General features: G+C 39.7%; 5 protein-coding genes across 10 annotated transcripts; 1 reads left to right on the plus strand and 4 right to left on the minus strand.

Moving 5' to 3' along the window:
• Window positions 1-79,529: 79,529 nt before the first annotated feature.
• EOGT (EGF domain specific O-linked N-acetylglucosamine transferase) lies at window positions 79,530-109,598 on the minus strand. Of its 2 annotated transcripts, none has more exons than XM_059937703.1 (17): window positions 109,433-109,598; window positions 107,728-107,783; window positions 105,622-105,845; window positions 104,119-104,219; window positions 103,404-103,512; window positions 101,496-101,590; window positions 101,033-101,137; window positions 97,237-97,343; window positions 94,496-94,599; window positions 88,865-88,957; window positions 88,443-88,514; window positions 88,210-88,296; window positions 87,643-87,711; window positions 85,359-85,420; window positions 82,929-83,048; window positions 80,642-80,744; window positions 79,530-80,062 (listed from the first exon to the last, which is right to left on the minus strand). In XM_059937703.1, the coding sequence occupies exons 3-17, from the start codon at window positions 105,829-105,831 to the stop codon at window positions 79,916-79,918; spliced, it is 1,584 nt and encodes a 527-aa protein (XP_059793686.1). In that variant the 5' UTR covers window positions 105,832-105,845; window positions 107,728-107,783; window positions 109,433-109,598; the 3' UTR covers window positions 79,530-79,915. The 2 variants fall into 2 exon arrangements, with proteins under 2 accessions (XP_059793686.1, XP_059793687.1); XM_059937704.1 differs by lacking the exon at window positions 109,433-109,598 and adding an exon at window positions 108,803-108,839.
• Window positions 109,599-114,468: 4,870 nt separating this feature from the next.
• Window positions 114,469-144,835, minus strand: TMF1 (TATA element modulatory factor 1). Of its 2 annotated transcripts, none has more exons than XM_059940154.1 (17): window positions 144,447-144,834; window positions 140,780-141,984; window positions 138,921-139,024; window positions 138,143-138,269; window positions 135,376-135,481; window positions 131,001-131,143; window positions 130,456-130,622; window positions 130,004-130,160; window positions 126,540-126,632; window positions 125,670-125,826; window positions 121,823-122,015; window positions 120,909-120,978; window positions 120,582-120,674; window positions 119,616-119,717; window positions 119,179-119,331; window positions 117,917-118,042; window positions 114,469-117,218 (listed from the first exon to the last, which is right to left on the minus strand). In XM_059940154.1, the coding sequence occupies exons 1-17, from the start codon at window positions 144,586-144,588 to the stop codon at window positions 117,075-117,077; spliced, it is 3,282 nt and encodes a 1,093-aa protein (XP_059796137.1). In that variant the 5' UTR covers window positions 144,589-144,834; the 3' UTR covers window positions 114,469-117,074. The 2 variants fall into 2 exon arrangements, 1 of the variants encoding a protein (XP_059796137.1); XR_009505930.1 differs by lacking the exon at window positions 114,469-117,218 and adding an exon at window positions 118,694-118,795 and having other exon boundaries at window positions 117,970-118,042; window positions 144,447-144,835.
• A 1,796-nt stretch (window positions 144,836-146,631) lies between these two features.
• UBA3 (ubiquitin like modifier activating enzyme 3) lies at window positions 146,632-170,414 on the minus strand. 2 transcript variants are annotated; one of them, XM_059940156.1, is made up of 18 exons: window positions 170,349-170,414; window positions 170,121-170,162; window positions 168,132-168,252; window positions 166,693-166,773; window positions 162,639-162,721; window positions 159,866-159,946; window positions 155,799-155,842; window positions 155,381-155,445; window positions 154,916-155,071; window positions 153,601-153,703; window positions 153,351-153,464; window positions 149,955-150,008; window positions 149,073-149,109; window positions 148,906-148,987; window positions 148,078-148,178; window positions 147,899-147,962; window positions 147,756-147,810; window positions 146,632-147,425 (listed from the first exon to the last, which is right to left on the minus strand). In XM_059940156.1, exons 1-18 carry the CDS (start codon window positions 170,366-170,368, stop codon window positions 147,337-147,339), a joined length of 1,392 nt encoding a protein of 463 aa, XP_059796139.1. In that variant the 5' UTR covers window positions 170,369-170,414; the 3' UTR covers window positions 146,632-147,336. The 2 variants fall into 2 exon arrangements, with proteins under 2 accessions (XP_059796139.1, XP_059796140.1); XM_059940157.1 differs by lacking the exon at window positions 170,121-170,162 and having other exon boundaries at window positions 170,349-170,406.
• Window positions 170,415-174,851: 4,437 nt separating this feature from the next.
• On the plus strand, window positions 174,852-196,443 carry ARL6IP5 (ADP ribosylation factor like GTPase 6 interacting protein 5). Its single transcript, XM_059940161.1, has 3 exons — window positions 174,852-175,437; window positions 192,654-192,871; window positions 194,839-196,443. The coding sequence occupies exons 1-3, from the start codon at window positions 175,262-175,264 to the stop codon at window positions 195,009-195,011; spliced, it is 567 nt and encodes a 188-aa protein (XP_059796144.1). The 5' UTR covers window positions 174,852-175,261; the 3' UTR covers window positions 195,012-196,443.
• A 2,392-nt stretch (window positions 196,444-198,835) lies between these two features.
• Window positions 198,836-211,397, minus strand: LMOD3 (leiomodin 3). Of its 3 annotated transcripts, none has more exons than XM_059940159.1 (4): window positions 211,245-211,397; window positions 210,459-210,776; window positions 206,634-208,046; window positions 198,836-199,209 (listed from the first exon to the last, which is right to left on the minus strand). In XM_059940159.1, exons 2-4 carry the CDS (start codon window positions 210,750-210,752, stop codon window positions 199,183-199,185), a joined length of 1,734 nt encoding a protein of 577 aa, XP_059796142.1. In that variant the 5' UTR covers window positions 210,753-210,776; window positions 211,245-211,397; the 3' UTR covers window positions 198,836-199,182. The 3 variants fall into 3 exon arrangements, with proteins under 3 accessions (XP_059796142.1, XP_059796143.1, XP_059796141.1); XM_059940160.1 differs by lacking the exon at window positions 211,245-211,397 and adding an exon at window positions 210,874-210,944; XM_059940158.1 differs by lacking the exon at window positions 211,245-211,397 and having other exon boundaries at window positions 210,459-210,965.
• Window positions 211,398-213,878: the final 2,481 nt, after the last annotated feature.

Consider the following 213,878-nt stretch of genomic DNA (forward strand, 5'->3'; position numbering starts at 1 on the left):
ATATATGTATAACTGAATCCCTTTGCTGTACAGCAGAAATTAACACAACATTGTAAATCAACTATACTTCGATAAAAAATAAAATATTCAACCTAAAAAATAAAGTAACTCATTTTTAAAGAGTCTGGGTGTTTATAATGATGAAAGGCATTGCCCATATCTAGACTACAAATAAATTTTAACGTGTCTGGTCATTGTCAGAATGAAAAAAAACTCAGCATTTAGATGCTAGGTTACATTTTTCATCTTTCACCTTACATGTTGGTCTTATGTGGAGACAGTCACTCTTTTACAACAGAAGAGCAGGATGCCTGTTTATGTTTCCTGGTACCAAGATATTTTGAGTTCCCCAGACAGAGGAGACCATTCTTCAGATGTTTATTTCTGTTGTACACAAGAAAGAATTCTGCCTGCGCTTGATTTCTTTTCAAGGAAAAAGCAAGGCTCTAACTCTTGATCTACCTGCCTTCACTATTAGTAGAGTGAATTCCCTGAAAGGATTATTTTGGGAGAATACAGTTATTTACTTGTTGCAAATAAGCATCCTCAGAATACCTCTTATGCGAGTTTCGCTACACCCACCTCACTCCACGCATGTCAATCTATGCAGCATGAGGTGCTCCTCATCTTTTCATTCCAAAAATCTACAATGGTGAAATATCACCGTTCCTTTTAAAACCGTAAGACACAATGACCTTAAACCTGGACCTAATCGTGAGGAAAAACCAGACTAACTCAGATTTGAGGGACATTCTGGAACGTAATTGCTCTGTAATCTTAAAAAGTTTCCAGGTTATGAAAGACAAAAAAAATTTGAGGAATGGTTAAAATTAAAGAAGTGATACAGGGCAACTAAATGAAATTGTGACCCTATGTTGGATCTTAGATCAGGAAAAATATACACACATAGTCATTCTCAGAATGAACTGCGTGTACACACACATATACACACACATACACACACATATACACATACACACATATGTTTACACACATATAGCTATAAAGGACATTACTGGGACAATTAAAAATTTCTAAATATAGCCTGTATATTAAATTACAGTGTTGTATCAACATTAAATTCCTTGATTTTGGTCATTGTATTACAGTTAAGAGACAGAATGTCCTTTACAGAACAGACTTATGATTGCTAAGGAGGAGGAAGTTTGGGAAAGGATGGATTGGGAGTTTGGGGTTAGCAGATGCAAACTATTATATACAGAATAGATAAACAACAAGGTCCTACTGTATAGCACAGAGAACTATATTCAATATCCCGTGATAAACCGTAATGGAAAAGAATATTAAAAAAAAGAATGTGTATATATGTATAACTGAACCACTTAGCTGTACAGAAATTAACACAACATTGTAAATCAACTATATTTCAATAAAATAATAAAATAATAAAATAAAATAAAAACAGAAAAAAAGGAGAGGGAATGTCCTTGTTATTAAAAATACACCCTGAAATATTTAAGAATAATGGGGCAAATGTCTCCAACTTATTTTCAAATGATTCTGAGGGAAAAAAATAGACATGAAAAAGGGAAGAGGAAAGGAAGGAAGGAAGGGAAGAGTGAATGAATGAATGAACACAAAAACAAAGAAAATGCAAGCAATTGGTGAACCAGGGTAAAGGGTTATATGGGAGTTCTTCGTACTCTTCTTTTGACTTTTCATTAAGTCAGAAATTATATCAAAATAAGACAATAAATATTCACTAAAAGACTTCAGTTTATCACATATACTAAAATGATTTAGAAATTATTACCAATCTTAAACAATAAGGAGAGTTGACAGTTGAAATCTTCTGGTTAATTCAACTCTCTGAACACTCACCCAAGGCCCTGGAGGAAGTTTCTTTGTTTTTATTTAAAAAGCACTTCTGCGGTGGGGCTCATGGCGGACTCTGGGAGGGCTCACGCCAAGGAGTACTTCCCAGAACTTCTGCTGCCAGGGTCCTTGTCCTCGCGGTGAGACACAGCCGCTCCCCGCCTCTGCAGGAGACCCTCCAACACTAGCAGTGGCTGCAGTCATAAACAGCACACCGCGATGGACTGCCTTCAACATCTGAGCTGCTAGACTTGACCTCCCCACCAGCTTTAGGATGACAACACTGAAACCCCACCAGGTGGGAGAAGTTAACTGCATGCTGCCCACAAGCACGGAGACCCCAGACCAGCTGGAACCAGAAGGTTGATGATGCTGATGCCCACTTACCTCCCCACCAGCCAATCAGAAGAAGCTGATCACGCCCTCTTTGAACCATTACTATAAAAGTCCTCACTACCCCCTTCAGGTCGGGGGACACAGTTTGGAGGGCATTGGCCCACTGTGGCCCCCTTTGCCTGGCAAAGCAATAAAGTGATTCTTTTCTACTTCACCCAAAATAAATAAATAAATAAAAATAAATAGAAAGCACTTATGTAGTGACTACTATGGGCCAGGCACTTAACATAATAACTCACTTAAAAGGAGGATTTATTTCTATCCTGCTGTACAGATGAGGAGAGTGAGGCACAGTGACAACAAGGGACTTGCCCGAGGTCACTCAGCTAGCAAGTGGCTAAGCCAGGATGCAAATTCAAGCCGTCTGGCACCAAGGTACCTACTGTTTCAATTCTTGTAAAAATATTTTCAAAAAGCATTTGTCCTTTTTCATGCTTTAGTAAACAGACTGAAAATAAATCTATCTTTCTTCAGGAATTCAAGACATTGATCATCAACCTAAAAATAAAAATTCTGTCTGTGGACCCACATGTGTAGACAATTGGACTGAATTAGCTACCAGACCCTGGCTTGGAGCCTAAGCTATTTTATATTAACCCCTAAATAATTTCGGCCTCATCTCTGAGAAGCTGGTGAACAACAGTAATTCTGATTTGCTGCAGGGTTCTGCTTTACTGCAGATTAAAGAAAGGCTTATGTCATTTTCCAAATTAAGACCAAACATACAAGAATCCTAAAGACCTTGAGCACTTAAGCTGCCATTTTTCAAACAGATGGAAAACGACCGCACTTCAGATCAGAACTCCTAGAAGACACTTCAGCGAAAATATAGCAGAGCCACAACGTAAGGCTAAATGACTTCTGTCGATTTCTATGAAGGAATTCAGCATGGAAACAAAACAAAATGGATTTTTCTCAGTGCATCCTCTCAGACTCATTTCCTGATAAACTCCAATTCAGAAGCATTTTTGCAACAATGTAGCAAGGCAGATTCTGGCTTAATAACAAGACAGACAGTCCTCCAGCTACCAATCAGCACTGCCCTTTCCTGCCTGCCCACTCACCTAGGAGGTTTCCAAGCACTGTCTTGCGTCACCTGCGGAGTGGGGAATGTTTGAATAACTATCTATTTCCAGACTCACCATCAGTTCAGCTGACCTCCTGGAGTGGGATCTACTGGGATGATCTGGTAACTGTGGTTCTCAGCCCCTCAGGTATCAGGGCACAAGTAAGGAATAATTCTTCCAGCTAATGATGTAAGAGGTGAGACCCTTAAGAGTTTAGACATCGCTGTAAATCATTTTTCCACACTAATTTCAAATCGGTCAAGACAGAAGATGATAGAAGCTAGAAGTGTTTCATAAATTAGCAACCTGGGCTTGGGGAGTAAAAACAGAGTTTTATGAGTGGAAAAGGGTTAAAAGGTTGGTCCCCCAAGTGAGGTCTTGTCTGATAACCAATGGAAATGTTGAAACAGAAGTTGCCTCCATGAAATAATTCATCGTTTCTTCAGACAGAGAGGAGGAAAGATGCTTCCATTTCTAGTTGCTTAAATAACACAACCACATTGCATTGTCTTCTGGAAATTTCCAAACAGCTTTTCCACAAAAGTATGCAAAGCAAATGTAACCTCTCTCTTGACAAATTTATGCTGGAACAAGACAAGTATTAATGAGCGTCTGATATTTAAGAGGGTGCTGATGAAAAGCAAACGTACTTGCTAGGTTATCGATGCTTTTGTGAATGTATTTCAAGCGCTGATATATGGCTGATGCCTCAGCTGGGCTATCACTTATAACTATCACATGATGTGTGGGATTACTTTGTAATTTAGAGCATGTTCAGGGTCATATGTTCAAGGGGACATGTTTTGCTGCCAAAATGTGGTATAGACATGTCATAAGTTGCTTTTTTAATGCTAACTTAAAAAACATCAATGAAGAATTTACTCCTTCACTTTACAGTATGCCAAAGCATGTTCTAAGTGAGCCATTAAAGACAATAACTGTGTCTGTTAAATGTTAAAGAATTTTATAAAATTTTATACATGGCACTTTAATTTCAAGTGTTGCCAATACCATCTCGTTTAAATTAGGTGGTAGAGGTCTTCAAAAGGGCCCTTCTGGTCAGAGATGATTCAAATACATTAAATAGACATGCTGTGATCTCCTAAGGTTCACATTCTGTCACTTTAAGAACTGAAAAATTCCTTACAAACCCGCAGTATCTTTATTTCCATGCAGTGACATGTTCCTTTCCAATGGAAGTGTGGGCAAAAAAATGCATTTTGTTAATGAATAAAAACTCTAGCCTACAAGTGACCATGAAATGTACGAAAGCAATCATCGCTAAGTGATGATGGTTCAGTGAGAGCCATTATCAGTCACAAAACAGAGAAAACAAACCTGAGAGTGACATAAAATAAAATGCACTCACCAAATTCAGGGACAGTCAGCATGATTCCACAGCTCTTTGTCCAAGTGAAACTGCCCAGGTCTGGGGCTGAACAAATGTGAGCGGTAATGGCAATTTAGCCATAAATCTCTCAAGGCCCAATTATCCTTACGGCTAAGGGTTTCTTTCTTTTAATTAGACCAGTTTTCAATTGGAAATTTTCCTCTCCTTTCTCAGTTTTCAAAGAATCGAAACAGTGTCCAAGGATTTTATTTAGCATAACAAATAACCAACGTAATATTTTGGAGGCTACCCACAAGTCACCAAGCACTCGAACTTTTATTTAAAAAAATTTTATGTGATATGATCTAACTTCTACATAGTATTATAAAAATACAGTAAGTTGTACGTAAGTATCAGTAACAGAATTTCTATGACATGAATAGTTACTTTGCTGTGGTGGAGGCTGTCTGTTCATTTACAAACAGAATGTAAAGCTCTTGAGGGGAGAAATGATGTCTTACTTCTCTTCCACCCTAATCCCTAACATAACGCCCTGCACATCATGGGTGTTAAATACATTTCGTTGAATAAATGAATAAATGTAAGTCTCTAGTTTTACTCCCAAATGAATGGTCATTTCACTTCTATGCTTCCCTAATTCCTCACCTGTAAACTAATATAGTTCAACTACATGATCACCAAAGTGCCTTCCAGCTGTAACAAGCCTCACAGAGCATTTTAGGAAAAATACAGTAAGATGCAGCTATTGATAACTTACAGCTCATGAACATATATACACAGTAAATTCAACTGCAACAGGATTATACAGCAAGACAATGCCCATCGCAGGAAATATTGGCCATTTTAATCCATTAGTGGGATAAATGCTTCTTAAAAGCTTAATCTAAACCATTACTAAATTTCCAAACTTAGTCATCTTTTGTTTGACAACAGTGCCCTCCAGTGGCCAAAAAAGGAAGTCTTTTGACGGTGCTAACATGATAATCTGATTTACACGTTTTTATTATAAGTACGTTTTAATTTTTTTTTATAAAGTCATATTTATAAACAGAATGAAAACTATCCTTAAATAAGCATAAGATACTTATAGTTAAATAACAATTTCACACTAAATGGCATCACAAAAACAGTTAAGTCAAAATATAGTAAAAAGCTTCTAAATGAGATGGTAATTATTTATATGGAAAACTACACAAAATAAGCACAAGCATAATGGGATTCAGTATTTATTGGTTCTCCCAGTTACTTCTACAACACAAATCCATGATACAATCTATGAAAGCTCCCCAAGCTACATAAAGATGCTCTAAACACAGCCTATACATACAAAAGCATACTGAGTTCTGGCTTTATACCAAGACACGCTGAGGGAAATCAAGAATAAGACTAATTCCTGTCTATCCAAAAATGACAAACTAATTGGAAAAAGACATACATGGGGCAACCAAGAGAGTAGGTCATTAATATTTGCCATTGTCTTTTGGAATAATGAAAATTAAGACTTCAACAATGTTGAGAAGAGTAAGATTGGTGAGGACTGCTGCAATCCAGGAAAACTTCCTGGAGGAGGCAACAACACAGAGGTGTAAAGGAGTGTTTGGGGGGGAAAGAGTAAAGAGGTGTTCAGAAGTTTTAAAATTTTTGTTTGGTTGGTTGGTTGGTTCTTGTTGAGGGGAAAAGATCTGCCTATGTGTGTGAGTTTGTTTTGTTTTGTTCTGATTTAACCTGGTGGATAAGGTGAAAGGGCCACTAAAGGAAACCACACAGAGAAAGGGGGAAGGGAGGGGAGGTAGGTAAGGCACTCTGACCATATGTGGAAGTCATACAGAGCAGGTGAGCAGTCTTCCATAGTCTACCCCACGCTCAACAGGTCACCTCTGCATGATTCCTTCAACACGTATTTTTGGATCAGCTCTTTTGCACCAGGCCCTATGTGGGTGCTGGGCACAGAAGGTGGTGGTAAGGTCCCGGGTACCCTGGAGCTTGCACTGCAGCATGGGAAGACAGACAAACAAGTAAATGGGCGTGAATAAGATAACTGTGGGTTGAGATAAGTGTGACAGAGAAAACAAAAGTGAATAGTGTGACAGAGACTGCCTGGGTTTGGAGGAAGAGAGGCTGCACGGATGGGGTGTTCCGGGAAGGAACCTCTTTGAGAAGGTGACTCTTGACATGATGACGGATAATACGATGTGACTTCCGGGGGAAGAGGGTCCCAGATAGAGAAAAAGCGTGGCCCTGTAGGAGCCTAATGCCAAAATAAGCTGGATGTGGTCAGGAGCAGAGAGGCAGTCAGAGGGGCTCGAGGAAAGTGAGTGAGGCAAAGAGAGGTAGGGGGGTGATGTTGGGGAGGTCCTGAGAGCAGATCACGCGGGAGTTTGCAGCCCACAGTGTGGAGTTGGGATTTGGTTCCAAATGTGACGTGAGACTTGTAAGCAGGAGAGAAATAGGAGATGGTTTAGGTTTGCACAAGAGCCCTCCAGCTGCTGGGTGGAGAAGGCCCTCTGCGGAGCAAGAGTAGAAAATGAGAGACTACTGCAGTCGTCCAAGCAACGGATGGCGATGGCTTGAAGCAGGATGGCGACAAAAGAAACAAAGACAAATTGATGTGGGGAGTTCCCTGGTGGTCCGGTGGTTAGGACTCAGCATTTTCACTGCCAGGGCCCGGGTTTGATCCCTGGTTGGGGAACTAAGATTCCGCAAGCTGCGTGGGGCAGCCAAAAAAAAAAAAAAAAAATTGATGTTCCTATGCCTAAAACAGAGACTAGCATACAACACATTTTAATAAATATTTGTGAATGAATGAGTGCTTAAATGAGCAAGTGAGCAAACTCCCATTTTGCAATCTCCCATTTGTCCCTCATTAATTTTCTCTAAGGCTGGAGTCTGCCTGACATGTAACTGCAACAAAATTACTGCCTTATCTAGGCCCTCAAGAAAAGAAAAACTGGCAAAACATTTTATCATCTGCTTGCTTGGGTCAGACTAAGGTCTCAGCCTAGAAGTACAAGAGAATGAATCTGGCCAGATGTCTGAAGAGCACAGCGCTAAGGAAGTCAGGCCTCTTTAGCAAGAGTTCTTTTAACATACACCGCTGGGTATCTTAGACCCTCCACCTGGAGTCAAACTACTGAACTAACTTGCAAGGTTCAAGTGTCAGGTACTGGTACCAAGAATACTAGTTTTGATCTTATGGAACTGTACATCTTATACTCAATTGTTTTTCACTCTTCACTTTGGCAGCTAGGAAGCTCAGAGCCAAACTAAGAGTCCACCTTCAATAAGTGAACAGGACCTTTCACCAAGCATATCATATGATAACCTTCTGCTTAGTTGTCCTTATTTTCTCTTTATCTCCAATTTCATAAAATATTTTTAAAAGTTTTCTCAAGTCTGCTTTGATGGGGACAGGTACACATACATGAATATATAAACAAGACACCGTATGCCTTAAAAGGTCCAACTTGTCCTGTCTCTTCATCTACTTCCCTTTTTTCTACCCATTCTACTTGTCAGACCAAAACTCAAAACTCCCACCTTGACATGGTTGCCTCAGGGAAAAGCATTATTTCCAAATAATAAAATGAAAAACATTATCTAGACTACACAGCCTAGAAACTAACAAGCGATGAATCACTTTGGGATTCATTGATGGATTTCTCGGTAGACTGCAGGATGTGAATGAATGGGACAAAGGACGGACTTGGTAACGTTTGGTTTAAGGTGAGTAAGAATGTGAGGAACAAGCTCTAATGCCTGCAGTACAGGGAACTGAGCACAGTCAGGGGACCCAGAGGAAGACAAGAGGAAAACAGGATGGGATGGAAAGGGACCCAAGGACACAACGTTTAAAAAAGACCAGTCCCGGCCAGCGGCGATTCATAACCAATCACTACCTCTGATATTAAGATCACATTATATATAATCTAAGAATCCAGAAAAGTGTTCACGGGACATAGAAAACACTAGAAAGCCATATCTGACTGTTCTGTACCTTAGTTAAGTCAAGAGAAGAGAATCAAGGAATCTAACATCATGATAATAATTTAGCAGCTGGATACTCTGAGCCAAGCATTATATCTCAGACACCATCACTTCTCATCTCATGGAACCCTCAGAACAACCCATAGGACAGTTTTACTTTATTTTGTTTTAAATCTCTAACATGGGAGAATACAAGTAATTCCACTTACCCAGGCGCACAAAACAAGTAAGTAGTTAGTGAACCCAGGATTCCAGACTAGGCTGGGATATTCCCCACGCTGGGAGGAAAAGGGAGGGTAAAATAGGAAAAAGTCTGGGAAAACCAGAGAGCGGGCTGGAGGTGTAAAGTAGTCAGCCAAGGCTGTTTCAAGACTGGAATTTGCACAGTACAGAAAATCCAACTCAGAACGTCTCCCAGTTCAACAATGGAGTTGTTAAAAAAGACGGAGTCCCCCAAACAACTGGCCATATTTGAGGAAGGAATACATCACATAATTTCAGTCACATATCCACTTTTTCTGATGTAAACATTACAAAATAAATGAAATGCCTATCAAACATTTCCAATGAAAATTTACCATCTGAGTTAAGATGCGCTCTAAGTATTAAAAAAAACACATAGGATCATAAAGACTTAGAGCCAAAAAAGAACTCCCTCATTAAAGTTTTAATATTAATTACTTGTTGAAATGACAGTATTATAGATATAGTGGATTAAAAAAAATACATTATGAAAGTTAAAAACAAAATTCAGGCTTATGGGTATCACCACAAGCTGTCATCTATAGACAGCAATACACTCTGGATTATTTGTTTCTTGATTTGGGAAAATCTCTTGGCTTCCACAGCAGTTGTCTTCAATTCCTCCCATGGCTTGACATCCTGACTCATATAAAGGCCTATGAGGCCACTCCTCTTATTCAGGCTCTACATAAGACACAGCTCACATTTTTTTTTTAATTTTATTTATTTATTTATGGCTGTGTTGGGTCTTCGTTTCTGTGCGAGGGTTTTCTCTAGTTGCGGCAAGCGGGGGCCACTCTTCATCGCGGTGCGCGGGCCTCTCACTATCGCGGCCTCTCTTGTTGCGGAGCACAGGCTCCAGACGCGCAGGCTCAGTAGTTGTGGCTCACGGGCTCAGCAATTGTGGCTCACGGGCCTAGTCGCTCCGCAGCATGTGGGATCTTCCCAGACCAGGGCTCGAACCCGTGTCCCCTGCATTGGCAGGCAGATTCTCAACCACTGCGCCACCAGGGAAGCCCACAGCTCACACTTATAATGCACTACAGTCAGAACCTGAGTTCTAAGAAATTTCTACATCTCGTTCACATTTCCATACAAGAATTCACTAATCACACTTCATTCAGGCATCAGGGAAACATTCTGGCAGCAAGTACGCCCATATAATGAAATATTAGGTCATGATCCTATAATTCCAGTGCACAAGAGATGCACCACACTTTAGGAGGCTTTCATTTATTTTTTTTCAGTATTTTTTTAAATTTTTATTTATTTTATTTATTTATTTTTGGCTGCATTGGGCCTTCGCTGCTGCGTGCGGGTTTTCTCTAGTTGCGGGAAGCAGGGGCTACTCTTCGTCGCGGTGCGTGGGCTTCTCACTGCGGTGGCTTCTCTTGTGGCGGAGCACCGGCTCTAGGTGTGCGGGCTTCAGTCGTTGTGGCATGTGGGCTCAGTAGTCGTGGCTCGTGGGCTCTAGAGCGCAGGCTCAGTAGTTGTTAGCTGCTCCGCGGCATGTGGGATCTTCCCGGACCAGGGCTCGAACCCGTGTCCCCTGCATTGATAGGCGGATTCTTAACCACTACTCTACCAGGGAAGCCCTAGGAGACTTTTAAAGCAGAAAAACACAGGATACCAGCAAGAATGACCTCTCTTTCCAGGGACCAGTTTATACCTTCCAGGTAACAAATGCACTCTTCATCCCCAGAAGGGAGAAATGCGTGTGAAAACAAAGATTATCATAATCTGCTGTGTAACATAAAAATGCACAAAATGCAGATTTATCTTCGTGACCTATAGGACCTTCACCTTTTAATTAAAATGACAGAGTCCCCTGAAAACCCATCAATTATAGTCAATGCCAAAGTATTTTTGGTAACTGGGGCCAGGGGAGCAGAAACAATAAAATTCTCACATGAACCAAGTGAAGTTTCCTCTTCTAGAACTTAGAACGGAGCCTGAGAGACAGCAAATCATTCTGGAATAAGCTGCTGAAGGAGGGAGATACACATTTGGGGGTTGTGGGGTGGCCATCCTTCTCTCATCACATGCAGGGGGAACAAAGAAAGCGTGTCTTCACAGAGACGAGATCAGCACAGATGTGCCAGGAGCAGCAATGACCCAGAAGAGCGTGATCATGACCCTGAAGATTGTTCTATCTTTAGCCTTTCCTTGGCCTGCTTTTATTCCTTCCCTTGGATTCCACAGAATGGCTATAACTTTTCAAAAAATAATAACACTTTTGTTTGGCCTCGCTAGAGTGAATTTTTATTTGTCGTTTTTGTTTGGCCTCGCTAGAGTGAATTTTTATTGTCCCATTTCATAGATAGGGAAACTGAGCCCTCAGGAATTATCTTCCCCAGGTGGCAAAGCTAATCGGTAGTAGAGCTGGGCTTTCCACCCAAGCCTTCTAACACAAAAGCCACTCTGTCCAACTGGTAGCTACTAGTTACATGTGGTCATTGAAATTTAAATGAACTTAAATAAAGTCAAATTTACAACTGAGTTCATCAGTGGCCCTAGTCACAGTTCAAGGGCTCAGCAGCTCCATGGGGTCACTACTGTTGCCGTGAACAGCACAGCTACGGAACCTCTCCACCACTGCAGAAAGTTGGATGAGGTGGCGCTGGATCCCTGAAGGAACAAACCTCTTCATTTGTAAAATCTGAAACGAACTGCAAAGGCTCACTTCAGCCACTCTGCCAAATGCAGTGGGACCCACTGGAACCTGGATATATGTCTCACCATCCCAAAGCTTGGGCTCTTGTCTGCACTGCTTCATATAGCCTTTCAGTGGACAAATCATTGAACCTCTCTGTACCTCAAGTTCTTCATCTCGAATATGGATTTTAAAATAGCTACTAGGGTTACTGTGGGATTCAAATGAGGTATGGTGCAGGGAAGGGCTCCGTGGACTGCACCTGTACTAATATGAGTTGTTCTAATGAATAAAGCAGCAGCTTACAACCACTTCCAGAGTCCGTATTAATGCCTGGCTCTGCTCTAAGAGTTTTCTAGGCATTAACTCTCTTCATCTTCTCTACGTGCTTGGAGGTATTTGCTATCATTATCCCCACTCACAGAGGAGGAAATTTGGATGCAGGGAAGTGATGGGATTTACCCAAGGTCAGCTACCAAGTACCAAGTGGCAGAGCTCGGATCTGAGCCCAGGTTCCAGCGGCTGCCCTCTCAACTACTGGGTACGCTGCCTTTCCAATATCTAAAAATGGGCATTCACCCCTCCCTCCCTTTTACCCCACCATTTTTTCCAGCTGATACCTATATAGTTCACTTTGTGTATGTGCACTCCAGTTATAATCTTGTCTTTTGGGCTTTCTCTTCTAATATTTTTCCCTCATGCATAGATATAGATATAGATTTTGTATATGGGTATGAGAAGCTTACTAAGGACACAAAAACACTTGATGTCAAAACCAAAAGAAGGCTTGTTCACTCTACGACATTCTGCAGAGTAGTAATCAGCAAACAGATCCTGCCTGAGAAAACCTGACAAACCAAGGTAGTAAAATCACTTTCCAAAGTATTTTCAATCTAATAAGTAATTTCAGACACCATTGGTTCTCCCAATCAATGGCCATTTCTATTATAGATGAAAGGAACCAAACAAAAAAAAAGCAGAGACAGGAATCCTGAGAGATAACAACCCAGCATCATCACTCTCGTTATTAACATTCACCTGACCTGTAACAACAACAGTACGTACAGTGCTCGGCGATGCTTTCCTTCAACCAACATTTGCCAAAAGCATCTCTCGTGAGGCAGATGCTGGAGCAAAAGGCCACCACCCACCGAGCCAACAAGAGCTTCGGCACAGGCCTGAAAGCATCTGCCAATCCTGAGAAGAGGGCTTCTGAATCTGGAGTCCTTGGATAGAATTCAGGGGGTTCATGAACTGGGATGAGGGGGAAAAAATGACATCTTCATTTTCACTAACTCCTAGTTGAAACATCATTGCCTTCAACTATAAGTGTCAGCAACAAACCAGAGGGGCAGTTAGCAGTTCCTAGGACTTGACCACAAACAGAAACCACAGGTATTTTCAAGTCACGTGACAGTCTGTTGCAGATACCTCAAAACATGTGCCCATCGCAACCTCATAATTAGAGAGTTAATGGATCTGCCTGTAGGCTGTGTTGTTTAATGCATCCATGCGGAAGCATGCATGTTCTGTATCACGAACAATGTCAATGTTTTGATGACCACACTTCCGTGGAGTTGGCTCCTTCTGTAATCCTACAAACTTTGCTTTATGTGTTTTACAACATTATTTTGAGACAGGATCCACTGGCTTCACCGAGCCTCCCAGGGAACCCATGGCAAAGAAGAGGTTAAAGGATCTACATCCTAGGAGATGGCAAAACCCTATCTTCGATGTGCAATATCACAGCTGCCTTCTCCCTTTTCCCCCGACACCCACCCTACATAAGCTGAAACTTTCACCCATCAGTTCTGCCGGTACTGACACAGAAGTTTGAAAGAAAACTGACGGATGATGTAATGACTTCTGTGCAGGGCATAAACCAGTCACAAAAGTACCAGATAACAGTTGCAGAATGATCTGGAGAAGGTTTTTAAAAAAACCGATTTGCCCTGTATAGAAAGCACCATCATTTCAAGTACTTCTTGCAACCACTATCTGTAATGTATTCCAACTTGCAAGTGTAGAAGTGGCCTCATTATCTCCACAGAGGTCCTTCAGCAAGTCTATTTCAAAGCAAGCACCTCTGAAAGTTGGCCCACCATCTAAAAGCCAGTGCTATAAATACGCATGGGAAAGCAACAGCAAGCTGGATCCCATGACTGTGTCTTCAAGAAACTAGGAGAGCTGGGGGCCGGTGGATTGCTCAGTAAACAGCTGTAAGAAAAGGGAGACGAAGTTTTTAGATCTTTAGGATAACAGGTCTCAGAAGTCCAAGAGACCCTTGTCATCCTGAAAGAGATAAAACACATAAGCAGGCAAACGTTCATAAAGGCATTCGTAAAAGGTTTCCCAATTTATACTGTAAATGTCTATGCAGGCTGTGACAAAGGACAGGCAACGACATAGTGAAACTATCCGTGTGAATGGGGTCTTAGGGTGGGTTCTCCCCAGAGCAGAGCCTGAGACAAGGACGTAAGATAAGAGCGTGTGAATGAGGTTGCTGATGGGAGTAATGGCAACTGGATTCCCCTAGGCCCTCCCAAGAAGCGTAGAGAATGGCTCCCAGAATCATCCACCTAAAGACAGGAGGTGGAGGCATTTGCACATCAGGTTTCCATCAGAGGCATGAACTCCCCGATTCTTCTGCACTGCCTCTGCTTATACGCCACTGCAACAGAGAAGGCCCCGTGACAAAGGTGGAAAGACGATTGGCGAATACTAGGGACAGAACATGAGCTGTTCATCCTATCTGGTACCCCGTGTCCTCAGCTCCCCACAGAGCCACCTCTGAACCTGCTCAGGACGGTCCTTTGCAGCTGTGGGGAGCTGAGGGCTTGGACACGAGGTACCAGAGCTACGTGCTGCCCACAGCAAAGGTGGAATGTAAGCTTTTTTCTCCTAGAGTAGCCTCCCCTGCGTTAACTTTTTTTTCTTTGCATTTTCTTGAGATATAATTGACAGACAACACCATATACGTTTAGAGTTTACAGCATAATGATTTGACTTACATGCATCATGAAATGATGGCTACAATAAGTTTAGTGAACATGTATCATCTCATAGAGATACAACATTAAAGAAAGGAAAAATGGATACATTTTCTTGTGATGAGAACTGTTAAAACTTACTCTCTTAACTTTCATACAAAATGTACAGCAGTGTTAATTATATTTATCATATATATGTATATGTACATTACACCCCTAGTACTCATTTATCTATAACTGGAAGTTTGTACCTTTTGACCGCCTTCCTCCAATTCCCCCTCCTCCCTAATACCTGCCTCTGGTAGCTACAAATCTGACCTCTTTTTCTATGACTTTGTTTATTTCTGACCTATAACTGCCCTATAACACTATGTTAGTTCCTGGTAAACCACACAGTAATTCAATACTTCTATACATTTCAAAATGATCACCACGATAAGTCTAGTTATAATATGTCACCACACAGAGATACTACAGTTATTGACTGTATTCCCCATGCTGTACATTTCCTACCTGTGACTCATTTATTTTGTAACGCAAAGTTTGTACCTCTTCATCTCCCTCACCAATGTCTGCATGGAATTTTAAAATTCATTCACTCACCAAATATCTGTGAGCCCCAACTATGTGCTAGGCACTGCCTCTAAGTGCTAGGACATGGCAGGGACAGGACAGATGAGGTCTGTGCCCTCATACACCTTGTAGTCCGACAGCGCTATCTGAAAAATGAGTATTACAGATACTGACAGAAAGAGATGACAAGGGAAAGAAGGACGAGGAAAGGAGAGAGGGCAGAGAGGATAACTTAGCAAGGGTAGCTAGGAAACGCCACTTTGATTTGGAGCCTGAAAGGTGAGGAATCAGTCCTGGGACACGCAAAGGAAGAGCACAGCACAAGCAAAGACCCTGAGGTGCAAAGAAGCCAGTTAGAGCACCAGTGAGTGCAATTCCCCACAGGGTGGGTGAGGGGAGCATTTATTACCCTCAGGAGTTCTCCTCTGTCAGAGAGCAAGCACTGGGGAAATCTCTTTTCAGATGGTAACAAGCTCTAGACAATACCCAGGGTCCTCTCTTTAGGCAGACCTCCAACCACACCAAAGTATGTCTTTTCTTTTTTCCTTTTTATTTTTTTCTCACCACATTTTCACCCACGGATCACTGAACTTGGAGTTTCACAGTGTTACCCATGCTTGAACCAAAGGGAAAATCCCCAACTGCCCGTAGACCCAGGGCATTTGGGAAAGAAGAGAACAAAAGTAAATCATAAAGTGCTTTCACATCTGAGGAAGGGAAGATAAGGAGCAAATGGGGATCGGTACACCCGTGGACCAAAATAACGTTCTGTGCACACAGCTGGCCAGATAAGGAAGCAGGATGTGGGCTTGAGGCATCTCAAAGGATCGAGTGTCCTTCCTCAAAGTGGCCAAGCCAACTCTGCATCTCCATTCCTTTCTCACATCCTGAGTGATGATACATTGACTGGCGTGAACAGAAAATCAGGTATTGATTTCACATGTCCCTCTCTGGGCATTAGAATTGAAGATCTCGCCACAGGACTGCCCTTTAATTTCAATTATTCGGGGCCTTTTAGCCTTGAGAAACTCGGTAGGCAAATCCTAACTGCTGCCATTAGAGAGCTTTTATTTAGCATTAACTATGTGCCAAATACGATGCTGAAAACTTGTTCCATACATTAACTCATGTGAGTCTTAACAACAGCTTTCTGAGGTTGGGACCTCCTTAGAAGAAATTCAAACTCAGCAAAGTTCATCACTGGACCAAGGTCATAAAGTTGATAAGTAGGGAAGCTGGGATTTGAACCAGCCAGGGTATGACTCCAGAGTCCCTCTCCCAACCACAAGCTCTAGGGCTTTGTTAAGTCCGTGGGAACGGCACAGCTGACCTTCTGTGGTGATGGCATTTTGAAGGTGCTGGAAGCCTGCCTATAGAGAAAACCCTGTGTCTCATCTGAAAACCACTTCCCACAGTATATTGCACCCATCATGAAAGGGTCTCAGTAAAGTGATTTCAACCAAGAGAGAGATTTTTTTTTTAACAAAAAGGCAAGGGAGAGAAGGTTTAGAGAAATTGATCCTCCGCTAATACCCAAAGTAGTCCAAGAAATTAATGCTCATTGTCTGAAACGAAGGTGGAGGCATAGATATGCACCAGCTGTCATTCTCAGTATAATAGCTTTCTATCTTGCTGGCTCCTTCAAAGTCATCTGCTTTGGAGAATGTCTTGATCCTTAAATGAAAAATCTTCCAGCTTCTGATAGGAGTGCCAGGAAGGCAAAAGGCTGGAATGAGCTGGGCCCAGCAGAAAACGCACAGGACTACAAAAGGGCTATTTTTGTTACGCTCAGGGCAAGGAGAACAACAAAAAGACATTGGTCTCCTGCTCGGAGAGGGTGGTGTGACGCTCACAGGTGACAGCAGGCGGAATTACCCACCCTCTGGTCTGCATCCGTGTTCTGTCAAGAGGGGTGAGATGCTTCCCATAAAGGGAACAGGGGACACTGATGAGAGGGAATTGAGGTCCAAAATGGGTGCTGTGATTGTCAGAGTGCCTGTCCTCTCTGAATGAGTCTGAGGTTCCTGGCCCTGCTGAATTAAACTCCATGCTACTGATGGCATGAGGTGGGAGGTAGCAAAAACATTGTTGGCAAACTCCAAAGAATACTGGAGAATAGGAGATACACCAGCAAATGAAAAGGAAGGAAAAGAGAGGTTCTGCCAATTATAAGTCAGTAAGCAACTGCTAATCTCACCAAAAAAATTCTTCAAACGCCATTATTAACATGGGGGATGGGGACAGGGAGCAATGATTATGTGCAATATGCATGGATTCACTAAGAATACTTCATACCAGGCGATGCTCATTCCCTTTCTCCATACTCACTGACATTGACGATCAAGAGACTGTTACAAAACTTATGGTGACCAAAGGGGAAAGTAGGGAAGGGAGGGATAAATTAGGAGTTTGGGATTAACACTACTATTTATGAAACAGACAAACATTGGAATTTCCTGGCAGTCCAGAGGTTAGGGCTCCACGCTTCCACTACAGGGGGCACCGGTTTGATCCCTGGTCAGGGAACTAAGATCCTGCATGCCGCGCGGCCAAAAAAAGAAAGATAATAAGGACCTACTATATAGCACAGGGAACTATATTTATTATCTTGTAATAACCTATAATGGAAAAGAATCTGATAAAGAATATATACATATATGTATAACTGAATCACTTTGCTATATTCCTGAAACTAACACAGCATCGTAAATCAAACTATACTTCAATTTTTTAAAAAATTTATAACAAAAAAAGGAGCCTGTTATGGTCATAAAATCCAGAATCCAGCAAGATACTCTGACTAGGTTTTTCATAAAATTCCAGTGCAAAAATATAAAGAAATATAGGCTAGACATAAGGAAAATAAGTAGGCTGAATAACTCACTAACAGTTTTCTTCTGCTTAATTATATGTGTCTATTTAGAATGCAGTCTCTAACGGTATGCCACTGGGCTCCATCCAGAGTCCTGTCCTGTTCATCTCCTTATCAATAACTTGGATGCCAGTGTTGCCAGGATTCCAAACTGTTGCCAAATCTGAGGATGAACTGAAGCTTGGAAGGATAACAATGATTCTGAAATGTTGGAAGCAAAGTTGAAACAATTCCAGTACAGTACCCACTCCGTTAAACGCTAACAAAATTAAATTCTCTAGAGGTAAATGCAAAATATTAATATGAAGCTTGGGTCTAAAAATAGAAGTAGACAACTACAGGAAATAAGAAACACTGCTCTCTTGTATCACCCGGGTAAAGATCGCTCATAAATGTCTTATGGACTTTCGATTTAAAATGAGGAATACAAAATGGCTGCTAAAATTGTTACTTTGATCTTATGTTTCATTAACAAAAGTATATGACTTAACAACCAGAGAAGGGATACAGTTCACTTATATTCTGAGTTAGTTAGACCAGAATGAAACCCTCTTTTGGGGAATGTGAAATTAAACTGAGCAAATATTTCAGGCAAAAACTGTCATCAGATCTTTTTTACATGCTTAGTAATTTAAGGGGAGGTAAGAGTTGATGTTCACCAAACGATTAGGTACCGAGCATTAAGTTACCCTTTTAATGATGTTTTATTAGGACAAACCTATGAGGTTGGGACAATGGAATCTGATTGTACGTGGGATTTGGTGTTTAAATGTGTAAAAGAAAACTCACATATAGTCAGATTTACTCTCTGAAAAATCCCATAAAATATTTTTGTGTACAACCCTGTAGAAGAGTCCTTGGCCCTAAAGTTTGATAATCACTGAGCTAGTCCATAGGAAGGAATAAAACGAAGGTCTCCATGGGGAAGTCTGGGCATTCAAATGTACTGAATAAATGAATGGTGAATGAATTCTGCTTGTAACTATCAAAGTTCTATAGATGGGTGATGGGTTGAGAATTCGTAAGTATTTCTCTGGCTTAAAGAGTTGGCTTGGAGATTTCTTGCTGCTTTCGCCCACGCCTCCATCATCTCATAAGACAAAGACAAAACGTCAACAATTAGGAGGTGCTGTCCAATTAGAACCAAATGCTTTTTTTTTTTTTTTTTTTTTAAGATTAACATTCCCTGTGGATTTGGGACTGAGAGAGTAGAAAGAAAGGGGACAATAACAGAGGCATTATGTGTCCGACACTGTGCTGGACGAGGTCCCCATGCTAGGTCATTTGTACCTCACATCCACCCTAGGTGAAGGGTATGAGCAACTCCGTTTCACAGCTAAAGAAACAGAAGCTGTGAGAGAGGTCACATGGTTTGTCCAAAGCCACACACACACACCAAACTGCAGCTGGAAGCTAGACCCTCAGAAGAGGATCCCCTAATACAGAGGATGTCTCCAGCACAGGAGAATCCGCAAAACGAATCATCTGTTCCACAAATATTTGAAAGTCTTCTATGTGCTGGACAACCCCACCTGCTGCATGGCTTGTAAATAAACCAGAGAACCAATCAACAGAGGAGACCCAGAAATACAAGTTCACCTGTAATCTTGGGGTAGCAGATGGGGGATAGGGAAGGAAGATGGCTTAATTTATACCACTATGTCAGACAAGGTTAAACAGAAAAATAGAATGCCACAAACCTTCCTGGGGAGGGTGTCTGTATGTTGGGATGTATGTGTCAGCAGATGGGGCTGCCTTGGCTCAAAACCCTTATCAGTAGTGATATGTTTGTTACTCACGCCGAGGGCTCTAGCACCCAGCTCATCAGCCCAGGAGCTGTGAAATCATTTCAATTCTCCGCACCTCACCTCCAAGGCCTCACTCTCCTCCCGTAAGCTCCCTTGGATCAATGTTTCATCGCTACGTTCGAGCGAATCCCTGATCCTTCTCCTTCATTCTTTTGGTCCAGGCTCGCAGAATATTTCCTGCACCTTTATTCCATCATTGCCATTCTATTATTTTCCCCACCGTCTGTTTCCCACTTCCCAAGACATTAAAGAGAAGCCCTCTCCTAAAGGGTATACAAGCCAATTTCCTTTCCTTCACCTGACAAGGCCCCTTTAATCATGAAACATCAGAAAAGACCTGCAAACTCAAATCCCCCTTCCACTTTTGCCAATCCCATCGAATCAAATCTGGGTCTTTTTATTTGCCTGCAGAATAGTAGATCAAAAGAAAGGGGGGGATGATTAAAAGACTGCAGCAGCTCAAGGACACAACCAAAACAGAACATGCCTGACTTAACTACTGACCACTAATTCAATGCAAAACAGTAGCGACAATGCGAAATGGGACGAGCAGCACGATATTTATTCGGTTTTCCTGTTTCCTGCACAATGAACACCCCTGGTTTCCCCCACCGCCATCCCGCTGTATTTTCAAAGTGTTTGGGACCAGATGAGCAAGTAAGCAGGACGCCGTTAATCAACCCTTACTCATCTGTGTGTGCCCCTGCGTTCTGAGAGAATTAATAATGGGTTGAGGGCTTCCCTGGTGGCGCAGAGGTTGAGAATCTGCCTGCCAATGCAGGGCACACGGGTTCGAGCCCTGGTCTGGGAAGATCCCACATGCCGCGGAGCAGCTGGGCCCGTGAGCCACAACTACTGAGCCTGCGCGTCTGGAGCCTGTGCTCCGCAACAAGAGAGGCCGCAATAGTGAGAGGCCCGCGCACCGCGATGAAGAGTGGCCCCCACTTGCCACAACTAGAGAAAGCCCTCGCACAGAAATGAAGACCCAACACAGCCATAAATAAATAAATAAACAAATACTAAAAATAATAATAATAATAATAATGGGTTGAGCTAAAAACCAGGGGCCCAAGGTGCTGCTGGCTCCCATTCAAGTGCTCTCGGATTCATGGCTGTTCTTTTAAGCCCCAAGAGTTCAAACTCACTTGTTCTTCTGTTAGAGCCTGAAAATTGGAAAGCCCTACGAATACCCTCTCTCGGCTTCAGGAAACCACTGGAGATTAACAAAGTCGCAGGAAAAGACTCTGGGTTCTCAGATATTTTCCTCTGGGTGGATGTTAAACCACTTGTGGATCTCACTTTGGGGGTTCAAGGCATTTACCCAAGTTGTTAATGCAGGCTAGCTGCTGGGAAAGGCATCAAGTAGGGGAGGAAACCCAGCCCCCAAATATTTCCCCAGGCAGGTTATACTATTAAAAGATCAACTCTTGGGGTTACTAAGGAATTGTCTGTCCTGGAGGAATTACTATGGGAAGACTTTCAGCTGCCCAGTCATTCATTGAAACGGCCCTGATGACACTCATTTTGAATAACGATTAAAATAAATATCGGGTTGGCCAAAAACTTCCTTTGGGTTTTTCGCAACATCTTCTGGAAAAAACCCGAGCGAACTTTTTGGCCAACCCAATAATAAACACAGCGGCCGATTCTATCGAATGAAAACTTCCTGTGTGTCAAACACCATGCTGTGAGCTGTGTACACATTTCCCATCTCATGCTCCCATGATATTTTCTCCGTTTTATGGATGAGGACACCTGAAAGGGTTGCACAGATAGTTAGGACTGAAGCCAAGGTTCAGGCAAGGTCCAGGCAAGTGACGCCAGAGGCCAGTTTTCTAAAGGCCACCCAGTTCTGCCTCTTTACACATGGTGGCTGGGTGGCATTGCCAAACAAAGCTTGCCAACCAGGGAGAGAACAGAGGGCATCGTGGGGGTGAGGGACAGCACTACCACCTGGGGTGACAAAGAGCCCAGGAAGAGGGGGAGAGATGTGTTGGAAGGGACAGGGAAAAGCTGACCAAGAAGAAGCTTGTTCTATTTATACAGAATAATTACGAGTAGAGCCTTTGAAGCCATACCTCCTGGGTTCATATTCCAGCTCAAATCAGGAGCTGCTGAAGATCAACCTACAATGCTGTTCCTCCCTCACCCTCTCTCTGGCACGGGGTCCTACACAATGATAACCATTTGGAGAAATCAATGTAATTAATCTGATCGATGCTTGAAAGTCATTCTCAGTGAGAGACAGAGATAGATGGAAAGACAGAGAGGGACAGAAAGAAATTCAAGCTCTTTAAGTTACTAGCCGGTGACCCTGGCCAAATGCTCCATCACTCTGTTCCTCGGTTTCCTCATCTGTAAAATGTAGACAATAATCCTACTCACCCCATTAAGAAGAGCTGATAGATCCAAAGGATTCAAAATAGTGTTTTGCACAGGATAAGTGCTACTGAAGGGTTAACTGTGTTTTATTTTTATTTTTGTAACAATTCTGGCAAAAAATAGCTCTGGCTCAAACACCCAGTCTGAAAAACATGAGGATATGGTACAGAAACGAAGGTGTATGTCAACCAAGAACATCATGAGAATGTTCACAGCAGCCTAATGCATAGGCTAGAGAAAACCCAAATGTGCAACACTAGAATGGATGAGTAGAATGGCTTTTTTTTTTTTTTTTTTTTTTGGCTGCTTTGGGTCTTCGTTGCTGCACGCGGGCTTTCTCTAGTTGTGGTGAGCAGGGGCTACTCTTCATTGTGGTGCACATGCTTCTCATTGTGGTGGCTTCTCTTGTTGCAGGCTCTAGGCCGTGAGCACTTCAGTAGTTGCGGCACATGGGCTCAGTAGGTGTGGCTCGCAGGTTCTAGAGTGCAGGCTCAGTAGTTGTGGCGCACGGGTTTAGTTGGTCTGCGGCATGTGGGATCTTCCCAGACCAGCGTTCGAACCCGTATCCCCTGCATTGGCAGGCGGATTCTTAACCACTGCACCACCAGGGAAGTCCCTTGGAGTGGCTTGTTAATACAAGCCACTACTACACAGTGAAGAAGAACTACCACTATGTGCAACAGCAGACATAAGGCAGACCAAAAAACTCAGACAGGAAGGAATACATGCTGTATGTTTCCATTTATATGAAGCTATAGAAGAGGGAAAATTAAACTCTGCTGGCAGAGGTGAACTAGAGGTCACCTGAGGGGGGTGGGTACGACTAGAGGAGGTACAAGGGACCCACCTGGGAGCTGGAATTTTGCAGTCTGTCGGGGTAGTGGTTTCATGAGGGTGTATGTGTATGGTCATGCCATTCAGGTTGGCTGCTCTCTGTACCTCCCCTGCTCAACCAGGCCCTGCTTCATTCACATGACTATCCAATCCTCTGAATTATACAGCTTAATCAGTAACCGCCTACATGTGGGCCCCCTGCCCCAGATGCTGGTTTCCCTGGTAACGGATGAGCCAATCTGACACCAATTCCCTCTATAAATGGTAGCCTCTTTCTCTCTTGAGTAGAGAAGATTGCTGCCCTGTCCTGCCTACTGTCTGCTATCAATGGTGGCGTATTGCTCCAGAACATTTTGCTTAAGATCCCTTGTCCAATAATGGGATGTCCATTGATGTCTCTGTCGCTGTCTCGGGGCTCTTCCTTCAGTCTCAAGGCTGGGCAACTACAAGCCTTGCAGGCCTGCGGGGTGCCACCCAACAGTACATATGTGCAAATTCACTAAGCTCTAATGGTTAAGATTTGGGTACTTTATTAGAAGTTACACCTCAATTTTTAAACATTAACAAAAGGGACTGAGTCGGTATGGTATGTGATGTGATTTTATGTTCCATTTTAGTAATTAATATTTAATTAATATTTAAGCAGTGGTTCATTTAGCCTTATTTCATTAATATATAATTGTTCAAGATAAGACTGAATGTAAGGCCATTTCAATAAAAATATGGAAAAATATGGTAAAAAAAAACCCAAAATCTCTCAGAGGCAGTGTGCAAAGACTGAAATTTGGAAGTCACTAGACTGTGAGCAGTACACACCTTAGCTATGGAGGGAAGTCAAAGGGGCCTTTATTCTATCCCAGACTGAAAAAACTACGCCCAAGGACCAAAGCCAGCCCACTGCCTGTTTTTTAAAACCTGGAAACTGAGAATGGTTTTTACATCTTTAAATGGTTGAGGGAAATCAAAAGGATAATATTTCTTGACACATGAAAATTAAATGAAATTCAAATTTCAGTGTTCATAAATAGAATGTTATTGGAACATAGCCTTGCTCACTCATTTACATATCGTCTCTGGCTCCGGTCCTGCTACGACGGCAGAGCTGAATAGTTGTAACAGAGACCATGTGGCCCACAAAGGCTAAAATATTTACTACATGGCCATGTACAAAAAAAGTTTGCTGATCCTGGCTCTAGTAGCTAATTTCCATCTTTGCCACTGATGCTGCCTGTAAAGTTGCCTCTCTCCTAATCTTTCCTCACTTAGACGCTGTCCTCAAATACCCACCATAATGAGCTCCTTGGCTCCAAATTCTGACTTTATAAAGCCACAGCATGTGTCTAAACTCTGATTTCTGACCCAGTGACAACTAGAGCATTATGAGAAGATCTTATCCACATAAGACAATGGAGTCTCAAACTATCATGGGCAAATATTAAGAGTTCGTTTCTTTAGTTTCATTGTAAAACTGCCCATTTTTTTCCTGGAATATTTACTCTGCCCTCAGGTTAGTTCTTGCTTAAAACCCAACCAACTATAGAGTCTTTTTTTTTTGTTTTCAAGTCATTAGTGTATCTTCATAGTGTAAACATTTAAGGCTGTTGTTGGAAACGTACCAATAGAAAATAATTGAGGTGCTAATTGGCTGATAAGAAAGTTTAACTGTCTGAAGGATGAGGGAAGATGAATTTGCCCATCTCTAAAACTTCAGTAGGTTTATTTCCTCCACATGGAATATCCTTCCTTCTAGCTTCACTGTAGCTAAATCTTCCCTACTACCCTGAACGCTCGCTGAGTATGAAATCCATATTAGAATCAAGAATCATACCCAGCCCACCACCTTATGCAAAATAAGCATTTGAGAAATACATGGAGAAAGGAAGAAACTTATAAGAGAAAGTCCGATCCTCATTCAATTAATACTGAATTGATCAAGATATGCTGAATTTATCTGCTCATCTCCTTAGATTTTAAGTGACTACTTCTCCATTTGCAAAAGCAAGAGCTATTTTTGACAGACAAGTTCAAAATCTACCAGCGTGAATGTGTACTTTTGGAAACAGGGTAAATACCTTGTGATTGTCAATTTCTTGAGAAATTCTTTCTTGTGGAATGCTGTTTAAGAAAATGTGTGAGGTTCCTACCAGCTCTGTCTAATGTTAATCATTTATGAAATACTGTGGTGTGGAATTCAGCAATTGGAATCATTTGAGGCAGTAAATATATATTTCCTGTCAAAACACATCAAACGGACAAGGCTTCAGTTTATTTGAGAATGAGTTGTAACTAACTTCAATATTGGCAATTTGGATAAGTCTCTGATGGCTTTTAATAGCCTTGGCTGTTTTCCTCACTTCTTGCCCTTAAACCACAGAGTATCTCTGAGTGACTCTCCCCAGAAATGGCTCTCACGATCTGTGTAGTATTCATTCCTCCTTTTCCAAATCTGTTGTATAGGGTTGCTTTCCCATCAATCAGATTTTCCAGAACCAAAGCTATGTCTATACATAACTTGAAAGGGTGTTCTGGATTGACAGACTATAAATCCCTCTACTGCATTATGAACTCATTAAGGATAGTTCTAACCTTACTTCTCACTGCATTGCACCTGTATCATTTCATCTCACTGCATGTAACAGTGACATAAAAAAATAAAGGCTTGTTCTTTTACAAAAATTAAGTCAAATGGTAAGCAGGCCAAGGCATGTACCTCAGCTCCGCACATCAGGGCCTCAGGCTACTTCCATTTTTCTTTTCAGCCATCTGCCTTTCATTCTCAAGGTCACCTCATAGTCCAAGATGGCTGCTGCAATACCAACTATTACATCACATTGCAGGATTTAAGAGATCCAGGAAGGGCTCCCCTAGCAATTTTACGAAGACGCCCCAGAAATACCACCTAATACTTCCATGTTTATCTCACATGGTGAAAGAGGGTGTAAAACACAGTCCTGATTCCATGAAGCATGTGCCTGGCTAGAAATCAGGGTTCCATGATGAAGGAAGGGGCAAAGATGTAGGCAAGTAGCATCTCTTCCACAAGCCTGTATTGTATATGTCCATTTTGTATGTATGACCATCAACAATTAAATAAATGAAAGACATGTAGATTCTCCAACATGGTGCCTTTCATCACCTCGGGAAACCTCCCAGAAGACTGCATTCCAACACCCTGGAAGGCAGCATTCACCACTATATGTATTTCTTCTCAGTTTGGACATTTCTTCTCAGATTGCTCAGTATTGCATATTTCCTTATCATGTTAACATAATAAAAGATTTCAGATGTAAATAGTACCACGACTGCACTTACCATGAGACTAACGTGTTCTATGGTTTAAATTTTTAGGTTTTGTCTTCCATGATATTTATTGATAAAACCATAGGTGTTTCTATCTCACTGAACCCAAGAATAGAATTAAAGTCTTCTGCCCCTGACACACCCCTGTGTGTCAATGTGGAAAAGACTAAGAGTTCAGAGAAACAATGGCATTTACGTAAGATGGGATGAGAAGGCAGAAACCCAAACTCTGAATTTAGCACCTCTGAGTTTTCACTCCAATGCCCAGCCTTATGGCAGATCACTACAACTTGGCAGAAGGAACATGGCTTCTGGCAGAACTTCCGGAACAATGACAATGCATCTTGAAACACTGAGCTGCAGTTTTCCAAGGATTTCCACATAATAGCAACTGGAAACACCCACCAGTGCTTTATAGAGGGCAGATTGCTGTTGCTCCAAGTAGGTAAAAGACCTAAGTACTCGAAGTAACATTTGAGACTTAAAAGATGAGAAGGAGCTGACCAGAAAAGGAAAAAAAAAATAGGGGATGCACATGCCAAGGTAAGTACAGAGCCACTGAAGAAGGAATAAGTTTAGTGCATTCTAGGGGAAAAGATGGATGGCCAGTGTCATTACAGGAAAGTAAACAAGGGGGAGAGGTCTCAGATGACATCAGACTGAAAATCAAGACACTGGCAACCATCATGTTTTGACACTACCTCTAATACAGCTTCGGCTTTTCCTACAACCAAATGCGTTTTCAACATGGGAATCTTATTTATAATCTGTCTGTCTCCATCATCCCCACTCAATCTACTGCAAAAACTGTCTTTCAAGAGAAGAAAGAAAAGATATTGTTTTAATGGCAAAGCATGCCTAATTTTAAAATACATACAAAATTCCAGAAGTAGAAGACACCATTTGCTTTAATAGCAGGTTTTCCATAAACTTCCTTTAACCTCAATTTGTGTATTTTTAAAAATAAGATGTACATACAAATACACAGTCCTACTTCTTATATATCAATAGTAAACCTTCAAAATATCCCTCTGCAAGAACAGAATTCCCAACCCCTGTCATAGTATTTACACCTAGTAGGCCCTCAATTTCACTGGTTCCTTCGGCTGTGACTTGCAAGGTCCACTGCTTCAACCAGTTAGAGGAAAAGAAAAACCATTTTTTAAAAATATCTTGGCATCCATCAACTGACATTTTCAAGGGCAAGAGAACTGCAGCGCCCAAGGAGCTGTCCGAGGTGCTTAAGGTTAATGGCTGTATTTACATAGCCATCAATTCACTTTACGAACTACCCCAGTAGAACTGTGCAGCTCCCACCAGGCCGCCTAACCAGGCAGAGTAGACAACAGTCTCTAAACGAGGGAAGAAAATGCCTGATAAATCTTAACGGCAGCACCTTGTTTTCATTAGATTATTCATCTCTTTATTTTCAGTTAAAAGGTCTTAAGCCTCTTATTGAACAAAACAGACTACACTTCCATCTCTGCATGAGTCACCTTCTAAAACATTTTGGGACAGAAGTAAAACAGTAGCTGTACTTCTAGAATGGTGACTACCTCCCGCTTGTACTGTCCAAAATGAGAGCCACTAAACACACGTGGCTATTTCAATTTAAAGTTAAATTAATTAAAATTAAATAAAATTTAAAAATCAGATTCTTGGTCACAATAGCCACATTTCAAGTGCTCAGCAGTCACTTAGTGGCTATGATAGCTGACAGCATGGATTTTAGAACACTTCCCTCATCACAGAAAGTTCTACTGGAAATTATAAAATTGTTCATCTATAAAGTCCAGGACCTGACCTGTTCTGGAGTTTGTACATCTTTTTTTTTTCTCTTTTATTTCTTTTTTCACATCTTTATTGGAGTATAATTGCTTTACAATGGTGTGTTAGTTTCTGCTGTATAACAAAGTGAATCAGCTATACGTATACATATATCCCCATACCTCCTCCCTCTTGTGTCTCCCTCCCACCCTCCCTATCCCATCCCTCTAGGTGGTCACAAAGCACCGAGCTGATCTCCCTGTGCTACGCGGCAGCTTACCACTAGCTATTTTACATTTGGTAGTGTATATATGTCAGTGCTACTCTCTCACTACGTCCCTGTCTCCCCTTCCCCCCGTGTCCTTAAGTCCGTTCTCTACATCTGTGTCTTTATTCCTGCCCTGTCACTAGGTTCGTCAGTACCATTTTTCTAGATTCCATGTATATGTGTTAGCATACGGTATTTGTTTTTCTCTTTCTGACTTCCTTCATTCTGTATGACAGACTCTAGGTCCATCCACCTCACTACAAATAGGAGCTTGTACATCTTAATTCCAAGAGAACATAATGATGAAACAGGCTTTCTGCACCCCCACATTTTCCAGATTCATCCTTAAGCAACGTGATGCTCTAAAACATAACCCTCTGACCTGGCAGTTCCACTTCTACTCCAGAAAAACATGTGCACATGGCTACAAAGAGATGTGTAACTGTGAGAGGGCTTTAAACAGTAAACACTGGGTCTCAGTTAATGTCAAGTACGAATTTGTTCAAGAATGTTCTCATGATACTCTCTGTAATAGAAAAAATTGGAAAAAAATATGAATGCCCATCTGCAGGAGAAGAGCTAATTAAAATGTAGTACATTCATAAGGGAACATTAATGGCAGTTAGAGAAGTGGACAAGCGCTATGTATGTATCAACATGGAGAGACCTCAAAGACAATGATAAGTGAACATTGCAAATTATTGAACCAGATGAACCATATGTTACTATTTAAGCAAAAAAATTCACACACAGCATTATATCTTTCATAAACATGCATAATTTAAATAACATAAGTAGAGCAGGTTAATATATTTTGATGTTCCCACATTATAAATTTTAAATAAAGTTAAATGCCAGCTATGCTTCCTACTTCTGTTGATCAGCGAGCATTGACAAATCAACTTCAAATGGTTAGAGAGAGTCTACTAGGACATCATCAGTACATTTTCTCTTCACATTTGGATAATGCAGATTAACTATTTTAAATACGTGCAGAAAAATATAAGCCAAACTCTTAAGAGAATTCGGGGAGTGAAGAATAGAAAGGTGTTAGAGAGATTCTTAAAGGTGATCTGTACTTTTCATCTTACTCTAATTTTACTTTTACTGTTTTAGAACTCGTGTGTTCCCAGCGGGGCTTCCACAAAGTCGCTATGATCCTGTATGACGACTAGTGGCATCCTTGTCCGTGTGATTCAATGCTAGCAGCTGTAATAACACTGACCCGCCATGCCCAACCAGCAGAGGACACAGTCTACACGCATCAGGCTCTACAGTAAATCAAATGCCATGTGTTTTTCCTAAGTGGATATTTGTTCTTAAAAAAAAAAAAAATCGGGCAATTTTGTTGTTTGGATGCTTCTGCTGTTTAGTCTTCCATGTAAGCTATCTCCCACTGTGCCCTCATCTGCCACTCAGCTTGGAAGCCTCATCTTCTAACTGTCTGGAGTTGAGCGCTGGAGCGGACAAAGGGCAAAGTGGCAGGCAGCCAAGGAGGAGAGCCATAGCATCTTGACAGTTGGGCAGAGATGACCAAAGTAAAAACCTGTCGAAGGGACAACACTGACTGATGGGTCCCAAGAAAATGTTAGTACAAATCTAGTCATATGCAACATGCCACAGCCTTAGAGAAAGCACCACACTTCCACAAACCAGCTATGTAATCAAAACACAGCTCTGGAGACAGAGGAGGTTAAATGCCTTTGACCCAGCCCATCCACTCTTCTTGGTGGTTGCCAGTTCTCCCCTTCCTGCCAACACCCACACATTTCTGCAAGCCAGGCTATCTCTAAAAAAATCTCACAAAACCCCAATTTTTAAAAATGACTAAAGATTTTTTTTTAAATCAAGCCCCTTTCATTTGTCTTTTATTCAGAAGAGACTTCAGTTTGCAAACTTCACATTTTTTTAAATAGTACAAGACAAAGTCAAATCCACCAAAAGCTTTTCATTTAAGCAAACACAGAAGATAATTCATTCCTCTGAGTGGCAGGAGAACACAAGAAGCAAGGCATCTCGGCAAAAACTTTCCATACCCCCTGAAGTCCTATAACTCTGTCTACAACTCCATCTTCTGGTTCTGACTAAATCTTCAATTATTCCCAGAACGGATGAAACCTTAAATCCACATCAGCTTTTAACATCTGCTGAATCTTAACTATGCGGGAACAAAAACGAAATTCCTGTATGTCACCTGCCGACAGGATTACAGTTTAAGTCAGACTCAAAAGTATATGGAATTAGAAGCCAGATTTTTCCCCTAGTCAATATAGACATCAGCCAGATGACAGAAGAAGGCAATATGCTAGTTACGTGCTCCGTTCAGCAAACCTTCCTCAACATCCATTTAAAGAACTATCCAATTCTTAGTTTAAAAGTCCTCAACTACAGAAAATGCATCTTATGCTCTAAAAGAAATTTAGTGACATAATCATCCTCAGTTTCTCATCCATAACACCGATCCAACCAACATCCAATGTGGATGTTGGGCTCAGGAACTCAAATCAATCTTCAGAATCATTCTACTTAGACAAGCTTACCAATGTATTACAAAACGTGAAACCCACCACCTAATCAACATAGCCTTGTTTTCTGAAAATCTTTGTATTAAAAATGCTAACTCTGGGCACTCCTCCTCATTAGGGAGGGTGTCCACACCCTTTCTCTCCAGTTGTGCATCTCTGCCTTGCTTCTGTCTTAACTAAACAAACTGTTTCTCTGTGTGCTCTCCCACTTGTTGCTGTGCTATGTCTCTAATGATAAACTTTGTACCTCTTTTTACAGTTAAAAAAAAAAAAATGCTAACTCTGAAAAATGAACTGTAAAAAGAGGTGTTAAGTCAAGTGTGGTCTGAGGCATGGTAGCATCAGAGCTCTGTGGGAACTTGTCAGAAATGCAGATTCTCAGGCTCCATCCCAAACTTGCTGAACCAGCAGCTCTGGTGGTGAGCCTGGGAATCTGTATTTTAATAAACCCCTCCACGTCATTCTTATGCACTGTTCTAAGTGATAATATTAAGAACCGCAATAATACCGGAACTGGGGGGCAAGCATACCAAGCAAGATGGATAATATGAAATAGACTTTTAAAAATCCAAAATTTGCAGAGGACAAAAACAAACCTGCAATCAACATGAACCTGATATCCATCTTCCCTCCTCATTTACCTCTAAGTAAATGAAGGCACTGAAACTCATGTACGGATGTAGTCAACTGCTTTTAAGTTCATGTCTATTTATGCTATGGTTCAGAAATATTTGCACATCAAACCAGAAGCTGAGTTTACACCTGGGATCCCAAGTCTTTTGTAAATGTGAAGAGAGTCAATTCGGAATCAAAATGTCTTGAAGAAATGAGTCTTCCAGGAATCTTGCCAGCCCTTTTCCTCAGGGTGACCTTAACTTTCAGACTTGAAGAGTATTTTCCTTTCCTGATTAATACTTCTGTAGGAGGATTAGTGAACTTTGGTCGTGTATATGTCAGGACTAGCTGCCCCCCCGCTCTGCTATCAAGAACACTAGAGCCTGCTGCCCCATCATAAAAGGGTAACCCAGTATGGTAGACCAGTTTCAATGGCAAAGCTTACTGTACTCTCTGCTCTCCTGACTCCCCCATGAAAAACGTGGAGCTGATGTGTTCCAACATTGCCAGTTTCCTTTCAAACAACACAGAAACCCTGCAAATGAACTGCACACATCTGACTGAGCATTCCAGGAGCACCACCCCCCGACCTAAACAGAGCCTTATTTCTAGGCTTTTAGAATCAAATTAGAACATCCCGTCAGATACCTACTGGTGCAGATGTTAATTTCAAGTACACTTAAATGTCTTCACATCTTGCTTTGGCTCATCACATCAAGCCGATCTGCTTCCGCTGCGTAATCACAATAATGAATAAACATGGGGTGCTTATAAAAGACCCGGGCACCACAAAACTGATCAATTGTTAATTCTCTAAAGTGACTATATGTGCCCTCTTTTGCAGTAACTCCATTAAGCTGTGTTTTTGGTGGGGAAAAAAATGCCCATGTCCTCTGCCCACTGTCTCTGTAAAGTAAAAACTCAAGCATCACTCAGATCTGACCTATCCTGATCTTGATTATTTCCTTGTACTGTCTCAACCCACCACTACCCACCACCTCCAACGAGTAACAAAATCGGCATGGCATTTTATAAAAACATAGGCTGCATGGTTACTAATTGCCAGAGGACTTGAGACAGCACTCACTAATATTAACAGCCAAAACAACCACACTGTGTATTTACTGGCTTCTTATTATTTTGATCAAAGATCAACTTCTCAATGAGTATTTGACCCATGTCTCACTCAAACTCTTCAGTATGGCAGGATGAGGACTTTTAGAGCTTCTCTTTGGAATCAACATGTTTGTTACTTAGCTCTTATCCCCCATTCTTCCTGGGCCATACACAGGAGGAGTCCAGTCAATCTTTCCTGAACTGGAAGAATGGATATTCTACTGAGAGCTTTGGCTCTACCGCACTGCCTGGGTTCAACTCATGGCTCTTTCACAAGCTACCTGTGTGCCTTCACGCCAACGTGCCTCACTTTTCTCATGCACAGGATAGAGATGATGACCGTAGCTACCTCGTAGGGCTTGAAGGAGGATTAAATCAGACAGTGCAGTAAAATAATACAGCCTCTATGGAAAACAGGATGGTGGGTCCTCAAAAAATTCAAAATAGAATTACCACACGACCTAGCCATTCCACTTCTGCGTATTTACCCAAAAGAAATGAAAGCAGAGACTCCAACAGATATTTGTTCACCCAGGTGCATAGCACCATTATTTGCAATAGCCAAAAGGTGGAAGCTACCCAAGTGTCCATGGACGGATAAATGGATAAACAAAACGTGGTGTATACGCACAGTGGAATAGATCCAATCTTAAAAAGGAAAGACATTCTGACACACACTACAACGTGGATGAACCTTGAAGACATCATGCTAAGTGAAATGAGCCAGTCACAAAAGGATAAATAACGTACGATGCCAGAGCAGCTCAATTCATGGAGATTCAAAACAGAATTGTAACTGCCAGGGGCTGCAGGTAGGGGAAATGGGGAGTTGTAGTTTAATGGGTACAGAGTTTCAGTTTTCCAAGATGAAAAGATTTCGGTGGATAGAGGTTGCCCAACAATGTGAATGGACTTAATACCACTGAACTGTATACTTTAAAATGTTTAAGTAGGTAAATTTTATGTTATTTGTATTTTATCACAATTTTTGTAAATGTTTAGTGCAGTAGCCAGCAACATCCTTATTCAACAAATGATAGCCATCGTTACTACCATACTTTTTTGAAAGGTCAACAAAGCAAATATTTAACAAACATTCCCTAATGTAAAGATGGCAAATACCAGCAGAAAACTCTAGTAAAAGAGACATTTGCTATCAAATGTCCAACTCCATTTAAATGTCTCCTTGCCCACCCCTACTCACCCCTACCCCTCCATGCCCTTATTGGGGATGTTTAAATGTTAACCAGTTTCCCAAATCTCCTCAGCTGATCATCAGGCCCTAGGCTTTGACGTGGTGGAAATTCAGCACACGTAGAGAATGAGACTGGTACCAAGGGACAGACTCACAGCCATCCCCCAGCTTGCTTAACGGAGCTCCGTGCTCCTGAGCTGACCCGACGGTCTGCAAAGAGCAGGACGGAGCACAAAAAAGACGGGGGTTTTATCCTGGGAGGACTGGGCTCATGGTAACCAATTTTATGGCTCTTTTGATTTGTGTCTGCGGATGTGCGTGTGTGGATGTGTGTGAGAGAGAGAGAGAAGGAATTAATCCAAAAATATAGATGAAGAAAGCTGTGTGTCTCCGATGTGAAGCCCGCTTGCATAATCAGTTCTGAAAGCAGAGAAAAGGTAACAGATGTTTACATTATAATCTGGCAGCTTCTGAAAGAGCTGCCAAATGATTTAAATAATAAGATGGCAAGATCGAGGGGTCCCTGTGATTTGTTGCCCCACTGATACATGCAGAGAATTCACCCCAATAATATTTTCTTCGGATGGCCTCAAACACCTCTTTGTATAAATTTTTTTTTGTCCTTCAAGGTACTTTAAATCTTAAACTGGACACCAAAAAAAAAAAAAAAAAAAAAAAAGGTAGAACTCAAGGACTCGTTCCAACACTAACATCAGGAAACTTGCTGTCTTTGGCAAAGGGGAATGCATTAAGATGAATTTTTAAATAGCATAACGTACAGTCATGAAGACTCCGGGCTCCCAGTGCAGGGGGCCTGGGTTCGATCCCTGGCCAAGGAACTAGATCCCACGTGCATGCTGCAACTAAGGAGCCCACGTGCCACAACTAAGACCCTGCACAACCAAATAAATAAATATTTTTAAAAAAGAAAAAGAATGGCATATAGCTCTTTTCACTGATTCATCATCCTTCCTAGAATGGTCCCAGAGTATATCTGAGTCTCATACGAATGCATGTAAAATGGTCACCACTGCACAGCAGGTCTCCACAGTCAAGGGGATTTTGCCTGACAGCGTGGATGTCACCTGACCACGTCAGCCTCCTTTCCCAGCTGTGGGTTCACCAAGGGCCCTCCAGTAGCCCTTTGCCAAGTAAACAAAACAGGACACAGATTATATGATGTATGACCCCATTTATCTAAATGATTTGGTCTAAATGTCTGTATGTGGATAAAAGCAGAAGGAGGGAATTGGAAATAAATTTACTGAACTATGAAGAGGAATTGTCTCAATGTCAGGGTTGGGTTCATTTTTCTTTCCGTTTTATACCCTTCTATAGTGTTTAAATTTTCTACCCCAAACATGTATTATCTTTACAAATTTATTAAAAAGAGAGAAAGAAACAGAGAACTCTACAAAACAGAAGCCTAGAGTGATTAAAAGAATCCTGGCTTATGTATTTAGAGACCTGGGTTCCCTGCCAGAAATAAGGCGCTGGGGACATTGGCTAAGCCATTTCATGACTCTGGGCCCAAAAAGTTGCACTTCAGCAGCATTTCTCAACCTCAACACTAATGACATTTTGGGCTAGAGTATTCTTTGCTGCAGGGGCCGTCCTGTGCATTATAGGATGTTTAGCAGCACCCCTGGCCTCTACTTACTAGAGACCCACCTAACCCCACCCCAACTTGTAACACCAAAAATGACTCCAGACACGGCCAAATGTCTCCAGAGGAGCAAAACTGCCCCCAGTTGAGAACCACTGCCCTAGATGATCTTTAGGTTTCTTCCTTGCTGGAAACCTTCCTTGATTATTTTAGGAGCTGTGTCTAAAGTCTGAAGTTTTAGGCTCAATGAGGCACAAGGAAGTACCTTTGTTATAACAAGGACACATCAATATTTTAATGATTCATTAAGCACAGGATGATATGAAAATGAATAAAGAAATAAAAAACATGAATTTTCAGAGAAAACTTTAGGACACATGGCACAGATGTAAAACTAAGAGAATTCAAGCAGACACAGTGCTTGTTACAAAACTAATAATAATAGTAACTCTAGTTTTTGACAGTTCCACCTTTAGTTAAGACAAGTGAAATGCTGCAGAAACGTTCAACTGCTTTCTAGTTTGGAATGAACTTAACAGCGCTAACAAAGCCAACATAGATTATTTTTCCTGCAATGCTGTATTTTTATTTTTTTAAAAAATCCTGCTGTTCTCTCTTTACTTTATAAAAATACAAAGACATCTTCCTATCTTTCTAAAAGGGATATTTTACTCTTCTGCACTAACAATACTAAGAACAATCTCATAAAAGGAGACAAATTATCCACCTTTACTATCTTTCTAAATACAGCATCTTCCTTTTATTTGGCATTTTATTAACAAGAGCCTCCTAATATCTGACACTACCATATCTCTGGATTAAAATTATTTATGCTCATGCTAATGACTTGCTACTGTAAGATCCTGACATCTTTTGGATTAAAAAGAATGCCAAAAAAAGATTCAACCTGGTTTTAAATGCATGAATCTTTGAAAATCAGTAGCTTATCTATATAAGCCATTTATTAATCCTATACCTGGCACACACTAAGTGTTCAGCAAAGGTAGGATACCATTATCAATATTCACAACCATGCTAGAAAAGAGAGGTTTATTCCAAATCACTGGTTCGGTTTTACAACAACTAGAAAGTACAAAGTATGAAAGAAGAATCTATCACACAATAAATGAATGTTCTGAGTTCTCAGACCTTAAATGATGTCTCATTTTATCATCTGTGCCTTTTCCTGTACTCAGATAGGTCCAAATTGAGTCACCCTACCCCATCCTCATCCACCATCACCTCCCAGCGAAATGTCTCTTTTATAACTGCAGATACTATGACAGCTACCAGGAAGTGACCGAAACTAACCTGTGCATACAGTTACCAAATCCTGAGCTGGGTTCAACCAGCATAATGTTCTAACTAACTGAGCCTTGATAATGTAAGAAGTGGCTGTGGTCCTCCTCCATGGAGACAGCTGAAATGCGGGGTCCTAGCACATCACAATAGCCATTCCCTGTAGGTCTTCGTTGGAAAAGGCAGTGGGCTAGGAGTAAGGACCCTGGGATTCTAAGCCCACAGTGGATGCAAGTCACAACACCTCTTACCCTTGGTCTTCTGGAAAACTGAACTCTGAGGTACTTTCCAGATTTAAAATTCTATGAGCCTTTGAATCTTTCCTTAAACCACATTGCACAGTTAAATTTAATGTTAAACACACACACACACACACACACAAGCGCCCTCTTAACTGACTTTATGGAGGAAAATGGGTTTAACTTGAATGGCCACTGTAAAACAGGAAGAGTTGCTTTTATTTTTTCAATAGATATTAAATACACGGAAAGCCAAAGTTAATTTTACCTTGTGAGAGGTGGGTTGCTGGAGTTCACAAAGTGAGTGGGCTGTTATTACAAAGCCCAACTCCACACACCCATTCAAGCCTACGTCGAGAACTAAGGGTTGCCTAGGAAGGACATGAGCTTTCTCTAATAATGTTTTCAAAACAAATAATTATGAAGTCATTACAGTAGCCAAGATCACTGCACCAACCCCTTTGTGGACATCTTTTTCCTATTGCCTGTCCCCCTGCCCTCGATCCTGTATCTTCTCAACAAATTAGGATAAAGTACACTGTACAATCTCCCAGTCATTTATGATTGGCTTTAGGACTTGAAGTTATGTTGTTAATCCTTAGCAGATTTATATCCAGCACCTGATGAAATGCACACATGTACACAAACAAATAAGTCCATCACCTAGATGTTCCATCTATCTCGAGGACAAAAAAAAAAAAATCAAAAGGTTAGTCCATTTATTATGATGTCTCTCCATATCTATAAAGAAACAGAGCCAAAATGCAGGATGAAAAACTCCCAAAGAGGAAGAAAGCGTAAGGGGAAATGTACTTATGCAAATACTACAGAGATCTATAAAACTGCAATCTGAGAATTTTATTATTAAGTTAAGCTTCTTAGTATAGAAATCCCCAAAACTCTCCAACTGGGCAATTAATTGAGAGTTAGGAAGAGCCCAAGGACTTCCCTCTTTTTCTGATTCATCACAGGCAATATAGAAACCCTTGCTGAATATGATAATGTGATTTTGTCAATGCATGTTCAAATCAGATAGACGATTGGCTGGTGATGATGTCATACCCATGGGTTAATCTCCAGTGAATGCAGTTTTAATATCATATGCACCAACACATCATTTACATAACAAAGTATTTTATTAAGTGTACCAACAAATGAGCTGTGCAGATAAAAGCAGCTATTAGAGAAAGGCTACGTGCCACTGAAAAGTAGGTAGGGAAACAAAGCAAAGAATCTTTGTGTGTGTGTGTGTGTGTGTGTGTGTGTGTGTGTGACTAAATGGAACTAGGTCATCAAACAATACACCTCTCTAAAAAGAGCCAAAAAAGAATATTGAAATTCAAGTGACCTAGAACATTCTAGTACTAGAAATATGGAAAGGTTGCCGCCAATGAAAAATACTCAATAATCAGGTTGAGATAATTTGTAGGGTTTTTGTGTGTGTGTGTGTTTGGGGGAGAAGTAAAAAAATTAGTCATTCAAAAATAAATGAATTGGCAGCCACTGCTTTTCTGGGAAGAGCAATTTTCTTATATTTTAACAGGGAAAACTGGCCACATCAAATCGTGACTTAAAACCTTACAATAAATTTCAAAGTGTCAAAGGGTAGTTAAGATGGTATAGAGGAAAGAGAGCAAAGTCATCCAAAGCTGAAAAATGAGACAGAAGAACTGAGGAAGAAAACCTTGAAATCCAGCTTTTGGCTATGAGAATATTGATCAAGAAATGTCTACACAGATAAAGAAAGCTTTTTGCACAAATGAGCAATGCCAACTCACACGGTCAGTTTGGGAGGACGTAAGTCATCATTAGCCATAATGATTCTGAAAACTGCTCTCACACCGCCTTATTAAGATCTGTATTTCCAGTCAAAAGGAAGTGTTGGGCTTACACCCTGATTTACGACTACAAGCTTAGCAGAAATGCTCCTCACTGTAAAACCCACAACGAACTGTTGAAGAATTCTTCAAGTCACACATCTGTCCTCAAATGACTGAGGGGAAAATGCAGATTATATTGGGAAATGGGCATTCTTAAATTATTTTAGACTTTTGTTTGTTTTTAAATCCAGGCCCTGCCTGAACTGGGCTCAGACACACAGACAAATTGCCCTCACCTCACTGCCCCTCAGCAAGTGGCCTGGAGGGGGCCACTATGATCAGAAAACTAAGCCATCAACGTGCACAAGTTTGGGCATCTGGGTCTACAGGTAGGGGCTTCGGGTTGTTGTGGACAATCCCCAGACCACGGATATTACAGAAAGAATCAGACCGAGGCTTCGAACATGTCATTCCCACACACCGGGATCGCCTGTCACATCATATCAACCTTGTCCGTCTCGGAGGGACAGCCGTTGAAAAGGTAAAAGGGAACCGAGTACAGGGATACAGACGCTGCGCCAAGGGGGTCCTTAAATCCTGTGGGGGGATGGGCACATGGGTAGGTTTCAGCGAGTAACCATGAACTTATGCATATACATCTTGCTGAGAAGTTGATTCATAGCTTGGCTAAGGCTCTCACAGGGGTCCGTGGAGCCCCCAAACGTTAAGTGATACTGATTCAGGAGAAAAACGCACCAGTGGCACCGTGTCTGGCTGGGGCTGCCTCCCTAGGTGCGGGATATCAGACTTTCCACTTCATCCTCCCCGAGGATGAGCTCATAGCTTAGGGTTAAAGATGCCCTCCCTTCCAGGAACGGACTGACAGGGCAAATAAAGCAACAGCGGACGAAACTGAAAAAGAGGGAAAGAAATCTAAACACGCCGGCTTGGTGGACAAATCCGAGGTACATAACGTGGGAAGAGACGGAACTTCCAGACCCGCTCCAGTTCACCACTTGCACGGAAGCTTTGCGCTCGCAGCTGGAAGACGTGCCCGGCGCTCATGGAGCGTCCTTCCAGCAAGAGCCCGACAACCAGGGGTTCAGGTATAGGCTAACCTGCTCCCTCCTGCAGGCCCTTAATAAGGATGCCGGCTCAGACGGAAGGGATGAAACCCCAAGGCTGGCTTCTCCAAAACAAGAGCTTGCCCTCCCCTCCTCATATCTATCCATCAAGTGATCTCTCCCCCCATCCATGGAGCACCCCCAGGATCTCTGAATAGCAGACACGAACCCCGAAGTTGGAAGCGTGCCACAAATCCCCACTTCGCAGCGCCGCTTCCAACTTCGGCGTGCACCGCAACTACCGCACAGGAGGTCACTCCCGCACTCCAGAGCGCCAGGGTGAGCGGGCGAGCAGAGTCAAGCAGGTATCAGCCCGAGAGGCAGCTGCTGCCCAGGAGACGTACGCTGAGCATGGGGTCCACAGCCACCCCAACCCTATCTTCCCACCCCCGCCTTTCCCTTTCAACCTTCCTTATTCGACTAAAGCCGGCAGCCAAGTGGGAACTGCGCGCCCAGGGCGAGGCACCAATCTCCGCCCCGGATCCGCAGGACGCTCACCATGCCGCCTCCTAGCAGATGTCCCGGGAGTGGCCCATCGTCTCCGCAGGCTCGCTGTGAAAGGAAGCTCCCAAGTCTCTCTGAAGACAAGTCCGAAACTGCATCTGGAGAACCAACGTCTGCTGAAGCAGCGGCTTCGACTCCACTCCTCCGGTCTGGCTACAGCACCGCACAAACCCGTGCGCCCCGTCCAGGATGGCGAGCAGCCAGCAGTGCCGAGCGGAGCCTGGCGAGCGCACCCGCGGGGAGGGGCCGGGCCGCCGCGGGCCGCGCTGATTGGCCAGACTGGTTGGCTACGCACGCCCCCGCCCAGCCTGGTGGTCCACGTGGGCTGGCCCTCTCCCCGCCCCGTACCCCTGATCTGGCAGGTTGCTGCTACCGCTGGACTCCCGGTGCCTCTCCCGAGCGCCTCGCTGTGGCCACCACTCACCAGGTGCTGGGGAAAGCTCTTCTTTCTGAGTAACTGAGAGCCTCGCTGAGCCCTGCTTCAGTAAGAGGAATTTAGGGTTCGGCTCCCAATCGAAAACAATCCCCATACATGGTGCCCCCATCGGAGGACCCAAAGCAGTTTGCAAACAGGCTTCCTTAGCAGCCCTGTGCGTAGCACATGCATAACTAATCCAGCTTCTTATGTAATTTACTTGCAAGGAAAAGGAGGGAAATCCGCACAGTTATTACCTAAATACTTTCTTATTTTAAAAATTATGAAAGTACAGCTAAGGGCTTCCTTGGTGGTGCAGTGGTTAAGAATCCGCCTGCCAATGCAGGGGACACGGGTTCGAGCCCTGGTCCGGGAAGATCCCACGTGCCGCGGAGCAACTAAGCCCGTGTGCCACAACTACTGAAGCCCGGGCGCCTAGAGCCCGGGAGCCACAACAAGAGAAGCCACCGCAATGAGAAGCCCACGCACCGCAACAAAGAGTAGCCCCCGCTCCCGGCAACTAGAGAAAGCCTGCGTGCAGCAATGAAGACCCAACGCAGGCAAAAATAAAATAAATTTAAAAATAAATAAATAAAATTTTTAAAAAAAAGGAAAATACAGCTAAGACTTCTTTGCCTCACACCCCATACCAAATCCTCTTCCCTCTCCCTTCCCCAAGTAACAGCAATAATCTGCGACACTTAAATAGTATTCATTTTACAGAGAATACCTCATCTGATCTCCATTTTATAAACAAGAAAACTGAGGCACAGACACATTAAATTACTTACTGAAGATCACACAGTTAATCAGTGGTAACTGTAATTTGAACCCCGGAAGTCTGGTTGCAGAATCCATGTTCTTTGATATTCAAAGTGTAATCCAGAAGAGGCATCCCCTGCGAACTTGTTAAGAATGAAGACTTTCAGACTCCACCCAGAATCAGAATCTTCATTTTAACAAGACCCCTAGGTGATTATCTGCATTAAGTTTGAGAAGCATTGCTCTCTATCACTGTGGTGTTCACTGTCATTGGTTTGCCTTATCTTCTGGTCCTCTTACTCTGCATTGACATATCATTATGCATCATCTTGCCCCAGTTGTACTCCAAAATATATTTGCCCTTCTCTGAGCTTGAACTACTGCAGGCTTCCTGCCTCTGTTCCCCATGCCTTTGTTCTACAACACACACGTCATGCCATATGATTTTATGTATCGTTTAACCTTTTCAGTCGTTTGCTATTTTAGTCTCAAAGTTGGGGCTCTGCAGCCAAAGAGAGTCATATTACCAAGATGTCACCAGTCTAAGAGGGAATTCAAGCATCAGAGGCAGGGCTTGATCTTTGAGGAGTCCCCTCAACACTGAGATTCTACGAAGGACAGGGCAGATCCAAGGAAAGCCTGAAATTACATGCCAGAAGATGCCAGAGGTCTCTCCTGACAGCATTCATTCATTCACCTAATGAAACTGAAGGCATACTCTGTGTCAGGCACTGTAACAGGTGCTGATATATACGGAAGTAACAGAAGTAAATGAAACAGTAAAAATTCCTCCTCCCATGGAGCTTACCTTCTAGTGAGGGAAGACAGACAATAAAAACCATACATAAGTGAAGTACAGAGTATGGCAGAAGGTGTGTCACAGAGAGAAATAAAGTGTAGAAAGGGAAATGAGCTCAAGGAGGTCGTGATTTTAAACACAGAGGTCAGGCTAGTTCTCACTGAGAAGATAACATGGGAACAAAGACTTGGAAGAGCTGAGAGCACAGCTCATTTGGAAGAAATCTACAGCCATTCAGTCACCAAATATTGATTGATTGAGTACTGTGTGTCAAGCATGGTTCTGGCATGGATCCGCGTGTTTACTTAAGTCCTGCTGTATTTCATGGGTCTAAGTTTCCCTGGACTGAAGTTTTCTTGTCCTGGTGGGGAAAAATATGCAAGCGATTTTGTGTGGCTCAACCTACTATCGTATTTTCCCATCCTGGATGCTTAGGATTGTTAGGGGTTTGTGTCCCCAAAATTCATATGTTAACATCCTAACCCCCAGTACCTTGCAATGTGACCTTACTTGGAGACAGGGTCTTTACAGAGGTAATCAAGTTAAAATGAGGTGATATGGGTGGGCCCTAATCCAATGTGACTAGTGTCCTTATCAAAAGGGGAGATTTGGAGACAGACAAATTCAGCCCTCAGAGGGAACCAAACTTACCAACTTCTTGATCTAAAATGACTACTTCCAGAACTGTGAGAAAATAAAATTCTGTTGCTTGGGCCACCCCGTTTGTGGCACTTTGTTACAGCAACCTAACAAACTAATAAAAATATGTTTCTAAGGTAAGATGATACTGTTAAGTGACTCATCTACAAATTTCCAATGACCTTATGCCTTTTGTGTAATAGCAAGAAGCCAAAATGATCTGAGTTGAGATTTACCAACCAAACCACCACAAGAAAAGGCAAATTATATTTTTTAAAAAGCCAAAGGAGCCCCAATTATTCCATTATTTCTTCATCGACTATCCAATGCCTGCTATCTGCCAGGCTCTGAGATATGGTGACAAACAAGGTGGACGTGGTCCCTGCCCTCATATGACTTGTGTATATAATTATGGTGAGAGTTGGACGGTAAACAAATCAACAAACATAAAGAAGCTAATGCCAGAGCAGAATAAGTGCTTAAAAGAAAATAAAATAAGGCTAGAGAATTAAAAGAACAGGGGGATGGGTTTAATTTTGATTGGCTGCCCAGGGAAGGTTCCTATGAAGGGAGTGACTTTTGAGCAAAGACCTCCATGACAAAGGCCATCCAAGCAAAGATCTGACAAAAATTGTTCCAGGTGGAAATAACAATTCCTCTTCTAAGAAAACGTCCATGCCATTTATTCTGTAACACTCTTCCTTTCTCTCTTTGCTACCCATTTTGCATCCTTTGAGATTGTACAAAATCAGTCAATGTCTTTTTCATAAAAATGGGGTCAAAGTATTTATCTTCTTATGTAAGAACCCGTGAAGGTCGTACCAACAGGGTTTTGCACACACACTCTCACAAAACACCCCGTGATGTGCCTCTGTGTTTACAGGTAGTGACATCACGTGACTTGAACATCGTGTTTATCTTCCTCAATTGTATAACATCCAGCATACGACCAGGCATGTCCTGGTGATTAATCAATATGCTGATGAGTGACTGTGCCTCCAAAAGAACATTCCGAATCTCCCAGGCCTATTTTTAAAATGCTCTTATTATCAAGTGTAGCTTCAGTTCTAAATTTTTGCAATGCTCATGTACTCTGAAGGTAATTTTTACTTAAGAGACTAATAAGAATAACAACATTAATCAGGGGCTTGAATGTGGCTCACTCTGCTGAGTCCTTCCCATAGATTATTCTCTCCATCACCCTACAAGGGAAATTCTTTTTATAACATCCGTTTCACAGATGGGAAAACTGGGGATCAAAAAAGGTAAAGTAATAGGCCCAGGGTTAAAACCACTATGGAATTGCAGACTTCGGCCTCGAGCTGGTCTCTTTCATTGTGAGGCTTGCGCTAGGGTGGATGAGCTGAAAGCAAAAAGCATTTGTCTATCCTTTTGCATTTGTCTTTGAAATGTTCAAAGCACTGTTTTCTTTTTTTTTTTTTTTTTTTTTTAACATGTCAGCCCTCTAGCTTTCAAGTTCACTTTTCTAGCCAGATATTTGCTTTGCTTTCTCTTGCTTCAAACCGGGAACGGCAAGAACTTTGATAAATGAAACGACAGATATATTTTTTTGTTTTCAGCCTGTCTGCATTTCAGCATCCTCTGAGGAAACGTGAGTCAAGCTTCTTAGAGGTCAGCCTACTTTGACAGACATCCGTATCTCATAAACTGACAGCTCCCCATCACCAAGAGGTTCCCTCCTCTCGCTCAACTCATAGAGAAAATCGTGCCCCCTGCCAGGCCAAATGCTGTGCACAATGCATGATGCCAGCTCTGGCCCTCTTTACACAGATACTAATAGATCCTCCTGGCTGAGAGTGAACATCTAAAAATGGCTTCAGCTGGCCTTTGTGAATCGCTTTCTATTCTCGCGGCTTCCCCACAGTCCTGGTCAGCGAGAAAGCCTGGGGAACTTGCAGTGGTGAAAAGATGTGAGGTATCTCTTGTTGGATCCTGGATTCCCCTGCCTCGCTCAGAGAGTGGGAAGCCATTTTCTCACTTCAATGACTTCCTGCCTGGGATGGCTTGGTCAGGCTTGCTCTAAACTTCCGGAACTCGGACAAGGTATCTGGCCGTTCACTTTGGAAGGCTCAGGTGGGTTTCACTATCCTTCCCTTTGCTAGCCACAACTCCTTCAATAATTTATGCCTTGGAAAAGCACAGCACTTCAGGGTAAATTAGCCTAAGAAGGATTTATGAAACCACAGTGGGAAGGCATTTTTAGAGATCGAACAAGAGCTGGTGCATGGACCATTATGAGCCAGTTCCAGGCAGGACCAGCCTCAGGTAGAATCATCAAAGAAATAATGCTCCTTTTGGTACCCTTTCTTCTTCCCATCCCTTCGACCCAGCATCTCCCAATGTGGTCATACTCCCCCAAGCTACGCAGAAGACTGCTGCTGTCATTCATTAATTCATTCTTTCATTGATTCTTTCATTAATTCACATAAAATTTTTGTTTGTCAAAGACATATGTGTACATCCATGTTCATAGTAGCATTACACACAATAGCCAAAAGGTAGAAGCAATCCAAGTGTCCATAAATGCATAAACAAAATGCGATACAGACATACAATGTAATATCATCCCACCTTTAAATGGAAGGAAATTCTTACACGTGCTACAAGGATGAACCTTGAGGGCATTATGCTAAGTGAAATAAACCAGTCACAAAAAGACAAATACTGTATAATGCCTTTTGTATGAGGTACCCAGAGCAGCCAAATTTATAGAAACATAAAGTAGAATGGAGTGGAGAGGTGGTGGGGATAATGGAGAGTTACTGTTTCATGGGTACAGAGTTTCAGTTTTGCAAGATGAAAAGTGTTCAGGAGATGGATGGTGATGATGGTGGCAACCGATGTGGATGTACTTTGTCACTGAACTATACCCTTAAAAAATGGTTGTGGGTAAATTTTATTTTAGGTGTATTTTACCACAATTTAAAAAAATTTTCAAACCTAGTGGAAATTCTTCTAAATCAACCTAAAATGGAAAACTTTTCAAGCTTAAAATGTGAGATGTGATTCAATTTGTATCACAACTTACCAGACTTAGACTAAACACACTTTCATGTAAACAAAAAAAAATTTTTTTAATCTTTGTGTGTGTGTGCTAGACATTGTACCAGGCAATCTAGATGCAGTTGTAAAAGACATTCATAACCCCTGACCTCAAAAAACTTACCAGAAGAATACCATGATGACCTGATGGAATCCCTTACTCAGTTCATACTTTTTCCCTCCAATGAATATTTATTGAGTTTCTACTATGTGATAGGCTCTCTGTTACCTGCTCAGATACATTGGTGAACAAGATAGAAACAGACCCAGTCCTCACAGGGCTGCCAATCTAGCAGCAGAGAAAGATAATAAACAAGAAATTAATGTTTCTCTAACTCCTCTGCTCCATCTAAATTTATTGATTCTCACTTAGACTCTTTCACGAACGACCTTATGAAGTCTACTAGTGATACCCAAGTATAAAGCTTCTAACTGTCATCCCTTCAATATTTGTAACATATACCTGCGGTAACATTAGAAACAATATATTAATCCAGTTTTTTCCAAAATGTGGCTTGCATCCCAAAGATGGTTTGCAAAATGATTTTAGCTAAAACACAGAAGAATTATTTTAACAGTTGTAACTTACTTTAATGCATATTAGGAAAAAAAGTTAAATGATAATATCAAATCTGTGATTTCCTGAAAACTGTTATTTAGAATGAGGCTAAATTAAAAGGTGATTCCAACTGAAGAAAAGTGTTATGATAACAATAATAATTTAGGCATATGGCAAAATCAGGAAGGTGAGACCCAACAAAATCAGGAAGAGAGCTGACATTTGTAAAAATAGGAGTGACTCTATTGGCAGAAACGCTTGACCAATGATAGGCTGATGAGAATGATATTCTGGGTAAATACAGGTTTTATAGTCACCTTTAGATCCCACCACAGGCCTAGCCTGGCTCCAACGTTCATGTTCTCCTCCCTTTCTAACTCTGCAGCTCTTAGAGGCAGTCGCCCCCCATCACACTGAGTGATGACATGTACTATGACTCTCTTCCTTCCCCATGCACCAGCTCAGCTTCTTCTGAAAAGACACAATCCAAAGGAGGATGGTGGTGAAGAATGGAAGATGGTCAAATATCTTTGGTGCTTGGGTTCTCAGCGTGCTGAGTTTGTATCATGCAACTTGATATTGTAGCAAACAGTAGAAACAAGAATCACATTTCCATCCTTACCTGTCTTATTTACTCTCCTAGACGTCTAGTGCAAAGTTTTGGGCAAAGCAGAAAAATAAGTATTGGGTTATATTCCAACTTTCTTTTCACCTGCCCTATTTTAATACATGCAAAAAAAAAAAAAAAAAACCCACACACCAGTTGACTTTTATTTTTGGACTTGAATTTTTTTGCCTCTACCTCAAAAGAACATTATTTAGTAAAAGGTCATGAATGTTAAAGTAGGATTTAAAAGGCTTCACTTGGACATCTGACATTTGGAACACCCTTGATCAGGGACTTACCCACCAGGGAAGCCAAATCTATCAGTAGACCTCAAATCCCAAGGATTTAAAGACAGTGAAGGACTAGACATTTGCCTGCCTGCCAAACATCCCCTTCTGAGAAAGCATACTAGCCAGAACTTGATTGCAAGTGACAGAAACTCAACACAAACCGACATAGGCTGAAAGGGGTAACTGTCTGTTTACATAACTGAGATGCTCCAGAAGTGTTATTGGATACCGGTACTCAAGGGAGGGCACATCTTCTCCATCTCTTGGCTTTGTTTTTTTGTTTTTTGTTTTTGTTTTTGCATGGATGGGCCTCATTCTTCCCAACCAAGAGGAGGCTTCTTCCCAAAGGCAGGGAAGAAGTCCTTCAACAGCTCTGTGCCATATTTTTCCAGCCAAATGACCCTAAATGCAACAAGAATTCTTCTTTGGCTTCAGGTTAAAGAAATCTGGCCCAACTTGTTTCATAAGCCCATCTACATGCCCAGTTTGGGCAGAGGAGATGGCAGTCCCACCATAATCATATTATAAATTCCTCCAAAAGAGAGAGTGCTGAACAATAAAAACTAATGTCCAGGCAGGAATCTGCCCTACCTGCTGCCCTGATGGACCAACCCATACAACAACAGCTGATTAGATTAGTTTGGGCTCCTAAACCAAGAACTGTCCATTCATCCAATACTTCTGACTTGTGTGGCCTGGCTAGAAAAGTGGCATGGGCTAATCAGGCTTTTCCCCTGGAATTTGAAAATGGGAGCCCAAGAGACTGCACATTTAGGTGGGGCAGTTGAACTAAATGACATGACAGACAATTACAGGCAATGTGCAGCTGAAGCTATGAAGAAGCCAGCCTACAGAAACTGGAGATCAGAGCAGAGAGAAACATTGACTCTGAGACCACACCACTTCTGAATGACAGGTTCAGGGAGTTGCTGACTCAGCTTACTGCTTGAGGTTCTGCATGTTCTGCACTCTACCAGAAAAAGAGAGATTGGGACAGAATTGGGGGAGATAAAAGTGATCATGCTTCTAGGTGCCCTAAGATGAAAGGGACTTCTAATAGCTTGATTTTGAGGGCTTGGTCATTTTTCTGCCATGCTTAGGTGGCTTCATCCTCACAATGTGCCCAGTCTGAAAAATTCAAGAGAATCTCCCTTTTACACATGAATTTCTAAGCAAGCCTTGCAAATTAGCACAGGCCTAAAGGGCCAGACGGCAGAGAATGAGGTGGAACTTCAAGAAGTGGGTGTCAGATTGAATATGGAGACCCCCCAAGGCAACACTTCCACCCAATCTTAATAAACAAGGTTCCACATTGAGTTGATTTTGCCCCTGGTGAATTGAGGATATTCTAGCATTTTAATAAGATTTTTTTAAAGCGACACAAAATGAAGTATGATTCATCATGTCAGCACTTTATTTTGTAAGGTTATTAGCACACAGTAACATAAATTTCAAGGAATAAATAAATGTTCTGAGATGATTTTTAAAATATTCCCCTTGCTTCCTTTTATTCTATGAACCTCCATCCTCGCCCAAAACAAATTTGAGCAGCTAGACAATATGCTTACCACCCTAGGGGAAAATATACCAAAGCCAAACTCGGAGAACAAAGAGACAAAGCCATGGCTTGTGAGTTTCAAAATAGGCCGCTGAAACCCATGCCAGAGATAATAGTTGTGAAAGGGTTTCTGAGCCCCAGAAGCCAGGTTTTTGAATATCAGAAAGCCACAACATACCATGAACAATAGATTGGAGAAAAAATAGCCTCCCCTCTAGCTTCTGGATAGAAGAGAAGATAGTTCGAAAAGAAGAAAGTCAGATGAGGGTGAGCGTTACCGAGAGAGACCGCTGTGGACAGCTGCCCCTGAGTTGTGTGAGGTCAACCAGAAGTCTGACATAGAATGGAAATGCACAGGGCTCCTCAACCATGTTGCTAGTGGCATTTTGGCTAGAAGATTCTTTGCTGGGGGGGGCTACCCTGGGCACTGTAGGACGTTTATCAGGATCCTTGGCCTCTACCTGCAAGATGCTGGTAGTACCTCCAAGTTTTGACTGCCAAAAATAACTCCAGACATTGCCAAAACTCTCCTGGGGGACTGCAGAAAAATTGCTCCTGGGTGAAAACCAATGAGACAGAGAAAGAGAGAGAGAAAGAGAGAGAGGTTCCACATACATAGACACACGTATCTTTCTAATTAAAAAAAAAAAAAAGTTGTATATTCTTTATACGGAAAACTGTAAGAACACACAAAAAAATCACCCCCCCAAAATTATCTATACTCTACCCACTGAGAAATCATTATTGTTCATGTTTTGTCTACACACAATTTTTCATATATATTTCCACATAACCCAAAGTGGGTCCATATAAACATATGTTTTGTAATCGGCACTTTTTTTTACTTAACAAGATATCATGAATTTTCTTAGAGGTATAGCATTCCTTAACATACTCATAACATAATCTAATTAGCCAATCCCCTATTTCCAGACATTTAGGTTACTCCTAGTATTTCACCATCATTGGTAATGCTCTGATGAACATCTTCATATTTTCCTTTGTTTTCTTAACATAAATTCCTAAGGAATGTTCTTAACAGAGAAAACTGATATTTGGGGGTTGTATCGATAATATTTACTATTTCACTGGTTTAAGTTATAATTTACTGATTTAAAATATACCTTTTATTCGTCTAGTGCTTTTACCTTTCCACAGTGCTTTCCACTTTACCAAGTATGCAAGGCAGCTACCAATTGTCCCTTTTTACTGATATGAAAACTGGTGTTCATGGAAGTTAAATGAATTGCCCACAGCAACACAATTATTTAGCAACACCTGAGCAACACCATCTCACCTGAGCCCTGGGTTTTCGTTACTGCTCACATTGGTAAAACATATACCGCCAAAATTGAAATAATCCAGAGAAGATCAGAATGTCCCCCGTTCACAGATGATGTGCAATTGTGTGAGCACTAGAATGTTAGAATAATTGTTGGTAATGAGTTCTGTCTCTAAGTACAATTTTGTGTAGATTCCAGAGGTCCCAAAACATAGTCAAGGCTATGAAGTCTTGGATGAGTGAATCTACCACTTCCCATGCAAAATTCCACAACCCATCTCATCTCCCAATGCTGACTTAGAGGGATAATATTTAAAGATGCTAATTCCAACATCTGCTTCCTTTTTATCCCTGAAGCCAAATTATGTTGGTACAGTCTGTTTTTACTTCCAGTTATACTCTAACACAGATTTATTACCAATTAATTTCTTATTGAGGAGAAACAACCCCATCATAAGTATTTGAGATAATGATATCTAAGTATTTTATATTGCTTTTACTATGAACAGTTAGAATACAGAGTGCATCCAGTGTTCATTTCCTCTTAATGTTTGCATTCTTTTCCATGTTTTGATTCACAAAAAAGAAAAAAGAAAATGCTACCCGCTGCCTAGCCGTTTTTTAGGTTTAATGAGATTCTGAGGGGGAAAAGAGTACAGCTTAATAATGTTTTAAGTGGTTTGTAGAAACATTCCTTCTACCATGGGCACAATTTTAAACCAAAGTCAACTTCTGCAGTGCCATTGAAGGCTAATGAATGCCTTAATAATATGCAGAGGAAAAAAACCAATGATTCTAGATACAGAAATCTGAGACCTCTGAAATATGATAAGAAAACAACTCAACTGTACTCAGAGACAGAACTCCTAACAAAGAATTATCCTACCATCCCAGCGATCAATTTCACTACCATTAATAATAAGTGATTTTGGCAGCATATGGGGAGGTAATTGACACTCACTGATTTGAGGGCTAGACTTTAAAGCTCCAGATAAACCTTGAACCAATTTCCCTCGGTTCTAATAATACCTAGAAAATGAGCACAATTTGGAATGTCATATAACTTTTCTATTTTCTAAAACCTGGTTGACGCCAATCCTCCCCCCAGCTAATTAAAACTCTTTTGCAACTTTGTACTTTTATTTTTTTTTTAACAAAGTATTCAACAGATTCATCTATAAATTTTATTTTACTTTTCCTGGTCACCTATCTAGTCCTAGGAACTGTTCCGTATGTGCCTGTCTCTGTGTGTGTGTCTGTAAGATTGTTACCTTCAAACATACTTGATTTCTAATAGTTAGATATCTAATTGTGTCTAACATAATGTAATGTATTTACATTACACGAACCTGAAATAAACAGAGTTTCTTACAGTCTGGCAAACTCTAAGATGGTTATTACTTGATCCTTCGAGTCTGGAACAAAGCAATACATTAGATGTGACACTGCCTGGGTAAAGAAGGCAAATATCAAATAGCATATACCGTTAGGGAGGGAGCTGTCAAAAAAAGTGAAGAATCAACAGACAGGAAAATGCAGGGAGAGCAAAAATAAAAAGGAATGAAGTACTGATACATGCTACAATACAGATGAACCTTGAGAACATTGTTTGATTCTATTATTAAATGAAACCAGCCAGTTACAAAAGTCTACATACTGTATGATTCTATTTATCTGAAGTGTTCAGAATAGGCAAATCCATAAAAAGAGAAAGTAGATCAGTAGCCAGGGGCTGGGGGAAGGGGAAACAGGAAGTGACTGCTAAATGGATAGAGGGTTTCCTTTTAGGTGATGAAAATATTCCACAAATAAGTGGTGGTGATGGTTGCATAACTCTGTCAATATACTAAAACCACTGAACTGTATAGTTTAAACAGGTGAATTTTATGGTATATGAATTCTATCTCAATAAAGCTTTTAAAAAAACAACAAAAACCCCCAAAAACAAAACAAAACAAAAAACAGGCAGACAGAAAGGAGTCAGAAGAAAAGACTTAGAGGGCTGAGGGGTGCAGGAACCTCGGTCACTAAGAGAAGCTTCTTTCCTCATTGGTGTAAGTTGACTGATGCGGTTTCCAAGCAACTTTGACATAACTAATTGGAAATTTTTTTAAAAAACAAGATAAAATCAATACTGGATCTGTGTTCACCTCAACCAGCTAGATTCAGCAAACACTGCCTAGCACCTGCTATGTGCTAACCACCGAAAAAATAAAGAGAGCTCTGCCCTCGTGGAGTCACAAGCTTTTGACTAGAAAATAACATATTTTTTTAAATAAAGGAAGAGAGTGCAAATGTTAAAAATGATTCTTTTCAGATGATGGAATTATGAGTATTTTCTTTTTTTAGTGGTCTAGCATATAATGACTTTTTATATTATATAGAGAGGGAAAGAATTTTTAATGAAAAAATAATAGAGAAAAATATAAGTGCTCTCTTAAAGCTATGAAAGTACAGAGGAAGGAGGAAAGAGTTGGGGCTAAGGAAAATCAGAGAAAGTTTGACGGGCAATCCTTGGTGTTAGTCCCAAGAGATGGGAATCTTGGGCTTGGAGAATTCTGAGGATGTTTCTCCATTCTTCATTCCTGATTTGCAGGACATGAGAAAGACTGACTCCTTCAGAGTCTGGAGCCTGCTAGAGTGGGCCACAAGACTCATCAGCCCCCTGACCCCTACCCCAGGCCCACTCTGGGGGAACCAAGGGGCTATAGGCTCTGGGTCTGGGGAAATACCATTCACTCCCACCAGATACCCACTCAGCTCCACCCACCATTAGGACTGGCTTTTTGTTTCAATAAGGGCAGGAAGATTGTTAACAAACAGAAATCATTAGGAAGGAATTAGCTTCTGGATTTGGGCCAGTGGGTACCACTTCAGACTCTTCTATTGTTGCCAAAGCACGTAACACAGTAAGATGGTTGTCGCAGAAGTAAACAGAGAGCTTTGCTAGTAGTGCACACACAGCGTGGGCAACAGGTAAAAGAAAACCTCCATCGGTTCAGTTATTCTGTAGGAGAGATAGCTGCCTTTTCAAAGCTGATGCATGGTGTTCATTTATCATTACAAACTGTGTTCATCACCACAATTCTCACCCCATCATCCTTTGCCTTGCGCTTGAGGTATCCCAGCCTTCTCTGATGGAACAAAAGAAGATGGCAGAAACCACACTGGCTCAAACCCATGGTCCATCCCTCCCCGCATTCTGAATGCAAAGCAGGGAGGCAGCCTATGATGAGAAAAGAGCATGGCTTTGGGTTTGAATTCTAGCTCAATCAACCCATCAGCTAATTGACTTTGAGAAAGTTATTCCAGCTCTCTGGTGCTTTGTATTTTCCTCTATAAAATGGACATAGTTTTAATAATGCCCTTGTAGGGTGGTTGTGAAAACTATTTCAAATAAGATACACACAATCAGCTGGCACCATAGGTATTGAATAAATTTGAGGTCATTTTCATCAGTTCTCTTAATGGAAGTTTCTCTATAGCAACATCTCCCAAAGTTTAAAGACAATGCCTATGAATTCTATCATTTTTCTTCATTGATTTATTTAGCCAACAGATATATATTTATGTATACATAAACACATACACTATACATAGATATATATACACATACATATCAATACAGCATCTACTTTGTTGAAACGGTCTTTGTTGCAAGTGACATAAATTCAATTTCACGGGCTTAGAACCCTTCCAAACATTTAGAGACTGTTTGCTGATTCACATATATGAAAAGTCCAGTGACGGCTGAATTTCAAGCACAGCTGTATCCTGAGACCCAAATAATACCATCACAAATGTGTCTCTCTTTATGTTTTAATCTCTGTTTTTCTCTGTGTGGTTGAGTGAATTAACATGCATAAAGCACTTAGAATAGTGTTTGGCTCATAATATAAATATTTGCTACTATCATTTCATTTAATCTTCCCTATCACCCTCTGAAACATGTACCACTAGTATCCTACTTTTGTATATAAAGAAACTGAGGCACAGGGAGGTCAGATAGCTACTCGATCACTAAGCTGGGCCAGGCAGTCTGATTCAAAAGTCTTTTCTTGACCACTTCTCCAAACTGCCCCTTCATTGGGCTGGAAAAGGAGGTTGAGCCCTGATTGCAAAGGGATGGGAACCCTGAAGACAGGTGCTTCTAGTTAAAGCAAATGCGCAAGTAAGTTTGGGTCACTTGCCACTTGATGGGATACTAGCCTTTCAAATCTGTTTATTTTTGAAGCACAAAATAAGTCCCTTTTTCTATAATTCACGCGTGGATCCTGTCACTGCTACACAAAAGCAGGAGTTACACCCACTTAAAAATTCTCGAGACAGAAAGTGGTTGGAATATAAGTCCTAGTATTGGTTATTCTTTGTTGACAACCCCGTCTCCCAACCCCAATCTATTTTCTGCTCTTGCCTGTCCTACTCAGTGCCCTACAAGGCTGACCTATGTGGACTGGCCTCTGGGTTACTTTTTCTTCTGGCTTCCAGTTGGGTTTGGCCAGTGGTCACCTGCCTGTGTCAGTTCAGGCCCACAGGTGGTGATGGTTACCATGGTAACTAGTCCTTGCATGCTTTGCTCCCCCTTGTCGGTTTTCTTAACCCAAACCACACCTTTGCAAAGAGCCCCTTCACCTCATTCTCTTCAGTGAAAAATCTTTGAGTCTGCCATCAGTTTCCAGGTCCACACAATGACTTTTATGGACCTTGGCATTTCCACCTTTGTGAATTCCTTCCTCCATAAAAAACTATTAAAAATTTTTATTTTATGACTGCATTGCTATAAAGATGAATATAATCCAGGCTGGATTATAGCCACTTTTTTTCTTCTGGTTTTAAAAGAAATTAAAACATTTTCATGGGCTTCTAAAAGTATCATGGGCCCCAGACACTGAGCTTGCTGTGTTTAATGGAGCAGTTGGCCCTTGTTGTTTTCTGCAGTCTCTTCTACCTACAGACCTAACAGGCAGAAAATGGACAGAAGCTTCCAAGTAGATAGCCTACTATCTATCAAGTTAAAATAATGATCCTTGGGTCAAGTTTCCCAAACAGCCTGCTTCTGTTACAGTAAACCCAGCACCCTCGTCCCTAAGCAGATCCTATTTCCAAGTCACAGCTATGATGACATGATAACAACAGAAAGAAATGGAATATCTAGTGTTGAATTAATTCCAAATTCATTTATTACTCACCACATTCCAGTGCCTGATGACACAACAATCAGAGACTTTATCAATAAACCTCACATTCCCATATGTAAATCTATCACTTGATAGTTGTAAAGGAGAGAACTTTTTCTATATGTTCTCAGAAAGATCCCATTGTTTTGCTCCCAGTACTGAAGAGCAAGGTTAGAGCTTGTTTTCTCTTTAATTGAGAACTGAGAGTTTTTGGATGGTACAAATCGCCTTTCATTGGTCATTGGTTAAGTATTGGCGATACTGAAGGTTAGAGTTAGGATTCTATTTGCTTAGTCGGCTCTCTGTGGCCACCTCACAGCCCAGGGGGGAGAAATGGACCATGTAAAATGATGCTGGGAAGACAAAGCTAGACAGCAGAAGGATTTTTTTTAATTTATTTATTTATTTATTTTTGGCTACGTTGGGTCTCCATTGCTGCGTGCGGGCTTTCTCTAGTTGTGGTGAGCGGGGGCTACCCTTCATTGCAGTGCACGGGCTTCTCATCACAGTGGCTTCTCTTGTTGCAGGGCACGGGTTCTAGGCACATGGGCTCAGTAGTTGTGGCGCACGGGTTTAGTTGCTCCACAGCATGTGGGATCTTCCCGGACCAGGGCTCAAACCCATGTCCCCTGCATTGGCAGGCAGACTCTCAACCACTGCGCCACCAGGGAAGTCCCAGTAGAAGGATTTTTAAATCTAAGACCAAGTTATTGATTTTCTGTTGGAGGTAAACACTTCATACCCTACTCGAATGTGGGACCAATGCCACCTCAGATTCACTTCGCCTCTTTTTAATCATTTCTAATTTCAAGTGAATGCCAAATTTAAGCCTCTAAGCCCCTGGATCTCTCTGCATCCCCTTGCCAGTCAGTTCTTTGACAGACTGGAGGAGTGAGAAGGTCCCGAAAAGGACAGGGGAAGCTGAAAATTTGCCCCTCAGCACCCTAAATATCAACCATAAAACTAATGAACTGTGGCAACTGAATTGTCTAAGTTCATTCCAAATTATGTCTTGGTAAAGTTCATTTTTGTTTTCACTTATCATCCTGGAATCATAAATGTCGAATCTGAGGTACAGCTTCTCAGCTCTCTGAATCTTGTTTGCATTCTTCTTACTGTTAAGCCCATGATATGCAATTGCTCACTTTGCTGAATACTTAGGGCCATGAATCCTCTCTTGGAAAAATTTAAAAAGACAAATAAAAAAACCAAACTCTTTTATTTTTAAGGAATTAAATCTGAAAAGGTCTCTGAAAAAACTGCCCTGATTCAATGAATCTCAGTTTTGATGTGTTGCTGAAGATGGTGTTTTTAAGCATATGCCCCTTAACTATTCATAACCCAGTTATAAGTTCATGTATATTTTATGTCTTCTTTTCCTTCATCCTCTTAGGCCTATATAACATTTACCCTGACAAGTTTATAAAGAATATTGAGGTTGATACTTGCTGGTTCTTAGTAGAAATTAATCAAAATCCATCTGTTCCCTTCTCAGCCTGGACAATTTCATTACAATAAACCAGGGATTAAAGGATTCTTACAGCTTCTTTTTTTCCAACACAGTTCAGTTGATTTAGAAACAATGATTAAAGCTGCTTACTTTAAGGAAGATTGTTTCCAATCTTCCCTTCTTGCAAGGCAGAGAAAGATGAAAGCACCTTGATCCTGAAATATTGATATCTAAGGCTGGAAATCTGTATCAGAGGCATGATGAATGATTCCACCCAAAGACTTTTTATTTTAAAGTCGTATTTATCTTTACACTTCACTTTCCTCACAAGCTGGAGGAAATAAGCACTAAACACACTCACTGCCCCCTATCCCAGGTAGATTTTCTATCTTTATTTAATTGTAAATCCAATGTGGCATAATAAAGAAATTCAAAGATAAAGATTACCTTTCTGACACTGACTGTTTATAGGGATAAATATCAGTTATCCTTATGTGGCCTTAGAATGACTGCCTTCAAAGGAATGCAGAACACAAATTAGAGGGAATGAATTTAAGCCTCCCACAAGGACATGCCTTGATCCGGGATTCAAGAAATCTGAAGAATTAGAAGTGATTACTAGAGAGTAATTCTGGGTTTACCCAGCCTCACACAGGTGCTATAATTAACTATTCTCACTTTTTAAAAAATCTGGTTTCCACACTTTTTTTTTCCCCTCTAATGCCCTTTTGGTTGAGGTTAAAATGCTCAGATCTTCAGTATACAGTTGGATTGCTTTGATAAATGTATACACTGATAGAACCATCACTCCAGTCAAGATCTAGAACATGCCCCACTCTTAATTTTTGTGTGTGGGGCTGTGTTTTCAAAATGAGGATGATTACAGCCCTCTGCTACTAGGAATGAACTCCACTGTAAAATCCAAAAGGGATAAAATAAAACCAAAGACCTGTGAGCTGGTTCCCTATGGAGCCAAAAGCTGTTTGAAACTGGTCCATGTCCAGGGCCTTTGAACAATATAACAAAAAACGGGAACTGATCTTGACTGGCAGGCAGAGGGGATGGCATCGTGGCCCAAACATCAGATTAGAAACACAATGATTCCCTGGGACTGGACGCTAAATCCTGGCAGACGATGCAGCCTTTCACCTTCTGAAATGGAGAAATTGAATGAAGCAAGGCCAATTCTGGGCCAGACTGTTGGATGAGATTCTTTTTTTTTTTTTAAGTTCCTAACTGTTCTACATAGATATTAAAACTTCAATCACTGCAGACCTAGAAACTGTCCTCCTGCCCCTGACATTTCCTCCTTCCACACAAGTTCCTGTGTAGCAGGAAATCAGTTACCCATCTAGATCCCCAGACCTCAGAACCCCGCCCTCAGGGGCGCTTCCTTGTATGACAGGAATCCTGCTGCATAAAAGTATAAACAGCTATCCTTAGAAAGTTTGAAGGGAATATTGTATAGGTACAGCCTAAGGAGCACAAAATGCTCTTCAGTTCATTCAGGAATTGCTGCTTGGGGACTTACATACAAAAATAAAGTATGAACAGACTGTAAAGTATAATAAAGAAGAGCTGAATTCTGGCAAGTTGTTTCTGCTAGTTTGTTTAAAACGAGGAGTTCTGGGTTACCAAAGGGGAAAGGTTGGGGGGAAGGATAATTTGGGAGTTTGGGATTGACATATACACACTACTATATTTAAAATAGAGGGACTTCCCTGGTGGTACAATGGTTAAGAATCTGCCTGCCAGTGCAGAGGACACAGGTTCGAGGCCTGGTCCAGGAAGATCCTACATGCCGCAGAGCAACTAAGCCCGTGAGCCACAACTACTGAGCCTGTGCTCTAGGGCCCACGAGCCACAACTACTGAGGCTGGGGGCCTAAAGCCTGTGCTCCGCAACAAGAGAAGCCACCGCAGTGAGAAGCCCACGTACCGCAACAAAGAGTAGCGCCCACTCGCCGCAACTAGAGAAAGCCTGCACGCAGCAACGAAGACCTGATGCAGCCAAAAATAAATAAATTTTTTTAAAAATTTAAAATAGATAACCAACAAGGACCTATTGTATAGCACAGGGAACTCTGCTCAATATTCTGTAATAACCTAAATGGGAAAAGAATTTGAAAAAAAATAGATACATGTATAACAATCACTTTGCTGTACTATGAAACTAACAAAACATTGTAAGTCAACTATAGTCCAATATAAAATAAAAATTAAAAAAAAAAAAGGGAAGGAGTTCTGTCCTGGCAAGTTTTACTGTCACCACACTGTGGTACCAGAGTACCCAAGTTCAAGTTCTGACTCTCACATATATGATACGTAACTTTGAACAAATGACTTACTTCTCTGTACTTCCGTCTCCACCTCTGTAAAATGAGGGCAGTAATGGCACCCACCTCAGGGATCACTGAACTTTTTCCATCCAAGGCTGGATACTAAGTCCTTTAGGCTTTGGGGGCACCATAGTCTCTGTCACAATTGCTCCGCTCTGTCAAAGCAGCCCCAGACTCTATGCAAATGAATGGGTGTGGCTATCCCAATAAAACTTTATTTATGGACACTGAAATTTGAATCTCATATCATTTTAAGGGATGAAGAAATATTCTTCTTCCTTTGATTTTCTTGTTTCAACCACTTAAAAATGTAAATGATATTCTTAGTTCACAGGCTGTACAAAAATAGGCAGCAGCCAAATGTGGCCAATGGGGCCATAGTTGACCAACTCCTGAATTCGCTCACAGGGTTGTTAGACTATTAACACATATACAGTTCTTACATCAGTGCCTAGCACATCATTATCACTACTTCCGTGTTATGATTTGTGATTATTATCTATTAGAATGTGATTAGTGCAATGGAGAGTACATTCTCCAGGGGTCTGATATCAGTACTATTTCCCAGAAAGTTGACCTTATGGGCTTCTCCTTTTGAGAAAAAGAAATAGAGGTCCTAAGAGAGAAAATGATCTTAGTGCCTTCCTCCCATATCTAAGAAAGATATAGTGAACACTGTCTCCAGATATGGATCCAACATACAGAGTGCGCCATTGTATAGATCCCATCATTTGGGGAATGATTTTTTAAAGCCATTGCTGTCCATTTTTGCACATTAAATCCCACAAAGAGATTTATTTACAACATTAAATCATTTCCTTGCTGCCTGGCTACGTTTTAACTCTTAAAATATTCATCACACATTCTAAGAACCTAATGCCAAGTGTTTTATGACCTTTTAAAGGATGGCTTCTTTAAAAAATCACCTTCAAACGTGGATGTCAGTTTCCGGGCAGGTCTGATGAAGAGCAGTCCACTGTCAAACATCAAGGAGATAAACATGAGATCGCTGCCCTGGAAAGCACCCCCGGAGATGGGCCGATTAAACAGAAATGTATGTGATGCACAAAGCTGTGGGTTGGGGCTGGGGAGCTGGGGATGAGAGGTAGGGAGGAGTATGGGGCAAAATATTTTTGCTTCCTACTATGAGAAACACACTCTATCGTCTACAGCACTGGTTCTCAAAGGGGGCAACTGGGTCCCTAGGAGACCTTTGGCAATATCTGTAGACTCTTTTGGTTGCAGTGACTGCGATGAGGGGTGGGAATGGCTACAGCATCTAATGGGTAGCAGCCAGGGATGCTGTTAAACATCCTGCAAGGCACAGCATAGCCCGCCCTGCCCCCCGCCACACACCCAAAGAATTTTCTGACCCCAGATGGTCAGTAGTGCCAATACTAAGAAACTCTAGTCTACGGGAGTCACCCCAGCTGACCCCCACCTCACATCTGATTTTATTTTGCTTTTACTTTGAATTGGCTATTATAGGCATATGTCGAATAACTAAAAATAAACCCAGGAAAGCATCCCTCCCTGTGTTTCTATTAAGGACCACAATTCAATGTGAACTCTCCATCCACCCACTTTCTCAAAGGCATCATGATGGAAAAATTGCAAGATTGGTGTTCATTTAAATTACACAAATTAATTCAATTACCCTGAAGAAAACTGGTACCAGATCACCAGATTGCTGAGCAACTGATGCTAATTTGGTAATTCAATTTACTAAAGAGGTAATTGACAAATGTTTAAAAGCTAGTCAGCTGTACCTAGTATCAAGCCATCCAAGGAAGCCTCTTCCTTCTGGGTATCAATTTGGATCCAATCTTACTCCTTGTTCTCTACCAAAATGAATCTGCTCAATTTCCTTAAGTAAATAAAGCCCTTTTAGACCAACACAAGATGAAAGGAGAGCTGAAAATCAACTCCCATCCTTTTACAAAGAACCAAAATACTAAATAGACAAGAACTGTTACAAAGCTTCCAGATCAATTTATGGAAAGTCAAAGTCATTCTGATGATCCTAATGTAACTTCAAATTATAAGTACACTCATTAACATTGAATATTTAATACCATTTTTAATTTTTGTAATATCAGTTTAGAACTTTCTTTCCACAATAAAAATCTATTTAAACTGTATTGATAGAGTGCTTTACAGTTCTATTTAAATTCATCTATATTTCTAGAGTGCTTTATAATTTATGAAGTGCATTCACATATATTATTTCACTTGGGCCCTAAAATAATTCTGAGCCAAAGGGATTGCAGGTATTATCAATCTTGATTACAGATGAAAACATAGGTTTTAGTCCAATGTATAGGTCCCTTTGGCTTAAGAGAATACTCAACTGATAGCATCATGTTTCAAAGTTGGATTAGGAGGGAGTGTGGCACAGACAACTCTTCCGGTGTTCTACTGCCGAATAAACAACCCCAGACTCGGTGACTTAAAGCAGTGAACATTGCACTGTACCTCACAATTTAGTGGGACAGGACTCCGGGGGGAGCTTGGCTGAGCAATTCTGCTCCGTGTGGTACTCACTGGGCTCACAAGTGTCGCTCTGTGATATTCAGCTGTTGGCTGGGTTGCAGGATCCAAACCAGCTTCACTCACCAACCTGAGAGGGCGACGCAAGCGGGGCTCAGCACCTGTGTGCTTGTTCGTATTCTCTGCGAATTGACGGCTGTCTTTGATCCTATTTATCCCCAAGGCTTCAACCACCATTTCTATGCTGGGAGCATCTATTCTGCCAAGCTGCAAGACTCCTATACCCACAGGATACCTCTACCTCACGGGCACCTCAAACTCAGCACATCCAAAATGGAACTCACCATCTTTCCTCCAAAACCAGCCTCTCTCCCTGCTTCGCTGATGCAGCAAGTGACACAATCATCCACCCTGTTTTCCAAATCTGCATCCTTAGTATCATCCTTGACCTCTTCACCCTCAGTTTCTTCATTAAATTGATAATCAAGGTCTATGGATTCTGACGCCTAATATGGGCCCACTTCCCTCCATCCACACTGTCACTATAGATAGTACCCTATCTATACTTGTCTCCTATTTCCCCTGCCCCCATCCCCGTCCTGCTTCCATACAATCCGGACTGACCTTTCTAAAATACAAATACGATTATGTCACTTCCCATTTTAGTTGGGAGACATACGGTTAAGGATAAAATCCAAACTCTTTAATGTGATTTACAAATTTTGTTCTTGTGTGATTCAATTTGAAGACACCAAATGCCATCCTGCCCCCAAATATTTCTCTCTCTGCCATTGCCAGTAAAAGGTCCCAAACATCCATTCCTTCCAGTCAAGGCATCTGGAGTGTCTGTTAATTGCAAACGGTATCTAAGAGGAGGGGCCCCAATTAACATCATATCAGCCATTAACTCCTCTATTGGGGTTCACTCATCAAAGTATCTCTGTGGCTATTCAATTCTTTGGGAATGGGTCACAGGATAGGTAAGTTCTGGAAAAAGCAAGCATTGTCAAAGTTTGCCTGGAGTCATTTCTAATGCATAACAATTAAAATAACTTATTGATGTACATATTTAAAAATCAAGCATCTGGAGACATGCTGTACTGTGAAATTATCCTGTATGCCATTTTTTGGATGAAGAAATTACTGATCAATATTAGTCAAAAAGTAAGTGTTCGATGAATGGAACAGTGGAGATAGCCACCTTTGATCCAAAATTTCAAAATCACGTGGAAAATCATCCAACCATTTTCACTTAATAAGACTGGCATAGCTAGAAAGTCAATGAAATCCCCCAAAACTAAATTCCATGGGATGACTTACATATGCTGTTCACATATAAATTTGCAGTATCAATCATTTCTGGAAATTAGGGACCCATCAGGCAAGACTTAAAAATTATTTCCATATATAGCTCAACTCCTACATTGTAATAGTATTTATTACTATGGTCTGACTTGACCTTTAACAGAATTTAACATTTTAAAAACTCAAGTTCTCTGTCTCCTCCCTGTCACCTTCCACTGCTGTTTCACTTCTCCCAGTTTCTATCCTGGTGCCAAAAAATGGAACACAGACATGTGGCCACAGCAATCGGAAGACCCACGCCCTCACTGTCCCATATGCCTGGGCTACTGGCTGTTCCTGCTGATGATCCCTCTTCATTCATCTCCTGCTTTTCTTTTTTTCTAACATACTTGTCACATTTTCCATCATCTCCTTTCCCAGCAGCCTCTTAAGCCCCTATTATCTCATCGCTCAGCTTTCCAAAGCTCCCGTGTCATTTGCTTATAAAACCGGAATTCCAGTGATGACAATGGCGATGATGATGAGTTAACAGTTTTTCAGTTTTTGATGTTATGTTATCTTGAACTACCTTCTGTAATCCTCCCCAATACCACTACCGTGTCCAAGTCTTATTAGTATCCCTTTTACAGAACAGGAATCTGCGGCTCAGAGAAGTCATTGTGCTGAGGCTGAGTATTTTACAAAGATATTCTGATAATGCTAAATCAGAAAATTTAATTAAGACCCATCACCCCAGATCACCTTTTTATACACTGAAATATTTACAAGTAAAATGATATGATGTCAAAGATTGGCTTCAATATAATTCGGTGCTGAAGTAGGTAGGATTTAAATGAAACAAGAGTGGCTGATGATCATTGTAAGTGGGTCACGGGTACGTGGGCATTCATTGTTCTACTCTACTTCTGTGTATATTTGAAACTTATCAAATAAAAAGGGTTTTGTAAATGTCATCTTTTTCATACAATTAAAAACAATCCACGCCTACCAGGATAGCCATTCAGTGTCTGTAGGTAATTTCAAAATGTTCCATTATGCACCCAGGCTTATAAATACCTTAATATGGGGATATTGGAAGAGCACTCCAGCTTTAGGTACAAGTGTCTCCTCTTTGTCACACAAGTTTATTTTTTTCCTAGACCCCTGTAATATGCATTGCATACTTGTCCAAGTGGAACAAACAATTACCCAATGCTGTGTCCAACTGCATGGTGTTACCTTTTAATTAACCTGTGTAGCCTTTTTTTTTTGCTTAACCTACTTTGAGAAGTGACAGCCACCTAGGCTGTCTAAATAATATTCACCACTGCTCCTTTATCGGGTCTATTCAATCAAAACAATAGTTCCTGGTGCGTGGTCCAGCTCTCCAAAACTGGAGACACTTTCTATTCAGCCATGGTGCTTCTCACAACATCAGGATTGTAACCTGTCTTCCTAACCAGAGCGCTCAGAATTGTTTCAATATATGAAACACAGATTGATCCAATATGTTCTCGTCTCTCAGTGTTTTTGTGTAAAAGCTATTCCTCAACTCTACTTAAAAACCCTTCTGCCAACTTATCCAGCGTTGGGAATATGTGGGGTAGTTGAACATTCAGATATCTGATGAAGGGTTAGATGAAAAGTGCCACATTTCTGGATGGAAAGTTATCAGTATGTTATCATATCTCTAAAAATGAGTATGTCCTGACATTCAGCAGTGCTGTGTCTAGGAATTTATCCTAAGAGTCGGACAGATGCATAAAGATGTATGTGTAAGGATATTCAAGGCATGGCAATTTTTTTCCTTAATAATATTAAGCAGCTAGAAAGAGTTTCACTGCTCAACAATATGAAGATTGGCTTCATGAAATTACCTGCAGACATTAAAAATGTTGATGTAAATATTTTTATGGTAATGGGGAGGTGTCCTTTAAATCCTGTTAGTAAACAATAGGTTATCCAGAAATACACATAGCATGAATATGTATGTATTTATAACTTAGCATGAATAAAGTTATATCTATATACCTGTGTGTGTACAATTTGTGTGTCTGTGTTTGAGGGAGTGTTGGCACTGTGCGTACAGCCTAGGTCTGGATTGATAAATACTATGATTTCCTTTAAGTGATATTTCCCCTATCTGTATTTTCATATATTTCTACAATCAACATTAGCAGCTACATAAGAAACAAAAGAGAAACAAAAATAACAGACAAGGTCTTTCAAGAGTTCAGATAAAAGGAAAATGAAATAACCCAGAGAAGATGTAAAAAACCTTTTGGGAGCACTGCTTCAATAAAGAAAACATTTCAGTATTAATTATGGAATAGAAATGATGGAAAAGGTAATGTGGAAGGGAGCAGAGAGAAAAGCGAAGATTTACCTTGCAACTGGTAACAACAGCCCAACTCAAGGCTGGGAGCTGGGAATGGGACGTGCTCCCTCCATCAAAAAAAAAAAACCCGTGAAATATTGTAGCACATCTTCCCTCCCTTTTTTGGGGGGGGTGTGTCAGAGCTCTTTGGAGCTCTCATAATAAGCCAGGCATGATTTGCTGATCCTTACAGCAACCCCTGAAGGTAGGCATTCCTAAAGGGTAGCCCCGGGGGGCCAATGCCTTGTCCAAGGTCATAGAGCTGGGAGCCTTGAGCTGAGGTTATGAACCCAGGTATTCCCTTTACACCACCCTTCAGGGGCTCTCCAGGACAAACAGAAGAGAGAACCAGGAAAGCTCAGAGAGAGGCACGGTCACTGTTGTGTTAGTGACCAATATAGGACCTTGGTAACGTCTGGGTAGAATTCTCTGAAGAGGAATGGGGTCAAGCTGAGTCGTGCAGGCAGTAATGAGAGGACCGTTTCAGGAACCAGAAGTGAGCCTTTGTGACTGTCAATTATTCAGGCTAGATGTTTACAATGAGCAGTCTAGCTTCTGGCCAATATTAACTTCTGTTCCTATTACTATCAGATTAATTGCATTTTGTTGCTCTTTCTAAATGCACTTCAAATCAGGAAACCTATAATTCAGCAGTTAGTCATTAAAGTAGCAGCGGATCTGCAACTGTGTTATCTGAAGCTCATCTACAAAATGAAACAAAAATCCAGGGTTGGCTTTTTGGGTTTTCTTTGGCATGATAAACAGAGCATTAGTAATAAGTAACGAGGATATGATTTCTAAGTTGAAAAATGTCTGAACTGAAAAATTCTTCAGATAACAAAAGAAATCAAGGCAAATAGACAAAAGAGGATTTAAGGAACATGGGTAAATTAGCATTTTAAACAACGGCTCTCTAGAATACGTAAAAAATATGGTTGTAAAAACTGTCACTTCAAGATTACAGAAACCATGAAATATACAAATACTGTGTATGTTAGGATGTTCATGTACAAAGGTAAGATAGACTTAAGGGGAGTTAGTATTATCTGACAAATTTCAAATACTAAAGTATTAAAAAGTCTTATTTCCCATGTACTTCAGAGACTATATATAAAAATGCGTGTGTATCAATATATATACACAAATAAAATAGTCTTCATTTTTCATGGTTCCCCATGATCACATGCCTTTACTTGCAGCTGATTATCAAGTACTGTTCCACAGCTGATCAATAAAACACGGTTTTCATCAAATGACCAGAGAGTTGTCAATTTTTAAAAATCCCAGCCTCTCTGGTTGGTTGCTGACTTCAAAGATATGCATTAAGATTATTAAGCAAGTGATGATTGATTTATTACATAACATTAAGAAATGTTTTCTTTGAAGCACAAATTAAAAGGTCATGGATGCCCCAATTTTTCTCCAGGTTGAGAGTTAAGAATGCAGAATAGATCATTTTGCTGGCCGTGAAGGACACGTAAAGGGGATTTGAAGTAACTCTCCTTTCCAGGCAATATTTTAATGAAATGCTTAATATTCTGCAGTGAATTAATGAGGCTGTTCTCTATTTTCAAACAATGGTGAGCAATTAAGATCCAATCCTGAAAACAAATTGACATTGCTGTTATTTTGTGACAGTATTAAAATGACCATCGCTGGAGCAACAGGGCATTATTTAACAGGACAGAAAAATAACCATTGACATCAAGCAATTCAGCGGAGATATCTGAGGGGGAAAAAATGTCTGTGGCAGCTGCTGCTCCTAGGAAAAAAGCTGACATTTTAGGATGAGAGCAATTTGACCAGCTGAAACCTCGACGTGCTTTGTGCCATGTTCAGAAGTCACCCAAAATACATGCCAAGGTCTTAAACATTCCCCATAAGGCCAGCAGGCTGTGCCATTTCTCAGCCCTGGTTTCAAAATACTCAGAGAGGAGATGGGTGCAGATCTTTGAAGAGCTCAGACTTGCAAATGAGTGGAATTAATTAGCCACAGGACTATAAGAAAAACCATACATCAAGTGTGGGAAAAGGAATCTACATATACAGATTAACTGGGAAAAACTGACCTTCCAAGTGAACTCAAAATTCAATCCAAGACTGCCAGCAATACCCACACGTCCTAAATAATCAGGAACTATATTGCTCAGCAAGCTTGCACCACGATGCAAACAGAATAATAAACGATCTAATAGGTTCCCAGTGCCTTATTATGGAAAATGAGGATGAAATTCCAGTGGTCAATGAGAAGGAACTATTTTTCATGCCCAAGATATATAGAACATCAGGGAACTTTTCTTACACTTTTGTGAGTTGTAATTGTGTTTACCTCACTATCTTCCCCATGGAACATTTTTCTAATTCTACTTCTCAAAGCTCCAGTCTTTGCTTCCCAGGTTGCAGTTATTTTGCTTGCTATTTTAGATAACTTCTATAATTTAGTCCTGCCCTCCCAAAAAAGAAAAGTCTATATGGCCAAATGGATGGCCTGAAATGATAGGTTTAAAGAATAATTCATTATACTATCAAGATCTTGGCATGCCAGTTGCTGAAAAGACTATTTTGAGCTGTCAGGTCTAAAGCACCTATGTTTTCATTGACTGACATGTCAGGTGCTTGATGGAATAATGAATTGTTCCCACTGACATGACCATGGCACACAACCCTTGGACTCGGGGTAGCATTTTTCAGGTTGATGAATAACACTGCCACTGTTTCCGTGGTGGATCAAACTGGGAAGGTGAGGTCAGGTACAGGGACTTGCCGAAGGAGGGGATGGGGGTTTAGGGATGGAGGGAAGAGTGGGGAGAGGACCAGGGACACGATAAATGTCAGCCATGATGGTGGTACATGTTCTACACTTCTCAATTAAAAATATACACAAGTCCACATTTCTACAGGATTGCAGCAAAATAGCACCTTCCAAGTAGTATTCTGCTTTCTTGCTTGGAAAGGTTTTTTTTTCTGACTTGCAATCTATTTGCTGCTACTGCATTCAATTCAGAAACTCAATTCCTCTGACTCAGTGTCGAGCAAGCCAAAAGAAGGCACCCAGACCAAAACCATTCGCCCATTATCCTCAGCACAGGTCCTGTACATGTTCCCAAGATACACTCTGCTCCTGAGGTATCATCATCCATCCCTGTATCTCTAGAGTAGGCCAAATCTAAACCTTTCTAGCCAAGGGAACACCTTCTGAAAGCCTGAAGACCCACTGAGCAGACATGTCAGGAGCCCTTGGTGATGTTAAGGGGCAGATGGACAAAATGCTGAATACTGACAAAGGTCTCCATCCACATAGGCAGTAATGCATTAGGCACTTCCCATTCATGTAAAGAACTTTTTTTTTTTCTGTGTTTAAAAGGCAGGCTTGGATATTCATTGAGACAAATCTCTAGTTTCTCTATCATATTTGCAAATGATATGACTGATAATGGGTGAATATCCAAATTTATCACTAGTTCATACAACTCAACATCAAAAAAAAAAAAAAAAAACCCGATTAAAAGATGGGCAGGAGACCTGAAGAGTCATTTTTCCCAAGATGACTTACAGATGGCCAACAAGCACATGAAAAGATGCTCCACATCACTAATCGTCAGGGAAATGCAAATCAAAACCACCATGAGGGCATATACTCAGAGAAAACCAAATTCAAAAAGACACATGCACCCCAATGTTCACTGCAGCACTATTTACAATAGCCAGGTCATGGAAGCAACCTAAATGCCCATTGACAGACGAATGGATAAAGAAGTTGTGGTACATATATACAATGGAATATTACTCAGCCATAAAAAGGAACGAAATTGGGTCATTTGTAAAGACGTGGATGGACCTAGAGACTGTCCTACAGAGTGAAGTAAGTCAGAAAGAGAAAAACAAATATCGTATATTAACGCATATATGTGGAATCTAGAAAAATGGTACAGATGAACCGGTTTGCAAGGCAGAAATGGAGACACAGATGTAGAGAACAAACGTATGGACACCAAGCGAGGAAAGCGGGGTGGGGGAATGGTGGGATGAACTGGGAGATTGGGATTGACATATATACACTAATACGTATAAAATAGATAACTAATAAGAACCTGCTGTATTAAAAAAAATTAAATTAAAAAAAACCCACAATGAGATATCACCTCACGCGTGTCTGAAAGGCCATCATCAAAATGTCCACAAATAACAAGTGTTGGCGAGGAGGTGGAGAAAAGGGAACCTTCATCCACTATTGGTGGGACTATAAACTGGTGCAGCCACAGTGGAAAACAGTATGGAGATTTTTCCATAAAACTAAAACCCGAACTACCATACGACCAAGCAATTCCAGTCTTGGGTATATTTCCGAAGAAAATGAAAATATTAATTCAAAAAGATATATGCACCCCAATGTTCATAGCAGTATTATTTACAAGAGCCAAGACATGGAATTAACCTGAGTGTCCAATAACAGATGAATGGATAAAGCACATGTGGTTTACAGCAGAATACCACTCGGTCATAAAAAAGAAAGAAATTTTTCCATTTGCAGCAACATGGATGGACTCAGAGGGTATTGTGATTACTGAAATAAGTCAGACAGAAAGATAAATACTGTATGATATCACTTACATGTGGAATCTAAAGAATAGAACAAACTAATGAATATAACAAAAAAGAAAGAGACTCATAGATATTAGAGAACAAACGAGTGGGTTATCAATGGGGAGAGGGAAGTGGTGGGGGCAAGATAGGGGTAGGGGGTTAAGAGGTACAAACTACTATGTATAAAATAAACAAGCTGCAAGGATATATTCTACCACATGGGGAATATAGTCAACATTTTGTAATAACTGTAAATGAAACATAACCTTTAAAACTGTGAATCACTATGTTGTATACCTGAAACATATAATATTGTACAGCAACTGTACCTCAATTTTTTTAATAAAAGGGGTGGCGTCAGGCTTGGAGCGTCATTGAGACAAACTCTAATTTCCAGGCAGAGCCCTCCTCAACCACGTGCCCCCAAGCAATAAGCATCATTAATAATACCTGCTTCAAGAGTTCCCCTCTCCCTTCACCAAATAGCAATTCACTTTATTTCTTTAAAAAAGTAAAATAGGGCTTCCCTGGTGGCGCAGTGGTTGAGACTCTGCCTGCCAATGCAGGGGACACGGGTTCGAGCCCTGGTCTGGGAAGATCCCACATGCCGCGGAGCAACTAGGCCCGTGAGCCACAATTACTGAGCCTGCGCGTCTGGAGCCTGTGCTCCGCAACAAGAGAGGCCGCAATAGTGAGAGGCCCGCGCACCACGATGAAGAATGGCCCCCGCTCGCCGCAACCAGAGAAAGCCCTCGCACAGAAACGAAGACCCAACACAGCCATAAATAAAATAAATAAATAATAAAAATTATTAAAAAAAAAAAAGTAAAATAAACACAGCTTTGGTTTCCCCCCCCTTCCTGGTAATCATTTTCCTACATATAATTGAAAACTCTGGGCTATACCAGGATTTCTTGAAGTTTCAGCCCATCCTTAAACACTTTAGCAAATAAATGAATCCCCCCTCCCCCCAGGGCTAAGAACGCACATTTTGTAAAAAGACTTAAGCGTGAAGCCCAGAAGAACCTCCTTCCCGTCAGAGCCACCTTGCCACTACCTGACATAACTGACCCATGAGTTTACATATGTGCATATATTTGCACAGATCACGTACCATTTGCCGGTTCATCACAGACTGAAGGAGCAGAAGCAAAGTTTAGATGCGGGTAGCAGCCGAGAACGCTGAGGCGAGGAGAAGGCAGGTGGGCGCTCAGGCCTTTATGGCTGGTGAAGCTCTCAGGTGATACTGACAAACGCACTCAGCGGGAAGCAAAGTTCAAGTCCTACAGCCCTAGAGCCTCTGCAACTTTTGTCTGGGGCCCATCTGGTCTCTGTGAAGTTTTCCACCTCTTGGACTGTCAGCCCATCGCTGAATCGAGCAGACCTCCATGGCCACTGTCCTCAGGGCATTTCAGGCTAAAGTTGTCATACACGGAGGTTTCTCTGGGGCTCACAGGCCTAGGACTCTAGCTTCCTGTGGGTCTGCATCTTCTTCCTCCTCATCAGCCACCTCCTCTTCTTCCTTCTTCCACCTCCCAGCTCCTCTCCCTGCTTAGGAGGCCTCTCTGTGTGCCAGACACTTGGTGTGTTATCTTATACTTGCTTGGAAGGGACCTTCCCCGGCCCCTCTACGCCCCAGCTCCAGCCCCAGCGCACGGCATCTCCCTTGGTTACAACAAACTCCTTCCCTTCCCGGCAGCCCCTCAGTTTATCCTTATATACCCTCACCTGCGTGATTATCTGATTAACATCAGGCTCCTCTATTCCTCACAATTGTTTGCTCGGCAAAGTGCCTTGTGGGTAGGAGGACCAAATAAAGCCTCACGACAACCTTCAGGTTGGTGCCCTTAACAGCCTGCATTTACAGATGAGCAAACTGAGGCTCCGTGAGTGTCAGTGGCTTGCCTGAGGTCACTCGGGCGGTAAGGGGCAGGCCAGAACCTGTAACATCCACCACCCAGCCCCTCCTCATCACGGCTCTGCAAAGCCTCTCTCATTTCCCCTAAGACTTCAGGTGTCTGCACTTGCCCAACATCATTACCCTACAGAAGACCCTCGGAGGGTCTCAGGAAGCCTGAGTGGGGGAAGTGGACATTATCCACGTGTACTATGGGTCCTCCTCCCAAGGCACAGCCCAAAAGAGTAAGTGCAAAATCTGCCGCAAGGTCTTACTGCCGTGGGTGACCACCCAGACCATGATGTTGTTAGTCCAGACCTTTCTGCAGCGTTCCTGACCAGCGGTATTTACTTCCACCAAGAAAGCTGACTTTTAAATGCTAATATTGGGAGGAGAAGGGTGGAGAAGAAGAGGGGGAGGAAGAGGAAGAAGAAGAAAAAGAACTAAGGAAGAAGAAGCAAAAAGACAAAGGCAGACTACAAGATCCTTCCCAGCTGTTGGCGCTTCTCACTAGTCTCAAAGCGAAGTCGTAAAAGAATGGGTGCCTTTTTCTGCATATTACTTTTATTCCTTGTCCCCCAGATTTATTGCCTGCACCAAGTAGCAGTCACCATAAAACTCTTTTCAACAGACTGCTATTTGAATTGCAAAAGCAAGACTATCCGAGAACATATAATCCAGTACAAAGTCAATAGGATAGCATCACCAAGCGATTTCTGAAAGGCGGTTTATTTGCATAGAGATACCTGCCGGGCAGAACCGAAATCCCATCTGGGCTCCGTGTCTCGTTGTGGTGATGGCAGTACAGATGCTCCACCATCACATCTTTCTTTTAATTTCACAGGCAAGAGGATGCATTGACATCCTCGTGAACCGGAGGAGGAAAAACTCCCAGTCCCATTCCCACCAAGTGAACCATCAACACTTCGAAGAACATCTTGTGTAGATTCTCTAGCTGAACGTTGCTGAATATCCCCTGCATTTTTGAAAAATGATATGTAGATAAAGATATTTCTCTGGAGGATTTACATTTTTCTATCAGTGTAGAACTGCTCTCACTGTCAATCAGTGCTTTCTTGCTTTGCTCTCCATTTTCTGCCGGCCCTAGGGGCTGGAGCCCTTGCTGCAGTAAGATGTTGCTGCAGGAAGCAGTTGCTGCCAGTTTCCTCAGCGTTTGCATTGCCTTCCTCTGTCTCATTTTCCTCAAGCTTCCCAACGTTCCCAACGTTCTCTGCCTTTCCTTTGGCCTGTTCAGTGTGTCTGGTACTTCCCTCATTTCACTCTTGTCCTCGGCTTTATTTACTGTCTATTCCACCTTAAGGGTGGGTTTTCTTCTGGGACTTGGAACCTTGACCTTTAACTTCATCACCTGCTTGCTGATTCCTCACCCAATCCCCTCACAGCAAACTGGCCTGATTTCTCTGGCACCTTTATTTAACCCTGTGCCCAGCTCCTATTTCCCCCTAAGACCATAGGTACTTCTACAGATTTGTGTCCTTGCGATTTCCAGATTTTTTTTTTTTTAACTACCATTACTTTTTACCTCCACTTGTCCTGCTGATGCCCTTGACTTGAGAGGCAGGCATGTGTTAGGGTAGCTGGATGGCATTAAACTTGGAATATGAAGGCCTGAGTCCACGTCCTTCCATTGCCATGGTGTAGTGTGGGGATAATCACACCTGGAGTCTGGCATGGCTACGTTAGTTGGGTTCTTTCAGGCTGGAAGGAAGAGGTCATCCGATGCATGACCTGAATGTACAAGTGGCCTCGTGGATACCTGGAGAGTAGCTCATAATTGTACTTGATACAAAAGAAGTGCCAGGAGCTCAGATCTGGTGTCTTGGTACCAGAAACCTTGGCACCCTCCTCACGTCTCACATCCAAATGTCCCTGCTGAAGGGATCTGCGTGGGTCATTTCTTTACCCTTTATCTTACAACTGCCCGAATGGATAGAATGCAGCTCACTTATCGATCCCTGGTCCAATCAACTGTGATCTGGTAGCACCGTTGATTTAACTCACAAACAAGATGCAACCGGCCAGAGTGACTTCACACTAAAAGCACTGCCTGATACCCATTCCCCAGAAGGCAGATACAGCCGTGGCCGCTGTTTACAGCAGCCTGCCTGGAGGGGGATTTTTGCAACACTAACCCTCATGCTCCCTGAGAAAGAGATCCAGTGGTCAAATGAATTTAGAAACGGTGCATATTACCTCTTCCTATTTAGAAATTCACGGTGTACATTAGTGTATCAAAGGTAGGGAGAAACCCTGCAAGAAACACCTGTACTCGGCCTGAGGCAGCATTTCCCTAGTAAACCGTTTTTTATGTAACATCTTAAGGATACCCAGTGGAAGACACTTTGCCGAGTGCTGGCTTGGACCTCATGAGCTGTCTAGTGTCACCAGCTGTCACTCTCTCCTAGAGCGGCAGCTCCCAACCCCTGTGCATCAGAACATCTGGGGACATTTGACCAAACAGAGTCAGCCAGTGGTAGCCCTGAGATTCTGATTAACTTGGTTTGGGGAGAGGTCTGGAGATCAGAATTTAAATGCTCCCCAGGTACTACAGCTTTAAATGATAATAGTCCTATGTGTCACAGTATAATAATAGCATTTACTGAACAGATGTTATGTGCCAGGCCCTAAACAAGTGGGACTTAATTTTTTAATTTTATCCTTAAATCTACCCTACCTAATAGATATTGCCACCAATTTAGGAGAAAATTGAAGTTTCCTGAGGCTAAGCAACAAACCCATGGTCGCACAGCTTCTGTGCTACAAGGCTGAGGAATCAGGGCCTTCTGATTTCTGTAACTGAATTCTTGGGCCTACATAACATGCCTTTCCCAGGAATCTTCTCTCTTGGTCTGAAAGTGCCTGTTAATGGTGGGCAGTCAACAAACCATTGTGGAATGAACAATGCCAGGAAGGATCTCCAAGTTCCTTTTCAGCAAAAACATCCCAAAATTCTGCAACTCATGGTTGTGAAAAATAAACGATAGCAAATACTTGGAGCACTGCATTAGATCAGATCCATGGAAAGACTCGATATTAACACCCCTTTGTGCTGAAAAGCCCTCCTTAATTAACATGCCACCAGTTTTTGGCATCTAGACTTAAATGAACTCCTCCACTTATAGTCTGGTTCTTCTCAAACTAAATGATAACAGCACTTGCATATGCAATAAACTATTAAGCCAATATAAGAAAGAATTTAGCTCCTAAGGATTGAGGAACTAACGGGCTATCTCGAGATCCTACAGTAGAGCTCTCCTCCCAAGAAAATTCCTTTGCAATGAGAATGCATTCCACTAAACAGCTTCTCTCACTAGAAATCATCTTCCCAGGACCAAATGCTCTTTGCACAAGATGATCAGGAGATATTACAGAGGATTCAGGAATCGGCTGCAGCTAAGAAATTCCACACTAAAACCTGAAAACTGTCCAGAATAATTTTCCCACTTGCCCTCAAATCAGGGATGAAAAAAAATCCATCACACACAGAAGCAAGGCCCTACTCCTGGCGCTCAGGTGTCTGGAATTTACAACGAGATTATTACACCCAGGCTTCTGGGCGCAGAGGCTATTTGGAAGGGCTTGACTGCCACCTTGTGGTCAAAATGTGCATTACCGTTCAAAGTGAGGGCCCACCTAACCTGTGCCTGGCTCTAAGCCACTTCTTCCATGACACGAGGGCTTAAGACATATTTTGCCATGCCCCAATAAGCTAACAGAGGAGGACGGTATTAAAGTGTCTGGCAATAGCCCTTGGTTGGGAATACGGTATTTTGAACGACTGGTTTCTCCAAGGCAACCATACCTGAGTTGATTTGCTTATATGCTCCTAGTTTCAAAAAAGCGAGTATTTTTCTAATTCTCTCTCCATTAACTATGTTTCAAAGAAAACTATATTGTAACTGCAAGAAAAAGCCTAACTCCAGGACTACGTTCTCTATTTTCTTTTCCACCCAATTTCTCTCTTCTTTTTCCTTCTCTCCCTCCCTCCTTTCCTCCCTTCCCTCCTTCCCTCCCTTCCTTTCTTCCTCCCTTCCTTCCTTTACTTCCTACATTACCTCCCTGTTTAAATTCCTTCACAAAGAAAGCCCTTGGATTGGATAATCCATCTATTACTTATTAGCTGTGTGGCTTTGGGCAAGTTCCTTAACCTCTCTGTTAAATATCCCAAAGAATGGTTTTTACATTTTTTTAAAGGATTGGGGGTGGGGACCAACGAATAGTAATATGGGACAGAGAACTCATATGGCCCACAAAGCCCAGTCTCGCCTTCTACCATATGAAGTACACGGGATCATCTATAAGGAGTCTTTAAAACAAATAAAATCTGAATCGAATAAAGCCTTAGAAGCCTGCTGGCAAGCAGTAGAAGGGCGAGTGGAACAAGCTGAAGGGCATCACCCTGGCCCCGTTGTGGATGTTGCAGTGGGTCTCGGAAGTCCCCCCAGCACAGTCTCCCGATTGCTGGGAATGTTGGCTACTAATGGATTACGGCCGAACTGCCCTCAGCTGAAGAGACCTGCCCTGCCTAAGGCTACTCCCCTCCAGGGAAAGGCCAGTATTCAGGCATTCCTTGCTATGAGGATCTCTTGCCTCTATACTGAGCTCTACAGCGCCCCCTTGAGGCCTCACCTGCTACTGCATTGCAGCTCCATTCCTCCCTCCACCCAAGACTGGTCCCCTTCCTCACAGGTGTTAATCATGAGCCTCTTCCCCAATGAACCACCTGTGTATGAATCTCCAACCCAGAGTCTATTTCCCAGGGAACACGACCTAAGACATCCCTCCTCAGTCTATTCCCAGCATAAAAGCTAGAGTTATCCTCTTCAAAGTAAGTCGGGTCATTCCTCCTGTTTGAGATCCCTTCAATGACTCCCAGCTCATAAGCATCAAAGGACAAGAGCCTTGCCATCTGCACCCCAGGCCCATTGCCTCTTTGACCTCATCTCCTACTCCTCTGCCCCTCGATCACTCCAGCTACACTGGCTTCCTTGCTGTTCCTCAAACATACCAGGCATCCTCCTGCCTCAAGACCTTGGCACGCACCATCCGGTCTTCCTGGGATGCTCTTTGCCCCGCTGTCTGCTTTCCTCCTCCTTTAGCTGCTTTAAATCCTGACTCAAAGGTGACCTCAGAGAGGATTTCCTTACCCTCTACCTAAGTGTGCCCAACGCCACCCCACCCCAGAGCGCCACATCCCTCGTTCCTGTTTTAGTTTTGTCCATACCATGTATCAACATCCAGCACACAGTGTATTTTCCTTATGTATGTTAATATCTGTCTCCCCCACCGGAACGCAAGGTCCATGAAGGCAAGGACTTTTTTCTGTTCTGCTCACTGCTGTATCCCCAGAACCTAGAGTAGAGATGGTACCCAGTAGTTGCTCCATCAATAGTAAATAATTGAGTGAATAAATGGAGAACTATGGACATGGAGTCAGAAGACCTGTGATCTTTAGAGAAGTCCTTTAAACAGCATCTGACTCTTTTCACATTAGAAATGGGAACAATTCTGGGACTTCCCTGGTGGTCCAGTGGTTAAGGCTCCATGCTCCCAATGCAGGGGGCGCAGGTTCAATCCCTGTTCGGGGAACTAGATCCAGCAATGAAGATCCCGCGTGCTGCAACTAAGACCTGGAGCAGCCAAATAACTAAATAAATAAACAAATAAATAAATAAGTAAAAATGGGAACAATTCTTATGTCATTTTTAAAAGATTATGCAATATAACATTTGTGAAAGCATCATATAATAAACTGCTAAATGATTGTAAGGTACAATTTTTCCTTAAACTGAACTCTTCATCAGTGAGCTACTCAATTTGTATAATCTAGAGCTGCCAGACTGCCAAAAAAAAAAGTAAGTGCCAAAAAAAAAAAGTAAGCGCCAAAAAAAAAAAAGTAAGCATCTGACATTCAGACACAGAAAACCCTGAAAATAGTCCGGTATTCAAATAAATTGTAAAACGATTTATTCCAAGGCCATACCCTACATGTACAAACAATGACATGCACCTCTTCAAAGACTTAATAAAAAGAGCAGTCTTTACATTTTAAATTTTATAACAATTTGAAGACCTTCTTTTGCTCCCATCAAAAAAGTCTGATAAAACTGAGTTCCATAAAATATCTGATGTATTTTGTTTCTATAAAACATATTGTCTCTTTAAATGTGAAATATGCAAATGTAACATTTTATTATGAAATTGTTCTCAATGTCTGAAATTCTTGATCATCTACAGAATCACATTGCCACATAGTTTTTAAAATGAGGTAAGAAGATAAACGTTGAAACCTTTTTTGAGGCCATTTTTTCAGATGTTTACACCTCTCTGACTAGAAGTGCAACGTGGTCTTGACAACTCCTTTTACGTGAGCGATCTCAGTGGTTACTCAGTATACTGGACAAAGGACAGCAGCAACACCACTCATTTCAAAATTCATATGTTGTAAGTCTTTTAAAACAATGTTAAGATCTCAAATCAAAGCTATTGCTACAGTGATTCACTAATTCCTTGACAGATATTTTAATAAATATTCCTAAACTCTAGAAAACTGTTCATAATCCTTTAAAGCAGGAGTCAGCAAACATGGTCTGTAAAGGTCCAGATAATAAATATCTTAGGTTTCTCAGGTCACTTCTCTGCTGCATATTCTTTTTTTTTTTTTTTTACAACTCTAAAATATTAAAAAAGAAAAAATGCTTAGCTCTGCTGTACTCTGTTAATCCCCTACTTAAAAAAATAGAAGTTGCTAGTCTCTAAATTAGACTGCTCAAGTGTTAATAAAATGTAAACTTCACATTTTACAGTAAAATAAATCCATGGTTTCTGACCACTAAATTGAAAGTTCATAGACAATAGGAAATGAAGCCCATTCAAAGAGTGGGACTGCATTTCAGATATGCTGTTTAATCAATGGCACTTTCTTATGGCTTCTTATTCATTTTGAATTGGATAATTCATGCATGTCTTTACCTTTTTCGTGTATGTGTCTTTAACTTTTTCATAGGGAAAAAAATCTCCTCTTGTGGCTAATTTAAAGTCTGCAAAATCAAAGATTGGAATACTTCCATGCTAAAAGAGGTAGACGCATACACACAGGTATATGCACTTACAAGCAGGTGCGCAACAAAACCACTATTTGATTTATAAATGCTCTCCACGGCTAAGAAGGAACCAGTGGAAACCAGCTAGAAGGTACACAAAACAGTCCTAAAGGACATCCTCATTTGTTTTTATCATATGTGGTTGTTACATGTGAGGAAAACATGATTTGCATATGAAATGTGAATATGAACTTAATGCAACAGCATGGTTAATTCAGGTTCTTGATGAATATAACCTGGCGTTGACTAAAAAGATACAACAGAGAATTCAGCAGGAGTTAGTTTAGACTCTGATACAGTTAAACAGATCTGTTTATAATACTGTTTAATCTGTAACACGGGCCTATAGCTTGGTACTGAGAACCACAACTCTGTGTGTGTTTGCATGTTTTCCTTTCCTACTACAAACAGTGCTGTGAACAAATCATGGCAAATAAATGAGTTGTGAATTTGCTCAAATATATCATTAACAAGTTGGAAGCCTCTTGAATGACCAGCTCATGGTATTCTATAAAAACATTTACAAATTCTAAAGCTAAGAAAGTTGCAAACTTTGGTATCCCTAAGAAAAAGGCTCAATTACGCCAGTGAGCCCAGGCCCAATTTCTGAACTATAAAAAGTAAAGTTTTCAGTGCAAAAAGAGTATCTTGATAAATAGCAATGACACAACAATCACATGAAACAGTTAAAGACTATAAAACACGTAAGTAATACCCTGAAGGCATGTTTTGGTATTAAAAAAAGGTACTTTGGGGCTAGGAGATAACAGGCTGTTTTACCTATTTAACTGTGAGGTGAGTCTGGGTGGAGGACCGTTTAAACACTCCCTTTTGGCAAAAAGACTCAACACATTTATAGCTCATCATGTTTTTTCTTGAATGGCCACTTCGGGTGTTGCAATACGTGGTCTGCAGCCTGAAGGACGAGGTACATAAATTCTTCTACATCAAAAGAGTAGTTGGTAAACTTCGGATGTTCCCCCAGAGTTGGGTGGTGGCCCTGCAAAAACAAAGCAAAAGACAAATTTGTAAGGTGTTGAGGATGTGGTTTTCTGAACAAGAAGAAAATTATTTTACTTTGGCCAAAGGAACTATTTTAGTTTATGCTCTACATCACAGGTTGGTAAATTTTTTCAGTAACAGGCCAGATAACATGTATTTTCAGCTCCATGGACCACAGAGTCTCCACCACAATTATTCAACCCTGCCAATGAAGTGCTCAAGTAGCCATAGACAACACGTAAACAGAGGAGCAGGACCATGTCCCGATAAAACTTTATTTATAAAAACAACTGGAGGGCCAGATTTAGCCCACTGGTCTGTAGTTTCCTGATCCCGTCTCTAAATAATTTAATAGATCTCTCTAGGCCCAAATTTCATGAAGTTCTCTTTTCCATATAAAGAGAGAGAGTAATTAATTTCTCCTTTCCCCCAGTTTGCAAATATAAAGCACAACAACTCACGATTCCAGAGAACCGTTTTATCTTTGGATTGAAGTTCAAAGATAGTTTGTCACATTAACTAGACACTTTAAACCAATTAAAAAGAAAACAGGATGAGTTTTGTCCTTGAACTTTACCTTATCTTGAGGAAAGACTTTGCTCTGCCTTCGCCAAGTGATGTAGTAGACGCCTCTCAGCCTGGCCAGGTCCAAGTAACAGCGTTCATCTCCACAGTTGTATCTAAGGACACAAGGGCGTCCACACATGGGGCTTTTGCCTGGGATTGCTGGCCAATTCGCAATTCTCTAGGGAAAAAATTCACCTCCCAAATATGTTCTTACAAAAGGTTTTATAAACGGTAAACAAGAGTGAGAGAGATTCGTGTTCATAGCAGCAGCGTTCACAATAGCCGAAAGGTGCAAATGACCTGAATGTCTACCAACTGATGAATGGATAAATAAAATGTGGTATATCCATACAAGGAATAATTATTGACAATAAAAAGGAATGAGTACTGATCCATGCTACAACATGGATGAACCTTGAAAACATGATGCTAAGTGAAAGAAGCCAGTCAGAAAAGCCCACATATTGTATGATTCCACTTATATGAAACGTCCTTAATAGACAAATCTACAGAGACAGAAAGTAGATTAGTGGTTTCCAGGGGCTGGGAGGAGGATGGAGTGAGAGTAACTGCTGAAGAGTACTGAGGTTCTTTGGGGGCGTAATGAAAATTTTATAAAATTATGGTGGTGGTTGCACAATTCTGTCAATACATTAAAACCATTGAATTATACGATTTAAATGAGTGAGTTGTATGGTGTGTAAATTATGTCCCAATAAAAGTATTTATATAAACACACACACACAAAAGAGTGGGAGAGATTATTTTTAAAATATTCCCATAACTAAATTATCTTAACTTTCCAAAAGCAGAATAGGATTAAAGAATGGAGAGGACCTTTATCAATAGGACTGTGAACTTGATATTAACTCCTAATACCCCCATCTTTGTACATATGAACGTGGCCTTGGGGTAGGTAACATATCCTCCAAAGCAGAAATTGATCCCAGGTCTGTTGACCTCCAAGGCCTGAGATTTCTCAATGACATTTCTTTCCTTCCCTCCTTCCTTCCTTTCTTCCCTCCCTTCCTCTCTGGAAGAAATGGAAGAATTAAAATAGAATCTACAATTATCTGGCTATTTCTCTAACATATATATATTTTTAAATGTTTTTCAGGGTGTCGGAAGTTCATGACAACTTTTTTCTAATTAGTCTCTCATTTAAATGCCAAGTCAAGTCATTTTTAAAATGCGACCATAAAATCAAAATATTTCGATGCAAGGAGGGGAAATCAGGTAACAGTAATCACTATTGGTATCCAGAGTAGAATTATTAAAGGAGAGAAGTCCATTCCTCCATAACCAAGCACCGAGTTAAAGGAACACTCTGGGAAAATTACTTTCCCCTTGAGGCCTCAGTCTCCCTGTGTATGGAATCAGCGAGCACTTGGCAAAGAGGTGGGCTTATGTTTTGGAGCTGTGTTCTTCACCAGGCATACAGGTACTCAAACTCTCTATCTCTCTTTTTTTTTAATTGTGGTAGAAAACACATGACATAAAATTTACCATCTTAACCATTTGTAAGTGTACAGTTCAGAGGTAAGTATACCTTATTGTTATGTAACACAATCTCCAGAATGCTTTCATTTTGCAAAAGTGAAACTCTGTCCCCATTAAACACTAAGTCCCCGTTCACCTCTCCCCCCAGTTCCTGGCAATCGCTCTTCTATACTTTCTGTCTCTATGAATCTGACTACTCTACGTACCTCATATAAGTGAAATCATATGGTATTTGTGCTTTTGACAGTAACTTATTTCACTTAACATAATGTCCTCAAGGTTCATCCCTGTCATATAGCATGGGATAGGATTTCTTTATTTTTTAAGGCTGAATAATACTCTATTGGATGTGTGTGTATCACATTTTGTTTATCCATTCAACAGTCAATGGACAACTGAGTTGCCTCCACCTCTTGGCTAATGGAAAAATGTGGCTATGAACACGGGTGGGCAACACACAGGCTCTCTTTTAACACAATAATCACACTGATTGCAGGGAGATGCTTTCAGTTTGACAGGAACACAGAAATGCACTCAGAGGAAGGAAACCGTAGATTCACATCTCCCGAATCCTGCTGAGATGGGGAAGGAAATAGATATTTGCTTGCTAAGGGCAATGGCAGGCTGCAGACTTCACATTTTTAGTTTTAGGTCCTTTTTTCTTTTTAGATGCCTACATGATGTGACTTCTTTGTAGTGATTAAATATTAAGCCTTTTGATGCTCTGAATGAAAGCCTCAGCTGGCAGAAAAAGCATTATCAGCTGCCTCAATGTAAAACTGTCCCCAAACACTTACAGTTCGAACACAGCAGCCCAGTCTGGAAGGAAAAGTAAATGGGTAAGACCAGCTCCATGCATTCCAATAAATATGTCCGTGTTATGTGTGATCCTTAGCTGATCTAAAAACCCAAGTTCCCTGTGAACATAAAGAACAACAAAAGAAAAAAGGGGAGGAGAGGGAAAGTATTAAGCTGAGTAAGCTCATGATTCATGGTAACAGCATTTACACAAGTATCTTTCCCAATTTAAAGCACATTCTGCCATGATATCTTTTTGCCAATTTCAAATCTACTCCAGAAATTAACAACTTAATTACTTAATAACATTTTCTCTAAGTTAAGCTCACTTTTTTTTAAACTTACATTTTCTTATTTTAGAAGAAAACTTTTATATCTGCCTTAAATGGAAAACCAGTAACTCATGACATGAACAAAACTGTAAAAATAGATACAATGAAACTAAAAAGCATTATTCCAATCTAGGTAGATAACATTGCAAGGCAAAGCTCTGAGCCTGAGGCTTGCTCCCGCTTTATGAAAAATGAAATTAGCAAGCATTAAAGTGATGCTATGATATATTCACACCAAATTGAAAACTATTTCCTTAAAATCATATAGGAATTTTTAAAAGATAAAATAAATTCTTCCTTGTGTGATTTGAGTCATTCTATTGCCATCTGGGTACTCCTAAGATTGCCTTGGATGCCATGAGGGCATTTTCCTGTCTTTGTGGATTTAGGAGGGATAAATCCACAATTTTATGCACCTTGGGACTGTAAAAGTAGTCTTTGAATTCAAGACACTAAAAGATGTGCAAACTCTGAACCGAAAGTCAGTGAGGCTGGGAAGAAATGCTGGACAGAGGCTAACACTCTGAATAAACCTAATGGAATCTGATCTCCCAGTCCCACCCACTCAAAGTGAAGAAAAATAAATAGATCCGCTGGCATCTAAGAAGGGAAAGCAAATTTCCTCTTAATCAGCTTCACCTCTTTAAAGAGCTTCCTCTCCCAGCAGAACAGAAACCCCACACCCTGCACAAGGGAAGGGAGACAAAGGCACCAAGTGTGTCTCACACGAGGTACATGTGCCTCAGTTTCCCCAGGAATGCCAACCGATACCGAGGCAAGGAGGGGCATTCATCTGGGGGAATATATCCGTGGAGTTATTATTTCTGGGAAAGGCCCGAAGATCAGGACTCACAAACCTCGACGCCGTTAGGTTACGACTGTGTCCCTCAGATTGGCAAGGTCTGAATTTACTGTCACTCTTCCTTCACCTGGGAAACCCCTACGTATTCTTCAAAGCCAGTCAGCGACAGAGCCTCAGAGGTGCCCCCACCCCCAGTTCTTTCATCCTGACCCCGGGCCCTCTTCTACCTCCACATTTTTCCTCAGGTGGCAATGAGGGGAGTCACCGTGGCGAAGTGTCACCTGTCCAATAGGAACAGCTTCGCCAACCTCACAAGAAGAGGGAGATGAGACAGAGCTAGGGAAGCATGAGAGTAAGTCTCAATAAATGACAGCTGTTCTTGCAACTGCTGTTTATTCATATTCAGTGTCTGAGGTCCTCAAGACAAGAGCCATGCTTCCTCCATAACTGCATTCCTACTGCGAAGCCTGGTGACCGGCCCATGGTAGGTACCTGATAAAGATGTGTTGTATAAATGAACAAATGTATAATGAATGAGGTGCGAAACTCCCACACTTATCAATAAGCTTAAACCTAGCTGCGTCAGGCACCCTATGCTGGTATATGTATACTTTTTTTTTCTTACACAGAAAAAATGTTTCGAAAACAAGACTATGATTGTGGGTGGGCAAAGGAGGGAGAGAAAAGTTTTCACTTTCCTTTGGAACTTTTCTATACTGCTTGACCTTTTCTACCAAGAACATGAATTATCTTTACAGTATTATTGTTTTCATGTCAACACGGGTTACCTAGACAGTAAATGATAGGCAGATTCTGTCTTTCCAAGCTGTTTACTTGTATCAGAATTTTAAAAGAAATGTAAATATTTGAAAAGATTTTTAGAAACCTCATATTATTTGATGAACCTCAAATTATTCCCTTAATTATTCCCATAATTGTAGGTCAGAAGTTGAAACCCAGCAGCTAGCAGGCAAATGAAGCCTACAACATTTCTTTAAAATTCAGAATTAGTTGCCGTCTTTTAGAAATTCAGAAATTTCAAATGAAAATCAGGATTCATCACTTCTCTTTAAAAAAAGGGATGGTGCGGCAACATGAGGCCCCTCACAGCTGAAGAGCTTCCGCCCCCTACACCCGGGGTCCTCACCTGCCCATTTCATTCACCGATGGCGTCCGTTTGTCCCTTCCAGGTCTACATGCGCCAACAACTCCCATTCGCAAAGTCCTTCCTCTCCCCCATTAACTCATCAAAGCCAAAGACGACAGTGTCTGCCCAAGAGTGGGTTATTACTTACTTATACTTATAATCGACAATCTGGACCTCAAATGTAGATACCGTTTTCAGTGCATTTACAAGCTGGGAAAATAAGAGAAACCTTTAGAATTTCTTTTCCTTCCTTCTCTTCTGTTTTACTTACCTTGGAGTCCCCAAATTTTTATTTTTCATATAAAATATTTTTCAAGCGTTAAATATCCTTCATGTCTATTGTGTTTAACCCTTAACTGACTTCAAGTGCAGGCTCCACGCCTGCATTTTAGGGAGGATACGCTACCTCCCTAAAATTGCACTGCTCTGAGTTGCTATGAGGCTGCGGGGTGACAATTCGTAAGAGCAAAGGGCTTGACATAGACGCACATGAAGTGTTAGCTACTGTTATTCCAATAGTTAGTCCCTCAACTTTCAACATATATTCGTTGGGTACCTACTTGGTTCCAGAATTTTCTTCCTACCCATTATCTCATTTCAGACAAACCCCTAGTGCTTTGGAACCTCATCCACCGAAAACACTAAATTCCGGGCAGAAAAACATTTTCAGCATCTCTACGCAGGAAAACAACTATACTTTTAGCGAAGAGAAAACAACTAAGCACGATTAATCGATCATCAAATGCATCATCATGGTTCACTATGTCCCTCACGATTCTAAACTTGAAGTAGGGCAGGATTGCGTGAACCATCATTTAATGAGAGCATCTGGGTTTTGCTATCTATTCACGAGTCAAGGAAAAGAGAAAGGTGCTTTCTTCTCTGCTCATTAGCTGGGTGACCTCGGGCTTGTTTTTTTAACCTATAAGCCTCAGTGTCCTTGCCCAGAATAGAGAATAATAATAAAATACCTATATTTTCGGTTTGCTGGGAAAGTTGCAGTACAGGTATGGGGAACACGTTGCAATATACTTGGTACATAATTGCAGCCAATACCTGTTACCTCTATCAATACATACTATGGATCTGCCTGCTAATGAGGCTTCTCACCTGCCTACCCCAACATTGCATTACTTGATGTTTTTATTTCCAGGTGTTTAGAACACACATACTTACACTGTTCACTTCTTCCATCCCCACGGCTCACAATCAATGCCTCGTTACACCATACGTTCATGGCCTCCATAATCCATATGCATCTCAAGAACAGATGCTAATCACATAATTTGGATCAGCCTGCTAGGCATCCAAATTAATCCGTGGGAAACATTTTACCCATCAAAACCTGCCCCCAATTTCCCTCCCATCTCAAGTCCACTGAACTGCTTCAGTTAAAAGCCCAGGAGTTCACGCTTGATTCTCACTACCTCTCCTGGCCGTACCTGAGGCTACAACTGTACATTCCCACAATAAGTATCATAGGCTTTATCTCCAAGATATATCCTGAAACCACTCATTTTGTCATCCCTACTGTCACCCACTTCATCTAAACTCTTATCGGGGCAACAGCTCTTAATCAATCTCCCCACTCCTACTCTTGAAGCCAGAGTGATTTACAAATAAATAAGTCAGTTTCATCTCTCTGTGTCTTCATTTTCTATTTGCTGCTGTGACAAATTACTACAAACTTATCATCTTGAAACAACACAATTTATCCTCTTATGGTTCTGTAGGATAAAAGTCCTACACAAAGAGACAGAAGCCTCACTGGGATGAAATCAAGGTGTAGGCAGGGCTGCACCCCTTCTGGAGTCTCTAGGGGAGAATCCTTGCCTTTTCCAGCTTCTAGAGGCCATCCACATTCGAGTAAACCTTACTATTGCAAGGACATTGTCCAGTCATGCTGTTGTAGGGCGGCTTCCATGGTGATCTCCTTGAGATTAAGTATAATTTATGAATTGATGTTGGTGAAATGAGTCAGGGAGGCTAAGAGGTGAACAATTTCTAAGACACCCATGAAAAGGATGGAGACTTTTCCAACTTAATCTGCTAGTGGCTGCCACAGTCCTGCCACAGTCTATCAGCCATGTCCCCAAAGATACTCTCCCATCGTTTTGCTGCTACTTTGCCCAGAGACAAAAAGTTTGGCAAGCCATGGCAGCAAAGGCAGGACTCAGGCAGTTTTGTCTCTGCTTCCACACTGAGGTGGTGCAGATGAACGTCTACAGTAAGGCAAAGCTCATTCAGCAATGGATGGTTTGATGACTTCCAGTAGAAATCCAATAAATAAACTGGGCACAGCCATCAGACTTTTCTAAAAGCTAATAATTTCAAATCACAGCATTTAGTATGATGTGAAAAAAATAAAGCACATCAGTCATAGGAAGTGAAATTCAATATGACGCTATTAAAAATGCATCCCAAAAACTAACCTCATTTTGGTTGAGTATTTTCCGGTATTCTGTGCTCCGTGCGAGAATGGTGACTCGAATTTTTCCATCCTGTGGAAAAGGTAAAATAATGCTGTGTGTGCCTGGACAGATAAATGAACAACTGAACTTAAAATGTGATTTTCACCGAGAGACGAAACTCAATAAGGATACCTTTATGAAACATTTTTTTTTTTTTTTGGCCTGATTTCTTCACAGTTCTCTCAGGGGATAAAAATGCATCCACTTTAGCCACAGAAGGCAAAACCCATTCATTACGCTACTTCTTTTTGCTTGGTTGGGTGGATTTGGGGGCAGAGTTTATGTGCGCTGGGTAGGGGTTTGGGGAAGGATGGAGAGATATAGGGAAAAGATAAAGAGAAAAAAACAACATTCTTCCACTATCTCTTAGTTTATTGAAATTTCCTCGGTTGTTAACATCTGATTTCAAATCACTCCAGGTCAGAAAACACTGTCTGCTGATGATCTCCTTTTTCTGCAAAGCTGATATTGATTTTTATTCGGGGTGAAAAGTCAAGCCCACCTCAGAACCCATAATGTAGTCATTACCTTGGGACCCTCTTGTGTGATGTTCAGTCTGTGTAGTACATGCTGGGAAAATGCCCGGAATAATCCGGTATTTTGACAGCCAGATATCTAAAATAAAAAAATATTTCCTATTACAATGAATAATATCTGCATTACTATTTAAGATGTTCTCAAGTTATATGTAAGTGTTATCTTAAAATCCATCAAGAATACATTCTCTGAATAGGAATGTTAACCGCAGATGACATGCTTACCAGAGGGGTATTATAGAATAGTCCGTATCTCATCCGGGGGAGTAAGGAAAAAATAGCTTCTTTAAAACATACCTAAGAATGAAGATATTTTAAAAGGTAAGAGAACACAGTTTGCACCCTTCACACCAAAACAGCACTAATGATTACAGAAAAAAAAAATTAATTAATCTCTATTTTGCATCAAAATATTTTGCATAGCCAATTATTTCACTCAAGTGAAATTCATATTCTTGGAAAAGCTATGAGCAAAAGGTTTTAAAAGCTACATGGTTAATAACCATGATGATTCTAGTTATTACAAAAAAAACTGAGTTAGAAATCAATGGTAATAGCTCATAGAAACTCAGATTAAATATTTATTTGATGAGTGAGTCATCTGTAATGACAGTTATTTACAGACATTTCAGTAAAGTTTCCAGTACCCTTTTGGAATCATAAGTTTTCAAATGTATAACATCATAATCAGTAAATGCTTTCCATGTATCGGAGAACAGGTCACCATATCCGTAGGAGCTCTGAAAATGGAAACAAAATAAGTTAGGGAATTTGGCTAAACGTGGCTTTTCAAAAATGTGAGAAAATACCTCAATTAGTTTCTTAGTATTAAGAACCAGCAATCCGAAATAAGCTCATAAGATCCATAGAAAAAAAATGGATTTTCATCTTGGGCCTGAGCAAGTCCCTAATCTGATGTAATATCATCAGAAATAATCACCACAATTATAATCTTAGTTTTCCATCCTAGTCCGTTTTATTCTCATGTCCTTAAAATTGCAGTCATCGTGGGGTTTTTTTCCCCGTGAATTTTCTATCCAAATCACAGATACACACAACACATACGTACACCACCTTTTGTACACACTGTGATATGCTCAGGGAGCAAAACCCATCAGAGCAGACAGAATACACTTTTGGAAAGAAATCTGAGAGCAAGAAAATGCCTTGAAAGTTTTAACATTAAAAACATAATGAATGTAACTCTAGGAAATGATGTCCCTATTGATTAATGAGTAACATAATTCCCCATTGACATTAATGAGTAATAATAATAATAATAATATACTTTTAAATTTTATTTATTTATTTATTTATTGGCTGCGTTGGGTTTTTGTTGCTGCACATGGGCTTTCTCTAGTTGCAGCGAGCGGGGGCTACTCTTCGTTGCAGTGCGCAGGCTTCTCATTCCGGTGGCTTCTCTTGTTGCAGATCATGGGCTCTAGGCACGTGGGCTTCAGTAGTTGTGGCACACCGGCTCAGTAGTTGTGGCTCACGGGCTCTAGAGCACAGGCTCAGTAGTTGTGGTGCAGGGGCTTAGTAGCTCCACGGCATGTGGGATCTTCCCAGACCAAGGCTCGAACCTGTGTCCCCTGCATTGGCAGGCGGATTCTTAACCAGGGAAGTCCCAATAATAATAATATTAATAGTATCTTGCATACTTCCTTCATCTCAGGTACTGTTTTAAGAACTTGACATTATTAACACATTAAACCACCCCACTAACTTAATGAGCAAGGGAATACCATTATCCCCATTTTACAGATGAGGAAACTGAGACAAAGTTTAAGTAATTTGCCTCAACTGTAGAACTGCTGCATTTACAGGGCTGGGATTAAATCCAGTCTCTTTGGTTCCAGACTCCATGCTTGTAACCTCTATATGGCAGTAGCCTTTCGATGAGAACCAGTTTTTTATGGTATGTTTACCAAATGCATTTCATTTTTGAAAAGTAGAAATTAATTACATGCTCCATCAGCTGAAGGAAGGAGGTCAATTTATTTTGAAATGGTAGAACTTAGATGGAAAAATTCAGCCAAAAGAAGTAAGAAATACGTATTGTAGGGTTACATTCAAGGTCTACAGTTAGTTATACATGACGTTCATTATGTTCATGTCTTTTTATCTTTACAGCATTCTTTTTTTTCAGATTTTGAAAATTTTATGTTGCACATATTAGAGTTATTTCAAAGTTATTGAGAACTGTTAGATGTGGTGATAAAAAATAAAAATTCTTTCCTTCGATGTTTCTCCAGTGCTGTTCTAATAAAGGTCCTTCTCAACACCATCAAAAATTGAATGTCCCTGTTTTGGTTCAATAATAAATAAAGGGCAATTAAAAGAAGTGATTCCAGACAGTTTCCTGAGAAAAAATACTTGGGATAAAATAAGATACCTTTGAAAGGAAAATTTAATAATAAAATAAAGTAATCCTGACTGGTCCCTTTTCAGAGAAATCATGTAGTATTCAGTAATAACCACCTCTAGAAGCTTCTTCTCTAGAAGTCCCTGAAATTCAAATTATCTGCCACAGGGGAAGGTGGGATTTTCCAGTCTTATGATGAAGAATATCTGGATATTCTGAAAGATGACATAAAATTTCCTCTTGTGTATATCTCAAACTTGAACAACCTATGACTTAGAAATTCCAGTTATAGGAATCTGCCCTGCAGAAATGCTAGGATGACTATGTAAAGACATATGTATGTGAAAAGGATGTTCAGGACAGCGTTTCCGTAAAGAGCAAAGAACCGGAAACAAATTAAATGTGATCAGGGTGGGGACAGAGGTAAATACACACATTAAGGCTTCCACCAAACATCCATGACATCCAGCAAATGGAATAGCATGCAACCACTAAAGAAATGATAATCCTAAATGTGCTGACTTGGAAAGATGCCCATCATATAATATTAAGTTAGCAATATAAGAGAACATATTTTATTTTCTATAAGGATACAAACATATCCTTATACAAATTTTACATAATATATATATCCTTATATAAATCCTTACCTAAATGTTGTAAAAGGATATATTTACACTTATTAAAATAAAGTCTCCCAGGGGGCTTCCCTGGTGGCGCAGTGGTTGAGAGTCTGCCTGCCAATGCAGGGGGTTCGCGCCCTGGTCTGGGAGGATCCCACATGCCGCGGAGCAACTGGGCCCGTGAGCCACAACTACTGAGCCTGCGCGACTGGAGCCTGTGCTTCACAACAAGAGAGGCCACGACAGTGAGAGGCCCGCGCACCGCGATGAAGAGTGGCCCCCGCTTGCCGCAACTAGAGAAAGCCCTCGCACAGAAACGAAGACCCAACACAGCCAAAAATAAATAAATAAATAAGATGCTGGCTTAACTCCTAGAGAGTTTAAAAATAATGATAAAAAAAAGAAATAAAGTCTCCCAAGGGACTCTCACACATGTTAACCGCAGTTACCTTCAAGGGAAATGGAATTGGAGAAGACAAAGGAGAATTTTTTTTTTAACTTTACATACTTCTGTGTTGTTTGAACTCATTATAACCTGGTCTTACTTGCGTAATTAAAAATGGCAATAATAAAGCTATACTACTGTTCCTTGTGTGCAACCCTGCTGTGCCCAGAAATGCATCCGCAGGAGTGTCCCTCGTTGCATATGGCTCGAGGTTGGAGGCCCTGCCCGATCCCACCGAGGAAGCCCCGCGCCTGAAGGGCAGCCAGACTGCTGAGCTTTGTGTAGACGAGAGGCGGAGGGCTCAGAGGCTTCCTTGTGGGACAGTTCGTAAAATGTCCCTAGGATCTGACCTGCGGCCACTGCCACCTCCCTGCTCTTCCCCTGGGCGCACAGCTCGCCCGAGGCCTTCAGGACTGGCTCTATGGCAACACCGTCCACCGTGGGGGGTTTGAAGCACCGTCAGCCTCGGGGAGGCAGGGTTGCTTCCGTCAGTGCCTCACCAGCCAAAGAGAACCGGTCGGCGGCCACACAACACCTCACTACCATCGCCGTCCAACCCACAGGATCCTGTGGGCCTCAGTTCTGGAACAACCTGGCCCTCGCCTGCCCTGAGACCCTGACTGAGCAACTAGCAAAGGCCTCTCTGACCAAGAAAACAGGTTTAAAACGGACGCGCAGAGGGGAGCAGAGGAGGGAGGTCACATCAGGGAGGCCAACCCGCTCGGCTAAATGCATCCTGCATGTCCAGGGCAGTCGAGGTCAGGCTGCACTAACATCACACACCCAGTAAACTGAGCAACCAGGGAGGCCTGTGGTGGTCATGCATTCTCTTCACTCCACCCCAGCAGGCAGCGAGAAGGGGGAGTTTGTAGAAGCTGGCTGGGTTTAACCCAATCCACTAGAGGAAGCCACGGAAAAGCATGCAACAAGGCACAAGGAAGCTTCTGGAAAACTTTCCACCCACTTAACAAGTTCTGCAGGGAGGCGATAAAGCACTGTGGTGGCAGGGCACAGGTCTGCGGGCAGACTCCCTGGACGGGCACCCTTGTCTCACCCCCTGGCTGACTGTGCCATCCTGGAGACACCGCCTGCCGCTCAAAAGCCTCAGCTTCCTCATCTGTAAAATAAACGAACAAAAACCCTAGCCCACGGAGGCTTGTGCGCATTAAATGAGATAACATCAAATGTAATTTAAAAAAAAAAAAGCACAACGACCCGAGTTAATCATTCAGGGCTGCCAATAGCTGGTTAACGTGGCCTGGAAGTCACAGTCTTACACACAAAGAGGAAAGGAAAGGAAACATTTGCTCCCTGAAACATTGCCAAGAAATGGAACTGAGGTGGCAGCAAAACTGGAACCCAAGAGGGAAACGAAAATCCGTACAAAGAAGGAAACTAAAAGGGAGCGTTAGCATGCCAGGAATATTAGAACCCATTCCCATCAGTCAGACACGAAATCAAACTACTACAGGCCTAGGGAGACACGGTCATGAAAACCTCTCCACACAGCTCTGCCACCAGCCTCCTAGCAGCAAAAAAAGCATTAGCAAAACTAGTTCCCCGTCTGCACAAGAACCTGACGTTCAGTTAACGCTCTAGCTCTGCTCTCTGGAAACAAGACAGTACGTCTCCCCTGTGCTCTAGGTCGCACTGTTTATCATTTTAAAAGACACCCGATGGGTACAGTGCATGTGGACCGGGAAAGAGTGCAAGGACTCCTGTGACCGGTCGTGTCTCTCAGGATCCTGGGGGCTTGGCCAACGCAGTTGTTCCAGAAGGTATTGGCCCCCATGGGATCTGTAGCTGCCCCAGGTGGACCCCGTCTCCTTGCGTCTGAGCTGTGCCATGTGGGCTGCTAGAACTCTCCAGAAACAATGCCTGATGCTGCCCTGCCAGCAAACCATGGTTCCCCTGCGCCAGCCTTCCAAACAGACTCAGGACAAGAAGGGGGCCTATAAGCGCCCTGGGCGTTGGAATGGCTGGCTGACCCTGTGATGACTTCTCCGTGGGTGTTCTCACCGCCCAGGTTAGGCAGCCTTTTGCGTGCACACTATACACCACGTGTTCTCTATACACCACATGTTCTCCTGCCCACTGTCGCTGTCATGGTTCACATTCAGAGCCCATGTGCTGTGGACCAGGCATGGTGACTGTTCGCACACGATAGGCTTCATCCTCAAAATGACACTGAGGGAGATACTGTAATAATCCCATTTCACAGGTGAGAGCACTGGGGCAACTCCCCGGGGTTACCTGGGACGGTGGAGGGGAAAAGCAGGGGAAAGGCAGGCAAAGAAAGAAAAGAAGGAAGAAAAGACTGCACTAAAAACTAATAAGCCCACAGCAGGCGGGATTCAACATGTGTATTCATGTGCAGATACACATGGCACAACCTGGCATAAAGCAGGAAATAACAAGGAAGCTGCAATGAAGCAAAACGGATGGTAATTACAAGAGGCCAAACTGTAAACAGAGGCAAGCTCTCCTCTCATGGGTCATGTGGCGAGTCACGGAGGTTAAGTGAATGACAGTCTTTTATGCCCATCTCAGAGGAAACTTGAGCTCCACCTGCCCAAAGGGGGAAAGAAATCTTCTACAACCTCATTCTAAAATTCCAGGAATAAAGGTATATGCATACACCTGTATCTGCCCATACGTTACACCTGCATGTAAATTCAGCCACACAGAGGCATTCACACACAACTGCACACACATGGATGTCTGGGTGTACATGAGTATATGCAAATGTGTGTGTCTTAGAAAATTCCACTGCACAAGGTCAGAGCCACACAGGTATTGAGCAAGGCAAAGACAGCGCTGAAGCGGAGAGCCTGTTTTTACTTACTGTGTCCCACATCACAACGTGCACATCTGTGCTGAAGGAATTATTAATGTGCTGAGTAATATAAAGATTGATGAAATCACAGAAGTGGTGATACATGTTAACACCTAGGATTGGAAAAAAAGAAATCCATGTTAATTAACCCCGAAGAACAAATGATTACACAATTTTTATTCTACTCCATCTACTTATAGTATGATAGACTTTTAGCTGAAATCAGTGGGGGGGGTGGGGGGGAATTAAGAGCTTTTCCAAACCTAAAATGATCAGTACACAGGTAGTTCTCAGCTGACAGATTGACTGTGTTCAAAAATTCACTTTCAAATTGGAAATCAGGAATAAATTTTCCCATATACACTAAGAAACAAATGATCGTTACGTTCCCAGAAAAAATAACAGAAGCCTATTTAACTCAATATGGGGTGAACCTTGAAGACTAATCACTATTTTTATGATCATTTATTGTTTTTAAATCAATGGACACCTGGTCATCATGGAAGTATTGACAATGATGGCAACTATTAACATTTTGGTATTTTTCATTCCTGTCTCTTGTTCTCCTATTTAATCACTACTTATATTGCTTCTTGGGAAAACATTAACCAACTATCACTGAAAAGAGCTGAATGTCTCATGTCCTAATTAAAAGAGCATGAACTCTGGAGTCAGAAGAACTGAGTTGAATTATGAGCAAGTACTCAGGCAAGTTTGTAAATTCCAAAGCTTTAGCTTTCCTACCAGAGATCGGAAATCAATATACTTAGGTGCCAGCTTTTAGGTAATGTACCTAAAGTACCCAGCCCAGCACCTGGCACAAAGTCAAAACTTAGTGAAGACCAGCTGGATCCTGCTGGGTCAGAGGAAAGGGGAGGGCGGTGCTGCTATTTTTAAGTTCCTAAGTCCGGCATTCATAAGAAACTGAACATTTTCTCAATCTCTCTCTCTCTCTTCCTCTTTCTCAGTCTCTCTCTCTCTCTGTCTTCTGCCCCCTCTCTCTCCTCTTTCTCTTTCTCCACTAAGGTATGCAGGACCCAGTATTCAACCTGGAAATGTACAAATCCAAATGGGATAAAATTCCAAGAACTAACATTTAAAACATGCACTTTAAAGAAGGGAACATGTTGAATAAAAGAAAAACAGTGACTCTCAAAAGCAGAAGTCATAAAATATTCTGACTTCATTCCCAAAGCGAATAATAACGTTGTGTGCCAGAAGATAAGAGTAAAAAGGACTCCATTTATGAAAGTCAGGTCATTATGCTATACACCTTTAACGTATAAAGTGCTGGATGCCAATTATATCTCAACAAAGACAAGAAAAAGGAAAAAAATACTCCATTCTTTTTAGACTGGTATCTCAGATGAATGTTTAGAGGGACTTCTTTTTTCACCCAGAAAAATCTTGCCAAAGAGCATATTTTCAAATAAATAAGAAAAAGAAAGTTCTATGGCAACCCATCCGCTTTTCCCAGGTTAGCACACAGCACACGTTAGCTCTCTCATGAATCGTTCAGCAAGTTTATAACATTTATTGAGGGATGCTGAATGCACAAAATAGCACTTGGTACCAGGAGGATTTATAAAATAGGGAGAAAACGCAGGCTCTGTCCTCAAGAAATGGGCCCCAAATGAGTCTTGTTCTGTGGAATACTCATTCTCTCAAGGTAAGAGTTAATATGAAAAGGAACGCTGTATGACAGCATAAGGCAGAAGAAAAAGGCAGAGTTATGAATACAGGAAAGAAATGACACATGTCTACCCTGGCCTATTATTCCTACTTTACATCCTTTATTGCATAAGTAGCTACATAAATTTAACTGTTCGCACATGTTCAACCCTTTTTTCAGGCAGATCAGTGTTTTCTTTGCCCCATTTTAATCTGCATATTTTAAAAATGAGTCAGGACCTTGAACACAGCAGTTTTACCTGCTCTCATTTCCAAAACCTAAACTTGTCTGATTTCTGAACCTCATACTTTGTAATATAACACTTAGGGCTTCAGAAGGCAGAGCACATTAAAAATATGATCAATAAATTAGAGGAATTCTGAAAGATTTGTGACAGGCGGCTCTCTATATTTCACCTTGAGCCCAGCCTCTCATGAATTTGGATGTGGTGCGGCATAGAAACCTCCATCTCTTGTAATGAGAGAGATAACGGAGTACGATTTCTGTTGCTCCCTTCCAGGGCAACGAGTTCACAAAGCAAAAGCTGCGCCTGCATGTGGAGAATTAGAAGCTATCACCTTAACTAGGAAAATAATTTTAACTTTTTTTTTCAAGAATATATGGCAGAGCTAACTTCCAAAAGAATTTTAAGTTAACTTTAGTCACGGAGATGATACCAGAAAGTTTGCCAGAAGAGGTCATGGGCCTTCCTTTCCCACCTGCACTATATACACGGTTTTTAATTTTTAAAGAGTTCTACTGAAGCACAAGCTAAATCAAGCGATTAGAGAAACTACATGGGGTGAATGTAGTTACAAAAGGGGTACCCAGTCTTTCTCCTCTCATCTTTTGATTTTGATTGAGTCATTTGATATCAATGTGAAAGTTTCTTCTAGCATGCCAAAAATATAAAACAGTGGGAAGTTCAAATTAGTTCACTTCTTCACGAGAAGAAAGCAAAAAGCAAATCTATTGTTTAATGTCACATTGCCCCCCAAATTATAGGAATACATATATCAAAAAAAGGAACAAAACCACATTAACCAATAAATAAATAACAGACAAATTAACTTCTCACCTGCATCTAATTTCATGAAGTAGGTTGGTTTCTCAATAACAGTGTCACACTTAGCATCTTCTACTGGTCTGAAGTTGAGCTGAGTATAGCTTTGTAGCTCAGCAAACCTGGAATTAAGAATCAAGAGATACTTTCAAAGGGATCCTCCTGGACTTCCTACTGAAACCTTGTAACTTAGGATCTGTTCATTAAGCAGATTTTATTTCTAGAAAACACTCTTATAAAGACATGTGGAACTTCTCAAACTTACTAACATTTATGTAACTTGATATCGATTTTAATGTTGAGACAAAAAGCAAAAATGATTTTAAATTTCAGCCTAATGTGCAAGACCAACTGGGAATTTTGCTGACAAAGAAAAAATTTACACATAGAGTTGACCAAAAAACTCTACCAGTAAAGTGGGAAGATTAAAAAAGGTTTCTTGCAGTCTGACGAGGCTCAGAAGTAACATTGACCCAGAGAACCTTCTTGGATTCTGAGAAAGATGGCATTCCTAGAATTACCAAGTGCCTAGAAAAAACAGCAGACAGCTATGCTTCCCAGAGGAAAAGAAAGTCTGTTTCTCGGAAAACAACTTTGGAAGCCACTTGGTACAATTTTCTTCCATACAAAAGAAGACAATCACAAGTTAACCTAAAGATCGCTGTAACTCTTCATCTTTGAGACCATGTCTGAGGTAAGACAAATATCAAATAGAGCCTTTTAAAACACACATAATGCTGAAATATTTATTTGTAGTGGCTTCAAAAACAGGTCCACAAATTCTGTGATACTTCTTCCTTCAGGAGGTAGAGATGAATATCCTCCCCTGGAGGGTGAGTTGGACTTAGTGACTCACTTCTTTTTTTTTTTTTTTTTTAATTTATTTATTTAATTTATTTTTTGGCTGCATTGGGTCTTTGTTGCTGCGTGCGGGCTTTCTCTAGTTGTGGCGAGCGGGGGCTACTCTCTGTTGCGGTGCACGGGCTTCTCATTGTGGTGGCTTCTCTTGTCGCAGAGCACAGCTCTAGGCACACGGGCTTCAGTAGCTGTGGCACGCGGGCTCAGTAGTTGTGGCCTGCAAACTCTAGAGCGCAGGCTCAGTAGTTGTGGCGCACGGGCTTAGTTGCTCCGCGGCATGTGGGATCTTCCCGGACCAGGGCTCGAACCCGTGTCCCCTGTATTGGCAGGCGGATTCTTAACAACTGCGCCACCAGGGAAGCCCTAGTGATTCACTTCTAATGAGCAGAATATGGCAGAAGTGATGGTGGTCACTTCCTACATTAGGATATACAAAGATCGAGGCCTCCATCTTGGGACATGCTTGTGCTCTCTCTCTCTCTTTCTCTCTCTCTTTTTCCCTCCCGCTCTCTCTCTCTTTCTCAGACAACACGCTCTTGGGGAAGCTGGCTGTCATGCTCTCAGTAGCCCTAGGGAGAGGCGCATATGGTAAAGAAATGACACCTCTGGCCAACAGCCAGACAAGAAAACCCAAAGATGACATGCGAGCTTAGGAAGCAGATTCTGCAGGCCCAGCTGAGCCTAGAGATGGCTTCAGCCCTGGTCAACAGCGTGACTGCAACCTCCTCAGAGACCCTGGCCAGAGCCACCCAGCTAAGCTGCCTCCAAATCCCGGCTGTCAGAAACTTCGTGAGATAATAAATGTTTATTGTTTTAAGCTGCTAAATGTCTGAGTAATTTATTATACAGCAATAACTAATACAAATACACCCTAGGGAACTATCATGATATCAAAAGATAGTGGGAAGCAAATATCAAATATTCATTTTGGATCTCAGATATCAAAGTGTGCTAGGAATCAAAATACCCACGAGAAAACAGGAAGTCCTACTGCAAAAGTCTGTTAAGTCAAGTAAGATCCTGCATTGCAGAGAGTAAAATGATAGACCGTTATCCTGAATGGTTTACTTAGCATGAATGTTTGACCTCAAAAATGAACTCTCTTTGACATAAATCATAGCACTATTTTTTTTTATCTGTTTCCTAAAGCAAAAATAAACAAATAGGACCTAAGTAAACTTTTTTTTTTTTTTGGCCACTCCAAGTGGCGCAGCATGTGGGAACTTAGTTCCCTGACCAGGAATCAAACCCGTGTCCCCTGCAGTGGAAGCGCGGAGTCTTAACCACTGGACCGCCAGGGAATTCCCAGGACCTAAGTAAACTTAAAAGCAGTTGTAAGCAAAGGAAACAGTCGACGAAATGAAAAGACAACCTACAGAATGGGAGACTATATTTGCAAATGATATGACAGATAAGAGGTTAACATCCAAAATATATAAAGAACTCATACAATTCAACATCAAAAAAACAAACAATTCCATTAAAAGATGGGCAAAAGAACTGAGTAGACATTTTTCCAAAGAAGACACGCAGAGAGCCAACAGGCACATGAAAAGATGCTCAACATCGCTAATCATTAGGGAAATGCAAATCAAAACCACACCTGTCAGAATAGCTATCATCAAAAAGAACACAAATAACAAATGTTGGCAAGGATGTGGAGAAAAGGGAAGCCTCATACCCCGTTGTTGGGAATGTAAATTGGTGCGGCAGTTACCAATGGGGAGAGGGAATTGCGGAGGGGCAAGATAGGGGATTAAGAGGTTCCAACAATTAGGTATAAAATAAATAAGCTACAAGGATATTTTGTACAACAGAGGGAATACAGCCAATATTTTATAGTACCTATGAATGGAGCATAACCTTTAAAAATTGTGAATCCCTATGTTATATACCTGAAACTTATATAATATTGTACATCAACAATACCTCAATAAAAAGAAAAAAAATGAACATTATATGAGTGTCCTGTGTGACTGTAAAGGGGAGCATGACAATTTCTAGGATGACAGAACAGTTCTGTAGCGTGACTGTAATAGTGGTTGCATGTACCTAAGTATATGATATAAATTCTATAGAGCTATACATCCCCCTAAAAAATAAAAAATGCATGTAAGCATTGATGAAATCCAAACGTGTTTAGTTAATAATATTGTACCAATGTCAATTTCCTGGTTTGGATCATTGTGCTATGGTTATGTAAGATGTTATCATTAGAGGAAGCTGGGGTAAGGATACAATGGAAACTCCTTGTACTATTTTTAAACTTCTTGTACCATCTTTAAACTATTTTTAAATGTCTACAAATCTCAAGTTATCTTAAAATAAAAAGCTTTTTAAAGTACCCTAATTCTTTAATATCTAGAGATGGTAAATTTCTTGATAGAACTAGTTTAGTATTCAAAATGTTTTAAATCAAAATGTGTTCTCCAATCTTTATATAAAGTTCAAAAAGCTTATCAAAGGTGCTTAAAGTCAGGGTAGTGTTTACCTTTGGAAAGGAGGGTGGGGGTTGTGTCTGGAAGGGAGCCTGGGTGGGTGATGGTCTATTTTTGACCCAGGTAAGAGTTACTCAAGTGGGTTCACTTTTTCATAATCCAAACTGTACATTTCTCTATATGCTTGGTATGTACTTCAATAAATGTATATTTTTTTAAAATGTTCCCCAAAACACATGCAGAAATTATGAGGAGTTAAAAAAATTCAGTTTTGAACTTTTTTCTTTCATTAGCAAATAGTAAGTACTATATCATACTTCCTAATATTTTATAAATACATATTTAATTCAGAAACAACTGATGATTCACTCTGGAGCCACCACTCCCCAGAAGCTCAGGCCAAATTATCTACAAATGGAGTAACATTTTCCACTTGAGAGTCCCTACCAAAATCTGCAAGTACCAATAATAAAGACAAAATTTCAGAAACATATCTTCCAAAAAAAAAATCTTACCAAGACTGTAGAGGGCTTTTGCGCTGGCCTTGAGACATCAACATACGAATGTCAAGTTTACAGTGCCCTCCAATTTCCCCGCTCTGGAAAAAATCTTCCTTAAATCTGGTGTACAACAAAAAATTAAGTTGAGTTTGGAAAATTGTTTCATGACTCAGACACGTGGGTTGTAACTAAAGTGGTTTGCCAATTTCCAAAATCAGTTTTTCATTAGAAGTTAACTCTTTATAATAGAATATTTCAGACATACACAAAAGTAGCAAAATGGTATAAGGAATCTAATGTACCCATCACCCAGCTTCATAATGATCAACTCATTATGACCAATGCAGGTCATCCATCCCCTCCCCCATTCCCCAACCTCATCACCATGTTATTAGGAAGCAAATCCAAGGCTTGCAAATCCTGAAACTGCAAATATTTCAGGATTTCCCTTAGATTTTAACATCTACCCCTGAAGTACCTGTCGTGGTTTCTCTTGATGTTTCTTAAATCAAGGTAGAGATTGGTCGCTCTGCAGTACTGAAGGTAACGGGAACACACCAGACTTGAGTCATTCTGAAATAAGGTTGAGAAATAAGAAAAAAATAACTGCGATTATTAACAATTTCAGGACAGGCCGGACTTGCTTGACATCATGCTGACAGCATGTTGCCTTCAGGTTCCAACCACACGATGGGATGAAAAGTGCTTCCCGATGACCACTTCTGTTTAAGGATTCTTCTCCCTGGCAGACATTGGCCAAGCATACTTTTACCAATTTGCACACTTTTAGGTTACTATGACGCACCCTTAAATGTTTATCACCTTCAAACTTTAGAGAGTCAGCAGCTGTATTTGTGGTTCACTTCACCCTCCTGGAAAAAAAATAATGCAGTCAGAACCCTCACTAACCCCACAGCTATGTGAAAAAGCATTTTCCAAAGACCAGCCAAAGGAAACAAGGAAGAATGCCCATGTCAGAGTCATTAAAATGCAAGGCAGGAAGGGCAGTTTGCCAATTTGCATTAGAGGTACTTTCTGCAAACCTTAAAACCTGTGGGAGTCTCTGTCTCCACAGCAGCGGGAGAGCCATGTTTTCTAACTCACTGAGGTAAAGGAGTTGTTTGTTTGTTTTTGGTTTTTTAAATAAATTTATTTATTTTTATTTTTGGCTGTGTTGGGTCTTTGTTGCTGCGCGTGGGCGGCTACTCGTTGCAGTGCACGGGCTTCTCACTGCGGTGGCTTCTCTTGTTGCGGAGCACGGGCTCTAGGCACGCGGGCTCAGTAGTTGTGGCTCGCGGGCTCAGTAGTTGTGGTGCACGGGCTTAGTTGCTCCGCGGCATGTGGGATCTTCCCAGAACAGGGCTCGAACCCATGCCCCCCGCATTGGCAGGCGGATTCTTAACCACTGTGCCACCAGGGAAGCCCCTGAATGGTGTTTTGGAATCTGGAGTTGGTAAGGGGTCATACCCTGATAGCGTAAAACCTAACAAGGCAGATCTTGGTGAGGAAAGCATTCTGCAAACCACCTTGGAAGAGGTGTGCGAGGTGGAGATGGGGCCCTTCCCTGTCCTTTCCACATGAACAGCTAAACTCCAGCCAAAGTGTAAAACGTCGTCTGTTAAAGACACCCCTCAGCAGTGCAGGTTAACGCCTTGCCTCCATCTTGCGGTTCAGCCACCTTGCTAGAGTCGCTTGAAGTTCTTTCACGCGACACCCTCCAAAAGCACTATACAGCATCTATTCAGTTTTTGAAAGCAGCTGGAGGCCATGTCCTCCTTTCAAACATATATCAGATTGTCATAGTTTGAGGCAATTAAAATATTTCTGGGTTTAGAATTATTCCCCCCAACATATACTAAAGAAGAGAGGTTGATAAATTACATCTTTATAAATGCCCTTGCAAGTAGTTTGGGACACGTGATACATCCTCACCATGCTGTGTTTGTTAGCACTTTGCAGCTTGCAAAACGCTTTTCTGTATGTTTGCTGGCTTGATTCTCACAAACGGTATAGCAGATAGGCAGGGCAGGTATTACCGATGCCACTGGACCAGACAGTGAGGGATTCCTTTCATAGTGCCACCTATCTTGTTTTTATATTATGATCTAACCACTATGAGTGTAGGGGATTAAGAGGTACAAGTTATTACGTATAAAATAAGCTACAAAAATATATTGTATAACACAGGGAATATAGCCAATATTTTATAATAACTAAAAATGGAATATAACTTTTAAAAGTGTGAATGTGAATCACTATATTGTACGTCTGTAACTTATATAATATTGTACATCAACTATACTTCAATAAATAAACGAATAAATAAATAAATACTACGGGTGTTTCTGAATAAACACACTCGTTTATGAAGGGGTTAAACACCCACCATTCCCTTCGGCTGGCAGAGCACGTGGAGTTCCTCCAGCCGCTCTCCAGAATACCCAAAGTCGGCTTGCTTCCAGAATATTTCCTGGGCTGATTCAAGAGTGTCCGTCCTGTTTCAAAACAAAAAATTCTGTGATATTCATCTTTTTACTTTTTCTGGACCTTAAATTTTCTTTCTAAGTGTTAAATTGCTAGAAGTCAGTCATTATTTTTTTTTAAGTAAACTATCATAATTTAAAAATCTATCCCTCACTACAGGAAGTAACCAAAATAAGTTATTTATAGACTTACTCCCTTATAATAAAAATACAAAATGGAAAGGTATGAAGTTAGGATCATCCGGAACTGAAGATAATGAACTGTTAATTACTGTATTTTCTTTACCCCGTTAACCCTGCGTGTGTTGGAAACACTGATTATACTTAACTCTCTTCTCCAGAACCAAGAGAAGCCATCCATTTATCTTCTTAGCATACGCTGGGGGAAAATATTTTCTGTGATCCATACTGTTTTCTCCCTCTGGCAGAGGAAATGAGAGATATTCCTGTCCCAGTGGGAGACAGTCAAGTTGAACTCATGACTGTGTAAGCAAATTAATATCTAAAGGAATTACTATCTAATACCAAAAGAGTCTAGCTGGAAACTGGAGCCTCAGCATACACTGCAGAGAAAGGAGAAAAAGTACAGGGGAAGAGGTATTCCATCCAGAAACTTACCATCCCATATCCACGTAGGTGCAAACAGGGTAACTAAACCTGAACTCTGGTCTGCAGGATTTCTCATAACCCCAGCAGTACTTTAAATTTTCTAAGTGTTTCTGGAACATAAGAGGTATATGTTTAGACTTGTCTACCTTCTTCTGACATTTAGAGAGGACTCAGAGTTTTTCCATGAGGAAAACAAATCTTTATAGAACTTTCATCTTCAATGTTTTATAATACTTATTCATGTAATAGAAATAAGTAAATTCTAAAAAAAGCAGTCTCAAGTTTCTTAACAACAATTATCCTTAATCACCAACCCTTCCCCCACCAGGTCTGTCCTCCCACCAAAAATCTGGGTTTTAGCTAGACTACCACAGATCATTTGAATTGCCATTTTTTTAACTTAATTAATTAATTTATTTTTTATTGAAATATCGTTGATTTACAATGTGTTAATTACTGCCATACAGCAAAGTGATTCAATTATACATATATATATATATACACCCACATCCTTTTTTTTATTTATTCTTTTCCATTATGATTTACCATAGGATATTGAATATAGTTTTCTGTGCTCTACAGTAGGATCTTATGTACCCATTCTATATATAAAAGCTTACATCTGCTGACCCCAACCTCCCACTCCATCCCTCACCTAACCTCCTCCCCTGAATTTCTGGTTTCTTGAAGTAGCTTAATGAAATCAGTGAGTAAACGGATCCTAAGATCAGTCCCTAGAGAGTCACAAAAATTGGAATTTCTATCACCAGAAGAATCACAACTAAACCGAACGTATCAGCACCCTTACTCATCAATTGAGATCAGCAGAGATCCCGGAAGATGTCACAGCTCTGCAGCCCTTGGGGGATACAGCAGCTGCTGCCGGCCGGGGAGCTTAGGATGCTGTTCTGCGAGGCCCCAGGAGCAGTCCTGATCTGATTCCCAGCCCTGCCCCTCCGCATGCTTCCCGTGCCAGCACCATGGGAAAGGAAATGGCTCACAATGCCCTGCTTTGATCTCTGAGGCCTCGTGAGATGTCTGAATGGGCTCCAATCTGAAACCTTTCCAACAACTCTAAAACAGAAGGAAGGCCGCAGTAATAGTCTTAATTATTTGGAGACAGAGGTGGAGGTGTTATTACCAAAATGAAGTGCTGTGAGATCCTCTGAAGTGTAGATTAAGAAAAGAGAGGGGTGAAATTCTCCAGTTACTTGTAACTAGATATTCTTTTCTGCATCAGATCTAATTCACTTCATTTACATAGTATACAAATAGCATAGGCTGCCTATTTATTTTACTAGTGATTTAGATTTGAAATCTCACCCTTGTGAGTGGGACATAATTCTTAGCAAAGTTGAGTCATTAAGAAGCATCAGATGAAATACAAACACTGATTGACCCACAGTTACAAGAGACTGAAGTCTACCTTCAGGTTCAAGTTATAATGAGGAACTAGTGAACCAGCCTAAATTGCTTCCTTTTAAAAATAAACAGGGAGAGAATAGTATTTACCTTATAAGGACAATGCGAGTCTTTCTTACAGACCGTGGCAATATGCCTATTATTGTGCAAAAAGAAGGGAATATGCTCTTCTGGCAGGCGGAGGCTGGCATAGTTGAACAGAGGGGCGCCCAGAATGCCATCAGCCTGGGGAGGAACCTCGTCTTGGCCACTCAGGGGAACTTCACGAAGCAATGCTCCAAAGACAAGCAGCATGAACATAGCAACCTCCAAACCTAAAGGTCAAATTGACAACATCCTCATTAAGACATACCCTTTCAAAGCCAAAGGGGTCAAGGGCTAAGCACAATTACAGTGAACTTCGCTATTTCACTGAATAATGTTCCTTTACTCTACAAATATTGATTGTGCACTTGTTACATGCCAGGCACTGTGTTAGGAGCTAGGTATGCAGAGGTGAACAAAGCAGGAAGGACCCCTGCTCTCATGAAGCTTACAAGCTAGTGCAGTAGACATAAAATAAACAATCAAATAAATAACTTCAGATGATGACAAAGGCTGTGAATCAAATAAACCGAGGGCTGGCAAACTTTTTCTGGAAAGGGCCAGGTAGTAAACATTTTTGGCTTTGCAGGCCAGGCAGTGTTTGAGATAACTCCTCAACAGGGCCTTTATCAGGAAAGCAGCCATAGCTATGCTAGAGGAAAGGGGGGCTGTGTTCTAATAAAACTTTATTTACAAAGGTGGGAGGAGGACCTTGATAGGACCCTGTCTGAGTAAGTAAGGTAACGTGATACACAACACAGTATGCCGGTTAAGCATATAGACTTTGAAGCTAGTCCACTGAGGTTTGAGTGTGGCTGCAGCCTAAGCTGTTTGACCTTGAGCAAGTTATTTAATCTTTCTGTGTCTCAGCTTTTCCATCTGTAAAATGGAAATCAGAATAACACTTCCCCATAGGGCTGTTGTGAGTTAAATATTGGTAACGTGTCTAGACGTACCTGGCACGTTAAAAGCTACGTTAAGTGTTTATTAAATAAATGTTTAAAGCTACATGGGATGGGGCGGGGTTGCTAAGTAACGTTTGAGCTGAGACCTGCCAGATGAGGAGCAGGGAAAACATGCCAGGAAGAGAGAAGAAAGGAAGTACAATGGTTCCGAGCAAGTGTGTACCTGCTGAATAAAAACTAACAATCACTGCAGTATGTGAGAATACGCTACTTTTCTAAGTACCAGGATGCAGCAAGGAACGTACAGTTGAAAACTAAATTCCTAAGCCCTCGTGAAGCTTATATTCTACGGGGTATAATAGCATCTATGGGGACTTCCCTGGTGGTCCAGTGGCTAAGACTCTGTGCTGCCAATGCAGGGGGCCCAGGTTTGATCCCTGGTCACGGAACTAGATCCCACATGTTGCAACTAAGACCCAGCACAGCCAAATAAATAAATAAATAAATATTTTTAAAAAAATAACATCTACGATATTAACAACTGAGGCTAAAACTAAGAAAACTCCAGGAGTGAGTTTTCTTAGTCTGCCTCAGGGCTGTGCCCTTAAACTCTCCCTGTCCCGCCTTAGTATTGTGAAAAGAGATGATGGTCACGGACCTTACTGCATTTCTAACTCACCCTAGAAGGATTAAATCTCTTAGACCAGATTTCACTTATATTTCACAGATATTAATCATGCCATTTGGGGTTCACTTTAGTGGTTTCTTTGCTCTATTTTTTTTAAAGTGGTCTTCCCACCAGATGATAGAGCCCTGGTACACGTGAGCAGCTCCCAGCAGGGTCTGCTGTCACTGGAGCACACTGGAAAACGCAGCGTTCAAAATCAGTCTTCACTGACTATGGGCGATGAAGATGGAGCCTTTAGTAATAGACTGCTATGTTCAATCAGGTCTCAAGTCCCAAGGCCAAGTAATCATAACTAAACAGTTGGCACACCAAGAAGAAATCCCTTTCCCCTCTGGAGTGGGAAATATAGTGGCTCTTTGAGGTAACCCTAAGGAGTATATTGTCATTTGTTATAAAGGTCACCTGAATTAATATTTTTAGTTGGGACTTTTATCCAACCATGAGTTGATAGCAATTTCACAAAATTTAAAAATACATATTAATAGCAACAGTGACTCTAATTATAATGAAAATATTTACCTCTTTAATCCTCAGAACCACCAAGAAGCTGTTGTGATGTTTCAGATATCTAAAATCTGTCAAAAATGAAACGGATTACCTTAAAAGGATGTTAAAATAGACTTTCACATCCAGATGATATTTTGAATTAAAGGAAATATTAAGAGAGACGATAATTTAACAAGATAACCTGTAAGCAGAGGGACTGGCATTTAGTGAGACACGCCTTAAGCAGAAGGCCTGGCTCAGGTGCCCTTTCCTTGCCTTAACAAACACATACTGCTAAAAGCAAGGTTGCAGGTCATAACCCTCAACACAGCCACTTAACAGAACAGATTCTAAGAGTGAGCAGGAAGGAGATGACCCACTTTATACAGACACCAACTGGTACAGGCCAGCAGGACACTCAGCAGATAAAACATTCCTAGGAGAAAACAATCTGCCTGGTTCTCACCAAAGTAATCCGACTCACCAAATCAAACTGCTCCCTAGGCTCTACTACAACCTGAGCTTTCACATTCAACAGGCAGAATGGCCAATCCTTTGCTCACCCCTCCAGGAAACAGGTCACTGCTATGACCAAGTCTTGACCTTTGGTTATCCAAATCCATTATCCTCGACTGAGCTCTAGCCATAACTAAATCCACTGATCCATGAAGGAGTAACGCTTAGGTCAAGGGAAAAATCTAAAGACTCAGATCAGAAACCTGGCTTTTGCAGAGAGCATGCACCCGCTTGCATAAACTAGGAGTGGCTGCTGGTGCTTGAAAGCACAACCTCGGGGCCTGGCAGAGCCCTTCTGGTGTTGAGTCCTCTTGCAAGAGCCCCTGAGGGATGGGAGGGCGCACTTCCCCAGCAGATAGAAGCTTTGGCAGCTGAGCTACTTTTTCCTTCAGCAAGGAAAAAAAACCAGCTGTTTCCACAGGCCTAAGACGGGGAGAGGAAAAAGGCAAAAGCCAGAAAGGTGATGAGACATGAAAGCCCGAGGCTGACAGCGAACACAGCGGGTGAGAGGGGGTGAAGCTCTGTGACAGAGCTTGGGAACGTTTAAAGAAGGCAGTGGACAGGTGAAAAGTTAAACGCATCTGAGACCCACAAGGACTCCTAAAACTGCTCGCCCCGACAAGTGCTATAAGTTTTCCACGGCAGGAGGTTAGAAAGGGCCTGGCTGGCTGAGATGCCCAGGTGAGGTCCACCAGCTGTCTGTCTGCTAGAACGTCAGTGGAACCAGGGCGGCGGGGTCAGCGGCGAGCGCCCTTCCGCGGCCACGATGCTGCGCTGAGGTTTGGGGCGCAGAGATCCCCGGGGGCCGCCCAACACCCAACACCGCACTCCCCACCCCCGGTCCCGGGCGCGCCTGGGAGGGGCCTGGAGAGCGGCTCCGCCCCGGCCTGGGAAACCCGGTCAAGGGGGCGCCGGCCGGGGAGCCGGCGTTCTTCCCCGCGCCCGGAGGGCCCCCGGGGTCCCGTGCGCCGCTGCAGGCGCCATGAAGAGGCCGAGCGCTCGGGGTCGGGAGGGTCAGGATCGGCTTCCCCACGTCCGCCTCTTCGGCCCGCGGGCGATGGGAAGGCGCAGGCGGACCCGTGGAGAGGCGCCAGCCCTCCGGGAAGCCACGCCGGGAGCGGGCAGAAGCGCCCACCGCGCGCCCGGCCCCGAGAGCCGCTCAGCCTGCCGCGGCACAGAGGGGGGCAGGTGAAGGCTCCGCGGACCCCGGGGCGAGTCCCACCTGGAGCCGGGAGAGCCGGGGCTGCGGACGAGGCGGCGGTGGCGGCGGCGGCTGCTCCGGAGGAGGGAGTCGTCATAACCGGCGACTGCAGCTCACCGGAAACCTCGGGCGCCGGAGCCGGGCCAGGGGGCGCCCGGGAGCCGCCGGGACACCTAGGCCGGCCTGCGCGGGGAGGCGGACCCCCGCCGCGCCGGGGGCCGCCGGGGCAGAAGCCGGGCCACGCGGGCCGGGCGGGGGCTGGGAGTGCGGGGCCTGATGGCAGGTCCGCGGGGACCGGCTCGAGGGGCACCGTCTGCGGTTCCCTGCGTTCTCCCGCGAGGGCCAGAGAGCCAGACTGGACTGTCCTCCTTGGGAGGAAGGGATAAGGCGCTTAAAGGACCCTGGGACGGGTTGGGTAGAAAGCCTGACTCTCCTTCCCTTCTTCCTTCTCATTGCGTTGCATTGAGGCGGAGTTTTACTGTTTTCTTAATTAGAGCCGAAGTTGCCGCTCTCACTTTCATACGTGGGGCCTGCCCGTAGTTGGCGGCACTTTCTGATGGCCAACCAGAGGATGGAGGATTCTTTGGAGTCCTTGAACAATATGTAGTAATACTCTTGCCTCTCTTCGTAACTACCCGAAAACTCACCAAGATTAAATGCCGCTTTGTGGAGTTTGATTTTTATCGCTTTATTATTTTATAATTATTTAAATTGCAATTGCGTAATTATTTTATCATAATTATTTGAACGCCCATCTCCCATACTTCTACTCTTGGCACCCTCGGTTCTCACGGTATACTGCGTAGTATAGAGCACAGTTAAGGTGAGTATTATTGATTCAACTTGAACTGATCAAAGTTGATATCATCAAAATAAACACGCTCAGACACATAAAATCACCGGTATTAAGTTCTATGATCATAAGAAAATACAACAGTTTGTTTCCAAAGGCTTACATAATCTTCAAATAATTTTTTCAGATACCGTTATGAGAACAAATTCCATTAGTAACTTGCTAAATGAGTAACATTTTCTGGATTTTTTCTTTCAAATAATAGCAATGCAAAAACACAAGGTACTTGACATGTGCCAAGGATTATTCTAAAGCACTTTACAGTATTAACTCGTTTACTCTTCATGTAAAAGACTCTGCCTCTAAAGGAAGTACTGTTCTATTATTTCATACTTTGCCACCCCTTACCAATAAGCACAGTAACTTTAAAAAGTGCTTTCTCAGCTTACTTGCCACCAATCTATTTTGTCATGTACAGGAAATATAGCTTTCCTCTTAGTTGATTCAAAATGAATAAACAAGCTGGTTTGCCCCTGAGTGATATGCGATAAAGATATAGAGGTAGATACATAGATTTTTTTAAAGAACGCATGAGAACAATATATGAGAAAGGCTTCTAAAAATATGGTAGTCTCATTGCAAGAGCAGACAAACCAATACAACTGTTGTGAGGTGTACATGGTGCTATTTTAAATGGCTAAATATTAAGTTGTGGTCATTCTGGCTCAGGGGAGACAAAATGTGATGGGGCTTTAAGAACATGAGGTTGTGTTCTATCGTACTGTAACAGCCATTCTTAACATAGAATTTCCCTCCCAAAATATCAATGTTAAAATATAGTTTTAAACAATAAACTCAAACGTCTATTAACAGGAGACTGATGAATAAACTATGGTATATTCACACAATGTAGAGCTATGCAGGCGTAAAAAAGGATTGAGAAATATCACTATACACTGCAGGATATATTATTGAGTGGAAAAAGCACAGTAGAAAAAGAATGTGCAATATGCTATCATTTATTGAGGAAAGGGAATATATATGTATATATTTATGTATATAAATTGTTATTTACAAATAGAATAACAACATTAAAATGATTACCTATGGGGGAAGGAGGGAATATAGGTATAGGGAACAAAGAAGATAAGTTCTCTGAATATACATTATATACTTGTGACTTTAGAATCATGTACATATTTTACATTATAAAACAAAACTAGGGACTTGCCTGGTGGCGCAGTGGTTAAGAATCCGCCTGCCAATGCAGAGGACACGAGTTCGAGCCCTGGTCCGGGAAGATCCCACATGGCGCAGAGCAACTAAGCCCGTGCACCACAACTACTGAGCCTGCGCTCTAGAGCCCACGAGCCGCAGCTACTGAGCCCGCGAGCCTAGAGCCCGTGCTCCACAACAAGAGAAGCCACCGCAGTGAGAAGCCCGCGCACCGCAACGAAGAGTAGCCCCCCGCTCGCCGGAACTAGAGAAAGCCCATGTCCCACAACTACTGAAGCCCGCATGCCTAGAGCCCGCGCTCCGCAACAAGAGAAACCACCGCAATGAGAAGCCCGCGCACCGCAACGAAGTGTAGCCCCCACTCGCCGCAACTAGAGAAAGCCCACGCGCAGCAACGAAGACCCAACGCAGCCAAAAGTAAATAAATTAAAAAAAAAAAAAAACCCCAATCTGCCCTTCATCATCCGTTGAAAAGGTCTAGAAACAACCAACCTTGTAGCAAGAAGCACCCCTTGTGCCCAGACTGTGATCTCGGTACACCCTTTCCCATTTAATGAACATAGGCTCCATAGAAAAATGGATTAATCTGGGGTATCCATAGAAAAATGGTCTTAGATATGGGGCAGGAAATGTACTAGAAGAACCTGAAAGATTTTACAGAAGGAAGCAAGGAAGCAATCAAAGGCTATGAGGGTCACACCAAAAGGACTCAGGAACCAATTTGAGAAGGTTCCCTCTGGTCAAAGATACAATAATTTAAAGCATCAATAGGGTAACTGTAATGGACTGAAGCACAAACATATTTAAATATTAAATTCAAAAAGATCCAACTAATCGATCAAATACACAAGCCAAAAACCTCGCTGTTCATCTTGGATGATAGAAAGGAACCAAATTTAATTGTGAGAACTGGTAAATAAAGGAAAAGAATGAAGCAGATTTATCCTGTCTTTCCTATATGAATTATGATGCAAGTAACCAAATAGTTGATGAGGTAAAGTTACTTTTTACAGAAACATTTCAGACTTAAATATAATAATCAAGTCCTATGTCTGAAATTTGCTTCAAAATAGTCAGTATGGGTCGAGAGGAAGCACACATGAAGTATAAATGAAACAAAATGGGCCATAAATTGAATGTTGTTAAAGAGTAAACGTTAGTAAGTATACGGCATTCGTTATCTGCTGTCTCTTTTATGTAACTTTGAAATTTTGAATAATCATAATTTTTACATTGCACTACAAGTTTGCTAAATGGGTTGTAAGTTTGCCACTCACATACTGGCATTTTGGATAGCTCACAGTGTTAGCAAAATGCTGAACTATCGGTAGAATATCGCGTATTGGTTCTCTGACATATCCAACTGCTTAAAACATACATCAAAGGTATTAAAATGTTAAGCAAGCAAATTTTGACTAAATTTGATCTTATGCTACAGTTGATCTATATGCTTATGGTTTTACAGAAGAGCAGTAAGAGAAACAGCATTGTTTAGTTAATGGTTCAGAGCATGGACTCTGGAGCCAAACTGCACAAATTAGAGTCTCAACTTTGCCACTTATTTGCCATATGACCTTGAGCAATTACTTAACCTTTCTTCATTTTAAAAATGGAGATGATAATGGTATTCACTTTAAAAAGCTTATTTGAAGATAAAGTGCAGGTATACAAGCCCTTTTCCAAAATCCTTGGTACCGTATGTGTTCCTGATTTTTTTCTAACAGAATAGGGTATGCACACCATCTTACTACCTAACACCCTCACTGTGCCCTGGATCAGCACCCCATACTCTCACACAAAATGCAGCAAAATGCATGAATACTCACACTAAGTGAGATAAAGCCTGTAATAGCCTCATGTCAGTGAAGGTCAGGCTTTACTACCAAAGCAGATTTGACCACAAGCTTATTAAAGAAACATTTGGTTTTCAGAGCTTTCTAGATTTCAGAACAGTGGATGAGTGATTATGATCTCATATAAGTGAATTCCTTAACAATAGCAAAGTAAGCACTGTGTTTCCTATCATCACCTATGACCACAGATTTTTTTTTTAATAATATGTTATTTGTAAAAATTAAGATTGTCATTTCAAAAGAGACAAATGGGCATGGCATTGTCTAAAACTGAAAGGAACACCTCTATCCACCATGCTCTGCCCATCACTACCTGTCAAAGAAGAGAGTTTAATGTTAAGCAAACAAGAAAAACCTCCCATTAGCCCTTGCTTAGTATTATTTGAGGACTGAAAATGAAATTTACCTTAGTTGGCAGTAGGTCAACATGGGGAATAAATTCTGGACAGCACTAAGAGTAAATCCTCTGTATCACAATTGTGGATTACTGAAGCATTGTGAGGTTTTGTTTGTTTTTTTATAAAAAAAAAGTATTTAAGTATTAAGAAGAAAGATACATTTAATTTTTATTCATCTTGTTAAAGGGTCGTGATTTGCTAAAAGTTAAATGGGTATGTGTAAAAGCAATAGCTTAAAAGTACTTTAAAGGATCAAAGTTGCAGAGTTCAACAGTACAAGCAATATGAACTCAAGATAACTTATGAATAGAGGATAACTTATTTTATCTGTTATTATTTGAATATAGAAATGTTTTATGACTTTTAGAAGAATATCTTGATACTGTTTAAGACTCTAAAAAGACACAAATCATCGTTACAGTAATTACACCAGTTAGTTACAAGAAGTAAATTCTTAGAATTATATTTTCCAAAAACATGTCTTCATTAGAAAAACTATATTTAATTCTAATAAAACACTTAGTAATATAACTCATAAAAATTTGGGCTTATCCTTATTTTCTTAAAATAAGAATTCCGAAGTTATATCTATCTTCATAAAAGAAAACTATCTTCACTCATTGGTACTGACCACTCTAAATTATGTTAAAAATGAAATACATTATTACTATTTTAAAATCTTTATTCAAATCAGATCCATGCTTATTATTTACATTATCTTTCATTTAGGATTAAAATATTATATCCATCTGTAGTTTAAATCATACTTTTAGCCCTTTACAAAATATGAAGTTAAAGTTGTAATAGTTTAAAACTGAATAGAATTGGGGACATTAGATTTTTAAATGAAAATGAAAAATTATGATACATTAGAACATACATGTACACATACTAGACAAAGAGTGGTAGAACAAGATAAAATATTTATAGTAATTTTCTATTTTTTCTTGTGGCTATTTTCTATATATTATAAATCACATACTTTTAATAAGCATTTAAAAAAAACTTTCAATTAATAAATCAAATGCCAAATGAAGGATTACAAGAAAAAAATTTTCCTGAACTTTTCTTTTCACTTACTTATAAACTACATGTTTTCCTAGGTTAGAAATTATCCATATTTAGAATATCTTAAATCAAAGTATAGATACATTTGATACATCCCCATATGTTAAACATTGTACAACTGGAAGTTCTCAATAAACAGGTAAAGAAAAAGAAAGAAATGGTACTCCCAATTCAGCTTCCCAAGAGTTAGAAGGATGCCCATAGTCTGTGCTTAGTTGTCTATATATGAAACAACAATGTTCACACTCCTCTATTCTTTGTTTATATTCTTGACATTGTTATCATTTATATTACCTATTTTCTTTCAAGAATGGAAACATCTGACTGCGATCTATTTTCTTTATTAAAATATAAATATTTTCTAGAATATGGACAGATAAGTTTTAATAACAAACAGCAAAATACAGCAACCAATATTCAATAGGTATTCTGCCACTTAGTGGAGTTTTTCAAGAAAGCAATTCAGTACACCTTCTCAACTTACAAATGTATTGAGAAATCTAAGTGTATAATAAAATAAGATCTGTATGAACATCAGCTATTAATTTGTGGATAAAGAACAATATATGGTAATATACAGCCGAAGACTTAAATATTAAATAGCTGTTTATCTTAAATAAACTGAGAACACTTTAAAATTTTAAGTTGAGTTGACTTTATTAATGTTAATATGGATTAAGAAAAGAGAATGTATAATATTATAAAATTGAAAGGTAAAGGAATTTTATTTCAATCTTTTCTCCACAACTGAAGGGTTTTTGTTTTTTTTTTCCTCACTAATGGATATATTAAAAGAACAATTTCATAATTCCTAAACTTCTAGTTTCAAACACTTGACAGAATTTGCAACTTAAGTTTCCTATATTTTCTAATTCTGTACATTTCTTATTGCTATCAGTCTTGTCATTCTCTGTCAGCCCCTGGGGGAAAAAAAAAAAAGCTGACAGAAAGCTATTATACTGCTTTTTACCACTAAAATATAGAAAATTAATTTTATGAATTTGGCTCACATGGAAAGAATATTTATTAATGCTACAAATCAGAGATTCACTGACAGAAATACTGTCTTGAATGCAAAAAGAACAAAAATGAGGTCACTTGAATTGCCCTGAAAGGCATTCTAAAATCTTCAACATGGCTTACCTGTAGCTAAAGTTCTAGCGTTTAAAATGTAACTAAAAGTTAAGTGAGTGTTCTTACTTTCAAGTAAAGGCAGCTAAATGACTTTCAATAATAAAATGTATCAAAATATTTCACAAGTCTAAAACACAGCTGAGAGGAAGGCATAGTTATTTTTTCAGCTATTCCACACTATTTTTCACTTTAAAGTTTCAAGAAAAAAATTAAATGATAAACCACAGAAAATTGCAAAATGCCAAATTTAACTCCTATAATTTCTCTATTTTGTTATGAATATTATTATGAATATCAGTCATATACTTTTAATGTGCCAAAAATAAGGCTTTACAAAATGTGAACAATTAATTTTTAAAAAGAAAATTATATTAGTAATTTAATTACTTTTGATTCATTTTATAGGGTAGTAAAACAATACGTCTTCAAAACTACTAAAATGTTAATGATACCATCACAAAATGACTGTAAGTAGATTTTTCCACTATTCAATTATGCCTAGATAACTTTGAATAGCTATAGCTTTCTCCAAATAGGTACCAAAATTTGTACAGACTTAATCGTGAAATCTGAGTGAAATAAAATTTGAGACCACAGAACTTTTAAAGTTTAAATTATTTACCCTTTAAACTTCAGAGAGTGTTTTTTTTCCCAAAAGAAAAAAAATTAGTTCAAGATCTAATAACTGCAGGTTTAATAATTTTTTTTACTTGAACACAATGTCCATTTTCATGAATAGTAATTAGACGCACTGAAGATTTAAGTGTGAAAGATTTCAAAGTGTCAATATGTTACTATCACTCTTTAAATGTTCTCAATATATACAAAAACATATAAATTATAGATACAATTAGTTATATATCTACAATATATAAACACCATTCTCCTTCCCTAACCATACTGACATGAGGATAAAGTAATAAATCTCTGTGCTATTCAAGGCAAAAAAAAAAAAAAAAAAGACTGTAAAAAATAAATCTTTAAAGAATAGTTTTAAAAATAAAGTCCAAATACTGCACAAAATAATTTAACTGGAAATATTACTATATACTATAAAACAATTTTTTTCAATTTTTGAATGCTAAATTCCACTTTCTAATTCTATAAAAGAATTTATTGGATATCTGCACTTAGATATTAAATGTTCACATTCACTTTGATGGGAATGTAATTTTCATAAGTTAACTGAGCCTTTGTCTTAAAAGTTCATCTATTTGAGTCTTATACATATTTTTTACATCTTCAAGATCTAATCGAAGTTCTTCTGCCTCTTCTGCTTTTTCTCCATACATCTGCAGAATAGTGTTGTATCTTTGATCCAAATCCTATAAAATATATTTGTTTACAATTTTTAAATAACTGTACAGAAAATCTTTAATATTATATTTATATTATCATAAATGAGCCACCAGTAAAGACATTACAATCTAAATAAAAGTATATAGTCATCTCTCATAAAAATTAAACTCACACCTCAGTCTGTTGGAACAAAAGAATAAAAAAAACAAAATAAGCCAGATGGCTATTAACCTTAACATATCTTTTCACTAAATCTACAATTCTCCCCATATATAGCTTAATCTGTCTTTTCTCCCAGTAATTTCAGCATGTTTGATGAAATTTCAGTCTCTATGGTTCACTGTGGTTTAAGTATTACCTGGCATTTACCCCACAAGAAAAGTCAAAAGAAAATCTATTCTCATATATGGCTTAAGAGCAACTTCCAATACCAAATAGGCTAATTGTGAGGATACATATAACATCAATCAATAAAATACTACTCAGATCATGCAAAAGTTCAGGATTATTAATGAGCCTTGGCCAAATGAAATCTAGTTATTTTCCTGTGCTGAGACTAAACATGATTGTGAACATTACTCTGAATGTGGGATGTGACAAGCAAGATAAGATTCATTTTTAAAGTTCTTCACTCAAATATTAATACTCTTTAATTATCAAAGAAAACACTAACATATACATACGTGTTTTATGTAAACTAAAAATAAGAGTGAAGAATACTTACTCTTAGCTGAGTTCGAAGTTTGGGTATCTCCTTCACTTTCTCTTCAAGTTCATCATTTTGATTTGTTAATTTAACTAGCTCTTCAGCCATTATGGAGCGTGTTTTTTCTAGATTGCCAATTTCTAGCTGAGAAACATTACCAGGAAGTGATTTAAATCAAAATATATCTTGTTTAATAATCCCACTAATATAAACATATTTAATGTGCTATTTTTTAAGAAACAGATATGTGAACATATAACCATAAGCTAGCTTCTGGTATAAGGAAATAGAGGCGCAAAAACGGTTTCAACTTTCCTCAAAGGTATACCATTTATAGGGTTTACTATGAGAGATAAAGAACTGAAGAAAATTTAATCATCTGTTTGAAACATGCAACTCTACATTTTTCTCTAAGGAAATAGCATATATTTCAGTTACGCTAAATTACTACAAAAACCCAGAGAAATAAAAACAATTAATGTAGCGCCAACCATGTAGGTCACGTTGGTAGAATCTAACATCAACTACCAAAGAAGTTCGTTTGTGCCCTTAAGCGTAACAGTGGGCTACACAAACATAACAGGTAATAAGATTATTCTGATCTATTTTCTTCCAATTCAAGGACATCTTTAATACAGTAATATTTTCAACTAAAATCATATAATAAAAATAGAAGAGGAAAGTTCCACTTCGAGTGCATCAAGTTTAACAATGAAAACAGGTAAAACGTTTTAACATTTGTCACCGCATTAAGTTTCTGAAAAGCAAGATAAGATGGGAGGATGCTCCACTCACCATGTTTCCTTTCATGTCTAGGATGTTATAGTTCTAATCTCTCTCATCACCTTTACTCTCTCCTCATAGGGGGAGCTGGAGCAACTTACCTAAGCGGAGAATCTGGGAAGAATAAAATGGCTATGCTCAGCTCAGCAACTTCCCTTTTTTCGTGTTTGGAAAAAGCTGCCTGCAAGGAGCTCTCTGCTCCTAGATGCCTCTAAGTCTTATCGTGGCAGGCTGTTGCACATGGGGTGGCCTACTCCAGCCAAGCATTTCCTGTGACAGTCTCCCAAATTCTGGCACTCAGAAGGCCCATTGAACTTTCATCCTTGGCTAATTTCTCCAACCAGCCTTTATCGTTAATATATATGATTTACTTGGGGCTTCACGTGTCACTATTTCATTTTCTCAATTTGTTCAGAATGAAAGTGGAAATGAAGGGTGCTACTCATTGGGCCTCAAAATTTCATTTACTTCTACAGCACATTTAATTTTTATAATACCTGTAAATGAGTAATTTCTCCTTCCCTTAGCTTTAACTGAGACTGTAGATTTTCAATAATGCTTGATCCTGCTCCCATCCTTACAGCATCATAAAGATTGCTTCCATTTGCTGATACAGACATTGGTCCAAATGACTGATCATGAAGCTCATCCTGTGTTAATTAAAGAAAGCATATATAGTTATTCAGTTACTACAGACTGTGCATAAGTGTCAAACAAAATGGTTTGGTCAATTCTTACTTTAAAATGTCTATGACTTTCTCAAAGGCAGAAAACCATCTCTATTTCCTCAGTGCAATTAGCACTCCCTTACAAATACACAGATAGATTGCCTATAGAATAGCAAGATCACGGTGAGAGTCGAACTGCTATCTGCACATTCTCTTTATCATTATTCAGTCTAAGAACTAGACACGTGTAAGAAATAAAACATCACCTGAGACATAAAAGATGTTTGTAGCCCTGCCATATCAACTCCACTTATCGAACTTGAGCGTGACATTGTGGGAGTGCTAGAAACAGAAAATGGCTTCCGTTCCTTAAGGTGTAAAGAAAAAAAAATTCAGTTCAGATTAAAGAGTAAAATGATAAATAAAAAAGCAAGAAAGTTTTCTAGGATCAATGACAACAAAGATTCATTCTAATTTCCTCGTAAAATGTTACAGATATCTTAAGTCTTATCAAAGGCACAATATTTAGTAATTTAAAAGCGCAGACAAACTTGGTCAAATCATCTCATTTATATTATAACAACATAATTTGGTTTATTTTTAATGGAATGAGAATGTTTTTAATGGAACAATTATATGAACTAATTGCTTCATATTATATAACATACCATCAATTAAACCTATTCTTTAGAATAAGATTACCAATGAGATTTACAAACCATAAAGTTTCTGGCTTATTCATTTTATTTTTATTGTATTTTTTTAAACCAAATAAATTCAAAAGGTAATTTCAATCAATGCACATATAGGTAGTTTTAATGTATTATGCTTACTACCGAGTATATGCCAATCCTTTAAATATAGGAAACTCACTTTAGAAAAATTACCTCCATTAACCAGAAAGAAAGTGAACAAACCAGTTTCACTCCCAAGGTGCCTATGGGCCAAATAAGGTGCATCAGTGTCAGTGAGAGACCACAAAAATTCATTTTAAAAGGGGCAAGAGGTTCTGTCATTCAAATCCTAGAAATCACAGATGTCTTTGCATAAACTCAAACTACTTTGGATCCACTCTGAGCAGAACACTGATTATACTACTAGAATTCATCACTCTATTGATTTTAGACATAAGAAATGGTATTTATAAAGTGTAGCTAAAATTACAAAACAATTAATGATTAATCACAACTGCTACTAACTGGTTACATCAAAAAGAAAACAAAATTTAATACCTTTTCTTTTATTGCTTCTTGAGTGAAAATTGCTTTCTTCCTTTCCTGTTCAACTTTCATTCTCTCCATTTCTAACTGACTATTCAACAGTGTCTAATGGAGAGAGAGATACAGTTAGATAATTTCTGTGATACTAAGTCATCATCATAAGTCAATCTCAAAGTTTAGGAACATAAGGTATACACTCCTATTTGTTTTACTACTAAAGATCAAGTTCCAAAAGCAGAAACATCACCCATTTTATCTTGTCATCTCATTAGTTCGCTACCATCCCCAACCATTCTCTAATGGAAGCCCTAAGAGGTGAGCGAACACCAATCGAAATACCTTTTCTTTCCTTGTCTCTTCAAGTGTTCTCACATATTCACCTTTTATGTTTTCTAATTCAACCTGGTACCTATTAAGCCAAAGGGAATTAAAACAAAAAAGATGATAGTACAGACTATTAAAAACTCACTACTTTATTAACTCCAGTTACATACTTAGTAGTCATTTTTATTATCGGCTTTATTTTCCAACTGTATTTTCCAGATGACTTGGGTTTTATTCAAAAACTGAACTACTACTTCGTGTATCTTATTTATTGGTTCCCTGGATTAAGATTTCATTTAAAAAGAGACTTTTTTTCTAAAGAGAATTTTGAATACCACCATTCTACAATATGTTCAGATCCTACAAAGGCTTATTAGGGAGGTCTATGAAAATGTCTGCAAAAGTTCATATATTTTACTTCATGAATCATTTTTACTTGACTACTTTTTTTAAAAGTAAAATTCCAAAGAAGAACTCAGAGGATAAAACCCCTAATCAGAGCCTTAATATAACTTCACATAGATGGATTTTATAGCTTGTGGTTTCCAAAGAGCCCAGACATTTATTTAGAAAGACTGGAACAATGCTTAAACCCCTGTAATATAAAAATAACTCCAGTGAGTGGTCTTCAAACTATTTTGTGGTAACAGACTCCTTTAAAATATGTGATTAAAGCAATGAATCCTTTCTCTGGAAAATGCAAATACATTCAGAACATGCCACCCAATTTCAAGAGCCTATGCAAGGTTCAATGAATCCTGGTCCTATCTCGGTATAATATCCTATTACTAATGACTCTGACTTTAAACACTAAAAATATGTATTTTCAGTTCTCAGTGCAATGAAGCTAAAAACCAACAACATATTTTTTTAAAGTGCTTTAAAATGTCATGAAACTACCAAGAATAACACTCAAGAAACATGCTCACCTATTATTTTCATCCTCTAGTTTTCTTAGCCTATTTTTCTCTGATTCTAGCTGGGCCTGAAATCTACTGTTTTCTTGTCTTAAGAGAGAATTCTGTGACTCCATGGAAGACATTTGAATTTTGTTGGCAAGAAGTTCTTCTGTGGCCGCACGTTCTCTCTCAACTGCTGCTGCCAACAAGGTCTGGGATTCACCTGATTGTAGGGTAAAAAAGGAAAAATCACATAAACATACATTCAAGAGGCCAAGATACCAAGTAGATTCCTGACTTCAAACTTTTAATGATGCAAATAACCACACTTAAAACTGTAAGTACTCATTGACTAAGGCAGGTCTGCCTACAGGACAAAAAAAATCTTAATTTATATGTGCTTTATCATTTTTTTCACCAAAATATTTTAATTTGAAAGTGGAGTCATGTATCAACAGAGTAGTGAATCAACAAACAGTGCTGGGTCAATTGGATAGTCAAAGGAAAAAAAAAAAAAAAAAAGAACCTCAAACTAACCTTCACACAGTATATGAAAATTAACTCAAATGGATCATACACTTAAGTGTAAAGAGGGGTAAAACGGGTGAAGGGGATTAACAGGTACAAACTACCAGGTATAAAATAGGTAAGTTACAAGGATTTAATGTACAGCACAGGGAATATAGTCAATATTTTATCATAACTTTATATGAAGTATAATCTATAAAAATGTCAAATTACTGTTGTACACCTGAAACTAATATAATATTTTAAGTCAACTATACTTTAACTGAAAAAAAAAAAAAACTATAAAACTTTTCAAAAAAAACAGAAGATATCTTCAGGATCTAGGGATAGGCAAAGAGTACTTAGGTTTGACACAAAGAGCGTGAGCCGTAACGAGAAAAACTGATAAACTGGACTTCTTCAAAATTTTAAACTTTTGTTCTATGTGAAAAAGATGAAAACACAAGCTACAGACTTGGAGGAAATAAATGCAAATCATGTTATCTAAGACTAGCATCTAGAATACATAAAGAAGTCTCAAAACTCACCAGTGAAAATACAAACAATCCAATTAGAAAATGGGCAAAAAGACATAAACATTTCACCGAAGAGGATGTACAAATGGAAAATAAGCACATAAACTGACATTCACCATCTTTCATGAGGAACATGCAAATTAAAATCATAATAAGGCATCACTACACACCTGTCTGAATGACTAAAAGAAAAAAATAGGGACAACACTGAAAGAAAATGATGGTAAGGATGTAGAGAAACTGGATTATTCTCATAGATACAGCCACTTTGGAAAACAATTTGGCATTTTCTTAAAAAACTAAACATGCAACTACCCATACAACCCAGCAAATGCACACTTGGGCATTTATCCAGAGAAATGAAAAATTAAGTTCACACTAAAACCTGTACATGAATGTTCACAGCAGCTTTATCCATACAAAGTCTAGATCCAGCCCACACATCCTTCGTCAGGTACGTTTAAACAAGATGTGCTACATACATGGAAAAATACTCAGCACGGACTTCTCTGGTGGTCCAGTGGGTAAGACTCCGTGCTCCCAATGCAGGGGGCACAGGTTCGATCCCTGGTCAGGGAACTAGATCCCGCATGGAACTAGATCCCGCATGCATGCCGCAACTAAGTGTCTGCATGCCACAACTAAGAAGTCCACGTGCTGCAACTAAGAAGCCCTCATGCCGAACTAAGACCCGGTGCAGCCAAAATAAATATTTTTTTAAAAAAAGAAAAACACTCAGCAATAAAGACTAAATCATTGATACACACAAGAACTTGTATGAATCTCCAGGAAATTACACTGAGCAAAAAAAGCCAATCCCCAAAATGTCACATGTTATACAATTCTATTTACATAAATTTTTTTTTTTTGGCAGTGCCATGCGGCATGTGGGATCTTAGCTCCCCAACCAGGGATCGAACCTGTGTCCCCTGCAATGGAAGCACGGAGTCTTAACCACTGGACTTCCAGGGAAGTTCCGCATTTACATAACATTTTGAAATTCCAAAATTTTAGAAGTGGAGGATTAGTGGTTGCCAGGGATTTGAGACAGGGAGGGAGGGCCATGAGGGTGCTAAGTATGATTTTAAAGGGCAAAATGAGGGATCTTTGTGGTGTTAGAACTATTCAATACCTTGACTGTAGTGATGGATACATGAACCTACACAAGTGGTAAACTTGGATAAAAATTAATACACACATAGACACATATACATACATACACACAAATGAGTACCAGTAAAACTGGGGAAATCAGAATAAAATCAGAAGGTTGTTTCAAAGTCAGTACCTTGATTGTGATATTCTACTATAATTTTGCAAAGTGTTAACATACGGATATTGGGGAAAGCATGCAAGGGACCATTCTATATCATTTCTTATAACTGCATATGAATCTACAGTTGGCTCAATTGACAATTACAATTAAAAAAAAAGGACTAGTGGATAAAATTCTGAGATTTAACAAAGGCAAGAATTTTCATATTTTTCACCACCAAAGTAGACCTAATAATATCTCTATTTTACATTATAAATTCTGTTCTATACTGTATCTATGCTCTTGTTTATAGCATTATACAGTACGTTTGTCCTGTGGCTTTGCCTACATTCCAGCACAATACCACATATCCCTGAGGCTGTGTAGGTTCCAGTTTAAAAGCCACAAAAATAATGGCTTCTTGCTTTCATTTTATTGCTAAATAAATATTTGTTTCAGAAGGTGTCATTTTCAGATATCTCATATTTCATAACAAATGGGTCTCAAAAAGTGGTCCAAGATAAATGATAGACCTAAAATTAATACCTAGAAATTAAACAATATATGAAGGTTCATCTGTTCAGTGATTCTTCTTTTTGAGCAGATAAATCTATTTCCAGACAAAATCTTACATGGAGCTACAAGGGGCAAAAAAAAAAAAAAAAGATAAAGGAGGCACTACTTTCATTAAAGCAGCCTGGAGGGAGCCCAGGAGCTTACTTATCAAGCTTCCCTCTCACCATGACAGCCAGCCCTAAGACATACAAGGGATCTACTGAATACTGTTTGAAAGCCACTAATCTAGTTCACCCCTCATGATTTTCAGGGTGTAGTCCAGAGAAGGTAAGTGTCTTGCTCCAGACTGTCTGACTGGGTGATTCAAAACAAAACATAAAAACCCTGAGTCCAAGTCTCCTGACACCCATTCACGTCTGCTTTTATCACTACACCATGATGTCTCTCAAATTACAGTTAATTTTAGGCATAGAATGGACACAGGAATTTTTCTCCATTTGCTAGCTTCTGGGATATCTAATATGTACATATTCTGTGCTTGAATAAGTATCTTAGAAGAATAATTTTCTTTTTATTAACAGCACAGAAGGGCAACCTAGAGTGTTTCTGTAAAGAAGCAAAATATGGAATCTTAAGACTCCACAGCATCTGTCTACTAGAATTTGACCTTAATCTAACTTAGACCTATCTCTGCTCTTGGAATTCTACCACTGACTAGAATCATATCCGATCTCTACTTCCTACACTACTGTAGACAAGCTAGAACGAGGTCAGACTTAGCAATGGACAAGAAAACAGTTGAGCACAATAGTTTGTAAAAATGAATGTAAGAATGACATGGAAGTATTTTAGACAGTACCAGACACATCGTGTAAGGAATGTTTTGAAAGAGTCAATTAAGGTATTAGAAAATAAATGTAAAAGAGGAGAAGAGGTAAAAATCTACAAGTTAGACACAAAATGAAACCATGAGATCAAGTGAATTTCAATTTCATACCATTACCCTAACTCTAAAACGAGATAGAAGGGCTTCTACATTGAGCTTAAGAACTAAAGCAGTTACCAAGTCTATCAGAAAGATTCTTCTCTAACGTTTCCCATGATGACGTCTGGGACCCTAGAGTTGCTTGCAAATTTTCTATCTGTCGAAGCAATGGTCTTGTTGTTGATGAAACACTTTGACTCAGTTCTTGGTTTCGATTCTCTGCTTCCTGGAGTCTCTGAATCATGACATTCTTAAGTCATTACTACTGACAGCAATAAAAACATTAAAAATGCTAGCAAAGAAACTTTATGAGAGATTTCTGGGAAAAAGTATTTCTCCAAGATAAAATGATTTTTTATTAAATTATTTTCTAACTATTCAATCCTTAAGTTACAGTTAAGTTGCACAACAGAGTAAATAAATGCTTCTTTACAGAGCATTTCTAAGATAAAGACAGCCTTTGAATACCTTAAGATAATAAAGAGTATCATCCAAACCTCCCAGTAGTTGCCTCCTCATCCAAATATTTCTAAGTATTTATAAAATCAGAAAGATCATTCTGAGGGGCATTTCCTTCCCCTTTTCCTGTACATGTTCATTGACTGAAATTAACAGAGTAGTAGCATAAAAACTAGGCATTGCTTATCTGCCCCACAGTAATCAGAGACTGATAATAATTAATAAATCGGCCATTACAAATGAAAAAACAATACTGAATATACTACATATCTATCATGATAAAATTATTTTCTAGAAAACAAAATTAGGGCTTTTCTTTTACATTTTTAAGGTGCCCACTCTGATTTTATTCACATAAGCCACAAAAATACAGCAAATGACAAGTATGGGAGTAATCTTCTCAACTCTAAGAACATCACCCCACTGAGTCATTTTTTATTTCTTGAAAAACGCATCTCAGATTTGTGTTTAGGGAAACTCTGACAGTACCTGCTGGAGTTCACTGATCTCATGACGTAAATAATCCTCTTTTCTGGCAGCTGCTTGCTCTGCACGTTGCAGTGCCAGCCTAAGGTCCCCCACCTGTATTAGGAGAACCAACAACACTATCACAACCAACATCACAATATTATCTATAACTTCTGCTAACTACAAACTTTGTATTGTGTTGGCTTACTGTTCATGTATAATACTCTTTACTATCCAATGAGCTTTTACGTAGGATTACCACACATCCCATTCTTCAGGCAATCCCCGAACCATATGTATTCAATATGTACTTAGGAAAGCTCAATAAGGCACACACACACACACACACACACAAAGCATATAAATATGTACAAGGCCCAGCCACTGCCATACAATATAGGAGGAAAGACAATGCATCCATAAACGTTTGCAGTGTAAGGCAGAATGTGATAGGAGCTATATGAGCTATAAAAACTAGCTGCTATATTCATACACAGCTGCACAGGTTGTAAACTGCTACAGCCTTTTTGGAAAGCGTTATGGCAACATAATCGTCAAACTTCTTACATTCTTTCATCTGATCGTCCTAGTCCTGAGAATTTACTCTATGGAAGCAGATCTGTAAACATACAAAGATGTTCTCTACACTGTTAGCTAGACTAACAAAAACAAACAAAACAAGAAATATTGTTAATATCTATTAGCAGTAATTTATTTTTGCAAATGTGGATACAACATGAATATACCCAATAAAAATTAAAATGAACATAAAAAACATGCAGAAATGTACAACTTAATCTTAAATGAAAAAACTATAAAATAATGTATATATATATCAATTATAAAAAATATGTACATGGAGATAAGGACAAGAAGTTAATACACAAAACTGGCAGGACTTGTAAAAGGTGATGATTTTTTGAATGGTAACCCCATATACTCTCTATCTCCCATTCCCCCAATTTTTCGTTATTACGTTTGAGTATTTTTAATTTAAAATATTAATATTTTATCTATCCCAGTGAGGGAGTGGCAGAAGCACAAGGGGTGTATGGACCATGGTGTAATTTACAACAGCAAAATATCGGAAACAACCCAAATATCCATTAATAGGAACTGACTGAATGGTATATTCACACAATGATATACTATAAAACTATAAAAAGGAATTTTTTAAAAAGCTCTATGCTCTACCATGGAATGATCACCAGGATGTTTTATTAGGTAAGTAAAGCAAGCTGTAAAACAGTATGAATAGTAAACTATATGTTATGTAGGAAGGATGAGAGAGATACAAACAAATGTGTGTGTAAGTGTAGGTGTGTATATATATGAGGGGGGTATATAAGTAAATGTAGATATGTATGTTTTCTTGCATTTACAAATAGAAACACTAATAAAATGGTTATTTACAGGCAAAGAAAGGGAATAGGGAGGGGCTAAGTTGGAAGCAAATGTTATCTTAATATATTTTGTTATACAGCTTTCACACTTTGGAATCATGTAAATGTTTTACATATCCTTGTGAAATTAAATCAAAAGTGCATTGAGGTCAATGAGGGAAGAATAGTCTTTTCAACAAGTAGTGCTGGAACAATTTGATATTCACATGTAAAAGACCTAAATGTGAGAACTAAGATTATAAAAACTGTAGAAAGAAACAGGTGAAAACCTGCATGATGTTGAATTAGGCAACAGTCTCTTAAATGTGATGCCCAAAGCACAAGCAACAAAAGAAAAAGTAGGTAAGCTGGACTTCAACAAAATTTATTGAACTTTTGTGTATCAAAGGACACTATGAAGAAAGTGAAAGACAACCTATAGAATGGGAGAAAATATTTGTAAATCCTACATTTGATAAGGGTCTAGTAGGCAGAATATATAAAGAACTCTTACAAATGAACAATAAAAAGATAATTAAAAAATGGGCAAAGAATTTAAACATTTGAATAAATTTCTCCAAAGGAGATACATAAATGGTCAATAAGCACATAAAAAGATGCTCAACATCATTAATCATTAAGGGAATGTAAATCAATACCAGAGTCAGATACCATTTTACACCCCTAAAAGGGCTATAATGGAAAAAAAAAAAAAAAAAGACAATGACAAATACTGGCAAGAATGTAGAGAAACTGAAACCCTCATATATGGTTGGTGGAAACATAAAATGGTTCAGCAGCTGTGGAAAAGTCTGAGTTCCTGAAAAAGTTAAACATAGGATTACCATACGACCCGAGGGTATGTATCTAAGAGAATTTAAAATATGTGTTCACACAAAAATTTGTAAATTAATGTTTATAGCAGCATTATTCATAATAACCAAAATGTGTAAAGACTTCTGGGTATATATCCAAAGGAAATGAAAACTCTAATTTGAAAAGATACAGGCACCCCAATGTTCATAGCAGCATTATTTACAATAGCCAAGATATGGAAGCAACCTAAGTGTCCATCAACAGATGAATGGAGATATATACATACATACATATATATATATATATATATATATATGGTGTGTGTGTATACATACATAGTATATGGTATATATAGAGTGGAATATTACTCAGCCATAAAAAAAGACTCAAATTTTGCCTTGTGCAACAACATGGATGATTAGTAACATAAGTCAGAGAACAACAAATACTGTATAATATCATTTACATGTGGAATCTAAAAAATATAACAAACTAGTAAATATAACAAAAAAGAAACACTCAGATTTAGAGAACAAACTAGTGGTTATCAGAGGGAAGAGAGAAGTGGGGAGGAGAAAATTAGAAGTAGGGGACTAAGAGGTACAAACTACTATGTATAAAATAAATAAGCTACAAGGATATATTGTACAACACAGGGAATATAGCCAATATTTGATAATAACTAAAAATGGAGTATAACCTTTAAAAATTGTGAATTACTACATTGTACACCTGAAATGTATATAATATTGTACATCAGTCTACACCTCAGTAAAAATAAATAAAATTTAAAAGTGTAAATAACCCAAATATCTATCAAATGATGATTTTATAAGACAAAGCCTGACAAATGTTGGTTTTCTTCCTTCATTTGAGGTCCATGGACTCCCACAGATGCTATGAATAAACTCCGGAGTTAAACAGATTCTCCTGAAATTATATGCAATGTTTAGCATTTATCTGCATTCATGCATTTCCCTGGTAAGAACATCCCTAGATTTCATAGTGTTCTCAAATAAGTCTGAAATTCCCTCCCCAAAAATAAGCAATACTGGTATAATGTAAGCATCACTTTAACAACAGTTTAAAAAACACACAATTGATTAAGCTTGGCACAATCCAGTACTCTTAGAAAATGAGCCCAACAGGATTTATAAGCCCAACAGGATTATAAAGAAAATGTAACACATGTGCCACTACATAAGGTTTGATTCAAATTAACAGATTCTTTATTTTGAAGAAGCACAAACAAAGATTTTAAAGACTAATTTTTCATCTAATGCTTACTTGAATCACTAATGTTTCTTGCTGCTGACGGGCTTCTTCTTGGGCCTTCTCCAGTGCTGCAGAAAGTTCTTCTTTAGCTCTCATTTCACGACTTAGAGCAGCTTCCTGGGCTTCGCTATCCTTTGCAGCATTGGCTTTGTGGAGATCAGTAAGTTCTCTTAAAAAATTAAATAGATAATTTTTAAGTTAAAATAATATAGTTAATTACATGACCAAATTAATGACGTTTCCATGTAGATTTCCATGAGATCTACAGAATGAGGAAGAGTTCACCACATAATAAACAGTGACTACAGTGAGGACTCTGTTGAACTTGCTTTAACCAGTCACAAGTTCATATATAGGTAAGTTTATAAATGTTACTAGCGATCAGATAATAGAAAAAGTGTTTCTTCAACATCCTGCTCTGATAACTGATTTTAAACGAGTTGCACATTTGTTCATTTTCTTACTTGTATGCACTATCAAGAGCAGCCTGAATACTTCGGTTCTTTTCTTCAAGCTCATTCATGTCTACTTGAAGTCGGCCAAGATCCTTCTCTTGGCGTTCTACCACAGAATTTAGTTTCTTAATATTTTCTCTATGTTGTTTCTCAACCTCTTCTTTGCCATCAAGGACCTATATTATAAAAACAAAGGTATTTTTCAATAAAAAACACCACAGGAAATAATTGTATTCCACGAATCTCAAGTATTATAATAACGAAGAAGAATCTTAACATTTACTTCTTTTTTTTTTTTTTTTGGTCACGCCGCAGAGTATGTGATATCTTAGTTCCCTGACTGGGGACCAAACCGGCGCCCCCTGCAGTGGAAGCGTGGCAGCTTAACCACTGGATTGCCAAGGAAGTCCCAACATTCACTATAAAATTGCCTGAAAAATTCTTCCCAAATGATATACCTCAATAAATCATCCCAAATGTTTTATAAACCATGGCCATATGTTCATATTGGAAGTAATAACAATATATATATGCAGAGAAAGGTTAATATTCACCTGTTTTAAATGTTGTAACTCTTCTTCTAACTCTTTAACTTTTTTGTTCAGCTTTGCAATAATATTTTCATTTTCTCTGTCTTTAGCTCTTAATTTCTTAATGATGTTAGAATTATGCAGCTGCTGTTTTGAAAGTTTTTCTCCTGGCAATGCAAAAAAGTATAAATTCAAATAATGATGATTCTCTAAGAATGTGAACAGAATGTTTTAACTAACCAGTGACATAAAATGACAGAATATTTGAAAAATCACAATGCTGTAACAGTCAATGTTAAACTGATTTGGACAGCATAAGCCATGAATGCTAAAATTACTAGGTAGAAGGATGGTGTGGGAACAGGATATTTACAGTCTTAAAGAATCACTCCCACATATTATAAATTACAAAGGGAAAAAAATGTGCTCTTACAATAGAGAAACCTGGTCACCATCTTAACCAAACATTCAGTTTTGACATCACTAATTGTGCTACAGCCTGACATGTGTCCACTGATGTGATGGAGTGGTAGGTGCACAATATCACCTATTATATTTCTTACTAGAAATCTGATCTGAATCTAATCATGAAGAAAGTGACAAATTCCTGAACATGGGGCATTCAATGGGACATCTGGACTCTACAAAATCTTTGATATCATGAAAAAGATATCCTAGATTGCTGGAAGACTAAAAGAACATAATGGCCAAATGCAATGAACAAACTTTGATTGGATCTTGGGGCAGAACAAATAACCAGGTATGAGAGTTATTTTTAGAGACAATTGAGATAAATGATGCAATACGTGCTGGAATACACTTCCGAATTAATGCTGATTTTCTTAGGTGTGATTATGATGTTGTGCTTGTCAAGAAAAAATGTACTTGTCCTTGAGAGATGCAGACTGAAGAATTGAGGAGTAGACTACAGAGTCAATGCAATTCCTATCAAAATTCCAACAGCATTTTTCACAAAAATAGAAACAACAACCCTAAAAGTCATATGGAACTGCAAAAGACCTCAAATAGCTGAAGTAAACCTGAGCAAGAACAAAGCTGGAGGTATCACATTTCCTTATTTCAAAACATATTACTAAGCTATAGTAATCAACACTATGGTACTGGCATAAAAACAAATATACAGGCCAGTGGAACAAAATGGAGAGCCCAGAAATAATCCACGTATTTACAGACAAGTGATCTTCAACAAGGGTGCCAAGAACACACAATGAGGAAAGGACAGTCTCATCAATAAACGGTACTGGGATATGCATACTCAGAAAAATGAAATGGTACCCCATCACACATCATATACAAAAATCACCTCAAAATAGATTAAAGACTTAAATGTAAGATCTGAAACGGTAAAACTATTAGAAGAAAACATAAGGGAAAAGCTTTCTGACATAAGTCTTGGGAATTATTTTTTGGATATGATCCCAAAAGCACAGGCTACAAAAGCAAAAACAGACATATGAGATTGCATCAAACTAAAAAACTACTGCACAGCAAAGGAAACAACAAAGTGAAGAGACAGTATGAAGAATGGAAGAAAATATGTGCAAACTATACACTAATAAGGGATTCATATCCAAAATATGTAAGAAATCACAGAACTTGATAACAAAAAAACAATTAAGCCAATTTTGAAAATGGGCTAAAGACATGAATAGGCATTTCTCAAAAAAGGTATACAAATGGGCAACAGGTATACAAAAAGGTGCTCAACATCACTAACCATCAGGGAAATGCAAATCAACACTAAAATGAGATGTCACCTCACACCTGTTGGGACAGCCATTATCAAAAAGACAAAAGATAAATACGGGAGAGGATGTGAAGAGAACCCTTGTGTACTAGTGGTGGCAATGTAAATTGGTACAGCCACTATGGATAACAGTATGAAGACTCCTCAAAAAATTAAAAATAGAAGCATCATATGATCCACCAATCCCACTTCTGAATATATATATCCAAAAGTAATGAAATCAGTATCTCAAAGAGATATCTGCACCCCTGTTCACTGCAGCCTTATTTACAATAGCCCAGGTATGGAAACAATCTAAGTTTCCATCAATGGATATACGGATAAAGAAAATATGATACAGACAGATATATATATATATATATATATATATATATATATATATATATATATATATAGACAGATATATAGGTAAGATATAAATATAGATATAGATATAAATAAAATATTATTTAGCTTTAAAAAAAAATCTTGCCATTTGTGAGAACATGGATGAACCTAGAGGATGAAATAAACCAGACACAAATATGGCATGATCTCATTTATATGTGGAATATAAAAACGTTGAATTTGTAGAAGCAGAGAACAGAATGGTGGTTACCAAGGGCTAGTGGGTGGCGGAAATGGGGAGATGTTGGTCAAGGGGTACAAAGTTTCAATTATGTAAGATGAGTATGTTCTACAGATCTAATGTACAGCATGATGGCTAAAGTTAATAATACTGTATGGTACACCTATAACTTGCTAAGAAGAGTAGATCTTAAAAGTGTTCTCATCACAGACACAAAGTGTGTGAAGTGACTGCTATATTAATTAGCTTGACTGTGGTAATCATTTCATAATATATACATATATAAAAAATCACACTGTACACCTTAAATACATACAACTTTTATTTCTCAATTATACCTCAACAAAGCTGGATAAAGAAAGAATTTAGGAGTGGAATGATATGATATCTGTCACCTACTTTCAAGTGGTTTGGCAAAAGGGTAGTATATGCGTGTGCAGAAAGATATGGAGGAGGTGTGGCTAGATGTTAACAGTTGATGACTCTAGGTAATGAAGCAATCAGTTACTCACTGTAACGCACTCTCAGCTTTGAGACTTTCAGCTCTTCAGCTCTGAGTTAAAAAATACTTTTAGGGTATACAGAAGCAGTATGTGAATATACCCATAGATGAAACCACTCTATTTTCTCTATAAAGAAGTTCATTAAGCAAAAGAAAACATCGGCTCACTCTCTGATTAAATTAGTAAATTCCAACAAAGTGAAATTTGATATTAATATTCTTAATAATTTTTAAAAATTATGAAACCATGTACTTAGCTGTCCCCTCAGTCTCCAATGTTGTAACACAAGACAGTATCCGACTGCAAAATGTCTTGAGATACAATTACGTGTTTCATGTGCTTTAGTGCTAAGATTGCTTTATAATTATCTGTGTACCTATATTTCCCTCTCATTAAACTATAAGTTCCTAAAGGACAGGGAATGTGTTATATTTATTACTATATCAAACACAATATCTGACATATTAACTGTTAAATATTAGCTGAATAAATGAAAAAGAAAAATTGGGTAAAACTAATTTTTTCAAATGAAGTGATTATTTCCAATTGTCCTCAAACACTTACTCTGGAAATTCACTTAAGTGCAATGATTTAAGTACAGAAATGTTCATCCCACTACTATTTGTAATGTTAACATTTTAGAAATAAATGTATAACCTTAGGAAGAGTAAAACAAATTATAATATATCCATATAATGGACTTTAACACAGCCATTAATAATGGTATCAAAACATTTAACGGCATAGAGAAATGTAAAAGAAAGAACACTGCAAATTAGATATATGATCTTAATTATGTTTAAAAATGTAATAAAATGCATTAAAAAGGAACTAGAAGAAATTAATATTTCCTTATAAAATTGAATTATGATCTATTTTTTCTCTTTCTTCATATACTTCCTATAACTTCAAAATTTTCTGCAAGTAGCAAGCATTATTCTTATAACTAAAAAACTTTAAGAAAAGAAAAAGAAAAATTTATTTAACCATCCTTTCCAAAACTACCTTCTTTCCTATGACATTACAGAAAGAAATTAATTCAATGTCCAACTGTAATGTTTTATCTCATGAAGAATCTTTAATTTTCATAACCCTGTTAATTATGAATCTTTTCATACAGAAAGTACTTAATAACTAAAAAATTAAAACATGAATGAAAGAAAAAATTCACTATCAAATGCCAGAACAATAAAATGATAGCACATAGTACCCAAGCTAGAGATTCAGATACTATATAAACTCCAGAATTATAACTTTCAAATATCTTGGTTTAAATGAGGGCTCTAAAACCTGTTAGAAGCTTTCTTAGGGAAGCACAAAATTCTATTTCTCAAGGAGTTATTTTTTTACATCCCTAGAAACAAAAAGCTACATACATTATACCTCTACTTCTCTACATCTTGCTCCCCATTCTTCCATGAATTGTTGCCTACCATTTCTGAGGTTTAAGTCCAAACCTTTCTTGCTTCCAATATTTTTTCATTAGGAAGCAGCAGCTAGTCACGTGGTATCTTCCTATTCTCACAATATTTTTCATAACCAACTAAGTATTTTACGTACCTTCTTCCATTAACCCTCGGATCTGCTCATCTTTCTCTTTCAAAAGGTCTGCCGTTTCACTACTATTTAATCTAGTAGCAAGTTCTTCTTTTATATTTTTGATTTCCTAATTAAAAAAGAAAGAATATGAGTATCATAAAGCATTACTTTCATTCTGGGCATATTTTTCAATTTTTTTCCATATCCAAATAATCACATTCTCAATAAGAATCCATAAGTTTTGTACTGTTAACCTGAGTTTATATTACCTTGGTTAATTAAGAGTAAGTGAACAACTTTGAAAATGACATAGAAGACCTGAATTCAGACATAAACAGGTTTTAAAATGGAAATGTAAATGAGAAGAAGGTAACTTACAATACGCTTTTTGAGTATCTTTACACATATTTTCTACAGGTTAAGCATTATTTTTGAAACATTCAACTAGTATATCTCCATTTTTCACTGTATTTCTTTTCCTCAGCTGAAACTCACTGCACTTACAAACATGTTGTGAAGTGAGAGAAAAAACATAATTTCATAAGGTTCGATTTACTTTAATAAAGCAGAGATTCAGCAGAAACATGTTAAGATATTTTATCTTCTAAAACTACAATGGAGAAGTATGGTGATATGAAAAGTGTCCTATGATTTTAAACTTGGTTTTTATGATGCTCTGAAACTAAAAATAGCTAAAATAAACTAACATTTATTAGGTATTTAAACCATGCTTTGTATCCGTTATCATTTAATCCTTACAACAATCCTGGGAGGGAGGCACTTGTACTATTCAACTACACAAATAAGAAAATAAGACTGAGAAAGCTTGAGTAAACTTTGAAGGTCAGAGAGCTATAAAGTGGTAGAGTTATAACTTAAACCCAGGTCTGTGAATCTTTAAAGCCCATGCTCTGAACTATCCACAACATTGATGTCCATTTCCAACTGTCAAAATTTCATCCATCAAGGTCCAGTAAGAATATCATCTCTGGGACTTCCCTGGTGGCGCAGTGGTTAAGAATCCACCTGCCAATGCAGGGGGCACGGGTTCGAGCCCTGGTCCGGGAGGATCCCACATGCCGTGGAGCAACTAAGCCCATGCACCACAACTACTGAGACTGCTCTAGAGCCCGCGAGCCACAACTACTGAGCCTGCATGCCACAACTACTGAAGCCCGCGCCTGGAGCCCATGCTCTGCAACAAGAGAAGCCACCGCAATGAGAAGCCTGCGCACTGCAACAAAGAGTAGACCCCGCTCGCCGCAACTAGAGAAAGCCCGTGGGCAGCAACAAAGACCCAACGCAGCCAAAAAAAATTAAAATAAATAAATAAATAAATAAATAAATAAATAAATAAATAAATAAAATAAAATAAAATAAAAAAAAGATTGTCATGTCTTCCATGAAATCTTCCTCAATTCCTCTGATCAGAATTCACCCTCCATGATACCATTTCAAAGTGCTTATTCAACTGCCTACTACTATATATTTGTTGACATTATTTGTCTTCCAACAGTAGAAAAGCAAACTCTTCACTTAAGGTAATTAAATTCACCTTTAAATTTCCTATGGATCCTAAGCACGGGGTTCATACATGGCAGTACACATAAAATGTGTTAAAACGTAGGACCCAAGTTTTTTCCAGCTATAATTAATGGTTTAGATCTATTTTAGATCTATAATTCAAAGTGTACTACAGAAGACAAACATTACTTAAAGTCTACTTTTTGTACTGTATTCAGATGGAATAGAGCAAGAACATGAAGAGTTAAGTTGGTTAGATAGTTTCAGGTTATTATTAGTGTCTAAAATGATACTAAGTAAAGTTGCTAGTTAAAGCAACCAAGCAGATAGAAGTATATCATATTTCTTTTCTGTAAGAATATATAGAGAAAAATTATAAATATTAACATTGACATTCGTCAAGAAGGGGGAAATCAACCTCAGAAGGGCAAATACTGAGAAATGTTATAATACTTGGGATACAAGCAATAATTACTAACCTTAATTGGTTACCAATATCGGAAACAGCCAACTGTTCCAAATCATAAGAATTAGAACAAATAGTTCCCAATCAGGAGCAATTTTGCTCCCAAGGGGACATTTGGCAATGTCTGGCAACATTTTCAATTATCACAACTGAGGGGGGATTAGGCTGGGGTTGAGGAGAGAAGGGTGATACTGGCATCTTGTAGGTAGGGGCCTGGGATGCTGGTAAATACCCTACAATGCACAGGACAGTCCCATACAATATAAAATTATCCAGCCCAAAATGTCAGTAGTGCTGAGGCTGAGAAATCCTACATTAGATAAATCAACATTTTATTCTAATATTCAATGTCACTAATCATTAGGAATTTTTATTTTAAAATTACTTTGACTTGAAGGAGTACATATATATATATATATATATATATATATATGTTTGAAGTGGAAGGGAAAAATAACAAATGAGAGTAATGGTAATTTTTAAAATTTATAGAGTGCCATTAAGATTTAAGTGTTATTTATTTTGATGGACTTATCATTTATAAAAATTATTCTAAAGATCCTTGCTATATATCTTGCAAGGACTTACACATAAATTATACAAATACTGGCTTAGATTTTTTTTAAAGTATCAAAAGTGTAATCCTAAAGGTGCGAAAAATCTAAAATTTAAGTGTTAATACACTACATGGTATCCTTTTAATCTTACTTCTTTTTTCCAGTACCAAAATAATAATGCATTCCTCAAAAAAATATGTCTCTGTAGAGTTTATTTAATATTATTTTAAACTTCCATTACCTTTTTAGCAGCATCTCTCTCTTTGCAGGCTAGCTGAACTTTCTTTTCTGCTTCTGCAATTCTTTGAGTAAACTCATCTTTCAAGGAAGAAATGCTGCTGCTCTCTTCTTTCACTCTGATCATTTCACTAAATTTAAAATAATACTGAGACTGAAAATACTTGTTTATATATTCTAAAGTTAACAGATGAGTTCAGTTTGCAAAAACAAAAAACTAACATTCTCTTCAACATACACTTTACTAAAATAGATTAATTGTAGGCCTGTTAACCTTTAAGAGAAAAATTACCTGCCTAATTTATTTTAAAACACTTCAAAGAAAACCCATTAGAAATTGAAAATGTCACCAATACATGATGTGTAAAAATTACAAAAAGGTAACTAAAACTTTTCACTGTTAAATCTTATTGTGTCACATTTTACTAATCATCTCCTTAAAGCAAACTAGTACTCAGTATTTTTTTAAACTATAATCTCAGTTTTCTCTAAATATACCTTTTAAATCTCTAATACTAATAGATTATTAATAACAAAGGGGAAGAGGTTTTTTTGTTTTTGTTTTGCAAAACACCTCTCTTCAGTGCCAGTGGTAAAAGAGTAAGATAATTTGAGGAGAAAAGTAATCTCTAAGGGTAGAATGGAAATACCATTCAATTCTCAATAATTATAAACAAGTTAAAATATAAAACATTTTAATTTAAAAAACATTCTTAAGTAATAACCAAGTGTATGGACCACTACAAAATGTGTAAAATTACTCACATTTGTAAAGTACTTACTCTTTCAGATTATCATAAGCTTCTTCTAGAAGTGCTTTTTCTTTACTAAGAGATAATAACTGAGCTTCCCTTTTATCCAGTTTCTCATTCAGAAATTCAACTGTCTGGATAAGAAGAATACACAAAAGTCCAACATTTAACTTTAAAAGACCATTTTTACACGCAGGTGAAAAAGTAAAGGCCACCGAATCACTGTAATAAATAAAACAGCATTATCTCATAAGAAGAATTAAAAACAAAACTGGGAACACAGCAGACACAGAACAGCAAGAATTCACACACAGTGGGTAGGAGGGTATAAATTAGTACTACAACCACCTAGTTGGTAGTTTGGTAAAACGCTTTGGAAAACAATTAAGCAATATCTAGTTGAAGATCTACATACCCCTTCATGTAGAAAATTCTACTTTTAGGTGTACCTCAGAGGAGAAAACTCTTTCATAAGTGTACAAGAACGTTTACAGCAATTCATCTGCAATAGCAAAAATGTGGGAAGAGTGTACATGACCACTAAAAAAGGAAGGGAGATGAGATGCAATCAAAAAGGTCAAAGAGGGGCTTCAAAGCTTCTACTAATGTTCTCTATCTTATCTGAGTAGTGGATATACAAGTGTTTGTTTCTCCATATTATTCTTCAACCCAAACATGTAACATGCAACATTTTTAGCATGATACATTGCATTTAAAAAATGAAATTAACTTTAGAAAATCGATAGGCATATAATTTTTAAATCTCCAGAATATATTAGTATAAAGCTAAGCAAAAAGGAATGGTTAGACTATCTTATTCCTTAGGTCCTGCTGAAGCAGTGATACACTTGTGTATGAGGAGAGGAACGGTGCCTTTTGTACTAAAAAATAAATAAATAAAGTCTTACCTGATTTAGGTCTAGATTAACTTAGAAATCACTTACCTTCTAACAACGGTTCAAAAATATCTTATTAATAATAGTGTTGGTTTCTAGGAATTCAAACTGCTATTATAGCTAGAGCATGGCATTTTGTTTGTGAATAATATTAAACCTAGGTAACAGAGTCTGGCACTTTTTTTACTTTAAATAATTCAATACATGACACTTAGAGGACATTTCTTCAAGATATCCTGTATCTCAGAAGAGTCTATTAAAGATGCCAGATCCAACTCAATTCTACACCTAAAAATCATAGGAAAAACGAAAACTGTGACTTAATGTTAAAGAATTTACACCACTTTCCTTTTTTACGTATTAGGTAAAAGCAATTTGTCATTCCTAAACAACACTTTTGATCCTTGGACATTTCCCTTTCTTATTCATTTAAGATAGCTATCAATAGGAAATATCAAAAACAACATAAAAAACAAACAAGCAATTAATAACAACAGAAAAACATCAATGATCTGAGACCAAATTTTTCATTCAAGATTTGCTACAAATAATGTGAACATGCAAAATTTTTTTGATATAAAAAAAATCATATAATATTTAGATTTGTTTGAGCATCTGTATCTGCAAAGGAGTTGAAGGTATCTGTTTACATAAGAAGACAGTCCCTTACAAACTAATAAATTAATGAGTCTAGCAAAAGAGAATATTAAGGTGATAAGGACTCAACAGTAAAGGCCTAAGATGGAAAGTTTTTTATGCTTAGTTATACTGAACTATCAACTTATGCTACCATACTTGCCTTCGAGAAATTTCAAATAATTTAGCATCAATAATTCTTCAAGTTTAAGATCCTTAACACCACACTTAAAAGGCAAAATGCTTGTCTTTTTTAATCAGTACAAACCATTAGGCATCACTGAATATTAAAAATAAACCAATAACTTAATCTCTGAAAAGCATATCAAAAAATCCCCTTCCACTTCCTAGAGTTACCTTGAATACATCTTCCTTCTCAGAAAGTGCTTCTGGCTGACTTTCAGGAGCTTCGGGCTGCTCAGCCACCTTGTCTAGGACAGTATGCCCTTCATTGACTGGTGTAGAAGAAACCAAGACATCAGGCTGTTCACAGTTAACAGGAGTTGCACTTCGTCCACTTTCTTCCATTTCTGTTTCTTCAGTGGGCATAATTAATGTTTCATTTGCTTCTTCAGGTTTTCCTTCAACAGATTCAACTGTTTTAGCCTTTGGAGTTGAAGAATTAACTATAATAGGTACTAAAGCATATCCCTTGCCTGACAATTCATCATCTGAATTGATTTCGCTTACACTACGGCTATCTAATGACTGTACACTAAACGAGTCTATTCTTTCAAAAGCATCAGATGAGCAGCAACTCTCAGTGAGTTTTTGGAAATCATCTAAACGATTATATTCAGGACAAGCAGATGCCGAGAGAAGCTGAAAGGATGTCTGCATCAAGTGCAGACTTGATTTTGAATCTGTAGTCTCTTGTCTTGAACTTGCTGAGCTCTCACTTATTACACTTTCATGATCTAAAACTTCAATATCACTCGTGGTAGAAGTACCTGATGAGAAGGTACTAACAGGAGGAGAAGGTGTATTGCTCTGTCTGTCTTCGTGTTTTTGCTCCTTAGGCTCCAAAGCCATGTCCTTTGTTTCCGCTGTGAGAGGCTGTGTAGGCATATTAGATACATTTTCCCTAGTTGTTTTCACATTAATTACACTTTCAGATACTTTCAAATGTACTGTTGACACCTTTGTATCCGATTCTTTATTAAGAGTTTCTTCATGCTTGCCCTCAGTTTTAGGAGACAGAGTACTCGCTGTCAGAGTTTCCCCTGATACACACGGAGGAGAGTCTTCTACTTTGGACTCAGGGGCTTCAGTTGTTCTCGACTGTCCAGCGTGCAAGGACTCCTGTAAGGTGCTTTTCACTTCTTCTTCTGGTCGCTGTGATTTAGCTGGTGGTTTTGATACCACTGGACTCTTCTGAATGGTCTGGACATCGGTGGGAGAGAGAAAGGCACTGAAGAAATTTTCAGATTCATCTACCACAGTTCTCCGAACTGGCTTTGTAATTGCTTTAGGAGACGCTACCGGTTGACTCTGAGGTTCAGTGTCGGATTTTAACCCCCAGGTTGAAGTATCCCATCCTCCACTGACAGGGGGGCTTATTCCTTTGACAAAAAATATATATATATTAAAAAAGAAAAAATTATACCTATATATAAAGCATTTAAATTACAATCATTACTATAAGTCAATATAAATATGTTTTTTTAAAACCCCAGAGAATACAACCCGTAATTTGGACCTGCTGAAGTCCTTGCTTACTACGTAATTAATTAGTTCATCGTTTAACTTTGGGCCTTAAAAAGAAAAACTGGTGTGCATCTGCCAAGAGGAACTAGGAGCAAAGCTGAAAGACTAGACTGAACCTGGCCTACCAGAAGCAAGTATGTTATTCCCTCCTACAACAAATTATTTTAATAAAGTAATGGTATGTGTTAATAACCAATGCTAAGTCCAAGATACATATGATGCATCTCATAATAACGGGCAGTATCTTCACTTACAGGTCATGTGTAGTCATGGCAAATAGAATCTACCTTCTATACAATTAGTTCCATATTAATTTTATTCTTGTAATATCAATGATAAAACATAGTTATCAGCTAGAAAGATGGCAACACTCAAAAGCTGAACCCAAAATACTGGTGACAAATGTCCTTTTTCAAAGATCAAAGTAAACTGATGGGAACAGTAACTTCTAAAGGGCAAATTCACTTTCATCCACTTAATGACAAGCTCATTCTCCAAGTCCCACTCTCCAAACCTACTCTGAGAAAGTTTTGTTCTCTTGCTAAATTCCAAATTATGTTAGCAATTATAGAAGGTCATATGAATTTCAAAAATGCACATTTTAAAAAAATTATTGCTTTTTGACAAAGACAGCAGTTTACACTAGGATTTTTTGTAAAACACTAGGGAGAAAATAACCATCTTCTGAGCAAAAAAGGTAATTCTATCAGTCATACAAATAATATGTTACTGAAAAACCCGATGATAAACAAAAAATGGCATATTTGCTAAAATATTTAAAGCATTTCTTTAAAAAAATGTCTTCCATTTCTAACTTCAAAAGTGGCTGAGCAGAATCATCACAAACCCTAAACACTTAAAAGCTGGTGGGCAGAGCACAAGTACCTAAAAGCTAACAAGCCCAGTACTAAATTCTATCCTTTAATATGACTTCGGAGATAAGTAGGCAATTTTAGCTTGGGGATACAGTTTTACATCCATTTGTTCAGTATATCAGAACGGCGAAAAAAGGGAGAAAAACAAAATTAAAGACACAAAGGAACAAGCAAAATAAAATCTGCTGATTAGTTTAATTTATTGTCATGGCAACGAATGACAGAAGTCAAATTTGCCTGCTGGAGAAAGTTTTATATAAATCGCAGGGTTATGTGATATCCACTTAAATCACTCCATTCTGAAGACTGGTCATCTTTGAGTGACGGCGACGTAAAACATAGGTGATCAGTCAACATTTATGGCATTTCACTAAAACCTGAGTCTATTCTGGATAACTTATTTAAAAAAAAAAAAAAGGAATTATAGAGCAGGATTCGAGCCCCGGATTTCATAAAAGGAGTATCCTTACATTTACAACTTACATTCTGTCTCTTTTAAAGTTAAGACATTCAAAACGTGGGGTAGCCTGAAAAAAGGAAGTGGAGCTCCTCCCACCAAGATCCTATAACATCTTGGAAAAAGTAACAGGATGGTGACATAAACACATGAGCCGAAATATCTTAAAACGATGCACCTCAAATGTAGGTCCTGACATCTCAAAGACGTAAAATGAGGAACAGAAACCAGAAAGGAGTCGTCAGGAATAACTTATTCTTCCTCCCAGAGGTTGACAACCCCAAAGTCGGGCCCATCTGTACTCCACACACCAAAAGGAGAAACTGTTGCTTAGACTTAGAGCTAAAAGCAGCTGAAGATCCCTGAAAAGTGAAGCCCAGGGACTCTGAGACGAGGCTATCGGAGGCTAGACCGCGACGCGCCCCGAAGTCGCGAGCCGCGCCCCGACGACCCTCCCGCGGGCGGAGTGGCCCAGAGGAAGGGACCGCGCCGTCTCTGCACCACGGAGGGCAGCGCCAGAACTCGAGGAGCTGTTTCAGGAGAGACGGCCATACAGAGCCCAGGAGGCGCGCAGCGCCCGCTAAGTGTTCGCGACTGTTCTTCCCGTCCCCGCGGACTGATTCCGATACTGGGCTCGGACAGCGTCCCGGGCGCGCAGCCGGCCCGGGTTCGAGGGCCTGTGATGCGGCCGCCCGACGTGGAGGGAGGGCGCGGGGCCACGACCACCGAATCAGGTCCCCGTCAGCCCCCACCCGGGGCCACGGGCACGGAGGGACCCAGGGCTGGGTTCTCCCTCGGGACCAGAGCAAAGACCAACTGAGAGGCCAGAGCAGGGTCTGGGGCCGGGCTGGGGACGAGGACTTGATCAGAAAGTCCGTCGCTCAGCGAGGCGGGAGCCCCCACTCCCCCACCCCCGCCGCTTCACCTGTCGGCCTCGGAAGAGACGCCCGCGGGAGCGCAGTGACGCCGCCGCTCGCGCCCTTACCCGGCTCTCCGTACGGAATGGTCTCAGCCCAGGCGCTCGGCTCCTCTTCCTGGATGTCCAGGACCCTGTCGATGGACTTCTGGGCCTGAGACAGGGCCTGCTTGGCGAAGCTGGAGAGCTGGGAGGCGTTGAACCAGCTCATCTCCCCGCCTCAGCCGCCGCCAGCGGCGGCGGCGGCGGCGGCGGCAGCAGCGAACGGGAAGGCCGAGGGACAAGTCGACTGCCGCGGACCCGGCGGAGGGTCCACGGAGAGCCTCGCCCCCTTCTCCACTCGGCGGGCCCTGTCAGCGGGGAGCCATGACCCCGCAGGTCTCCCCCGAGCCGGGGACGTTACCCTCAGCGCTTTCCTCACAGCTGAGACGAAAGGCTCAGACTGCGCACGCGCTGGCTGCTTCCACGTACACAACCGGCAAGTCCCGGAGCCCAAAGTTCCGCCGATAAACGGAAGAACCGAAGAAGAGCGTTGACGTCACTTCCTGGGGCCCAGGATTGCCAGTAGTTATGGAGGAACGCGGAACGGTTCCTATCGAAACTGTTTCCAGATGTAGTGCGGCGATTGTCACCCTGGGAGGAATTCTGTGGCTATATCAGCAGGGGCTGATTCCTCCGGGAGGAATATGCGAGTTCTGAAATGGGTTCCTTCCTGGAAAATAGCTCTTGTATTAAGAGCTAGAGCCTTGCCAGCAATAATTGAAGAGGGAAGTTTGGGTCTTGCGTTTCTCTTACTTAGCGTCTCCTCTGTTAATCAGTTCTGTGTCAACTTGGCCTTAAGAAGGAACTCTGGGTTTGGGTCTGTCTAAAGCTACTGGGCATCGTATAAAAGGACCTGATCCAGCCCACCTGATGCAAGCACGTAAAAAGCCGTCTTCCACAATAAGTAACGAGAAAGCAAGTCAAGGGCACAATCTCCCCTTTAAGATACAGGTCCACTCTCGGCCTCAGTCAGAACAAACCTGGGAAGCATTAAAACTATTACTCTTAATATGTACTGTGCATATTATTTAAAATACAACTTTTTTGCATGTGCTCTTCAAACAAATCAAATTGGTGGCCTTCCTAATCTAGTCAGCAGCTGTTTGGTTTGGCCCCCATAATGTTAAAATTCTACCAACATTTAAAAGCCAGATTTCACACAAAAATCCAGACGTCCAGATGATTTTGAAAAATATGTACACCAACATCCAACAGTCAGCTGCAGCAGTTGCCACTTCTGACTAATAATTTTCACTCCAATATGTCACAGACCCCACTCTTCTAAGTACACTCTTCCTAATGTGGGCATTCACCTCACCTGTTTCCCCTACACTTAAGTATTTTACCCCACTGCAAGGAATCATGCCATAAAGGAATTATTTTTATTATTTTTAGCCAGATTTAAACTCTGCCCTTGAGAAGTTATGATCTTCTGATGATTTTATCTAACTTCTGTAAAAATTTGCATATTGAAACTTTTACAATTTAGTAATCTACACAGTAGTACTAAGTAACTCAGGTAATTTCAAACAGCTTAGCTAAGTAGCCTGAGGAGGAGGTCAGGTTAGGCTTGGAATCCCTCCCTGTTCCAAGACTTCTAATTGTACAGCTTGAGGTAAATGACCTAAACTTTCTAAAACTATTCAGCTCTCAGATGAAGATATTATCACCTTCTCACAAGGCTACTTGGAGAATTATTGTAGCACCTGTAAACTGAATCTGTAACTTTTTAAGGAAAGCATATACATTTATGCCATATGATTTTATAATGAAACAAATTATTCGTCAATATAGAGCTAGAAATAAAAATAAATGAAAATTTAACCCAGTGACATGTAATCATAAAGCTTTTAAATAGAAAACTGCCATCCAAGTCAAAAACAAAGAACATGTACGACATGTTCCCACACTATGATACTAAAACTCATTTTCAGTATTTATGCTTAATTTTGTTTTAAGCCTTAGTCTTTTAGGAGGGGGAAAAAAGCATTTTAAGAGGCGTTAATATAAAAATATAGTCATTCCATTTCATTACCTTATTATGTTAGAGAAAATTAAATCAGTAGATACTTATTGTGGCTAAAGTATTAATTCAAGTACCATAAAATTTTCGTATTAGTAAATCTGCTACATATTTAAAAATTATTTCTACCTTACTACAGAACTACTTACTATCCTTAATATACTTTAAAAAATTTCAGTGAGAAAAATAGACAATATATGATTTTATTAATAAATAGTGTGAAAGCATCAGTGATAACTGTTTAAACATTAAATTCTTTTAAACATCCATGTCTTGGCTTTAATGTTGGGCATACTGGCCTCTATGGCACTGCAAGTAAACACACGAAAATACTTCCCATTTCCATGCACAGGTATTCAGCTATAACACCATTTACAAATTATTACGGACAAGATAACTTTTGCAATAATATTCATTTGGACAGCCACAATTAAGTGAATATTAGATCAAGCAAGAAGTAGGCTATGTTCAATATGCTCTAGACGTCAGGTTGTAGTATTTAATGTTATTTAAAACTTAATTTTCTTATTTTTTAAAAGGGACATTTTTTGTATATGTGGGCGCTCAAATGAAAACTGAAGAATGCATTCTTTGACCATAACAAAATTCATATACAAGAGGGTGTTTGCCTCCTCCTCTAAAAGAAGCAATATATTTTCTCATAATCTCTCTCTCCAGGCACCATTTTCCATATTACTAATGAAAATGCTGACAAGCACCAACCCCGAAATTCTGTCTTCAAGGGAAAGTTATAAAGTTAAAAAACAGTGGCTCATTATATAAAAAAAAGTCAAATTCCAGCAACACTAATGCTAAAAATGACATCTATTAAATTTCTTAGCATCCATGAAGTATATTTTCATGAGTTTCCTATTATGTGCAGATTTCTTTTCCTTAAGAAGTAAAATGAAGTTTGAATAGTACAGTCTGTGGTGTAGTGACATCAGCAACTGCCAGTTCTTGCCCATCAACGAGTCCCAATTCTAAAAGAAAAAAAGTACAATTAACCCAAGCAAAAAAACTCAACAAAATAGATAATACACACATATACAAACTATAAAGAATCATGGGCTAGATAAACATCAAAATTCAGTTCTCTTTATTTAATCAAGGTAGTATTATATTTGATTTCCTAGAGATTTTTTAATATTCTACTAAAAGAGCAATAAACACTATTAATGTTGCTAAAGATATAAGTAGGATGGTAGCACCATTTAAAAGCATTAAGAGCAAATCTAGAAGAAGCATTTATTACTTTTACTGGAAAAAAAAAGAAATTGATTAGTATTAGTAAATATACTCATTTAAAATACCTTTCAATGTCTTGGAGAGATTTGGCCTTGTTCGTTCTTCAATAGAGGTTACTGACTAGAAAACAATAATGTAAAGCAAATTAAGTGAAATTAAACTTTTAATATAATTTTGTGGGAAAAAATAAAAACTGAACACTGATCACCTGTAAGTAAAGTGTTCTATTTTTTCCCTCTAATGTGGCTGTGATAGCTGGAGATTTCATCTGCCTAAATTATAAGAAAAAAAAAATCAAAGATCACTTTTTAAAAAACAATCCTAGTTTTTAAAGTTTTTAAGTCACAAAAATTCTTCTACAACATAACAAAAGTCTTGAACACTTACAGAGAAGCACTATTGGTTAGATAATCCAAAACCTCCTGCAGTTTAGCTGATGGAGAAAACTGAATGTTTTGAGGAAGCTGGCTACAAGCTGGGCAGTTTTCCTAGATATAAAATAAAACACAAATCACAGTGGCACATGTACCAATAACAGTCTCTTTATAATGATGAAATGAAAATCAAGTTGTTTTATAATCATGCATATTCCCTATGAACAAATTTTTATGTTTTAAAACCTGCTTTTCCTAAAGGGCCATTTTTCCTAAATTATTTTGCTATACAGTATTTATTTCAGGATACAGTATTACAAAAGATATATCAGTAAGTAGGGTTCTGGAAGCTAGAAAATACTTAGAAAGGGTGTGGGCAATTTCATTTACATTTCCAGCCAGTAATTAATATTTAAAAATCAGGGACTTCCCTGGTGGCGCAGTGGTTAAGAATCCGCCTGCCAATGCAGGGGACACAGTTTTGAGCCCTGGTCCGGGAAGTCCCACATGCCACGGAACAACTAAGCCCGTACGCCACAACTACTGAGCGTGCGCTCTAGAGCCTGCAAGCCACAACTACTGAGCCCACGTGCCAAAACTACTGAAGCCCGGGCGCCTAGAGCCTGTGCTCTGCAACAAGAGAAGCCGGCGCAATGAGAGGCCCATGCACCACAATGAAGAGCAGCCCCTGCTTGTGGCAACTAGAGAAGGCCCGTGCACAGCAGTGAAGACCCAACACAGCCAAAAATAAATAAATTTTTTAAAATAATTAATTAATTAATTAATTAAAAATAAAAATATGCATGATCAAAAAAGTTTTCATTAGTATACTATTACTAACCTTTCTCTCTGCTTCAAATGTGTACGTGTACAGTCCATCTACATCATTGAATACCAAGTAATTATTAAGGGGAATATATGCACTGTAATGAAAAAATGTTCATTCTTATGTAATTGAGCCAGATCAAAACACAGATTTACAAATATATTAAAAATGAAACCCATTACCTTGTGGCTATTTTAAAAACCTCAGTGGCACACACAGCTAAAGCGGAGAGAAAATAAAGGTGCTTTAACTCAATGAAAATTAGACATTTAAAATTAGAAGTTTTTTAAAAAGTCAGTTATAAATCAGTACAGATAAATTTACAAGGTTATTGATTACAAAATAAGTAGATAGGGCTTCCCTGGTGGCGCAGTGGTTGAGAATCTGCCTGCCAATGCAGGGGACACGGGTTCAAGCCCTGGTCTGGGAAGATCCCACATGCCGCGGAGCAACTAGGCCCGTGAGCCACAACTACTGAGCCTGCGCGTCTGGAGCCTGTGCTCTGCAATAAGAGAGGCCGCGATAGTGAGAGGCCCGCGCACTGCAGTGAAGAGTGGCCCCCGCTCACCGCAACTAGAGAAAGCCCTCGCACAGAAACGAAGACCCAACAAAGCCAAAAATAAATAAATAAATTTAAAAAAGCAAAATAAGTAGATAGAAAAATACATATATAAACACTCTTATTTTTAAAAACTGAGAAAGTAACATTTTATATTTGTTTTGTATACTCCAAATGACAGAGTACCACCTCATGTTTTTCTCCCTCTTCTTCAGATTACTGTGCAGCCTGTTATACTGATTAAAAAGAAATGGCACTAAAATGTCCCCTTACTACAGAGCACTTTATCTATGATATAATGTAAGAAAAAATATATACAGGGTCCAATAGCTTGTTTTGTGGTTTTTGGGACAGCTTGATTATACCACCATCCACCCAAGAAGATAATCAAATTCCCAGAACACCAGTTTTCTGAGATCAAGTAGCTGCAGAAATATCAATTTAGGTATTGAATCAAAACCTGAAGGAAAGAAAACAAAATTAAGTAGTGGCCATTTTTCCTCACCTGCAATGGTTGCATTTGTGGAAGCTACTGCAGGAATGATTCGTTTTACTACCCCTGAAAAAATATACTGATTAAAATATGGTCATTTCTTTTAAAAAGTAGGTATCTTAAATTAGACAATATGATGATTTAATATCATTTTCCATAAGTTGATTTTTCAGGCTTTCAGGTCAGAAAATAGACTTAAGCTTAACTGAAACAACCTTCTTTCACATTCACATTATTTTCTATCATGTTCAGAATCTTAAGCAAGTTACAGTAGGAAAGAATAGTAAATTCTTCACACTGTTTCATATAAAGATGAGACAATAATATATTAATAACTGCTAAAAATTAGAGTGTTTATTTTGTTCCAGGAACAGTATGAAGATTAAATAAAATATTATGGAATTTTCATAACATCATGTTAGTCTTATCACTCTGATTTTAAAGATAAGGAAAATGAGGTTGAGAGAAATTAACAACATCCACAGCTATATACCTCATAAGTGATAGGGGTGGTATATGAACCCAGCTCTGCCCTAAAGTGCAAAATCTTAACCGATACAGTATACTATACTATACTCAGTAAGCTTTGAGTAAAATAAAGTAGGAGAATAACAGTTACCTAATTTTTCCTCATCTAATAGTTATAGCTGTTCTATTCACAAAAATTTAAAACAAACAGAAAAACTGTGCCTAATCATTTTGTTTCACTCTACAATATGGACTACACAAAATATTAAACATAGTTCTCTATTTCTACCCCCCATTTTTCATATCAGTATCCACAAATTAGGAATGAACAAAGCCCCACCTTAAACCATTTTTTTTAAGTACAAAATAAACATTCTGTAACTATATTTGTACTGTTCATTTTAGAAAACAAAAATTCAGAGAAAAGTAGCCATATTATCTTAGAGCATGAGAGAGCCCTGAAAGATGTGTTCCCAAGACTTCAGGTGTAGGCAGGTTTTAAAAACTTCAAAAAAAGGGAAATATCTAAGAAGGCGTGAAAGGAAGGCAGTTAAGTTTGGAAAGCTGTTTTAAAAAGTTAATTCTGAAAGGAGAAATAGGGAGGAGCTAACCTCATGATTACTGGAAGCTCTCCAGTGAACCACATAGAGCAGGACGTACTGGAAGGAGGAACAGGTAGTCACAAACAGGGAGGAGTTGAAGAGACACTGTCCAATAAAAGCAATGTGAAAATGATAAAGATACGCCCCTGTCCCCCACCCCTTTTCAAAAACTCTGGACTTCACTTCCAATTTGGCTTCTGTACTCCTTGTCAAGGCCCTCCATCCTCAGGCTGAGAAGCACACACCAAACCTTGCTAAAAGGTATGGAAGGATAAATGCGACTACATATTGAAATGAGTTTATATAGTTCCTGATCAGGACAAAGAGAATTCATTTTTTAATTCAAACAATTAGCAAATAAATGTGCACTATACGCCAGACACTGTTCTAGGTGTTGAACAGAGGAGCAGTAAAAAAAAATTATCTGTTCTTACAGTGATGGAGGAGTCCATTAGACTGGATGGTCAGGGAAGACCTCCTTGGGGAGGTGATAATGTGAGCTGAAATCTAAACCATGAGAAAGACCCAGCCATGCAATGACCTGGGGAAAGAGCAATTCTGTAGAGTAAACACCAAGGGCAAAGGCCCCCAGAACAGGGATGAACCAGAGTGTAAATATGAAATATTCTTCGCATAGAAAAACAAGGCTACCATTAGTTCTGAGCAATTATGAAAAGGTAAAATAGTGAATGGCTTAGAAGTCATTTTCAGTTGAATGATCAGGAAATGGTGCAGTTCATACCTGAGGGATAAGCAGCCAACCCTGAGGGGAATCCAAGGAAGAGCATTCCAGGTGTTAGGATCAGGAGTATTAAAGCTCTAAGGTGGGATCATGCTTGGGATCAAAGCAGGTCAGAAGAGGGGAACAAGGAGTGTGTAAGAGCAACAAGGAGTGTATAAGAATGGAATTTTCAAATGACAAACCAGAACATTAGTAAACATAAGGAAATAATCAGAGGAGAGAAATGGCAGATTTTCACAAAGACAAAGCTCTTTCTGGTGAACTTGACGATCTTGGACAAAATTCTAGGAAGGGTGAACTGAGAGTATCTACATTAGGAAACACTGATCACTAAAACTGAGCATTATGATTGTTCACTGAGACAAGTCACAAGACTATGTCATTTAGTTACTGTGACTAGCTTTGCAATCCAAGGAAATGTGGAGGATAGGCTTCTGGAGAGCACCTGGAAAGGTCTTTCATGACATCCTTGTGAACAAGACAAAGAAACATGAGGTACTCAAGAAGCTATGATCAACAGAAGGAGATAAATCTAAAAGGGCCTGACCAGAAGTATGATTCAGATGTCTGTTCTCAGCTAGTTTAGTCTTGTTAAAATTTTTAATTAATTATTTGGAAAAGAGATAAAGGATATGATTATCAAAACAACAAGTGATATGAAGCTAAAAAGAATACACAAGTTGGCAGGCATAAAAGAATATACATATATAAAGAGAGAAAAGCCGGTTGAATTTAAGAATAAACTTATAAGGACCTATACTTGAGTATAAAAGAAAAAACTACCACCCCCCCCCCCATAACTGCCAAATCTGTAACAGGGAGATGTGGCTTAGCAATTGTATATGTGGAGAAAACTTCCAGATTTTAGCAGGCAGTAACCTGAAAGAATCAAAAGTAGAGCATCAATGTAAACAACAATAAAAACTAAAAAAGTCTGCTCTCCTCTAAGACTACATCAATGATCAGAAGTTTATCATACGACCCATCCTAGAGCACTGCATTCTCACCTGGATAGTTAAGAGAAGTATGGATAACTAAAATATGGTTAGAAAAAAACATGATGGGAACTTGAGTCATGAAACATGTCAAAGGGTTAAAGGAACTAGGAAGGTTGATGGGAGTGATAACGATTTGGAGGGTTCAATACGTTAAGGGCTATTACTTAAAAGAGAATTAAATGTATATACGGCATACTCTGGGACAATACTCAGACCACACTAAAGATGGAGATTGCTGCTCAACGTACAGAAGAATTGTCTTAACAATACTGTCCAAATGTGAAATAGACTGCCCCAGGAAGCGATAAATTGCTCTTCAGCAAAAGATGAAGTGAATAAATGGTTCGACCTGGATGACTTAGGGCCTCTTCCAACCCTAAGTGAATAAAATTTAATGATTTTATTAAATTCCTTCTAGTTAAGAAGTAGTATGGATTCTAGTGAACTCAGTTCCCTCCTACCAAATTTGGGGCACCTTTACTGAATCCCAAATGGACAGTACTATCTGAAATCACATCAATTATTTCCCCCAAGGCATCCCACCTCCTGAAAAAGGGATCATCCTAAGATCATAATTCACAACAATTCACTAACTTACCTTGAGTGAGTCTATACGTAATACCCCTAATGTTATATTGTGATGCTCTCTCCAGGGATTTTTGGAAAATCCACTGAATATGATCAGGATCATCGCCGTCTAATGGAACCCCTTCTGTCAGAGGAGAAAAAAAGGAAGGGAAGACAGAAACATGTAAACATAAATCAACTTATTTTTAATGTAATTATCCAAATAAATGATATAGACAAACATTTTATGTAATTCTGGATTATGAAATTAGGTTTATTACCTCCAAAAGGCTGCTCCTTAGGCCACTGCAATATCCTTACATATTCAATACAGTGTTCTGGTAGCCTGGGCATCGACGCAATGGTGCACATAGGAAAATTAACCTAAAACCACAGTTTGCCTTTTTTAGTGGATTTTAAACAAGAAATTACTTTAAAATGTAACTTCTAGTTATGATCTAGTTTGTAACACTTTCTTATAATTCATTTTAGCCTTCCACTTACAGAAACAAAACATTTTATACCATTAATAATGCTTCTGAAACTAACACAGAGGATCTGAGTCACTTCACTTAAGTTGATCTGCCTAAAAAAATAGGTTTGCCCTACATTTACAAAGTATATAAATTTAAGCTTTGTTAGAACATGGGAAGGAAAGGGCTGAATAAATTCTCAAATATGAGTACTCTATTATGTTTACCTAATATTCATATCTGAAGATATAAAATTAGCCAAAATAAAAACAAATTCACAGAGTTAAATCAATTCCAAGTAGATACTAATAAAGTTATTTATATTTATAAATCAGAATTCTAAAGGCCCTTTAAAGTGGGTATGCAGATTAAAGAGCTCCATCTTTACAAATATCATTCTTATTCCTGGTATCTTTATCTCCCTGAAACAATACAGGCAAAAGAAAATAGGTTACAGCTCTATCCCAACATATAACTTTGTAATTGATCTCCTGATCTCTACTCTCCAAATAAAAAAATAATACAAATGAATTATGAGAACAGTATCAAAATGATGATATTCAGTCTATATCTTTCCTCAAATAGAGCAAAATGTCATATTTTATCATCTTTCTTCTTAGCAAGATTTTTAAAATATGGTTACCCCTAATTAAAAATCCTAGGGCTTCCCTGGTGGCACAGTGGACCCCTAATTAAAAATCCTAGGACTTCCCTGGTGGCACAGTGGTTAAGAATCCGCCTGCCAATGCAGGGGACACGGGTTCGAGCCCTGGTCCGGGAAGATCCCACATGCCGCAGAGCAACTAAGCCCGTGCGCCACAACTACTGAGCCTGCGCTCTAGAGCCCGCGAGCCACAACTACTGAGCTCGCTTGCCACAACTACTGAAGCCTGCACACCTAGAGCCCGTGCTCCGCAACAAGAGAAGCCACCACAATGAGAAGTGAAGAGAGTAGCCCCCACTCGGGACAACTAGAGAAAGCCCGCGTGCAGCAACAAAGACCCAATGCAGCCAAAAATAAATAAATTTTTTAAAAAATCCTAAATATTGACTAGTCTTAATAATTCAACCCTTATTCTACCCCAAGATACTATAAAACAGATGTGGGTGCTTTTGTGATTACCTGTGGTGGGTACAGTTCCAGTGTGCATTCAACACAAGCAGTCATTCCAGGCAGAATCACCCGGGCATTTCCTTTAAAACCTTCTGTCCCCCCATCTATCAAAGGGACAATGGAGCTTGGATCTAATACACCATCTTCATAATTTAGAAGAGATATCTAGGAAAATTATTTGAAGGGCTTATAAGGAGAGGGGGATAAGAATTCAAAAAAAGGGAAATACTATCTAGTAATTCTGTAAGTCAATCACATTACTGAGTAATAATATAACAAACCAAGGGATTACATTAGTAGCAATTTACATCTTCACCTGAAAATTAATGACTGGCAATAAACAGTGAACTACACCTATTACTGAAAATTGAATAAACTCTGATTTTTCAAAAATATGACACAAAAGTCTCATTTTTAGTACGTTAAGAGCAGCGGGAAGAACTTCAGGGAACTGTAAAAACACTAAGTCTTTACCAGCATGCCATTTATCCATCTTCTGGCTATGACAGAATCCAGTCCACATACAATTATATGAAATTCTACGAGAAAAAAAATGCAAGTTAAGTTTTTTAAAATGCTGCTGCACAAAATAATTCACAATTTCTAAGAAACATACAAAAAACCACTTTTCACTATAAAACAAACACACACAGCTTCTAGTCCTTGACTAATCCTTACTCAAGAGAGCATACAAAAATGCACCTAATGGTGCCAACTAAGAATTAAAACGGTGCCATTCTCTATTCAGTCAACAACATTCCTGAAAAGCCAACACCAAGAAATGAAAGCAAATAAAGAAATAGCCTTCAAATAGCTAGCAATCTTCAAACAAATAGCAACTAAAAAAATAATAAGAATTTAGTGAGAATTTAATTTCAAGTGGAAAACTTACGTCGATAGAAAGTGTCGTTAAAATCCTGAATCTTGTTGAAATGTCTGAACATAAGTAAAGGAACTTAAGCTGCTAAATTTTTAACTTGTAAAATGAATTCAACAATTCCATAAGGATCAAATTATAAATGTATATTTAAAATAAGACATAAGTCATCAATGTTCAAAGCAGTGGAATTCAAGGAATCTGACAAAATGAATACAATCCCACCCCAGAAAAAACCTTTTTTCTAAACACTACTCTCCAGTAACCACATAGAGTAGTTTCTCTCTTCTCCAAACCTCTGTATCATTATAACTGTGTCTCTGTTATACATTCTACTCTGCTTCAGTTCTTACATAAAACCATAAGCCCTGGGAAAACAGAATGTGTACCTTCAACCACCAGCACCAAGTAGAGAGGCAATAAACATTTGTTTAGTGAAGGGAACAGGCACATTATAGTTCCCATTTAGAAAGGGGATTTTAGAAGTTAATTTACTGCACAAATTAACACACTGTATACCTTAAATTTATAGTGTTGTATGTCAGATATAGTTAATTTTAAAAAAAGTTACTGCAAAGCTAATTTTTAGAAAACATGTTTCCAATAGCTTTTTCAGGTGCTAATGATTTGTTATTTGTTTTTTTCCCTTGGAGGGGGGGAAAGATGAATTTTCTTCCTCTCTCATTTAACTCAGTTTTCCAAGACTCTCTTTTTACCCAACCCACACCACATTTGCAGTCTTCCCCAGCCTGGAGGGTGCCAAGGGAACCCCATTCAAAATTGGCTGTGGGTGTGAATCATAGTAGTTAACATTTGAACAGCATATGTATGCCAAAAAAAATTTTTTTTAATTTTTCTAATGAAGCAAATTTGTTTAGTAACATATAAATTACACTCCCCTAAAACAAATCATGCACTACATATTTTAGAAAGCAAAATGGAGAAAAGAGGGACAATACATGTTTGCTCTAGATTTTTTTATTCTGGCCTACAAATAAAGTTATAAAAAATACATTCAATTCTAGCCCTCACCTACTCAGACCTCTATTCCTTTTGAATGCCAGGCAAACAAGAGGCATAAGCTGCAGCTAGAAAAGCTAGAAAAGGTCAAAAGAGAACCAGAGCAAACACTGGAAGAACAAAAATAGCAGACGCAGGAGCCAGACCAAGAAATCCCACCTCCTGGATTTCCACAAAATACCCAGTTTCCCAGATCTTAATAATGGGGGTAGACAAAGAGTGTGCACACTTTTTTCCCCCCCTCTTTCTCCCTATAAGGACCTGAATTTGCAGTTTTAAATTTTATTTTTGCAAAGATAGTACACAGGTGTCCCGTATTTCTTTCACCTGGTTTCCCCCAACAGTTACATCGTATATAACTATAGTACAATATCAAAACCACAAATGTGACACAGGTACAATGTGTGTGTAAAGCTCTGTCATTTAAACACATGTAGATTTGTGTAACCACCACAATTAAGATAAACAACTATACCATCACCAAAAATATCTCCCTCCTGCTACCCCTTTATAGTTACACCTATCCCTTCCACCATGCCTAATCCCTGGCAATCATTAATTTGTTCTCCATCTCCATAATTTTGTCATTTGAAGAAGGCTATAAAAATGCAATCATACAATATAACCTGTTAAGACTGGCATTTTTCATTCAGCATAATGCTCTTGATATCCAACCAAGTTGTATTTCATTAGTTAGTTCTTTTTTACTGCTCAGTATTATTGTACTGAGTACAATAATTGTATATTGTATATACGGTATTAACTGTACCACAGTTTAACAATTCACCTATTGACAGATGTTTGGGTTGTTACCAGTTTTTGGCTACTGCAAATATAGCTGCTATGAACATCTGAGAACAAGTTTTTATGTAGACCTAGTACTCATTTCTCCAGGGTAAATGCCCAGGAATGAAAGTGTTGAGTCGTATGTAAAGTACATATTCAAATTTTTAAGAAATAGCCAAACTATTTTCCAGATGGCTATAGCATTTTATATTTCCCACCAGCAATGTACAAGTAATCCAGTTTTTCTGTATCTTTGCCAGCATTTATTATTTTTTATTTCAGCTACCCTAATAGGAGTGTAGTAATATCTCATTGTGATAATTTGGATTTCTTATAGCTAGTGATACTGAACATCTTTCATGTGCTTTTTGTTATCTTCTTTAGCAAAATCTCTCTTCATATTTTTTGTCCATTTTCTATTTGCACTGTTTATTTTTTACTTTTGAGTTATGAAAGTTCTTTATATATTCTTGATGAGTCCTTTGTCAGATAACTACTTCCTAAGTATTTCCCAGTGTGTAGCTTATCTGTTCATCCTCTTAACAAGATCCTTCCCAGAGTAAAAGTTCGTAATTTTGATGACGTTCAATTTACCATTTTTTTTCTTTTATGGATCATGTTTTAATGTGGTCCAAGGACTCTTCATCAAGCACTACGTCCCAAAGATTTTTCTCCTATATTATCTTCCAAAGTTCTGCAGTTTTACATTTTATACTTAAACTTATGATCCATTTTGAGTTTATTTTTGTAATTTTGATGTTTGAGATTTTTTTGCCACCAGAATTTAGTGAAGAGATGATCCTTCCTCCAGTGAACTGTTTTTGCACCTTTGTCGAGTATAAATCAGCCATATTAGCACATGGCTATTTCTGGTTTCTCTATTCTGTTCTGCTGATCTGTGTCTATCTCTCTGGAAATATTACAGTCTTGATTATTGTAGTTATATAATAACTCTTGAAATTGGCTAGTGATTCCTCCGACTTTATTCTTTCTCAGTATTATCTTAGGTGTTCCTTAGCCTTTCTCTACGAACTTTAGAATAATCCCGTCTGGAGAAACAAAAAAAATTGCAGGAATTTTGATAGAAATTATGTTAAACTTGTATACAAATTTGGGGAGAAGTGACATCTTTAGTATGCTGAAGCATCTAATTCCTGAACATAGAGTATCTTTCCATTATTTAGATCTCCTTTGATTTCCTTCATTAGCATTTTGCAGTATTCAGCATACAAGACCCATACTTATTTTGTTAAGTTTGCACCTAAGTATTTCTCCTTTTTTTGAGTGGTTGTAAATGGCACTGTATTTTAAATTTCACTTTCCATGTGTTCACTGCTAGTATAGAGAAATACAATTGATTTTTGTATCCTGTGGTATTTCCAACATAACAAATCCCATTTCCTAAATTTCTATAAAATACTAAAAGTTCCCTGGATCTAAAGGTATGGGAATCAACAAAGTGTGAACAGTCCTTTTTTAAAACATATTTCTTATAAAAATATATTTACTCTGACACACCTTCTATTTAACTAATAATATACTGACTCTTTACTTTGCCTGCTATGGTAAGGTGACACAAAGATTAATGGGGGGCTTCCCTGGTGGTGCAGTGGTTAAAAATCCGCCTGCCGATGCAGGGGACATAGGTTCGAGCCCTGGTCCAGGAAGATCCCACATGCTGCGGAGCAGCTGGGCCCATATGCCACAACCGCCGAGCCTGTGCTCTAGAGCCCGTGAGCCATAACTGCTGAGCCCGTATGCCACAACTACTGAAGACCGCGAGCCTAGAGCCCGTGCTCCACAATGCGAGAGGCCACCGCAATGAGAAGCCTGCGCACCACGGCGAGGAGTGGCCCCCGCTCACCGCAACTAGAGAAAGCCCGTGTGCAGCAACGAAGACCCAATGCAGCCAAAAATAAATAATAAAATCAAATAAATACATTTATTTAAAATAAAGATTAATGGGATCCAGCCTACAAACTCAGAGTCTAGTAGAGGAGATATGCAACCGAAACTGAAATTAAGGGCAATAAGGCAAAAAAATGATGGCACTGGCTACATTTATAAAATTTATACCACCTTAAAAAGAAAAGATTGGTAGGACATTAAATTAAGTGTTACCAGCAGATATCACAGTAATAAGCTTACTGCTGCTGCTTATTTTCCTTTTGCTTATCTGTATTCTCTATGTTAAATAGCTCTTGTATAATGATAATAATAATAATAAAAAGCTTCAAAAAGTTAAGTATTAAGTAACTTATTTGTCAAAAGGATACGGAACTACATTGCAATTAGGAACTCTGTCATTTAGAAATTCTGCAGCAACTTCAGCCTTAGGTCTTCCAACATCTTTAGGCCTACAGGAAAAATTATATTTAAATTATCATTCACAATATAAATCTAGATTATCTACATAATCTACTTTCACACATAAAAATATCCATGGTGAGTTTATTTGGAGGCTATTTAGAGGAATATTTTTACCTAAGTATTTCTGATGAAAAATTAGTCATTCAACACTGAATGTCAACCCTTGTTGATATTCCAAATTAAGTATTTACAAGTATTGACAAGTCTAATTAAGTATTTAAGTAAAAATATAAACAGTGCTTTTTTTTAAGATAAAGCATAATAACAGCATGTTTCCTAGCCACTTCTCACTATTGTGTTTCCCAATGTAAAAAATTATCCCAGATCCCGAGATTTCCAAGTATTTGCCCTGAACCCCAGAACTTCAAGGTGTTACTATGCAGGTCTTGGCTGAAATAAATTCGAGGGGTCCTAGGGATGCAAGAACGTTCATTTATCCCCTTCTTCCCATGTGTGCTGATTAAGTAGTAACTTTTGTGTCCCATAAGAAGGCATAACCGTGTTTTTGAAGGAATAATTCCAAAGGCATTATCTAAAATTGCAAATGTTACCAATATTTTCAAGAAGGTAAAAATTAAAAGACCTCAAAAGGTCATTCCTAGATAATAACCATAGCTACAGACAGGAAAGGACAGGAATTCTCTCTTCTAACCTCAGTACAAATGGTATTTTCTTTCCTAATATTTCCTCATTCTCCTCACAGAAACAAATCACTCCCTCATGTATACATAACAAGTTCTTCATTACTACTTTTTCACAACATATTTTTGGTTATATACATAGGTCTATCATACTAGACTATGAACAACTGGAAGAAAGTTACCATATTCTTACCTCTTTGTACTGCTTCCTACTAAGCACAGAGTAAACACTTTAAAAATAAATGAATATTAAAAAAATCAATGTGCCTAATAGAAATCATATTTTATTTAAAATTGGAATAAAAAAAATGCTTTAACAGGTCAATTTTCTCCTCTCTAATAAAGCAGTATGCTTTTTTGAATCAAAACTTCTGATAAGAGTTTTATTCTGACTTTGTCCTAACTTGCAATAGAAGAGGCTCTAGCATAAGTCAAGCAACTTGATTTCAGTACTGCATTCAACTACTCTGGACAGAGCTGTTTAGGTGTGTAAAGATGATAAAATAGAGTTTCAAGAATCTTTTAGGTTGTGCATTGTATGTGCTTTCATAATAGATCCCAAATAAAAGAACTCCTAGATGGTTTCTATGGGAACTGCTACTTTATCATTTCAGAATTAGGGGATTAGATTGCTCTACCTAAAAACTGCACTTTGAGCAAAATGGCCTTTTACATACATCATCCTTGCAGGACACTGTGGCCTAATTACCTAACCTGGAAAACAAGTACCTACCCTGGGGTTTGCTCTGAGATTAAAAGAGGTAATATAGATAAAGAGCTTAGAAAGTACTTAATATATCCTAAGCACTCCACAAATGTTAACTGTCATTATGATCTTCAATCATTATTTCAGCCCGAAATTAAAGGGCATGGCCTATTATCAATAACCAATCAATTTGGTGGTGTCTTTTTCTTTCCTTTTTTTTTTTTGAATTTTATTTTATTTATTTTTTTATACAGCAGGTTCTTATTAGTTATCCATTTTATACATATTAGTGTATATATGTCAATCCCAATCTCCCAATCAGTGGTGTCTTTTTTAGAGCAGTCATACACTAAAAATTTGTCAGACTGGAAAGGGTCCACAAACTTTTTCTATCAAGAGGAGAGAAATTTCGAGGTTTAAAAAAATAAACAAACAAACAAAAACCTTAAAAGTTAAATGTAGGGTTCACTACAATTACAATACTTTATTAACTTGACTTAGTTTAACCCATCCTTCAATCTCTTTAAGATTTTCCACAAACTTAATTTTATTTTTTCTGCTAACCTAACCTCATCCTGCATACCTAGGACTATTTGAGTGCTTTCTGTCAGTACTCTATAAGCACCAGAGAGAGAGAAAAAAGTCCTTATCTCTCCGTATCTATAATTCTTTGATTAACAAATAGATACATTTATCTAAGCCATTCAAGCCCCTAAATACTACATACTAAAATTTACTAATGAACTTTTCCTCATATCTGCATATAAGGCCTACTTCCAGTTTTTAAAGTCACTTCAAACAAGCTGCTCTTAGACTGCCTTCTGTATGTCATGTATGCCTAAGGTAATTATCCCTCTTTGTTCCATTTCCCTTGCTCCTGGGTTTTCTCTCCTTAACTCACCATTTTCTTTCACCTTCTATAAAAAGTTCAAACTCTGTCACAACTTCATTGCCCCAGAGTCACCACTCAAATCTTGGCTCATAAGTCCCCACCAATATATCTCACGAGGGCCTAATATATAGTTATGGTTCTCTTATGAAATCAACAGAAGGAAAAGAGCCGCACTCATTGTCTTCAGGGCACAATCACCCCAAAATCACATACACCTTTTGGAGATTTCTTTAAAAACAACAAAAACATATATTTGCTTACAAAACTGCTTTCACCAGAATGCCCAAAATTTTGCTGCAAAATTTTACCTAAGATGGGAGTGTATTTATTTTCTTAATAAAATTAGTGCTATCCTCTCAGTGGTTTTTAAAATTATTAAACTGCAGTGTACTCAAGTTCAAATGATTATCACAATTTTAAAATAAGATATTAAAACTTACCTAAATAAAAATTGCCTATTTAGATTGGAAACATCTATAGTGTCCATGTCTATAACATGAATCTGTCTAAAACCAGACAAGCCCTGTGGGAATAAAAAAAATCCAATTAAGCAGAAGTTTCCTCACATCTGAAATTTTAAAATTTCTTTTCAATGGTCTTAAATCTACAAATTCTCAATAATAAATACTGCACAATCGTTTTCAGTGGTTAAAGAGTCTTACAAGATATATAAAATTCAGGGTTCTTGTAAAGGTCAAAAAAGTATAACTACTCAGTTTTAAATAGTCCATATCCAAAAGAGAATAACTCAAAATTTCTATAGTTGTTTCATAATCCCATAAACACGTTTGTAAAGTTTGTTGCTTTCCTGCTGCTGCTGCTAGATATTTTAATTTTACTAGTCTTACTACTTAACTGTATTTGCTATTCTTTTTCAGAATATTGTTGAAAGTAATTCCTACAAGCTTTATCTTAGTTTACGTAAGCATGCCGCCATTCAGAAATAACTATAAGATTATATTATAAACACACACACACACACATAAGTATATACACTGCACATGTAGAAGAAATATCTTAAAAGTAGAGTCAAGAGCAAGCAATCAAACAGCTAGAGAAAAGCAACAAACTCTTGTGTTTCCATGATAATGCCACATATTTTAACAGTACAACCACTGTTCAAATTTACCAGCAGAAGCAAAAGATTAAAAAAAAAAATAGATCTCAAAAATCAATTATGCTTTGCTGGTCTTGGTCAGTTTACTTATGTAATCAAATTGAATCACTTGGCAATAATTTCCCCATTTTTCTGCCCCTCTTCATAGCAAGAAACTCTCAAAAGAGTTGCCCATACTTTCTTTCTCAAAGTCCTCTCTTGCACTTGCTGTAAACAAGCTTTCACTCCCATCACTCCACCGAAAACCACACTTGTCAGGTCATCAGTGACCTCCACATTGCCACCTCCTAAGACCAGCTCTCAGACTCTCTGACATGACCCATCTCAAGTGTTTGGCAGGGTGTGGATCAATTCCCTTCCTGAAAACACGTTCTTCACCTGGCCACCCCACTCATGAGAATGTAAACACTTTTTAAAAATTGGTTTCCCATTCACCACACTCATGAGTTTTACTCCTAATTTACTGGCCAGAATTTGGAGTGCCCTTGTGCTTATTAGTTCTGGTGATTTCAGACAATCTCATAAGATAAAGCATCATCTAACAGGTATCTCAAACTTTACAGTTTCCAAAACCAAAGCCAATCATTCTTGCTCATCAGAACCAGCAAATCTGTGTTTTGCCCAGCCCCCCTCATTTTAGTGAGTGCCAACTCCATCCTTCCAGTTGCTCAGGGCAAAAACCTTATCACGTCATCCTTGACTCCTCCCCTTCTCTTACGTCCCACACCAATCCATAAGCAAATCCTGCTGACTCCATCTTCAAAACACATCCATAACCCGGCCACCTCTCACCACCTGCAGTACTACCATCCTGTTCCAAGTCACTCTCACCTCTTGCCTAGATGACTGCACCTTCTAACCAGCCTCTCAGCTTCCTTCTCTGTTCTCAACACATCAGCCACAGTGATCCAGGTTAAAGTCAGATCGAGTCAACTCATCTGCTTAAATCTCTCCAATGACTTCCTGACTCAGAGTAAAAGGCAAACTTCTTACAGTAGCACCTCAAGCCTTTTGGGATACTCACTCCAAGCCCCTCCCATTATCTCTGATATCCTCCCAGAAAATGCCCCTCCTTCCTCACTTCTGCTTCAGCTATAATGACCTCCTTGCCCTCCTGGAACATAAACAGTTATGCTCCCACTTCACAGCTTTTGCACCTGATATTCCCTCTGCCTAGAATGTTCTTGCTCACCTTTTTGCTCAAACAGCACCTTTTTGTGAACCCTTTCCCTTCCTGCCAGGCTATATATTGATATCTTCCATCCTTCCTTTCTCCATAGCATTTATTACCATCCGACATACTACATAGTTTGTCTTTTCCCTTCCATTAAAGCAAAAGCCCCACAAATACAAACACCTGTCTTGTTCGATGCTGTAACTTTAGCATCTAAAACAGTACCTGGTATACAGAGAAAGAGGCTGAATAAATATTTGCTCAATCAATAATATTAATGTCATATCCTTTTTTTTAGAATGAGACTTTGGGGGCTTACAATCAATTGAAAAAACATGTATGTATATCTCTTTTGTATTTATGTGTGAAACAAGCAAAGTAACAAGTGGTAAAACTGAAAACACTTAGTTTTCTTCTTTTTTTGAGTAAGAGGTTATTACAATGCAATAAATAACAAGGCCACTCCTAAAGTTGCTGGATGACTACTCTTCAGATCTAATCTCCAATTACTTTACATTTAAAACTGGTATCTATCACATTTGCAAATAACAGCTTTGGAAAAAGTTAACTATTTAGGGGATTTGTGCACACAATTTGTGCATACAAAACCACTGCCCGTCCTCCATAAATCCTTTGGTTCTCATACTGCAAGGGTATTTATGTCTGATAAGGTACTGTCATTTTGGCACCCTATCACAGAGCATATCATACATGCTGCTGTTTATTTTGTGAGAGACTTGTCTTCCCAATGATATTTCAAATTAAGGACACAGATCATGATGGCTTACAATGCCCACAGAACCCAGCATAACTGACTACCATGAAGCGTATTAAGTTTTTGCAGTCTCCCTCGGAGTGATGTTAGTGTTTCCCAGCAAAATTAATGTGGCTGTTTATATTTAAACTTTGGTCCCAAGGCTGACATTTTAGGTCCTTCATCTGGCTGTTACCTGCTTCATTTTCTAAGAAGCCTACTCTAGCATTTCCACCTTCCCACATACTAATCATAAGGCTGGCATACAACAGCTGCACATCAATTCTTCCCTTATCCATTTTTGCTAAATAAACTGATAGTCTTGTAAAGAGCTACTGCTGTAGTTATCAGAAGTCAATGAAACGGACTTCCCTGGTGGCGCAGTGGTTAAGAATCCCCCTGCATTGGCAGGGGGATTGACAGGGGTTCGAGCTCTGGTCCGGGAAGATCTCACATGCCGCAGAGCAACTAAGCCCGTGTGCCACAACTACTAAGCCTGCGCTCTAGAGCCCGCGAGCCACAACTACTGAGCCCACGCACCACAACTAGTGAATCCCGCATGCCTAGAGCCCGTGCTGCGCAACAAGAGAAGCCACTGCTATGAGAAACCCGCACACTGCAACGAAGAGTAGCCCCCGCTCGCCTCAACTAGAGAAAGCCCGCGCACAGTAACGGAGACCCAATGCTGCCAAAAATAAATATAAATTAATTAATAAAAAAAAGTCAGTGAAACTAATTAAGTCACAAAGTATGTATTTCCAACCAGTACATAGAAACAGCTTCACTAGATAGTACCCTCTCTTAAGATAACAGTCATTTAAAACAGATTGACCAAAAAAAAGAAAAAGGTTTAGCTCACCCAAATTTTATGGGTATACTACCACATGGTCTTAAAAAAATTACTGTATGATTAGATCATGTAATGACTTAACGGTTCAGTGAAACACCTGACTAAGAACTGATGGCCTGGATTGGATTCCAGGCACATCACCATAATCCAGAAAAAACTTGTCATTTAACATCCCTGAACCTGTGTCTCCCTCTATATAAAATGAGACAGTGTCCTATCCACCTAAGTGGGTTATTTTCAGGGACAAAAGAGATAATAAATTCTTTGAAATTACATGTTAAATACAAGTTACCAGTTTTGTTATTTACTTCACTGAATTAATGAGCTCTTTGCAAGAGGAAGCACAAAGATTTGTTGGATAAAAAGCAGAGAAGAAAAGAGAAGTAAGAATTTCTATTAATAACTTTATAGCCGAGGACTTTAGGGCTTAAAAAGTTAAGTTACATCATCATTTTAATTACTATCTGGAATTTGACCTGCTAAACTTATCTAACAAAGGCTCAGGAGAAATGGTTAACAATCATAACAAAGAAATGACAGAAAAGGAAAAAGGTTTAATTATCATAAAGAAAAAAATTCATATTATATATTAATATTACCAGATTTTTCAGGAGCTCACATCCTAAGCCGCCAGCTCCAATGACTAGAACTTTACACGTATCTAACAAAAACTGGAGAGACTGTAAAGAATGAAAAGGCATATTAAAATCTAGTTGATAAAAACCATAAGTACCATCAATAAAGCAACAAACCATAAAATAGCTTCTGAGGTTTCCATGAAAAATGCAACTGATGATAAAGAACAGCCTCTGTAGTTAATAAATTATATTAAACTTATGAACAAAGTAGAACCAGAAATTCTATAACCCTAACGATTTCTGAGAGTTCCAACTTTAATGTTTTTAAATTGACTTTTATTGTATGAAATTAAAAACGGTATTTCTAACAAGAAAAACTACGCCTAGTTAAGAGCTGTCTTTTTTTTTTTAATTTTGAAAGGGATGGAAAGCATCAAACTAAATTATTTATCTGACTTCTTAAAAATAGAAAAGTGTAAAAATTATAAGAACTGAAGATCAAGCACTGCACAAGGTGTTTAGAGGTCTTTTAAAAAAAAAAGGCAAGAACAATAATAGCTGCTTTTGAATACAGTGGGTTAAACTTACAAAACATGAGATGACAGGAAGAAAAAACAGACAAAGCTCTTAGAATATTGCCTATCAGCAGAAACAACCACTGAACAGAAGTATCTTAAATTATGAGGCCAAAAAAAAAAGAAAATTCAGAAGCACAAGAAAATATGTTGGATTATCCAAAGAAATGGAGAATACTGTCAATTCTGTCCAAGATTCAAGGAAAGAAAAGTTATTCAGATAAGACAATGAGTCAAACCCAAGAGTCTGAACCTTAATTTCAGGAGCAGCACAATACTTCTATTTCAAAACATCTCTTCATCAATACAAAAGGACAAAAATTTACTGTAAAATTTACTGTAAAGGAATATTTCCTACCTTGTAATAAAAAACAAGTTGTTTCTAACTGAACATTTGCTTTAAGTCAGACACTACCAGTTCCAAATTCTATTCCTCTATTATACAGCAGTCACATATTTTTTATACTTTTTTAACATGCAATTAATTATATTCAATTCTAAGCAAAGATGCTCATTTCAAATAAACTTCAAAATTTAAACAAGCACATCTATATTCCTGTGAAAATTAAATTTCTCATAGCAGGGCTAAAAAGGTGTGTCTCAAAAGTAATTTTAAACTGGAATTTTAAGTGAAGTATAACTTAAGAGGTTACGAAGTCATTTTACTCTTGAAAATTTTCAACATATTACATGAGAAATGTGAAAACAACTCAAATATTAGTCATTCAAATAAAATCAGTTGCAAATATTCCATTTAGTATTTCAAGATAACTTACACAATTTTATTAGTATTTTTATTATAAGAGTAAATTAAAAAGGAAGCATTTTATTGTTTTTGAAACATAAAACTATTAGAGGAGTTATTTAAAAATAAACGTTTCTCACTTCAGTGCTCGGTTCGAAATCAGGGTGTGTGAAGGGTCCAGATCGCTCGAGGAACTTCTTTACATGGTTCCAGCGACCTTCCCAGTCTCCAGTGTCCCCACACCCACCATCAACAGCCATTCTGCACAGAACACAGTAAATTCAGCTGCAAAGATCAGTATGAAAAAGCCACACCTACAACTATTAAGGTTTCCCCAAATGAAAAGGTAACCACACCAGACCTGCTCAAATAAAAAGGATAATGTTCCATGTGGTTATGCTTAAGCTTTTAATGTATTTTCTTGCTATTATACAGTTTATTTAAAGGTAAGAACTGCACATGTTTGAGGAAATAAGTCAGTCCACATGTTTCTGGGTTCCTAAAACAACCTAAGATCAAACTTGGGATACTGGTCAGTCGGTGAGAAATGGGCTTTCTAAACATTTGTAATTTACTAAAGATCACTGCAAACTGCCCAATCTGTTCTATGAACACACTTGGAACAGGATATATAAGCTACAAGGAAAAACAAAATCCAAAAAAACCCTCCACTTCCAGAATCCTAATGCTTGACATCTAACACAATTCATGTGTCCTTTCCAAGTCTGAAAGGTGAGACTTAAAGATTATTTTTCATGAGAGGAACTTTCACACATTTTTCTCTGAGAGGTCCTAATTTTCAAAGAAGAATCTCTTAGGACTATGAAGTGGTTTCTGTTGCCACTAAACACAAAGAATGTTTTAGGTTATAATTATGCCACAGATAGGCATTACCATCTAGAAATCTTTTAGAACATACAATTGAGTAACGAGGGACTCCTCTTAACAAAATACATGTATTTTCTACCCATTGCCAAGACTCATGTTCGTTGTGATTATTTTTAATTTTCAAATTTCCTATAATCCCACAATTTCTACCTTCAAGCATATTAGTATATCCAATTTTTACAAAAGGGACCAAGTATTGCCTAGCAATAAAGACCATAGGTTTTGATGTCACAGCTGGGTTTGGTTCCACAATTAATAGCATTGTGACCTTGAGCAGATTACTTAACAGTCATAAACCTCATCTGTAGCTTGTTTGTACCTATTTCTTAAGGTCAGAATGAGGATAAAGAGATAATCCACATAGAGGTTTTAGTACGATACTTGGTATATAGTAAATATTCAAATTGTGGCTGTCATTTTAAAGTGGAAAGGAAATGAAAGGTGATAAGAAATGTGAAACTAAACTTGTTCCAAGTCCTCTTGCAATTGAAATTCAACTTTCTGAGGGAGATACGTAAAGACTCTAAGGCCCTGCTACTGGGAATTGGCCCAGAAATTAATACTAACTCACCACGCCCACTGCAAGAATACTTTCTTCCCCTCCCATGAAAGGAGGAAAAAAAAATATGTGGTGTTGCCCAGGGTGGAAAACACTTCGTTTAAACCTGTCTCACCTGCACAAAACTAAGCATCTGATATGAAATAGGGTGTGTAATTAACGGAGAAAATAAGCTCTTTGGAGTCAACACTCTCCTTTAAGAGCCAATGATTTTGCACAAATGACTGAAGTGCTTAGTACAATACCTGACATAAAGTTCTCATAAAAAGTTTGCAATTAATACTATTGTTTCAATGTTTACGAAAGACCCAAAACGGCCTAGTGTCCGTTTCATGTGTTTTAGTAAGGTTCCCTTCTCACAAGGTCACGGCTCTGACAATTTGGGATGGAGGAAGAGGGGGGCGCAAGGGTCCTTCCGCAAGCCCTTTAGGTCAAGCACCCCGGCGGGCCGGCGCGGGATCTGTGCGCGCTACTCGGACCCGGCGCCCGCCCGAAACAGAGACCAGGAGGGCCCGCCGGGCCCCTGGGGCTGCGGGCGGGGGTCGGGGGATGAGGCGGCGCAGCCTGCGCTCCGGGTGCCCCCCTCCCAGCCCCCCGGGCCCGCTGCGGCTGGTCCCCTAGGCCTGGGGTGGGGGGAGGCGGGGGTCCCCGGAGAGGGCCCCGGCCTCCCGGCAGCACTAACTTCTCAGCCAGCAGCTCCTCTATTCTCCTTCTTTTCTTCTCCCTAAAAGAAAGAGAGAATAAAAGAAGGGTCAGCATCACGCTACACACTGGGCGCCGCGAGGGGATGAGGGGCGAGGGGACGGGGCGGAGGGTGGGGGGGACCCCGGGTGGAGGCGACGACCGCCCACCGCCGCGCTCTCTCACAACCCAGCCCGGCCCGGGGCGCCTGCAGAGCCCGGGTACTTACGGCTCCTCGCCATCCGCCATATTGTTCTCCGCCTCTTCCCAGGCACCCCCACGCGGGAGGAGCGAAGGGGCGGGGCGAGGCTGGGCGGGAGAAGGCGGGGCCGGCAAAGGGGGCGGGGGCCGGTGAAGGGGCGGGGACGACAAAGAGGGGCGGGGAAGGAGGGGGGAGGAGGCGGGGTTGGTGGGGCTGCCTGTGCCAGGCTCCCGTGGCTTCAAAGACATCTTTGTAATTAAAATCTTGATTAAATACACTTAATTAGAGAAAACTAGTGTATAATGTTATGCTGTGTGAGAATACAGACGTAATACACTATTTGTTTATACTACATTATTTGTTTATACAATTTATGTATATGCAAAGCATCTCATCACCTAAAGATAAATAGTGATAGAATTTTGGAATACTTTCTTCCAGAGTCAGAGATAGGTAGATATGTAGGTAGATAGATAGGTGTGTGTGTGTGTGTGTGTGTGTGAGTGTGTGTGTGTGTATATGTGTGTCCCCGCACGTGCATGCGTGTGCTTGTTTGGATGGCTGGATACAGAAAAACAACCATGTTCAAAAATACTTGTGTGCGCATATATATATATATATATATATATATATATATATCTCCTTTCTTGGAGTGGGACAAGAATGAGATTTACAGTCAGAAGGAACAGTTTAAATCCTTAACTCTCCACTGATTAACTATGAGACCTTGGGCACTTCTGTCTTCATTTGTAAACTGGGGATGATAATGTTCACCTTGTAAGACTGGAATTAAATGAAATCCATAGTGTTTTCAAAATATAAACCCTGATCAGCCACATCAGCATCATTAGAGAACTTGTTACAAATGCAAATTTTCAGGCCCCACCCCCAACCTTCTACTAAGCTTTGGATGATTCTGTGCAAAATAAAGCTTCAGAACCACTGAAGTGGAATGAATGCACAAAGCCTGATAGGCACACAGTAAATGTAGCTGCTATTAATAAATTATGATATTTAATCTCCTCTTTGTCCTTTATTATCCCCCAATCAGGTTTAAGTCAATAGTGTTCATTGAGCTGAAAGTCAGCGCCAGGCAGTAAACGGAGGGATAGAGTTCACAGTCCACAGTACTTAACAGGAAACACCAGCCTCTCTCCAGGTCACATGTCTCAACATCAACTAAGAAACCTCTATTTTTGCCTAGACTCCTCCGCAGATGGAAACTACTAAGGTTCTTTTTCAAAACAGGCTCATGTGTGCTGGGTCCCCAGCAATGCTACTTTTAGGAGACCTTTCCATTAGTGGCAGTGAGCATCACAACCCCCTCAAATGGTAGAAACCAAAGGGCGCCTTGGAGATCACATAGTCCAAACCCACATACTTCGTGAGGAGGAAGCTGAGGCCCACCATGAACAGAAAGGGGCTGGCCCAGGAAGAGGTCTGCAAAGGCATCTGGCCCTGCTTGTGCCTTGGGACTAACACCCTGACTCACTGTAGTGGTATTTTGATAGATGACACCAGGCACTCCCACTGGCTCACAGTGACAGATAAGAAATAGCCACTTGTCCTTGCCACTAATGAAAGTAACAGAGACATGCAAGCAAAACCTTGAAACAGACTTCATTTTAAATGGACTATAGCACAAACTGTTAGATTATCCACTATGGTTTATATACAGACAGATAAATATCCTGGGTGGTCCTATCTAGAAGCACAGATTTGGACAGAAGAGCCCCAGAAAGGCTCTATGTTGAATCCAATCCCCCTGAATGAACAATGACAAAGAGCTGTGACTAAAAGCATTTCAAACAGAGCCTGAAATAAAGTAAGGATTCCACATGTGCTCATTTTTATTTTAATTAATTTTATGATACAGGTAGAAATGTGTAGTGGAAAAAAAAAGTCTCTCATAGTTAAACCAGAGAGAGGATGGTTAATATTTTAGGAGAGAGGAAGAAAGGGATCATGCTATATACAGCTATATCCAGATTTTTTTCATTTCTTTGTTTTTAAACCTCTTTGGAGGTTTAAACAAATAAATTTAAAAACACTGAACAAATGTTTACTGGATATCATTTGCCTATAATCAGTGAGTAATGCTATTATTACTAACACACACTTGACAACTTATGGTCATGCAGTCCTGAGCAATTGGAAGGTAAGAGTTCTTGGTCACAGCTCCTAATGGGGTCCTACTGGGGCTCCCACACTGGTCTTGACCAAGATCATTTACTCAGCTTGCCCACAGCACAGCTTCCTGACATTCTTAAGCCCCAAGGAATTCTTCACCACCCTCTGACTTCCTGTAACTAAGCACCAAGCCCTGGCACACCTCTATCTAGTACTCCTCTCACTGTCTTGTATTTAAGTTTAGGTTTCTACTGCATTGCAAGATCCTTGAAGGCACAGGAAGACTGCATTCTTTTCACCTTTTTCACCTGGAAACGACTCAAAATATCTGTTGGCGTCCTAGTGAAATTTTTCAACATTTTGTTTTGCTATCAAGTCTATCCGGATACAACAATAGCAATAAAATTGCAACTAGATAGAGAAAGGTCAGTGAATGTTCACTATAGCAGCGTAGAAAACAACTCAGGTTAAAGCAGTGTTAATACCATACAGATGAATCAAGTCCTGTATTATGATTAATAACAGTAACAGTAGTATCTAACAATGTGCAATTGCTATACTCTATAAACACTTCCCATCCAGTATGTTATTTATCTTCACCTATATGGCAGATGTTCCTATTACACCCACTTTACACATGAAGAAACTGAGGCTGGAGGAGATTAAGTAATTTCTCCAAAGTCATTCACCAGCAACGAGGGAGCTAGGACTCTAATTTTGCTCTCTCTGACTTTAAACCTTCCCATTTTTCTACAATCAAGAAAATGTGAGAGCTCAGGAACATTCTCACATTTTAAACTTTATTTAAAAAGCGTCACCTAGTGGCCACGGACCACTACAGGGCGTGAGTGGCGGGTGAGCTGAGCGAGCGAAGCTTCATCTGTATTTATAGCCGCTCCCCATCGCTCGCATTATCGTCTGAGCTCCGCCTCCTGTCAGCATTATGGTGAGTTGTATAATTATTTCATTACATATTACAATGTAATAATAATAGAAATAAAGTGCACAATAAATGTAATGTGCTTGAATCATCCCGAAACCATCCCCCCACTCCGTCGTGGAAAAATTGTCTTCCACAAAACCAGCCCTTGGTGCCAAAAGGGTTGGGGACCGCTGATCTAGGCTATATCTTAGCAATTGGATTCAATCACCAAACTTTCCTAAACACCAGTGGCAGGAGTAATTTCTTAGAGTCATTGAAATTTTCTTAACTGTCTTCTGAATCATCAAGGGAAATCAAATTATGTCTTCTAGACTTTGCATTACGCATATTTATGGCTTTCCAATTTTTTGAAAATTGGTGGTCTGCGGAAAGTGAATTCAGTTTTTAAAAACAGCACCACTTGAAGGTTTAAAGACTTCGTTATCTTACATGCTAGCATCTTAGAAATCTACCTACCACACAATTAACCAGAATACTTTATTCTTATGCATCTTGATAAAAGGAGGTTTACTTTATCAACCAGACCCTTAACTGAAAAAAAGATGACTCTTCAGAGCCCCTAGAAGGAAATTTACAGCTAATACATCTCTTGGCAGTTCTTTGGGCTGGGATACAAAGCTATCAGGTAGATATTAAAATACTGTGCTCCCTTAGAGATGTTCACAGATATTAGGATAAAACTAAGAAAGCGGGACTTCCCTGGTGGCGCAGTGGTTAAGAATCCGCCTGCCATTGCAGGGGACACGGGTTCAGTCCCTGGTCTGGGAGGATCCCACATGCCGCAGAGTAACTAAGCCCCTGCGCCGCAACTACTGAGCCTGCGCTCTAGAGCCAGCTAGCCACAACTACTGAGCCCGCGGGCTACAACTACTGAAGCCCGCGCGACTAGAGCCCGTGCTCCGCAACGAGAGAAGCCACTGCAATAAGAAGCCCGCGCACCGCAACCAAGAGTAGCCCCAGATTGCTGCAACTGGAGAAAGCCCGTGCGCAGCAACGAAGACGGAATGCAGCCAAAAAAAAAAAAAAAACTAAGAAAGTTTTTTTTGGAGTCGAATCCACGTTTCTGCCCAGAAAATACTGGGTGCAGAACAATTAGTTCACTGCAGATCACTGTTTAGTTTCAAACGTAAACAACATGCTCAGCTCAGGGCTGAAGTGACCAGAGTGCCCACTTCATCAGACCGGAACAGTAGTTGTATAATTTTGCCCCCAGAGAACAGAGATAGGGAACAAAGAAGAAAAGTGAAAGAACAAACCAGCCCTTCCGTTCTACACATCCTTCTTTCCCATTTTGCCAGTCTGATTTCACTCATAGTGACTCATGGTGAAACAGAGAAAACATGTGAATTGCATTCGGATGTGCAAAGGTTAGTAACTACTTAATTTTCAAAACCAGCTCATCCTCCAGAAACACTATAGTTGCCTTCCACTCCATTTCACTTAGATTGGCTTCTGAACAACTGCAAAAATTGTCCTTAAAGTCCAGACGACATTCGTAGACTAGACCCTCAAAAGGGGTATTTTAAAGCAGGCTGTATTCGGACTGCCCGGGAAGGCATTGCCACTTCTCTTCAGACAGGGGATTTCCGCCGATTTCTTTCTGTCATTTCACCTCTGTTTTGCACTCTGCTCCTTGCTCTGTTGCGGGGCCCCAGTTTTCCTGTAACCAACCACTTAGAACCAATCAAGAAGTAAAGAAGAGAAGAAACGCCCGCCCGCTCCCAATTTCCTTGGTTTCTCTGCCCGCCAACCGCAGAGCCGACCGAGCCAGAGCCGCTGTCATCTTTAACCCAGCTCAGCTGATCGGTTGCCGCCGCCGCCGCCGCCAGATTCCAGAAGCAAAGAACAAGAAGCTGGGAAGCGAGACATGGACGTGAATATCGCTCCGCTCCGCGCCTGGGACGATTTCTTCCCAGGCTCTGACCGCTTCGCCCGGCCGGACTTCAGGGACATTTCCAAATGGAACAACCGCGTGGTGAGCAACCTGCTCTATTATCAGACCAACTACCTGGTGGTGGCTGCCATGATGATTTCCGTTGTGGGGTAAGTGGGGTCCCCCTCCCGGGCACTGATCGGGGTCAGCACCGAGTGGGCTCTTGGTGCAAGATCCCGGGATGCGTAAACGCTCTCCAAGACCAGCTCCTGTCCTGATAACTGCAAGCGGCCAAACCAGTGGAAACTTGTTCGCAGGGCGAGGCCGCAGCAATCTGGGGGTCCTTTTTTCTTTTTTTTTTTTTCCGCGCCTCGGGCTGAAGAGTGATGGGGAGTCCTGGGGTGAGGAAATGTTGCCAACCTCAGGCAAGAAAAAAATGACTTCTTTCCCGCTGTGCCCCAATTACGCTTTTGCTGGGGGTGATATTTGTAGCGCCCCAGTCTCTTAAAAATAAGAAAGAGGAAAGTGGTGTAACCTTATGCTGGGGCTGGCTGGGGCGGACGCCGCCCTGGAAGGCTTGGGGCGCCAGGGTGTGGATCCGGACTCTGCCTTCTGGGGTGTTAGTGTAGAAGGGGCATCAGAGAGACGACTCTCTTTATAGGTTTCTCTGCCTAATGCCTGCCACATTGTACGGGAAAGCTGAGCTTGGGAGAAAAAGGGTGGGTGTAGGCTGGTGGCGCATCTCCCAGTGTGGGGTGAAATCTGCCATGGCTTTAGAAACGGTGTCCTTTTGCTCTTTTTTCTTCCAGGAGTTGCCAGGCATGGTCACTTTATCTTCACACCCAGTCTTAAAATTGTGTCCTCTGCTATATGCGATTTCACACAACACCTGTTCTTCTAGAAACCACTTTTTCTTGTAGTTCACCCTTTAAGAAATGCTTCACTCACTTTTGCAAGATGGGGTGGTGATATTCTAGATCTTGCTGATCCCATGCGTCTTTAAAGAAAAAAGCACCCTCAGACTTTATAAAGAAACCCACTTGCCATTAAAGAAGTGTCTGGCATTTCTATTTGAAAGCAAACACAGAGGGAAAAAGCAAGCTGGCCTGGGAGAAAGGAAAAATCTAAACCTGGAAGGTGTGGGAAAGGGCAAATAGGGTGGTTTCTGTAGTTGGTTTGCTGTTCTTTGGCATATTTATTGAGTCACTTCTCTGTGCCAAGCTTGGGCACACCAAGATCAATCACACATGAATCCTGACCAAAGGGCACGTGACAGTTGTTGAGAAGATGTAGGACCAAATACCCAGCACAGTGGGGAGAGGGAGAGTTCACAGTTTCTGGGTGTGGTTCAGAATATTTGCCCCCATGCAGAAGTGGACTCTCATTTGTGAGACTGAATAGACAATTACACAGATCCTCGTGATGTGTTGCTTAAGGAATTTCCAACTCAGAATGGCTTGGTGTGTGGACAGCGTGGGCTCTGAACCGACTCTGAATTATACGGCAGCCAAGTTAAAATTAGTTGGAGTCGGACAGGCCTGGAGCAGCTGCCTTCTGAACCTTCCCCTAGCTTTATGCTTAAGGCTTATTTCTCTGAACAATAAAAAAATTTCTTTAAAACAAAATCACTGGTAAATAGGATTGCCTCTGTTGTTTTGCTTTCTTTTTCTTTTCTCTTTCTTTGTAAAGGCATCTTTCCTGGTCGTCTTTTTTTTTTTTTTTTTTTTTTGAGGTACACTCCCCCAAAGCTAGATATAGGGCAAGATTTGACACAGACCAATCAAATGTACAGGAAAAAAAACAAAAACAAACAAAAAAACTTGCTTTTCAAAAAGATGTACTGCCCAGATCAGACACAAGCTCCAGCAGCCTTGCTACCTTGATGGAATTCATTTTTCACTATGAATGCCAGGGGTGGGCCCCCTGACTAAATATAGCTCCTTCATTGTGGTGTCTTAGCCTACTAACTCAGGCAGTTTGGGGTGTTGGCCCTTCCTATTTCCCTTTTCAAATAGGAGACGGGGATTGGCAGTCAAATTTTTGAAAGTGAAAGTGAAAAGTAGCCATTTCATTTTTTTAAAATGTCTTTATTGGAGTACAATTGCTTTACAATGCTGTGTTAGTTTCTGCTGTATAACAAAGTGAATCAGCTATACGTATACATATATCCCCATATCCCCTCCCTATCCCACCCGCCATTTCATTTTTTAATTGATCTTATCCTTAAAAACTTACCAAAGATATAGGCTAGTAAGTTGTTTTGAAAATTGTGTGCCAAGTGTGGGATTCCCTTTGTACCCCAGTAAAACCTGGTGTGACATCTTCAACTGTTTCCTATACATCTACAAATGCACAGCCTGTAGTTCTTTCCAGGTTGCACTTTTCTTCCTTTATAATTTAATAATAATAAAAGCTAACATATATTGAGTGCTCTGTGTGCCAGGTACTTTGCTAAGTAATTTAGCAAATTCCCTCATACAACCCAATGAGATGACATATTATTATTGCATTATTATTATTGTTATTATTAGACCTGAGCCTCTGAAAGTTTAAATGACCTGCTCAAAGTCACAACCCCAGACTCTTAACTACTATGCCATCTTCCTGTGAGTCATGAGGTTTGGAACTGTAGTATCTTAAAGCTGGAAGAAACCAAATGTCTTCAGGGTCAGGGAGGCTTAGTTGATGCCCAGAACGTTTCTCATTCTAAAGAGAAATCTCCTCTTTTGGTGATTCAGTAGATGGGAGGGTCAGAACAGTGCTGGAGGCTGTTTGACTGGATTCTCTACTGGCATCTGATGGTTTCTCATGATATCTTGGTAGAGTGTGTGTGAAAATGTGGCCTGGGTGTTTCCCGGGGAAAGGACTGTGTTGGAAGTGTCTTCTTCAATGGTGCCGTCCCCTGCTGGACAGAAGGGACCGCCAGGTCATTGTTGGAGGGCTCTAGCCTCAAGTCTGAAGACTTCTGAGTTGAAAACTGGCTTGGGTAAGGATAGAGAAAGCCTGCTCATGAAGATTGCAGGAAGGGAGGAGGAGGACCAAGTGGATATTATCTAGCTCCAAAACACCCGGAAGGGCTGCCCAGACAAAGATGGAGATTAAGAGGGATTAGGATAGAGATAGATCTGTGCGTGAGGGCCTGATCAGGCAGGGCCTGGTAATCCATGGTTAGAAGTTTGGTCTTCATCCTAAAAGCATGGTTTCCCAGGCATATGACTTCCACTCAGGAGATCTATTCTGCCTCTTAGATTAAGTCTAAGTCTCTTAGCTAATAGTCCTTGTGGGGGACAGTTGCCATATCTTCTGGCTCTTCACAGAGTAGAAAGTAGTGGTGAAGAATTTCAGCACCAGAGCCTGGTTAAGTAAATTTTGAATCCCAACTAGCAGTCACTAGTGCCCTTAGGTAGGTCACTTGAACCACCTTTTGCCTCAGGTTCCTCATCTGTAAAATGAGACTAATGATAGTACCTGCATTGTAGGGCTTTTCTGAGGATTATCTGAGTTAATATAGGCAAGTTTCTTAGAACAGTGTCCGGCTCCTACTTTTTGCTTCACGAAATTTATTTTGGAGTTTTCATTATTATTTTTATCATTGTTGGTGTTATCATTGACTTAAGGAGAAACACAGATAGCATCTGTATCCCAGCAGCTCCATCCACCCAAACACCAGTCCCCAACTTACTCATCTCCTCCTGCCTCTCCTACAGGACTTTGCCCCTCACTCCCCACACCTGTGCCCATATCTTGTCTGGTATTTACCCCACAGGCTTTTAATTTGTCTCTTCACTTGTCTTCACTCTGCACTATTGAGTCCTTGAGGCCAGAGACTGTGGGTTTTTAAGTTAATTAATTAGTTAATCAATCAATTTGGCTGCACCAGCTCTTAGTTGCAGCACGCGGGATCTTCGTTGCGGTACGCGGACTTCTTAGTTGCGGCATGCATGCGGGATCTAGTTCCCTGACCAGGGATGGAACCCGGGCCCGCTGCATTGGGAGCGCAGAGTCTTACCACTGGACCACCAGGGAGGTCCCTGTGGGTTTTGTTTGTGATTATTTTTTTCTTTTTCTTGTTGTGGTGGTTAGCATTATTTTTATTCCCTGTATCCCCAAGGCCTACAATACAGCAGATGCTTAGCTGGCGAATGCAAAGAATAAATAAATGAACATAAGGTTTCAACGTGATCACGGGGGCAACTTTTAACGTACTTAACGGAATAAATTATTCTGAAGCGCATACAGCAACATGCTCCTGGAGTGATTCTAACTGGGTCATTGCTAACAGTGCTTACTACGTATTGGTTAGGATTACTACGGTGTAAAAATTCAATTTTAAACAGTTCAGAATTCAGACTCTTTGCTGATTCATATTGCCCTTGCAAATTTGGTGAAATACCCTTCTGTAGTGTTTCTCTACCTGGGCGCTGCTGACATTGTGGATCGTAGAATTCTTTGTCGTAGGGGGCTGTCCTGTGTATTGTAGGATGTTTAGCACCATCTCTGCTCTCTACTATGTGAAGATTGATAAATCAGTTTTTACTTGTTTTATTAGTAAAACATAATTTGGAAAAAAAATAAGTGCCCTCCCCTTCAGTTGTGACCATCGAAAATGTCATTTATTGTTTGTAGATTTTTTGATGATGGCCATTCTGACTGGTGTGAGGTGATACCTCATTGTAGTTTTGATTTGCGTTTCTCTAATGATTAGTGATGTTGAGCATCCTTTCATGTGTTTGTTGGCAATCTGTATATCTTCTTTGGAGAAATGTCTATTTAGGTCTTCTGCCCATTTTTGGATCGGGTGGTTTGTTTTTTTGATATTGAGCTGCAAGGGCTGCTTGTATATTTTGGAGATTAATCCTTTGTCAGTTGCTTCATTTGCAAATATTTTCTCCCATCCTGAAGGTTGTCTTTTCGTCTTGTTTATGGTTTCCTTTGCTGTGCAAAAGCTTTTAAGTTTCATTAGGTCCCATTTGTTTATTTTTGTTTGTATTTCCATTTCTCTAGGAAGTGGGTCAAAAAGGATCTTGCTGTGATTTGTGTCATAGAGTGTTCTGCCTGTGTTTTCCTCTAAGAGTTTTATAGTGTCTGGCCTTACATTTAGGTCTTTAATCCATTTGGAGTTTATTTTTGTGTATGGTGTTAGGGAGTGTTCTAATTTCATTCTTTTACATGTAACTGTCCAGTTTTCCCGGCACCACTTATTAAAGAGGCTGTCTTTTCTCCATTGTATATTCTTGCCTCTTTTATCAAAAATAAGGTGACCATATGTGCGTGGGTTTATCTCTGGGCTTTCTATCGTGTTCCACTGATCTACATTTCTGTTTTTGTGCCAGTAACATACTGTCTTGATTCCTGTAGTCAGTATAGTCTGAAGTAGTATAGTAATATAGTCTGAAGTCTGGGAACCTGATTCCTCCAGCTTTTCTTCTCAAGATTGCTTTGGCTATTTGGGGTCTTTTGTGTTTCTATACAAATTGTGAAATTTTTTGTTCTAATTCTGTGAAAAATGCCATTGGTAGTTTGAAAGAGATGGCCTTGAATCTGTAGATTGCTTTGGGTAGTATAGTCATTTTCACAATGTTGATTCTTCCAATCCAAGAACATGGTATATCTCTCCATCTGTTTGTATCATCTTTAATTCCTTTCATCAGTGTCTTATAGTTTTCTGCATACAGGTCTTTTGTCTCCTTAGGTAGGTTTATTCCTAGGTATTTTATTTTTTGTGTTGCAATGGTAAATGGGAGTGTTTCCTTGATTTCTCTTTCAGATTTTTCATCTTTAGTGTATAGGAATGCAAGAGATTTTTGTGCATTCATTTTGTAACCTGCTACTTTACCAAATTCATTAATTAGCTCTAGTGGTTTTCTGGTAGCATGTTTAGGAGACTCTATGTATAGTATCATGTCATCTGCAAACAGTGACAGCTTTACTTCTTCTTTTCCAATTTTCAAATATTTTCTCAATCCCTTTCTTTTCCTCTTCTTCTTCTGGGACCCCTATAATTCGAATGTTGGTGCGTTTAATGTTGTCCCAGAGTTCTCTGAGACTGTCCTCAATTCTTTTCATTCTTTTTTCTTTATTCTGCTCTGCGGTAGTTACTTCCACTATTTTATCTTCCAGGTCATTTATCCATTCTTCTGCCTCAGTTATTCTGCTATTCATTCCTTCTAGAGAATTTTTAATTTCATTTATTGTGTTGTTCATCATTGTTTGTTTGCTCTTTAGTTCTTCTAGGTCCTTGTTAAACATTTCTTGTATTTTCTCCATTTTATTTCCAAAATTTTGGGTCATCTTTACTATCATTACTCATTACTCTGAATTCTTTTTCAGGTAGACTGCCTATTTCCTCTTCATTTATTTGGTCTGGTGGGTTTTTACCTTGCTCCTTCATCTGCTGTGTGTTTCTCTGTCTTCTCATTTTGCTTAACTTACTGTGTTTGGGGTCTCCTTTTCACAGCCTGCGTGTTTGTAATTCCCGTTGTTTTTGGTGTCTGCCTCCACTGGGTAATGTTGGTTCAGAGAGTTGTGTAGGCTTCCTGGTGGAGGGCACTGGTGCCTGTGTTCTGGTGGATGAGGCTGGATCTTGTCTTTCTGGTGGGCAGGACCACGTCCAGTGGTGTGTTTTTGGGTGTCTGTGACCTTATTATGATTTTAGGCAGGCTCTCTGCTAATGGGTGGGGTTGTGTTTCTGTCTTGCTAGTTGTTTGGCATAGGGTGTCCAGCACTGTAGCCTGCTGGTCATTGAGTGGAGCTGGGTCTTAGCATTGAGATGGAGATCTCTGGGAGAGCTTTCGCTGTTTGATATTATGTGGAGCTGGGAGGTCTCTGGTGGACCAATGTCCTGAACTCGGCTCTCCCACCTCAGAGGCACAGGCCTGACACCCGGCCGGAGCACCAAGACCCTGTCAGCCACATGGCTCAGAAGAAAAGGGAGGAAGGGGGGGTGGGGGGGGGGAGGAAAAAAAAAAAAGAAAGAAAAGGGAGGAAAAAAGAAAGAAAGAAAAAAATAAAATAAAGTTATTAAAATAAAAAAATTTAAAAATTATTAAAAATTGAAAAGCAATTAAATATAGAAAAAAGAAAGATGAGAGCAACCAAACCAGAAAACAAATCCACCAATGATAACAAGCGCTAAAAACTATACAAAAAACAAAAACAGACAGAACCCTAGGACAAATGGTAAAAACAAAGCTATACAGACAAAAATCACACAAAGAAGCATACATATACACATTCACAAAAAGAGAAAAAGGAAAAAAACCCAAATATCTATAAATATTTTTAAAAAAAGGAAGAGAGCAACTAAATCAATAAACAAATCTACCAGTGATAATAAACTCTAAATACTAAACTAAGATAAACATAAAACCAGAAACAAATTAGATGCAGAAAGCTAGCCCCAAGTCTACAGTTGCTCCCAAAGTCCACCACCTCACTTTTGGGATGATACGTTGTCTGTTCAGGTATTCCAGAGATGCAGGGTACATCAAGTTGATTGTGGAGATTTAATCCGCTACTCCTGAGGCTGCTGGGAGAGATTTCCCTTTCTCTTCTTTGTTCGCACAGCTCCTGGGGTTCAGCTTTGGATCTGGCCACGCCTCTGCATGTAGGTCGCCTGAGGGCGTCTGTTCCCGCCCAGACAGGACGGGGTTACAGGAGCAGCTGATTCGGGGGCTCTGGCTCGCTCAGGCCAGGGGGAGGGAGGGGTATGGAATGCTGGGTGAGCCTGCGGTGGCAGAGGCCGACGTGACATTGCACCAGCCTGAGGCGCACCGTGTGTTCTCCCGGGGAAGTTGTCCCTGGATCACGGGACCCTGGCAGGGGCCGGCTGCACAGGCTCCTGGGAGGGGCGGTGTGGAGAGTGACCTGTGCTCGCACACAGGCTTCTTGGTGGCGGCAGCAGCAGCCTTAGCGTCTCATGCCCGTCTCTGCGGTCCGCGCTGATAGCCGCAGCTCACGCCTGTCTCTGGAGCTCCTATAAGCGGTGCTCTGAATCCCCTCTCCTCGCACACCCCGAAACAATGGTCTCTTGCCTCTTAGGCAGGTGCAGACTTTTTCCTGGACTCCCTCCCGGCCAGCTGTGATGCACTAGCCCCCTTCAGGCTGTGTTCACGCCGCCAACCCCAGTCCTCTCCCTGGGATCTGACCTCCAAAGCCTGAGACTCAGCTCCCAGCGCCCCCAACCCCGCCCCGGCGGGTGAGCAGACAAGCCTCTCGGGCTGGTGAGTGCTGGTCGGCACCGATCCTCTGTGTAGGAATCTCTCTGCTTTGCCCTCCGCACACCTGTGGCTGCGCTCTCCTCCGTGGCTCCGAAGCTTCCCCCCTGCAACCCCCCGTCTCCACCAGTGAAGGGGCTTCCTAGTGTGTGGAAACTTTTCCTCCTTCACAGCTCCCTCCCAGAGGTGCAGGTCCCATCCCTATTCTTTTGTCTCTGTTTTTTCTTTTTTCTTTTGCCCTACCCAAGTACGTGGGGAGTTTCTTGCCTTCTGGGAAGTCTGAGGTCTTCTGCCAGTGTTCAGTAGGTGTTCTATAGGAGTTGTTCCATATGTAGATGTATTTCTGATGTATTTGTGGGGAGGAAGGTGATCTCCACATCTTACTCCTCCGCCATCTTGAAGGTCTCTCCTTAGCTAAAGTATTGATACTTCATCTCCACGTGGCCCATGGAGGTGTTACCACTGGGTGGAAACTAGAGTTACCACTTTTTGCTTTTAGTCGCTTGAGATGGTAAGGAGTTTCTTCTATCTGAAAAGAGGATTACTCTAATCTTTTCAAAATGAGTGTGCTCCCAGGACTTCCCTGGTGGTCCAGTGGTTAAGAATCCATCTTGCAATGCGGGGGATGCCGGTTTGATCCCTGGTCGGGAGACTAAGATTCCCACATGCCACGGGGCAACTAAGCCCACGTGCCACAACTACTGACCCCACATGCCGCAAGGAAAGATGCTGCGTGCAACAACTAAGACCTGACGCAGCGAAAAAATTAAAATAATTTTTTTAAAAAATGAGTGTGGTCCCATAATATGTTCTAGGCTGGTAGCCACCAGCATCTGGTTTTAAGAAATGGGCAGATTGTTTGCCCCTTTTCCTGCAAAAAGGAAGAAAAACCAAGCTTCTAGCTGGTAGAGGAAGAAAAGAATCAGAGAGCCCTTGGATGGATGGGAATGTATTAAAACCTTTGCAGATGAAATCAATTGCATAAACATGCTGAAACCTAGTGGAAATGTTTCTGAGATTCATCAGCCAATTCTACAATATTACTCTATTTGTGTTCTTTCATTTGTTCACTCCACAAAGAATATGAGGCACTTACCAATTTCTCAGGCACCGTGCTGGGAGATACAGTGGAGAATGAGACAGCTGTGGTTCCTGCCTTCACCATGTTTATAGAGGCACCAAGAGGATGCTGAACACATAAGAATTAATTTTTATACAAGTGCACAGAAACATACACATATATAAACACATATCATTTTCAACCTGACTTACCTGATCTCCCCTATACGTTATGATGCCAAATCGCAAAACTCTCCGGTGTCAAAAATAGGAGAGGCATTGAGTATATGGACGGGGAAAGGATTATTAAATGGAACCATCCTCACCCGCAGCGCAGATGCCTTCTACTCAGTTGGACAAATATTTACTGAGCACCTGCTACTTGCCAGGTACTGTTGATGCTCTGAGGACACCAGCAGGAGTACAAGTCCACCCAGCCATCCCAAATCCTCCCAGAATTAATCTCTTCCTGCCCTTCCACGCACTTTTATTTGCACTTGAGGCACTGCACATGGCATGCTGGCACATGTCGTTCCGGGACGGGTCATGTGTTTCTTCTGAGTACAAAACTTTAAGAGGTCTATCAACACTCAGTGAAATTTTAATCTCAAAATTCTTCCTCAAGTAAGAATTCTTTTGTTAAATCATCTTCTGACACTATGTATATAACCTTGTTCTTCTCAACATCTCCCCATACACACTTTATTTTTTAAAATATTTCCTGGGGTTGGTAGTTTCTATCCCCTTTCCCTATATAAGGATTTACAATGATTCTGGGTAAATGTTCAAGTAAATAGGCGGATTTGGGGGTTCTTTTTTACCCCTTTCTAAGAGGGCAAAAGCTCTCAATCAACTTACTAGGGGCAGAGAGCTCTGTACAGGAAATGCAATTCTAAAAGATGAACTGGACCTATACCAAATTGAGCAGCCCCATTAGAGATTTTTTATTTTCCTTTTGGACAAATTAATCACTCAGCTTCAGAATACTTATAACATCCTCCCCTGGCTCTTGTAACGAGCTTGGCTTCTTGTTTCAGGGAACACTTCCGTGCCCGTGATCTTAAGAAAAAACCTGTAGGCTGCATCTCCGTTCTGCAAGCATTTACCATAAATAGATAGGATTTCCTGGCATTTTCTCCCAGGGAGCATTCGCGAAATGGAGATACCTGGAAGACAGAAAGCCCATCTGAAGTGGAAAACTGGGGCTTTGGCTCCTGCTTCTCCTGATCTGCTTTGTATCCCATCAGTGAAGTCCTCGTCTGCAGGAAACAAAAAGGAATGCAGAAACTGGGGTTAGTGGGAGGTAAATAGACAGGAACTGCTTGTAGGAAGGGAGTTTATGTGTCACCAGGCTCATTAGCATTTGTCCAAACCCCTGTCTTCTCTCCACAGTGCTGTAAGAACTTGCCATGTGACAACCATTTAATCAACTCCACTAAAAGCATTCAGAAAGAACAGTTTGTAAACAAATATCTTTCCACTTGAGTTCTAAAGCATTACTGTGAGATTAACTGTGGGTTCCTAATTGTTGAAGGCAGTGATCAGTGTACATGAGGGTTCATTATACCATTCTCTCTACCTTTAGAAATTTGCCATAAAAAAAGTTTAAAAAGGATCTGTTGCAGTCTAATCAGTCCCTTGTATAGTGACTATTTGAAGCTCCATGGCTAGGGGAGGGGTGAGACTCATGGCTTCTAACCCAGGTCCAAGCTGTTGTTTATTAAAAATAAAACCAGCAATGAGCTTGATAAATACAAAAGAAAACACGGAGGTTCATATGTCTTAGAATGGATACTTTTCACATGCCACCTGCTGCCAAGACAGTGGATCATTTGGATGCGTTTGGTTTGATGGGACCAATACACACGGTGTGGTAAGTATTCAGTACACAGCGAGTATGCAATAAATACTATGAGCTGAGCTGATTCAGTTGGTTAGGAAAATCTCAAGGTTAGGTTACTTTAACCTTTCTGTGACAAAAGAGTCTGATCCCTGACCCACCTTAACTGCCTGTGATCATTAGGCCCAGGAGACACTGATCACGTCTACTCAAAACTGATTTGTACATTTACATTTATCCTTTATAGTCAGAGATAGTTCTTGCCAGGAAGGAAGCCGTGTTGGGAAACCAAAATAACCACAGAAGGCGGTTGGGACTATCTAAGGAATCCAAGAGCAAGAGGGCCTATATAGACAGGTCTGCAGGTGGATGAATCTCTTTCTGTCCCACCCACTCTCCCTCCTGGCCCCCAGCCAGCACTAGTGACAGAACTTACAAAGATTCCTCCTTCCAGCGAGCCCAAGGGCCCTGTGATTTCATCTGATTATCTCCTATGTTTGCATAGGAGTTTTTCCTACTTTCGGTTTTTGTTTTGTTCCTTTCATCACAACTCTGTGAAGGTACAAAGACGGGGACCATCTCTACAGTAATACTTAGTGTACAGTGAGAATAATCGCGATTTGTCCAAGACAAATCTCTTGTCACTGAATTCGTGGCCATAGAAAGTTGCTGAGCTTACTTTAAATAACATGAAAATGTGCTAGATTCTTACTTACCCTTTTTCTTTCTTGCAACAAATATTTACTGAACTCCTGCTCTGTGCCAGCCACTGTGCCAAGTGCTGGGGAGAAAATGTCACGGTCCCTGCCCTCATAGCGCTTAGTCTCTAGTGGGAGACAAAGACATTCATCCAATATTCATTCAAATAAATATCAAACTGCCAATGGGTTCAGAGCTATGAAGAAGAGGCAGGCGGTGCTAGGACGTGGTCAGAGAGACTGAGAAAAAGCTGATTAAGCTGAGATTCGAAGAAGATAGGAGTGAATCTGGCAGAAAGAACGGCTTGTGCTCGGGCCTGCGATGGCCGGGGGCAGGGTAAGTTCTAGAGACAGATAAGAACGCCAGCAGATGGCGTGCAAAATCAGGAGGCGGAGGTATGAGAAAGCTGACAGGCAGAGATGCTGTACCCCTTAGCCATCCCTCATACTGATGATTAAAATTGTCCCTTCGTCCTGGGAGATGTAGCTTAAGCCAAATTGCAGGCTCGGAGGGTGAATTGTGACCTGAATTTCCGGCCCCATTTACGCCCTCAGCTCAGCCCCATTGTCCCAGGTACAAACTACATACCCTGGCTGCAGAGGCAGGCAGGGGCCAGACCCTGAGGGGCCTTGTAGAATGTGGAGAGAATCCTGTTTTTATCCTGAGAGTGATGAGAAGCAAGAAAATGGATGGGTGGATCCATATTGGCAGTGACCCCTCTGGTTGTTTAAGAACCGCAGAGAAACATCACCAATTTAGAGAAGTGCCCTGTGAGTAAATTGTTCCCCCCTTTCTTGGTGAGTCAGCCTTCCTCAGGAACCAAACTGCCAAAAGAGCTTTTTTGGGTTAGAAAATTGGAACTCAGTGCAAAGCTGCTTCTGCTGCTCAGAAAATATTTCACCACCTCTTTGGCTCTTGTTGGCATCACAGCATGGCAGGAGTTACCAAACGTGCACTTGAGTCGATCTGAAGACCTCTGGGTAAAGTTTTATCACCAGCACTGCAATTGGTGGCCTTGGGACAAATTTATTAACTTATCTATTCCTTACTTTGCTTCTATGTAGAACGAGGTGTGTTTTCAAGATCCATCCTACTTCTAAAATTCTGTGGTTGGCCAAGATTTTTTTTTTTTTTTTAGCAACTTGTGCTGAAACTATAGCCATAGCTAGCTGAGTCATGTTGGCAAGTTTAGGACCTGTGTCCACAGCCGCTCATAGCCGCCTTCCTTTAGAGAGAAATGAGAATGCTGAGGGATTTCCCAGAATGATCCTTAGTTGCTTACCCCAACTGGAAGGATAGGGTTCTAAAATGGTTGAGGGGGGAAATCTCTGGAGCTGGTTAACAACACAGAATGGGTTATGTTATGAATTGCTGTCACAATTACATCAACTGGCACTGTTTTTCTCCCCCTGGATCCCTTTGACTATGTTTCTTCACTGCCCTGGGCCTCAGTTTATGCATCTGTTTAATGGGACTGGGATGATTCCTCTTTGACGAGTCTGCTACAGGGTTCTGTGATGGGATTCTAAACCTTTATACAACTGTCAGTGATTCCACCAGAATTTTTAACTATTACATTTATCTATCAACTTTTTAATTGGATAGGATACATATGTATGTAGGTATATATTTGTAACTCACAATTGAAAAACGTATTGTTTTTGATTTGTAAAACTAGGTCCTATTTTCAACAAAGATAGAAAATCACGATCTCGCTCTCTTTTCTCTCCCTCCTCTCTCCCTCTCTCCTTTGCTTCCCTCTATCTTCCTTCCTCCCTTCCTCCCTCTCTCTCATTCACAGACTACCAAAAAATGAAATGGCACCCATCGAGCCCAATTGTCCACATGAAAGCTGGGGCGGCACATTTATGGAAGTTTTGTCCTAAAGGTCCTTGGGCTTCATTGTGACTGACGTCACTAAGAACCCAACTGTTGAGTAAAACAGCTTTACTCATCTCAGTCGAGACCTGGTTCCCAAACTCCTGCACTCACTGGAAAATGAAATTAATCTCTGGAGGGTGGTCTGTTTTATTTTGCTCCAAGTAGAGGAAGGTGCCAGGGCAGTGGGAGTAGTGTGCATTTTACCCTTTCTTAGAATGGAATTGCCCTTGAGCAGAGTAAGGAAGAAAATCATTTCTGCTCCAAGTAACTTTGTTCATTTTTTCCAGCTTGGAACTTTGGTTTAATTACAGATCATGGCTGGGCATGTGGTGAGCTAAAACCACTTCTGTAGGACTCTGCTCTGTTCTTTTCCCTTGAACATGAGCAACAGGAACAGGTGAAAAGCAAATTTGGAATTACTTGAGTCATGCCTGGATTTTTCATTGTTCTTTGTCCTGGGCTTTATTTAGACATTCAGCCTAGGTATCTACCTCACTTGTCCCAAGAAAAATAGAAACAGCTTGGCATGCATTTTATTATATGCTACACCTCGTGAATTATTATTTTAACAGATATTCTAGGAAGAACTGAGCCGGACACCTTTGACACTTTGCCACCAACCAGCCATCTCCTATTTGCAGCTTACGCAAAGGAGTTTCCTAAACTTGAACTCTCTGCTCTACTTCTTTGAGTTAATGTTGATTTTGTCAACATCAAGGCTATGTAAAAGGGTTTGTCTCTTTCAGGCATCTTTCCCCCATTTCCTTTATTTTTAAATATCAATTTTTTTTTATTTTCAAGTAATACACGGCTATTGAAAAAATATGAAAATAGAAATAAGCAAATGGGAATATATTACCCATGATCCTATTACCCAGTATAACTACTGGAGTCTTTTGGTATCATTTCTCTCAGAATCTTTTTGGTGCTAGAAATGAAATTTATTTATCTGTGAGAGTTTCTGAGCCTCTCTACCCAGTCTCCCTACCACTTGCTAAAGAGGATTTTGTTTTGGCCCTGTCCAAATCTTCCCTTCCCCAGACCTATAAGGAAATTTTTGTCTTTCCCAAACCAATTCCAGGGTCAAAGCTGGAGACAGGGTATAAGCCAGATAAAACTGTGAAAAAGAAAAGAAAAAAGAACAAAGAGACGAAGAGACCTAAATAATAAAAAACTGAGGGAGGAGGACAGATAGACTAGCACGTGTGATGGATGGTGGGAAAGCTTGTGGGGGTGGTGGTGGATTGGTTACAAGAGGATCTAGAGAATGGGTGGGAAACCAAGGTTTGGAAGGGAGAAGGAAGAGCTTGGCTGTGCGTATGAATTGAAACTGCATTAATGTTATTGGAGAGATGAGGCAAGGTAAGATGATTGGACTGTTGTAGTTGGCCTGTCCCAAGCTGGAGTTGTGGGGCTGAGGAGCAGTTACTTTTACATCTTTTTTTTTTTTTGAATTAACCATCCCATAGTCTTTTTTCTTTTTCTTTTTTTTTTTAAAGGTCAGGTTTTATTTTATCTTTTTTTTTTTTTTTTAATTTATTTTTACTGGCTGTCTCGGGTCTTAGCTGCGGCACACGGGATCTTTTCGTTGCAGCGTGCAGGCTCTCTCGATGAGGTGTGTGGGCTCAGTAGTTGCGGTACGTGGGCTTAGTTGCCCCACCACATGTGGGATCTTAGTTCCCTGACCAGGGCTTGAACCCGTGTCCCCTGCATTGCAAGATGGATTCTTAACCACTGGACCACCAGGGAGGTCCCATTTTACATCTTTATATTTCATTTTTTATATGTTCATTTTGTTTCTGATTACAAAATAATTTATGAATTGCAAAAATTTCTACTTCTGAGTTATATAACATAGGTGCTAAATCCACCTATCAGAGAGAATTGTTGCTTTTACCCAATCAATATATTATTGTCTTCCCACATTATTAAGTATACTTTGACTTTTTGAAAACAGTTGTATATGCCACCATTTAGTAAATTGTTGGCCACATAGGTTGTTTCTAAAGTTTATAAATCATAAATACCACTTGTGTGAATACTGTTACAATTCAGTCTTTGCATTTTTATTCACTTCCTTAGACTATTCTAAAGAGGAGATTTTTGCCTTGAAGGGTATAAGTATTTGCAAGAGTTCTGAATGAAATAAGCAGCTTATTATTGTAGGGTTTAATTTTAAATTACGTGCTACTGCTTTTACCACTGTTTAACTGCATGCATTTTGGTAGAAATTTTTAACTTTTTCAAAGGAGTTTGACATAACTTATATCCCTGATTTCACCCATTAAGATATGCAATACTTTCACTCCTATTTGAAACTATTTAAAATAGCTTTTGTGTTTCAGGAGGCAGAATCAGAGCTAAAATTTAAAGGGATTTTTAAAAAAAGAATCTTAATTGTCCTAAATATGCATCCCAATATGAATATGACTCCTTCATATCTGTTCTATTTCAGAGAAAGTAAGCTCTGGGCATCACCTTTCATTATCCTGTCTTCCAAATCAGTGATGTTAATATTCAGAGCATGACGATAACACACTGACCCTCCTTGTCCTTCCCAAGCAAAATGCTCATTAGCCTCTTAGAAGGGTAAAAAGTTAGTAATTCATCATACTTGCTGACCACAAATGTCTTGTTGAGGATTTTGTACACAGAGTGGGGTGGGAGGGTTGGGCTGAGTGGGGCTACAATGTCCCGTCATTCTCACTTATGAAATACTTGATCTAAATTTCCTCTTTATAATGTGTTTCCCCCATTATCAACAGTGGAGTAACCTTTGCTTCATGTAACAGTGAAACTGGAGGTTCTATGCTTGGAAATCTCAGTTGATAACCCATCTCCTAATGATACTCTGGGCCTTTTACAGAATTATAATGACCTCTCTATGCCAGGAGTCATAAACCCAAATGCCTCCATGGGCCAGGCAGCTTATGTAAGAGAGCAGTGCAGGGCAGCTGTTAGAAGAACAATATTAATGGCAGCTCACTGGGGGCCTCTGTGTCAGAGATGCCATAGATATTGGGGGGCGAGGGGGAGGGCTGACGCTAAATGGAGAGCATTTATTCTATCTAAATGAGAAGGCACTCCAGCCAGTGGCTGACGTGGGAAACTGGGCCCAGTTTTGTGAGATTTTCTTGTTTCCAGGAGAAGCAAGAAATCCCAAGATTTATGGATTTTTTTTTAAAAAAACACATTGGGATTCAAGTAAAAGTTTTAAAAATTATTGCACAGTCCAAACACAAGTGTGACTGCAGACTGGATCGGGCTCATGGAGACCACTGTGTGACCTGTACTCCACATTCATCTAGCATGGCAGCTTCTAAGAGGATTTAAATAAGCCCTTGGAGCGCAGAAAATACAATCAACGTGTACTAGAGCCCAGGATGTATAAAAGTTAAAGACAGCCCATCCAAAAGAGGGGCTCTAGTCTTTTAAAATGCTGGGCCTCTATCGAGACGGGCTGTTTGGTGGGAGTCACACCGCCTCCGTGTGAATCTTTGCTCTACCATTTTCTAACCTCTGTGCCTAAGTTTCTTCCTTTGAGAAGTAAATTGATAGCATCTACCTCATCAAGATATGATTAAATGAGACAACTTACATAAAAGGCTTAGTAAGTACTTTGTTGTTACTCTTCCTCCCCTTCCTCATCTTCTTCCTCCTGACCTGGGCTCCCTCTTTTTTCATATCCCAGGTTCCTGAGTCCCTTCAACATGATTCTTGGAGGCATCGTGGTGGTGCTGGTGTTCACGGGCTTTGTGTGGGCAGCCCATAATAAAGACATCCTCCGCCGGATGAAGAAGCGGTACCCCACAACGTTTGTCATGGTGGTCATGCTAGCCAGCTACTTCCTCATATCCATGTTTGGGGGAGTCATGGTCTTTGTGTTTGGCATTACTTTTCCTCTGCTGTGTAAGTGAACCTGGGTCTTCCTTTCCTTATATCGTAAAGAATGTAGGCGCGATCGTTCAGTGGGAATAACCTAACCTGTTTCGGAGGTGTGTTGGCAGGTCTACAAAATTATCAGAATTTTCTGAAACAGCAGATCAAGGCCTAATAGTCCATTAATTGCACAAATACGGTACACAAAACAAATACGGATCGCAAGTCATACAGCAGGAAAGTGGTATAGCCTGCACTGGAATCCAGATTTGTCTGATGTTAGAGTCTGTTCTCAGTCGTTCAGTGCCAGGCATCCTATGGTGACAGAGAAATGAATGTTTACTCTCTACTTACTCAGAAGATCATAATTAGTGTTGAAAGTTTTGTAAGTTGGCCCAGAATATAGATACCAAGTACTCCAATTCTGGTGAAGAGAAATAGACATTTTCTAAAGTCTATATGCATTGTTTACCGAGATTCCCAAGCACTTGAAGCCTGAAATAGAGAACAGATAAAATTCCAGTCTCATCAATAGAAATCTGATTAAAATTATAGTGTATTAAGTGACAGGAATATCCCTTTAACCTTTAATAGCATTTCACGTGTGCCGCTATACCATTAAATAAAATCAATCGCTTGTTTAGGGTTTGTTAGATTAAGCCCGGAATATTTATATGTGAATCTCATACCTTATTGGATAAAATAATTGAATCAGTAAATTCAGACTTTTTGAAATACTCTTCAGGTTTTCTTTATGTGCTACAGGCTTAGTAGTTCAGTGATTCTGCTTAAATGCACAGCTTGTAAAACACAAGCCAGGGTAATGAAATGTATGAGAAGTCAAGAGTCAAGGGTCCAGGTTTCTATTCCTAGACCTGCTGGAAACCAGCCATGTGATCTGGACCAGTTACCCTCTATGGGCTGTAGTTCACTCATCTATAACAGAAGGAAATTAGACAAGATCAGTGATTCCCAAACTTTGATGATTGTGAGAGTCATCCTGGATGATTTTTAAAAATATAAATTTGCCAGCTACATCCCTTGGAGATTTTGATTCTTTGGGTCCACAGTGGTGCCCAAAGAACCTGTATTTTTTTTTAGAAAGCTTCTCAAATGTTTCTAAGGGCCACTCTAGATTAGGAGCCTCCAGAGAGAACACACGTCAGTGCGTCTCAAAATGAAGGTCCAAAATCGCCTGTCAGAAGCATCCACAATGATTACTGAAATGTTACATTCTGGCATCCTACCTCAGTCTTAACAGTCTGAATTTTAGGTGATGAAGACTGGGAATTTGCCTACTTAACCGTCTCTCCAGGTGATTTGTATGTACACAGAAGTTTGAAAACTGCTGGTGCAGATCAACAAGTGTGTCTGTTTAAAATACAGACTCCCAGGACCATCCCTTTAAGATTCTGGTTCAGAAGGTCCAGGAGAGAGGCTAGAGAATCTTTATAAACAAACTCAGGTAATTCTTAATATTCAGGCAAATCTGGGGAACACCAGGTTACATAAGGCCCATAAAACCCTTAGCTTTTTATCTAGACATCTATATCCAACACTGTGGAAAACTGCCCCATAGGAGGCATTTTCTAAGAGGACTTCACCTGCATGCCTCCTGCGGGGACAAAATACAGGTAATCCCTGAACTGAGCATGAGCTCTTTTCTGGAAAGCTTAGTGTTCAGTTGCTTTTTAGTGAAGTTGGAATCGCATGGATTCACTTTGAATTTCAGGGCATTTAAGTAGCATCTGAAAGGTAATGATATCAATGTGTGAAGGGAAGAGAGTGGCAGCCAGATTATGGTCCTTCCTGCTGAACACAACATTTTCCTGCACACACAAAGAATACTTTATATAAAGTCCAAGGATCCATGTGGGGACTTGGATCAATGAGAGAACCAGACCGGGCTGTAGCTAACAGAGAGAGTTTTTGCTACAAGTGTGAAGGGAAACAGTAAACCGTTGCTTTGATGCTAACCACGTTTCACTTCCCTGCAGTGATGTTTATCCACGCATCGCTGAGACTCCGGAACCTCAAGAACAAACTGGAGAATAAAATGGAGGGAATCGGTCTGAAGAGGACGCCCATGGGCATTGTCCTGGATGCCCTAGAACAGCAGGAAGAAAACATCAGCAAGTTCACTGACTATATCAGTAAAGTGAAGGAGTAAATAGAGCTGACCTGCTGATAGGGTTGCAGCAGAAATCGAGTTGCAGTTTGTCCTTGTCCAGACCTACTTTCCGTTTGTGTTTTTGAAATACGAGGTGCACAAACCATCCAGCTATCCATGGCAGCACGCACGGAGAGGTCACCCTGTTCTCATCTCTGCTGTTGCAGAGAAAAGGCCTCAAACTGAAAGAAACCACCCTCCTAGTATGTCTGAAGTTTCAAGTGTATTTATGAAAGCTGATAGGAAATGGGTCGCACTTATCTCTTAAGGGGAATAAAAGAATAGAATTATGGATTGTACGGCAACAATATGGTTATCTTGTAGGAAAAAAGTAATTGTAAAGGATCAAGGCAATATGAGTAAATGAAAAGACTACGAAAGGAGATGATATCATGCATTAGCCTGTTTTAATTCCCCTCAGCATCCTTCAAAAATATTCCTTCCTTAGCATTATAATATGTGGGGTATAAAGTAGTTTTTATTATTCTTTAAAATCAAAGATGATCTCGATCACTTTGCCTCCTGTTTGATGTGCAGTGGATAAACCAGTTGTTTCTATTTTGTTTATAAATATAAAGCTAGCTGTTTAGGAGAATATTTTGTCAACTTTTTGTAAATTTTTGAAGTGCTAGTAATATGTTCTCACTAGAAGGCATTTGTTGCAAACTAAATATCATCTTCTTTAAGGAGGTTACAGCTCTGTAACCTGTATTATTCTTGACAGTCTTGTTAAAAAACAAACAAAAAAATCAGAATAAAACTTGAGTTTCTATTGCACAGTTTTTGTTGTTATAATGACAAAAAGGTGTCCAAGATAATGTTTCCCTTTTTTCTTCACTGTTTAGTTTTTAACTGGAACATTTAGAAAGAAGGAAATGAACGTGCATTTTACTAATTCCTTAGGGGCAGAAAGAGGACAATAAATAGCTGATCTTTTGAAATCTGAAAAGCATCTTTAGATGACCAAGCAAAAAGACTTTTAAAAATGGGAGTGATCATCAGCTTCTGCAGTTCATAAAAATATTAGGTAGCACTTGGTACAATTATATGTTTTTATAGCTAGACATTAGAATTAAGATAGCATGAGTTTATATTTTCTATTACTTTCTTCCTTTCACTTCCCATGTATTTAGAAATAGATGATACAACATGTTTTCCTTGCCAACTGAGTGATTTCATAGATGAATAGAAAATATTTAGCTTTCCCTAGCATGGAATTAGGAAGACGTTTGGAGCAGTACTTACTGAAGAGACCCTGTATGTCCTAGAATAAGAAGCAATGCATGTGCCGCTCCTGCTTTTTTCTTGCATTTTAACTTCTTAGCCAACCTGCAGCCTTTCTCTCTAGCGAAGCGATATCACCATGACTTCACATACATGGCCTAGAATTTGTACCCATAGCCAAATATGAATAAAATTTATCCAAGATTTTTTTTGGGGGGATGAGACTTTATTTACTGTACATCTGTGTTAAATGTCTGAGAAACTCAGTGACAGCCCTATAAACATGCAAATATTCTCTCTGCAGCAAAAAACAGCTTGTGTTTCAAATACTGTTAATAAAACTTTAATGCTTTATTAATTTCCAGCCAGAATAAAACCGAATACTAATGGAACCCTTTTTTAAACCTGGCATGGGCTTATACATATTTAAGACCCATTTTCTACATGGTGAAATCTGTAGACTAAATGCAGTAAATTTGGAGAAAGTGACGACGTGAATGAAAAAAATATACTCATTACAATTACTAATGGTTGGTTGTCAGAATATAATAGAAAACTCTAGCATGGAATTGCTATAAATTATTTCACTTTAAAAACAAGTTAAAATTTTCAGTTAAGATTTTTAGGGTGGGAGTGGGTGAATAGAAAAAAAGCATAATATGAATGGCTTCACCTGTTTCTTGACAAAACCTGTGTAATGAGGCAGTAAATTTGAATTTGGATCTTTTCTTTTTGCACATCTAAGAGTAACGTCCTCTTTCAGGACTATTCACGCTTTTTGAAATTCCTGGCTTATTTATTAATACTGTTGCTGTATAAGCAAACACATAAGAGCTTCCAGAACTTCAACCGCTGACACACATTAAGCTTAAACATGTTCAGAGTGCTTTGTCCCATCAGAGTTTAGCCTCTTAAACGCAGAATATGCTAGGCACTTTAAAAGTTTTATTTATCGCAGTGTTTTTTAAACCATCTGGCTTTGTGTGCAAGGATGCTTTATAGAAATGGTAAAGTAAGAGAAAACAAAACTCTCAGCCTTGGGGTATTCTAAAATTAATTACTTGATTGAAAACTATAACTATTTAAATTTGGATACTTTTGTACCCACTAAATTATCTTTAAAAAATGGAAACACCATATTTCTTTCCCATGGCTTGTCCTTCGAAATAATGTATTGTTTGTCCCCATTAAGTCCATTCTCTCCTAGCCTGTTTTGCCTGTGATGTACCACCTATGATTATATAAAAAGAGAAAGAAGGCAGGTGCCAATTATTTGCTCAGGTGAGGAAGACAGAAAAAGCAACAAAGTGTGATTTCCTGATTTCTAAGGTTCATGCCACTTCAATACAAAATTTCATATTCTATGCACCTAGAGACTTGAATGGATAATTATGGGCTCTAGGAACTTGGAAAAGGAAAGGACACTGGGGATGGAGTTGTCTGGAAGATTTTTGTGGAGTCTCTCAGGATACTCCATAGAAGGGTCAATGAAAGCAAAAGCATGAGGATGTTTTATCAAGAATAGTATATATAGGGCTTCCCTGGTGGCGCAGTGGTTGAGAGTCTGCCTGCCAATGCAGGGGACACGGGTTTGAGCCCTGGTCTGGGAAGATCCCACATGCCGCGGAGCGGCTGGGCCCGTGAGCCACAACTACTGAGCCTGCGCTTCTGGAGCCTGTGCTCCGCAACAAGAGAGGCCGCAATAGTGAGAGGCCCGCACGCCGCGATGAAGAGTGGCCCCCGCTTGCCATAACTAGAGAAAGCCCTCGCACAGAAACGAAGACCCAACACAGCCAAAAATAAATAAATAAATTAATTAAAATGAATAATGCTTAAAAAAAAAAAGAATAGTATATATACAACATTGTAAATCAACTATACTTCAATAAAATTAAAAAACAAAACAAAGGTGAAAGGATAGTATAAAGAATTTGTGGCAGATAAGACTGAATTACTAAATTGAAAACAGGCAATGAGGGCCTTGAATGATAGGATAAGGAATTCAAGGTTAATCCTATAGCAAGTTTCCTTAGATTTTTGAGAAGAACAAGATCAAGATCATTCACAGACTAAACTTAAAAATATATCTATGTGTGTATATATATATATACATACTTAGCTAAAACCAAAAGCTTCTCAGTAAATATATTATTCATAATTTCTTTCTTTTTCTTTTCTTTTTTTTTTTTTAACAAAACTAGCATGCTGTCTCCCATTGTCTCTATATGTGTGGAAACAGGGAAGTTTTTATACATAAGCAGCATTTGTTTTCCCTGTTAGTTTTTCTGGAAACACTGTTTTCTCCACGTCCCATGGCTTAAGCATTCTGCTCTTCACAGATACCCCTATCAGAAGTATATCCCAGTACACAGGAAAATGGCCAAGAGAGAAAGCTAGGCAGGGTTGGAAACCGGAAATCGCACTGATTCTCCAGAGAAGAGGCAATGAACATTTCTTCCATTTCAAAGCATCTGGAGGGCCTGGAGTTCAATTCACCCTTCACATTTCCACAGAGTGAAACATGTTCTGTTCCCTTTAAGATACTGTGTGATGAATTACAGCAGAGCAGACGGAAGGAGAAAAAAATGGGAATATAATAGTTAACACCGCTATAGTATTTATTGTTATTTACCAGAAGAAAGCAATAATAAAGCAAATGTTTACGAAAAAATTAACTTCTGCTAGAAGACTCAGTTTCACCTAAGTCACTCCAACTGATTGGAAGTAGAAAATCTTGCCCTGAATATTCATATTTTATCTCCTTCCCCCTGCCTTTTCAGCCCCTATTTTGTCACGGGCCAAGCCTTTTACAAAATACTCCTATCACTTAGCAATGTTCCCAGTTCCACCACCTGGATCCAGAAGTATGCTGCTGAAACAGTCTCCCAACTCTAATCCAAGAGTCATTATGTGAATTCCTTCTTCTCCGAGATTATTCTGTTGCCTCTTATGCCAGCTCTTTTGGCAGTTGCACCTGTGATTTAAGCATTTGAAAAGAGGAGAAAAATTAATCGTAGATAGTCAAGTGTTTTACAGCAAAAATGACAAAATGTACATGCCTCAAAGGGTGTAAAGCGGATTAGAAATTCTGGCCAGAGAGACCCCTCAAATCATGATAAAACAACAATAATAGCCACAGCCACCATGAAGTGGGCATTTACTGATGACGGGACAGATGCAAGGGCTCTGAGCAACGGTGAAGCTTATCACATAAACAAGCAGGTGGGTGCTGGACTCTGCCTGGTTCAAATCCTGGAACTAGCACTTACTAGTTGCATGGTGTTGGGCATCAATTTTCTCAGCTATAACATGACAGGAACAGTATCTTATTCACAAGGCTACCATAAGGATTAAGTAATACAAGTTAGTAATCAACATTAACACTTCTTTTTAAAGCATTGCCTCATTTCATCTTACAACCACCTTGTAAAGAAGAAAAAGGCTCAGAGAGATAAGCAATTTGCTTCAGGTCACATGGCTAGGAAGTGGCAGAGATGGATTTGAACCTAGATCTGCCCGATTTCAATGCCTTCCTGAGTATTGAAATACTCACCAAATAAATACCACCTTCAAAGAGGAAACAGGCTCAGAGAGATAAGCAATTTGCTTCAGGTCACATGGCTAGGAAGTGGCAGAGATGGATTTGAACCTAGATCTGCCTGATTTCAATGCCTTCCTGAGTATTGAAATACTCATCAAATAAATACCACCATAAGAATATAAAATGCATGTTCTTTTGAGAACTGGTCTTTCCTCTTTAAAGCACATTCCTAATGTGATACTCACCAAATATTACAATAGTATTTGGAGAACGCCCAAGGGCAAAAAAAATTGCAAAAGAGTAGCATAAGTCTGACTGCAAATCAACTTTGAGCTTTGTTTCACAGGAACAACTTAAAGATAAGGTAAGTTCTTAACGGGTTTCAAGTGCTGTTATATTTTAGGAGGATGACTCATCCATCATGGATGTACCTTTCAGAGAACACTGACAGAGTCCAAAGGACACTCAGAGTTTGTATAATAATGACTTTAAAATGTCTCTCCTTCTGTGGCCCATGTCCACCTGCCAATGTGAGGAACTATTTTGGCCATCTCCTATGGACCCTCTTAGTCAGTTCTCTGCCCACAACCTTTGCGTAAAAAGGTTTCCCAACATCCTTCCCGTTGGAGAGAACTTTGGATGTGTCGCTGCTACCTGCACAGCCTTCAAACCAAAGGGTCCTCCATGTGCTCTGGCTCTCTCCCTCCCTAGTGTCAGACTTTCAGGAGAGGAGGGGTGTGACTATAGATTGGTAAGGGTCACCCAAAGAGAACACCAACAGTGAACACTACCAATAAACAAAATATATAATGCCAGTTATTTAAAATAACTGCAGAGCTGTAACAAATAGTCAAAAAAACTGTGTTCTTTGTATTACTGAATGGAAAAAATATTTTTATGGTATGTAATTCCTGATATATGTTTATATGCATAGAAGGGTTCCAAATTAATAAAAATATTTTGAAAAGTGAAACATGGCAATGCCCCAACATAGTAAACCCAGAGACATATTAACTAATTTAAAATATGCCCAGACTGGCAGTTCAGATCACTGGAGAAAAGAATGGGTCACTAAATGATCAGTGGTTAGCTACTTGGCAAAGAAATAAAATAGCAGACTTCTTGCTTCCTACTTACTTCTAAAATCTAACCCTTTAACTCATCTATAATATGGAATATTTTTTAAAAACCAAAAGTTCTAAAAGCAGCAAGAAAGATAGGCAAATATTTTAATAAGGTTCAAAAAAGCCATTTCTAAGCAGAATACAAAAGACAGAAACCATAAAGGAAAAGATAGCTAGATCTGATGTTACAAAAATATAAAACTTACAACAAACAAGAATCAACTCGCATTATTGTTAGGGGGCCCTGTTCCCCCTTCACTTGTTGGTTAAAATTAGTTTTTTGAAAAAGTGCGTGTGTATAGCGTTACACAGTGCACACACACACGTACATACACCCACAGAGACTGGGAGCAATTGGGCAGGATGGGAAGACCCATTTCAGCAGGGGTTGTTTAATTCAGCACACTCGACTGTAGTTCCTGCTCTGGGCCAACACCTCAATGGGTGTCCAGGACATAGATGAGGAAGACCTACCTTGAGGAACTCAGAATCCACTAGGAGACCTACACTGTGCCTGTAAGAGCTGTCAACCTAAGGCACCATGTGGAAGATGCTGAAAGAGAGGTACAAGTGAGGGGCAGTAGAAATAGACAGGAAGGGTATTCACCACTGATGTTTGGTTTTGTTTCTTTTGTTGTTAGAAGCCATACTTGAGCCGAGCCTGTTGGATATATTTTGAAAGACAGAGATAGAAAATAAGTAACTTGAGCAAAGTGTTGTGGGGAGAGAGGAAAAGAAGGTCCTTCAGGGGAAAAATTCAGGAGGTATGGTTTGCCATAGATGTCATTGAACCGTGGCTGTCCAAGTGTGGTCTCCAAAAGCAGCGTCAGCATTGCCAAGGAACTTGTCAGAAATGCAAATTCTCAGGCCCCATCCAAGACCTACTGGATCAGAAACTCTAGAGGTGGGCTCAGTAATCTGTATTCAGCCTTCCAGGTGCTTTTGATGCACGCTAAAATTTAAGAATCACTATCACAGACTTTAGAAAAGTTGTACATCAAAAACTCTTTTTTCGGGGGCTTCCCTGGTGGCGCAGTGGTTGAGAATCCGCCTGTCAATGCAGGGGACACGGGTTCGGGCCCTGGCCTGGGAAGATCCCACATGCCGTGAAGCAACTAGGCCCATGAGCCACAATTACTGAGCCTGCGCGTCTGGAGCCTGTGCTCCGCAACAAGAGAGGCCGCAATAATGAGAGGCCCACGCACCGCGATGAAGAGTGGCCCCCACTTGCCACAACTAGAGAAAGCCCTCGCACAGAAACGAAGACCCAACACAGCCATAAAATATAAATAAATAAATAAAGGTTAAAAAAAATGCAGAATCTCAGGCCCACTCCCAAACCAACTGATTCAGATTCTGCTTTAAAAAAAAAAACAAAAAACTCTTTTTTCCACTAGGTATTAGGGAAGGGCAGTTCCTGGTCTGTATAATTCTAGCCCACTTGTGCTCTTTTGAGATGAGTTTGAAATGTTACATTGCTTTCTCCGGTGGAGACTCCCTCTATCAAGAGTATAACATTTCTAAAGCTCTGATCTAGATTTGGCCTTGGCTCTTGGAGATTCTGGTAGGTTTGGGTTCTTGGGTTTTGGTTTTTTTTAAGGCAAAAAAAAAAGGGACAGAAAAAAGGAAGGAATTGAAGGGAACTCTGAGGCTTCAGACTTGAATGTGTGAGAGAATGGAGACAGCATGGAAAACTGGGAACCAGAAACAACAACTAGATCTCGAAAGGAAAAGCTTGGTTTGGGGACAGATTGAATAAAGGTACTAAGAAAACCCTGAGTGATCTAAAGGGAAAGGGAAATTTGGGGATTGTCCTAGATTATGTGATAATTGAAAAAAAGGGAGAAGCTAAGATGGGAAAAAGGAGAAAACTGCAAAAGGACAGAATCTAGAGATCCTAGTTCAAAAGAAATAGGATATTATAAATGAGGCAAAGAAAAAATGGCCACAGATGAAGACTCAAGAGTCTATGTTCTTACATTTTTGTAATCGTAACAACTGCTAATGTGTCACAGAGCATTTTGGCTAATTAAGGCTGCTCGGGAAATTATTATACTGAAATCTTTCTGAAGGAAAAATTTAATCATGTCTTTAGACATCTAGGTGAAACCAGTCCAGACACACATAGGTGAGCCCAAAGTAAAATTAAGTGAATGTTAAAATTTACCTTGTTTGACTGGCACCAAAAGTTGCATATGATATAAACGTAATTGACCTCAGTAAATTAAATAGTTGCTGCGGATGAGATTTTTTTATCTCAATGAAAAGTACAGATACTCATCTGGGATGGTAGGCAGTGAGCGGACCACCAAATTTTTAAAGAGGAAAGGAAATCATACAATTACCAGGGAGGGATAAGCCTCTACAAGCCTAACGTCTTTGTTTTGGGCTGGCATCACATTGACTCAGAGTTATCAACTCAGAGGGAAATAAATGAGCGATTAATAAATTCAGTTAGACAAGACAAAGACTTTTAAAACATAGCTAAAAACAATAAGAGCAACGTGACAAACCAAAAAATTCTACAGCAGTCAAATAAGTAATGTAAATGAGTGAAAAAGGCCAGGGATTAGGCAGTAGGGCATGGTGGAGACTGAGGAAAAACTGGAGAGTCCATTACCTATCTCAAGGGAGAAGTCAACACAGATCCAGCTTATTTGTGCCATGTACATGCAGGCCCCGTGTGGCTGGATGTGATGTTTCAAATGCTGCCAGATATCTGCCTATTATCGTGTGTTATTTTATAACTCGTACCACAATACCCAAGCCAAACAAAACAGGCCTGCAAATCGGGCTTATAAGTCCACTAGTTTTCAATACCTGGCCCCCAGAATACATCTCTCTTAAACTGAATTAAATAGGCAGCTTTTTGGAAGAGGTAGCATTTGAGCCAAGCAAGTACACAGACTTCCCTTCATTCTCTGCTAGAAACTTCATTTCAGGGATCCCAAGCCAGAAGCATGAGATGGGGAGAGAATAAACACTAAAAGGAGAAAATACAAATTTAAAATATAAACTACCTCATGCGCTATGCTCTAGAAAATACAAAAATAATATTTCCAAGTCCATGAGAGAAAAAAATAATCATTTTTCCTTTAAAAATAAATAATTTCTAAGTATGTTTATGGACATTCAGTGTTTTAGTTAGGAGCATCAGTAAAAACAATTATTAAGATTTCCAAATTGGGTTTTAACTTCATATGTGAAAATCCAAGGATTTAGAGAGCATCTCTATCCTCCAACACAAGTGGGGGGAAAAAACCCCATAACCTTTAGTTTCACCTCCTTCAAGTGAGTGTGGATGTGTCTCATTTGACCAGCCAAAAATAGCCCTTTCTGCTGGGATCTTGTGATATCACCACTGATGGCGTTTACAGCATTTTACTGAGTCTAAGACGCACATTTTTCGATGTTTCCGTAGCCCTGACATCAGAAAGCATCTTACAGTCAACGGTGTTTTACAATAGTTGGCTGCAGGTGGGAGCACAAACACAGTATAGCTTTTCATACCATTAGCACTTCCACTGAGCTCTGTGCCCTGTTGGAATTGCACACGTGCAAATGTATTGCCATTTAAACTATCGTTTAAAGAATGACAAAGCAAATATGACAAAATGTGTTGGGCTTGTAAGAATTCTTTCTACTGTTTTGAACTTCCACACGTCTCAAATGATTTCAAAATAAAAAGATAAAAAATGTCTTTTAAGAGAGATTACACTATGAGTCGGCATTAAAGCAGACATTTATTATGCATGCAGCAAGGCGCAAAAACACAGCAGTAGGGAGCGAATTGATGTCAGTCAAGTGAATTTTTGTCAGTTGGACAATGCATTTTCACATTTTTCTTGCAGAGCATTTTAAAGGACCACGTTGATGAAGGTGCATGACATTCTGTACCTGAGATACATATCAATAGAGGTCTACTGCAAGCCAAGCCAGGCAACTGAAAGCAGGAGAAGATGCCAGTCCCTTGCATAGATAAATGACATTGCAAAGCAAAGGCTGATGTGCAAGACCACCATTCACAAACCGTGGCAGAGTTCACTTGGCTGCATATTTTTCTTCCTGAGCGGACATTAAAACCAAACAAAACACAACTCAAAAGTGACAGCACTTGGGACTTCCCTGGTGGCGCAGTGGTTGAGAATCTGTCTGCCAATGCAGGGGACACGGGTTCGAGCCCTGGTCTGGGAAGATCCCACATGCCGCGGAGCAACTAAGCCCGTGCAACACGACTACTGAGCCTGCGCGTCTGGAGCCTGTGCTCCGCAACAAGAGAGGCCACGATAGTGAGAGGCCCGTGCACCGCGATGAAGAGTGGCCCCCGCTCGCCGCAAGTAGAGGAAGCCCTCGCACAGAAACAAAGACCCAACACAGCCAAAAATAAATATCAATAAATAAAAATTAAAAAAAAAAAAAAAAGTGTTGATGTTGTGCCCAAGGGCAGGCAAAGGTCTCTTGCCTGATCTCATGTGACCTCTAGTGCTCTCACCCTGCCCCCTGCCCCAAGAAGAATCAGAGTCCCTCTAAACCACAGTTGAAAGTCATCTTTGATTCAGAAGAATAAAAAGTTGAAATGTTGTCAATTGTGCATTACTAGGAGATGGGAGTAAGGAACATACATGTGTATATATGAATAAGAACCAATTATATTGGGTTTTTGTGTGTGTGTGTGTGGCCACGCCACGCGGCTTGCAGCATCTTAGTTCCCCGACCAGGGATTGAATCTGGGCCCTCGGCAGTGAAAGTGCTGAGTCCTAACCACTGGACTGCCAGGGAATTCCCTGTATTGTTTGAGAATATAAAGCTCTTTAAAAGCAGAAAAAGAACAAGCTTACCTGGAAATCTGTTTAAAACATCTTGACTAAAACTGACTCTCAATGATGAAATAATATATTGACTATTTTGTCAATGTAATATCTTGGCTAAATTACATACTAGATTTTAAAACAATAGTTAATTATCAACCACCTGTGGCCTTTGGACACACACCTTTCAGCCTCCATAAATGCCCCCGTAGTAATGACTATAAAAAAATTTATTTCTATAACTTAAGCGGCAAGGAATAGAACATTTTCACCTATCAGCATCAGTAATAGTGAATCATAGTAAATATGAAAACTGAAATAATAGTAAAATATTTTAAAACTCCATTTATTCATGGAGATATTAATCTGAAGTTTATTATTTTCCACCCACCTAAAAAATAAAGAGTATAATTGCAATTGCAGGTAGTCTCCATTCAACTACTAAAAAAAAATGTTTTTTCAAGCACTATGGAAGCACTCATCTACAAACACTGGCCTAATTAGGCCTCACTCTTATTCATTCCTGCAGCACGTCCCTGGGGATCTCTGCTTGTGTCACCTCTGTGTGGCTGGAATGAATAAAAGCTTGACCCTGGATTCAACTGGATTTCAAAGTCAACTCTACCACTTCTGAGCTGTTTCTCCTAGACATGTTTTTTAACATCTCTAATCCTCAGTTTCCTTTTTATAAAACAGGGAGAATAATAATACCTGCCTTATAGGGTTGTTAAAGTGATTGTAAGAGTTAATTCATGTAATGAATCTGGCCCATAGTAAGTGCTCAATAGATGTTAGCTATTAGTATCATCGTTACAGAAGTTTCCCTCAGTTAGTAACAATCTCCTGGTGTCAAAATGAACAGGGAAGAGAGTTGGGAGACATTTATTGTGGTGTGTGTTCACCATTTCTCCCTCCTCCTACTTACAGGTTTAAGATAGGCGACGTTACTGTGACGAATGTCGTTCAAGAGCTGATCTCTGGGGGTGATTTCCACCAGCGGGGGTGGCCTATTTCTCGGCACTGGTTTGAGTGTTTTGATCACGTCTTTGAGGTTGGTTTTCTCGGCTGATTCTCTGGCTTCTGGCATCCGAGATTTGCGCTGGATCCTCTTTAGCTTTACCATGCGGAAGGTGTCAGGGTCCGTCCTGTACTTCGGAGTGTGCGATGGCTTTTTCATCATTTCATTTTGTCGACTGAAGGGGACTGCGTGGGAGCTGGGAGGTCGAGGAGGAGGAGGAGGAGTCTGGAGGAACTCCTGCATCCCAGAATCGGGCACTGGTCCCCCCAGCGTCTCCCACATCCCAGGTGGCAGCCCCAACCCGTTCTCCAACATGGCTATTAACTTTCTCTGCTCTTTGAGTTGCTGCTGTTTCTGTTCTTCTTGTCTTTTCTGCCTTTGTCTATCCTGATTCCTGGTGAGCAGATTGGTTACCACCATTCTGGGACCTGGAAGCTCAAAATGGTAGCCCATCTTCAGGAGAGTGTTGTTTGCCTTCAAAAGCCTGGCTATTTCCGTTTCAGCATGGTGGCCCAACATATGCCTCTGATTGTGAAACCGAAGTTCGGTTAGTGTCTCATTAAACTGGAGACACCTCATGATGGCCACGATTCCCTTGCCTGAGATGAAATTGGACTCGATGTTAAGAGTGGTAATGCTCCTGTTTTCACGCAACATGTTGGCCAGGGCGAATGCTAGGTTCTCATCCGCACCCACGTTCGCTAAACTGAAGGTTTTGATGTGTTTGTTTTTCTTCATCGCGTTGACAAAGTCCAACAACATTTCTTTGGGGATGTTTTCAATGTTGTTCAGGTTGAGTTCCTTCACGTCAGGGTCATTTTGTCTCACTCGCCTTAAGCTCCCATCTAGGTCCGTTTGGTTTCCGGAAGGCCTTGCACTTACCTTCAAAAAACTGGTATCTAGAGCTAGCTTCTTGGGATCTAATTTTGATATTTTTTTCTCACTTTTTTCTTGGGCCTCTGGTCTGTCCTTCTGTTCTTCAGTTACTTTATCAGTTACCTGTTGGCTGTTGTTCTCACCATTTCTGATTTGCTCCTTTACCTCACCTTCCTCTCCTCTTTTTGTTTTTTCATCACTCTCTTCACTGTCCTCTTTTCCTTCATCTTCTTCATCTTCTGAATCATCTTCTTCATCTTCTGTGTCATCTTCTTCATCTTCCACATCATCTTCATTATCTTCATTATTTGTTTCTTGGACATTGTCACTGCCCTGTGATTCTGTTTTATGTGCAGCGATTTCATTATTAAGCTTTTCTTTTAAATACTGGGACACATTTTTATTACTTTTGTCTATTTCTTCATGCTGTTCTTGAGTTTTTCCCTAAAAGAGAAGTTTATGAGGGTTAGAATACATAGCAGGGTTTATGAGGGTTAGAATACACGTTATGAGGGTTTCTTCACATAGAAATATGAAGAAGAGCAGTATCTACTGGAGATAATAAAAAGATTTATTACTAAGTGAAAAAAGGAAGCAAATAAGCTGTAGGTATAGTATTCCATTTGTTTACGTATTTATGTGTATACATATATACACACAATATATATAAAAGTTTATAAATGTATAGAAAAAACAGACTTGTAATGTTTACCAAGTAAGTACTTATCTCTGAGGAAGAGAGGTAACCATTAAGATAACTGAGAAAAGGAAGGATTGAGGGGATTTTCACTGTTTACATTATATAATTCTAAACTAAGTTTTTTTAAAACCAAGTACACATATTAGTTTTTCAAGCAAATACAACAAAAATAAATTTTTATAGGCACACACATGCATGAACACAGTTTTTGGTTGTGTTTTTCTCATCCCGTGTATTAAAATTAAACCTAGTTAATTTTGTTTTCAGACCCTCTATTGTTTTTAAAGATGGGGTTCAGTTCCAGAAGCAGTTAAAAATTATTTGTTTTGAAAACCTTATGGATTTATCCATTCATTGAAATCTTTGTTTTGTATATAGCTGAATAGGCATCTTTGTATTCAACAGCTCTGTGTTACACAATAATTTCCTTATTGCCCTAACCAAAATTTACATAATATGTTTGCCAATCTAATGTAATGTGTACAACAAGTTTCCCTGAAAATCAGATACTGTGGGGAAAATGAGAGCAGTTTGATATTTGGAACATAACAAAACCCTTAAACTTTGATTTCTGTCTGCTCAGTTCTGTGAAAACTACCCTGGATACTCCAGGGACAGGCTTTATAGTCCAGTTCCTTTGGAAGGAAAGTGTCTAGGAGGCAAAGCCAGCTACAAAAGGGGACAGGATTAGTAGAGATTTAGAAACAACTGCTTAGTCTGGGAAGGAAAATGACAGTCATATCAATAAGGTTTATTAAATGTTTGCACATCAATTAGCACATTTTCCCATAAAGTATGTGTACCTCGTAGGTGTCATTTTGAAAGCTGATGTAGCAGTTTGACACACAGGCTCATCTGAGCAAGACCTTGATCTTGGGAGGACAAAATGAGTAAAGGGGATCAACTGTATGGTGATGGATGGAAACTAAATTTTTGGTGGTGAGCATACTGTAGGGTATATAGAAGTAGAAATATAATGTTGTACACATGAAACTTACATCGTGTTATAAGCCAATGTTATCTCAATAAAAAATAAACCTGTAATTAAAAAAAATAAGAACTTGATTTTACTGCTTATAACATTATAGGTTGGAATTGACAATTGACACCTTAACTCTCTGAAGCCTTCACCTTTGCATTTCTCATTTGTCTCAGCAGGGGGAGCCAACTATCAAGCTGTTTAAATTATACCAAAGGAAGAAAAAGTGTTAAAAGTACCCAATTTGTTTTTTTCCTCTGAAATTGGTGTTCATATAGAATTGGCTTTTACTCTAGTTGTAAAACATCTGCAAATTGTACCTTACACTCTAACCTGATCAAGCCAGCAACTCATTTTCCTGAGTGCAGTACATGTTTAAATTCCCCTGGCCATGAAATCAGTTTATAACTTTCCTAAAATTATAGCCAGCGTGATGGTAATGTGACAAGATATATCAACATTAGCAGGCATAACTACAAGAGACTTTACCTGTGGGGATCTCTGTCTTATTTTTGCCAAGTCATTTCTAAGTGAAACATTTAAAACAATATGCGGATATACAAGTCCATAGACTGGACCACAATTCTACTTTTCATATAAGGAACATATTTAAAGAAAGAACTATCTTTAAAACCGCTTAACAGCATCAACTTCTAAATTCACCACTGATATCCAATGCACTGTGGTAATACTGGATTTTTTGGTTATTTGACTTGGTTTAATTGCAGAGCGAGTGGCTGGACTTCAGGGGGACGGTGACACCCTTGAGATTGTATGTGAAACATTGTACATGTACGCATGTGATGGAAGGAGAGAACGGAGAGCCTTCTCAGCTTCTTAAAGGGTTCTGTGAGCCAAAAAAAAGCATGAAGGACAAATGCTTCTGGGTTATGAGTTAATCCACTAAGTATCATGCCTACAGAATATAGGCTTTCCTGCACAAGAAACACCGTGGCAATTTTTTTAAAGAGATATCTACAAGAAATTACCACTTTTTCCTCCCAATTATACCATGTAAGTGTTAAAGAAAGTTCCCATCTGGCGTAGGATGAAATATTCTGATTTATCTATAAACGTCGACAAAACATGGAGTCTTGAGAAACAACAGTTACAACAGGGACACGTGCCAGCCCAGCCCAGGCAGCCATTTTTCTGTTGCATACAAATCCCCGGTTACCTTGGATGACACAAAGGTAAGAGGAACACGTTCGTCTTCCAGCATGCGTCTGGATGCCTTTTGCCAATACATATAATCAACGAGAGATTTATGGTCGAAGTTCCCTGTTGGTGGCTTGTCAGTCTGATCCTTCTGAATCATTCCCACAGGAAGCCTGGGGTCAGGGGCCATCACCTCCATTTCCAGCTGCAGTTCTTTAAGCTCTTCTGGAGACAAGTTGGCCAAGATTTCGTCTTCATCAATCTCCCCATCAAAGAGTTCTTCTTGATCTGAATTCCTGCTGTGTTCCGACATGATTCTTTTCTATACTTTTCTATACTTTATTAGAAAAGGAGAAATAATCAGAGAAGATTTAAAAAAAGAAAAAACTCTCAAGAAGTTCCCCCAGTTACCAAGCGTCCCAGGTCAATATCACCTTGAGAGATTTTTTTTTTTTCCCCCAAGAACCCCAGTGGTGTTTGCTGAGCCTCTAGGAGTGACTGCCGCTAAGCTTGAGCCGTAACTATATTAAGCAGGGCTTGGCTGGAGAGGGTCAATTTATGGAATTACTATGCTCCTCTCTTTTCGGCAACTTGAGTCAGCTGTGCAAATCCATCTGACATTTCAGTACAGCTGCTTAGGTTTTCCAGTGAGTAACAGGTCTCCAGAATCCCTGTAGGAGTAAAATTAGTTCTCTTCCTATGTGCTCTCACATTGCCCTACACTAAGTCATGCAGCCCATACACACATACCCCAGTACTGCTGGTGAGGCCACTTCTTTTTATTCAAATGATGAAAGCAACTTACAATATTTCAGGAGGAAAATCCAAACAGCGACCTGAGTTCTACTGAAGTGAAAAATTCATTTGCAGGTGGAAATCAAGCTCTCAGGGCTTGACTCTTCACTACCATGAGACTCTGGAAGGAAATAAACCTGCACACAGCCGAGCAGAGGTCTGGCTATGTTACCCGCTGTGTAAACTGAACCTTTGCAAGATGTCCTTATTTGCATCTAGATCCTGTGATCTAACAGATGGGGACAACGAGCCCTTGAATTTCCACTATGAGTGAGGAGTTTAATGTTTTAAATAATTTGTTTTTCTTATTAAGTATCCATTAAGCCAGGATAAAAATTTAAAGGGATCTAAATTGAAATGTTAAAAAAGAAAACCCAAACCATTAAAGTACTGGAAGAAATCATGAAAAGATTTTTTCATAACTTCAGAGGACGATATGGCAATATTTATCCAAATGACAAATGTATATTTTCTTTGACCAGCCATTCCGCTTTTAGGAATGTATCCTACAGATACACTCCCACATGGGTGAAATTATAGGTGCTCAAGATTATTCAATGTAGCAAACTACAAAACAGTGTACTGTATGCTGTTCTTTGCGTGATAAAGGGTAAAAAGAATATATGTATATATACAGATTTTATCAACAGATCCTTGGAAAGATACACAAGAAACCAGTAACAATGGATGCTACTGGAGAAAGAAATGGGTTGTCTGGGAGACAGGACTAGGAAAACAGACTTTGTTACTGTATACCCTTTGATAATTGCCAGATTTTGAAACTTATGAACATAATGCTTACTCAAAAATATACATTTATTGTACAAAACTTAGGATAACACAGGGAAGCATAAAGAAATTAAAAATTTCCCCTTATTGCACCATTAAGAGCTACCGTCATTAACATTTTGGTTCATCACTCCAGTCAGTCCCTACTTCCAGTCATATGAGCTCAATAATCTTTTGTCATCTGTTTTTTGACTTACAAAATCATGGGTTTTTTCTAGGTTATAGTATATTCTACTACTACATAATTTTTTAAAATTTTTAAATTAATTTATTTATTTATTTTTGGCTGCGTTGGGTCTTCGTTGCTGCACGCAGGCTTTTTCTAGTTGCGGCAAGCGGGGGCTACTCTTTGTTGCGGTGCATGGGCTTCTCATTCCGGTGGCTTCTCTTGTTGCGGAGCACGGGCTCTAGGCACACGAGCTTCAGGAGTTGTGGCACATGGGCTCAGCAGTTGTGGCTTGCTGGCTCTAGCTCAGTAGTTGTGCAGCATGGCTTAGTTGCTCCACAGCATGTAGGATCTTCCCGGACCAGGGATCGAACCTGTGTCCCCTGCATAGGCAGGCAGATTCTTATCCACTGCGCCACCGGGGAAGCCCTACTACTACATAATTTTTAATAGCTCCCTGTTAAGATTCTTTATATGGAAGTACCATAATTTATGTAACCAATCTCCAATTATTGGATATTTGGACTGCTTTCAATGCTCACAAGCACTTCTTCAATAAATATCCCCTGTAGTTAAATATTAATACACATGCAAAGTTATTTCTTTAGGATAAATTGAATATATTCCAAGAAGTGAAATTGCTGGGTCAAAGAATATGAGGAAATTAAGGGCTTTTTATATGTATGGCTAAGTGATCCCCTCAATATTATTATTACCCATCCCCAAAACATATATATTAAATTATTTGCAAATTATATATATATGTTACTATTCCAATATTATACATAATTTATAATTATATTTATACATAAATATAAAATACACATTGTCAACTTATTCTTCAATATATATTTATAACATTTATAAATATAAATGAATTTAAATTTATATATACATCTATATAACAAAACATATGCAAAAAAATTAAATGTGAGAAGTTTTAAATGGACGTGCTACTATTTTCTTCCAACCCCAGTGGTTTTTTTTGAACACCCCAAGATTGAGAGGCTTTTCATATATATGGCTAAACTATTCACCAGAAAAATATTACCAATTTACTTGAATGATCATTTTAAAGTAAAGAACACAGATGCATAGTGACAGCTTACTGTTGACCTCTCCCCTGTGAGGATTCCTTTCATCCTGGTCCTGTAACAGGGAAATAAGTGCTTGGCCTCAGCAGGCAGCGAGGTAGACCACTTTACACAACTGATTTGCAGACCATTATTTCAGAGACTGAGCTTTCAAAACAGTGGTCTAAAGAGACTGTACCAAAAAGAGTTTTGTGTACAAGGAGGTATGGAAATGTTATATTCTGCAGTTGTCTTTTAGAGATTTGTAAAACACATGAGCTTTTAGAGACTCTGAGAAATCATATGTGAAAGAAATCCATTTATTTAGCTCAATATTTCCCAAACTTATTCAGCTAATTCATGGGTTTTTTTCTTTTAAAAATCACTAATATCCTGTGTAATTACTTTCCAAAATTCATACTTTGGGAACTACTGATATAAAAGCAGAAGATCTGGAATTAGTCTGCCGGATTCAAACCCCAGTTCCACTCCTTAGTAACTATGTGATACTGGGCAACTTAACCCAAATTCCTCATCATATAAAAGAGATCTGACAGTAATATTTATCATATTCAATTAATGAGGGAACTAAATGAGGATACAGATAGATACTGAA

This window comes from Balaenoptera ricei, chromosome 11, assembly GCF_028023285.1.
Source record: "Balaenoptera ricei isolate mBalRic1 chromosome 11, mBalRic1.hap2, whole genome shotgun sequence".
NCBI classification, from domain to species: domain Eukaryota; kingdom Metazoa; phylum Chordata; class Mammalia; order Artiodactyla; family Balaenopteridae; genus Balaenoptera; species Balaenoptera ricei.

Coding starts and splice junctions, on each gene's coding strand:
- EOGT (XM_059937703.1), bottom strand. CDS start 105,831: ATGTTCATGCTGCTTGTCTTTGGAGCATTGCTTCGTGAAGTTCCCCTG. Junction 97,344..101,032: donor AAAAGCCCTCTACAGTCTTG/GTAAGATTTTTT, acceptor TCTTAATTCCAG/GTTTGCTGAGCTACAAAGCT. Junction 88,515..88,864: donor AAACTTATGATTCCAAAAGG/GTACTGGAAACT, acceptor CTTCATTCTTAG/GTATGTTTTAAAGAAGCTAT.
- TMF1 (XM_059940154.1), bottom strand. CDS start 144,588: ATGAGCTGGTTCAACGCCTCCCAGCTCTCCAGCTTCGCCAAGCAGGCC. Junction 138,270..138,920: donor GCTTATGATAATCTGAAAGA/GTAAGTACTTTA, acceptor TTTTAAATTTAG/TGAAATGATCAGAGTGAAAG. Junction 117,219..117,916: donor AACTTCGAACTCAGCTAAGA/GTAAGTATTCTT, acceptor TATATTTTATAG/GATTTGGATCAAAGATACAA.
- UBA3 (XM_059940156.1), bottom strand. CDS start 170,368: ATGGCGGATGGCGAGGAGCC. Junction 155,446..155,798: donor TAACGACACTTTCTATCGAC/GTAAGTTTTCCA, acceptor TTTTTCTCGTAG/AATTTCATATAATTGTATGT. Junction 149,110..149,954: donor CACAAATGCAACCATTGCAG/GTGAGGAAAAAT, acceptor TCTCCGCTTTAG/CTGTGTGTGCCACTGAGGTT.
- ARL6IP5 (XM_059940161.1), top strand. CDS start 175,262: ATGGACGTGAATATCGCTCCGCTCCGCGCCTGGGACGATTTCTTCCCA. Junction 175,438..192,653: donor ATGATGATTTCCGTTGTGGG/GTAAGTGGGGTC, acceptor TTCATATCCCAG/GTTCCTGAGTCCCTTCAACA. Junction 192,872..194,838: donor CATTACTTTTCCTCTGCTGT/GTAAGTGAACCT, acceptor ACTTCCCTGCAG/TGATGTTTATCCACGCATCG.
- LMOD3 (XM_059940159.1), bottom strand. CDS start 210,752: ATGTCGGAACACAGCAGGAATTCAGATCAAGAAGAACTCTTTGATGGG. Junction 208,047..210,458: donor TTACCTTTGTGTCATCCAAG/GTAACCGGGGAT, acceptor CTTCTCTTTTAG/GGAAAAACTCAAGAACAGCA. Junction 199,210..206,633: donor ACGTCGCCTATCTTAAACCT/GTAAGTAGGAGG, acceptor CTTAAATCACAG/GTGCAACTGCCAAAAGAGCT.